This window comes from Rhinoraja longicauda, chromosome 11, assembly GCF_053455715.1.
Source record: "Rhinoraja longicauda isolate Sanriku21f chromosome 11, sRhiLon1.1, whole genome shotgun sequence".
Taxonomy (NCBI): Eukaryota; Metazoa; Chordata; class Chondrichthyes; order Rajiformes; family Arhynchobatidae; genus Rhinoraja; species Rhinoraja longicauda.
Window position 1 is genome coordinate 5,860,608 of NC_135963.1, and position 288,358 is coordinate 6,148,965.

The following is a 288,358-nucleotide window of genomic DNA, read 5'->3' on the forward strand; positions in this document are numbered from 1 at the left end:
ATGAAACATAAACCAGCATCTACAGTTCTTTGCTTCTGCAATGTGTAACATGTGCTGTCTGATACATCACTGTAGATTATAACAAGAAATGTAATAAGTGCCGAACGGCTGTGAACTTGATTTGCCGATTTTCCTTTTAATCAGTGCGACAATGCTTTGGATTACGGTTTGTACCAACCACATGCCATTTTGCCAACACTGTCATGAAGCAGATTGGGACAGTTTTCGCAATGAACATCAATGCAAGCTGCTGTTGTAAGTAGATGGCTTGTTCAGGTCGAAGGTATCACAGAATGCTGGAGTAATTCAGCATGCTGCCTGACCCGCTGAGTTACTCCAGCAGTCTGTGACGCCTTCGATTTGTACCAGCATCCGCAGTTATTTTCCTACATGGCTTGTTCAGGTGGTCGGCATAGTACCGTTGGGCTGAATGGCCTCTTAAAATCTCTATGACTTGTGTTTCAGATCCTTGATGCTCAAAGGTGTCCTGTCACATTTACTTTTCTCTGCACAGGAATCTATCTGAGGTCACGTTGATTGTTCTGCTCTGCTGAACAGCATCGATGGCGTTGCACATCTGATGAAAGATTTTGTCCGTTTCCTCTTCTGCGTTTATCTGTCAAAACAGAGAGAGTTCACAGGACTCAATGACACCTTTGCAGCCGCTGTTTAACATAGAAAAAGTACAGAACAGGAACAGCCCCTTTGCCCCACACTGTCTTTGCTGTTTAGTGGTGCAGCAGGTAGAGCAGATGCCTCACAGCGCCAGAGACCCGGGTTCAATCCTAACCTGGGGTGCTGTCTGTGTGGAGTTTGCACGTTCTCCCTGTGACCGCATGGGTTTCATCCGGGTGCTCCGGATTCCCGCCACATCCTGAATAGATCGGGTAAATGCACAGAGTCTCTTGCCCCAGAGTAAGGGAATCGAGGACCAGAGGGCACAGTTTCAAGGTGAAAGGGAAAATATTTTATAGGAATCTGAGGAGTAACTTTTTCACACAAAGGGTGGTGGTGTATAGAATGAGCTGCCAGAGGAGGTAGTTGAGGCAGGGACTATCGCAACGTTTAAGAGGCAATTAGACAGTTACATGGATAGGACAGGTTTGGAGGGATGTGAACCAAGTGGGACTAGTGTAGATGGGACATGATGGCCGGTGTGGACAAGTTGGGCCGAAAGGCCTGTTTCCATGCTGTATGACTACGATCACAGAGACGTGTGGGTTTGTAAGTTAATTGGCCTCAAAAAGATTCCCCCTAGTGTGTAGAGACTGGATGGGAAAGTGGGAGACAATAGAAGTCGTGTGCACGGGCGGTCGATGGTCAGTGCGGACGGACTCAGTGGACTCAAGGGCCTGTTTCCATGCCGTATCTCTAAAACTTAAACTAAAACTGCAAGGAGCTTTATTGACCACCGAGGTGGTGCTAAGTGTGGGCCTGGCTGGGACCAAGTTCCACCACCTTCATTATCAGCATTATAAAAAAAGACACAAACATATAACATATAACATAACAACACTTTATTGTCACTCGGCAAAGTGCTGGAGTAACTCAGCGGGTCAGGCAGCATCTGTGGAGAACATGGATAGGTGACGTTTCAGGTTCGGACCCTACTTCGGACCCATTTGCATTTAATTTGGTTTAGAGATACGGCGCTGAAACAGGCCCTTCGGCCCACCGAGACAATAGACAATAGGTGCAGGAGGAGGCCATTCGGCCCTTCGAGCCAGCACCGCCATTCAATGTAATCATGGCTGATCATTCTCAATCAGTACCCTGTTCCTGCCTTCTCCCCATACCCCCTGACTCCGCTATCTTTAAGAGCTTTATCTAGCTCTCTCTTGAATGCATTCAGAGAATTGGCCTCCACTGCCTTCTGAGACAGAGAATTCCACAGATTCACAACTCTCTGACTGAAAACGTTTTTCCTCATCTCCGCACCGACCAGCGATCCCCGCACATTAGCACTATCCTACACACACACACTAGGGGACAATTTACAATTTTACCAAAACCAATTAACCTACAAACCTGCACGTCTTTGGAGTGTGGGAGGAAACCGGAACTCCCGGAGAAAACCCACGCAGGTCACGGGGAGAACGTACAAACTCTGTACAGACAGCGCCCTAAGTCGGGATCGAACCGGGATCCCTGGCGCTCTACTGCTGTGCCAGGAACCGCAAGCCTTGTATTTCACATCCAAGATACGATTTTCTAGTTTTTACCACATTGTAGTTGTGGGATCTTGTGTGTTAGCCAGCCATTTACTCTTCAAGGACAGTGGTACAATGGCACTTTTATTGTCACATGTGCAAAGTGCTAACACAGTGAAATTCTTTATCTTACAAACTTGTTTAGGTTTAGTGAATCTCGGGGGATTGTGCCACACACACACACACACACACACACACAAAAAGACAGGCCAGATTGATCTCAGGAATGAGTGGGTTAACATATGATGAGCCTGTACTCGCTGGAGTTTAGGTGTAGGGGACCTCATTGAAACCAACTGAATAATGAAAAGCCTGGATAGAGTGGATGTGGAGAGGATGTTTCCACTAGTCTAGGGAGAGTCTAAGACCAGAGGCCACAGCGTCAGAAATAAAGGATGTACCTGTAGAAAGGAGAGGAGGAGGAATTTATTTTGCCAGAGGGTGGTGAATCTGTGGAATTCTTTGCCACAGACGGCTGTGGAGGTCAAGTCAATGGGTATTTTTAAGGCAGAAATGAACAGATTCTTGATTAGTACGGGTGTCAAGGGTTACGAGTAGAAGGCAGGAGAATGGGGTTGAGAGGGAAAGATAGATCAGCCATGATTGAATGGCGGAGTGGACTCGATGGGCCGAATGGCCCTAACCCTGCTCCTGGATCTCGTGGACTTTCTCCACCTACCTTGTGGATCATGTTCTCCATTCGGTACTTGTCCAGGACGGCCTGTTCCAGGCTCTGGTAGGGCCCGCTGCACTCGGTTACTGACTGGTCCGCAGCAGGAGTGCAGCCACTGGCTTATGTTGGCTCCAGGGGCCTCTGATGCACGCTGTCCACAGAGCAGCTCATCTGCAGTACTAGGCTGGGCCGAACTATCTGAGGAGAACAGTCACAGCAAACTTTACCCAACGGTGTAATTAGACATTAGACAATAGACAATAGGTGCAGGAGGAGGCCATTCGGCCCTTCGAGCCAGCACCACCATTCAATGTGATCATGGCTGATCATTCTCAATCAGTACCCCGTTCCTGCCTTCTCCCCATACCCCCTGACTCCGCTATCCTTAAGAGCTCTATCTAGCTCTCTCCAATTATAAGCGATACCCCGCTCGTTAGGTTAAATGAATGACTCTCTACTGTCACACGTAGAATACTAGAATATAGTAGAATAGAATATTGTCACACGTGACAAGCCACAGTGCCTGCCGTGCCAAGGTATGCAAATAGTCGCTACATAAAGGGCGCTTACTAAGTTACAAATCCCCCCCCCCCATGCCAGTTCCCCCTTTGCCTTCCCCCCCTCCCCCTCCCTCATGGCAGTCCCCCCTTTGCCTTCCCCCCCCCTCCCCCTCCCTCATGGCAGTCCCCCCCCCACACCAGGTCCTCCATTGTCCACTGTTGTGACAAGTCACAGTGAGATTCTTCGTTTTGCAAACCCAAGGTATGCAAAGAGTCGCCACATGAAGGGCGCCGACAAAGTTGCAAAAGTACCCCCACGCCAGGTCCTCCTTTGTTTCACATACCCTCCCCCTTTCCTCACGGCAACACCCTCTCTCTTCCCTGGCCCCTCCCAACCCCAAAACACACCCATTTCACCCACTATCCCCTCCCCCCTCTGTATCCCCCCCTCTCTATCCCTCCCCTCTGTATCACCCCTCTGTATCCCTCCACTGTATCCCTCCCCTCTATATCCCCCCACCCTCCCCTCTGTATCCCTCCCCTCGAGCACCTCTGTATCCCCCCTGTATCCCTCCCCTCTGTATCCCCCCTCTGTATCCCCCCTCTGTATCCCCCCCTGTATCCTCCTCTCTGTATCCTCCCCTCTGTATCCCTCCCCTCTGTATCCCTCCCCTCTATATCCCCCCACCCTCCCCTCTATATCCCCCCACCCTCCCCTCTGTATCCTCCCCTCTGTATCCCTCCCCTCTGGCTTTACATCTCACTTCCTATCTGACACCCTTTTGTCCCCTTTTCATCTCTACCAATTGTCACTGACTCCCCCCACCTGCCAATACCCCCCCCCCCCCACCGCCTGTATCCACCTATCTTCTAGCAGAGATTTGAGGGGTCTCGAGCTGAAACGTCACCCATCCCTTCTCCCCAAAGATGCTGCCTGGCCCGCTGAGTTACTCCAGCTTTGTCCCTCTCCCACCTCTCTTCCAGCTTTCTCTCCCCCCTACTTACAATCAGTCTAGGGAAGGGTCTTGACCCGAAACGTTGCCTCTCCGTGGCCTCCACAGATGCTGCCTGACCTGCTGAGGTTTTAGAGATACAGTGTGGAAAGAGGATATTCAACCTACCGAGTCCACACCGATCAGCGATCACCCCGTACACTCACGCTAGTGTGTCAACACACTGGGGACAATTTACAAAAAAATTTACCGAAGCCAAATCAGCCTCCAAACCTGCACATCTTTGGAGTGTGGGAGGAAACCGATACGATACAATACGATAGAACTTTCTTTATCTCAGGAGGGAAATTGATCTGCCAACAGTCATAAAAACACAGACCACAAAATACATGAAACATGAAATTAAACTGACGAGTGGAAAGGATTGGGGATGTGCAAAGATTGTGGGGGGGGGGGGGAGCGAGTCAGTCTCAGTCTACCCCACGACAGAAGGGAGAGGAGTTGTAGGTTGATAGCCACGGGGAAGAAGGATCTCCTGTGGCGTTCTGTTCTGTGCTGCATCTTGGTGGTGACCAGTCTGTTGCTGAAGGTGCCCCTCAGGTTGGCCAGTGTGTGTCACGGAGGGGGTGAGCTATATTGCCCAGGATGCTCCACAGTTTGAGGACACACATGATGTTGGGGGCCAGGACAGTGGGGGATTGCAGCAGGGCTGGCTGGAGTTTGGGCAGTACTTCACCAGTGCTGTGTGCTCTGAGATGTTAGTTTAGTAATAGTTTAGAGATACAGCGCGGAAACAGGCCCTTCGGCCCACTGGGTCCGTGCCGACCAGCGATCCCCGCACAACAACTCTGCCCCCCACACAGGGGACAAACGACAATTTTTCACCGCACCCAATTAACCTACAAACCTGTACGTCTTTGGAATGTGGGAAGAAACCTAAACACCCGGAGAAAACCAACGCAGGTCACAGGGAGAACGTACAAACTCTGTACAGACAGCACCCGTAGTCAGGATTGAATCCGGGTCTCTGGCGCTGTGAGGCAGCAACTCTGCCGCTGCGCCACTTTGATGCCTCTGTCATTGGGTGGGTACGGCTACGGTTCAAAAGACATCCGGACGGGTGCAAAGGTGGGAAAGGATTAGAGGGAAATGGGTCAAATGCAGGAAAATGTGATGAGCTTGGGTGGGCTGAAGGTCTCTGGCGCTGTGAGGCTGCAACTCTGCCACTTTGCCACTCTGTGCCACCTCTGCCACTCTGTGCCAACTCTGTGCCACTGTGCCAACTCTGCCATCACTGCCACTGTGCCAACTCTGTGCCACTCTGTGCCAACTCTGCCACTGTGCCAACTCTGTGCCAACTCTGCCACTGTGCCAACTCTGCCATCACTGCCACTGTGCCAACTCTGCGCCACTCTGTGCCAACTCTGCCACTGTGCCAACTCTGTGCCACTCTGTGCCAACTCTGCCACCCCAGAGTTAGACCAGCTCACCCTCCTCTCAAATTCCACGGCCTGCTCGACTGTCCAAGGATAGCCATCTATGATGAATCCTGTGGCCTCCACTCCACAGATGATGCTGTCCTTGAGAATCTGCAGACCAAGAGAAATATAAAGGGAAAGAATCAGTCATTGTGATCACAGGAGCAACGTCTTGGTAATTCACGATCTGCGGGTGGAAAGATTTATCCAGTGTCACCTCATCCCCCCCCAACTGCCCCGTTTCACTTCCCTCTTTCAATCGTTTCCGACTCCCTTCTCCCCTCAGTCTGAAGGAGGGTCTCGACCCGAGACGTCACCCATTCCTTCTCCCCAGAGATGCTGCCTGTCCCGCTGAGTAACTGCAGCACTTTGTGTCTATCTTCTTGGTCATCTCAATGTATATATTGCCCCAGGATCAGTGGCCAAGCCTGACCTTGCTTTCAACCAAAGTACTTGATTCAGCGTTGGAGTTGCTGCCTCACAGCACAGGGACCCTGGTTCGATCCTGACTACAGCTGACAGCTGCCCAGTTGCCCACAACCTCCTTGCTTTTGTAGAGTCATGGACTCATAGAGTGATACAGTGTGGAAACAGGCCCTTCGGCCCAACTATCCCACACCAGCCAACGTGTCCCAGTTGCACTAGTCCCACCTGCCCACATTTGGCCCTTATCCCTCCACACCTGTCCTATCCATGTACCTGTCTAACTGTTTTTGAAACGTTGGGATAGTCCCGGCCTCAACTACCTCCTCTGGCAGCTCGTTCCATACACCCACCACCCTTTGTGTGAAAAAGTTACCCCTCGGATTCCTATTAAATCTTTTCCCCTTCAACCTTTTTCCAATTAAAGTTAAGAGGCTTCCTAACTACCTGATGTGGCTGCCTGACAGCTTTGTGCGTGGGGAGCCACACATCTCTCTGAACGTCAGTGTTCGATTCGTCTCACAGATTGAGCCCAGAGTGAGAGCAATGTAATTTTAAAGCCATTCAGAAAGGAAGCCCTGAAGCTGAACCTCACTGTAATTTGCTCCTCAATCACCTGGACGTTGACAGCCAGTTTACACTTCACTCAGGCTTCACCCAGAGAGTTGTGAATCTGTGGCATTCTCTGCCACAGAAGGCAGTGGAGGCCGATTCACTGGATGTTTTCAAGAGAGAGGATGAACAGGGCAGGTTTGGAGCGACATGGGCCAAGCACAGGCAGGTGGGACTCGTGTAGCTGGGACATGTCGGGCGCTGCGAGCAAGTTGGGCCCTTTGCACGCTGCATCACTCTGTGGCTCTGTGAGAGATGGATTTAGCACTGAGGGCCAACGGAATCAAGGGCTATGGGGCAAACGCAGGAAAGATAGATCGGCCGTTATTGAATGGCGGAATAGTGGCACGGTGGCGCAGCGGTAGAGTTGCTGCCTTACAGCGAAAGCAGCGCCGGAGACCCGGGTTCCATCCCGACTACGGGCGCTGTCTGCTCGGAGTTTGTACGTTCTCCCCGTGACCTGCGTGGGATTTTTCCGAGATCTTCGGTTTCCTCCCACACTCCAAAGACGTACAGGTTTGTAGGGTAATTGGCCCACAAGCCATCAGGACTGTTCACTCTCATATCACCAGGGACTCATTTAATTGACTGTATTGATTTATTTTTTGTGTTAACATTTTTTTTTCCGATTCTGTTGTGTAGTTTTAGCACAATCCGCACATCTTGTATATGTATGTGACAAATAAACTTGACTTGACTTGACTTGGCCTGGTGTAAATGTAAAGATTGTCCCTAGTGTGTGTGATGGTGTTAATGTGCGGGGATCGCTGGTCGGTGCGGACCCGGTGGGCCGAAGGGCCTGTTTCTGCGCTGTATCTCTAAACTAAACTAAACGATGGGCCGAATGGTCTAATTCTGCTCCTGGTGCTAATGAACAGATGCGTTACTCAGTCAGCAGACGTTCACTCACCCGAGGCACCAGTTGCTCCCACTCTCCACTTTGTCCAACGCCCTCACTGCTGGCTTCTCCGAGAGGCGGCGCAGTCTTTACAAGGTCTCGTACGCGCAGGTGGGTGAAGCTGTATTCAGCTGCTGCTCTGTCGCACTGAGTTCCTCTCCCAGGGCTTGCATCACCTTAACCGGGCGTGTTGGGGGTCCAGAACGAGAATTCACGAGAGCCCAGAGAAAACAAAATTGGTCATATATTGAGACACCACAAGTAAGTAGATAGACACAAAGTGCTGGAGTAACTCAGCGGGTCAGGCAGCAAAGATAGACCACAGTGTGCTGGAGTAACTCAGCGGGTCAGGCAGCAAAGATAGACCACAGTGTGCTGGAGCAACTCAGCGGGTCAGGCAGCAAAGATAGACCACAGTGTGCTGGAGCAACTCAGCGGGTCAGGCAGCAAAGATAGACCACAGTGTGCTGGAGTAACTCAGCGGGTCAGGCAGCAAAGATAGACCACAAAATGCTGGAGCAACTCAGCGGGTCAGGCAGCAAAGATAGACACAAAGTGCTGGAGTAACTCAGTGGGTCGGGCAGCATCTCTGGAGAGAAGGATTTAAAAAATATATATATATATATCAAAAAATACTTTATTCCAGAAATCAATATTTACAAAACATTTTATTTTCAAAACTCCATCCGACAGTCCCGGAGGTTAAACATTCAATACAGCTACAGAATCCCTTCCCTTATTTGGAGGGGCGTCTCTCTCCACCACACCCTGCCCCCCATGTCCAGCAGCGGAAGGACCCTAGACTGTGGTCCTCCCCCACAGGGCCTTGGCGTTGGCTGCACCAAGCTTCAGTGCGTCCCTCAGCACGTACTCCTGCAGTCTGCAGTGGGCCAGTCGGCAACATTCCCCCACGGACAGCTCGCTCCGCTGGGAGGCCAACAAAGCTCGGGCAGACCAAAGGGTGTCTTTCACCGAGTTGATGACCTACCAGCAGCACTCGATGTCGATCTCCGAATGCGTCCCTGGGAACAGTCCGTAGATCACAGAGTCCTCTGTGACGGAGCTGCTCGGAATGAATCGTGACAGGGACCCCTGCAATCCTCTCCAGACTCTCTTTGCAAATCCACACTCTGTGAAGAGGTGGGCCACCGTCTCCTCTCCGTAGCAGCCGTCCCGAGGGCAGCGTGCGCCGGTAGTGAGGTCCCGGCGGTGCAGGAAGGATCTGACTGGGAGGGCTCCCCTCACCGCCAGCCAAGCCAGGTGTTGGTGCTTGTTGGTGAGTTCTGGCGATGAGGCATTTTGCCAGACAAGCTGGGCAGGCTGCTCTGGGAACCATGCCACAGGATCCATGGAGTAATTCCCCCTGTGGTCAAAGGTGTTGGTCCGGAAGAACCTTTCCACGAACCTTTCCACGAGCGACAGATGGTTCGGCAATGTCCAGCTGACCGGCACATTGCGTGGCATCTGCGCCAGGCCCATCCTTCGCAACACCGGGGACAGGTAGAACCTCAGCAGGTAGTGGCGCTTGGTGCCCACGTGCCTTGGCTCTGCGCTCCGCCTGATGCAGCCACACACGAAGGTGGCCATCAGGATGAGGGCGACGTTGGGCACGCTTTTACCCCCGTTGTCTGCCGACCTGTGCATTGTGGCCCTGGAGGGAAGGAATGGGTGACGTTTCGGGTCGAGACCCTTCTTCAGACTGAGCATCAGGGGAGAGGGAGTTTACATAGATAAGGAAGTGCAAGAGATCAAAAGAGATGTAGATCAAGGAAAATGTAGAATAGACCATTAGCTAGGAAGAGACAACAAAGCAAAGAGAGATACAATGTAATCAGAGACAGTCAGACGGGTCGGGGAACTGGGAAGGGGGAGGGATAGAGAGAGAGAGGGGAAGCAAGGGTTACTTGAAGTTAGAGTAGTCAATGTTCATACCGCTGGGGTGTAAGCTACCCAAGCAAAATATGTGGTGCTGTTCCTCCAATTTGAACTCCTTGGTCGGAAGAAGGGTCTCGACCCTTGATCAGCCATGATCATATTGAATGGCGGTGCAGGCTCGAAGGGCCGAATGGCCTACTCCTGCACCTATTTTCTATGTTTCTATGACCCAAAATGTCACCTATTCCTTTTCTCCAGAGATGCTGCCTGACCCGCTGGGTCACTCCAGTTTTTTTGTGTCTATATTCTAGATAAGTTCTGTTTAGTTTATTGATTGGATAACCGTGATTTTTGGAAAACGTGCAAAACAAGGCTTTTCGCTTCGTACCTCGGTACAGGTGGCAATAATAAACCTCTCAGTGAAAGCATTCCCTGAAGGATTGCCAACTTGCCTTTAAACTTCGGGAAGGGGAGGTAGTTCGACCAAATAAAACGCAATCAAATAAAACACAATCTCGTTCATCAAAGGAGTGAAACAAAGGTCCACACAGTCGCTGTTCTGTACAAGAGCAGTCAGGCAGAACAATGGAATTGTGGGCACTAGATAATAGAGTGATGGATGTTCGTTCGCAGCCTGCTGTCGTGCTGTGTGACTGATGGGACTGTTACAAACGCGCGTGCCTCTGAAGAGACATCATCCCATGTCAGTCGTGCGTTCAAGCAAGCCCTCAGACTCTCTCAGAAAGAGTGAAAGCTATTTAGTTTAGTTTAGTTTAGAGATACAGCGCGGAAACAGGCCCTTTCGGCCCACCGGGTCCGCGCCGACCAGCGATCCCCGCACACTAACACCGTCCTACACCCACACTAGGGACAATTTGTTACATTTACCAAGCCTATTAACCTGCAAACCTGCACGTCTTTGGAGTGTGGGAGGAAACCGAAGATCTCGGAGAAAACCCACGCAGGTCACGGGGAGAACGTGCAAACTCCGTACAGACAGCGCCCGTGGTCGGGATCGAACCCGGGTCTCCGGCGCTGCATTCGCTGTAAGGCGGCAACTCTACCGCTGCGCCACCGTGCCACGCTATTTCACAGAGTCACTGAGAAATACAGCATGGAAACAGGTCCTTTGGCCCACCTTGCCCACGCCGGCCAACATGTCCCATCCACTCACGAGTCCCACCTGCCTGCGTTTGGCCCACACCCCTCTAAACCTTTCCTATCCATGTACCCGTCCAAGTGTCTCTTAACCATCACGTTTCCTCGGTTTGATCAGAGGCGTGGGAGAGGCAGGTTTTCCCCGTGTAGTAGGTAGCAGGGCGGCACGGTAGCGCGGCAGTAGAGATGCTGCCTTACCACGCCAGAGACCCGGGTTCCATACTGACTACATTCACGTTGCTAGATATAGATCTTAGGGCTAACGGAATCAAGGGATATGAGGAGAAAGCAGGAACGGGGTACTGATTGTGGACGATCAGCCATATTGAATGACGGTGCTGGTTCGAAGGACCGAATGGCCTTCTCCAGCACCTATTTTGTATGTTTCTATGTTCTCCCCGTGACCTGCGTAGTTTTTTCTCCAGGATCTCCAGTTTACTCCAAAGACGTACAGGTTTGTAGGTTAATTGGTATCTGTAAATTGCCACAAGTGGGTAAACATGGAATCAGTAGCTCGTTCCTGCTTTTTCCCCACATCGCTGGAATTTAGAAGACTGAGGGGGGATCTTATAGAAACATATAAAATTCTTAAGGGGTTGGAGAAGCTAGATGCGGGAAGATTGTTCCCGATGTTGGGGAAGTCCAGAAACAGGGGTCACAGCTTAAGGATAAGGGGGAAGTCTTTTAGGACCAAGATGAGAAAACATTTCTTCACACAGAGAGTGGTGAATCTGTGGAATTCTCTGCCACAGAAGGTAGTTGAGGCCAGTTCATTGGCTATATTTAAGAGGGAGTTAGATGTGGCCCTTGTGGCTAAAGGGATCAGGGGGTATGGAGAGAAGGCAGGTACGGGATACTGAGTTGGATGATCAGCCATGATCATATTGAATGACGGTGCGTACAGGCTCGAAGGGCCGAATAGCCTCCTCCTACACCTATTTTTAATGTTTCTATGTTTCTATCCCCTGATTCCATTAGCCCCAAGAGCTATATCTCACTCTCTCTGGAATAAATCCAGCGAATTGGCCTCCACTGCCTTCTGTGGCAGAGAGTCCCACGTAGGATGTAATACTGGGATAACAGAGCTTGGGGAGGGGGTGCTCGCTGGTTGGCACGGTGGGCTGAAGACCCTTCGTCAAGGTTGCGTCTCCAAACTAACCTACACTAGGGTTGAGCGTCGCTCCACTGCGGAGCGCAGCACCCATTGTTGGTGGAGTCCCTGGCTCCTGAGAAGGTGGCACGTGGGTGGGAAAGGGCGTGATTGTCCGCCCTGCCCTGTACACCGCTTACCGATGACGAAGATGATCGGCCTGGCCTTCAGGTCTTCTGCAAGAGAAGTAAAGACCTTGTTTAGAGGACGGCCGTGTTCCCAAACAGCGTTGTCACGTTACTGCGTCAGCAGGCGACAAGAAAGCTTTTCACTGTACCTCGATACACCTGATAATATACTAAACTAAACTTTCTCCCCCCAGTCCCCCCCCCCCCCCCTCCCGTCCCCTTCCACAATATAGCCTTCACTCTGACTTTACTTTCACTCCTCTGTTCTCCTTTTCTGACACCTTTTTTCTCCCTGGAAAATAGACACAGAACGCTGGAGTAACTCAGCAGGTCAGGCAGCACCTCTGGAGAAGAGGAATGGGTGACGTTTGGGGTCGAGACCCTTCTTCAGACTGAGAGTCAGAGGAGGGGGAGACTAGAGATATGGAGAGGACCGGAGAACAAATGAATGAATGAAAGGTATGCTAAAGGTCAAACCAAAACCAGCAACGATGATCGAAGCGGGGTCTCGACCCGAAACGTCACCCATTCCTTCTCTCCAGAGATGCTGCCTGACCCGCTGAGTTACTCCAGCATTTTGTCTCCACCTAAAAATCTGGAGCTTCTGTACCAACCTCTGGTTTTGCAGTCGGTCAGTGCTGTGGGCTCTTCGTTTCTCTGTTGAAAGACAAAGTTAAACGGAGAAATCTTATCAAAGTCACTTTGGTGAGACACAGGTCTGGGCGGACATTCATGCAAGTTGTGGGGCAGTGCCCTGCGGTCTGAGATTCACAGTGAAATCAAGTGCAGGAAACGCTGTGGATAGTTATAGGATGGCAGCGTTGAACTTTGGTGTGGAGGAAGGCAGGTTTGACACATGTTCAGAGGTTCTAGCAACAGAATCGGGCCATTCGGCCCATCAAGTCTCCTCCGCCATTCAATCATGGCTGACCTATCTCTCCCTCCACACCCCATCCCCCTGCCATCTCCCCGTAACCCCTGACACCCGCACTAATCAAGAATCAGTCTATCCCTGCCTTAAAAATCGGTCATTAATAATAATAATAATAATAATGTATTTTATTTATATAGCGCTTTTCATATACTCAAAGACGCTTTACAGAGATTTAGAGAACATAGGGAAATGAATAAATAGATAAATAAGTAAATAAATAAATGAACAGAGAAAGGAGACAGAAGGTGAGGTGACCTTCAGTGGTTGAAGGCAGTACTGAACAGGTGAGACTTCAGTGATGTTTTGAATGTGGTGAGTGTGGAGGAGTCTCTAACGGTTTGGGGTAGTGAGTTCCATAGGGTGGGAGCAGCGATGGAGAAAGCCCTGTCCCCCCAGGATCTGAGTTTGGTCCGGATGTGGGGGGATAGGAGATTTGCAGCAGCAGAGCGGAGGGTGCAGGTGGGAGTGTGCCTGTGGAGGAGGTCGGTCAGGTAGGATGGGGCCAGGTTATGGAGGGCTTTGTAGGTTATGAGGAGGATTTTGTACTGGATTCTCTGGGGGATGGGGAGCCAGTGGAGTTTATAAAGGACGGGGGTGATATGGTCACGGATCGGGGTGTGGGTGAGTAGACGGGCAGCGGAGTTTGACTTGGCCCCCAAGATTTCCACAGATTCACCACACGCTGACCGATGAAATTCATTCTCATCTTTCTACAGGTACGTCCTTTTATTCTGATGCTACGCCCCCTGGTCCTAGACTCTCCCATGAGTGGAAATGTCCACTCTATCTCCACATCCACTCTATCCAGGCCTTGCCGTGCAATAAGGACAAACGGCAGCAATTATTTCTCACGGCACAAAAGCCATGAAGAGATTGCGATCTACCAGACGTTTGTGCATTCTGTTGGGCTGAGAGGCGAGGGGGAGGGGGGGTGTGTGTTGGCCAGAGAGGGAGCAAGGTGGAAGTCAAACCGGTTGCTTGAAGCAGTGCGCAACACCCATGGCATTGGGTCGTAGAGTCAGCCATAGAACCATACAGCATAAAAACAGGCCCTTCGGCCTTACTTGCCCACACCGAGGCTTGGTGCTCCAAGTCTTAGCCTGCTCGACCTCTCCCTATAGCTCAGGCCCCCCAGTACTGGCAACATTGCCATGCAAAAGGATGCTCTTTTAGAAAGGAGGTGAGGAGGAATTTCTTTACCCAGAGGGTAGTTAATCTGTGGAACTCATCGCCACAGAGGGCTGTGGAGGCCAAGTCAGTGGATATTCTTAAGGCAGAGATGGACAAATTTTTGATTAGGCCTACCGTGTCAGGACCTACACTGTCAGGACATAAAGCAGTGTCCGGGCCTACAGCGCCCCCCGGGCCTACAGTGTCCGGGCCTACAGTGTCCGGGCCTACAGTGTCCGGGCCTACAGTGTCCTACACACACTAGGGACAATTTACAATTTCACCAAATCAATTAGCCAACAAACCTGTACTTTTTTTGGAGTGTGGGAGGAAAACGGAGCACCCGGAGAAAACCCGTGCAGGTCACGGGGAGAACGTACATACTCCGTACAGACAGCACCCGGAGTCTGGATCGAACCGGGGTCTCTGGCGCTGAACTCTGCCACAGCGCCACCTTGCCGTTAGTTTATTTTAGTGTCACGTGCAGTGAAAGGTATTATTGTCGTGTGCTATCCAGCCAGTGGAAATCCATTTACATTGAAAGAAAATCTGAAATAAACGGGCGGCACGGTAGCGCAGCGGTAGAGTTGCTGCTTTACAGCGAATGCAGCGCCGGAGACTCAGGTTCGATCCTGACTACGGGTGCTGCACTGTAAGGAGTTTGTACGTTCTCCCCGTGACCTGCGTGGGTTTTCTCCGAGATCTTCGGTTTCCTCCCACACTCCAAAGACGTACAGGTATGTAGGTTAATTGGCTGGGTAAATGTAAAAATTGTCCCTAGTGGGTGTAGGATAGTGTTAGTGTACGGGGATCGCTGGGCGGCACGGACTTGGTGGGCCAAAAAGGCCTGTTTCCGGCTGTATATATATGATATGATATGAAACTTTGCTCAGCATCAAAAATCTGTCTGACGTTCTCATGAGCGTTGTATTTGGTGGTGTTCACAGAACGATCATTATACCCTTTGCCTCCCTTGTTTGGGATTGGGGGGATCTAGCACACCCTGCCCACCCCCCCACCCCACCCACCCAATGTCCAGCAGCGGAGGCCTGGCCAAGCTGACCATCCGCGAGTCACGGCGCCAGGCGGGAGAGGGCTCTGCTTGGTGTAAATGTAAAAATTGTCCCCAGTGTTAATGTGCGGGAATCGCTGGTCGGCACGGACTCGATGGGCTGAAGGGCCTGTTTCCGTGCTGTATCTCTAAACGAAATAACTAATGTCCAGCAGCTGAAGGACCTTAGACTGTGGTCCTCCCCCTCACCCCCCACCACGCACTCTTACCGATGAGCAGAATAATCCAGGGTCGAGCTTTCATCGGGTCAAACACCGTGTACTCCTCGATCAGCTCAGCCGTCTCGGTGAGGTCGGTGTCGCTCTCGATGGAGAACTGGTGGATGGGCGGCAGGCAGTCGTAGCGGCGAAGGGCAAAACCGGGACTGTCCGGCAGAACTAGGGCAGAGCGGGAGAGAGGGCGGTGTGAGCAAGAACTCTCCTGTGCACCGCAGATGGTCAACAGCTTCGCTAAAACTGCTCGCCGTCAACCCACAATACGGGCGGCACGGTGGCGCAGCGGTAGAGTCGCTGCCTCACAGCGCCGGAGACCCGGGTTCCATCCTGACCACGCGCGCCCGTCTGTACGGAGTTTGCACCTTCTCCCCGTGACCTGCGTGGGGTGTTCTCCGAGATCCTGGGTTTCATCCCACACTCCAAAGACGTACAGGATTTTAGGTTAATTGGGTTGGTACGAATGTAAAACTGCCCCTAGTGTGTGTAGGATAGTGTTAATGTGCGGGGACCGCTGGTCAGCGCGGACCTGGTGGGACGAAGGGGCCTGTTTCCGCGCTGTATCTCCAAACTAAAAGAACTGTATGCAATATCAAAGCAAAATGCTGGAGAGGCCGAGAAATAATAGAAAAAACTAAAATAAATAAACAAGACTCCATTTGTATTTCTGAACTCAGACAATGATCTGCTCCTGAAAACACCGCTCTTTGTGACATTTGGACGGTTTCACACTGTGAGAGCGAGTTTGAAACCAGTTGGTTTACTCATTACCACTCAGTTTCATTCATTGTCGCGTGTACCGAGGTACAGTGAAAAGCTTTTGTGGAGTGCTGTCCAGTCAGCAGAAAGACACCACATGATAACATTGACCGAGCCATTCACAGTGTACAGATACACCATAAGGGGATAACGTTTAGTGCAAGGTAAAGCCGGCAAAGTTCGATCAAAGATCGGGCGGCCACGGTGGCGCAGCGAGTAGAGTCGCTGCCTTACAGCGAGTGCAGCACTGGACACCCAGGTTCGATCCCGACTACGGGTGCTGTCTGTACGGAGTTTGTACGTTCTCCCCCGTGACATGCGAGGGGATTTCTCCGAGATCTTCGGTTTCCTCCCACACTCCAAAGATGTACAGGTTTGTAAGTTAATTGGCTTGGTAAATGTAAAAATGAGACAATAGACAATAGACAATAGGTGCAGGAGGAGGCCATTCGGCCCTGCGAGCCAGCACCGCATTCATTGTGATCATGGCTGATCATTCTCAATCAGTACCCCGTTCCTGCCTTCTCCCCATACCCCCTGGTGTCCCTAGTGTGTGTAGGATAGTGTTAGTGTGCGGAGGATCGCTGGTCGGCGCGGACCCGGTGGGCCAAAGGGCCTGTTTCCGCGCTGTATCGCTAAACTAAACTAAAGATAGTCCGAGGGTCACCGATGAATTTACCGTTCCTGAAGACCGCTCTCCCTGTCTGGCAACCGTTGAGAGGGGGCAAGGTCCTCTTCTCCTGGGTAACGAAAGTGTCCCATCGCACCCACTCCGGTCCTCCCAGCTCCCTCGCCTTCTTCAAACAACTTTCCAAGTAGTCGACGGGGTCATCGGGCCGGTGGTACATCAGCCCCGTGAGCAGACTCTGTTTGGAAGCAACCGGAAGACACTCCTGAATTAAATGGTCGGAAAACACTCAGCAGGGCGGCCCGGTGGCGCAGCGGTAGAGTTGCTGCCTCACAGCGCCAGAGACCCGGGTTCCTTCCTGACTACCGGTGCTGTCTGAACAGAGTTTTCTATGCTCGTCGCTGTGACCTGTGTGGGGTTTCTCCGGTTTCCTCCTACATCCCAAAGACGTGCAGGTTTGTAGGTTAATTGGCTTGGTATCAATGTCAATTGTCCCTGGTGTGTGGAGGACAGAGTTAGTGTGCGGGGATCGCTGGTCGGTGCGGACCCGCTGGGTCAAAGGCCCTGTTTCTGCGCTGTATCTGTAAGCTAAGCTGGCTCGAAGGGCCGAATGGCCTATTCCTGCACCTATTGTCTATTGTCTAAGCAAGGCTAAGGTCAGGCAGCATCTGTAGAAAGTTTAGTTGAATTTAGTTTAGTGATACAGCGCGGAAACAGGCCCTTCGGCCCACCGAGTCCGCGTCGACCAACGATCCCCGCACATTAATACTATCCTAAACACACTAGGGAAAGTTTTACATTTACCAAGCCAATTAACCTACAAACTGCACGTCTTTGGAGTGTGGGAGGAAACCGAAGATCTCGGAGAAAACCCACGCAGGTCACGGGGAGAACGTACAAACTCCATCGAGTCGGGATGGAACCCGGGTCTCTGGCGCTGTGAGCGCTGTAAGGCAGCAATTCTACCGCTGCGCCACCGTGCCGCACTGAAAGGGGAAATAGATTTAACACCACAGGTCTCAGACCCTTCGTCGGAACTGGGAAAGAAAGAAACAAAATGGCACAAAATGCTGGAGTAACTCAGCGGGTCAGGCAACCTCCCTGGAGCATATGGAGTGATGACATTTCGGGTCGGGACACTTCTTCAATAGAAACATAGAAACATAGAAAATAGGTGCAGGAGGAGGCTGACCATCCACAATCAATAACCCGTGCCTGCCTTCTCTCCATGTCCCTTGATTCCACTAGCCCCTAGTGCTCTATCTAACTCTCTCTTCAATCCATCCAGTGATTTGGCCTCCACTGCCCTCTGTGGCAGAGAATTCCACAAATTCACAACTCTCTGGGTGAAAAAGTTCCTTCTCACCTCAGTTTTAAATGGCCTCCCCTTTATTCTAAGACTGTGGCTCCTGGTTCTGGACTCGCCCAACATTGGGAACATTTTTCCTGCATCTAGCTAGTCCAGTCCTTTTATAATTTTATATGTTTTTATAAGATCCCCTCTCATCCTTCTAAATTCCAGTGAATACAAGCCTAGTCTTTTCAATCTTTCCTCACATGACAGTCCCACCATCCCAGGGATCAATCTCGTGAACCTACGCTGCACTGCCTCAATTACAAGGATGTCCTTCCTCAAATTAAGAGACCAAAACTGTACACAATACTCCAGATGTGGTCTTACCAGGGCCCTGTACAACTGCAGAAGAACCTCTTTACTCCTATACTGAAATCCTCTCATTATGAAGTCCATAGCTTTCTTCACTGCCTGCTGTACCTGCACGGCAACTTTCAGTGACTGGTGTACAAGGACACCCAGATCTCGCTGCACCTCCCCCTTACCTAACCTAACACCATTGAGATAATAATCTGACACCATTGAGGTAATAATCTTACCATAAGTCTGCGTAATGAACAGAAAGGGATGCCTAGCAGGATATATAGTCTTAGAGTCGATCATAAAGCATGGTAACCGGCCCTTCAGCCCAACTTGCCCACGCCGACCAACATGCCCCATCTACACCAGCCCCACTTGGCTGCGTTTGGCCCATATCCCTCTAAACCTGTCCTAACCATGCACGTGTCCAAATGTTTCTTAAACGTTGCGGTAGTCCCTGCTGGGAAACTAAGGAACATGAAATTATTCAATCTGGGAACTGACAGCGTTTTGCAGTAAATGCCAGGGGGTGATGACAATTTGAAGGATATCCAGAAACACAGCAAACACACCGAGGGTCAAGCTGGATATTGCAGCTTAATACTCTGCTCAGTTATAATTAGGCACCTGCAGTGAATATTAAAGATCTCTCATTCTTCAGAAAAATGAAAAATAAATTGATGCAAGGATTTTGTAAGGTCACAGTGTATTGAAAGCTTGTTACTGCCACGACTGTGCTTTTAAACAAACTCGGCCTTAGTTTTAATGTAGTGAAATATTGTGGCTAATCTGCACACCGCAAGTCTGACGAACAATCTGGTCATGGAAATAGACACACAGTGCTGGAGTAACTCAGCGAGGTCAGGCAGCATCTCTGGAGAACATGGATCGGTGACGTTTCAGGTCGGGACCCTTCTTCAGTCTGGTTGTATGGGGGTGGGGGGGGGGGGGGGGGGGGAAGGAAAGCTGGAAGAGAGGAGGGGCATTTCAGAGTGTGGCCCAGTAATGATGTTGGTTGTGGGAGTGATATTAGAGCAAATTAGAGAGATGAATTCTCCCTCTCCCCCTGTTTGGACATGGGAGGTTTGGCCCATCTGACGGAATAGACAGACAGACGAACAGATGGACAGACGGACAGACGGATAGATGGATAGATGGATACACACATATAGTCAGAGGGTGGTGACTGTGGAATTCATTGCCACAGACGGCTGTGGATGCCGTCAGTGGATATTGTTAAGGCAGAGATAGATAGATTCATGATTAGTACGGGTGTTGGGGGTTATGGGGAGAAGGCAGGAGAATGGGGTAAGGAGGGAGAGATAGATCAGCAATGATTTGACTTGATGGGCCGAATGGCCGAATTCTACTCCTATCCCTTATATATATACACACACACACATAAAAACAAACAAATAATATTAGTGCAAAAAGACAAAACCAGTGCCCCATGCTTCTCGTTCTCCCCAGCCCACAGCCAACAGTCACCTGTTTCCTTTGTTTCAACATTGATGCTTCCTGACCTGGAGTTACTCCTGACCCGAAACGTCACCTATCCTTGTTCTCCAGGGCTGTTGCCTGAATTACCCGCTGAGTTACTCCAACACTTTGTGTATTTTTTTGTGGGGGAACTTAGCAGCCATCTATAGGGACAGAGATATGTTCAAAGCTTCAGGTCTAAACCCCATATAAGGGCTCTTTGGGCTTGCAAAGACTGGTTAGCACGCAAAAAAAGCTTTTCACTGTACCTCGGTACATGTGACAATAAAACTAAAACTGATATCCCTCTGACCTACACATAGAACATAGACAGGTGCAGGAGGAGGCCATTCGGCCCTTCGGCCCTTCGAGCCAGCACCGCCATTCATTGTGATCATGGCTGATCATCCACAATCAGTGACCCGTGCCTGCCTTCTCCCCATGTCCCTTGATTCCGCTAGCCCCTAGAGCTCTATCTAATGCTCTTTTAAATTCATCTCTCTTGCCATCAAAACCTTCCGACACATTTTGTCCGCTCCACTGGGAAATCTCCTGTTCTTCTGAGTTGCAATGCTTTTATTTTGTTTTTTTGCAATGCACAAACCAGACACGTTCGTAACAGAGAAGAGACACACAAGTGCCAGAGTAACTCAGCGGGTCAGGCAGCGGCCCGAAACGTCACCTATTCCTCTTGATGCATCTCCTCAGAGATGCTGCCTGACCCACTGAGTTACTCCAGCACTTTGTGCCCATCTGCGGTATAAATCAGCATCTGCGTAATGGATTATGCTGCAGAACCAATATAATAGAGTATCCATCCACCTATCTATCTAAGGTGGATACAAAATGCTGGAGTAACTCAGCAGGACAGGCAGCATCTCTGGAGAGAAGGAATGGGCGACGTTTCAGGTTGAGACTCGTCTTCAGACTATCTGTCTGTCTATCTAAGAAAGAGATAAGATGTTGGAGTAACTCAATAGACAATAGACAATAGACAATAGGTGCAGGAGTAGGCCATTCGGCCCTTCGAGCCAGCACCGCCATACAATGTGATCATGGCTGATCATTCTCAATCAGTGCCCCGTTCCTGCCTTCTCCCCATACCCCCTGACTCCGCTATCCTTAAGAGCTCTATCTAGCTCTCTCTTGAATGCATTCAGAGAATTGGCCTCCACTGCCTTCTGAGGCAGAGAATTCCACAGATTCACAACTCTCTGACTGAAAAAGTTTTTCCTCATCTTCGTTCTAAATGGCCAACCCCTTATTCTTAAACTGTGGCCCCTTGTTCTGGACTCCCCCAACATTGCGATCAGCCATGATCGCATTGACTGGCGGTGCTGGCTCGAAGGGCTGAATGGCCTACTCCTGCACCTATTGTCTATTGTCTATTGGGAACATGTTTCCTGCCTCTAACGTGTCCAACCCCTTAATAATCTTATATGTTTCGATAAGATCCCCTTTCATCCTTCTAAATTCCAGTGTATACAAGCCGAGTCTTTCAACATATGACAGTCCCGCCATTCTGGGAATTAACCGAGTAAACCTCAATAGCAAGAATATCCTTCCTCAAATTTGGAGACCAAAACTGCACACAGTAATCCAGGTGCGGTCTCACTAGGGCCCTGTACAACTGCAGAAGGACCTTCTGGTAGATATTGCACTTACACTAGTAAGGGGGTGGATATTGCATTTACACTAGTAAGGGGTGGATATTGCACTTACACTAGTAAGGGGTGGATATTGCACTTACACTAGTGGATATTGCACGTACACTAGTAAGGGGGTGGATATTGCACTTACACTAGTAAGAGGGTGGATATTGCACACACTAGTAAGGGGGTGGATATTGCATTTACACTAGTAAGGGGTGGATATTGCACTTACACTAGTGGATATTGCACGTACACTAGTAAGGGGGTGGATATTGCACTTACACTAGTAAGGGGTGGATATTGCACACACTAGTAAGGGGATGGATATTGCATGTACACTAGTAAGGGGTGGATATTGCACTTACACTAGTGGATATTGCACGTACACTAGTAAGGGGGTGGATATTGCACTTACACTAGTAAGAGGGTGGATATTGCACACACTAGTAAGGGGGTGGATATTGCATTTACACTAGTAAGGGGTGGATATTGCACTTACACTAGTAGATATTGCACGTACACTAGTAAGGGGGTGGATATTGCACTTACACTAGTAAGGGGTGGATATTGCACACACTAGTAAGGGGATGGATATTGCATGTACACTAGTAAGGGGTGGATATTGCATACACTAGTAAGGGGGTGGATATTGTACGTACACTAGTAAGGGGGTGGATATTGCACACAATAGTAAGGGGATGGATATTGCACACACTAGTAAGGGGGTGGATATTGCACTTACACTAGTAAGGGATGGATATTGCATACACTAGTAAGGGGGTGGATATTGCATGTACACTAGTAAGGGGTGGATATTGCATACACTAGTAAGGGGGTGATATTGCACGTACACTAGTAAGGGGGTGGATATTGCAACACTAGTAAGGGGTGGATATTGCACTTACACTAGTAAGGGGGTGGATATTGCAACACTAGTAAGGGGTGGATATTGCACTTGCACTAGTAAGGGGGTGGATATTGCACTTACTCTAGTAAGGGGTGGATATTGCAACATTAGTAAGGGGGTGGATATTGCAACACTAGTAAGGGGGTGCATATTGTATTTACACTAGTAAGGGGGTGGATATTGTATTTACACTAGTAAGGGGGTGGATATTGTATTTACACTAGTAAGGGGGCGGATATTGCATGTACACTAGTAATGGGGTGGATTTTGCACTTACACTAGTAAGAGGGTGGATAATCAAATGCATAAAACATTGCAGGTTGACCATTCCAGTCTGAAGAAGTTGTCCCGACCCAAAATGTCTCCCATCCTATTTCTCCAAACCCGCCTGACCCGCTGAGTTACTCCAGCCTTTTGTGTCTATCTTTGATATAAACCAGCATCTGCAGTTCTTTCTTTCTACATTGCAGATTTTTTGATAGGAATAAGAATTCATGATTTATTCATACCATGGGGGCTTTTTCTTATAGAGTCATAGAGCAATAGAGTGATACAGCATGGAAACATGCTCTTGGGCCCAACTTGCCCACACCGGCCAACATGTCCCAGCTACACATCCCACCTGCCCGCGTTGGGCCCATATCCCTCCAAACCCGTCCTATCCATGTACCTGTCTAATATTCCTCTCATGTGTATGAAGGAACTGCAGATGCTGGTTTAAATCGAAGATAGACCCAAAATGCTGGAGTTACTCGGTGAGACAGGCAGCATCTCTGGAGAGAAGGAATGGGTGACATTTGTCTGAAGAAGGGTCTCGATCCAAAACGTCACCCATTCCTTCTCTCCAGAGATGCTGCCTGTCCCGCTGAATTACTCCAGCTTTTTATGCCTATCTTATTCCTTTCATGATTTACTACACCTCTACAATGTCACCCCTCAGCCTCCTGTGCTCCAAGGAATGGAGGTCCAGCCTACTCAACCTCTCCCTATAGCTCAGAGCATCTAGTCCTGGCAACATCCTCGTAAAATTATTGTACCTAATTTGGGAACACTATTACTTTGGATGCTAAAAGACTGCACATGATTGAAACCCAAAAATACAGAATCAACTGTGTAGTCTTTACAAACTGTTGCAATATAAACTTTGCAGGAGAGAAAATGTCTGGGAATGGAGATTGTAAGAATGGAAGGTAAAATGTGTAGGAAGGATCTGCTGGAGTAATTCCACTAGTGTAAATGCAATATCCACCCCCAAACTAGTACGGTTGGGGGGAGGGACTCAAACACACATAGCTAATAGACAGTAAAATGCTGGAGTAATTCAGCAGGACAGGCAGCATCTCTGGAGAGAAGGAATGGGTGACGTTTCTGTTCAAGACCCTTCTTCAGACTGAGAGTCAGGGGAGAGGGAGACGAGAGTTACGGAAGGTCAAGGTGTGAAAACGACAGATCAAAGCAGACGATGATTAACGAAATGTGGAGTGGATCATTGTTGGCTGAGGGGAAGGTGACAAGAAGCCATACAAACAATAAAATTAATCAGGGGGACAATGAAACTAGTTGAAGAACTAGGGCGGGGGAGGGTCAGAGAGAGGGAAAGCAAGGGTTACTTGAAGTTAGAGAAAACAATATTCGTACCGCTGGCTTGTAAGCTGCCCGAGTTTACTGGTTTTACTGTGTAGTAAGGAACTGCAGATGCTGGTTTACACAAAGGATAGTCACAATATGGTGGAATAACTCAGCAGGACAGGCAGCATCTCTGGAGATGGTTTGGGTCGAGACCCTACCTCAGACGTTCTGTAGAAGGGTCTTGACTCGAAATGTCACCCATTCCTTCTCTCCAGAGATGCTGCCTGACCCGCTGAGTTACTCCAACATCTTATCTCTATATTTGGTGGAAACCAGCATCTGCAGTTCCTTCCCACACATCTTACCTTCCATTCATTCAATCTCCATTCACTGTCATTTTCTCTCCTGCAATGTTTTCATGCAAGAGTTTGTAAAGAGTACACAGCTGATTCTGTATTTTCTAGGTTTCAAACATGTGCAGTCTTCTAAGTCTCCTCCGTGGATTGTCACCTTGTCGCGGTGGAGAAGTTTCTGCAGTCCTGAGATCCTGAGAGCGATGCCGTCTGGAGCTACGCTCATGGTAGGGTCACCCATGGCGGTAAGGTCTAGGGGGCAGGAGGTCCCTGACAAAGAGCAATCCAACCAAGACCTCAACGGTGGAACAGGCAGAGGATGACGGCTGACTTTAGAGGAGCGTCACAACGGCTGGGAAGGCGGATGAAGGCTGCGGCAGAAAAGGGTCCCCGGTTGTCTTGGACTCCACGCCACTGGATCCTGACCCAGATCTATCAAGGACCGTGTGGTGGCTGTCTGTGCACCAGTCTCCCCACGTTAAACAAAGTCACGCACAGGCTTCCTCTATAGAGAGGACAGTCATACTCGCTTCGAGTGACCGCCAATGATGAGTCTTCTAAGTGACACCAAAGCGTGTTTGGGTTGAGACCCTTCTTCAGACCGTCTGAGGAAGGATCTCGACCCGAACTGTCTCCAGAGATGCTTCCTGTCCCGCTGAGTTACTCCAGTATTTTGTGCCTATCTTACTAATTTTACTGATTGCATGCCTCCTTACCACTTTCACCTCAGCCAACAAGGAACCATTCCTCATTTCCTTATCACCATCTGCTTTGATCTGTTGTTTTCACACCTTACCCTTCCATATCTCCCTCTCCCTGACTCTCAGTCTGAAGAAGGGTCTCGACCCAAAATGTCACCCATTCCTTCTCTCCAGAAATGCTGCCTGTCCCGTTGAGTTACTCCAGTTGGATTCATGGCAGGTGGTCTTGGAGGGGAGGATACTCCTCAAACTGCGGAGCATCCTGGACAATACAGCCCACCCCCTCCATGACACATACTGGTCAACCCAAGGAGCACCTTCAGCAACAGACTGGCTCCACCAAGATGCAGCACAGAACAGAACGCCACAGGAGATCCTTCTTTCCTGTGGCTATCAAACTGTGACCTTCCACTCGCCACTTTAATTTCATGTTTCATGTACCATGTTTGTGGTTTATGACTGTTGGCGGACCAATTTCCCTCCTGGGATAAATAAAGTTCTCTCGTGACATGTTGTATTGTGTGTGTATCGTGTCGCTGTTTTAAAAGAAACTAGACCAAGTGGACCCGTTGGGTCCAAACCTCTCCTGCATTGGTGCAGCACCCTGTCCTCCCCCCCCTCCCCTCAACCCCCCCCTCCCCTCTCTCCCTTCCCCCCCACTCCCCCCTTGCCCCCCACTCCCCCCGTCCCCTCCCTTTAAACTTTGAAATGTGAATAACTTTAAAAATATAACACTGATTTCAATAAAACTACTTGCATTATCACTAAAGTGACAATGGTGAGTAAGGTGGGCCTAGAAGTGTCGCGCTATCGTGTACCGATTTGGCTGAAGTTCAGTCACAAACAAGATAACAAACGAGAGCTTTAGTATATAGATGTTTTAACAAAAATAAATGTAATCAATTATTGAGACAAACCCACCACCATAATACGATATCACCCAATTATCTAATGAAGTATTCCTAAATTTTATACTCTTAAACTACTGCATTCCAATCCTTGTCAAGGATGCATTGTGTGGATGGGAGGTGGTGGGGGGACCTTAACCCGGAACCCGGGGCGGGTGGGTTCGGGCGCTGCCGGACTCGGCGGCGGCGGACAGTTTCCGGTGAAGATGGCGGCGCCCGGAGCGGGAGGGAGGCGGCGGCCGCCGCTCGCTGTGTGGAGCCTGGCGCTGGCCGTGGCCGCGATGGCCGCCCGCGGCGCCTCTGCCTCGGAGGAAGCGCAGGTAGGGAGCGCGGCGCCGGCGCCGGGGAGGGTCCGCGAATCGCTCGGCTTTGGGATCGCTGCCAAAAGGCCGCAGGAAACGGGGAGCCCGGAATTAATTTACCCGCGGACACTCCTCCCGGGTCACCTGGATTCCCCCCCAACCCCACCCTGACCTCTCCTCCGATCTCCCCCCCCACCCCAACCTCTCCCCCCCACCCCAACCTCTCCCCCCACCCCAACCTCTCCCCCCCACCCCAACCTCTCCCCCCACCCCAACCTCTCCCCCCCACCCCAACCTCTCCCCCCACCCCAACCTCTCCCCCCAACCTCTTCCTCCACCCCTCCTCCCCCGTCTCCCCCAACTTCTCCCCGCCCACTTCTCCCCCCCACCTCTCCCAACTTCTCCCCCTCTCCCAACTTCCCCCCCCTCTCCCAACTTCCCCCACCTCTCCCAACTTCTCCCCCCCACCTCTCCCAACTTCTCCCCCCCCACCTCTCCCAACTTCTCCCCCCACCTCTCCCAACTTCTCCCCCACCTCTCCCAACTTCTCCCCCCCACCTCTCCCAACTTCTCCCCCCCACTCTCCCAACTTCTCCCCCCCACCTCTCCCAACTTCTCCCCCCCACCTCTCCCAACTTCTCCCCCCCACCTCTCCCAACTTCTCCCCCCACCTCTCCCAACTTCTCCCCCCACCTCTCCCATCTTCTCCCCCCCACCTCTCCCAACTTCCCCCCCCCACCTCTCCCAACTTCTCCCCCCCACCTCTCCCAACTTCTCCCCCCCCACCTCTCCCAACTTCTCCCCCCCCACCTCTCCCAACTTCTCCCCCCCCCACCTCTCCCAACTTCTCCCCCCCCACCTCTCCCAACTTCTCCCCCCCCCACCTCTCCCAACTTCTCCCCCCCACCTCTCCCAACTTCTCCCCCCCACCTCTCCCAACTTCTCCCCCCACCTCTCCCAACTTCTCCCCCCACCTCTCCCAACTTCTCCCCCCCCACCTCTCCCAACTTCTCCCCCCACCTCTCCCAACTTCTCCCCCCACCTCTCCCAACTTCTCCCCCCCCCCACCTCTCCCAACTTCTCCCCCCCCCACCTCTCCCAACTTCTCCCCCCCCCACCTCTCCCAACTTCTCCCCCCCACCTCTCCCAACTTCTCCCCCCCACCTCTCCCAACTTCTCCCCACCCAACTTTTCCCCAACTTCTCCCCTCCCCTCTCCCCCCATCTCCCCTCCAATCTCCCCTCCAATCTCCCCTCCTCCCACCTCTCCCCCCACCTATCCCCAACTTCTCCCCTCCAACCTCTCCCCCACCTCTTCCCCGCCAACCCAATTTCCCTTCCCTCCCAACCTCAACCTCTTCTCCCCTCCACCCCGTCCGAATCTCTTCTGCATCCCTCCCTCCCTCCCCAACACGACCCCCCCCCACAAACCAACCCTTCCCCTCTCCCCGCACCTCCCTACCCAACCCCAACCCAATCTCGTCCACCCAAACCTTCTCCTCGCCCTCCCAACCCCAACCCCTCTCTCCCCCCAACCACAACCTCTTTCCCCCTACCCCAACTTCTCTGCCCACCCAACTCCAACCTCCCTCCCCCCACCCCTCTCCCTACAGCTGAACACCCCCCCCCCATTCACCCCTCCCCCGATTCCCCACCTCCACCCCCAGATTCATCCCCTCCCCCTCTGATACCTCTGGGACCCGCCACTTCGGCGAACCTTTTCTCTGTCCCACTGGAACCTACACTCCCCCCTCCTGCTGAGACACCCCCCCCCTCTCCTTCAACTCTACCCGAAAATACGCTTTGGTGGCGTTGATTAAACAAAACATCTTCTCCAGCTGGAAAGCTCGCTGCTCAAATTAGTGCCATGAAATATTCAGCGTTGGTTTTGGGGAGGGGGGCTGAGGTGGTCTCGCTGGCATGATGGCACTGCCTTCCTGCAGGAATGAACTGAAAACTCAGCCTTGGTTTTTCTTTCTTTGCTCATGACTCTGGTGTGGGACTTGAACCTACAACCTTCTGCCTTCAACGAAATTGCCACCAGCCGCACAGGGAACACCGAGTTAATTGGCAAACGTACCAGTGGGAAACGGGTGATTTATTTCTCTCGCAGCGGGTTGTTGCGATCTGAAACGTACTGTTTGCAGGAGTGATGGAGTGGCTTCAGTGTTAATTTTCATCAGGGGATTAAGAACAGTAAAAGCAACACAGACAAGACAGGTTAAGAGGTCTTTTGTGCTCTGATTCTACGAGGACAATCTGTGTGCATGCTGCTTTCTCTTGGAGAAGGATTGTGTCGTGCAGAAGCCAGCTGCAGAATGAGGTGACAAATTTCGTGCGGAGCAGCACGTAATTACACAGACCGCGACTGGCAATTTTTCAAAACTTTCTTTTTCATTTGACATGTATGTTTTGTGTTTTCTAATTTACACTTGTGCTGATGAAAGGTTCCATTGGAACATAATCATTCGCATTTCATTGCAAGAGAGAGTAGGAGGGCTCTTATCATTATGGACAGATTTAATATCTATAATTAACCCATGCTGAAGAAAGACACAAAATGTTGGAGTAACTCAGCAGGTCAGGCAGCATCTCTGGAAAAAAGGAATAGGTGACGTTTTGGCTCGAGACCCTTCTTTAGACTACCACTCTCAGTCTGAAGAAGGGTCTCGACCCGAACCCCTCAGTCTGAAGAAGAGTCCCAACCCGAAATGTCACTTATCCCCGTTCTCCAGAGATGCCTGACTCGCTGAGCTACTCCAGCATTTGGTGTCTATCTTTGGTGTAAACTCATCATCTGCAGTTCCTTCCTACACATTTAACCCATGCTGAGCCTCTGAAAATATTTGGGGGAGTTTTATTTATAGACGTGTTTTAACAAGAGAGATAAGAGTGTTTTAATGTCATTCGTCCCAGGTAGAACAATGAAATTATTTACTTGCGGTAGCACAACAGAATATGTAAACATAGTACACTGTAAACAATATAATAAACGAGAGAGGAAGGAAAGTTCATATATACACACACAAATACACATATATAGATCATATATATATATATAAATAAACACACACATACGTACACTAAAAAACCAAACAATAATCGTGCAATAATAGCAGTAATAGTCTGTTGTAGTTCAGAGCTTATTTGAGGTTGTAGTGTTTAATAGCCTGATGGTTGTCGGGAAGATGCTGTTCCTGAGCCTGGAACAACTTTCAGTTTTCAGGCTCCTATACCTTCTTTCCGATGGCAGTGGTGAAATGAGTGTGTGGGCAGGGTGGTGTGGGTCTGATGATGCTGGCTGCCTTTTTGAGGCAGTGACTCCGGTGAATCCCTCCGATGGTGGGGAGGTCAGAGCCGGTGATGGACTGGACCGCGTTCACAACGTTTTGCACATGTGCATTGGGATTATTCGATGACGCAGTTTAGCATACGATATAGAACAGTACAGCCCAGGAACAGGTCCTTCGGCTCACAACGCCTGTGCTAAACATGATAAAGTAATGTCGTCTCCCTGCACGCGATCCAGATCCCTCCTTTCCCTGCATATCTATGTGTCGACTGTTCAAGATTCAAGATTCAAGATAGCTTTATTTGTCATTCAAAAAAGTTTTTTGGACGAAATTCAGTCATCCACAGTCCAACAATAAAAGCACTAAAATAGGCAGATTACACAATAAAGCATTAAAATAGGCAAATTACACAACCCCAAAAACACACAAAAAAAGAAACATCCATCACAGTGAGTCTCCTCCAGTCCTCTCCTCACTGTGATGGAAGGCCACAATGTCTTTTCCCTTCCCCTGCCGTCTTCTCCGGCGGTCAGGCTGTTGTGGTTCCAGGCCGCGCCGGACGGTCCGCAGCGGGCCGACCCAAGCCCCGCGATCCGGGGCGGGCGAACACGCTGCCGCTGTTGCTGCACGTCGAGGCGGTCGTGGCTTCCTAAGAACGACTGAAGAAGTCTGGTCTACCCCAACAGCTGCTGACGACATTCTACTGCTGCACCATAGAGAGCATCCTAACACATGGCATCCCTGTGTGGTACCTCAGCTGCACGGAGGCAGAGAGGGGCGCTCTTCAGCGGGTAGTCCATAGAGCTCAGAGGACCATCGGAACACAGCTACCAGCCTTGGAGGGCATCTACAACACACCATGCCTCAGAAAAACCACCAGCATCCACAAAGACTCTTCACACCCCTGCAACAGTCTGTTCGAACTCCTTCCATCGGGCAGACGATACAAGGGCTTCTACGCCTGCACCTCCAGACTCAGGAACAGCTTCACCCCCAGGGCCATAGCTCCTATGAACCGGTCCTGCTGAGCCGGATGGTCACATCGCACAGTGAACCGGCACAGATCTACTTGCACTTTATTCTGTTTTAAAACTGTTACAATTTGTTTCATTGGGTTGTTTAAATTAATACTGACTAGCTAATTAAATTATCGCATCGTATGGGAGGCGCATTCCCAATCTCCTCGTACCCCTGTACAATGACAATAAAGATATATTGTATTGTATTGTATTGTATTGTATTGTATTGTCTCTCTGAAAGCTTCTTTAAATACCACTGTCATATCTGCCTCCACCATCCCCCTGGCGGCACGTTCCAGTCACCCGCCACCCACTGTGTTGAGAATCAACTTGCCCCACTCATCTTTAAACTTTGCCCCTCTCACCTTGGAGCTTTGCCCTGTGATCTTTGACATTTCCACCGAGCGGGGAAAAAGGTTGTGTCTACCTGATCTACCTGCGCCCCCTCATAATTTATATATTTCTACCAGCATGTTGTCTGCTCAGTTTCTAACAAATACTATTTCTAGCGGTATCGGAAGCAACTGCAGATGCTGGTTTACACCGAAGACAGACACAAAATGCTGGAGTAGCTCGGCGGAACAGGCAGCATCTCTGGCTGTTGAGGGAGTGTTTGAAAAGACATTGCAGATGAAGCTTTGCTCTGCATTTAACCTGAGCTGGAGACATTTTAGCTCGGCGGTTTACTGTCCCAACTTGAATGTGGCCTGACCTGTACCTGCTTGGGTGCCTGTGGTGTGGGGGGAGATTCATTTTGTATCTGATCCATGCTGTGCCTATCCTGGAGATATTTGCAGCTGATGTATTTGTTAGCCAAAAATGAACCAATATCATTCTGCCTGACCCGCTGAGTTACTCCAGGTTTTTATGTCATCCCCTCTGGCTATTAACCTACTGCTGGAGAACCCATGCACATTTAACTTAGCTTTGCAATACAGCATGGAGACAAGCCCTTCAGCCCACCAAGTCCACTCCGACCATTGGTCACCCACACACTATGTTCCATGTTCTCCCACTTTCTTATCCATTCCCTACACGCCTGGGGCAATTCTTCAGAGGGCCAATTAACCTGCAAACCTGCACATCTTTGGGAGGAAGATGTGGGAGGAAACCCAAAGGAATGTGGGATATGGGAGGAAACCCAAAGCACCCGGAGGAAACCCACGCGGTCGCAGGGAAAACGTACAAACTCCAAAGATAGACACAAAATGCTGGAGTAACTCAGCGGGTCAGGCAGCATCTCTGGAGAAAAGGAAAAGATGACGTTTAGGGCCCAGTCCGTACAAACTCCACACAGACAGCACCTGAGGTCGGGATAGAACCCGGGACTGGTGCTGTGAGGCAGCAGCTCTACCAGCTGTGCCACTGTGCCGACTGAATGGGAGAAGAAAGGAACGGGGCACTGATCACAGTGAATGGCAGTGCTGGCTCGAAGGGCCGAATGGCCTACTCCTGCACCTATTGTCTATTGAATCCGCTTGAAATGAAATAAATGAATTGTAAAGGAGATAGTTGAATATTGAAGAAGGCCTCATGAAAATTCTACGATGACGTAGAAAACTGCTGTTGTTGAATTGATTTGACCTCTCCAGATTGCAGAGGACACAAAATGGGTGAACCGGGTGACACGTAACACACAGAATATAAGGCAGCATTCAATGTTCCCTTCTCATTAGCCCGACCAGTTCCAAGATTGGTTAGCACGTAACACAGGCTTTTCACTGTACCTCAGTACAAGTGCCAATAAACTAAAAGCTGAAACTGAAGATAGGCAGAAAATGCTGGAGTAACTCAGCGGGACAGGCAGCATCTGGATGGAAGGAATGGGTGACGTTTCGGGTCGAGACCCTTCTCCAGACCCGGGGACATGACCCAAAACGTCACCCATTCCTTCTCTCCAGAGATGCTGCCTGTCCCACTGTGTTACTCCAGCATTTTGTGTCTACGATGTAAACCAGCATCTGCAGTACACGACTGAAGATATCCTTTGACGTTGGAGCTCCAGGTATTTGGGACGTGATGAAAAGTTTTAAAACAAATCACTTGTTAAAGAACGTAGTTCCTGAGATATTTTTCAAAAAAGACCTAATTGGATTTGTGTACGAGGTTTAAGCGATCTGTGATAATTATTGGAGAGAGAGTCCAGCTGGCTGGAATTAATCAATATTAATGAGGTGGCGGATCACAAGAGAGATCCTGAAATCCCTCCTGAAATTAAACTGCGAATCTCACGCCTTGGGAACTGGCGAAGCATGCAGACGACTAGCTGACCCTCATTTAGCTGACTAGCTAGACGACCCTCATTTATTTAAAGTTAAATTTTGTTGGATCAAAATGGCGCCTTTATTGAGGTTGTAAATCAACGTTTTAGAAGTTCTGATTTGTCTGGTCATTCATGTCATAAGAGCAGATTTAGGTCATTCAGCCCATCAGGTCTACTCCGCCATTCAATCATGGCTGATCTATCTCGCCCTCTATACCCCACTCTCTTGCCTTCTCCCCATAACCCTTGACAACCGTGCAAATTCCCACCTCCGAAGCACTTGAGTACGTTCGATGAGGCGCGGTGGTGCAGCTGGCAGCGCTCGGTACGAGTTCATCGTGAGTTGCAGTGACTGACCTGCAGACATAAATAGGGACCTGGAATTCTCTTCCCAAAAGCGGCACGGTGGCGCAGCGGTAGAGTTGCTGCCTTACAGCGAATGCAGCGCCGGAGACTCAGATTCGATCCTGACTACGGGCGCCGTCTGTATGGAGTTTGTACGTTCTCCCCGTGACCTGCGTGGTTTTCTCCGAGATCTTCGGTTTCCTCCCACACTCCAAAGACATACAGGTATGTAGGTTAATTGACTGGGTAAATGTAAAAAAAAAAATGTCCCTAGTGTGTGTAGGATAGTGTTAATGTGCGGGAATCGCTGGGCGGCGCGGACTCGGTGGGCCGAAGGGCCTGTTTCCGCGCTGTCTCTCTAAATCTAAAAAGCTTTGGCTTTCCCTACTTTATAGCCGTAAGACAGATCCTATGGTTGCACGTCTCTTACTCTGAAACATTTAACAAGATTAAGGTGACTCGTACAGGTAGGTTTTGTAACAATGACCCTGATCCAAATGGATGGAGGAGAGCGAGTTTAAGCAGTTAGTTTTTCCCATCCGTTCTGCTCTAGTGGAAGTCTTTCGATTCACATGAGAAACCAATGCACCGATGCATAATTCCTTTGATAAGCACTCAAAGAGTACTTTAGACTAGAGATACAGCGCGGAAGCAGGCCCTTCGGCCCACTGATTCCACGTCGACCAGCATTCACCATGTGCACTAACACTATCCTACACACCAGGCACCATTTTACAATTTTACCGAAGCCAATTAACCCCCACAAACCTGTATGTCTTTGGAGTGTGGGAGGAAACCGGAGCACCCGGAGAAAACCCAAGGGAGAATGTACAACTCTGTACAGACAGCACCCATAGTCAGGATGGAACCCGTGTCTCTGGCGCTGTAAGTCACAAACTCTACTGCTGTGCCACCGTGCTGCCCGAGAGAATAGAAGTAGGCCGAGTGTCCATTTGAGCCTGCACTAGCAATCAGTAAGATCATGTCTGGTCCAGTACTCATCTAGTTTCCTGCCTACTCCACAAATCCTCTGATTTCTTCAGTCAATATTAAATGACCGAATACACCAATCAGCCAAAACATTATGAGCTGACATGCTGTTGGTCCTCCGTGTGCAGCCCCATACGCAGCAGGGTGCGATGCACTGTGTATTGTGACACATTCCTCCTGTGACCACCATTAAAATTTTCTGTGACTTGTGCCACAGTAGACCTTCTGTAGTTTCGGACCAGACGGGACAGCCTTCGTTGCCCTCGCACATCGATGAGCCTTGGGCGCCCAACACCCTGTTGCTGGTTTGTGGTTTGTCCCTCCTCGGACCACTGTCGGTAGGTACTCACCACTGCTGACCGGGAGCACCCCACAAGCCTTGCCGTTTCATAGATGCTCTGACCCAGTCATCTGGCCCATAACAATTTGGCCCTTGTCAAAGTCACTCAGGTCTTTACTCCTGCCCATTTCTCCTGCATCCAACACGTCAACTTCAAGAACTGACTGTTCACTTGCTGCCTAATATATCCCACCCCTTGACAGGTGCCATTGTAACAAGATAATGAATGTTATTCACTTCACCTGTCAGTGGTCATAATGTTTTGGCTGATCGGTGTATTTATTTAACTCCAGTTCAATGTTATCCACTTCCCCACCACTCCCTACGCACTAGGGGCATTTTACAGAGGCTGATTAACCTACAAACACGCACGTCTTTGGGACATTCATGTTTGTGGGTTCTGTAGACTTTATTTTAGACTGAGACGAGAACAAAATTCTTTCCTGAAAGGATCAGTGACTGAGCAACCGCAGGCCTCAAAGACAGAATAACAAAGATCCTTTCAGTAAAGAAAGTTGTTCTAATCTCAGCCTAAAATAGTGGAGATTTATCCTGAACCGCCATCCTCAATTCTGGGGTAGATACAAAATGCTGGAGTAACTCAGTGGGTCAGGCAGCATCTTGGGAGAGAAGGAATGGGTGACGTTTTGACCCATTCCTTCTCTCCAGAGATGCTGCCTGACCCACTGAGTTACTTCAGCATTTTAGACAATAGACAATAGGTGCAGGAGTAGGCCATTCAGCCCTTCGAGCCAGCACCGCCATTCAATGCGATCATGGCTGATCACTATCAATCAGTACCCCGTTCCTGCCTTCTCCCCATACCCCCTCACTCCGCTATCCTTAAGAGCTCTATCCAGCTCTCTCTTGAAAGCATCCAACGAACTGGCCTCCACTGCCTTCTGAGGCAGATAATTCCACACCTTCACCACCCTCTGACTGAAAAAGTTCTTCCTCATCTCCGTTCTAAATGGCCTACCCCTTATTCTCAAACTGTGGCCCCTTGTTCTGGACTCCCCCAACATTGGGAACATGTTATCTGCCTCTAATGTGTCCAATCCCCTAATTATCTTATATGTTTCAATAAGATCCCCCCTCATCCTTCTAAATTCCAGTGTATACAAGCCCAATCGCTCCAGCCTTTCAACATACGACAGTCCCGCCATTCCGGGAATTAATCTAGTGAACCTACGCTGCACGCCCTCCATAGCAAGAATATCCTTCCTCAAATTTGGAGACCAAAACTGCACACAGTACTCCAGGTGCGGTCTCACCAGGGCCCGGTACAACTGTAGAAGGACCTCTTTGCTCCTATACTCAACTCCTCTTGTTACGAAGGCCAACATTCCATTGGCTTTCTTCACTGCCTGCTGAACCTGCATGCTTCCTTTCATTGACTGATGCACTAGGACACCCAGATCTCGTTGAACTCCCCCTCCTCCTAACTTGACACCATTCAGATAATAATCTGCCTTTCTATTCTTACTTCCAAAGTGAATAACCTCACACTTATCTACATTAAACTGCATCTGCCATGTATCCGCCCACTCACACAACCTGTCCAGGTCACCCTGCAGCCTTATTGCATCTTCCTCACAATTCACACTACCCCCCAACTTAGTATCATCTGCAAATTTGCTAATGGTACTTTTAATCCCTCCGTCTAAGTCATTAATTTTGTGTCTACCTTCAATTTAAACCAGCATCTGCAGTTTTTGTTTCCCACACATCCTCAATTCTGAGTTCTCCACACTGAAGTAAAGCTTCTCACCATCTTCCCAGTAAATCCAATTTCCACTCTTAAATATTTTCCTGAAAGCCGACGGAATTATTGAAATTTCTGGAGCAGAAATATTAGCTTTGGCCAGGCAACAATTAAGAAAGAAAGGCTATTTGATTTATTCCTGCAGTTCAGTTCAGTTCAGTTCACGGCCTTGTAGTTTAAGATATTTCAAGTGTTGAGCAGTGCACTTCGAGTCATGCAACACGGATATAGGCCCTTTGGCCCAACTAGCCCCAACTAGCCCATGCCGACCAAGATGCCCCATCTATGCTAGTCCCATCTGTCTGAGATTGGCCCATATCCCTCAACCTGTCCTACCCATGTATCCATCTAATTGATTCTTGAAGTTGAGCCTTAGGCTCCGAATTAACGGACGTTCCTTTAGGAAGGAGATGAGGAGGAATTTCTTCAGTCATAGGCTGGTGAATCTGTGGAATTCATTGCCACAAAAGGCTGTGGAGGCCAAGTCATTGGATATTTTTAAGGCAGAGAGAGATAGATTTGTGATTAGTACGGGTGTTAGGGGTTATGGGGAGAAGGCAGGAGAATGGGATTAAGAGGGAAAGATAGATCAGCCTTGATGGGCCGAATGGCCTAATTCTGCTCCTATGAGCAGAATTACTCCAGCATTTTGTATCTACTCCTATAATTATGCTCCACTTATCAACACAATTATGTTAGACCATGTACAGGCTGTTAGGATGAGTTGAAGTTGGCATCATGGTTGGCACAGACGTCGTGTGCTGAAGGCCCGGTTTCTGTACTGTACCATTTTGTTCCAATTTTTCGGTACAAATAGCTGAATTTCATTAGCCAGTGTACAAATAAACTGAAGTGAACAAATCACGTTATAGAAAAGGGATGTGGGTGAGGGATCCATCTATGACAGCAGGGGGGGAGCCACGTTTACTTCAGAAAGAGGATATCACCAATGTCCTGGTGTGGAAATCCTCATCTAAGGAGCAGATAAAGTCATGGAGTGATACATCATGGAAACAGGCCCTCAGGCCCAACTTGCCCACACCAGCCAACATGTCCCCACTACACTGTCTGCATTTGGTCCATATCCCACCAAACCTGTCCTATCCATGTACCTGTTTCTAACTGTTTCTTAAAGGTCGATATAGTCCAAGCCTCAACTACCTCCGCTGGCAGCTCGTTCCATACACTCACCAACCTTTGTGTGAAAACGTTACCCCTCAGATTCCTATTAAATCTTTTCCCTGCCACCTTAAACCTATGTCCTCTGGTCCTCCATTCACCTAATCTGGGCAAGAGACTCTGTGCATCCACCCGATCTTTTCTTCTCATGATTTTATACACAATGTGGCAGATGTGGCAGAGATAGGGGTATTGGGAGTAGGGGATAGCGTCTTTGCGAGAGGCAGGGTGGGAGGAAGTGTAGTCCAGATCACTGCAGAAGCCCGTGGATTTGTAGTAGACGTTAATGGATTTTCTGTCCCCTGTGATGGTGACAGAGAGACCAAGAAAGGGCAGAGAGGTGTCCGAGATGCCTCTAGCCCCGAGATGCCAACTTGGACAGATTGGGTGAGTGGGCAGATGCGTGGCAGATGCAGTATAGTGTGGATAAATGTGAGGTTATCCACTTTGGTGGCAAGAACAGGTAGGCAGAGTATGATCTGAATGGTGGGGTCAAGGATAGAGCGTTCACGTCGCGACCCCGTTTCCACCAATCTTTCCACTACTACGCACAAGAAGCGCAAGACGCCATTGTATGCAGATGCCGAGAAGTGTGTTCAGCTTTGGCTGAACAATTTCTAATCTTGTGATGTGGACTCGATAAGAAGATCTGAATGGTGTTAGATTAGGAAAAGGGGAGGTGCAACGAGACCTGGGTGTGCTTGTACATCAGTCGCTGAAAGTAAGCATGCAGATATAGCAGGCAGTGAAGAAAGCTAATGGCCTGATGGCCTTCATTGCGAGAGGATTTGAGTTTAGGAGCATGGAGGTCCTACTGCAGTTTTGCAGGGCCCTGGTGAGACCACACCTGGAGTATTGTGTGCAGTTTTGGTCTCCTAATTTGAGGAAGGCCATTCTTGCTTTTGAGGGAGTGCAGCGTAGGTTCACCAGGTTAATTCCTGGGATGGCGGGACTGACATATGATGAAAGAATGGGCTTGTATTCACTGGAATTTAGAAGGATCTTATCGAAACATATAAAATTCTTAAGGTATTGGACAGGCTAGATGCAGGGAAAATGTTCCCGATGTTGGGGAGTCCAAAACCAGGGGTCACAGTTTAAGAATAAGGGGGAGGCCATTTAGGACTGAGACGAGGAAAAACTTTTTCACCGAGAGAGTTGTGAATCTGTGGAATTCTCTGCCACAGAAGGCAGTGGAGGCCAATTCACTGGATGTTTTCAAGAGAGAGTTAGATTTAGCTCATTGGGCTAACGGAATCAAGGGATATGAGGAAAATTCAGGAACGGGGTACTGATTTAGATGATCTGCCATGATCGTATTGAATTGCGGTGCTGGCTCGAAGGGCTGCATGGCCTACTCCTGCACCTATTTTTCTATGTTTCTATGTTTGTAAGTCATATTCAGAAACCACAAGTCATGCTCAGCTCTCCATTTACATGTCGAACACAGAACATAGAACAAAAGTGGTATAAGAAAATAACTGCAGATGCTGTTACAAATCGAAGGTATTTATTCACAAAATGCTGGAGTAACTCAGCAGGTCAGGCAGCATCTCAGGAGAGAAGGAATGGGTGACGTTTCGGGTCGAGACCCTTCTTCAGTCTGAAGAAGGGTCTCGACCCGAAACGTCACCCATTCCTTCTCTCCTGAGATGCTGCCTGACCTGCTGAGTTACTCCAGCATTTTGTGAACAGAACATAGAACAGTCTTCTTCTTTCGTGTCCATTATCTATGTTTCAAATGTTGGGCCAGGCTCTTGCACAGTGGACAGCCTTCTCGTTTGCCAGCGCTAGATCTTCCGGGCAGCGTTGTTCACCAAGAAGTGGGCATCTTGCTAGGGTGTGGCATGGATTGTACAGATGTTCCCACATTCACATTCTGTGTCTGCCGCATCTGCATCGCCCCATTCGCTCATATCGGCCCATCCCTGTATGAAGCCTATTGAGGGACTTCCAGGTCTTCCAATCACACCTGTGACCAGGTGGTAGCTGTTCCTTGGTTGGGATTGGCAGCTTTTCGTGGCAGTGGTTTTTCCACTTCCTTTCTTTTCCCACAAGGCTGGTCTGGTTGCTTGAGGAGACTGTGACAGTGGCTGGTCTGTGTGAAGGAAGCTCTTCTCCAAAGGGCATTGAAGCACAAGACCAGGCTCTTCGGCCCACAGTGTCTGTTCCGAACATGATGTGAAGATCATCTCTTATCTACCTGCACATAAACAATGTCCCTCCATTCCCTGTGTATCCAAAAGTCTTTCCAACGTGACTAATGTATTGGCTTCGACCACCATCCTGACCCTCACCACCGTCTGTGTGAAACAAAAACCTGTGCAGAATTTAATTTGTAATGGAGTTTCGAATATTGCGTAATATGACTTTACTTCTTGTTTATTCAGGTTCGAGCAAAACAGTTCTTCAGAAGTGGCCACACCAACAACTGGGCTATCCTGGTGAGTTTTCATAAACTGCTAGAAAATGTGTTTCTGAAGCCGCTAACAGAGTATCCCCTCGTGCTTGGGAGCATTATACTTGTTGTCAGCTTTTTCACAGCGTCATACGGCGTGGATGCAGGCCCTCTCAGTCCAACTTGTCCACGCCGACCAATATGTCCCATCTACACTAGTCCCACCTGCCTGCGTTTGGCCCATATTTCTCTAAACCTGTCCTATCCATGTACATTCAAAGAATGGGGGGGGGGGGGGGGGGGGGCTCATTGAAACATACAGAATAGTGAAAGGCTTGGATAGATTTTTTTAGATTTAGATTTTAGATTTAGAGATACAGCGCGGAAACAGGCCCTTCGGCCCACCGAGTCAGCGCCGCCCAGCGATCCCCGCACATTAACACTATCCTACACCCACTAGGGACAATTTTTACATTTACCCAGTCAATTAACCTACATACCTGTACGTCTTTGGAGTGTGGGAGGAAACCGAAGATCTCGGAGAAAACCCACGCAGGTCACGGGGAGAACGTACAAACTCCGTACAGACGGCGCCCGTAGTCAGGATCGAACCTGAGTCTCCGGCGCTGCATTCGCTGTAAGGCAGCAACTCTACCACTGCGCCACCGTGCCGCCCTTAGCACGGCAGGTGGGACTAGTGTAGATGGGACATGTTGGTCGGCGTGGACAAGTTGGACTGAGAAGGCCTGCATCCACGCTGTATGACGCTATGAAAAAGCTGAAAACAAGTATAGATGGATGTGGAGAGGATGTTTCCACTAAATGTTTCTTGAACGTTGTGATAGTTCCTGCCTCGACCACCTCCTCCGGCAGATCGTTCCATATACCCACCACCCTTTATGTCAAAAAAGGTTGCCTTTCAGGTTCCTATTAAATCCCCCATCTTACATTATACCGAGGTCCTCTGGTTCTTGATTCCCCTACTCTGCGTAAAAAAAAGACCCTGTGCATTTACCCTATCTATTCCTCTCATGATCTTAAGAGAATAATAGAATGTTGTTAATGTTCAAGTCTGTTGCTGGCCTCATCCCACTCTGTCTCACTATCTGACCCAAATCCTTCTGAAAATCCAATCCCTCATGCATCCCTGATTTCTTTTGTCTGTAAGGGTTTTCCTTTAAGATGAGAGACAAGAGTTTGCAGATGCTGGAATCTTGAGCAAAAGACCAACTGCTGGAGGAACTCAGCGGCCCAGGTGTTGAGGAGGAATTTCTTTAGTCAGAGGGTGGTGAATCTGTGGAATTCATTGCCATAGAAGGCTGTGGAGGCCAAGTCAGTGGATATTTCTAAGGCGGAGATTGACGGATTCTTGATTAGTACGGGCGTCAGGGGTTACGGGGAGAAGGCAGGAGAATGGGGTTGAGAGGGAAAGATAGATCAGCCACGATTGAATGGCGGAGTAGACTTGATGGGCCGAATGGCCTAATTCTGCTCCTAGAACCTATGACCATGAGGTAGCATCCGTGGAAGGCAATGGACAGACGACTTTTTGGGTTGGGACCCTTCTTTAGACAAATGAAGTAGAGGGAAGAATGCATTTGGATAATGAATGAATGAATAAGTTTATTGGCCAAGTATGTGCATATACAAGGAATGTGCCTTGGTGCTCCGCTCACAAATGACAACACAAACATACAGTTAACAATTAAGAATAAAGCATAACCACATCAAATAAAGGAATGAGAATGATACAAGCTTAATGCTGGCCAATGAGATTAGATTAGATAGAAATATTTCACAGTAGGCATGATTGAGGTAGGTTGTAAGGGTCTATACCTGTGCTGTATGCTTCTACGATTATTGGTGAAGATAGAAGCCGTCTTCACTCGATGTTATGTGGAAGTTCCCATTTTTGTCCTTGATAGGCTCCACTCCTCCCTTTTAGTATTTAATATCTGTGCAAGCCCTTCAAACACATGGCAAAATGTAGACTCAAGCATCAGTAAATACTCCCAGATCAGACGTGGCCCAGTGTCTTGCTGTGTGCAGCTCTCCCAACACGCGCGCTCCAACCAAGAGAGTGGTATCAGAATCAAAATGGTGGAAGCCAACAAGCCCAGTGGTCTCTTGTCCGCCTAGCTAGATTCATCAAGATGTTGCCTGAGATGGACCATTTAATCAATGAGAAGAGACTGGGTAGGCAGGGCTTGTTTTCCTTGGAGCAGAGGAAATTGGGGTTGGAGGGGATTTGAAACGTGCAAAATATTACGAGAGACATGGAAATGTATTTCTTCCTTGGAGTGCAAGAGGCTGAGGGGTGATCTTGCAGAGGTGTATAAGATCATGAGGGGAATAGATAGGGTGAATGCACAGAGCCTTTTACCCAGGGAAGGGGAATCAGTCTGAAGAAGGGTCTCAACCTGAAACGTCACCCATTCCTTCTGTCCAGAGATGCTGCCTGACCCGCTGAGTTACTCCAGCATCTTGTGTCTACCTGGGGGAATCAAGAAATAGGAGACGTGTTTAAGGTGAGAGTGGAAACCTTTGATGCCCTAAGCCGTAACCTTGGACACCCTTACTAATCAAGAACCCATCAATCTCTGCTTTAAAAATACCCAATGACTTGGCCTCCACAGTCGTCTGTGGCAATGAATTCCACAGATTCAATAGAAAATAGGTGCAGGAGTAGGCCATTCGGCCCTTCGAGCCAGCACCGCTATTCAATGTGATCATGACTGATCATTCTCAATCAGTACCCCGTTCCTGCCTTCTCCCCATACCCCCTGACTCCACTATCCTTAAGAGCTCTATCTAGCTCTCTCTTGAATGCATTCAGAGAATTGGCCTCCACTGCCTTCTGAGGCAGAGAATTCACCACCCTCTGTCTAAAGAAATTCCTCCTCGTCTCCATTCTAAAGGGAACGTCCTTCTGTTCTGAGGCAGTGCCCTCTATTTCTAGGCACTCCCATGACTGGAAGTATCCTTTCCACATTTACTCTATCTAGGCCTCTCCTTATCCGGTAAGTTTCAATAAAGTCATTCCTCACCCCACCTCCTTATAAACTCCAGTGACTTCAGGCCCCGAGCCGTCAAATGCTCACTCCTGGCAGAATGGCCCGCATCTCTGCTCTGTAACCCTGAGACCACTCTACATGGTTGAGTGCATAAAGACCTTGCGCGTAGTTCTGCTGTCTACAAACAGTTGCTGCAGTACAGTTTGTTTTAGCATTGGCGGCGGCAGCTGCTCGCTACCCTGCGGCCCCTGTTCATTGCTGTTCCCCTCTGGTTCTTGTTCCAAGGTGTGCACGTCCCGATTCTGGTTCAACTATCGCCATGTTGCCAACACCCTGTCAGTTTATCGGAGTGTCAAGAGACTGGGGATACCGGACAGGTAAGCTGCACTCCCTCTACGTGGAGTCTTGTAGTCCGAAAGACTTTCTGAAAAACTGATCTTGTTTCTGAAAAACTGAGAGTTTTTGACACTGTAATTGCGTACTGCAGTCCAGCATTGTATTAAAAAAAATGTTCACCGCCTACACAGTACTTGATTTAATTAAGTGAAAACAAGACAACTTGTTTTTATCAGTGAGTTTATGCGGAGTATCGTTGTGTGCAGACATCGTCTCCACACAAGACACTCAGTATCGTTGTGTGGGAACATCAGTCTGAAGAAGGGTCTCGACCCGAAACGTCACCCATTCCTTCTCTCCCGAGATGCTGCCTGACCCGCTGAGTTACTCCAGCATTTTGTGTCTACCTTATGTGGAGTAGGAATCATCTTAAAATTCATTCTCACCAACAACCAACAAGTTAGGGAAGCCAGACGCTGTTTAATATCGGTAATGTGACAGTTTAGGCTTTGGGGATACAGCGGGGAAACAGGGCCATTGGCTCACCGAGTCCGCGCCGACCAGCGATCACCCTGTGCACGAGCACTATCCCACACACTTGGGACGATGTACCAGTTTACCGAAGCCAATTCACCGACAATCCTGTATGTATTTGGAGTGTGAGAGGAAACCGGAGCACCCCAGAACAAATCCACGCGGTCACACGCAGAACGTTCAAACTCCATACAGACAGCACCCATAGTAAAGATCGAACCCGGGCCTCTGGCGCTGTAAGGCAGCAACTCTACCGCTGCGCCACTGAACCGCTCTGGTTGATGTGTGCACCGCAGTTTACCATGAACTGGTGTCAGTTAAATGACCAGACTTGGTCTATAGATGTTAGCGGGGAATTTGGAGCCTGGAGCCTAGAACTGCATAGAACCTAGAACTGCGCAGGACAGGCCCTTCGGCCCACAATGTCCATGCTGAACACGATGCCAAGATAAACTACTCTCGTGTGAGTGCCACTGTTGTGCTTGGTCACCCCTTCAGCACTCCATCCTGACCTTCACACCGTCCTTGTGTCCTTATTCAATAGCTGGGGTCCTGTTGGCTAGCGATAGAGAGCTACAGTGGTAGGCGATTCTCCTTTCTCCCACTCGGGGAAGCTGGTCGCAGCCTTGCTGCTACTCATTTGTGAAGTGTTTGGAAACATGTTTGAAGGGCACTCTATAAATCCACTCGCTGATTGCAAAGCTCTCGTTGAGATTTTGAAACCTTCAGAATCTTTAGAAGCTTGGTGCCATGTCTTTGCTGCAGTGTTTACAGTGACAAATAGTGGAGCAGTTCTCTCTAATTGAAATTCAAGCTTTTATTGATGGGGACTTGATATGATGGCTCGTGCACTGGGCTGTGCTCTGCACAATGTAGCAGATGCTGCGAAAATAGGCCTGGGCCATTGTACCTGCACTTCACTGAGATAATAGTTATTTCCACAACAAATGACGGCACTGTACGCACCAATGAGTTCGAGTCATAGAGTGATTCAGCGTGGAAACAGGCCCTTCCACCCAACTTACCCAAACCTACCAACATGTCCCATCTACACTAGTCCCGCCTGCCTGCATTTGGCCCATATCCCCCTAAACCTGTCCTGTCCATGTACCTGTCTAACTGTTTCTTAAGCGTTGCGATAGTTCCTGCCTCAACGACCTCCTCTGGCAGACACACAATGCTGGAGTAACTCAGCGGGACAGGCAGCATCTCGGGTGGGAAGGAATGGGTGGCGTTTCGGGTCAAGACCCTTCTTCAGACCATTCTGAAGAAGGGTCTCGACCCGAAACGCCACCCATTCCTTGAGTCTGAAGAAGGGTCTTGACCCGAAATGCCACCTAATTCCTTGAGTCTGAAGAAGAGTCTCGATCCGAAACGTCACCCGTTCCTTCTCTCCCGAGATGCTGCCTGACCCGCTGAGTTACTCCAGCATTGTGTGCCTCCCTTCGATATTAACCAGCATCTGCAGTTTTTTTCCTACCTCCTCTGGCAGCTTGTTCCAGACACCCACCACCCTTTGTGTGAAAAAGTTGCCCCTCAGATTCCTATTAAACTTTCCCCTTTCACCTTGTATCTATGCCCTCTGGTTCTCGATTCCCCTACGCTGGGCACGCGACTCTGTGTCTACATCGCTGTAATGTTGAGCGGCTTAGAGTGATGTGCGAGACCAGAGGTGAAGATATTAGGCCAAGGAGATGTACAGTCGAGGTGTATTTTGTCCCTAAGTTTGCGACCATCAGCTACACATTGACCCTGATTGCTCACGTGTTCCCTTCCAGCCACATTGTGCTGATGCTGGCGGATGACATGGCCTGCAACCCGAGGAACCCCAAGCCTGCCACCATCTTCAGCCACAGGAACATGGAGCTGAACGTGTATGGAGACAGTGTGGAGGTGGACTACCGAGGCTATGAGGTCAGGGAGCTCATTGTATCGCGACGCTGTGCATGGCGCGGTTTACTTTAAGGACGGCACGGTGACACAGCGGTAGAGTTATTTCCTTCCAGCGCCAGCGATCCAGGTTCGATCCTGACAACGGGTACTGTCCGCACGGTGTTTGTACGTTCTCCCCGTGACAACGTGGGCTTTCTATGGGAGCTCCGGTTTCCTCCCACACTCCAACAACGTACAGGTTTGTAGGCTAATTGGCTTCGGAAAAAATTGTAAATTGTCCCGAGTGTGTGTAGGATATGTCAATGTGCGGGGATGGCTGGTCTGCCCGGATTCGTTGGGCCGAAGGGCCTGTTTCCGCGCTGTATCACTAAACTAAAGATACAGCATGGAAACAGAACAGCACCCGTATTCCGGATCGCATGAGGAAGGAAATGTCCAGACTCCAGTTTTGGCTTTCCACAGATCGCTGCCTGTAATTCACCTTAAGTAGGGGATTGAGAGAGGACAATCAGTAACTGCATCACAGCACGGTTTGGGAACAGCCCCGTCCAAGGCTGCGAGAAATTGCAGCGAATTGTGGACGCAGCCCAGACCATCACACAAACCAACCTCCCTTCCTTTGACTCCATTTATACCTGCCACAACCAGACAGCGGTGCTGAACTACCTTTGATCGCACCTCACTGCCTTTACCTCGCACTAAACGATATTCCCTTATCATGTATCTGTACACTGCGAATGGCTCGATTGTAATCGTGTATTGTCTTTCTGCTGGCTGGTTAGCAAGCAACAAAAGCTTTTCACTGTATCTGGGCGGCACGGTGGCGCAGCGGTAGAGTTGCTGCCTTACAGCGAATGCAGCGCTGGAGATTTGGGTTCGATCCCAACTATTAGAGCTGTCTGTATGGAGTTTGTACGTTCTCCGCGTGACCTGCGTGGGTTTTCTCCGAGACCTTCGGTTTCCTCCCACACTCCAGAGACGTACAGGTTTGCAGATTAATTGGCTTGGTAAATGTAAAACGTTGTCCCTAGTGGGCATAGGGTCGTGTGTTAATGTGCGGGGATCGCTGGTCGGCGCGGACCCGGTGGGCCGAAAGGGCCTGTTTCCACGTTGTATCTCTAAACTAAACTAAACTAAACTAAACTGGACACTGAACTGAACTGAACTGACTGCGGCGGCCGCCATGTCCCGTGAACTACACTGAGTCAAAGCGCAGGACACGACTCCTGGTGATGTGGGTTAAAGGCTGGCTGTTGATGTGGACACTGTGGAGAATGAATGCTGGCATCTAATGATTTGTGCTTTGTTCTCAGGTCACTGTTGAAAACTTCCTGCGGGTGTTAACGGGCCGCTTACCTCCCAGCACTACCCGGTCCAAGCGGCTGCTGTCTGACGACAGAAGTAACATCCTCATCTACATGACCGGTATGTATGAAGGCGGAGGTGGCGGTGGCAGCGTAGAAACGCCCGGTGCTTTCAAAGTTGAGAAGAATAAGGGCCAAATGGAATTTAGAAGGATGAGGGGGGATCTTATCGAAGTGTATAAGATTATTAAGGGGTTGGACACGTTAGAGGCAGGAAACATGTTCCCAATGTTGGGGGAGTCCAGAACAAGGGGCCACAGTTTAAGAATAAGGGGTAGGCCATTTACAACGGAGATGAGGAAAAACTTTTTCAGTCAGAGAGTTGTGAATCTGTGGAATTCTCTGCCTCAAAAGGCAGTGGAGGCCAATTTTCAGAATGCATTCAAGAGAGAGATATTAAGGATAGCGGAGTCAGGGGGTATGGGGAGAAGGCAGGAACGGGGTACTGATTGAGAATGATCAACCATGATCACATTGAATGGCGGTGCTGGCTCGAAGGGCCGAATGGCCTACTCCTGCACCTATTGTCTATAAATGCGGGGAATTGGGCGGCGCGGTGGCGCGGCGGTATAGTTGCTGCCTTACTGCGCAGGAAACCCGGGTTCGATCCTGACTGCGGGTGCTGTCTGTACGGAGTTGGTACGTTCTTCCCATGACCTGCGTGGGTTTTCTCCAAGGTCTTCGGTTTCCTCCCACACTCCAAAGACGTGCAGGTTTGTAGGTGAATTGGCTTCGGTAAAAATTGTAAATTGTCCCTACGTGTGTGTGTGTAGGAAAGTGTTAGTGTACGGGGTGATCGTTGGTCAGTGTGGACTCTGTGGGCCGAATGGCCTATTTCCGCGCTGCATCTCAAAACTAAACTTAGATGGAGAAATTTAATTAGTTATTAGTGCGGGTGTCAGGCGTTATGGGTAGGCCTGAGAACGGGGTTGAGAGGGAAAGTCAGATCAGCCATGATTGAATGGCGGAGTAGACTCGATGGGCCGAAGGGACTAATTCTGCTCCTGGGACGTATAATCTTGTGAGGGCTTTTTTTCACGCGCCATTTTTATTTTATTTGAAGGTCATGGTGGCAATGGATTCCTAAAGTTCCAGGACTCTGAGGAGATTACGAATGTGGAACTTGGAGATGCGTTTGAGCAGATGTGGCAGAAGAGAAGGTAAAAGACTGGGAGGGCTGTTCGATGCACCAGACGCTGCAGCCTGGACTGGCAAAGGAGGGGCAACTCTGCCGCCTGGCACGCCGACGCTGCAGCCTGGACTGGCGAATTCAGGGGCAACTTTGCCGCCTGGCCCCCCCCCCCCCACCACCAGAGGACAATGCACTCACAGGCTATGTTGGCAGGCTGCCTGTGATTTGTCTGCTACACACAGAGGATGACTGTAATTATAGTCTTAGAGTCATTACAGTGTGGAAACAGGCCCTTCGGCCCAACATCCCCATGCTGACCAACATACCCCATTTACACTAATCCCACCTGCCTACGTTTTGCCTATTCCCAGTAAAAAATCTATGTACCTGTCCAAATGTTTCTTAAATGCTGTGATAGCACCTGCCTCAACTTCCTCCTCCGGCAGCTCGTTCCCTATACGTTTTGCATATAAAAAAGTTACCCCTCGGGTTCCTATTAAATCTTTCCCCCCCCCACCCCCTCACTTTGAATAATTTGCAGAGACCGTCGCTGGAAATGCAGGAGCAGATTTTCTCAGACTTGCTAAACCAGACATTGTTCACCGCCCAGAGTGCGGAGATACTGAGGTGTTGGAAGTTCCTGTTTCCTCCCACATACCAAAGACGTGCAGGTTTGTAGGTTAATTGGCTTCTGTAAATTGGCCCCAGCGTGTAGTATAGAACTAGAGTACGGTTGATTGCTGGCCGGCGCGGACTCAGTGGGCCGAAGGACCTGTTTCCAAGCTGTATCTCTGAACTAAACTAAACTGAACAGTCAAGGCTCATGGGTAGATGTGGAAAGCCCCACAGATCTGCTGCCATTTGTTGGAGGTGGCTACACGTGACCACGGTGGCACAACAGTAGAGTTGCTGCCTTACAGCGCCGGAGACCCGGGTTCCATCCTGACTGCGCGCGCTGCCTGTGTGCAGTTTGTACCTCCTCCCCTTGGAGTTTATCCAGGTGTTCCGTATTTCTCCCACACTCCAAAGACGCTCGTTAAATTTGTAAATTGTCATTTTTATCATTTAGAGATACAGCGCGGAAACAGGCCCTTCGGCCCACCGAGTCCGCGCCGCCCAGCGATCCCCGCACACTAACACTATCCTACACCCACTAGGGACAATTTTTACATTTACCCAGTCAATTAACCTACAAACCTGCACGTCTTTGGAGTGTGGGAGGAAACCGAAGATCTCGGAGAAAACCCACGCAGGTCACGGGGAGAACGTACAAACTCCGTACAGACGGCGCCCGTAGTCAGGGTCGAACCTGAGTCTCCGGCGCTGCATTCGCTGTAAGGCAGCAACTCTACCGCTGCGCCACCGTGCGACCCTCGTGTGTAGGGATACCCTAACCCTAACGCGTGTAGGGATAGTGCTAGCGTACGGGGTGATCGCTGGTCGGCCTGGGCCCAAGGGCCTGTTTCCTCGCTGGTATCTTTAGTCTAAAGTGTCTTACATCGTAACTGTGAACACGCGGCTTGCGAAGTTGTAAAGTGCCCTGGGAGGTCCCAAGGTCACGGCGGGTGCTTAAAACGCAAGCTCCTTCATCGCTGGAAAAGCTGCCAGCTGTTCCCTTTCCTGCCTCACTGGTCCAGGAGCTCGGGGAAGCGGCGGAAGCTTGTTTGGTGTGCGGATAGGCTTTGCGGCGGGACTGATGAATGCTTGTTCCACTAGGTACCACGAGCTGCTGTTCATCATTGACACTTGCCAGGGGGCCTCCATGTATGAAAGATTCTACTCTCCGAATATTATGGCTCTGGCCAGCAGCCAGGTTGGGGAGGACTCCTTGTCGGTGAGTTTGCGGCTCAGTTAAATCCATGATTGATGACGACGAGCATACAAATAGGGAATTAAAAAAATTCACGCGGAAAGCATCTGAGGAGAGAAACGGCAAAAGCTTCTGTTCCTTGCCATGGCAGCATCCTACGGCACAGATGGAGGCCATTTGCGCCATTCTGCCTGTGTTAGCAGTTGTAGGAAAGTAGCTGTTCCTTAACCTGATGGTGTGGGCCAATAGACCATAGACAATAGGTGCAGGAGGAGGCCATTCGGCCCTTCGAGCCAGCATCACCACTCAATGTGATCATGGCTGATCATTCTCAATCAGTACCCCGTTCCCGCCTTCTCCCCATACCCCCTGACTCCGCTATCCTTAAGAGCTCTATCTAGCTCTCTCTTGAATGCATTCAGAGAATTGGCCTCCACTGCCTTCTGAGGCAGAGAATTCCACTGGTTCACAACTTTCTGACGGAAAAAGTTTTTCCTCATCTCAGTTCTAAATGGCCTACCCCTTATTCTTATACTGTGGCCCCTTGTTCTGGACTCCCCCAACATTGGGAACATGTTTCCTGCCTCTAACGTGTCCAACCCCTTAATAATCTTATACGTTTCGATAAGATCTCCTCTCATCCTTCTAAATTCCAGTGTATACAAGCCTAGTCGCTCCAGTCTTTCAACATACGACAGTCCCGCCATTCTGGAATTAACCTAGTAAACCTATGCTGCACGCCCTCAATAGCAATCCTTCCTCAAATTTGGAGACCAAAACTGCACACAGTACTCCAGGTGCGGTCTCACTAGGGCCTGGTACAACTGTAGAAGGACCTCTTTGCTCCTATACTCAACTCCTCTTGTTATGATGGCCAACATTCCATTGGCTTTCTTCACTGCCTGCTGTACCTGCATGCTTCCTTTCAGTGACTGATGCACTAGGACACCCAGATCTCGTTGTACGTCCCCTTTTCCTAACTTAACACCATTCAGATAATACTCTGCTTTCCTGTTCTTACCACCAAAGTGGATAACCTCACACTTATCCACATTAAACTGCATCTGCCATGCATCCATCCGCCCACTCACACAACCTGTCCAAGTCACCCTGCAACCTCATAGCATCTTCCTCACAGTTCACACTACCACCCAGCTTTGTATCATCTGCAAATTTGCTAATGGTACTTTTAATCCCTTCAACCATGTGGGAGGAAACCGGAACACCCAGAGAAGACCCACGCAGTCATAGAGAGGACGTACAAACTCCGTTCAGACAGCCCCCTCGGTCAGGATTGCACTGGGGTGTCTGGCGCTGTGAGGCAGCGACTCCACCATTGCGCCACCGTATTTGGCATTTACCTCCGACATGCCACTGATAGGAAATGTACAAATGCACCTTGAGCAGTTTAAAAATCACGGTGTCATTTCCAAAGTGAAAGCTACACATGGTCGACATTTATCGTTGCCAGCACGCAGTTTTACTCGTGGAGAAACAAACGTTTTTTTGCAGTTGAACTTTCACGATGTTTTTGTTTGTTATTGGTTGAGACCAAAATAATATTGAAGCACTGAATGCAGGTGAGAGGGGTAACATCCGAAGATAGACGCAAAGTGCCGGAGTAACTCAGCGGGTCAGGCGGCATCTCTGGAGAGAAAGGATGGGTGATCTTTCCTGTTGGGACCCTTCCTCCGACTGAAAGTAGAGGGGAGGGAACTGGAGGTAGGAAAAGGACAGAACAAGGCAGGGCCGGCAACAGATGACCGAGGAAGGGTGGAGCCCACAATGGCCCATTGTTGGCTGGGGAAGAGGGGATAACGAAGGGATACAAGGCCGCAGACAGTGGGACGGGTGGGATGCCTAGGATGTAGGAGAGGAGTGGAGAGAGGGAACGCAGAATTTGGCTTCAAGGTGACGTGGTTTCAGTGATATAATGAAATCCGATCTGCAAGGATGTCAAGTAAAAAGCTCGGATGGTTCACATCACTCTGTCAGATCATAAATATTAAAAGTATGGGGGTTAAAATGGCAGGAGAGTAATATTGTTTCTAGCTTACTTCAGCTGTTGTGATCAGATGAGAATGGTAAGTTCATCAGGTACATTCAGTGGTCAGCAGTTTGCAGTGAGTCCGTGTTCTTTGTTGATTATTAATTCATAGACTTTTGCACTGTTGGAGAACCCATTGCTTTTAGCCATAGATTATGATATGTAGTGTTAACTAGAGTCAAGTAGAGAGCAGTCCTGAACTTTTATCTACCTCATTGGAGACCCTCGGACTATCTTTGATTGGACTTGACTGGCTTTATCTTGCACTAAACCTTATTCCCTTATCATATCTCTGTACACTGCAAATGGCTCGATTGTAATCGTGTATTGTCTTTCTGCTGACCGGTTAGCACGCAACAAAAGCTTTTCACTATGCCTCGGTACAAGTGGTAATAAACTAAACTATTGTTTTCTCTACTTTTCAAATAGCACCAGCCTGATCTGGCTATTGGAGTCCATCTGATGGACAGGTACACATACTATCTCCTTGAGTTTTTGGAAGATATTCACCCAGCCAGCCAGAATAGCATGATCGACTTGGTAAGTGGCCGTAATGTTGGGAGACTTGGTTGGGTTTTACCTTTTGAAGATATTGTTCATTGCAGATATAGTCGATTGTACATTTGCTGCCTGGCCCACTGGGCACTTGGTACCTTTTCCTGGCAAGGTAACGTCAGTATGAGGTGGCCGCGGGAATTGATTGTGGGCACCAGACCCATGCCAGTGAAAACCGGGGCATGGTCGTTCGGTGAGATTTTACTGCAATATGTGGTCCCTTTAACTCCATTCGGCAGTATTCACTGCGGCAGGTTATTTTAACAACTTAATGAGTTGACAGTATCGACGTTGGATTAAAGTTATTAACTGAAACTTGATTTAATTAGCTGATTTCAATCCCAGTCTTAATGAGGCTACAGACACGGTCATACATTTTATTAATCTCATGCTCAAATTGAGAGATGATGGAGCTGGGGAAATGGTTTGCATTCCATTTTATGGACGCAGTGTTACCTCAAGTGCGGGTCTGAAGCTGATGAACGATCCCGCCAATTTATCACAGAAACGTTTCGCAAGTTCACCCTCCTCTTGTTGCGTACCTGAGGTAGCCTTCTTGTGGTTTGTGAGGCGAGCAGTTTTATAAACCTCATAAGAGATGGATGGGGAAGGATCGTTTCAAATTTTGTGCCTCATGGTGTGGGTGTATGAAATAGATGGAAAGGACCTGCATTTTGTAGTTTAGACAATTGACAATAGTTGCAGGAGTAGGCCATTCAGCCCTTCGAGCCAGCACCGCCATTCAATGTGATCATGTCTGATCATTCTCAGAAAGCTTAGAAATACGGCATTAAAACAGGCCCTTCGGCCCACCTAGTCTACACCGACCATCGATCACCCGTTCACACTAGTTCTATGCTATTCCACTTTTTGATGCGCTCCCTAGCCCAGCAAAGTCTGATTAAAGATAGTCCAAGGGTCTCCAATGAGGTAGATAGTAGCTCAGGACCGCTCTCTAGTTGTTGATAGGATGGTTCAGTTGCCTGATAAACATCTGGGAAGAAACTGTCCCTGAATCTGGAGGAATGTGTTTTCACACTTTAGTTTAGTTTAGAGGTACAGAGCAGAGACAGGCCCTTTGGCCTGCCGAGTCCACGTCAACCAGCGATCCCCGCACACTAACACTATCCTACACAACAGGGACCAATTTACAACTTTACAGAAGCCAATTAACCAACAAACCTGTATGTCCAGGTTGGGAGGAAACCAGATCACCTGAGGAAAACCCACGTGGTCATGGGAGATTGCACAAACTCCGTACAGACAGCACCCATCATCAGGATCGAACCTGGGTCTCTGGCGCTGTGAGGCAGCAGCGCCACCGTGCCGCCTGAGTGGTCAGGCCCAAAGCTCCTTGGTTGAATTGCTTGATGGATACAGCATGCCCCACCTCTGAACCTCTTGCCTGATGGGAGAGGGGAGAAGAGGGAGTGACCGGGGTGAGACTCGTCCTTGATTTTGCTGCTGGCTTTGCCGAGGCAGCGTGAAGTGTAAGTGGAGTCGGCTTGGCAATTTAGGACTGAGATGAGGAAAAACCTTTTCACCCAGAGAGTTGTGGAATTCTCTGCCACAGAAGGCAGTGAAGGCCAATTCACTGGATGTTTTCAAGAGGGAGTTAGATTTAGCTCTTAGGGCTGACGGATTCAAGGGATATGGGGAGAAAGCAGGAACGGGGTACTGATTTTAGATGATCAGCCATCATCTCCATAGACGGAGTTTGTACGTTCTCCCCGTGACCTGCGTGGGTTTTCTCCGAGATCTTTGGTTTCCTCCCACACTCCAAAGACGTGCGGATTTGTAGGTTAATTGACTGGGTAAATGTAAAAAAAAATTGTCCCTGGTGTGTGTAGCAGTGTGTTAATGTGCGGGGATCGCTGGTCGGTGCGGACTCGGTGGGCCGAAGGGCCTGTTTCTGCGCTGTATCTCTAAATCTATTTTTTTTAAAATAAAAAATGGTCGCATTGAATGGCGGTGCTGGCTCGAAGGGCCTAACGGCTTACTCCTACACCTATTTTTTTATGTATCTATGGAGTCAATGGAAGGGAGGTGGGTTTGTGTGGTGACCAGCGAAGCTATCAAGTGATTCATCACTAACCAAAAGAACATTTTGTGAACTGAGCGATATTCCAGGAAGCTGCCATGTTTATGGAGTAGTGGGTAAGGTTATTGCTTGAGCGTTGCGTAGTGACCACTTCCCCTCCTGCTGCCTCTCCATCAGCACCAAGCTGGGATTGTCTTGACAGAAGTGATGGGGTCTGAAAGAGATGATCTCATTCTCCCAGCAAGAAGTCCCAGCGAGCTCAGTCTCAGTCTGGCAACAGTCTTCCTAAAATGGCCAACATTTAAGTGAAAAAACAGTTGAGTTGAGTTGAGTTTATTGTCACGTGCACCGAGGTACAGTGAAAAGCTTTTATTGCGTGCTAACCAGCCAACAGAAAGACAATACATGTTTGCAATCAAGCTTGTACATATACCGTGTATACGTGTGGAATAACATGAATAACGTTTAGTGCACGGTAAACTCCGATCAATAATAGTCCGAGGGTCTCCAGTTGGGTAGATAGTAGTTCAGGACCTCTCTCTAGTTGGTAGGATGGTTCAGTTGCCTGATAACAGCTGGGAAGAAACTCAAGAGTCAAGAGTCAAATTTATTTGTCACATACACATACTCGATGTGCAGTGAAATGAAAGTGGCAATGCCTGCGGGTTGTGCACAAAAATAATTACAGTTACAGCATATAAATAAAGTTAATAAGTTACTAAACATAGCACAAAAAGTGTCGACAAAAATTTAGTCTCTGGGGTTATCAAAGTTGACAGTCCTGATGGCCTGTGGGAAGAAGCTCCGTCTCATCCTCTCCGTTTTCACAGCGTGACAGCGGAGGCGTTTGCCTGACCGTAGCTTCTGGAACAGTCCGTTACTGGGGTGGCAGGGGTCCCTCATGATCTTGCTTGCTCTGGATCTGCACCTCCTGATGTATAGGTCCTGCAGGGGGACGAGTGTAGTTCCCATGGTGCGTTCTGCCGAACGCACTACTCTCTGCAGGGCCATCCTGTCCTGGGCAGAGCTGTTCCCAAACCAGACTGTAATGTTGCCGGACAGGATGCTCTCTACAGCCCCAGAGTAGAAGCAATGAAGGATCCTCAGCGACACTCTGAATTTCCTCAGTTGTCTAAGGTGGTAAAGGCGCTGCTTAGCCTTACCCACCAGTGCGGCAATGTGCGTTGCCCACGTCAGATCCTCTGCGATGCGGACTCCCAAGTATTTGAAACTGCTCACCCTATCCACAATAGACCCATTTATCTCCAGTGGCGTGTACGTCCTTGGATGTTTAGCCCTTCTGAAGTCCACAATCAGCTCCTTTGTTTTAGTGACATTCAAGAGGAGGCTATTGTCCTGACACCAGAGTGCCAGATCAGCCACCTCCTCCCGGTAGGCCTTCTCATCGTTGTTGGAGATCCGGCCCACCACCACAGTGTCATCAGCAAACTTGATGATGGAGTTTGAGCTGAACCTGGCCCTACAGTCATGTGTGTACAGGGAGTACAGTAGGGGGCTAAGGACGCAGCCCTGGGGGGATCCTATGTTCAGGGTGAGGGAGCTAGATGTGTGTTCCCCCATCCTGACCACTTGGGGCCTGGCAGTGAGAAAGTCCAGGACCCAGGCACACAGAGGGGTGCTAAGCCCCAGTTCCAGCAGCTTCTCAACCAGTCTGCTGGGGACTATTGTGTTGAATGCTGAACTAAAGTCAATGAACAGCATCCTCACATAGCCCCCCTGGCTGTCCAGATGAGAGAGAGCGGTGTGTAGAACCTGGGAGACCGCATCATCCGTGGACCTGTTCGGACGGTATGCGAACTGTAGTGGGTCCATGTTGCGAGGAAGGAGGGCGCAGATGTGCTTCTTGACTAGCCTCTCCAAGCATTTCATGACAACCGAGGTGAGGGCCACCGGTCGGTAGTCATTTAAACACGCTGGAGAGGCATTCTTTGGCACCGGTACAATGATGGATCTTTTGAAGCATGCAGGGACCACGGACTTTGCCAAGGAGAGGTTGAATATTGTGGTGAGCACTGGAGCAAGCTGAGTAGCACAAGACTTTAGTACTCGCCCAGATATACCATCTGGGCCTCCAGCTTTCCTCGTGTTCACACGCGTCAGAGCCCACCTCACCTCATGCTCGGACACCGAGAATGTGTGCACATCCCCGGCGGTGGATCCCCCTCCAGCCTCGCTAGCCAGCGCCCCTTCGGTGCTGTTTTTAGACGGCGAGCTGGTGGTGTTACCCGTCTCAAACCGTGCGTAAAAAGAGTTCAGGTCATCAGCTAAGGAGGAGCCGGCACTTCCGGTTGAGGGGGTGCTGGACCTGTAGCTAGTTATAGTCCGTAGCCCCTGCCAAAGGCACCTGGTGTCCTGCTGCTCCATCTGTGACTCCATCTTGTCCCGGTACCTCTTTTTTGCATCCTTCACTGCCCTTCGCAGTCGGTAGGACTCTCCCTTGTAGTCGTCCATGTTGCCGGATGCCAGGCCGGAGTTGTAAGCAGCGGTGCGAGCATTCAAGGCCACGCGAATAGACCTGTCCACCCAGGGTTTTTGGTTAGGGAAGATACTGACCCTTACCGTGGGGATGATGGTATCGGCTATTGTGGCAATGAAGTCCGTAACCGCTTCCGCAAACTCATTTACGTCTCTGGAACTTGCTTGGAACATGTTCCAGTCGACTTCGCTCAGTGCATCTTGCAGCATGGCCTCTGAATGGTCAGCCCACCGCTTTACGTCCCTCGTCACTGTCGCTTCCCGTACTATCCGTTGTTTGTACTCCGGCAGCAGGAAAATGGCAGCGTGGTCAGATTTCCCAAAAGGAGGGAGAGATACGGCCTTGTAGCCTTTCCTGAACGGCGTGTAGCAGTGGTCCAAAGTTCTTTCCCCCCTGGTGACACACGTGATGTGTTGGTAGAAGTTGGGCATGACCTTTTTGAGATTTCCCCTATTGAAGTCTCCAGCCACCAGCACAGCCGCATCAGGGTTCTTGTTTTGGTGTTGACACAACACATCGTGTAGGGTGGACAGTGCCACGTCGGTGTCCGCATGCGGTGGGATATAGACGGCTGTGATGATCACCGAGCTGAACTCCCGGGTTAGGTAGAATGGTCGGCATAGGATAGTTAGATGTTCCAGGTCCGGCGAGCAGGAACGAGAAAGCGTCTTAATATTCCCAGGATTACACCAGTTATTATTGGTCAAGAAGCAGACTCCTCCGCCCTTGGATTTCCCAGATTCTTTCGTTCTGTCCGCCCGGAAAACAGTGAAGGACTCGGATGGGCAGATCACCTGGTCAGGCACCAGCGGGGTCAGCCATGTTTCAGTCAGACAAAGGATGTTACAGTTCTTTATGTCCCTCTGGAATCTGATCCTTGCCCTCAGGTCATCCAGCTTGTTCTCCAGGGACTGGACGTTGGCCAGAAGTATGCTGGGCAGAGGTGGACGTAAGGCTTGGGTTCTCAGCCTGTTCCGAACCCCCCCTCGCTTCCCTCGGTGTTTTTTCCGACTTTCCCACTGACCTGCGCTCCCACTGCTGCCGCCGCGGTGCGCTCCTTTGATGATCTCTATCGGTATATCGGTGAGTAGATTTCTGTTTAATAGTGCTCCTGTAGCGCTCGAGTTTAATTTTACGAGCGTTTCCCGGTCGTACATTGGTTAATGCTAAGTGCTAGCACACGCTAGAGCACTTAGGGATAATTTTAAAGTAAACATACCAGTTTAAAACGCACAGTTCCCGCAGAGCTACCACGACGGCGACTGGACTGGACCGCGCCATGAATCTGGGAACTGTCCCTGAATCTGGGAATATACAGTGAAGTCAAAACTATTGCTTGATGCCCTTAAGTACTATTAATGCCCAAGGCATTGAGGGACGATCTCTTTGGTGACATTTGGACTATTCTTGATCGGACTTTGCTGGCTTAACCTTGCACTAAATGTTATTTATTCCCTTATCATGTATCTCTACATTGTAAATGGATCGATTGTAATCATGTATTGTCTTTCTGCTGACTGGTTAGCACGCAACAAAACCTTTTCACTGTACCTCAAAAAGCTGGAGTAACTCAGCGGGTCAGGCAGCACCTCAGGAGAGAAGGAATGGGTGACGTTTCGGGTCGAGACCCTTCTTCAGACTGATGTCAGGGGAGGGGGTGGGACAAAGAAAGGATGTAGTTGGAGACAGGAAGACAGTCGGAGAACTGGGAAGGGGAGGGGAAGAGAGGGATAGGGGAGCTATCTAAAGTTAGAGAAGTCTTAGTTTACTCCAGCTTTTTGTGATACCTTCGATTTGTACCAGCATCTGCCGTTATTTTCCTACACATATTTCACTGTACCTTGGTACACGTGACAATAAACTAAACTGTGTGTGTGTGTTTGTGTTTGTTTGTGTGTGTGTGTGGTGTGTGTGGTGTTTGTGGTGTGAGTGTGTGTGTGTGGTTTGTGTGTGTGTGTGTGTGTGTGTGTGTGTGTGTTGTGTGTGAAAACTATTTATCTCCTATACCTGCACAGGAGGTAGTTGCTCTACTCAGAACTGTACCTCTAGCTGTTTTTGCCTGGGGTCTTGCAATGTTGGAGATGCAAGAAGGGTCAATAACTGATTTCTATGGCAGGATGAACTGAATGGTTCAGTCTGAAGATGGCCCTCCATCCAAAACCCCATCTGTTCATTCCCTCAACATACAGGGCGGCACGGTAGCGCAGCGGTAGAGTTGCTGCTTTACAGCGAATGCAGCGCCGGAGACTCAGGTTCGATCCTGACTACGGGTGCTGCACTGTAAGGAGTTTGTACGTTCTCCCCGTGACCTGCGTGGGTTTTCTCCGAGATCTTCGGTTTCCTCCCACACTCCAAAGACGTACAGGTATGTAGGTTAATTGGCTGGGTAAATGTAAAAATTGTCCCTAGTGGGTGTAGGATAGTGTTAATGTGCGGGGATCGCTGGGCGGCACGGACTTGGAGGGCCGAAAAGGCCTGTTTCCGGCTGTATATATATGATATGATATGATATGCTGCCTGACCCGCTGAGTTCCTCTAGCAACTTATATTTTGCTCAAGATTGCAGCATCTGCGGTTTCTTCTGTCTCTAGCTGGGCACTGCTTTTGCACTCCAAAAGGCATGAATCTGCCAATGTAAAAGCATGTTCTTTACTATCCCCTTCCATTTCCTTTCCATTTTGTGCCACTACAACGAAGCCACATTTCTGGTTATAAGGAACTAGACCAAGTGGACCCGTTGGGCCCAATCCTTTCCAGCACTGGTGCAGCACCCTCTCCTCCCCCCTTCCCCCCCTCTCATCCCTCCCCCTCCACCCCCACCCCTCCCCCCATCTCATTCCCCTCCCCCCCCCCTCCATCCCCCTCAACCCCCCCCTTATCCTCCCTCCTCCCCCTCTCTCCCTCCCCCACCTCTCTCTCTCCCCCCTCCCTCCCTATTGTGAATAACTTTAAAAATATAACACCGATTTCAATGAAACTTCTTCCTTTAGCACCAAAGGGATGACGGTGAGTAAGGTGGGCCTAAAATTGTCGCGCTATCGTGTGCCGTCTTGGCTGTAGTTCAGGAACAAACCAACAAACAAACAAATTAGAGTTTTAGTATATAGATACCACGGGTTCTCACTAATTCTGGTCGACAGTTTACTGAGAGGAAGCAAAATGATCAACATTTAACTTTGTTTTCACGCCAATTTTCGACGCAAGAGGCATTTTGGTTCTGCCAGAGGGCACGTTTGATGACTGATATTTCAGCTCGTGAACGCCAAATGTTTTAGTTTAGTTTAGAGCTACAGCACAAAAACAGGCCCTTCTGCCCACTGAGTCCGTACCAACCAGCGATCCCCGCGCACCAACACTACCCTACACACATTAGGGACACAAAAAGCTGGAGCAACTCAGCGGGACAGGCAACAGCTCCGGAGAGAAGGAATGGGTGACGTTTCAGGTCGAGACCCATCTTCAGTCTGAGGAAGGGTCTCAAACTGAAACGTCACCCACTTACAATTTTTACCAAGCCAATTAGCCCACACGTCTCTGGGGTGTGGGAGGAAACCGGAGCACCCGGAGAAAATCCACGCAAGTCATGTGGAGAACGTACAAACTCCGTACAGACAGCGCCCGTAGTCAGGATCGAACCCGGGTCTCTGGCGCTGTAAGGCAGCAACTCTACCGTGCCACCCCGAAGTCGTGCAATGTTGGAGTCACAGGATCAGTGAATAACTGATTTGCACAGAAGGATGAACTGACTGCCTTCACTCCACCGTGTGATCCCGTAATACTCTGATTTTTCTCTCGCCCTTGCTGGTTGACCTCTGTTTGTTCACCAAATAACCACTGTTGAGGCGTGGGGTTGCTCGGGGAGTTAGTTGATCTGGCTCAGCGGAGAAAGGGCTCCGTTTTGTCCTTGAGGCATGCATATGCTTCTTAGGCCCCTTCGGTCATGGGCTGGCCATGCCTATGCACACACACGTCAACTCGTGCCTCCAAAAGAACGATGACGGTCATTGTGTTTGCTTTCTACTTTGGATGAAAAGGAATGTGTGAGCAGTTGGAACAGAAGCCGTTCAATTCTCCTTTCATGTCAAAGTGTGTTACACTGGAATGAACCTTTCAAGGCAGGCACGGTTTTTGATATTTAACTGAATCAGAGATCAAAGTATCTTTTGAGGGTGGCAATGGTCCTTTTATTGATCAGTAAATTATACAAAAGTAGACCATTTGTTTTTTAAGAAGCTATTAAAAGTGCAATCATTTTGCATTTAAAAGTTTCAGAAGCTGATGAAACAAATAGCTTTCTGCAGTTGCCTACATAATTGTATCAGCCATTTGACAGATCACTGGGTCCTAGAAGGAGCAGTGGCTGATTAATTTCTACTTGTTTTGTGAAGGAATGTTGATTTGTGTTTTAATTAACCTCATTCTTCAAATAATGCCACGACATTCTTCACATTTAAAAGCTTTGGATCATTCCTCTCCTGCAATATGCACTGCCGTTGACAACTCGGTGTTTCAATTTCAGTTCATAGAAACATAGAAACAAGGTGCAGGAGGAGGCCATTCAGCCCTTCGAGCCAGCACCGCTACTCAATATGATCATGGCTAATCATCCAACTCAGTATCCCGTACCTGCCTTCTCTCCAGTTCAGTTTAGATTACAGTTGCGCGCTAACCAGTCAGTGGAAAGACAATGCACAAGTACAATCGGACCATTTGCGTACAGAAACATGATGAGGGAATGACGTTTAGTGCGAGGTAAAGTCTGATCAAAGAATGGGTGACGTTTTGGCTGGGTCTGAAGAAGGCATTCAACCCCAAAACGTCACCCATTCCTTCTCTCCAGAGATGCTGCCTGTCCCGCTGAGTTACTCCAGCTTTTTGTGTCTACGGTTTAAACCAGTATGTGCAGTTCTTTCCTACACAAGTCCGATCAAAGACAGTGTTCCAAGCAAGAGCCTGGATGTCTCCCTCAGGTCATCGTTTTAAACCCAGAACTGACTGACATTTAAGTACGATTTGCATTTAGGTTCCAGGTCAAGGTCAGTTTATTGTCACATGAACCAAGTAAGGTGCAGTGAAATTCAAATTAATATATAGCCATACTAAGAAAAAGCCACAAGACATACAACTACATAAAAGTTAACATAAGCATCCACCACAGCGGATTCCCCACGTTCCTCACTGTGATGGAAGGCAATAAAGTCCAATCCTCTTCCTCTTTATTCTCCCGCGGTCGGGGCAGTTGAACCATCCGCAGTCGGGGTGATTGTAGCTCCTGCAGCTGGCGGTCGAAGCCTCCGCGCCGGGGCGGTCGAAGCCTCCGTGTCGGGGCGGTCGAAGTTCCCGCGTCGGGGCGGTCGAAGCCTCCGTGTCGGGGCGATTAAAGCTCCCGCGTCGGGGCGGTGGAAGTTCCCGTGTCGGGGCGGTGGAAGTTCCCGTGTCGGGGCGGTCGAAGTTCCCGCGTCGCCTTCCCCCGTCGCCCTCGAGCGGATTGGCCCGTGTACCGACGTCCCTCTCCTGGCCCGGCCATCTTTGTGTTCCGGGTGGGCGCCCTCCTGCAGGCGGCCGGCCTTGGAGGTGCTGGAGGCAGTACCCCAGTTCATCACTCTCCAGCGGCTCCCTCCCGGTACCGCGGTGCGCGAGGCTTCGGGTCATCCTGCGGGCTTCTTTCCCTGCTGTTGCTGACCACTGAATGGACCTCCCATTAACTAAAGGTGTAGTCCCAATCTGCCAACGTACCTCGTCGCGGCCCTTGCACATTTTCTAACCTGCACTTTCTCTTCGGCTGTAACGCTGTAACACTATATTCTGCACTCTGTGTCCTTTCTCTTTTTGAATTACCATCTGTACTTGTGTATGGTATGATTTGCCTGGACAGCACGCAAAACAATTTTGTTTTACTGTATCTTGGTACATGTGGCAATACTCAACCAATATTAAGAGTCCAGATAAAAAGTTTTGATTCAACGTTGTCTGTCCATTTTCCTGAACGGATACTGCCTGACCCGCTGAATTACCCCAGCATTTTGTGTCTGTTTCCGTGCTGTATTGTAGAGGAGGATGGGGGTTTAAGAGTTAATGTATACGTGACAGCTTGCATGTTGCGCGTGGTGAGCCTGCTTTCCTTACTTAGAATTGCTAGCTAAAGAATAACAGGTTGTTTTAGACAATAGACAATATGTGCTGGAGGAGGCCATTCGGCCCTTCGAGCCAGCACCGCCATTCAATGTGATCATGGCTGATCATTCTCAATCAGTACCCCATTCCTGCCTTCTCCCCATACCCCCTGACTCCGCTATCCTTAAGAGTTCTATCTAGCTCTCTCTTGAATGCATTCAGAGAATTGGCCTCCACTGCCTTCTGAGGCAGAGAATTCCACAGATTTACAACTCTCTGACTGAAAACGTTTTTCCTCATCTCAGTTCTAAATGGCCTACCCCTTATTCTTAAACTGTGGCCCCTTGTTCTGGACTTATCGAAACGTATAAGATTATTAAGGGGTTGGACATGTTAGAGGCAGGAAACATGTTCCCAATATTGGGGGAGTATGGGGTGAAAGCAGGAATGGGGTATTGATTGAGAATGATCAGCCATGATCACATTGAATGGCGGTGCTGGCTCGAAGGGCCGAATGGCCTACTCCTGCACCTATTGTCTATTGTCTATTGTCTCCCAACCTTGGGAACATGTTTCCTGCCTCTAACGTGTCCAACCCCTTAATAATCTTATACGTTTCCATAAGATCTCCTCTCATCCTTCTAAATTCCAGTGTATACAAGCCTAGTCGCTCCAGTCTTTCAACATATGACAGTCCCACCATTCCGGAATTAACCTGGTAAACCTACGCTGCACGCCCTCAATAGCAAGAATATCCTTCCTCAAATTTGGAGACCAAAACTGCACACAGTACTCCAGGTGCGGTCTCACTAGGGCCCTGTACAACTGCAGCAGGACCTCTTTGCTCCTATACTCAACTCCTCTTGTCATGGAGGCCAACATTCCATTGGCTTTCTTCACTGCCTGCTGTACCTGCATGCTTCCTTTCAGTGACTGAAAGAAAGTGCAGTTTTGGAGAACTGCAGAGGGTGTTGTGACTAAAGGAGAGAGGCCCCGATACTAAGTAGTGCTGCAGAGAACAACAAGTCTGTTCTAGACAATAAGAACCGGTGCAGAAATGTGCTGACGGTGTGATTAGCTGGACCCGTGACTGCTCGTGTGTAAATATACAGCCGGCGCACAAAATAATGGAGTGGGACCACGAGGAGCCGGCAAGTAAGTGACCATACTGGCAGTGACTCTCCCACCCCCGCTAGCATAATAAAGTTGTGTCTTTACTGTCAGTGAGTGACGGTGTTTGTTGTTTCAGAGCGCGGGCGGGCATTAACAGTCTGTGCCGCTGGGACACTGTGACTATTGCCACTGATGTTGGGGCCAAGTGCGGGCTTTGTATCCTGTGGAAACTAGTGTTTTGTTGTTGTGTGTGCGTGATCCTTTCCTCCATAGTGACTGGCGGCTTCTGTTGTCTTCCAGTTCAAAGTCTGTCCCACGAGTCTGTGCGTTTCCACCCCGGGACACAGGACTGACCTGTTTCAAAGGAACCCCAGCGACGTTCTCATCACCGATTTCTTCGGCAGTGTACGCAAGGTGGAGGTGACGACCGACGTCATCCGTTTGACCCGCAATGACACGGAAAGTGAGCCAAGGTAGGTTGAGCGGGTTCTCCATCTGTGTGCTCCATCCAGGGACCTGACGGCCACTGCAGGTGAGGCAGAGGTTCACTTGCACCAGCTCCAACCTCATCTACTGCACCCGCTGTTCTTGGTGTGGACTCCTACCCAGCGAGACCAAAAGCTTTATAGAGTCATCGTGATACAGTGTGGAAACAGGCCCTTCGGCCCAACTTGCCCCACACCTGCCAACACGAGTCCCATCTGCCCGTGTTTTGTCCATATCCCTCCAAGCCGGTCCTATCCATGTACCTGTCTAACTGTTTCTTAAACGTTGGAATAGTCCCTGCCTCAACAAACTCTGGCAGCTTGTTCCGTACACCCACCGCCCTCAGAATTAAAGGACCTTCTTTTAGGAAGGAGATGAGGAGAATACTCGTTCGTCAAAAGCTGTTAAAACTGTGGAATTCTTTGCCACAGAAAGCTGTGGAGGCCAAGTCAGTGGATATTTTTAAGGCAGAGATAGATAGATTCTTGATTAATACAGGTTTCAGAGGTTATGGGGAAAAAGGCAGGGGAATGGGGTTATGAGGGAGAGATAGATCGGCCGTGATTGAATGGCGGAGTAGACTTGATGGGCTGAACGGCCTAATTCTACTCCTATTCCTTATGACCTTATGACCTTTTGTGTGAAAACGTTACCCCTCAGATTCCTATTAAATCTTTTCTCCTTCACATTAAACCTATCTTCTTTGGTCCTCGATTCGCCTATGGGCAAGAAGGCAAGTGTGTATCTACCCAATCTATTCCCCTCATGATTTTGTACACCTTTATAAGATCACCACTCATCCTCCTGCACTCCAAGGAATCGAGTCCCTCCTCAACCTCTCCCTGTAGCTCAGACCCCCAAGCCCTGGCAACATCCTCGTAAATCTTCTCTGTACCCTTTCCAGCTTGTCAACATCTTTCCTGTAACATAGTGGCCAGAACTGAACTCAATACTCTAAATGCGGCCTCACCAATGTCTTGTACAACTGCAACGTGACCTCCCAACTTCTATACTCAAGTTTTTGTTATAGGTGAAGTGTATTATCATGTGTACCGAGATACAGTGAAAAGCTTCTGCAGCGTGCTAACCAGTCAGTAGAGAGAATAAAAAGGTTGTGGTTTTTAATGAATGAATTTGATTTCCGTAAATGTTCGCACCAGCTGGGGAGCAAAGCCCTTGCTATGTTTTAGGGAGAATAGTTCTTCTTTCGTGTCCATCATCCATGTTTCAAATGTTACATCTTTGTCATCGTCCGTCCTGATAAGGGCGCAAGCTGCCGGCGACAATCAGTGGGAGCCGTCACTTGTACAATAGATGATGGTGGTAGCAGAATTAGCTCAGGACACTTCCAGTCTCCAGCCACTCGACCTGGACGCTTCTGCTACGGGGCCGGGAGAATAGTCGAAACCATCTAAACTCAACCATCTATATGGCCCACTGTATATATCAACATTGAATGAGTAACATGAGTGGTGGAATTCTCTGCCTCAGAAGGCAGTGGAGGCCAATTCTCTGAATGCATTCAAGAGAGAGCTAGATAGAGCTCTTAAGGATAGCGGAGTCAGGGGGCATGGGGAGAAGGCAGGAACGGGGTACTGATTGAGAATGATCAGCCATGATCACATTGAATGGCGGTGCTGGCTCGAAGGGCCGAATGGCCTCCTCCTGCACCTATTGTCTATTGTTTGAATAAGTTGGCATTTAATTAACAGAGCAATGTACCAAATTGAGGTTTCGGTAATCAATAGGAACCCAGAATTGAGCGCATCATTTGAGGGATTATGTTTATCTATCATTGATTTGGTTTAATTAATGTCCAAATCAGGAATCTGATGTTCGACCATATTTCTTAATGTGCATAGATGACAAATTCCTGTACTGACCCAACATATGCTACATACGCAGCCTGAAGGGGGGTCTCGACCCAAAACGTCTCCTATCCATGTTCTCCAGAGATGCTGCCTGATCTGCTGAGTCACTGCAGCACTCTGTGTCCTTTTGTGTCCTAACCGGCATCTGTACTTTCTACATACTACATACAGGTACTAGTTTAGTTTTTAGTTTAGTTTAGAGACACAGCATGGAAACAGGCCCTTCGGCCCACTGGGTCCGCGCCGGCCAGCAATCCCCGCACATTAATACTATCCTACGCACACACTAGGGACAATCTTTACATTTACCAAGCCAATTAACCTACATACCTATATGTCTGGAGTGTGGGAGGAAACCGAAGATCTCGGAGAAAACCCACGCATGTCTCGGGGAGAACGTACAAACTCCGCACAGACAGCGCCCGTAGTCGGGATCGAACCCGGGTCTCTGGCGCTGCATTCGCTGCAAGGCAGCAACTCTACTGCTGCGCCACCGTGCGGCCACTAATATACCCTCATTCAATCAAGAGCACATTGCAGAAGATATTGAATTAAATAGAATGAGTTTAGTTTGGAGATACAGTGAGGAAATAGGCCCCATGGCCCACCGAGTCCGCGCTGACCAACAATCACCCACACACGAGTTCTATCCTACACATTAGGGACAATTTACCTGCAGACTTTTGGAATGTTGCACGAAACCAGAGCACCTGGAGAAAACCCACAGGGGGAACGTACAAACTCCGTACACACAAGGCCCATAGTCAGGATCAAACTCGGCTCTCTGGTGCCGTGAGGCAGCAACTCTATTGCTGTGGTTTTGTAGGTTAATTTGGCAGCTGCAAATTGCCCCCAGTATGCAGGATGACATAGAACTAGTGTGAACGGGTGATCGATAGTTGGTACGGGCTTGGTGGGCCGTAGGGCCTGTTTTCGCACTGCATCTCTAAAACTAACACCATCCTGCAGTCTCATTTTTGGCCACAGAATCTCCTGAGAACTGAGATGAGGAAAAAAAAATTCAGTCAGAGAGTTGTGAATCTGTGGAATTCTCTGCCTCAGAAGGCAGTGGAGGCCAATTCTCTGAATGCATTCAAGAGAGAGCTAGATAGAGCTCTTAAGGATAGCGGAGTCAGGGGGTATGGGGAGAAGGCAGGAACGGGGTACTGATTGAGAATGATCAGCCATGATCACATCAAATGGCGGTGCTGGCTCGAAGGGCCGAATGGCCTCCTCCTGCGCCTATTGTCTATGGTCTGTCGGTTCCCCCAACGAATGAGTCTCTTCCGACTTTTGCTGGGTCTGCCTTCACCCACAGCCTCTGTGCCTGGATGGGTACTGTGGAGCCACAGTGCAGCCTGACAAGAGGAGATCAGCAGAGGTGCCATTGAAACAGGCGTTTGCTCTTGATTGTATTAGATGCAAGGAGGAACAGCAGCTCATTTTTCGCTTGGGCAGCTTACAACACAGTGGTATAACTCTTAATATCTCTAACTTCGAGTAACCCTTGCTTTCCCTCTCTCTCTCTCTCTGTCCCTCCCCCACCCTAGTTCTCCCGACTAGTTTCACTGTCCTGATTAATTTTACTGTTTGTGTGCCTTGTTGTCACCTTCCCCTCAGCCAACAATGAACCATTCCGCATTTGCTTGGTCATCGTCTGCTTTGATCTGTCCTTTCCACTCAAATTCACACTGTACCCTTCCACATCTCCAGTTTCCCTCTCCCCTGACTCTCGGTCTGTAGAAGGCCCTCAACCCGAAACGTCACCCATTCCTTCTCTCCAGAGATACTGCCTGACCCGCTGAGTTACTCCAGCATTTTGTGCCCATTTAAGATTGCAGGTACTGTTGGTTGGAGTTGCTTTTCCCCAGATTTCGAGGCTGTCGTGACTTGCGCCTCGTGGCTGGTGGAAAGGTTTTGGTCAGAAAGCATGTTCACTCGCTTCAAGAAATCCACCTCCACATCTGCTCTTGTGGCCACAATGTAAAATTCAGCTCAGATCCGCGGATCTGGTCATTTGTGGGCTAGCAGCAGAACAGAAATAGTAATGACCCATGAAAGATGTCGCTTGGAAAAGATCCAAGCAGAGAGGCCAGAGGGGGGATATAGACGAGAAAAAGCGTAGTGCTTTACAAATACACGCAGCTCTAGAAGATTTTTAATCTAGTTTCAAAATAGGTTGCATTGAGCTGCATTCGCTGCTCCCTCTAGTGTGATGCTGTTGTAAACATTCACAAAAAACAAATTTCAGCCGGTGTTTAGATTGTAGAACAGGGCGGCACAGCACAATGGCGCAGCAGTAGAGTTGCTGCCTTACAGCGAATGCAGCGCCGGAGACCCAGGTTCGATCCCGACCACGGGTGCTGTCTGTACGGAGTTTGCACTTTCTCCCCGTGACCTGCGTGGGTTTTCTCTCCGAGATCTTTGGTTTCCTCCCACACTCCAAAGACGTGCAGGTTTGTAGGTTAATTGGCTTGGTAAATGTAAAATAAATCGCTCCCAGTGGGAAGAGGGTAGTGTTAATGTGCGGGGATCGCTGGTCGGCGCGGAAAGGGCCTATTTCCTCGCTGTATCTCTAAACTAAACTAAACTAAACTAAACTAAAAATTATGGTACAGCACCGGAACAGGCCCTTCAGCCCACAATGTCCGTGCCCAGCACGATGCCAGGTTAATCTAATCCCTTCTGCCTGCACGTGATCCGTATCCCTCCATTCCCTGCATAGCCACGTGTCTATCTAAAACCCTCTTAGAGTAGTTTAACATGGAAACAAGCCCTTCGGCCCAACCTGCCTGTGCCGACCACGATGCTCCATCCACGCTGGTCCCACCCGCCCGCGTTTGGTGCCTCTATTGTATCTGCCTCTTAAACGCCACTATCGTATCTGCCTCCTCCACCACCACCTCTGAAAGCGCGTCCCAGGCACCCACCATCTCTAAAAGAAAAAGCTTGCCTCGCGCTTCCACAGGCTTTTGTTGCATCTTGAGATAGTTCAGAAGGCAGTGGAGGCCAATTCTCTGAATGCATTCAAGAGAGAGCTAGATAGAGCTCTTAAGGATAGCGGAGTCAGGGGGTATGGGGTGAAGGCAGGAACGGGGTACTGATTGAGAATGATCAGCCATGATCACATTGAATGGCGGTGCTGACTCGAAGGGCTGAATGGCCTACTCCTACACCTATTGTCTATTGTCTATTGTCATTCTGTATGACTTTTAGATCTGAACATTTTGCAGTCTCTTTTGGTTTTACGACTGAGCATTTTGAAATCGCGTTCCCACGGTGTGATTGTGGCTCTTGCTTGAGTAAAAGAGTTGAGAACAAAACCAATTTGCAGAGACTTGTTGGGGTCTAATGTCTCTCAATCTTGCTGGATCTTCAACTTCAATCTCTGTTTCAATATCCTATGTGGAGTTAATGTGGCCATCATAAAAATTCCCCTCCCCCACCCCCCTCATCTATCAGAATGGTCTGAAGAAAGGCCTCGACCTGAAATGTCACTCTCCAGAGATGTTGCCTGTCCCACTGAGTTAGTCCAGCATTTTGTGTCTATCTTCGGTTTAAACCAGCATCTGTAGTTCCTTCCTACACAGGATGGTTTAACAATCAGGCTATTTAATTGTACTTAACCATCAGGCTATAGGGCAGTCACGGTGGCGCAGCGGTAGAGTTGCTGTCTTACTGTGAATGCAGCACTGGAGATCTGACTACGGGTGCTGTCTGCACGGAGTTTGTACGTTCTCCCCGTGACCTGCGTGGGTTTTCCCCAAGATCTCCCACACTCCAAAGACGTACAGGTTTGTAGGTTAATTGGCTTGGTAAACGTAAAAATTGTCCCTAGTGGGTGTAGGACGGTGTTAGTGTGCGGGGATCGCTGGTCGGCGCGGACACGGTGGGCCGAAGGGCCTGTTTCCACGCTGTATCTCTAAACTAAGCTAAACTACATACCAACAAAACGTCTAACTACGAACTGTCTGGATTGCACTTGGGACTTTTGGCTTTTGTTTTGTTTTGAACTAATATTGTTTTATTTATTGAACTTTTTTTGTTCGTTTTATTATTATTACTATTATTATTAGTGTCATTGGGTGTGGGCGAGTTGGGTCAAAGGGCCGGTTTCCACGGTGTATAAATCTGTGACACTATCATGTTATCTATTGGTATTGTGTTGCTGCTGCAATAACAATTTCATAGTTCCATTTCGGTATATATGACAATACCTCATCCTACCACAACCAGAGAGCAGTGCTGAACTACTATCTACCTCGTTGGTGACCCTCGGACTATCTTTGATTGGACTTTGCTGGCTGTACCTTTCACTAAACCTTATTCCCTTATCATGTATCTGTACACTGTAAATGGCTCTATTGTAATCATGTGTTGTCTTTCCACTGACTGGATAGCACGCAACACAAGCTTTTCGCTGTACCTCGGTGCATGTGACAATAAACTGAACTGAAACTAAACTAAACTTAAACAATTAACCATTCTTGATTCTTGACTCTCTTGTCTCTTGAAGTGACCTAATAAATTCTAACTTTCCAAACAGTTGTCTCCCTGTTGCAATGTTTAGTTCAGTTTATTGTCACATGTACCGAGGTCATAAGGAATAGGAGTAGAATTAGGCCATTTAGCCCATCGCCTACTCCACCATTCAATCATGGCTGATCTATCTCTCCCTCCTAACCCCATTCTCCTGCCTTCCCCCCATAGCCCCTGACACCTGCACTAATCATCTTTCTCTGCCTTACAAAATATCCACCTACTTGGCCTTCTGTGGCAAAGAATTCCACAGATTCACCACCCTCTGACTAAAGAAATTTCTCCTCACCTCCCTCCTAAAAGAACGTCCTTTAGTTCTGAAGCTATGAATTCTAGTACTAGATTCTTCCACTAGTGGAAACATCGTCCCCACATCCACTCTATCCAGGCCTTTCACTGTTCTGTACGTTTCAATGAGGTCCCCCCTCATTAGTAACAATATATTCCCTTATTCGTTCCACACCGGGGAAATTTACATTCTTCTAAACTCTAGCGAGTACAGGCCCGCTGCCGACAAACGCTCATCATAGGTTAACCCACTCATTCCTGGGATCATTCTTGTAAACTTCCTCTGGACCCTCTCCAGAGCCACCACATCCCTCCTCAGATATGGGGCCCAAAATGGCTCACAGTACTCCAAATGCGGCCTGACCAGTGCCTTATAGGGCCTCTGCATTACATCCCTTAGGTACAGTGGACAGGTTTCACTGCACATCCCGAGGTACAGTGAAAAGCTGTTGTTGCGCACCGACCAGTCAGTGGAAAGACTATGTACATGGTTAAAATCGATCCATCCACAGTGTACAGATACAGGATAAAGTGAATAACGTTTAGTGCTAGATAAAGCCCAGTAATGATCTGTCAATGTGATTTTTATTTTTTTTGCATTGCTTCGAACTCTGAAATTACTTTTTTACTCTGTGACTTTCTCATTGATATTTCCCAAGCTTGTGCTTGCTAATTGTTTCCATTATTTAACTCGGGATTGGAAAGAAAAAGAAGACTGATTTGAATGCGGAGCCTGTTTTCCCCGTCCATTGTTGAAAGCAAACAATATATTGCCCTGTTTTCATTCTGTTAGGTAGCACAGTAGAGTCGAGTGCCTCTTATAATGAGAATCATTGTTCTGCCAGCCCTCCTTCCTTGCATTGATGCTTTGGAATAAATGCTATCAATCCCCAGTGTATAGACTTATTTTGTCTTTGTTTCAACCCTTGTCATTGTTAAGTCTGTTGGTTCTCGGCTTGGAAGGAGATAATTGTTTTTTTTAATTCATTCAATGGAAGTGGGCTTCACAGACCGAGGCAGTATTTAATTGGCCAGCCCTAATTGCCCTTGAGAAGGTGGCTATCAGCTGCCTCCTTGATCCGCTGCAGTCCCTGAGGAGTGGGTTAATCTACGCCACTGTAAAGGAGGGAGTTTCAGGAATTTAATGCAATGGTAGTGAAGGACAGACCATTAGACCTCGGAACAGAACTAGGCTATTCGGCCCATCCACCATTCGTTCATGACTGACCTATCTTTCCCTCTCAAGCCCACTCTCCTGCCTTCTCGCGGGACTGTCATATGTTATGGCGGGACTGTCATATGTTGAAAGACTGGAGCGACTAGGCTTGTATACACTGGAATTTAGAAGGATGAGAGGGAATCTTATCGAAACGTATAAGATTATTAAGGGGTTGGACACGTTAGAGGCAGGAAACATGTTCCCAATGTTGGGGGAGTCCAGAACAAGGGGCCACAGTTTAAGAATAAGGGGTAGGCCATTTAGAACGGAGATAAGGAAACAAAAATTCAGTCAGAGAGTTGTAAATCTGTGGAATTCTCTGCCTCAGAAGGCAGTGGAGGCCAATTCTCTGAATGCATTCAAGAGAGAGCTTGATAGAGCTCTTAAGGATAGCGGAGTCAGGGGGTATGGGGAGAAGGCAAGAACGGGTTGAGAATGATCAGCCATGATCACATTGAATGGCGGTGCTGGCTCGAAGGGCCGAATGGCCTCCTCCTGCACCTATTGTCTATTGTCTATTGTCCCTGTAACCTTTGACGTCCTCACTAATCAAGAACCTATCAATCTCCTCTTTTAAAATATTCAGCGATCTGGCCTCCACAGGCGGCTACGGCAATGAAATTCCACAGGTTCACAACCCTCTAACTAAAGAGATTCCTCTTCATTTCCATTCTAAAGGTACGTCCCTTTTATTCTGAGGCTGTGCCCTCTGGTCTGAGACTGTTCCACTACTGGAAACATTCTCTTCACATCCACTCTGACCAGGCCTTTCATTATTCAGTAGGTTTCAATGAGAGACACAAAAAACTGGAGTAAAATAGCGGGACAGGCGGCATCTCTGGAGAGAAGGAATGGGCGACATTTCGGACATCTTCCTTTAGTGGAACAGTCTAGGACCAGAGGCCTCAGAATAAAAGGACATACCTTTGAATGGAAATGAGGAGGAGTTTCTTCATTTCTGATCTGATTGGAGAACATGCAAAATAAGGCTATTCACTGTACCTCAGTAGAGGTGACAATAATAAACCTAAACCGTCCGAAGGGTTCCTCCATAGGCTAAGGTAGTCCTGAAGTAGATTCACCTCAACCTCATTGCAGACATTGGACTTTGTCTATGAAACTGGTGTGTAATAATGCTGAGAACTATAGACTGTACTCTGTATCTTCCCCTTTGCTCTACCTATTGTACGAGTTTGTATGAGTTTGACTTGATTGTATTCATGTATGATTCTATTTTCTTGTTATGAAGGCCAACATGCCATTAGCTTTCTACACTGCCTGCTGTACCTGCATGCTTATTTTCATTGACTGATGTACAAGGACACTGAGATCTCGTTGTACGTCCCCTTTTCCTAACTTGACACAATTCAGATAATAATCTGCCTTCCTGTTCTTGTGAGGATAACCTCACACTTATCCACATTAAACTGCATCTGCCATGCATCTGCCCACTCACACAACCTGTCCAAGTCACCCTGCAACCTCATAGCATCCTCCTCACACTTCACACTGCCGCCCATTTTTGTGTCATCTGCAAATTTGCTAATGTTACTTTTAATCTCTTCATCTAAATCATTAATGTATATTGTAAATAGCTGCAGTCACAGCACTGAGCCTTGCGGTACCCCACTAGTCACTGCCTGCTGTTCTGAAAGGGACCCGTTAATCCCTACTTTGTTTCCTGTCTGTCAACCAATACCATGTGCTCTAATTCTGCCCATTAATCACCTATGTGGAACCTTATCAAAGGCTTTCTGAAAGTCCAGGTACACTACATCCACTGTCCATTTTCCTGGTTACATCCTCAAAAAATTCCAGAAGATTAGTCAAGCATGATTTCCCCTTCGTAAATCCATGCTGACTCGGACTGATCCTGTTACTGCTATCCAAATGTGCCACTATTTCATCTTTTATAATTGACTCCAGCATCTTGTATAGTCTTTTCTTTGACCAGTTAGCACGCAAAAAAAAAGGAGTAGGCCATTCGGCCCTTCGAGCCAGCACCGTCATTCAATATGATCATGGCTGATCATCCAAAATCAGTTCCTGTTTTCTCCCCATATCCCTTGATTCTGTTAGTCCCAAGGGCTAGATCCAACTCTCTCTTGAAAAGATCCAGTGAAATGGCCTCCACTGCCTTCTGTGGCAGAGAATTCCACAGATTCACAACTCTCTGGGTGAAAAAGTTTTTCCTCATTGTGTTCAGAGATACAGCGCGGAAACAGGCCCTTCGGCCCACCGAAAGGCTTTGCCAATTAGTCCCACGTCCCTGCTCCAATTAAATAACAAATTACTTTTTAGAAGTAATTTTCCAATCTGCTAAAACTATTCTTTCCGATCGTCATTTCAGAGAATAACCCACTGCGTAAAAATAAATATTTTCCTCCTGCGTTGTTGTAAAATAAATTGGTCCCCTCTGATTCCCGACCCCGTTGCCAGCAAAGACAATCTCCCATAATTTGCCTTCAACAAACACCCTTGTAATTCTGAGCATCTCTTTTAAATCTGCAATTCAATTGAATAGAAACTTGCAGCTGGATTTTAATTTTTAATTTCGGCAAGCAGTTTCCAGGTTCACTCAGCTGCTGCTTTTAGTTGAACCATGCGATGTCCTTGATTGTTTTTGAAATGAGATCCAGAATAAAATTTGCATTTTTTAAAAAGTTGTACATACTTGGGTTTAGATTTATTATTGTCACGTGTACCGAGGTGCAGTGAAAAGCTTTGTAGAGTCATAGTGATATAGTGTGGGAAACAGGCCCTTCAGCCCAACGTGTTCCAGCTACACTAGTCCCACCTGCCTGCGCTTGGTCCATATCCCTCCTAACCTGTCCTATCCATGTACCTGTCTAACTGTTTCTTAAACGTTGGGATAGTCCCAGCCTCAACTACCTCCTCTGGCAGCTTGTTCCATACACCCACCACCCTTTGTGTGAAAAAGATACCCCTCAGAATAACGTTTAGTACATGATAAAGTCCGATTGAAGATAGTCCAAGGGTCTCCAATGAGGTAGACAGAAGGTCTATAGACCAAGTGGACCTGTTGAGCCCAAACCTCTCCTGCATTGTTGCAGCACCCTCTCCTCTCCTTTGTCTTGCTGACTGGTATTTAGATACATGAGGAACAATTCATTTCTTTTAGATGTTTTTAGTTTTAGAGACACAGCGCAGAAACAGGCCCTTCGGCCCACAGAGTCCTCACCGACCAGCGATCCCCCCTGTACACTAGCCCTATCCTACACACACTAGGGACAATTTACAAATTTACCTCCAAATTTACCTCCAAACCTGTCTAACTTTAGAGTGTGGGGGGGAAACCGGAGCACCTGGAGAAAACCCACAGAGTCACGCGGAGAACGTACAAACTCCATACAGACAGTACCTGTTGTCGGGATCGTACCCAGGTCTCTGGCAGTGTAAAGGCAGCAAATCTACTGCTGCACCACCGTGCCGCCCTAACGGAATGATAGATAGAGCGTTCAATGGCTACAGATTGTACGTTCACTATACAACGTCAGGCAAGAAGAACTTCTAACCCAGGGAACATGATGGCTGACGTGCAGCATCAAATCACGCACCAACATCAGCTGTCCAGTAGATGGCCCTATCGGCCCTACTTTCAGATGCTCCTCTCACTCAGTTAAACTCTCACACTCCGCACTGCAGGAGACATTGGAACGAGGCTTCAAACATCAGAATGAGAGAAGTTAATGATGTGAAACAATAATTTGGCCAGCCAAATGTTATTAGCCGCGAATCTATGATGAGATGTGTCGATGTAAGTTGCAGTTTTCAGAGATACAACATGGAAACAGGCCCTCAGGCCCACTGAGTCCACGCCGACCATCAAACCACTCATTCAAACTAGTTCTATGTTATCCCACTTTCTCACCCACTCCCCCTACACACTTGGGGCAATTTACAGAGGTCGATTAACCTACAGACCCGCGTGTCTTTTGGATGTGGGAGGAAACCGGAGCACCCGGAGGAAACCCACGTGGCTACAAGGACAATGGCGGGACTGGCGTGCAATGGCGGGACTGTCGTACGTTGAAAGACTGGAGCGACTGGGCTTGTATACTCTGGAATTTAGAAGGATGAGAGGGGATCTTATTGAAACATGTAAGATTATTAAGGGATTGGACACGCCAGAGGCAGGAAACATGTTCCCGATGTTGGGGGAGTCCAGAACCAGGGGCCACAGTTTAAGAATAAGGGGTAGGCCATTTAGAACGGAGATGAGGAAATACTATTTCACTCAGAGAGTTTTGAAGCTGTGGAACTCTCTGCCTCAGAAGGCAGTGGAGGCCAATTCTCTGGATTTTTTCAAGAGAGAGCTAGATAGAGCTCTTAATGATAGCGGAGTCAGGGGGTATGGGGAGAAGGCAGGAACGGGGTACTGATTGTGGATGATCAGCCATGATTACGGTGAATGGCGGTGCTGGCTCGAATGGCCTCCTCCTGCACCTATTGTCCATTGTCAAACTCCACACTGACAGCAGCCAAGATTAGCATCAAACCTGGGCCTCTGGCCCTATGAGGCAGAGGCTCTGCTGCACCACTGTGCTATCTTTCAAAGTGGATGTAGGAGACTACAAAGGTTTAGGATTGAGTGGGCAAAAGGAACTGACAGTCTAGTGTGGGAAGATGTGAAATTGTCCATTTTGGCAAGAGAAATGAAGAATCATATTATATAAATGAGGAGAGGATGCAGGGAGAACTCTGTGTCCTGTTGCCTGATTTGCAAAAGACAAGTAATGAGGGGACTGACCAGTCTTATCCTTTGTTGCCTATGGGCGCTTGTCTGTACGGAGTTTGTACATTCAACTTGTGACCTGCGCGGGTTTTCTCCGAGATCTTCGGTTTCCTCCCACACTCCAAAGACGTCCAGGTTTGTGGGTTAATTGGCTTGATATAAATGTAAATTGTCCCGAGTGTGTGTAGGATAGTGTCAGTGTGCGGGGATCACTGGCCGGTGCGGACTTGGGGCCTATTTCTGCGCTGTATCTCTAAACTAGCCTAAACGTAACTGACTATACAGCTGTCAGTGGTGAGGTGAGGGAACTGAGGGATGAGGGAGGGTACGTGTGGAAACACAAATGCGCACAAGCAAGAAATTAAACTTTAGATGACCCCCATATTTCTATCTCCATTTGCCTGTCGCGGAGATTATTCAAAACATTTATTATCATTTGTGAATAAAATGTTCCTGATGGCTGCTGTTAAATTCATTTTTCACTCAGTTAAATCTATGCCGTACAATCTCATTTCCTCTGGGCAGATTTGAACAAAAGCAATAGTGATTTTTATAAAACAATTCTTTCCTCGGTGAAGCTCGTTCGCTTACTCCAATCTAGGCTGCTTAGGTCACCAATACCGAGAGCTGGCAATTGTGAGAATTCTTTAATAAAAGAAATGTAGTCGCTAGAAATTTAATATAACACAAAATGCTGGAAATGCTGGATACACAGCAGATTGCTCAGCATCTGTAGAGGGAGAAACAGTTAGTTTTTGCGTGCAGAGTCAAAGAACTGAAGGAGCAGGTTTATACCAAAGATGGACACAAAGTGCTGGGGTAAATCAACCGGTCGGGGTGGGGGTGGGGGGGGGGGTGGGGAGAGGGAGACGGTGAAGAGGTGGAGGCGAGAAAAGACCAGGGCCAATCAGGGCTAGCCACAGGCAAGTCAGGCAGCATCTCTAGACCGGAAACATCACCCATTCCTTCTCTCCAGAGATGCTGCCTGTCCTGCTGACTTACACCAGCTTCTTGTGTCTATCTTCAGTTTAAACCAGTATCTGCAGTTCCTTTCTACACATCTCTGGAGAATATGGATAGGTGACGTGTTGAGTTGGGACCCTTCTTTGGATGCAGCTGAAGTCCCTTGTCCCTACAAGGAACCTTCAAGTTCTGGCAGTTCCTTGTTTCGACATTCTCAATCGACAATAGGTGCAGGAGGAGGCCATTTGGCCCTTCGAGCCAGCACCGCCATTCAATGTGATCATGGCTGATCATTCTCAATCAGTACCCCGTTCCTGCCTTCTCCCATACCCCCTGACTCCGCTATCCTTAAGAGCTCTATCTAGCTCTCTCTTGAATGCATTCAGAGAATTGGCCTCCGCTGCCTTCCGAGGCAGAGAATTCCACAGATTCACAACTCTCTGACTGAAAAAGTTTTTCCTCATCTCCGTTCTAAATGGCCTACCCCTTATTCTTAAACTGTGGCCCCTGGTTCTGGACTCCCCCAACATTGGGAACATGTTTCCTGCCTCTAACGTGTCCAACCCCTTAATAATCTCCCCCCTTGTGTGTAATTTTCCACAACAGTCTCTTGCCGTGGTGAATTCCACATCCTCGGCATCTCCTGGGCAGTGTAGTTTCTCTTGAATGCCCAGTTAGATTTTTATTAATGACTGCATTGATGCCCTGTGGACCGTGGGTCTTCCCAGCAAGTGGAAAGATCGTCGCCGGTCTACCCTGTCACAATCTCGGCGATCTTCCCTTACATAGTTGTTCGCTTCTGAGTGACTCGTGAATGATTTATAATTGTCACGGAAAGATATTTTGTCTGCGAGCAAGATGGCAGTCAGATTATTAAGCTGCTTGTAATGCAGAGTAGGAGGCGATGGTTTCCCAGGGAACACGTCCCACCGTGTGAGGCTTATAACTCACTTGAAATTACAGAGCAAATGATTTATTGGTGCTGGTCTTCTTGAACAAGATCATTACTTTGTTTTTGCGTCTCTTATGTGGCTCTTGGTATTTTACTTGGGCTGTGTTGTGAATTCAAAATTCAGTTGCGTTTTGTCTTCTTGTTCCTATCTTGAGCGTTGGGAATGACTGGCTTGTCAGTTCTCCTGACAAGTATTCTGATGGATCGCATAAGAACTTTGCTCCCTGTCCATCTCTAGTGCAACTGTTATACCGAGGCCTCTTCGCCGAACTGACCTGTCTTTAGGTTTTCTTGTTCCTGGCGGATGTGCCCCGCGGAAGAACCTGTCAAACTCCGTAAATCAAAGTTTAGTTCAGAGATACAGCGCGGAAACATGCCGTGCAGCCCACCGAGTCCGCACCGACCAGCGATCCCCGCAAGCTAACACTATCCTACACACACACACACGGGGTGATTTAGAATTATACCCAGCCAATTAGCCTGCAAACCTCTACGTCTCTGGAGTGTGGGAAGATCTCGGAGTAAACCCACGCAGGTCAGGGGGAGAACGTACAAACTCCGTACAGACAAGCGCCCGTAGTCAGGATTGAACCCGGGTCTCTGTCGCAGTAAGGCAACAACTCTACTGCTGCGCCACTGTGCCGCCCAATTCTGTATGATTCATGTCCTCCCCATGGAATGACCCCAGCCATTCTTCCTTCTCCCTGTTCCCGTCCAGGCAGAATGTACAGAAACTTGAAAGCAGACACCACCAGACTCAGGAACAGCTTCTTTCTATACCTTATGGCCTAGATCATAAGGTCATTAGGGGCAGTTAGGCCATTCGGCCCATTGTGTTACATCATAAGGTCATAAGTGATAGGAGTAGAATTTGGCCATTCAGCCCATCAAGTCTACTCTGCCATTGGCTGATCTCTCCCTCCGAACCCCAGTCTCCTGCCTTCACCCCATAACCTCTGACACCCGTACTAAACTGGAATCTCTGCCTTAAAAAATATCCATTGACTTGGCCTCCACAGTATTCTGTGTCAAAGAATTCCACAGATTCACCACCCTCTGACTAAAGGGTGGTGGTGGTGGTGGAGAGAGTGGTGTGTAGGAAGGAACTGTAGATGCTGGTTTAAACCGAAGATAGATACAAAATGCTGGAGTAACTCAGCAGGTCAGGCAGCATCTCAGGAGAGAAGGAATGGGTGACGTTTCAGGTCGTGACCCTTCTTCAGACTGGGCCTGGACCCGAAACGTCACCCTTTCTTTCTCTCCGGAGACGCTGCCTGTCCCGCTGAGTTACTCCAGCATTGTGTATCTGTCCAAGCCAGGTCACAGACTCGACCTCCCTGTTTGGCGGGTAGATTGGTGGGGGTGTTGGTCAGCATGCTGCTTCCTGTTTGGCGGGTAGATTGGTGGGGGTGTTGGTCAGCATGCTGCTTCCGTGCGGGCGGCAGGAGACGCCTGGCTCTGTTGCCATTGTCACCTCGTTCTGTCACGGCAGTAAAGCCTGTCCCTGCTGTTGCTTCAACCGGCCTGAGCCGCAGTTCCCTCGTTCCCTTTCACTCTCTGGTTACAGCGGCCACGGTGGCGCAGGCGGTAGAGTTGCTGCCTTACAGCGCCCACAGCGCCCGAGACTCTGGTTCGATCCCGACTACGGGTGCTGTCTGTACGGAGTTTGTACGTTCTCCCCGTGACCCTCGTGGGTTTTCTCCGAGATCATTAGATCTCACACTCCAAAGACGTGCAGGTATGCAGGCTAATTCACAATAGACAATAGACAATAGGTGCAGGAGGAGGCCATTCGGCCCTTCGAGCCAGCACCGCCATTCAATGTGATCATGGCTGATCATTCTCTATCAGTACCCCGTTCCTGCCTTCTCCCCATACCCCCTGACTCCGCCATCCTTAAGAGGTCTATCTAGCTCTCAATTGGCTTGGTGAATGTGTAAAAATGTCCCTAGTGTGTGTAGGATAGTGTTAGTGTGCGGGGACCGCTGGTTGGTACGGACTCAGTGGGCCGAAGGGCCTGTTTCCCCACTGTATCTGAACTAAACAGCGGTACAGCGGCTGGCAGAGATGCAGACGATAAATTGGGCTCCAGATATTCCCATTCTATGGCCAAAGGTAGCGTTCTGGAGGAACTCAGCGGGCCAGGCAGCATGTGTGGAGGCAATGGACAGGAGCCCCCTTCTCATCCACTCCCTACACACTCATTTACTGAGGACAATTAATCTACAAACCTGCACGTCTTAGGGAAATGTGTGAGGGAAGCGGAGTACCCGGCGGAGACTCGCGCGGCCACAGGGACAAACGTGCAAACTCCACACTAGAGGACACCCGAGGTCAGGATCCAACCCAGGGACGTTTAGTGTCGGGACCCTTCCTCAGGCCTCCATTCCATTCATCGGAATGATCCCATTGCTCGGGCAGCACTGTGGCGCAGTGGGTAGAGTTACTGCCTCACGGTGTCAGACACCCGGGTTCCCACCTGACTCCGGGTGCCGTCAGTGTGGAGGTTGCACGTTGGCTTTCCTCCGGGTGTTCCGGTTTCCTCCCACACTCCAAAGGAGGGCGGTTTAGGAGCCATTTACGCTTGAATTAATGGAGCACGATTCATATTCTACCGGTGCCTGACAATGCCGATGCATCTCAAAGGCAAAGTGGTGCAGTAAATGACATGCCAGATGCTCTTCATTTAATTCTAATTATTATAATGTGGGGTTTATATGAAGATTAGTAGTTGCATCTGCTCGGGTTCATCTGTCTTCCTGGAGAACTTCAATTCCAGTTTGCCCGTGGAACTTCATTAACGTTGGTTTGTTCTGGAGGTCTAATGAGCTGCTGTCACTGGGCTCAGCGCCAGGCTTGCCTTTCAGACGTGGGAGGTTCATGCTGAAGGAGTAACCCTTGTGTGTTGGAGAGGGTTGATGTGCGGCGATCGCGGGCTCGGTGGGCCAAAGGGCCTGTTTCCACACTCTATCTCTAAACTAAACTAAACCTTACATTCCCCCTCTCTCTCTCACTCTGTCCCTCCCCCACCCTAGTCATCCTGCTTGCTTCATGGCCCACATCCATATATCCCTCGTGTAAGAAAATAACTGCAGATGCTGGTACAAATCGAAGGTATTTATTCACAAAATGCTGGAGTAACTCAGCAAGTCAGGCAGCATCTCAGGAGGGAAGGAATGGGTGACGTTTCGGGTCGAGACCCGAAACGTCACCCATTCCTTCCCTCCTGAGATGCTGCCTAACCTGCTGAGTTACTCCAGCATTTTGTGAATAAATCCATATATCCCTTCGTTCTCACCTCTTTCACAGCCAACAGTGGACCATTGTGGGCTCTACCTCTCCTGGGTCTTCGGTGCCGGCTCTGATTTGTTCTGAACCTTTTCACACCTCCAGTTTCCCTCTCCCCTGACTCTCAGTCTGTCGAAGGGATGGTGGTGCAGTGGTAGAGTTGCCTTACAGCACCAGAGACCTGGGTTTGATCCTGACCATGGGTGCTTGTCTGTACGTTCTCCCTGTGACCTGCGTGAGTTTTCTCTGAAATCTTCGGTTTCCCCCCGCACTCCAAAGACGTACAGGTTTGTAGGTTGATTGGCTTGGTATAAATGTAAATTGTTCCTAGTGTGTGTTTAGGATAGTGCTGGGATTGCTGGTCGGTGTGGACTCGGTGGGCCGAAGGGCCTGTTTCCCCGATGTGTCTCTAAAAACTAAAAATAAAGGGTCTCAACCCGAAACGTCACCTATCCCTTTTCTCCAGAGATGCTGCCTGACCTGCTGAGTTACTCCATCGCCTTGTGTCGGTCTTTGAGGACTGTTCCTTGGTAGTGCTGGAGCATAGAAGGATGAGGGGGGATCTTATTGAAACATATAAGATAATTAGGGGATTGGACACATTAGAGGCAGGAAACATGTTCCCAATGTTGGGGGAGTCCAGAACAAGGGGCCACAGTTTAAGAATAAGGGGTAGGCCATTTAGAACGGAGATGAGGAAGAACTTTTTCAGTCAGAGAGTGGTGAAGGTGTGGAATTCTCTGCCTCAGAAGGCAGTGGAGGCCAGTTCGTTGGATGCTTTCAAGAGAGAGCTGGATAGAGCTCTTAAGGATAGCGGAGTGAGGGGGTATGGGGAGAAGGCAGGAACGGGGTACTGATTGAGAGTGATCAGCCATGATCGCATTGAATGGCGGTGCTGGCTCGAAGGGCCGAATGGCCTACTCCTGCACCTATTGTCTATTGTCTATTGTTTATTGTCTATTGCAGGCAGGCAGGCAGGTGAGGGTTTGTGGCTCCATTCTTCACAACGTTGTTCCAAAATGCTTTCGAGCCAAGGAATGATTTTTGGAAGATCAGTTTTAGTTGCGATGTAGGAAATGTGGCAGCCAATTTTCAAGCAGCGAGTTCACACACACAGGCGTGCACTTGCACTCGCGTGCATGCACACACGCACACCCACCCACGCACGCACACACCCATGTGACTGTGGCCAGATGATTTGTGGTCAGAGAGCCATACAGCACAGAAACATGCCCTTCGGTCCAACTCATCCATGCCGACCACGATGCCCTTCATTTAAGCTCGTCCCACTTGCACACTGATGTTCCAAAAAATCATTTGCTCCATATCCCAAAGTTGGCATACCTTGAAGCGATTTCATAGTGGAACAGTGAAATGCAGACACAAGGAACTGTAGTCACCGGCTTGGAAAAAAAGACATAAAGTGCTTAAGTGACTCAAGTTTAATCATCACTCATAGACGTGGATAGGCAACGTTCCGGGCTTCAGACTGAACACAGATAAGGTGGTGCAGCGGTAGAGTTGCTGCCTTACAGCGAGTGCAGTGCCGGAGACCCTGGTTCAATCCCAACCACGGGTGCTGTCTGTACGGAGTTTGTACGTTCTAGACAATAGACAATAGGTGCAGGAGGAGGCCATTCGGCCCTTCGAGCCAGCACCACCATTCACTGTGATCATTCTCAATCAGTACCCCGTTCCTGCCTCCTCCCCATACCCCCTGACTCCACTATCCTTAAGAGCTCTATCTAGCTCTCTCTTGAATGCATTCAGAGAATTGGCCTCCACTGCCTTCTGAGGCAGTGAATTCCACAGATTTACAACTCTCTGACTGAAAAAGTTTTTCCTCATCTCCGTTGTAAATGGCCTACCCCTAATTCTTAAACTGTGACCCCTGGTTCTGGACTCCCCCAACATTGGGAACATGTTTCCTGCCTCTAACGTGTCCAACCCCTTAATACTCTTATTCTCCCCGTGACCTGCGTGGGTTTTCTCCGAGATCTTCGGTTTCCTCCCACACTCCAAAGACGTGCAGGTTTGTAGGTTAATTGGCTTGGTATACATATAAATTGTCCCTTGTGTGTGCAGGGTCGTGTTCTTGTGTGGTCGGTGCGGACTCGGTGGGCCGAAGGGCCTGCGCTTGTGCTGTATCTCTAAACTAAACAAGTGGCTGTGGTAGCAAGTCTGCAGTGGTGTGGTAAAATGTCGACAGAAGGAAATGCAAATGCTGGATTGGAAAAAAAAGACACAAACTGCTGAAGTGACTCAGGCAGCATCTCTGGACGACGTGGATCGGTGACATTTCGGTTCGGGGGCCTTCTTCAGACTTGCCCAGTTATCGTATATTGTGGTCCGACAAAACCTTTGCCTTGCAGCGTTGGACTCTGCTAATGATGATGGGGTTTCCGTGAGCAGATTGTGGCGTTTCTGAAGCTGATCTCTGTGACCTTGTGCAATTGATTCAGCCATTGTCTGGCTCCTGATTTGTTCCCAGTGCACACTTCAATCTATACACCTGACTGCAGCACCGCTCCGAGACATGGCCATTTCAGCTTACGATCTTATCTGGTATGGAGAAGCCACAAGGCAAAAGTTTAAAGTAGCCATTATTCTCCAGCTAAGCACCGTAACATTTATTGGCAGTTTAGAATAAAAGCAAATAGATTAGTAAACCAGCTTTGTAACACGCACTGAGAACAGCACGGAAAATCCTATAGATGTTTATTTTCGAAGGGTTATCAGTCTCATCCACAAGCAAGGAATCGATCGGGAACTTTAGTCGACGAGGCATTTTCCCGGCTTGTCATTCTTGTCCATTGCTTGGCACTTAAAGTTCTGCTTAAACTTCTGTTCTACTGTCTCCATGGCTCTTTCAGTTTAAGTTTAAAGATGCAGCATGGTGGCAGGCCCAAAAGGCTGGAGTAACTCAGCGGGACAGGCAGCATCTCTGGAGAGAAAGAACGGGTGACGTTTCGGGACGAGACCCTTCTTCAGACTGTCCCGCTGAGTTACTCCAGCATTTTGTGTCTGTCTTTGGCTTAAACCAGTATCTGCAGTTCCTTCCTGCACTTGGGGAAACAGGCCCTTCGGCCCACTGAGTCCGCCCCGACCATCGATCACACGTTCACTTTGGTTCTACGTTATCCCACTTCCATTCGCGACACACCGGGGGGCAATTTAACAGAAGCCAATTCACCGACAAACCCGCATGCCTTTAGGATGTGGGCGGAAACTGGAGCCCCCTGGAAACCCCTGTGGTCACAGGGAGAACGTGCAGACTCTGCACAGACAGCACCCGAGGTCAGGGTCAAACCGGGGTCTCCGGCACTGTGAGGGAGCAGCGTTACCAGCTTGTGCCGCCGTGCCACCACAAATCATCGCTCTCTCTCTGGGACCGATACACTTTCAGGGTGGCACTGTGGCGCAGCGGTAGAGTTGCTGGGTGGGATTTCTCTGGGTGCTCCAGTTTCCTCTAACACTCCAAAGGCGTACAGGTTTGAGAGATTCATTGGCTCCTGTAATAAATTGAAAATTGTCTCCCTGTGTGTAGGATAGTGCTAGTATGCAGGATGATCGTTGGTCAGTGTGGATTCAATGGGCGGAAGGGCCTGTTTCCATGCTTTAGTATTTCTAAAGACTAAAAGCCGCTATCCCTCCAACAGGAACCTCTTCTGTTGCCTGGTTACCTGACCTGAACTGACAGTTGCCAGGATCAGGAAGGCTACACCTAGGGTTGCCAACTTTCTCACTCCCAAATAAGGGACAAAGGGTGACATCGCCCCACGTGCCCACACCCAGCCAGCGCCCACATGCTCCCGCTCCACCAATGGCGGCCGCCCAGGCCGGGAGGCGGGTTGCTATGCAACCTCCGTTAGGCGGCGCCCGGGCCTACACTTTCCGGGACTGCAGCGGCCTCCGGGCCTGCAGTGTCCGGACCTACAGTGTCCAGGCCCACAGTGTCCAGGCCTACACCGTCCGGGCCTACAGCGCCGTCCGGCCTAATACGGGACAAGGGTGGTCCTGTACGGGACAAACCAATTTAGCCCAAAATACAGGATGTCCCGGCTAATACGGGACAGTTGGCAACCCTAACTACACCTGCTGTTGATGCGTTTTGGTGTGGTTCAGGCCGTGCTTTGTCCAGGCCATCATGGGTACTGACCTCCCTCCTGACTGTCGAAGGGATTACCCGTTTATATTGGTTCTACGTTCTCCCACCTCCGCATCCACTCCCAACACACTAGGGGGCAATTTAACAGAGGCCAATTCTTGGCGCTGCCTCAAAAAGGCACCAAACACCCACGCCACCCCAGCCACACTCTCTTCTCACCGCTATCATCGGGAAGAAGGTGCTGGAGCCTGAGAACCGTGACCTCCAGGTTGAAGAACAGCTTCTGGCCATCTTCCATCTGGCCATTGAACCAACTTGTACAACTCTAACCACAAACCTATCTTAGCATGGACCTGTGCTATGTGATAGTGATACTTACACTATACCAGTCTGGTCTTCTCCGTGGATTGTCACCTTGTCGCGGTGGAGAAGCTTGTGCGGTCCTGAGATCCTGAGAGCGATGCCGTCTGGAGCTACGCTCCTGGTAGGGTCACCCATGGCGGTGAGGTCAAGGGGGGGAGGTCCCTGACAAAGAGCAATCCAACCAAGACCTCAACGGTGGAACAGGCGGAGGATGACGGCTGACTTTAGTAGAGCGTCACAGCGGCTGGGAAGGCGGACGGATGAAGGCCGCGGCAGAAAAGGGTCCCCGGTCGTCTTGGTCTCCACGCCATTGGACCCTGACCCAGATCTGTCAAGGACCATGTGGTGGCTGTCTGTGCACCGGTCTCCCCACGTCAAACAAAGTCCATCACAGGCGTCCCCCAGGGGACAGTCATACTCGTATCGAGTGACCGCCGATGATGATCATGATACTGGTCTGGTTTACCAGAAGAACTGATAAGACTCCCTTCATCAGACCCTCTTTGAAGAAGGGTCCCGACCCAAAACGTCACCTGTCCACACCCTCTATGCGTGCTGCCTGACCCACGGAGTTCCTCCAGTTTTGCTCGAGATTCCGGCACCTGCAGTTTCTTGTGTCTCCTCTTTTTTTAAACATGAAAATGTGCAATTCTCCCACCAGTCACAATAACTGGATAATGTATGAACCTGTGGGGAAACAGGTAATACATTCCAGCTTTTGTAATAGAAAAAAAGAATCGGTTGGGCTGGGTCATCAATAATGTTGATTTACTTTTATAGGTTTACCAGGCTGAGTGAAACAGGTCGCATGCTGCACGTAGCAAGAAAAACAATTTAATTATCTATAGTGGTTGCTTACCACCTATCCATCATTTTCTTTCTTTAAAGAACTAATTCAACATTGGAATGAAATGGCAAAGCTTGGTAAGGTGTGTTCAGTCGAGACCAAAGTGCTGGAGCAACTCAGTGGGTCGGGCAGCATCTCTGGAGGACATGGATGGATAGGTGACGTTTTGGGTTGAGACCCCACTTTAGATTGTGTCTGTGGCAAATGTCGGGTCAGTACAGGAAATTGGCATCTATGCACATTGGGAAGTACGGTCTAACACCTTGCACGTCTGATAAGGAGGACTAGGCAACATTGCAGATTTCTGACTTTTCGGGTTGGGACCCTTCAGACTGAGAGGCAGAGAACTTCTTCAAAGTAGGCAGACATCTTGGGATCGTTCACCGTGTTGTGGTGAAGGGGCTTGCGTGATTCAGAGAGCGAAGCCGTCGGAAGCACTGGCTTCTGGTGGGGCAACCCATGGCAGTAAGGTCAAGGGTGAGGGTCCAGACTGAGAACGATCCAACCTACAAGACCTCAACGTCGGACCAGGCGGACAAAGTTATCCTGAACTCAACGGCTGTGAAGGCGGCAACAGACGGGGTACTGATTGGGAATGATCAGCCATGATCACATTGAATGGTGGTGCTGGCTTGAAGGGCCGAATGGCCTACTCCTGCATCTATTGTCTATAACAAATCTAACAAAACGTATAAGATTATTAAGGGGTTGGACACGTTAGAGGCAGGAAACATGTTCCCAATGTTGGGGGAGTCCAGAACAAGGGGCCACAGTTTACGAATAAGGGGTAGGCCATTTAGAACTGAGATGAGGAAAACTTTTTCAGTCAGAGAGTTGTGAATCTGTGGAATTCTCTGCCTCATCATTTATACCTCAGGCTGCCTCGGCAAGGCCAGCAGCATAAGCAAGGACCAGTCGCACCCTGGCCATCCCTCTTCCCCACGCTCACCTCCAGATTCAGGGACAGTTTCTTCCCAGCTGTTATCAGGCAGCAACCATCCTACCTCAACCAGAGAGCAGTCCTGAACTACTTGTCTTAGATCGGACTTTACTGGCTTTACCTTGCACTATACGTTATTCCCTTATCATGTATCTGTACACTGCGAGTGGATTGATTGTAATGATGTATTGTCTTCCCGTTGGCTGGTTAGCATGCGTGACAATACACTAAACTGAACAGTGTGCTGCCACCTTTACATTTGGCCATAGCTTTGCGATAGAAACTGAATCGGGAATGAAGGAGAAACAAAATATCAAGACTCATGCACGTGCGATGGATCATTGGAATTATTTCCCTTCGAGCTATTTGTCTTAACCTTAAGCAAATGTCTGTTCTCTTCTGCAAGGCACATGAATATAATTGCTTCTTTTCCCCCACACTGAATTTATTATAAAATAGATGCAGCCTGCAAAGTTCAGGACTTTGATTTCCATTTTATTTTTCCTTTATGTAAGCAAAAAAAAAGTTACGTTTATTCGGAGTTTTGTGCGGGATCAAAGTGATGGAAGGAAATTAAACTCTTGATGGCTGGGGTTTCCCCCCCATTTGCTGAGCTCAGCTGCCACTACCCTGCCCACCCCACCCTACCTTCTCTCCCTGTCATACGCACCTAAAGCAGGTGTACGCATCTGAGGTTTACAACCTGAATTCAGATCACCACATTTACATCGGCACAGAGGCTGCAGCTGGTAGAGCTGCTGCCTCACAGCGTCAGAGACCCGGGGTTTGGTCCTGACCTCGGGTGCTGTCTGTGCGGAGTTTGCACGTTCTCCCTGTGACCACGTGGGTTTCCTCTAGGTGCCCCGGTTTCCGCCTCCATCCCAAAGGCGTGCGGGTTTGTAGGCTAATTGGCCTCTGTAATTTGCTCCACGTGTGCAGGGAGTGGACGAGTAAGTGGGATAACATAGAACTGGTGTCATTACTGTGGGTGATTGATGCTGTATCTCTAAACTAAACTAAACTAAACATCAGGTTGGCACAGCGGTAGAGTTGCTGCCTTACAGCGCCAGAGACCCGGGTTCGATCCTGACTACGGGTGCTGCCTGTCTTCGTACAAGCAGAGTTTGCGCATTCTTTTAGATTTAGATTTAGAGATACAGCGCGAAACAGGCCCTTCGGCCCACCGAGTCCGCGCCGCCCAGCGATCCCCGCACATTAACACTATCCTACACACACCAGGGACAATTTTTACATTTTACCCAGTCAATTAACCTACATACCTGCACGTCTTTGGAGTGTGGGAGGAAACCAAAGATCTCGGAGAAAACTCACGGGGAGAACGTACAAACTCTGTACAGACAGCACCCATAGTCGGGATCAAACCCGGGTCTCTGGCGCTGCATTCGCTGTAAGGCAGCAACTCTACCGCTGCACCACCGTGCTGCCCATATTCTCCTTGTGACGCTGTGGGCTTTCTCTGGGTGCTCTGGTTTCCTCCCACACTCCGAGAACGTACAAGTTCTGTCGGTTAATTGGCTTTGGTAAATAATTGTAAATTGTCCCTGGTGTGTAGGATAGTGCATATATATTCTTAAAACACTTGGCCAATTACTCAGCAGAGTTACGTCTGAAGAAAGCCCCCCCCCCTCGTACATCTCTTCAGGCAACTGAATAGTGAGAGGCCTCGATAGAGTGGATGCGGCGAGGATGTTTCCAACAGTGGGAGAGTCTAAGATGAGGGGTCATAGTCTCAGAATTAAAGGACATTCCTTTAGAAAGGAGATGAGGAGGAATTTCAAGTCAGACTGTGGTGAATCTGTGGAATTCATTGCCACAGAAGGCAGTGGAGGCCAAGTCAGTGGATATTTTTAAGGCAGATTAGTACGGGTGTCAGGGGTTATAGGGGTAAGGCAGGAGAATGGGGTTAGGAGGGAGAGATGGATCAGTCATGATTGGATGGCGGAGTAGACTTGATGGGCCGAATGGCCTAATTCCACATGAACTTACAGTACGAGCCCTTGAGGCAAAATGAAGGTTTCTCCTCGTCCCCCACCCCCAAAAATCTCCTGATGTGAGTCACGGTCTCACCACTCCAGGGCAGCGGTGTGACAAATCCCCCCTCTCAATGCTCTCACTCACAAAATATTTCCAAGCATAAAGCCACCCTGCACTAACCTACCGGGGCCGAGTTGCAAAGACGGGATGTGAAAACGACATCAGACTTTGTTTCAAATGTGGAAAAGCGTTGCAGTGTACTGACGGGCGATTGTGTGTTCTTTCTGCTTATTTTTAGCCACATGGCGGAAAGCCAGCCAACTCAAGCACTGAAATATGTAGAGCAGCTTGCGGTGGCACAGATAATTCACCAGGTACAATTAATCCTTTTTATCAAGGTGGCGGCAGTTGATTTAACTTGTGGGATCAGCTGTTCTTTGAAAGGATTCTGTCTCACACATCAATGCACGTACTTATCTTGGAGGTTTATAACAATGGGTTCAAAATACTTTAAATTTTTTGCATAGAAATGGAATAGGGAAGTAGGTCTTGCCAGTTCTGTTAGTTCCGCAGGAGCTTAAAATTCCCCAGAATCTTAATTCCTCACATAGTTATAAGAGTCATACAGTGTGGAAACAGGCCCTTTGGCCCAATTTGCCCACATGGACCAACATATCCCAGCTACACTCATCCAACCTGCTTGCGTTTGGCCCATATCCCTCCAAGCCTATCCTATCCATGTACCCGTCTACCTGTTTCTCAAACGTCCTTCTGCAGTTGTATAGGGCCCTAGTGAGACCCGCACCTGGAGTTCTGTGTACAGTTTTGGTCTCCAAGTTTGAGGAAGGATATTCTTGCTATTGAGGGCGTGCAACGTAGGTTTACTAGGTTAATTCCCGGAATGGCGGGACTGTCATATGTTGAAAGACTGGAGCGGCTAGGCTTGTATACACTTGAATTTAGAAGGATGAGAGGGGATCTTATCGAAACATATAAGATTATTAAGGGGTTGGACATGTTAGAGGCAGGAAACATGTTCCCAATGTTAGGGGAGTCCAGAACCAGGGCCACAGTTTAAGAATAAGGGGTAGGCCATTTAGAACTGAGATGAGGAAAAACTTTTTCAGTCAGAGAGTTGTAAATCTGTGGAATTCACTGCCTCAGAAGGCAGTGGAGGCCAATTCTCTGAATGCATTCAAGCGAGAGCTAGATAGAGCTCTTAAGGATAGCGGAGTCAGGGGGTATGGGGAGAAGGCAGGAACGGGGTACTGATTGAGAATGATCAGCCATGATCACATTGAATGGTGGTGCTGGCTCGAATGGCCTACTCCTGCACCTATTGTCTATTGTCTATTGTCTATTGTTATGATAGTCCCTCAAGTACCTCCTCTGATACCTTGTTCCATATAAAGCTACCCCTCGGATTCCTATTAAATCTTTTCCCCTTCACCTTAAAGCTATGTCCTCTGGTCCACGATTCCACTACTCTGGCAAGAGGATCTGTGCGTCTGCCCGATCTATTCCACTCATGATTTTGTACACCCCTATAAGATTACCACTCATCCTCCTGCCCTCCAAGGAATAGAGTCCCCGCCTACTCAACCTCTCCCTACATTGCCAACCTCTTTTCAGACCTCAGTCTGAAAAAGGGTCTCGAGGTTAATGAGGTTAATCCCTGGGATGGCCATTTAAAACTGAGGTGAGAAGACACTTTTTCACCCAGAGAGTTGCGAATTTGTGGAATTCTCTGCCACAGAAGGGAGTCGAGGCCAATTCATTAGATGAATTTAAAAGAGAGTTAGATAGAGCTCTAGGGGCTGGCGGAATCAAGGGATATGGGGAGAAGGCAGGCACGGGGTACTGATTGTGGATGATCAGCCATGATCACAATGAATGGCGGTGCTGGCTCGAAGGGCCAAATGGCCTCCTCCTGCACCCATTTTCTCTCTCTCTCTCTCTCTCTCCCTCTCTCCCTCTCTCCCTCTCTCCCTCTCTCCCTCTCTCTCTCTCTCTCCTTCTGATCGAGCCGAGCAGGACATCAGTGACAATTCTCTGGTCATTTTTTGAACGGTGCAGCAGAGTGCTTCACATGCATCTGGGATGGATAGACCGGGTTTTGATTTAATATCTCCTGATTGACTGCCTCGGTTGTACAGTGCAATCAAGTCTCCTGCGGGATTTGAACCTACGACCTCCTGTTCTCAGTGATGACAATGCTGCTGCTGAGCCATGAGTGCTTCACGAGAATGATCTCAGCAATGGTCGGGTTAACATATCATGAGCGTTTGACGGCACTGGGCCTGTACTCGCTGGAGTTTAGAAGGATGAGGGGGGAACCTCAATGAAACCTCACCGAATAGTGAAAGCCCTGGATAGAGTGGATGTGCAGAGGATGTTTCCACTAGTGGGAGAGTCTACGACCAGAGGCCATAACTTCAGAATAAAAGGACAGACCTTTAGGAAGGAGAGGAGAAGGAATTTCTTTAGTCAGAGGGTGGTGAATCGGTGGAATTCATTGCCACAGACGGCTGTGGAGGCCGTCAATGGATATTTTTATGGCGGAGATTGACAGTTTCTTGATTAGTACGGGTGTCAGGTGTTATGGGGAGAATGGGGTTGAGATGGAAAGATAGATCAGCCATGATTGAATGGCAGAATAGGCTGGATGGGCCAAATGGCCTACTTCTGCTCCACTGATTTGAACTGATGAAATCTTTCTTTCAGAAACCAATGAAGCAGGGGTGGATATATAGATTTTTGCTGGGTGTGAGATTAGGTTAGGTTAATGTAAAGTGTGTGTGTGTGTTAAGTCCATTGCTTGAAATTGTTTACTCAGGGTTTTTTCACGGGTCTTTGATTGACAGTCTCACCTCAGGGAAAATCATTTATATGCCCAACAAACGGATGATTGAACACCGGGAGACATCTTCCGTGACAAAAACTGAGGTGCGCAGAACTTCGAGTGACCTCATCCACTGTGAGATGTCACTTACTTAGAATTCACTCGCCAAGTCCGGGTCACCTGATAAATGGAACGAAGAGGGGAACAGGCGAATTGTCAATACATTTTCATAAACAAAAGTGAAAACAGTGACGGATTGCACTGCTGTGGAAAATAGCCGCCCTGCTGTGACTACAGAGTCATGCCGGGAATTATGGATGGCATTCAACAATCGATTGGGGCGGATGGGTGTCAAGGTTACAACTGTGCCTCTGGGAACGTGGTAAAGAAGGCTTATAGTGTCCTAGAGTGAAGCAGCGTGGAAACAGGCCCTTCGGCCCAACTTGCTCACAGCCGCCTGCATGTACCAGCTACACTAGTCCCACCTGCCCGCATTTGGTCCATAACCCTCCAAACAATAGACAATAGACAATAGGTGCAGGAGTAGGCCATTCGGCCCTTCGAGCCAGCACCGCCATTCAATGTGATCATGGCTGATCATTCTCAATCAGTACCCCGTTCCTGCCTTCTCCCCATACCCCCTGACTCCGCTATCCTTAAGAGCTCTCTCTCTAGCTCTCTCTTGAATGCATTCAGAGAATTGGCCTCCACTGCCTTCTGAGGCAGAGAATTCCACAGATTCACAACTCTCTGACTGAAAAAGTTTTTCCACATCTCCGTTCTAAATGGCCTACCCCTTATTCTTAAACTGTGGCCCCTTGTTCTGGACTCCCCCAACATTGGGAACATGTTTCCTGCCTCTAACGTGTCCAACCCGTTAATAATCTTATACGTTTCGATAAGATCCCCTCTCATCCTTCTAAACATGTTTCCTGCCTCTAACGTGTCCAACCCCTTAATAATCTTATACGTTTCGCTAAGATCCCCTCTCATCCTTCAAATCTGTCCTATCCGTGTACCTGTCCAACTGTTTCTTGGGATAGTCCCTGCCTCATCTCCCACCGCTGGCAGCTTGTTCCATACACCCACCACCCTTTGTGTGAAAAAGTTATCGCTCAGATTCCTGTTAAATGTTTTCTCCTTCACCGTAAACCTATGTCTTCTAGTCCTCGATCCATCTACTCTAGGCAAGAGACTGTGCATCCAATGGTTTGCTTGCCTTCATAAATCTGGGGATTGAGTATAAGAGTCAGCATGTCATGATGCAGCCTTATAGGGCTATGGTTAGGCCACATTTGGAATATTACATTGGCGTCCTGGTGGGCGCATTACAGGAAGGATATGAGACATTGCCAAGAGAGCAAGGAGGTTTACTGGAATGTTGCCTGGATTAGGGGGTAGTAGCTACAGGGAGAGATTGGACAGACTTGGATTGTTTTCTCTGGAACGCTGGAGGTTGTGGGGGAGACATTTTTCCCGATGGCAGGAGTGAAGTGAGAGCATATGTCATGTCAAGTCAGCAAGTTGCTGGACCCTTTGCAGGGCTCTGTTCCTTTCTGCAGGACCTCTGGCTTCGAGTGTCTGAAGAGCGGATTCTGCTTCCTTGGGGCACAGTGGACATTGACGTCCCGTAATCCTTTATGATTTACTATTCTCAAACCCCTGGCCATTTTTCAGTCCTACTATTTGATAAACAAGGGTGTGTGTTTTGCCCGGTGTCCTGGCCGATATCTACCCCTCAAACATCACTTTGAAACAGCCGATAACATAGCTGCCTCAGTCTGAAGAAGGGTCTCGACCCGAAACGTCACCCATTCCTTCTCCCCTGAGATGCTGCCTGACCCGCTGAGTTACTCCGGCGTTTTGTGGTACCTTCGATTTGTACCAGCATCTGCAGTTATTTTCCTACACAGCTGCCTCGAAGCACTTAAATTGATCAAGGCAGTTGATATCTTCCATTCATTTGTCCTAAGTACCGTCTATATCTCTCGTTCCCCTTTCCCCCGACTCTTAGTCTGAGGAAGGGTCCTGACCGGAAATGTAACCCTTTCTTTCTCTCCAGAGTTGCTGCCTGACCTGCAGAGTTACTCCAGCTTTTTGTGTCTTTCTTCGGTATAAAACCAGCATCTGCAGTCCATCCCTACACTAATACAAGTTGTCTTGTTTAATTATGAGGTGCAGCAAGCAACCCCTGTCTTTGAAGTCCTGATCAAAACCAGAGAGTCTGAGTGCAGCAGGATCAATTCTCCAGTAAATGCAGCGTGGCGATGGGTACACAATACCAATGATGTGAATAAAATCAATCCCAATAATGTGGAACAGCGCGGTGTCCTGGCAGGATTGATGGGGGAATGTTACTTCTCCATTTTCACCACTTTGTACAACCTACGTGAATCATCAGCAAAACACAAAGAGCTGGAGGAACTCAGCATCTTTGGAGGCAATGGACAGATCTCATTTCAGGTCAGGGCACCATTCTGAAGAAGGGTCCTGACCTGAAACGTCGGCTGTCCATTCCAATCACAGATACTGCCTGAACCGCCGAGTTCCGCCAGCATTTACGATAGACACAAAATGCTAGAGTAGCTCAGCGGGACAGGCAGCATCTCTGGATCGAAGGAATGGGTGATGTTTCGGGTCGAGACCCTTCTTCGGACCCGAGCATTTTCTGTTTTGATCAAGATTCCAGCATCTGCAGTTCCTTCCACATGAAACTTAAACCGGCTTCCGTACTCTCTTCCAAATTTCAAGTTCTTGAAAAGACTCAAAGTGCTGGAGTAGCTCGGCGGGTCGGGCAGCATCTCTGGAGAACATGGATAGGCGACGCTACTGGTCGACAGCATTCTCCAGACTCAATTGCAACCCCTTCTTCAGGTTCGCCCATAACATCGCCGATCCATGTTCTCTACAATGCTGCCCCACCCGCTGAATTAGTCCCGCACTTTACATCCTTTTTAGTAAAGCAGTGTCTGACCCTCAAGTAAGCCTTGCATCCCCTCTCTCCCCGTCCCTCCCCCAGCCTCGTCATCAAACTAGTTTCACTGTCACCCTGTTGAGTTTTAAGGTCCTAATAACTCGTTATCACCTCGCCCACCGCCAACAATGGACCATTGTGGGCTCCACCTTTCCTTGATTGTCGTTACTTTTTGTATATCTTTCATTCATTTGTTCTGTATCTCTCCATATCACCGTCTATATCTCTCATAGAAACATAGAAACATAGAAAATAGGTGCAGGAGTAGGCCATTCGGCCCTTCGAGCCTGCACCGCCATTCAATATGATCATGGCTGATCATCCAACTCAGTATCCTGTACCTGCCTTCTCTCCATACCCCCTGATCCCTTTAGCCACAAGGGCCACATCTAACTCCCTCTTAAATATAGCCAATGAACTGGCCTCAACTACCTTCTGTGGCAGAGAATTCCACAGATTCACCACTCTCTGTGTGAAAAAAAACGTTCTCATCTCGGTCCTAAAAGACTTCGCCCTTAACCTTAAACTGTGACCCCTTGTTCTGGACTTCCCCAACATCGGGAACAATCTTCCTGCATCTAGCCTCTCCAACCCCTTAAGCATTTTGTAAGTTTCTATAGGATCCCCCCTCAATCTTCTAAATTCCAGCGAGTACAAGCCGAGTCTATCCAGTCTTTCTTCATATGAAAGTCCTGCCATCCCAGGAATCAATCTGGTGAACCTTCTCTGTACTCCCTCTATGGCAAGAATGTATTTCCTCAGATTAGGAGACCAAAACTGTTCGCAATACTCCAGGTGTGATCTCACCAATGCCCTGTACAACTGCAGCAGAACCTCCCTGCTCCTATACTCAAATCCCTTCGCTATGAATGCCAACATACCATTCGCTTTCTTCACTGCCTGCTGCACCTGCATGCCTACTTTCTCGTTTCCCTTTCCCTTGACTCGGTCTGAAGAAGGGTGTCCACCTATTCCCTTTCTCCCGAGCTGCTGCCTGACCTGCTGAGTTACTCCAGCCTCTTGCGTCTGTCTTCGGTTTAAACCGGCATTTGCAGTTCCTCCCTGTGCATTCTACCTGCAGTTTGTTGTGGACTCCGTGCCCATGATGTTTGGTGGAAGTGCATCAGGAGTGCAAGGAGAGACCTAATATTTATTGTGTACTCGGATGATAATTGAGCACATTTAGGGATATTAGGCGACTCCACTGAATTGCCTGAGACCCTGGTTTCAGAGCGAGCCCGTTCCTGTCTTTTGCTCCCAGATTAGTTTTGATATCAAGGATCTCCTTCTGTTATGGTTGAGCAACAATTCGAAATGATGCCTGTAGAGAAATTTCTGTTTAAATCGGAAGGGATGAATGAATTTAATAAGATTTAGGGACTTTTTTTTCGGTGCAATATAATTGCATTCTGTGGCACCTCCAGGCTGAAGGTTCTCTTCAATCCTAAATTCAATTCGATGTATTATTGTGGGTTCATCAATAATGGAAAGCTATGAAGCAGTGTGGCAGTTCCTTGTTGTGCGCTGTGCTTCCTGGGGTACAACGGTGGCTGTATTTCACAAACATTTTACATGGAACATAGAAAATCTCTTACCTCGACGGAGATGCGATTTTTCTCCGTGTCGTGTACCCGTCCCCACTGCGGCCTAACATCGAGGAGTTGGCAGCCTTTTTCTGGAGACCGTGCCGGCGCTCCATGCCGCGGGGGCAGCGCGGTCTTTAACATCGCGGAGCTGCGGCCCTTTGCCGAGGATCGACCGCGGAGAGCTCCAACCGAGGGGCCTGTGGACTCGATATCCCAAAATACACCATCTCACACTTGTTTGGTTTAAAGTCTATTTGACATCGAAGATGGACACAAAGTGCTGGAGTAACTCAGGGGGTCAGGCAGCATCTTTGGAGAAAAAAGAGTGACATTTCGGGTCAGGACCCATCCTTTCTCCAGAGATGCTGCCTGAGCCGCTGAGTTACTCCAGCACTTTGTGACTATCTTGTATAAAGCAGCATCTGCAGTTCCTTTCTACACTCTATACGCCACTTCTTTGTCCAAACTTCCAGCTGATCGACATCCTACTGTCTTCCTCACTGTCCACAACTCCACCAATATTCATGTCGTCGGCAAATCTATTAATCGGACTACCAAATGGAGGAGTTGGCGGCCTGGAGTTCCTGGAGACCGTCCCAACGCTTCATGCCGCGGGCGCGGCGCGGACTTTAACATCGCGGAGCTGCGATCCTTCGCTGAGGATCGACTGCGGAGAGCTCCAACTGCGGGGCCTGTGGACTCTAACACCGTGAAGCCCGCGGTCTCTGGTAACAAGAGGCCGACTCGGGAGCTCTGTGCCGCGGAGAGAGTTTCAATCTGTACCAACGCGGGAGTTTTGATCATCCCGACGCGAGGGCCTCGGACAGTCGGCAGCGGCGACTGCAGACGGTTCAACAGCCCCGACCGCGGGTGAACAAAGAGGAAGCTGATTGAACTTTATTACCTTCCATCACAGTGAGGAATGTGGAGACCCCTGTGGTGGATGTTTATGTTAAATGTCATTTTATGTGGCTGTGTCTCTTGTTGCTGTTTACTTAGTATGGCTGTACGGTAACTCAAATTTCACTGTACCTTAATTGGTACACATGACAATAAATTGAATCTTGAAATCTTGAACAGTACAGCACAGGAACAGGCCCTTTGGCCCACAATGTCAGTACTGTACCGAACATGATGTCAAGATAATCTAATCTTACCTGCCTGCACATGATCCATACCCCTCCATTCCCTGCATATGCACCTGCCAATCTAAAAACATCTTAGTCACCACTATTGCATCTGCGTCCACCACCACCCCTGGCAGCGTACTTCAGACACCCACCATGGTCTCTGGTAAGAAGAGGCCGACTGTGTATAAAAACTTGTCCCACACATCTCCTTCAAACTTTGCTCCTTTCACCTTGCAGCAATGATCGTTAGTCTTTTGTAGAAATGAGGAACTGCAGATGCTGGCTTACAAAAAAAAAGACACAATGCACTGGCGTAACTCAGTTCCTTTCCCCATTTGGGGGAAAATTGGGAAAAAATGAAATGCTAGAGGGCAGAGCAGTCAGGTAAAAGGAACCGAGTTACTCCAGTGCATTAAAGGAGACGTGCAGGGGCAAGTTTTTATGCACAGAAGGTAATGTTTAATTAAGTCAGTGCATGTGAATGGCAGTTAATATATAGGTCAGAAAGCTATTCGGAAGACAACATACATTTTTGCCTTTATAATTGAGAGGTTTTGAGTGTCTTTCTGAAATTAGATCGGATTTTGGTAAGCCAACCTCTGGAGTGTAGAGTACAGTTTATGTCTCCTCACGTAAAAAAATATATATATAAATGACAGTGAATTAGCTGAGAAGATCCCAGTTTGTCTGTTAAACTGATGCCCTCTACAATGGTGAGAACTATGTGCTGCACTTTGTATCTATCCCTTTGCACTATCTATTGTACTTGAGTTTGACACGATTGCATTTATGTTGTGGGACTGTCATATGTTGAAAGACTGGAGCGACTGGGCTTGTACACACTGGAATTTAGAAGGATGAGAGGGGATCTTATTGAAACGTATAAGATTATTAAGGGATTGGACACGCTAGAGGCCGAAAACATGTTCCCAAGGTTGGGGGAGTCCAGAACCAGGGGCCACAGTTTAAGAATAAAGGATAGGCCATTTAGAACGGAGATGAGGAAAAACGTTTTCACTCAGAGAGTTGTAAATCTGTGGAATTCTCTGCCTCAGGAGGCAGTGGAAGCCAATTCTCTGGATGCTTTCAAGAGAGAGCTAGATAGAGCTCTTAATGATAGCGGAGTCAGGGGGTATGGGGAGAGGGCAGGAACAGGGTACTGATTGAGAATGATCAGCCATGATCACAGTGAATGGTGGTGCTGGCTCAAAGGGCCGAATAGCCTCCTCCTGCACCTATTGTCTATGTATAGTATTATCTGATCTCTTTCTGACAGCAAGCAAAACCAAGCGTTTCACACATGACAATAAACTGAAAACCTAAGTGATGCAATGCAAATACGGACACAAAATGCTGGAGTAACTCAGCGGGTCAGGCAGCATCTCTGGAGAAAAGGAATGTGACATTTTGGGTAAAGACCCTTCCACAGCCTGAACTCTTTGTTTGAGGAAGGGTCTCGACCCGAAACATCATCTACTCCATTTTCTCCAGAGATGCTGCCTGACCCACTGAGTTACTCCAGCATTTTGTGTCTATCTTCGGTGTTAATCAGCATCTGCAGTTCCTTCCTACACAATTCAAATACAGGCATGGAAATTCACCCCTGAAGAACTACCAAATCACTACCTAAATATGTGTGATTCCTTCTTACGGAATTTATTTGGGAGGGGGTGGGGTGGAGTGGAGGGGGGGGGGGTGGGGGGGCTGTGGTAAATACAATTTTTGTTTTCCAACTCACATTAATTGAGCAATGACGCAGCCTCGCATTCGAGACAATCACGATACTGAACACAAACACAGAATGCAAATTCCACTCGCACCCCTGCAATGAGGGTTCGTGATGTTTTGCTCGAGAAGAAAGGAGGTTTTAGTTATTCGTTCTCACAGGGTAGTTGAAGATAGCAAGGCAGCATAAATTGGCTTGACAGCCGTGAAGCCTGCTCAGACACTTAAGGGCTAATCGATCCCAGCACGAGGTATATAGGGCAAAGTCATCTGTGGAGGACACGCGTGAACACATTTTAAAAACGACAAACATAACTTTCTGCTGGTGCCAGCTCGCAAATTATCAGCGTCATTACCAGATTCATTGCTTGCCTCTGGGGGATTTGAACTTGTGACCCTCAGATCTCAGGATCAATACACTACCAGACTTCGCTGAAAGAAATCAGGCAATAATTACATTAATGGGACCCAACCAACAACACGTGTCGCATTTTTAATGTAGCCAAACATATCGAAGCAAGATGTATAACAGACAAAATCTCACCCCAGGTCCCATAAGGAGATGTTGGGGCTGAGAACAAAATGCTTGGTGAAAGAGGGGATTTAAGGAGCATGTTCATAAGTGCTAGGGGTGGAATTAGACCGTTCTATCATGGCTGATCTACCTTTAGGCTTGTATACACTGGAATTTAGAAGGATGAGAGGAGATCTTATCGAAACGTATAAGATTATTAAGGGGTTGGACAGGTTAGAGGCAGGAAACATGTTCCCAATGTTGGGGGAAGTCCAGAACAAGGGGCCACAGTTTAAGAATAAGGGGTAGGCCATTTAGAACTGAGATGAGGAAAAACTTTTCCAGTCAGAGAGTTGTGAATCTATGGAATTCTCTGCCTCAGAAGGCAGTGGAGGCCAATTCTCTGAATGCACTCAAGAGAGAGCTAGATAGAGCTCTTAAGGATAGCGGAGTCAGGGGGTATGGGGAGAAGGCAGGAACGGGGTACTGATTGAGAATGATCAGCCATGATCACATTGAATGGCGGTGCTGGCTCGAAGGGCCGAATGGCCTCCTCCTGCACCTATTGTCTATTATCTATTGTCTATTTTCCTCTCAACCCCATTCTCCTGCCTTCTCCCCATAACCCCCGACACCCGTACGAATCAAGAATCTGTCAATCTCCGCCTTAAAAATATCCATTGACATGACCCCCACAGCCTTCTGTGGCAAAGAATTCCACAGATTCACCGTCCTCTGACTAAATTCCCCGCCTCATCTCCTCCCTAAAGGAACGTCCTTTTTTTTCTGAGGCTGTGGCCTCTGGTCCTAGACTCTCCCACTAGTGGAAACATCAGGTAATGAGGTGGATGTTGTTAAGGGAGAGAACCCAAGAACGGCTAAAAGCTGATATGCTACTGTGGGGGGAATAAAGTCAGCATGCTCAAGAAACCTATATGGAATTGAGGATGATGTTTCGGGTGGGAGTCGTCAGGGAAGAGGGTGTTGAATGGTGTAGTGTGGGTTGGTGGAGTAATTGAGCTGGAGATGAGTAGAGGTCTGATTTAGGGATACAGCGCGGAAACAGGCCCTTCGGCCCACCGAGTCCGCGCCGACCAGCGATCCCCGCACACCAACACTATCCTACACACACTGGGGACAATTTACATTTATATCACGCCAATTAACCTACAAGCCTGTACGTCGTTGGAGTGTGGGAGGCAACCGAAAATCTTGGAGAAAACCCATTCGGTCACGGGGAGAACGTACAAACTCCGTACAGACAGCATCTGCAGTTGGGATCAATATCAGGGCTCCGGTGCTGTAAACGCTGTAAGGCAGCAACTACAGTGCTGCCCAAATGTTGTTCCTGTAATTCTATTGTTCCAGTAAAAAAGATTTCGTTTTGGACAAATTGGTGTGAGGGGAAAGGCGTGGATGACTAGGGAATGGAGTTGGTCAACTGAAGACAGTGGCTTTGTGATTGACATTGTAATTGGAGTTGATTTATTAGCCAAGTATGTAAAAACATACAAAGAATTTCATTTGGTCTTCCTCGTAGGTATTTTGAGCAAATTAGCTCATCCTGTGGTACTTTTCAGACCGGTCAGGCTGAAGAGAGCCTACTTCTTCTTTCGTGTCCATCATCTACGTTTCAAATGTTGACATCGCTGTCATCGTCCGTCCCAAAAAGGGCGCAAGCTTCCGGCGACAATCAGTGGGAGCCGTCACTTGTACAGTAGATGATGGTGGTGGCAGAATTAGCTCACGACACTTCCAGCTTCCAGCCCTGCGACGTGGACGCTGCTGCTATGGGGCCAAAGAGAGACTGAGGGTTCAAGTAAGGTAACTGGATGCAGACAGCACACAGATGGAAACCAGCAGGTAGAGACACATAATGCTGGAGTAACTCAGCGGGATGGGCAGCATCTCTGGAGAGAAGCAATGGGTGATGTTTCGGTTCGAGACCCTTCTTGCTCCTTGCCTTTGACGTTATCAAGGGGCAGAGTGTGAAGGAGAAATGGAAGGAACCTGAGGACAGATCCTGGAGGATGGGGCAAGCACAAGAAGAGAAACAACCACAAATGTTTCTTGGCCTCCAATGGATACTGATCCAAGATGGTGCCCAACCCGGGTGACTCTTTGTGTGCCAGTCACAGGAGTGGATCTACCATCAGGCATCACAGTCGCTCCACTCTTTTAAATCTCGGCTCCAACAGAGACTGTGGATGGCTCGATTGTAATCACGTATTGTCTGCTGACTGGTGAGCACGCAACAAAAGCTTTTCACTGTACCTCGGTACACGTGACAATAAACTGAACAAAACATGAGAATGGAACCAGGCAAGTCCAGCCCCACCATTTGTACCTCTGATGCTGCTGGATGTTTTCATCATACCTGTTCCTCACTGTACTTATGCATATGACAATAAAGTCAAATCAACAGGAAGAGAAAGTCAATGAAGTTACAATTGGTGTTAAAGCTGGATCTATACAACATCTTTATCGTAGCAAAGGTTCTTCACAAGCATGCAACTGGAAATTTGACAGACGGATAACAGTTCTGATGACCATTTAAGTAGTTCTGAAATCGGAGAGGCATGGAGACATGCTTGGGGCGTGAAGTTTAAGTGTTAAAATGGGATTCTTTGTAACTTTGTTCGCGCCCTTTATGTGGCGGCTCTTTGCATACCTTGGGTATGCAAAATGAAGAATATCACTGTGACTGTCACATGTAACAGTGAAATATTCATTCATTCATTCATTCATTCATTCATCCGAGTTTGAAGTTGCCTTGGCATAACTATCAATCGTCAGGTAAAGGAGATCACGAATATATGGAAAGACACATGGTGCTGGAATAACTCAGCGGGTCAGCCAGCATCTCTGGAGAATGTGGATTGGTGACTTTTCAGGTTTTCAGAAATTGGAACGATACAGAGAAGATTAGCACGGCCCCTGCACAAGGACGCTAGGCAAGTTCGCGAAGCGTTAAATCCACCTCTCAAGGATATACGGGATTGCCAGGGTGTATAAATACGCAATAATGATTTTATTAGCGTTAGGCAAAGCTCTGTCACCGTAGGATTTTGGTGAATGTTGCAAGCTCTTGCATATTATGGATCCTGGTCATCTACAAAGGACAGTGCCAAGATCAGGTTCTTTAATTATTTCTAAGCAACATGCAGGTTTCAATGGAAGCTGTCAGAAGGTTAAAACGAATGGTACTCACCCTGTCAGAATTTAGCGTTCGCCTAAATAGCTAATTATATTGCAATTAACTGTCAATTTCCAACACTGCCTCGGGCAGTCATATCTTAAGAAGCAAAAAAAGATAATTACTATTAAATTGTCAACTGTGAAATAATACCTTTTTTTCCTAAATGATAGATTAGGATCGCAACTTTGCTTTCGTATCACATTAGAATTCCAGCAGCAGTGAATTACACTCACATTTGTCATTATCATAGCTTGAGGCTGGTTTTAAAAGTTATTACACACGGAAGCCTGGGTAGTTAGATGTCACTGATGGCAGGAAGATTTATAAGCGTTTGTTGTGTATTAAGTCGTTGTAGGGCTTGTTTCAAGACCGTTGAAAGTGCACTCCAGCCTCACCCGTGGTGAAAGGCTGCTTTGATTTCCAAACAAGACTCGAGACTTGAATGTTTTATCTTCACATGTACCGACAGTGGTACGGTGAAATTCTTAGAAGAAGAATGAATGGGCGTTGAACTGCACGCGCTGGTTTACAAAAGAAGACACAAAGTGCCGGGGTAACTCAGCGGGTCAGGAGAACGTGGCTAGGTGACGTTTCAGGGGGATCCTTGTTCAGACTGATTTTCGGGGGGTGGGGATAGAAAGCTGGGGTAGAGAGGAGGGGCAGGACAAAGCCTGGCAGGGTAATAGTCCGACACAGATGTGTCACAGGGTTATTTGATAGGTGACGAGCAAAGGCCAGAGATGGAAAGACAAGGAGGTGTGAGACAAAAGGTTTGAAGAGTTGTGAATTAAGAAGCTTGAGGAAGGAATGGAGGGGGGGTGTGGGGGAGAAATAAGTGCAAGTCTCGGTGGGGCGCAGAGAAACCCACCTGGAAGTTCTTGATTAGAACGGGTGTCAGGGTTATGGGGAGAAGGCAGGAAAATGGGATTAGGAGGCAGAGATCACCAAACGTCACCTATTCCTTTTCTCCGGAGATGCTGCCTGGCCTGTCGAGTAACTCCAGCTTTTTGTGCCGGTCCAAGGATTTATGTTGCATTTGTGCATGTTTCAGTGCTCTCTCCTTGATAAATCACTTCTTGCTCTAAATGAGGAACTCTCGAGGCAACCTGGTGTACGAGTATCCTCATTTAACCTTCCCCTACCACAGCAGATGTCCAAACCTACATTGCAATCATTGATCTCCTTCCAGAGGTATTGTACCGTGACTAAGTGTTACACAGGAAGGCATGGTGACCAATTTCCCTTCATAGCATCCATGAGATAAATATTCTTTTTAATGTGTTTCTTGTAACAGAACTTGATGAATAAATATAGCCAAGGGTTTGGATATAATCAGCTTTTTTTTTTGTAACAGTCCCTTACAGGAGAGAGCACGTATAATTCAAACCCGATACATCTCTGGTAAGATATAAACTCTGCTTAAACTAACAACCCACGGGAGATGATAGTTGTCCCTCAATTGACATTAAAAATCTGGAAAGGCTTGCAGACTAAAGTAGCTGTGAAGTGAAGATATTTTTTTTCCCCCTTTATTTGAGCAGTCTGGCCACTGATTCGTTTGGTAGTATAAAGCTAAGGATTGACACAAAGTGCTGGAGTAACTCAGCGGGTCAGGCAGCACACCTCTGGAGGAAAAGGATGGGTGACGTTTAGGGTTGGGACCCTTTATCAGGCTGAACGTCGAGGGTGGGGGTGAGGGGGGTGAAGAGCTGGAGGTGAGAAAAGACGCAGGACCAAACAGGACCTCAGGCAGGCTGGTGCCCTGGTAAACCCATTGTTGGCTAGGGAAGACAATAGACAATAGGTGCAGGAGGAGGCCATTCGGCTCTTCGAGCCAGCACCGCCATTCAATGTGATCATGGCTGATCATTCACAATCAGTACCCCGTTCCTGCCTTCTCCCCAAACCCCCTGACTCCGCTATCCTTAAGAACTCTATCTAGCTCTCCCTTGAATGCATTCAGAGAATTGGCCTCCACTGCCTTCTGAGGCAGAGAATTCCACAGATTCACAACTCTCTGACTGAAAAACCTTTTCCTCATCTCAGTTCTAAATGGCCTAACCCTTATTCTTAAACTATGGCCCGTTGTTCTGGACTCCCCCAACATTGGGAACATGTTTCCTGCCTCTAACGTGTCCAACCCCTTAATAATCTTATATGTTTCGACAAGATCTCCTCTCATCCTTCTAAATTCCAGTATAAGAAAATAACATTTAAATAAAATAAAATATAATTCTAAATTCCAGCGTATACAAGCCTAGTCGCTCCAGTCTTTCAACATATGACAGTCTCGCCATTCCGGGAATTAACCTAGTAAACCTACGCTGCACGCCCTCAATAGCAAGAATAGGAAGGTGTGATCTCAAGAGGGAGACAATATGGTGAAGTGTGGAACTGGTAAAATGACTAGGGTGGAGGAAGGGAGCAAGGGGGGAGGGGAGGGGAGTGTTAGTAGAAGTTACTTAAAATTAGAGAATTGAACGTTCATGCCGCTGTTTTGTACACTATCCAAGCTCATTAAGAGGTGATGTTTTTCCATTTTGCGCATGGCCTCACTCTGCCAATGGAGGAGGCCCAGGACAAAAAGGATTACTACTGGGCCGAGAGCTGTGTGTTAATTAATGTTTGCAGCTGCGGTTGGATTGCATTCCAAAATAATGTTTACTTCATCCAAAGGATTTAGATCTTTTAACGTGTCTTGCCTTAAGCCGTCAATGCTTTTAATATAGATGTGATTAATTGCTCTACTTCCACGTAGACCTGAAGAAATTCAGCATGCCTCAATTGACTCTTACCAATTTTTAGAGGCGCAGCGTAGAATGCTTCCTCTCGGGATGCATCACTTGGATCGGCAGCACCTCTGCCCAAGACTACAATAAATCGCGGCGCAGTGGTAGAGTTGCTGCCTTATAGTGCCAGAGACCGAGATTCGATCCTGACTACGGGTGATGTCGGAACGGAAGTTTGTACGTTCTCCCCGTGACCGCATCGGGTTTTCTCCGGGTGCTCCAAAGACGTACAGGTTTGTAGGTTAATTGCCTTCGGTAAAAATTGTAAATTGTCCCTAGTGTGTGCGGTTGGCACGGATCCTGTGGGCCGTAGACCTGTTCTGTTTTGCATCTCTAAACTAAACTAAAAGTTGCTTCCTCTACTCTGCGTGTGTATAAAGAAACAATGGTGACATTTCAAAGAAGGCAGAGCATTCATCTTGCATCCTGCTGAAAATTATTATGTCATGCAAATCATTGGTTATTTAGCTCTTTTTTAAAAAGATTGTCTGCAGTTTACAAATTAGTTTTCTTATTTTCATACCTTGCAGAAGTGGATAACTTAAAAAAGTAATGAATTTACCGTGGAAGGAGCTATATAAATGCAAATTTTTCTTGGTATTTCCGTGTCCTATGGGCTGGAAATCTTGTGCATTGCTTGTTGCGAGCCTGTCCTGTGAAATGTGTTGGGGATTTTCAATTCCCCTTAAACGTGACGTGCGGTGCGGTGGCACAGCGGTAGAGATGCTGCCTGACAGTGGCCGAGACCCAGGTTCGATCTTGACCACGGATGCTGTCTGCACGGAGTTTGCACGTTCTCCCTGTGACCGCGTTGGTTTTCTCCGGGTGCTCCGGTTACCTCCCACATCCCCAAAGATGGACATGTTGGTAGGTCTGAAGAAGGGTCTCGACCCGAAACCTTGGCCTATACGTTTTCTCCAGAGATACAGCCTGACCCACTGAGTTAATCGTTTATGCATTTGGTGTAAACCAGCATCTGCAGTTCCTTCGTACACAGGTTAATTGGCTTCAGTTGGGATCGTAAAGATTGTCCCCTGTGTGTAGATTTTTTTAGAGATACTGCGCGGAAACAGGCCCTTCGATCCACCGAGTCCAGCGATCCAGTCCAGCGATCCCCGCACATTAACACTATCCTACACACACTAGGGACAATTTTTACATTTACCCAGTCAATTAACCTACATACCTGTACGTCTTTGGAGTGTGGGAGGAAACCGAAGATCTCGGAGAAAACCCACGCAGGTCACGGGGAGAACGTACAAACTCCGTACAGACGGCGCCCGTAGTCAGGATCGAACCTGAGTCTCCGACGCTGCATTCGCTGTAAGGCAGCAACTCTACCGCTGCGCCACCATGCCGTGTAGGATAGGGGAGATCGCGAGTTGGGGCCAAAGGGCCTGTTTCTCCGCTGTGTTGCTAAAATCTAAGTCTAATTCAGCGAAACATATGTGCCAAATGGATAACTGCGGCTAGTAGCCACAGAATAATGGCAAGCCAAGGTTGTGTCTGTGCCACGTGGCTGGGGATGAATAAAGCAGGCTTCACTCTGGGCCTAATGGTGCAGTCCCTACTGTGCCAGCGTGTGATTTGGATGACGGGTGCCCGAAATGGGAATTGTTCCATTTCCCAGGACGCTCATCTCCTGCCTCAGTGAGCACAAAAATACATTTCTGTGGAGAATCTGCAAAGCTGGCAGATTGCTGTACCTGAAATTTAATTTCAGTGGTTTGCGGACGCTGCAGAGGTTCAAAGGCCCTGCAAGCAGACATCTTGAATCTTATCTAGTAGTAACCAATTTCATGCTTGGTGATTGCAAAGGCATGTTACTGAGACTGATTGAATGGTTCGAAGCTACTACAGTGACATGAAAATCCATGTTGCCATGTCATTAGATGGCTCTCCAATTATGTGAGGTACATCATGAAAAAAAAGTATTTCCAGCAGTTTTTTTTTACATTAGTCTTTGTCAGCTGGGACTCAGTGGTAACTCCTGCCACTGGCACGATGGCGCAGCGGTAAAGTTGCTGCCTTACAACGCCAGAGACCCAGGTTCAATCCTGACCTCGGGTGCTGTCTGTACAGAGCTTATACGTTCTCCAAGTGACCGCGTGGGTTTTCTCAGTGTGCTCCGGTTTCCTCCCACGCTCCAAAGACGTACGGTGTATGGGGTGATCGCTGGTTGGCGCGGGCTTCGTGTGCCGAAGGACCTGTTTCCGCGCTGGATCGCTAACGTCTCTCTGAAGTAAAGTAAAACAACCAGAAAGTTGAGGGTGTAATATTGAGGCTGGCACTCCATTGCACCTGAGGGCAGTGGAGATGATGTTTGCTGGTTAAATCAGAGAACGCTTTGTAATTTTAGTTTAGATTAGTTTAGAGATACAGCGCAGAAACAGGCCCTTCGGCCCACCGAGTCCGCACCGACCAGTGATCCCCGTACATTAACACTATCCTACACACACTAGGGACGACTTACATTTATACCAAGCCAATTAACCTACAAACCTGTACGTCTTTGGAGTGTTGGAGGAAACTAAAGGTCTCGGAGAATAATCACGCCGTCACGGGAAGAACGTACAAACTCCATACAGACAGCACCCCTCGTTAGGATCGAACCCGGGTCTCTGACGCTGTAAGACAGCATCTCTACCACTGCACCACCATGCCGTCAGTAATCTCTGGAAGAAGCAGTTCTCCTGGCACTACTTGGAAGTAGGTGTGAAGCATTCTCACAGATCTCCCAGCTAATATTTGTTCCCCAATCTACACTCAAAGAAAGACGAGTCAAGTCAAGTTCTTAAAGTTTTAGGAGCAGAATTAAGCTATTTTGTCTATACTGTGATACCTATCTAATCTAGTCTCAATCACTCACATTAGGCCTGTATCATTCCTACTCCTTTACTATCCAAATACATTCTCCCTCAATCAGTCTGAAGAAGAGTCTCGACCCAAAACGTCACCCACTCCTTCTCTCCAGAGATACTGCCTGCCCCGCTGAATTACCAAAGCATTTTGTGTCTACCTTCGATGCAAACCAGCATCTGCAGTTCTTTCCTAAACATTCTCCCCTTCATTGAAGAAGGGGGCCGCCTGAAGAAGGGGCCCAACCCCAAAAGTCATCTGTTCATTCCCCCCACGGATGCTACCTCAGAAATTAATACGTTTTGGAGCGGAATGAGGCCATTTGGCCCATCGAGTCTACTCCGCCATTCAATCATGGCTGATGTATCTTTCTCTCTCAACCCTACTCCTGACACCCTTACTAATCAAGAATATGTCAATCTCCAACTTACAAATATCCATTGACTTGGCCTCCATAGCCGTCTGTGGCAATGAACTCCACAGATTCACCAACCTTTCAGTCCTTTTAGAATATTGTAGGTTTCTATGAGATCCTCTATCATTGAAGACAGGATGCCTTTGCCATGATACTTCTTCCATTGCAGACACATTCCTCTAAGACAGCTTTGAAGCGTGGGACCGTCCTGTGCACACTGGCAGCCTAGTTATCATCATAAGGACAGCACCTATGATTTCCACAGCGTTTCAAGTACTCTATGATGTCCTGAGGTTATGATGATCTTGCGGGAAGGAATGAGCAGAAAGGAACTGCAGATGCTGGTTTACACCGAAGACAAGACACATAACGCTGGAGTAACTCAGCAGGACAAGCAGCACCTCTGGAGAGAAGGAACGGGTGACGTTTCGGGGTCGAGACCCTTCCCCAGTCTGGGGAAGTCATCCATTCCTTCTCTCCAGAGATGCTGCCTGTCCCGCTGAGTTTCTCCAGCATTGAATGCCAGCTAACTGATCAACGCAGAGTGACAAAGAAATATAGGAACCCAAAGCTGCCCAAATGCCAGAGCAGTAAATATCACATAGATCAAGTTCATCAAATGAGGAGCATCACACAGCCCGAGCTGTTATAGAACTTCTACCCCGAGACCCCTCAAGTCTGTTGATTTACAAAACACAGCTATCTGTAAATGTCAGAAGATCTTCCTCCAAAAGAAAAATACGCCCAGAGGCTTCAAGTCTCAAAAATCTGCTGCCGTCCTTCTGAGTGCTACAAATTAGATGAGCGACCTTGCGCCGAGATGCAATCAATAGCAAGTGAGGGAATTGAAAAAGAAAACAAAATCATCCATCCTACCGTTCCTCAGGCATCCTGCAGCATGCACCAATGAATAATCCGAGGAAGAACCTGCCAGAGTAGTTTACAGATCTTTGGCAGCAGGCTATCACGTCTCAGATCCTCACACATATATCCTTCTAAACGTCGAGCAGCGTGCATTAGAAAGGATCTGCCTGGTGACTCCCTCTGCTCCACTGGGATGGGTTCTTCTTGGCTGTGGAGTTAACGCTGCCTTTGATGGGCCACACTTGGGCCCACGGGTTTATAAATCAGAGGAATTGTTTTCTGGAGCACGTGCCTGCCTGCAAGAATGCTCTGAAAATTTGTTAACCATTTAACAAGAAGTGTAGGATCAGGGAGGTTCTGCTGCAGTTGTACAGGGCATTGGTGAGACCACACCTATACACTGGGATCAGCCAATCTTCCCTGTCCCGCCTGCAACTGGTCCAAAACGCCGCAGCGAGACTCCTGACGGGTACCCGTAAAAGGGACCACATCACCCCGATTCTGGCCTCTCTCCACTGGCTCCCTGTACGGTACAGAATCAACTTCAAGCTCCTCCTATTCACGTATAAAGCCCTAAATGGACACTCCCCCCCCTACATCAAAAATCTTCTAACCCCCCTCTCTAACTCCAGGTCCCTCAGATCGGCCGACTTGGGGCTATTCACTATCCCACGGTCTAGGCTTAAACTCAGGGGTGACCGCGCTTTTGCGGTTGCAGCTCCTAGACTGTGGAACAGCATCCCTCTCCCGATCAGAACTGCCCCCTCCATCGACTCCTTTAAGTCCAGGCTCAAAACATATTTCTACTCCCTAGCGTTTGAGGCTCATTGAGGAGGCGCTGTGAACTGTTTGCGTGCTACTGTATGTTTTCATTTTTTTTTCTATTGGAACCTAATCAAATGTACAGCACTTTGGTCAACGTGGGTTGTTTTTAAATGTGCTATACAAATAAAATTGACTTGACTTGACTTGACACCTGGAGTATTGCGTACAGTTCTGGTCTCCTAATCTGAGGAAAGACATTCTTGCCAAAGAGGGAGTACAGGGAAGGTTCACCAGATTGATTCCTGGGATGGCAGGACTTTCATATGAAGAAAGACTGGATAGACTCGGCTTGTACTCGCTGGAATTTAGAAGATTGAGGGGGGATCTTATAGAAACTTACAAAATTCTTAAGGGGTTGGAGAGGCTAGATGCAGGAAGATTGTTCCCGATGTTGGGGAAGACCAGAACAAGGGGTCACAGTTTAAGGATAAGGGGGAAGTCTTTTAGGACCGAGATGAGAAAGTTTTTTTTCACACAGAGAGTGGTGAATCTGTGGAATTCTCTGCCACAGAAGGTAGTTGAGGCCAGTTCATTGGCTATATTTAAGAGGGAGTTAGATGTGGCCCTTGTGGCTAAAGGGATCAGGGGGTATGGAGAGAAGGCATGTACGGGATACTGAGTTGGATGATCAGCCATGATCATATTGAATAGCGGTGCAGGCTCGAAGGGCCGAATGGCCTACTCCTGCACCTATTTTCTATGTTTCTATGTTAATCATTTCAGCTTGACGCATTTATTTGAAACGACGTTCGCCTGCCACATTGCGTTTTCTTTGGAGATAGGAACTACACACGGCCGATTTGCGCAGAACAAGACTCCGTAGGCAGCACTGCGATAATAACCAGGTCGTAAAAGGGATCTGTAGTAGGAGCTGCCTCAAAAAGGCAGCAAGCATCAATGATTCAATTCAATTCAATGATACTTTATTGTCACGTGTACAATAAAACTCCATGTTTTTGCATGCAATGCACAAAGTATGCCAAGAGTCGCCACGTATCTGGCACCGACAAAGTTACAGAGTACTCATTATAGTCCCGATTGTCCCTCTTTGTTCTCAGTGCCCCCCATCCCCCGCCGGGCCCCTCCACTTTGTTCTCAGTGCCCCCATCCCCCGCCGGACCCCTCCCCTTTGTTCTCAGTGCCCCCCATCCCCCGCCGGGCCCCTCCCTTTTGTTCTCAGTGCCCCCCCATCCCCCGCCGGGCCCCTCCTCTTTGTTCTCAGTGGCCCCCCCGCCAGGCCCCTCCTCTTTGTTCTCGGCTGCCCCCCACCCCTTGCCGGGTCCCTCTTTATTTTCCAACACCAACCGCACCAATCTGACCACACTCTCAGTTCACTCCTACCATCAGGAAGTTGACACAGGAGCTAGAAATACAGTGACGACCAGTTTCAAGAACAGCTTCTTCCCAACATCTATCAGGCTTTCGAACACCACACCACACAAACGTCAATTATGAACAATGGACTGCCTTCGGTTGCACAAAGGACTACGGGCTTTTTTATGTTGGATTCTTGTTTATTATATATTTATCTACAGCTATAGAGCGTTTGACGGCACTGGGCCTGTACTCGCTGGAGTTTAGAAGAATGAGGGGGGACCTTATTGAAACGTACCGAATAGTGAAAGGCTTGGATAGAGTGGATGTGGAGAGGATGTTTTCACTAGTGGGAGAGTCCAGGACCAGAGGCCGCAGCCTCAGAATTAAAGGATGTTCCTTTAGGAAGGAGACGAGGAGGAATTTCTTTAGTCAGAGGGTGGTGAATCTGCGGAAATCTTTGCCACAGAAGGCTGTGGAGGCCAAGTCAATGGATAGTTTTAAGACAGAGATAGATAGATTCTTGATTAGTACGGGTGTCAGAGGTTATGGGGAGAAGGCAGGAGAATGGGGTTAGGAGGGAGAGATAGATCAGCCATGATTGAATGGTGGCGTAGACTTGAGGGGCCGAATGGCCTAATTCTGCTCCTATCACTTATGACCTTATGAGATCCTGTTAGCTACGGTTATGTTGTACTGCTGCAAGTAAGAATTTCATTGTTCTGTTGTCTGCACGTATGACAATTAAAGACTCTTGACTTTACCTTTAGAATCTTTGGGAAGGAGATGAGGAAATACTTTAGTCGGAGGTTAGTGAGCGTTACTGGACATATTGATGTTCCACAGTGGCGCAACAGTAGAGTCGCTTCCTTACAGCGCCAGAGACCCCGGTTCGATCCTGACTACGGGTGCGGTCTGTATAGAGTTTGTACATTCTCCCTATGACTGTGGGTTTTCTCCGGGTGCTCTGGTTTCCACCCACACTCTAAAGACACAGGTTTGCAGGTTAATTGAAATTTGTAAGCTGTAAAAATGCCACTCGTGTTTGTGGCATGGTGTTAGTGTATGGGGTTATCCCTGGTCGGCACGGACTCGGTGGGCCGATGGGCCTGTTTCCGCGCTGTATCTCTAAAGGTAATATAGGAGTAGAATTAGATAGTCATAGTCAAACAGCATGGAAACAGCCCAACTTATCCATAATAGCTAACATGTCCCATCTACACTTGTCCCATCTGCTTGCATTTGGCCCATATCCCTTTAAACCTATTCTACCCATGTACCTGTCGAAATGTTTCTTAAATGTTGGGATAGTACCTGCCTGAACTACCTCCACCGGCAACTCGTTCCATACACACACGACTCTGCGTAAAAAGAAAATTACCTCTTAGGTTCCTATTAAATCTTACCCCCCTCACATTAAACCTATGTCCTCTGGTTCTCGATTCCCCAATCCTGGGCAAGAGACACTGCGTTTACTCAATCTATTCCTCCCATGATTTTGTACACCTCTATAAGATCACCCTCATCCTCCTGCGTTCCAAGGAATAGAGTCCCAGCCTGCTCAATCTCTCTCTCTCTCCCTATAGCTCAGGCCCTCCAGCCCTGGAAACAGCTTCGTAAATCTTCTCTGCACCCTTCACAGCTTGACAACATCTTTCCCAGAAAGATAGGAATTAAATATAGCATAGTCAGGATCGAACCTATAATATGGTGACCAAAACTGAACACAGTACTCTAAATGTGACCTCATCAACGTCTTATATAACTGCAGCATGACCTTCCAACTTATATACTCAATACTTTGTGTAAAGAAAGTTCTCTGCAATCCAGACTACAGGTGCTGTCTGTGTGGAGTCTGTCCGTTCTCCCATGACCACGTGGGTTTTCTCTGGGTGCTCTGGTTTCCTTCCACACCCCAAAGACGTGCAGGTTTGTAGAGTAATTGGCTGCGGTGAAATTGTAAATTGTGCCTCGTGTCTATGATAGTGTTAGTGTACGGGGTGATCACCGGTCGGTGCGGACTCGGTGGGCCGAGGTTTCTGCACGGCATCTCTAAAGACTAAGGTAGTTTCAAAATGCTGGAGTAACTCAGCGGGACAGGCAACATCTCTGGAGAGAAGGAATGGGTGACGTTTCGGGTCGAGACCCTTCTTCAGACTGATCATTCTTAAGCTCCATCTCTCTAAAGACTAAAGTCTACAGTGTAGTGGCCTGGCGGAGGCCAGAGAAAGGCAAGACGCCAGGCAGTGTTTTGTGAGATTTTTATTAGGCTGTGAGCTCCTGCCCACAGCGTAGTTCTCCTAGGGAATAGCTACGCCTTCCCTTGGTCTGGCTTTTAACCCCTCTCCCTGTCCGTCACGTAACGAGGGGGCTGACCCAAGGAGTGGCCCGATCCGCCACAGGACCCCCCCCAAGAACCGGAGGTACAAAACGGACAGGAGGGCGCACGAGGCGACCAGCCCGGGTGCGCACCATGACCGGCGCAGGGACCGGCGGCTGACCGACAGGTGGAGGGGTCGAAACAGAGACCGTAGGGGGTAGCTTGGACGGGGGGCGACCGCGCGGGCGGGGCTGCGCAACCAGCACCGGCCGATCAATGTCCACGTCGAGGTCACCAATGTAGTGGCCTGGCGGAGGCCAGAGAAAGGCAAGACGCCAGGCAGTGTTTTGTGAGATTTTTATTAGGCTGTGAGCTCCTGCCCACAGCGTAGTTCTCCTAGGGAATAGCTACGCCTTCCCTTGGTCTGGCTTTTAACCCCTCTCCCTGTCCGTCACGTAACGAGGGGGCTGACCCAAGGAGTGGCCCGATCCGCCACAACAGTGTATTTAGCTGAGGTGATCAAAATGTGTTTTCCTTGAAAAAAACCCAGCATAGTATTTGCTTCGTGAAGAAACAAGGAACTGCAGATGCTGGTTTATCAAGGAAAGACACAAAATGCTGGAGTAACTCAGCGGGACAGGCCGCAACTCTGGAGAAAACGACTAGGCAGCGTTTCGGGTCGGGATCTTCCTTCAGACTGATGATCCTTGACAATCATCACCAAGTATAACTAGCTGAGGTAAAAGTGATCAAAAATTGTTTTAGACAATAGACAATAGGTGCAGGAGGAGGCCATTCGGCCCTTCGAGCCAGCACCGCCATTCAATGTGATCATGGCTGATCATTCTCAATCAGTACCCCGTTCCCGCCTTCTCCCCATACCCCCTGACTCCGCTATCCTTAAGAGCTCTATCTAGCTCTCTCTTGAATGCATTCAGAGAATTGGCCTCCACTGCCTTCTGAGGCAGAGAATTCCACAGATTCACAACTCTCTGACTAGAAAAGTTTTTCCTCATCTCCGTTCTAAATGGCCTACCCCTTATTCTTAAACTGTGGCCCCTTGTTCTGGACTCCCCCAACATTGGGAACATGTTTCCTACCTTTAACGTGTCCAACCACTTAATAATCTTTATACGTTTCGATAAGATCCCCTCTCATCCTTCTAAATGGTTTTCCCTGGAAACCCCACATTGTGTTTGCTCAGAGATAGACACAAAATGCTGGAGTAAAACTCAGCGGGACAGGCAGCATCTCTGGAGAGAAGGAATGGGTGACGTTTCCAGGCCTCGACCTGAAACGTCACCCATTCCTTCTCTCCGGAGATGCTGCCTGTCCCGCTGAGTTTTACTCCAGCATTTTGTGTCTATCTTCGGTTTAAACCAGCATATGCACCTACCTACACATTGTACACCATTCCCCCTTGTTCGGCCTCTAGGCCTGGCAACAGCAAAATTATTTTGGATTACTGCGCAGCAAAGCCGATTTGATGCAGCAGGACCTTTGTTGGTGGATTTGCTCATCCCACCACCGCACATCTGTGCTATTTGGCCCACCCATTCCCTGTTGCAGCTGACAACCACGTTCTGATCGTTCCCTCCAGAAGAACGGTGGCGCAGCGGCAGTGCTGCTGCCTTACAGCGAATGCAGCGCCGGAGACCCGGGTTCCATCCCGACCCGCGTGGGGTTTTTCTGAGATCTTCGGTTTCCTCCCACACTCCAAAGATGTACAGGCTTGTAAGTTAATTGGCTTGGTAAAAGTTTAAAAAAATGTCCCTAGTGGATGTAGGATAGTGTTAATATGTGGAGATCGCTGGTCGGCACGGACTCAGTGGGCTGAAGGGCCTGTGTCCGCGCTGTATCTCTAAACTAAACAAGTTTCTCCTGAAGAATTAAAGGATGGGAAGGCTTAACAACTCTCTTTCAGAGTTAATGTTTCCGGACCAAGACCATTCATCATAGCTGTCTGGGCAATGGATTTGGAGATAAAACATTAACTCTGTGCCCCGGCAGATGCTGCCCGACCCTTAGTTTTAGTTTTAGAGATACAGCGTAGAAACAGGCCATTCGGCCCACTGAGTCCACACCGACCAGTGATCACATCGTACACCAGTTCTCTCCTACGCCACGAGCGACGATCTTTACTGGAGCCAACTAACCCACAAACCTGCACATGTGGGATGAAACCAGAGCACCTGGAGGAAACCCACGCAGTTGCAGGGAAGGGTTGCATTTCTGAAGGTGGTCTGACAGACACATTTAAGTTAATGAAGGCGTCCGACAGATTAACAACAGAGAGGGGAAAAACTAAACAAAATGCTGGAAAAACCGTAGCAGGTCAGGCAGCATTTATGGGAGAACTATCTCGTCAACTTCCAGTGTAGTCCCTGGTGGACTCGACAAGATACAAGATACAAGAAATGACATTCCAAAGCTTGGTCAATTCTGTTTTCTTATTTCAGGATAACCGTACCAACTCCCTTTAGGGAAAGAGATAAATGATTGTGTCTTCGAAAGAAAATGGAAAGTTCAGTTCAAGTTACAATAACAGTAATAGAGTGTGACTGATAGGCATTGCTTCTCAGGTTAACAGGGCACTTGCTTAGTAACTTGACTGCTGTCTTTGGAGGGGGGGGGGGGGGGGATAAACACAAAATGCTGGAGTAACTCAGCGGGTCCTAACGCTGAATATAAACAGGGTAGGAAAAAAAGGGAACTGTTCCAAGAGACGTAGTTTAGGTTTATTATTGTCATGTGTGCCAAGGTACAGTGAAAAGCTTTGTTTTGTAAGTCCATTCAAATCAGATAATACCATGAGTTGCTCCCTCTCCCCTCTCCTCACCCCCCTCGCCCGACATGGCACCGGCCGCCACAGCCTCAGATGTACCCTGGGATCTTGCTGTGCGCTCTTGGAATGGGCAATGCAGGAGAGGTTTGGACCCAAGGGCTCCACAGGTCATCCAGTACTAAATACCATCGCTAAACTCAAGAACAATAGGCAGAGTGAAGGGAAAGATACAGAGTGCAGAGTATGGTTTCCAGCATCGTAGTGCATCAGCTCCAGAGACAGAGTCCAATGTCCGCCATGGGATAGTGGTGAATCGGACAGTGCCCGAGCTTACGGGAGGACCGTTCAGAAGCCTGATAATGGGAGGGGAGTCTGAGTGGTATGCACTTTCAAGCTTCTGTTTCTACTGCTCGAAGGGAGTGGGGAAGGGAATGGGGTCTTCGATTGTGTTTTCCGAGGCAGCGTGAAGTGTACACGAAGCCATGGGTGGGGATGGGCACCAAAGGCTGGGGTAACACAGTGGCTCAGGAGGCATCGGGCGGCACGGTGGCGCAGCGGTAGAGTTGCTGCCTTACAGCGAATGCAGCGCTGGAGACTCGGGTTCGATCCTGACTACGGGCGCCGTCCGTACGGAGTTTGTACGTTCTCCCCGTGACCTGCGTGGGTTCTCTCCGAGATCCTCGGTTTCCTCCCACACAACAAAGACCTACAGGTATGTAGGTTAATTGACTGGGTAAATGTAAAAATTGCCCCTAGTGTGTGTAGGATAGTGTTAATGTGCGGGGATCGCTGGGCGGCGCGGACTCGGTGGGCCGAAGGGCCTGTTTCCGCGATTTAGATATCTCTAAATCTAAATCTAAATCTAAGGAAATATCTGGAGAAAAGGAATGGGTGAGGTCTTGGGTTGAGACCCTTCTTCAGACTGTGGGGAGTTTGGTCTGCCTGAAGGACTGGGCTACAACGCTCGGACCAAGCTGTTCCCAAACCAAGCCTTGATACGACCCGACAGTATGTTCCAGCGAATGGAAGGTGCAGAGGAAGGCTGTGGAATTTTATGAATGTGATACTTAAACCACGCCTATTAATTTGAGGATTTCACTAGGAAGTAACGACAGGAGCACATGATGGGCTTTAATGTGGAATCGCATAGTTAGGGAGCGGGTGGAGTCCGGGAGCAGTTCTGGCTGTGGTCCATTCCCAGAGTGCTGCCCCATTGAAGTCAACACTTTCAAGAGTTGGGGAGTTCACGAGGGCATGTCAGCGCACAGTTTCGTTGGGTCTTTGTGGCAGGGTTATTGGTCGAGAGGTCACAGGTTCAAATCCTGCCAGGAGCATTTGAGAAATTGATTTGAAAATAAAATATGGCTGTAAAAATATGGTCAGAGCGAGGAAGGGAAAAGAAATGCGTTTAAATTGTGCCTTTTGTGACCTTGGGTCACACCAAGGGCCCCCAGAGAGCATATCATTACTTGATATACAGTTTGTGAGCTGTTGACTCCGTGCCAACCATGACCTGCGTGTCTAGTCTGCTGCTGATGATCGGGGAATTGATAACGGTGCCAATTACTCAAAAGTCTCTGGTCCAAATCGTTGAAGAAAGGTTTAGGGGCGGCACGGTGGCGCAGCGGTAGTGTTGCTGCCTCACAGCGCCAGAGACCCAGGTTCCATCCTGACCGCAGGTGCTGTCTGTACGGAGTTTGTACGTTCTCCCCGTGACCGTGTGGGTTTTCTCCGGGTGCTAATTTGGCTTCGGTGAAAATTGTAAACTGTCTGCAGTGTGTGTAGGATGTGCTAGCCAATAGGGATCGCTGGTCGGCGCGGACTCAGTGTGCTGAAGGGCCTGTTTCCGCGCAGTGTAACTAAACTAAACTAAAAGGTCTTTACGATCACCTGGATCTTTGGTTTACTGGGTCCTCTGAAAGGTGCTGCCTCCCAGCAGTGCAGAGCTCCTTCATTAAAACAAATCACAGTGCTGGAGGGAACTCAGCGGACCAGGCAGCATCTGTGGAGGGGATGGACAGGTGACTTTTCGAGTTGGGATCATTCTTCAGACCCGGCTGAAGTATGAAGAAGAGTCCCGATCTAAAACGTCGCCAGGCCATTCCCTCCACAGATGCTGCCTGACCTCCTGAGTTCCTCCAGCATTTTGTGCTTTGTACAAGATTCAGAAGTTCACAAATTATAGGAGTAGAATTAGGCCATTCGGCCCATCGAGTCTACCCCGCCATTCAATCATGGCTAATCTCTGCCTCCTAATCCCATTTTCCTGCCTTCTCCTCTCCCCATAACCCTTGACACCCGTTCTAATCAAGAATTAAAGGTAGACACAAATGGCTGGAATAGCAGGAAGGATCTCTGGAGAGAAGGAATGGGTGACGTTTCGGGTCGAGACCCTTCTTCAGACTAATCAAGCATTAGTCTACCTCTGCCTTAAAAATATCCACTGACTTGGCCTCCACAGCCCTCTGTGGCAATGAGTTCCACAGATTAACTATCCTCTGACAAAAGAAGTTCCTTCTCACCTCCTTTCTAAAAGAGCGTCCTTTAATTCTGAGGCGATGACATCTGGTCCGAGACTCTCCCACCAGTGGAAACATCCTCTCCACATCCACTATCTCTGCCTTTCATTATTTGGTAAGTTTCAGCATCTGCAGTTCCTTGTGCCTCCTTCATTAGAACATCTGCTAATAGAGGCAGGGATCAGCCATGTAGCCTCTCTTGTCTATTCCGCCATTTAATATTACGATGCATCTTCTACCTCAGCACCATTTCCTGTACGAAAAGAAATCAACACCTAGATTTCTTTAATATTTAAAACTCAGTTGATTTTTCTCTTGAGCCACGTGGGTAGATAATGCCGCGCAATCGTTGTCTTCTGGATGCAGAAATTTCATCTCCATCTTGTGTGGCAGATATTTATTTTGAGGTCACAAAGTGCTGGAGTAACTCAGCAGGTCAGGCAGCAACTCTGGAGAACATGGGTAGCTGATGTTTCAGCTCGAGACCCTCCTCACCTTGATTGAAGTGAGGGAGAGGGGAGAGGCAGGACAAAGCTGTAGGTGATAGGTGGACATGACAGGAAGAAAGGGTCTCGGCCCGAAACGTCACCCATTCCTTTCCTCCAGAGATGTAGCTTGACCCGCTGAGTTACACTAGCATTTCGTGTTTACACTGATGAGCCAAAACATTACGTCACCGTGGGCACTCTGGCTACGCAGCCCCAAACGCAGCAGGGTGCGATGCACTGTGTATTGTGACACATTCCTCCCGTGACCACCATTAAAATTTTCTGTGACTTGTGCCACAGTCGACCTTCTGTCGGTTCGGACCAGACGGGATAGCCTTCGTTGCCCTCGTACATCGATGAGCCTTGGGCGGCCAACACCCTGTCTGTCGCCGGTTTGTGGTTTGTCCCTCCTCGGACCACTGTCGGTCGGTACTCACCACTGCTGACCGGGAGCACCCCACAAGCCTTGCCGTTTCAGTGATGCTCTGACCCAGTCGTCTGGCCATAACAATTTGGCCCTTGTCAAAGTCGCTCAGGTCTTTACTCCTGCCCATTTGTCCTGCATCCAACACATCAACTTCAAGAACTTGTATCCGCTCAACACCTTCGCTCAGTCCGCCTTAACCAACCTGATCTCCCGGTGGCTCAGCGCTCCCCCTCCCACTCCCAGTCTGACCTTTCTGTCATGGGCCTCCTCCAGTGCCATAGTGAGCCCCACCGCAAATTGGAGGAACAGCACCTCATATTTCGCTTGGGCAACTTGCACCCCAGCGGTATGAACATTGACTTCTCCAACTTTAGATAGTTCCTCTGTCCCTCTCTTCCCCTCCCCCTTCCCAGTTCTCCCACTGTCTTCCTGTCTCCAACTACATCCTTTCTTTGTCCCGCCCCCACGGGGTGGTGGGGGCGGGACAAAGAAAGGATGTGGTTGGAGACTACATGACATCAGTCTGAAGAAGGGTCTCGACCCGAAATGTCACCCATTCCTTCTCTCCAGAGATGCTGCCTGACCCACTGAGTTACTCCAGCATTTTGTAATTCCTTCAAGAACTGACTGTTTGCTTGCTGCCTAATATATCCCACCCTTTGACAGGTGCCATTGGAACAAGATAATCAATGGTATTCACTTCACCTTTCAGTGGTCATAATGTTTTGGCTCAGCGGTCGGTGTAAACCAGCATCGGCAGTTTCTTCCTACACATGCAAGGCGGAGTGTTGATAGGCAGATGGTTGGAACAAAGGCCAGAGATAAAAGCATTAGGCGTGATCAGAATTGAAGAGTTGCGAATTGTGAAGCAAGAAAGGGGGGGAATGCTGGAGGGGGAGGGGGAGAAATAGGTGTGAGTCCTACATACCTACTTTGTTCAACCCTGTGAGGATTTTTGGAAGTTTCAAGGAGATCATGTCTCATTCTTCAAAAATCTCTGTTTTGACAATCCCAGTAATCTACCTGCTTGAACCTTTGCCACACTTCTTTTGCAAATATATTTTTCCCCGTGTCGGGAGGCCAGCACTGTACGTAGTGCCCTAGGATCATGTATAATTGGAGCAAGCAGTCTTTACTCCAGTGGTCAGATGGGCAATGTATTCTAATTGCTTGCCTCTCCTCAGAGCTGCGTTGAAGTGTAAATGTGACTCTGGAGCTACTGGATTGTTGTAAAGTGGACCACAGGTCTTTCAGAGTCGAAGCCTGCCGTTATTGCCTTGTTTGGCCTCCGTTCAGCTCCTTGTCTGTTCGGTCGATTCCTAACGACCCTTTGAAGTGGCTGTCACTGGCAGGCAACTAAGCAACCAAAAGATGGGTGGCACGGTGGCGCAGCGGTAGAGTTGCTGCCTTACAGCACCAGAGACCCAGGTTCAATCATTGACTACGGGTGCTGTCTGTGCGGAGTTTGTATGTTCTCCCCGTGACCTGCGTGGGCTTTCTCTGAGGGCTCCGGTTTCCTCCAACACTCTAACGACGTACAGGTTTGCTGGCGAATTGGCTGTGGAAAAGTGTAAATTGTCCCTGGAGTGTAGTGTTAATGTGCGGGGATCGCTGGTCGGCGCGGACTCGGTGGGCCGAAGGGCCCGTTTCAGCACTGTATCTCTAAACTAAACTAAAAGATAGGTAGAAATTGGTGCTGGGAGTTTACACCAGGTAGTTGATGCTTAGCATGCAGCTACTTGTTTTGATTCATGAAATCTGAACAGAATTGATTGTAAATCTGGGCTGTATTCCTGTTGTTAAAGTCAGTCTTGATTTATTTCTTGTGAGCAACGAGGCTAAGACCTGCTGAGCAAACAAATCAGACACTTTCATGTCCCTGCAAGTGCAGAGTGGGAACATGGGGAGAGAAATTGACGGGAGACAGGGTCTGTGAGGCCACTTATCAGTGACATCCGTCCTATTTTGTTGCTGAGAATGGCATGCAGCGTGCAGCACAGGAACGAGCTAATTGACACAAGGTTTTGGGAACCACACAGTGGTGAAGCTCGTGGAGCCATGGCCTAACCGTGCCAATGACCCAGGTCCACTCCCGAGTTGTAGACTTCCACACTGCGTCTGGAAAGCTGCAATGAGGTGTTGCAATGGGACCTATCGCAGTGCACAAGGCTGCAGACAATGGTTCAATGATACTTTGTTGTCACCTGTACCTAGGCACTAGTGGTGCCAACTTCCTCACTCCCAAATAAGGGACAAAAGGTGACGTCACCGCCCCACGTGACCTCACCCAGCCAGCGGCCACCTGCTCCCGCTCCACCAATGGCGCTCGCCCGGCCCCGGAGGCGGGTTCCGAACAGGGTCAAGGATCTGTCTAGTAGGACAGAAAAAAGGCACGCTCGTCCGTTAAGTTACAAATCGGTTTTATTGGCACGAGGGAGAACAAAAACAATACTTATCTCGGTGTGCGCGGGGACCCGTTTTACAGCCGCGCACCTCCCTCTCTCAGCCTCCGCCCGCGACGCTGGTCGCAACACCAGCCCGTCAGTGAAACCCCTCTCCTCAAGAACTACCTTATGGCTTACCAGCGCCTGCCTGCCTTTATACAGGCAGAAATCAGTTATTGAAATGACCGCCGGTAAGTCCTGGCCTGTCCTTGATACAGTGCCCATCGGCCCAACTCGCCAATACCGGCCAACAATGTCCCAGCTAACCTAGTCCCACTTGCCTGCGCTTGGTCCATATCTCTCCTAATCTGTCCTATCCATGTACCTATCCAACTGTTTCTTAAATTATGGGATAGACCCAGCCGATGCATGATGCCAGGATTCAGGGGGATGAGCTGAAAGGAGAGGTTGGACAGATTTGAATAGTTTTCTCTGGAATGCCAGAGGTTGCAGGGAACACCTGATGGGAATATATAAACATTGTGAGAGGCATAGATAGGGTTGACTTTTTCCTTTAAGGTGAGAGGGGCAAATTTAAAGAAAATGTGTGGGGCAAGTCTTTTTTTACAGCCAGAGCCTGGAACTGTTGCCAGGGGTGGTGGCTGAGGCAGATACAATAGTGGCACTCAAGAGACTTATTGGCTGGGCACTTGGATATTCAGGACATTGAGAGATATGGATTATGTGCAGGCAGAAATGAGTTGGTCTTGGCATCTAGTTCAGTACAGACATTGTGAGCCAAAGGCCATTTCTCATGCTGCTCTGTTCTATGTTCTATAGTGCAAAGTTGGATGCTGCTCAGACCAATGTTGTAGTCATTTATAAGCATTAGCGATGAAAATGAAGAGGACTTCGACAACAGAGGGCACAGCCTCAGAATAAAAGGACGTGCCTTTAGAAAGGAAACGAGGAAGAATTTATTTAGTCAGAGGGTGGTGAATCTGTGGAATTCACTGCCACAGACGGATGTGGGGGCCAAGTTATTGGGCGGAGATTGACAGATACATGACGTCAATGATTATTGGCAGAAAGCAGGAGAATGGGGGCTGAGAGGGAAAGGTAGATCAGATGGGCCGATGGACTCGATGGGCCGAATGGCCTACTTCTGCTCCTATGACATGAACTTAGAACCCCATAGAAACAGAAAATAGGTGCAGGATTAGGCCATTCGGCCCTTCGAGCCAGCACCGCCATTCAATATGATTATCCAAAATCAGTTCCTGTTCCTGCTTTTTCCCCATATCCCTTGATTCCTTTCTCTTGAAAACCCAGTGAATTGGCCTTCACTGCCTTCTGTGGCAAATAATTCCACAGATTCACAACTCTGGGTGAAAAAAGTTTTTCCTCATCTCAGTCTTAAATGGCCTACTCCTTATTCCCATTCTGTGACTCCTGGTTCTGAACTTCCCCAACATCGGGAATATTTTTCCTGCATCTAGCCTGTCCAATCCCTTAAGAATCTTATATGTTTCTGTAAGATTCCCCCCGCATCCTTCTAAATTCCGGTCTTTCTATCCTTCTAAATTCCTTGGTCAGTGAGACAGGTTTTAGTGAGCAGCTTAGAAACATAGAAACATAGAAAATAGGTGCAGGAGTAGGCCATTCGACCCTTCGAGCATGCACCGCCATTCAATATGATCATAGCTGATCATCCAGCTCAGTAACCTGTACCTGCCTTCTCTCCATACCCCCTGATCCCTTTAGCCACAAGGGCCACATCTAACTCACCACTCTCTGTGTGAAGAAATGTTTTCTCATCTCGGTCCTAAAAGACTTCCCCCTTATCCTTAAGCTGTGACCCCTGGTTCTGGACTCCCCCAACATCGGGAACAATCTTCCCGCATCTAGCCTCTCCAACCCCTTAAGATTTTTATATGTTTCTATAAGATCCCCCCTCAGTCTTCTAAATTCCAGCGAGTACAAGCCTAGTCTATCCAGTCTTTCTTCATATGAAAGTCCTGCCATCCCAGGGATCAATCTGGTGAACCTTCTCTGTACTCCCTCTAAGGCAAGAACATCTTTCCTCAGATTAGGAGACCAAAACTGCACACAATACTCCAGGTGCGGTCTCACCAATGCCCTGTACAACTGCAGTAGAACCTCCCTGCTCCTAAACTCAAATCCTCTTGCTATGAATGCCAACATACCATTCGCTTTCTTCACTGCCTGCTGCACCTGTACGCTTGCTTTCAATGACTGGTGTACCACGACACCCAGGTCACGTTGCATCTCCCCTTCTCCTAATCGGTCACCGTTCAGGTAATACTCTGCTTTCCTGTTCTTGCCGCCAAAGTGGATAACCTCACATTTATCCACATTATATTGCATCTGCCATGCATTTGCCCACTCGCCTCATCTATCCAAGTCACTCTGCAGCCTCCTAGCATCCTCCTCGCAGCTAACACTGCCACCCAGCTTCGTGTCATCCGCAAACTTAGAGATGTTGCATTCAATTCCCTCGTCCAAATCATTAATATACACTGTAAATAACTGGGGTCCCAGCACTGAGCCTTGCGGTACTCCACTAGTCACTGCCTGCCATTCCGAAAAGGACCCGTTTATTCCTACTCTTTGCTTCCTGTCCGCCAACCAATTTTCTATCCACCTCAACACTGAACCCTCAATACCATGTGCTTTAAGTTTGTACACCAATCTCCTATGTGGGACCTTGTCGAAGGCCTTCTGAAAGTCCAGATACAACACATCGACTGGTTCTCCCTTATCCACTCTACTAGTTACATCCTCGAAAAATTCTATAAGATTCGTCAGACATGATTTGCCTTTTGTGAATCCATGCTGACTTTGTCCGATGATTTCACCACTTTCCAAATGTGATGCTATCACATCTTTAATAACTGACTCTAGCATTTTCCCCACTACCGATGTTAGGCTAACTGGTCTATAATTCCCCGGTTTCTCTCTAATGCATCCACTATTTCTGAGGCTACTTCCTTAAGCACTCTGGGATGCAGCCTATCTGGCCCTGGGGATTTATCTGCCTTTAATCCATTTAATTTACCTAACACCACTTCCCGACTAACCTGGATTTCCCTCAGTTCCTCCATCTCATTAGACCCCAGGTCCCCCGCTATTTCCGGCAGACTGTTTATGTCTTCCTTAGTGAAGACAGAACCAAAGTATTTATTCAATTGGTCTGCCATCTCCTTGTTCCCTATGATCAATTCACCTGTTTCCGACTGCAAGGGACCTACATTTGTCTTAACTAATCTTTTTCTCTTGACATATCTATAAAAGCTTTGGCAGTCAGTTTTTATGTTCCTTGCCAGTTCTCCCGCATAATCTATTTTCCCTTTCCTAATTAAGCCCTTTGTCCTCCTCTGCTGGACTCTGAATTTCTCCCAGTCCTCTGGTATGCTACTTTTTCTGGCTAATCTGTATGCTTCATCTTTTGTTTTAATACTATCCTTGATTTCCCTTGTTAGCCACGGATGCACTACCTTTCCTGGTTTGTTCTTTTGCCAAACTGGGATGAACACTTGCTGTAGTTCATCCATGCGACCTTTAAATGCCTTCCATTGCATGTCCACCGTCAACCCTTTCAGCATCAATTGCCAGTCTATCTTGGACAATTCACACCTCATACCCTCAAAGTTACCTTTCTTTAAGCTTAAAGAGTAAAGAAGCACAGAGGTCAGTCCCGCAATTAACCTGGTGAACCTACGCTGAACACCCTCAATAACAAGAATACATGATCCATCTAATGGTATTGTGAACTGTGAGGAAGATGCTAGGAGGTTGCAGGGTGACTTGGACAGGTTGTGTGTGTGGGCGGTTGCATGGCAGATGCAGTTTAATGTGGATAAGTGCGAGGTTATCCACTTTGATGGTAAGAATAGGAAGGCAGATTATTATCTGAATGGTGTCAAGTTAGGAAAAGGGGACGTACAACGAGATCTGGGTGTCCTAGTGCATCAGTCACTGAAAGGAAACATGCAGGTACAGCAGGCAGTGAAGAAAGCCAATGGAATGTTGGCCTTCATAACAAGAGGAGTTGAGTATAGGAGCAAAATTCTGCAGTTGTACAGGGCCCTAGTGAGACCGCACCTGGAGTACTGTGTGCAGTTTTGGTCTCCAAATTTGAGGAAGGATATTTTTGCTATTGAGGGCGTGCAGCGTAGGTTTACTCGGTTAATTCCCGGAATGGCGGGACTGTCATATGTTGAAAGATTGGAGTGACTAGGCTCGTATACACTGGAATTTAGAAGGATGAGAGGGGATCTTATCGAAACATATAAGATTATTAAGGGGTTGGACACGTTAGAGGCAAGAAACATGTTCCCAATCAAACCTTTGGTCATTTCTCCAAAAATCACATGGTCAAATTTGTGTAGCAATACGGAAAGTGATTAGACTAAAAGCAATGTATAATTGGATTTTGTTATTGCGGTGATATCACTGTATAAATCTGTGATCATTTCTATCAGCCTTAATATCATTAAAGTCGATTTGTGGTTGAGTCTGTTTTCATTTCCCACACGCTAAAGAGCTTTAAAGAGCCCAGACCATCACACAAAGCAACCCCCCCTTCCATTTATGCCTCGGCAAGGCCAGCAGCATAATCAAGGACCAGTCGCACCCTGGCCACTCCCTCTTCTCCCCTCTCCCATCAGGAAAAAAGGTACAGAAGTATGGAAACGCACACCTCCAGATTCAGGGACAGTTTTTTCCCCCAGCTGTTATCAGGCAACTGAACCATCCTATCACAACCAGAGAGCAGTGCTGAACTACCATCTACCTCATTGGGGACCCTCGGACTATCCTTGATCGGACTTTGCTGGCTTTACCTTGCACTAAACGTTATTCCCTTACCATGTATCTGTACACGGTAAACGGCTCAATTGTAATCATGTATTGTCTTTCCGCTGACTGGATAGCACGCAACAAAAGCTTTTCACTGTACCTCGATGCACGTGACAATGAGCTAAACGGAACTGAACTAAAACAAAACCGTCACGGAGAGGGGCACGGCAAAACCTGGACTGCTTTGTGGAAAGGTTGTTGAACGAGCCCAGCCAATGCAGGACGCAGGTCAACACTTGCTGTTTGAACAGATAGCATCGTACTCATTGGAGTCCAATCGAGTCTGGCAGGAGCTGTCTGCGATATGTAGTCTGACCACATTCGACAGGAAATTGCTTTTTAAAACAGCGTGCAAACGTCGAGGGGAGCAGAATGCTCCCCCCTAAATGCATTTTAAATCCTGTTGTGGGATTGAATTGAAACTTCAGCTCCAATTATACAGCAGCAGGCAGCCACCTGCTATCATGGCCACGGTTCAGGCTTGTGGAAATTGTGCATGCATATAACATAACAACATAACAACACTTTATTGTCACTCGGCTTTTTACACCGAACGAAATTTCAACAGTCACACAAAACACAGCAAAAAAGAAAAGAACACAGGACACCCGACCCCAACACAAACATCCATCACAGTGACTCCAAACACCCCCTCACTGTGATGGAGGCAACAAAACTTCCCCTCTCTTCCCCCCCGCACCCACGGACAGGCAGCTCGACCCGTACCGAGGCAAACGACACGCACAGCCCCCGCAATATATGCGTTGAATTGAGGAGGGGTAAGAGGAAGGGAAAGCAGAAGTCATGGCCCATTAACATTCTGTCAGGATACCCACTCTCAAACAGTCATCTATATTTATGCATTGGCTGCATTTAAAATCTTCCAATTAACATGCTTCATTGTTCAGGGGCGTTTTTTTACACTTTTCACCATCCACTTTGTCCCATCAATCATGCTGTTTATTAGCAGCAGATGTGAGCTCCCCCAATAAGTGGCACCCAACCTCACGGACAGATTGCCTCCGCTCTCGGCCATCTTCACGAGGTGCGGCCCGACGCTCGAATCGGCGATCCCTTGACACAATCCCCCGTCTCGCCGCAGATTGGTTCAGCTTAGTTTAGGGATACAGCGCAGAAGCAGGCCCTTCAGCCCACCGGGTCCGCGCCGACCAGCGATCCCCGCACATTAACACTATCGGCACGGTGGCGCAGCGGTAGAGTTGCTGCCTTATGGCGAACGCAGCGCCTGAGACTCGGGTTCGATCCCGACTACGGGCACCGTCTGTACGGAGTTTGTACATTGTCCCCGTGACCTGCGTGGGTTTTCTCCGAGATCTTCGGTTTCCTCCCACACTCCAAAGACGTGCAGGTATGTAGGTTAATTGACTGGGTAAAATGTAAAAATTGTCCCTGGTGTGTGTAGGATAGTGTTAATGTGCGGGGGTCGCTCGGCGGCGCGGACTCAGTGGGCCGAAGGGCCTGTTTCCACGCTCTATCTCTAAATCAAAAAAAAAAAGCAAAACTATCCTACAACCCACCAGGGACAATTTTTACATTTACCAAGACAATTAACCTACAAATCTGTACAACTTTGGAGTGTGGGAGGAAACCGGAGATCTCAGAGCAAACCCACGCAGGTCACGGGGAGAACAAACTTCGTACAGACAGCACCCATAGTCGGGATGGAACCCGGGTCTCCGGCGCTGCATTTGCTGTAAGGCAGCAACTCTACCGCTGCGCCACCGTGCCGCTCGAATGATGGAGCATAACCAATCTCGTCAGCAAGGCCGGTGCCAGGCTGATTTTCAATGAAAGTATTGTTGTAGTTTAGTTTATTGTCACGTGCACTTAGGTAATCGAGCCGTCCACAGCGTACAGATACATGATAATGGGAAGGACATGAATAACGTTTAGTGCAAGACAAAGCCAGTAAAGTCCAATTAAAGATAGTCCGAGGGTCTCCAATGAGTTAGATGGTGGCTCAGGACCACTCTCTAGTTGTTGGTAAGATGGTCCTGAAACTGCCCCTGAATCTGGAGACAGACACAAAAAGCTGGAGTAATTCAGTGGGACAGGCAGCATCTCTGGAGAGAAGGAATGGGTGACGTTTCGGGTCGAGACCCTTCTTCAGACGGACCTGGAGGTGTGTGTTTCACCGAGGTACGGTGAAAAGCTTTTGTCGCGTGCTAACCGGTCAGCGGAAAGACAATAGATGATGATAATGGAAATGTCCACAGAGCAGAGATCCATGATAAAGGGAATAATGTGAATAACGTTTAGTACAAGGTAAAGCCAGTAAAATCCGATCAAAGATAGTCCGAGGGTCTCCAATGAGGTCCATAGTAGCAGTTCAGGACTGCTCTCTGGTTGAGGTAGGATGGTTCAGTTGCCTGATAACACCTGTGACGAAACTGTCCCTGAATCTGGAGGTGTGCGTATCAGCGTGGTACAGTGTAAAGCTTCCGTTGCGTGCTAACCACTCAGTGGAAAGACGATACATATTACAATTGAGTCATCCACAGTGCACAGATACATGACGAAGGGAATAACGTTTACTACAAGATAAGGTCCAGTGAAGTCCGATTAAAGATAGTCCGAGGGTCTCCAACGAGGTAGATTGTAGCTCAGCACTGCTCTCTAGTTGTTGATAGGTTGGGTCTCGTGTTCGTCTCTCTAGAGTGGGAGCAACTCAGGTTAGACTGTTCCAACCCAGGTCAGAGATTATCTCGAAGGTGGACACAAAATGCCGGAGTAACTCAGCGGGTCAGGCAGCATCTCAGGAGAGGAATGGGTGACTTTTCGGGTCGTGACCCCTTCTTCAGACTGATCTACGTTTCGGGCCGAGACCCTTCAGATTATGTCACTGAGCCAAGACTGTGAATTCGGGAGGCTGCGAAATATCCTCAAGGCATGCCGACTTTGAAGAAGTTCTCCTCCTCTCTCTGATGGCAGTTCTGGGAGACCCTCTCTCACTGCTCCCACTCTGCGACTTCCAGTTCCCTCCCAAAGGCCAAACTTTGGCTTTTCATCCACTGCACCGAGGAGACGGCTTATCACAGGGAGAACAGATAACCTGGAGTTGATGGAAACACGGCAGAATCATCAGCGAGTGAATGGACTCTGATAACGATCGTGCTGATCAGGACAAGCAGAACTGGAGCCTTCAGTGACTGCTGAGATAAGGCGCTGAGATAGAAGAAGAAATATCACCCACGGACACACATCGAGATAACGTGGACATAACTAATTCACCAGGAGCATTCCTTTTGTGCACAGTTCTGTGACAATAATGCACACGGAATGAAGGATTGTTAATACTCAAGGAAGACAGGTGGACAATGTAGGTAGGCATGTGTGTGTACGGTGTGCAGTGGTAGAGTTGCTGCCTAACAGTGTCAGAGACCCGGGTTCCATCCTGCTGTCTGCAGAGTTTGTACATTCTCCCTGTTTCCGCGCTGTATCTCCAGACTAAACTAAACTGAAGGGTTCATCTGTGTCATCTCCTTCAGTCACGGGCGACTGCAAGAACCGTGCTGGCTGCCAATTCCGCTTTCTCGAGCATTTGCCACCTTGTTAGTGACTGTGTCTTCAGTTGCGAGCCCCCGAACCCCTTTGTTTCTCCTCTTTTTACCACACTCTCATCACTGCTTGGATGTTTTGAGCCTCTCTTCACAAGTTGATGATCCATCACATATTGCAATTCCATTCACTCCACATGATATCCAGGGATTGCTGTGTGTGCTGATCACTGCACAGGCTAAGGGACCTGAGAGCATTCCTGCGATGGTACTGACGACTTTACTCTGAGAAGTGGTTGCGTTACTGAACCGAGCTGTTCCAGCACAGCTACGGTAGTATCCTTCGCCAGACAATGTGAAATAATACCAGGCACATACTCCTTATTAAAAGCGGACAGACCCTGTCTAAATGATCACTGTTCTAACTGTCCATTCGTGTTCATCAGCGAAGTAGTGGGGTTTGATCTTATGTTTCTTATATGTTTCTTCCCGGCTGTTATCAGGTAACTGTACCATCCTGTCAACAACTAGAGAGCGATCCTGAGCTACCTCCTACCTCATTGGAGATCGTCAGGCTATCTTTAATCGGTCTTCATCTTGGACTGGGCGGACTTTATCTTGCACTGGGCGGCACTATGGTGCAGCGATAGAGTTGCTGCCTTACAGCACCAGATACCCGGATTTGATCCTGTCCACGGGGGCTGTCTGTAAGGAGTCTGTACGCTCTCCCCGTGACCACATGGGTTTTCTCCGAGTGTTCCGGTTTCCGATTAGAGTCATAGAGTGATACAGTGTGGAAACTCTCTGTCTCTCATGGACTATCAGTATACAGACCCAGTGGAGACGGGTTATCGGAAAAGAAGAGATAGAGTCGTAGAGTCAAGGAGTGATACAGTGTGGAAACAGGCCCTTTGGCCCCACACCGGCCAACAATGTCCCAGCTACCCTAGTCCCACTTGCCTGCGCTTGGTCCATATCCCTCCAAACCTGTCCTATCCATGTACCTGTCCAACTGTTTCTTAAACGTTGGAATAGTCCCAGCCTCAACTACCTCCTCTGGCAGCTTGTTCCATACACCCACCACCCTTTGTGTGAAGAAGTTACCACTCAGATTCCTATTAAATCTTTTCCCCTTCACCTTGAACCTATGTCCACTGGTCCTTGATTCCCCTACTCTAGGCAAGAGACTCTGTGCATCTACCCGATCTATTCCTCTCATGATTTTCTACACCTCTGTAAGATCACCCTTCATTCTCCTGCGCTCCAAGGAATAGAGACCCAGTCTACTCAACCTCTCCCTGTAGCTCACACCCTCTAGTCCTGGCAACATCCTCGTAAATCTTCCCTGAACCCTTTCAAGCTTGACAATATCTTTCCTATAACATGGTGCCCTGAACTGAACAGAATATTCTAAATGCGGTTTCACCAACATCTTATACAACTGCAACATGACCTCCCAACTTTTATACTCAACACTGACTGGTGAAGGCCAATGTGCCAAAAGCCTTTTTGACCACCTTACCTACCTGCGACTTGACCTTCAAGGAACCATGCACCTGTACTCCTAGATTGCTCTGCTCAACAACACTCCCCAGAGGCCTACCATTTACTGTGTGGGTCCTGCCCTTGTGAGACGTCCCAAAATGCAACACCTCACATTTCTCCGTATTAAATTCCATCAACCATTCCTTAGTCCACCTGGCCAATCGACCAAGATCCTGCTGCAGTCTTTCACAACTAATTTTTGTATTATTTTCCCATTTGTGTATTTATTTTGTATGAGAAGGAATGCGGTGGTTTAAACGTTAGATCTCCACCATTTTCTCAAGGACAATTAGGAATGAGCAAGAGACGCTGCCCTTGGTGATATGCAAGTCCCAACATTGATAAATAAGATTATGCAGGAGCTTTGATAACAAAGATGCTATTCAAGGACATGTTGTTGTCTAACTATTTTTCATGTGCATGGCAGTTTTCCTAATGTCCACCTAGGGAAATCTATCTCTAAAATCTGTTTACACTTTCCCCAGAGTTTTCAGAGTAAGTCTTTATACAGCAAAGAGTTCCCACGAACAGCTGGATAAAACCATAATCCCTGCAGAGAAATCAAAACACTGCACTTGCTAGAAAGCTGAAAGAAAGGCAGGAATATTCAGTAGACCAGTTGCATTTTTTTTAGACGTGCATTGCGGAAAACAGCCGGCTGAATCGGAGCCGACCAGCCGTACACGAGTTCCACCCTAGGGGCAATGTACCGAAGCCAACTCCCCTACAAACTTGCACGTCTTTGGAACATGGGAGGAAACCAGAGCACCCGGAGAAAACCCACGCTGTCACAGGGAGATCGTACAAACTCCTTGCAGACAGCGCCCATAGTCAAGATGGAACCCGGGTGTCTGGTGCTGGGGTATGGGGAGAAGGCAGGAATGGGGTACTGATTGACAATGATCAGCCATGATCACATTGAATGGCGGTGCTGGCTCAAAGGGCCGAATGGCCTCCTCCTGCACCTATTGTCTATTGTCCATCCTCCCTGTGACAGCGTGGCTTTTTCCCAGGTGCTCCTGTTTCCATCCACACTCCAAAGACGTGCAGGTTTGTAGTTTAATTGGCTTCTGCAATAGTGTTTGATATTTTCGTCCTGGGGTTCTGATTGTCTACCGTTTCTACCCTATTTAGTTTAGTGTGGAGATGGAGAACGTACAGACAGGCAGCCGCAGTCAGGATTGCATGCGGGTCTCTGGCGCTGTAAGGCAGTGATTCTCCCGCTGCGCCACCGTGCTGCGCCACCGTGCCGCCCCGCCTTGAGCTGCTGGGTGTTTGAAGCATTCTCTGTTTTTAACTCAGTTTTCCAGCACCTGCAGTTTTTTAATGACGGCGCTGCTTTCTCTTGCAGAAGCCGAAGAGGAAGGACTGGCATCCTCCAGATGGATTCATCCTCGGTCTCTGGACCCTCATCCTCCTGGTCTTCTTCAAGAGCTATGGTTTGAAGCACCTCAAGCATGTCTTCTGAGAGGCATCGCTGAGCTGTCAACGAGAGACACATTCCCTGATGCACTGATGCTGTCAATTATTTCTCATTGATTCTTGTGGAGTTTTTATTTGGTTTAGAAAGATCGCGGCATGAAAACAGGTCCTTCAGTCGCTACGAGACCAGACCGACCCGTCGTTCGGCCGTTCACACGCCTTCCACGTTTTCCCCATTTTTCACATCCACTCCCAACACCCTCGCGGCAATTCGCAGGGGCAATAAACCTCCAAGCCCCGCACGTCTTTGGGGTGCGGGGGGGAATCCGGAGCACCCGGAGAAAACCCACGCGGTCGCAGGGAGAGCGTGCAAACTCCGCGCCGACAGCACCCGAGGTGGGGACCCTAGCGCTGTGAGGCAGCGGCTCTACCAGCTGCACCACCGGGCCGTCCTCATCCCGGTTTGTTTGCTGTTCATGGGTGTTTATGAAAGATTATGGGAACGGCGGCACGGTGGCGCAGCGGCAGAGTTGCTGCCTTACAGCGAATGCAGCGCCGGGGACCCGGGTTCCATCCTGACTACGGGTGCCGTCTGTACGGAGTTTGTACGTTCTCCCTGTGACCTGCGTGGGTTTTCTCCGAGACCTTCGATTTCCTCCCACACTCCAAAGACGTGCAGGTTTGTAGGTTAATTGGCTCGGTAGATGTAAAAAAACCTGTCCCTAGTGGGTGTAGGGTAGAGTTCATCTGCAGGGATCGCTGGTCGGCGCGGACACAGTGGGCCAAAAGGGCCTGTTTCCGCGCTGTATCTCTCAATCTCTAAACTAAACTGAACTAAACTAAAATAAGGCACTTGCTCGGCACATTTAACGTTAGGGCAAAGGCAAAGATGGCATGTGGATAGGTTGAGAGTTCCTGCTCAAAGCAGAGGACACAGCCAACGGGTCTCCCATACGTCAGGGGGCGAAGATAGACAACAGACAATAGGTGCAGGAGGAGGCCATTCGGCCCTTCGAGCCAGCACCGCCATTCAATGTGATCATGGCTGATCATTCTCAATCAGTACCCCGTTCCTGCCTTCTCCCCATACCCCATACCTTTGGCACAGACATTGTTGGCTGAAAGGTCTGATCCTGTGTGGTCCCATGGTACGGTGAAAGATTGTCATGCAAGGATTTGAACAAGAACTGAGTTATAGCAGGCACGTGAGGTACAGATTCATCTTGGACCAAGCTTGTTAATGGCTTCTAAGGAGAATTGGGAGAAAAAAATCAATTGCTATTACGTTGGCATTTGAACCATTGGCAGTAGTGTTTGGACAAATGCAAGCCCGTAACACGCGTGACAATAAATCCGTGTAAAAAAATCATTTGTGTTGCTCAGTGGAGTGCAGAGAATTATTTTTTTCCCCCTTGGATGTGAAATATGCTATTTACTTAGAAATAAAACTGATGTACCATATCTTGTCGATATTAAACGCAGTTGCAGCACCGAAAACTGTTGCTGGATTAAATTATCTAACAACCAGTGTCTTAATTACCCGTCATATTTGCACAAATGATTTATTTGTTTCGTGTTGTAATATTGGAAATGGTTATTTTACGCAGCCAGCTGGATTGTAGCTGTGCCACAGAGATTCACAGCATCTACCCATCGCAATTCTGTGTTCAATTGAGTGCTTTAGTCCGACCGTGCTAAAGGCATCACCCGTTAAATATTACATTTATAGATCTCTTCAACATTTGAGAATCTAAAACCGTTTTTTATAAAAATGTTGAAATAAAGAGGAAATGCTACAAGTGCGCAGCAGACTGTGGAAAGGGGGAAACAATGAATATATTGTAAGAAAGGCAATAGGGACAAACCAGGGGGGTTATAGGCTGGTGAGCCTGACATCAGTGGGAGGGAAATAGGTTTCGTTTAGTTTAAAATACAGCGCGGAAACTGGCCCTTCGGCCCACCGCGATCCCCGCCCCCTTACGCTATCCCACACGCACTAGGGACAATTTACAATTATACCTAAGCCAATTAACCTACAAGCCTTTGGAATGTGGGTGGAAACCAGAGATCCCGGAGAAAACCCACGTGGGGAGAACGTACAAACTCCGTACAGACAGCGCCCGTGGTCGGGATCGAACCCAGGTCCCTGGCGCTGTGAAGCAGCAACTCTACCGCTGCGCCACCATGGAGCAGATAGTTGGAAAGAAATGGCAACTCTAGTTTAATCCGGAAAAGTGTGAGGTAATGCATTTTGAGATGTCAAATACAAGAGAGAATAATTTGGTAGATGGCAGCACCCTGAAGTGCACAAAGGTATAGTGACATTTGAGTTACCATTACAGCCATACAGTACATAGGTATCTTGGGGGTCCATAGCTCCCTGAAAGTGACAATGCAACTGGATAGAGGGGTTATAGAAGGCACACAAAATGCAGGGTCTCGACCCGAAACATCACCCATTCCTTCTCTCCACAGATGCTGCCTGTCCCGCTAAGTTACTCCAACATCTACACACACACAAACCACATGTCTTGATCAGGCACGACTTCTCCTGAATGCTTTGTGTTTGGTTATTGTATTGTATATTGAGCACCCGGCCTACAAACCTGCTAGGCTGCCGCTGCAAGTAAGAATTTCATTGTTCCCTTTCGGTACCGATGACAATGAAACACTCTTGACTCTTGGAACTGATGTGTAAAGTAGAAGGGAATACAGGTCAATAATCAATAGGTGCAGGAGGAGGCCATTCGGCCCCTCGAGCCAGCACCGCCATTCAATGTGATCATTCTCAATCAGTACCCCGTTCCTGCCTTCTCCCCATACCCCCTGACTCCGCTATCCTTAAGAGCTCTATCTAGCTCTCTCTTGAATGCGTTCAGAGAATTGGCCTCCACTGCCTTCTGAGGCAGAGAATTCCACAGATTTACAACTCTCTGACTGAAAAAGTTTTTCCTCATCTCCGTTCTAAATGGCCTACCCCTTATTCTTAAACTGTGACCCCTTGTTCTAGACTCCCCCAACATTGGGAACATGTTTCCTGCTTCTAACGTGTCCAACCCCTTAATAATCTTATACGTTTCGATAAGCTCCCCTCTCATCCTTCTAAATTCCAGTGTATACAAGCCTAGTCGCTCCAGTCTTTCAACATATGACAGTCCCGCCATTCCGGGAATTAACCTAGTAAACCTACGCTGCATGCCCTCAATAGCAAGAATATCCTTCCTCAAATTTGGAGACCAAAACTGCACACAGTACTCCAGATGTGGTCTCACTGGGGCCCTGTACAACTGCAGAAGGACCTCTTTGCTCCTATACTCAACTCCTCTTGTTATGAAGGCCAACATTCCATTGGCTTTCTTCACTGCCTGCTGTACCTGCATGCTTCCTTTCAGTGACTGGTGCACTAGGACACCCTCATGGAGTTCCCTCGTGCCTGGTATCCTCCTCCTGCATGGTTGGGGTCACAAACAAGGAAGGTGCTGTCTCCTCTTCAACCCTGTGGCGGCGCAGCGGTAAGAGTGTCAGGTTCGATCCTGAGGATCCTGAGTACGGTCGCTGTCTGCACGGAGTCTGTACGTTCTCCCTGTGACCACATGGGCTTTCCATGGTTTCCTCCCACATTCCAATGGTGTGCAAGCTTGTAGAGGGATCAGTGGTGAGACATCTATTATTTGAAATATATATTGATTTCAAGATCAATTTATTGTCACATGTACCAATTAAGGTACAGTGAAATTTGAGTTACCATACAGCCACACTAGGTAAACAGCAACAAGAGACACAGCCACATAAAATAAAATTTAACATAAACACCCACTACACCCACTCCACATTCCTCACTGTGATGGAACGTAATAAAGTTCAATCAGCTTCCTCTTTGTTCACCCGCGGTCGGGGCTGTTGAACCGTCCGCAGTCACCGTTGCCGACTGTCCGAGGCCCTCGCGTCGGGATGATCGAAACTCCGGCATCGGGACGGTTGAAACTCTCTCCGCGGCGCGGAGCTCCCGAGTCGGCCTCTTGTTACCAGAGACCGCGGGCTTCATGGTGTTAGTGTCCGCAGGCCCCGCGGTTGGAGCTCTCCGCAGTCGATCCTCGGCAAAGGATCGCAGCTCCGCGATGTTAAAGTCCGCGCCGCGCCCGCGGCATGAAGCTCCGAGCCGGTCTCCAGGAAAGGCCGCCAACTCCTCCATTTGGTAGTCCGATTAATAGATTTGCCGACGACATGAATATTGGTGGAGTTGTGGACAGTGAGGGAGACCGTAGGGTATAGATCAGCTGGAAGTTTGGACAAAGAAGTGGCGTATAGAGTGTAGAAAGGAACTGCAGATGCTGCTTTATACAAGATAGTCACAAAGTGCTGGAGTAACTCAGCGGGTCAGGCAGCATCTCTGGAGAAAGGATGGGCCCTGACCCGAAATGTCACTCTTTTGTCTCCAAAGATGCTGCCTGACCCCCTGAGTTGCTCCAGCACTTTGTGTGACAATCTTCAATGTCAAATAGACTTTAATCCAAACAAGTGTGAGATGGTGTATTTGGGGATATCGAATACAAGAGAGAATTGGCTTCTGAAAGTTACCCGTAGGGTGTAGGATAGAAGTGGTGTACGGGGTGATCGCTGGTCGGCACGGACTCGCTGAGTCAAAGGGCTGTTTCCACGATGTACCTCTAAACTAAACTAAACTAAACTAAACTAAACTTAAACTAAACCAGACTTAAACTAAACTAAATTAAACTAAACTAAACTTAAACTAAACTTAACTAAATTAAACTAAACTTAAACTAAAATAAATTTAAACTAATCTAAACTAAACTTAAACTAAACTAAACTAACTTTATGGTGTCACGGTGGCACAGCAGTCGAGTTGCTGCCTTACAGTGCAAGAGACCCAGGTTCAATTCTGACTACGGGTGCTTGTCTATAAGCAGTTTGTACGTTCTCCCCGTGACCAAGTGGGTTTTCTCTGAGACCTTCTGTTTCCTTCCACACTCCAAAGACGTACAGATTTGTAGGTTAATTGACTTGGTACAAGTGTAAAATTGTCCCTAGTGTGTGCAGGGTAGTGTTCATGTGGGGATCGCTGGTCGGCGCGGACTGGGTGGGCCGGGACGCATGTTTCTGTGCTGTATTTCTAAACTAAACTAAACTAAACAACAGCATTGGAGAGTCCGTCTAGATGTTGTACTTGGGTTGCAGGAGCTGGACTTGAACCCATGGCCTTTTGTCTCGGGAACAAAGCAGTCACTGCTGGAGAGAATAGAGTGAAAGGTTTGCCAAAGGGGTGTGTTTTCAGGGGAGTTTAATCAGTAATGGAGCACAGCAAGATGGGGAGGATTATGGATGATCATGGATGGTCAGTGACTGACGGATCAGTGGTGGGGTGATGGGAGAGTCACGTAGGTGGCTCAATACTGAAATGCAAGTTGTGCACTGCTACTTCTTTGAAAGATTGACTTTCGATTTTCAAAAGAAATTGCTTTGTTGTGGATTTCTATCGGCTGATCATAAGGTGATCCACTAAATCCAGTTGTTTTAAGATTGATATTATTTCTTCTTGTCCAGTATTTTCTACGGTCAAGTTGTTACCTCAAGCTGGGATGTGCACAGGAGTGGAAGTGCCCAAGTACCCGATGCATTCTTTTTTTTTAAAGAGAGACAGCGCGGAAACAGGCCCTTCGGCCCACTGAGTCCGCGCCGATCTCCACTTGCACTGGCACTATCCTACACACACGAGAGACAATTGACAATTTACAGATGCCAATTAATTAACCTACAAACCCAGTCTTTGAAGTGTGGGAGGAAACCGGTGCACCCGGAGAAAACCCACGCAGGTCACGGAGAAACTCCGTACAGACATCACCCGTGGTCAGGATGGAACCCGGGTCTCTGGCGCTGTAAGGCAGCAACTCTACCGCTGCGCCACCGATTCCTTGCCGGGGCACCCTCGTTTCCCACTGTTTGCAGTAAGTGCGACTTAATAGGCAGAAACAAAGGAGTGGGAATGCTGGTTAATACACAAGAGGGCACAAAGTGCTGGAGTTTGCTCAGTAGGTCAGGCAGCAATCCTGGAGAGCACGGATAGGTGACGTTTTGGGTCGAGACCCTTTGGACTTTAGAGATACGGCGTGGAAACAGGGCCTTCGCCCCACTGAGTCCGCGCCGACCAGCGATCACCCTGTACACCAGCATTATTTGACACACCAGGGACAATTTACAATTGTTTTTACCAAAGCCAATTAACCCACAAACCTGTATGTCTTTGGAGCGTGGGAGGAAACCGGAGCACCCAGTAAACCCCTGAGAAAACCCTTCACCAGACTGATTGTGGTGGGGTGGGGGGTGGGGGGAAGAAAGCAGGGAATGGGGAATGCAGGACAAAGTAACAGGTGGCAAGTAACAGGTGGACACAGGCAAGGGAGTTTTTGGATAGGCAGATGGAACAAAGGCCAGAGATAAGAGAGGAAGGGGCGAGACAGGTTTGGAGAGTAGCGGATTGTGAAGCCAGAGGTAAGAAAGTAGCAGGAAATGGGGGAAGGCTGCGGTGGGTGGTGGTGGTGGGCGGGGGGGGGGGGCTATCATCATCATATATATACAGCCGGAAACAGGCCTTTTCGGCCCTCCAAGTCCGTGCCGCCCAGCGATCCCCGTACATTAACACTATCCTACACCCACTAGGGACAATTTTTTTTTACATTTACCCAGCCAATTAACCTACATACCTGTACGTCTTTGGAGTGTGGGAGGAAACCGAAGATCTCGGAGAAAACCCACGCAGGTCACGGGGAGAACGTACAAACTCCTTACAGTGCAGCACCCGTAGTCAGGATCGAACCTGAGTCTCCGGCGCTGCATTCGCTGTAAAGCAGCAACTCTACCGCTGCGCTACCGTGCCGCCCTGGGGGTCCAGGTCCAGGTCGAGCACATGGGAGGGAAGAGGGAGGGGGGAAAGATGGGGGGAGGGGGGATAGGAGAGGAAGGGGGTGTGTTATAGACAATAGATGAGATGTGCAGGTGGAGGCCATTTGGCCCTTCGAGCCAGCGCCGCCATTCACTGTGATCATGGCTGATCATCCACAATCAGTACCCCGTTCCTGCCTTCTCCCCATATCCCTTGACTCCGCTATCCTTAAGAGCTCTATCTAACTCTCTCTTGAAAGCATCCAGAGAATTGGCCTCCACTGCTCTTTGAGGCAGAGAATTCCACAGATTCACAACTCTCTGACTGAAAAAGTTTTTCCTCATCTCAGTTCTAAATGGCCTCCCCCTTATTCTTAAACTGTGGCCCCTGGTTCTGGACTCCCCCAACATTGGGAACATGTTTCCTGCCTGAGTGAGAGGTTACTTAAAATTGGAGAATTCGCTGTGCAGTGGGCCCTGTGTTCTTCACCATGCGTAGATGTGTAGTTAGTGATTGATGATTCAGGGGTTGGGCTCAGGGCATGGTTTGACCTGTTCCCTCTGTAATCTTCCTGTTAACCCGGCGCATTATGGATCAGCGATAGCTGCGCATTCTTATAAGATGTTAATTGTCAGCTGGGATGTAAATGCTTAATTGGGGTCAGTGCGTTCAGCTTCCACATCGATGCACACGGATCACTGCCACTCTGGCAGCCAGCGGTTATCCCTGGCCATTTCAAGCACAGCAGTAGCATTTCAATAGACAATAGACAACAGGTGCAGGAGGAGGCCATTCGGCCCTTCGAGCCAGCAGCACCATTCAATGTGATTTCCACGCAGCATTGGGTGGCACGGTGGTAGAGCTGCTGCCTCACCGCGCCAGAGGCCCCGGTTCCATCCTGACTACGGGTGCTGTCTTTACAGAATTTGTATGTTCTCCTCATAGGTTTTCTCCGCTCTGGTTTCCCCCCTACACTCCAAAGACGTGCAGGTTTGTGGGTTAGTTGGCTTCGGTACAAAGTGTAAATTGTCCCTAGTGTGTAGGATAGATCTAGTGCGCGGTGATTGCTGGTCGGCATGGACCCGGTGGACTCTAGGACCTCTTCCCACGCTGTATCTTTAAACTAAACCAAACTAAACTAAACTATACTGAACTAAATTATGCTGCTGGCCTTGCCGAGGCAGCGTGAGGTATAAATGGAGTCAACAGCAGGGAAGTTGGTTTGTGTGACTGCATAATCAAGGACGAGTCGCACCCTGGCCACTCCCAAAAGGTACAGAAGTGTGAAAACACACACCTCCAGATTCAGGGACAGTTTTTTCCCCAGCTGTTATCAGGCAACTGAACCATCCTACCACAACCAGAGAGCAGTGCTGAACTACTATCTACCTCTGTGGTGACCCTTGGACTATCCTTGGACTATCGGACTTTGCTGGCTTTACCTTGCACTGAACGTTATTCCCTTATCGTGTTTCTGTACGGTGTAAATGGCTCAAATGTAATCGTATATTGTCTTTCGGCCGACTGGATAGCAGCACGTAACAAAAGCTTTTCACTGTACCTCGGTACACATGACAATAAATTAAACTAAACTGAACTAAACAATCAAGCTGTCCACAGTGCAAAGATAAAGGGTAAAGGAGTACAACATTTAACAGGAATAGCTTTTTCACACAAAGGGTGGTGGGTGTATGCAACGAGCTGCCAGAGGAGGTAGTTGAGGCTGGGACTATCCCAACGTTTAAGAAACAGTCAGACAGGTACATGGATAGGACAGGTTTGGAGGGATACGGGCCAAGCGCGGGCAGGTGGGACTAGTGTAGCTGGGACATGATGGCCGGTGTGGGCTAGTTGGGCCGATGGGCCTGTTTCCACGCTGCACCGCCCCGTGACTTTGACTCTCTAACATTTAGTGCAAAGATAAACCATTGGAGACAGCTTGAAGCCAAGGCGTGCAGAGCGTTAGAATTAAGCAATCCAATAAAGGCAGATCTGCTCGGTGCATTTATAAGTGCAGTGCAATATGAACATTAATTTGGTTATTGTGACAGTTGTTTCTCGGTGTGATTTATTCTCTCTCCTTGCCTATACTCTGCCCGCTGAGCTGATTAGCGAGGAGACTTCTAAGTGCACAGAAGGCGTATTTACCTCTGCCGGAACCCCAGTCACACAAGAGACTTATACAGTCCGACTGTTTCCTCCTGCATATCTTGATTGGTTTTCAAGTGAGGCAGCGATATCTGAAACTCTCACACCACTGCTGTGGATAAGCATTGATTAAGGGCGGCACGGTGGCGCAGCGGTAGAGTTGTTGCCTTACAGCACTTGCAGCGCCGGAGACCCGGGTTCAATCCTGAGAGTAGGGAGGCGGTCTGTACGGAGTTTGTACGTTCTCCCCGTGACCCACGTGGGTTTTCTCCGAGATCTTCGGTTTCCTCCCACACTCCAAAGACGTACAGGTTTGTAGGTTAATTGGCTTGGGTTTGTATACTTAGCATCAGAGTAAATTGTCCCTAGTGTGTGTAGGCTTGTGTTAACGTGCAGGGTCTCTAACTGGTCGGTGCGGACTCGGTGGGCCGAAGGGCCTGTTTCCGCGCTGTGTCTCTAAACTAAACTAAAGTGTGTTGGTGTTTACCTCCCCTCACTGAACTCGTTTTTAGTCTCGTATGGAGATACAGCATGGACACAGGCCCTTCGGCCCACACGGGTCCATACTGACCATCACACTGGAGTCCAGGTGCCATAGAGTCGTGCTGTTACCCCAATTTGCGTTTGGCCTCACTCGTACGATGGAGGTGTTCAGCGAAACGATCGCCTACGTTTGGTCTCCCCGATATATGAGAGTGCACACCTTGAACAGTGGGTACAGTAGATGAGGTTGGAGGAGGGAGGTGCAAGTGAACCTCTGCCTCACCTGAAAGTTCCCCTCCAACCGCAGGAGATGCAACACCCTATACCTTCTCCCTCGGCCCTGTCCAGGGACCCTGACAGTCCTTTCAGGTTAGGCAGATCATTCTGCCTAATGACCACCCCGGTCATTCTTTCTTCTCCCCGCTCCCATTTGGTAGAAGGTACAGAAGCTTGAAAGCGCGCACCACCAGACTCAGGAACAGCTTCTGCCCCTCTGTTATCAGGCTTCTGAACGGTCCTTCCATGAGCTAGGGTACTGTCCGATTCACCTCTACCCCATTGCGGACATTGGACTTTGTCCTTGGAAATGATGTGCTGCAATGCTGAGAATTCTGAATGGTCCTTCCATACTGTGTAGGAAGGAACTGCAGATGCTGGTTTACACTGAAGATAGACCCAAAATGCTGGGGTAACTCAGCGGGACAGGCAGCGTCTCTGGAGAGAAGCAATGGCGAGCTGGAGAGCAGGAGGAACCACTTCTGAAGAAGGGTCTCGACCTGAAACGTCACCCATTCCTTCTCTCCAGAGATGCTGCCTGTCCCACTGAGTTACTCCAGCATTTTGTGTCCATCGTCGGTCCTTCCATACTGTTCGATCCACCTCTAATCCATTGACGACATTGGACTTTGTCTAAGGAACAATGCTGGGAACTGTATCTGTATCGTCCCTTTTGTTTTACCTGGTGTACTTGAGTTTGAACTCAACGTATCTATGTTGGATCTACCTGATTTGTTTGGTTAGCAGGCTAACCAAAGCTTTTCACGGTATCTCGGCACATGTGACAAGCATAGACCTAGACATAAACAGGTGCCGGAGTAGGTCAATTGGCCTCCTGAACTCGACTGTTGAAAGACTGGAGCGACTAGGCTTGTATACACTGGATTTAGAAGGATGAGAGGAGATCTTATTGAAACGTATAAGATTATTAAAGGGTTGGACACGTTAGAGGCAGGAAACATGTTCCCAATGTTGGGGGAGTCCAGAACAAGGGGCCACAGTTTAAGAATAAGGGGTAGGCCATTTAGAACTGAGATGAGGAAAAACTTTTTCAGTCAGAGAGTTGTGAATCTGTGGAATTCTCTGCCTCAGAAGGCAGTGGAGGCCAATTCTCTGAATGCATTCAAGAGAGAGCTAGATAGAGCTCTTAAGGATAGCGGAGTCAGGGGGTATGGGGAGAAGGCAGGAACGGGGTACTGATTGAGAATGATCAGCCATGATCACATTGAATGGCGGTGCTGGCTCAAAGGGCCGAATGGCCTCCTCCTGCACCTATTGTCTATTGTTTATTGTCTCATTTCCATTAAAATTGATCTGAAACGAAACCCTCCAGTTCCATTCATCACCACTTGGGGAAACATCCCCTCAGCATTCACCCTGTAAAAACCACTTTGAATATTATATCGCAACTAGACCGTGGACCCAGTTGGGCCCAAACCTCTCCTGTATTGGTGCAGCACCCTCTCCTCCTCCTCCTCCTCCCCCTCCCCTCTCCCCCCCCCGCACACCCACCCCCCTACCCCCCTCCCTCCTCCCCCTCCCTTCCCTCCTCCCCTCTCCCCTCCCCCTCCACCCCCCACTCCATCCCCCTCAACCCCCTTATCCTCCTTCCTCCCCCCCTCCCTCCCTCCACCTTCCATAGGAGATAGATTTAAACTTTAAAATGTGAATAACTTAAAAAATATAGCACCGATTTCAATGAAACTTCTTCCATTAGCACCAAAGGGACGACGGTGAATAAAGTGGGCCTAAAATTGTCGCGCTATCGTGTACCGTTTTGGCTGTAGTTCAGGAACAAACAAACAAACAAACGTTTTAGTATATAGATAAGTTCACCTCTCATCCTCCTCTTCTTTAAATGTGGAGGCCGATAGTGTATGATATGGTCCTCATAGAGTCATACAGCACAGAAACAAGTCCCTCAGCCCAACCTGGATGTCCCATTTAAGCCAGTCCCATTTGCCCACGTTTGGTCCTCATCCCTCTAAACCTTTCCTATAAATGTCCCTGTCAAAATGTCTTTTAAATGCTCTTATTCCAATAGCCTTCATAAGTAAAAGAAACACAATGTCAGGCAGCATCTGTGGAAGGAAAAGACGGACGATATTTTGGGTTGTGGCCCTTCTTCAGCCAAATGCTCTTGATCTAACGACTTTGAATTTGATTTCTCTGAGATCTCCGGTTTCCTCTCACACTCCAAAGACGTACAGGTTTGTGGCTTAGTTGGCTTGATATAAATGTAAATTGTCCCGGGTCTGTGTAGGATAGTGTCAGTGTGCGGGGATCGCTGGTTGGCGTGGTCTCGGTGGGCTGAACTGCCTGTTTCCGCGCTGTTCCTCTCTAAAACTATGAAACTCTCTGAATAAACCAGTTTCCTGTGAGTAATTCCTTATCGGATTTATTAATGGTTACCTTAGCTTTAGCCTCACTATGTTTGGAAATATATAGCCTGTCAAATCTTCGCGTCACTTTTCAGGCATCAATTAAATTCCTTTTCACAAAGGGAGTCAGGCTGCATTAAAATTTCCCCACATCTTAGTCTCGGCAAACTCTGTTTATAGCTTCTTTGTAGCTTTTCCAGTATCTCTATGTGTTGAAGATGATATCTGTTCTTATAAAGTCAGAGCAACCTTGTTTAGATTATCGCCGATAGCCTCGTGAGCAGTACACGCTGAGCAGGGATTTGGGAGAAGAGTTTAGTTTTGTTTAGTTTAGAGATACAGCGCAGAAACAGGCCCTTCGCCCCCCACTGAGTCCACACCCACCAGCGATCACCCTGTACACTAACACTAGCCGACACACACTAGGGACAATTTACAATTTTACCGAAGCCAATTAGCCTACAAACCGGAGCACCCGGAGAAAACCCATGCAGCTTACAGAGAGAACGTACAAACTCCGTACAGACTGCACCCGCAGTCAGATTCGAACCTGGGTCTCTGGCGCTGTGAGGCAGCAACTCTACTGCTGCGCCACTGGGTCGCAAGTTGATAGTTTAGTTTAATGTGTAAAGCTTTTTTGTTGTGTGCTATCGTCAGTGGAAAAACTACACATGATTACAATCAGGCCATTCACAGTGTTAAGGGTATAATAATAATAATAATAATGCATTACATTTATATAGTGCTTTTCAAACACTCAAAGATGCTTTACAGGGATTTCTAGAACATAGAGAAGTGAATAAATAGATAAATATGTAAACGAACAGAGAAAGGAGACAGAAGGTGAGGTGACGGTCAGTGGTTGAAGGCAGTGCTGAACAGGTGAGACTTCAGTGATGTTTTGAATGTGGTGAGTGAGGAGGAGTCTCTGACGTTTTGGGGTAGTGAGTTCCATAGGGTGGGAGCAGCGATGGAGAAAGCTCTGTCCCCCCAGGATCTGAGTTTGGTCCGGATGGGGGGGGGGACAGGAGATTGGCAGCAGCAGAGCGGAGGGTGCAGGTGGGAGTGTGCCTGTGGAGGAGGTCGGTCAGGTAGGATGGGGCCAGGTTATGGAGGGCTTTGTAGGTCATGAGGAGGATTTTGTATTGGATTCTCTGGGGGATGGGGAGCCAGTGGAGTTTGTAAAGGACGGGGGTGATATGGTCACGGATCGGGGAGTGGGTGAGTAGACGGGCAGCGGAGTTTTGAATGTATTGAAGTTTACTGATGATTTTTGAGGGTGAGCCATAGAGGAGGCTGTTGCAGTAGTCCAGACGGGAGGTGATGAAGGCATGGATGAGGGTTTCTGCAGCTGTGGAGGAGAGGGATGGACGGAGACGGGCAATGTTTTTGAGGTGGAAGAAGGCTGTCTTTGTGATGTGTTTGATGTGTTTGTCGAAGGAGAGTGTTTGATCAAAGATGATTCCAAGATTCCGGATGTGAGGGGAGGTGGATACTGGGAGACCATCAATGTTGAGGATGAAGTTTTGGGTGGATTTGGTGAGCGTTTTTGGACCAATGATGATGATTTCAGATTTGTTGCAGTTGAGTTTGAGGAAATTTGATTGAAGCCAAGATTTTATTTCAGAGATGCAGTTTGTCAGTGTAGAGTGTGTGGTGGTGGAGATTGACTTGGTGGAGATGAGGAGCTGGATATCATCGGCGAAGCAGTGGAAGTTGAGACCATGACGGCGGATTAATTGACCAAGGGGGAACAGGTAGAGGATGAAGAGGAGGGGGCCAAGGACTGAGCCTTGGGGGACACCTTGGGGGAGGGGAGCGGTGGGGGATTTACAGTTGTTAATGGAGATGAACTGGTGCCTGTCAGAGAGGTAAGATTTGAACCAGGATAGGGCTGTGCCGGTGATGTTAAAGGAGGTTTCAAGTCGGGTGAGGAGAATGGAGTGATTTATGGTGTTAAAGGCGGCGCTGAGGTCAAGTAGGATGAGGATGTTGAGGTTGCCAGCGTCGGAGGAGAGGAAAAGGTCGTTTGTGATTTTGAGGAGCGTAGTTTCAGTACAGTGGTTGGAGCGGAATCCGGATTGGAAAGTTTCATACAGGTTATTGGTAGAGAGGTGGTATTTGAGTTGGGAAGCTACAGCACGTTCCAAAACTTTGGACAGAAAGGGTAGGTTGGAGATTGGTCTGAAGTTGTTTGGGGTGTCAGGGTTGAGACCAGGTTTTTTCAGAATGGGGGTGACAGCAGCGATTTTGAGGGATGGCGGGACGATGCCAGTGGACAGGGAGGAGTTTATTGTTGCAGTGATAAGTGGAGAGAGAGCAGGAAGGCAGGCCTTGACAAAGATGGAGGGGATGGGGTCCAGGGAGCAGGAAGGCAGGCCTTGACAAAGCTGGAGGGGATGGGGTCCAGGGAGCAGGTGGCAGTTTTTATTCCTGTGAAGAGGTCAGAGAGGTCGGTGGTGGAGACTGGGGAGAACTGAGGCAGGGGCTGACAGGATAAGGGGGGGCAGGTGGTTTGAGGGGGAGCAGGTGCGTTGGTGGTTAAGGTGCTGTAGATGCTGTCTATTTTGCTTTGGAAGAATGAAAGGAAAGTAGTGCATTTGTCAACTGTGAATGATTGGGAGATGGTGTCCAGGGGGCTGAGGAGTTTGTTTATTGTAGAGAAGAGTGCTTTTGGGTTTCCGGAGCCAGAGTGAATTATTTGAGAGTAGTAGGTGGAGTGGGCACGGGAGAGGGCATCTTTGTAGTGCTGCAGGTGGTCTTTGTAGGCTTGGGAGTGAATTGTGAGACCTGTTTTGTTGCGGAGTCTTTCAAGTTGGCGGGCATGAGTTTTCATCATGCGGAGTTCAGGGGTAAACCAGGGAGCAGAGTGGGTGAAGGAAACTGTTTTGGTTTTTATAGGTGCAAGCTGGTCGAGGCAGGAGGAGAGAGTGCGGTTGTAGTAGTCAGTGAGGTCAGAGGGGCTGTGGAGGTCAACGAAGGGAGAGGTGGACATTATTTCAGAGAGGGAGGATGAGAGCGAGGTAGGTGAAACAGAGTTCAGCTTACGGAAGTTGATTTTGCGTTTTTGCCTTGGAGCTGGGGTGGGAATGTTGACAGACATGGTGATGGCTAAGTGATCAGAGAGGGTGGGGTCGGAGCCAGAGAGGTGATGTAGATTTAGTCCAGTGGAGCAGACAAGGTCCAGAATGTGCCCACGGTTAAGGGTGGGAAAATTGACGTGTTGAGTGAGGTTAAAGCAGTTGAGTATTTCAGTGAAGTCAGCGGTTATTGTGGAGTCAGTGGAGTCCATATGGATGTTGAAATCACCAAGGAGGAGGATTGAGGGGGAGAGAGAACAGAGCTGGGTCAGAAAGTCAGAGAAGTCAGAAAGGAATGATGGGTGTGGTTTGGGAGGGCGGCAGACAACTGCCATGACTAATTGTGTGTGGCCAGAGAGTTTGAAAGCCAGGTATGTCATATATACACTGGAATTTAGAAGGATGAGAGGAGATCTTATTGAAACATATAAGATTATTAAGGGGTTGGACACGTTAGAGGCAGGAAACATGTTCCCAATGTTGGGGGAGTCCAGAACAAGGGGCCACAGTTTAAGAATAAGGGGTAGGCCTTTTAGACCTGAGATGAGGAAAAACTTTTTCAGTCAGAGAGTTGTGGATCTGTGGAATTCTCTGCCTCAGAAGGCAGTGGAGGGCAATTCTCTGAATGCATTCAAGAGAGAGCTAGATAGAGCTCTTAAGGATAGCGGAGTCAGGGGGTATGGGGAGAAGGCAGGAACGGGGTACTGATTGAGAATGATCAGCCATGATCACATTGAATGGCGGTGCTGGCTCGAAGGGTCAAATGGCCTCCTCCTGCACCTATTGTCTTTTGTCTATTGTCATTTAGTGCAAGATAAAATCCAGTAAAGTTCAATTAAAGATAGACCAAGAGTCTCCAATGAGGTAGAATGTAGGTCAGGAACACGCTCTAGTCGGTGATAAAATTGTTCAGTTGCCTGATAACAGCTGGGAAGAAACTGTCCCTGAATCTGGGGGTGTGCATTTTCACGTTTCTGTATTTCTTGCCTGATGGGAGAGGGAGGGAGCAACTGGGGAGAGACTGGTCCTTGAGTATGTTGGTGGCCTTGCCGAGGCAGCATGAAGTGAAGATGGAGCCAATGGAAACCGGAAACTGGAGCACCCGGAGAAAACCCATGCAGCTTGTGTGATGGTCTGGGCTACATCCACAATTCTCTGCAGTCTCTTGCAGTCTTGGATGAAGCTGTTCTCCAAACCAAGCTGTGATGCATCCCTATAAAATGCTTTCTAAGGCGCATCTGTAGGTGTTGGTGAGAGTTGTTGGGGACATGCTGAACGTCTATGGAAGTCTATGGGCATTGTTGTGCTTTCTTGGCCATTGCTTCGATATGGCTGGTCCAGGACAAGGTGCTGGTGAAGAAGGTCTGAAGATGGGTCTCGACCCGAAACGTCACCCATTCCTTCTCTCCAGAGATGCTGCCTGACCCGCTGAGTTACTCCAGTATTTTGTGTCTACCTTCGATTTAAACCAGCATCTGCAGTTCTTTCCGACACAGGTTGCCGGTGATTCTCAATAAATGTAGGAGGAGAAAGTGAGATTCAAGAGGATGATCTGACCATGGAAGGAGAATTATCATTTATCTGAGGTGCGTACATATTGTATAATGTGACCTGGGTTAATATGGAAACCATATCTGGTCCTGACACACTTCAGAAGTAAAAACATAGATACATAGAAAGTAGGTGCAGGAGTAGGCCATTTGGCCCTTCGAGTTAGCACCCCCATTCAACATGATCATGGCTGATCAATCAGTACCCCGTTCCTGCATTCTCCCCATATCCCTTGATTCCGTTAGCCCTAAGAGCTCAATCTAACTCTCTCTTGAAAAGATCCAGTGAATAGGATAGATAGTAGCTTAGGACCGCTCTCTGGTTGGTGAGAGGATGGTTCAGTTGCCTGATAACAGCTGGGAAGAAGCTGTCCCTGTATCTGGAGGTGTGCGTTTTCACACTTCTGTATCTTGCCTGATGGGAGACATCTTCACACATTCAGAATCAGCACATTGATTAATTATCTTCTTATATTAATGTCCCCATCGTTCTACCTTTGGTGCCCAGCTTGATTCCCATCTACAACAGATTACACCCAAGCACGGCTGGAGGGGGAGCTTCTATCTGGAGCCAAGAGCATGGAGGTAGTTGAGGCAGGGACTATCGCAACGTTGAATCTCCCTTCTACCTCCCTTCCGTTGACTCCAATTACACCTCACGCTGCCTCGGCAAGGCCAGCAGCATAATCAAGGACCAGTCTCACCCCGGCCACTCCCTCTTCTCCCCTCTCCCATCGGGCATTAGGTACAGAAGTGTGAAAACGCACACCTCCAGATTCAGGGACAGTTTCTTCCCAGCTGTTATCAGGCAACTGAACCATCCTACCACAACCAGAGAGCGGTGCTGAACTACTATCTACCTCTTTGATGATCCTTGGATAATCCTTGATCGGACTTTGCTGGCTTTACCTTGCACTAAACGTTATTCCCTTAACATGTATTTATAAACTGTAAATGGATCGATTGTAATCATGTATTGTCTTTCTGCTGGCTGGTTAGCACACAACAAAAAGCTTTTTACTGTACCTCGGTACACGTGACAATAAACTAAACTGAACTGAATTAGACAGGTACATAGATGGGACAGGTTTAGAGAGGTATTGGCCAAATGCAGGACTATTGTAGAGGGATATGGGTTAAACGTTGGACTACTGTAGTTCGGTATGGGCAGGTTGGGCCGAAGGGCCTGTTTCCAGGCCTGAACGATCTGTATGATTCTATATCTCTCTATGACTCTAAGTAAATCTAATCTATCCCGATAGTAAAGTAAATGTCTGTACGCGAGTGAGACTACGAATAACTCTAGCATGATTGGGCATGTGATTTTGTACAGTATTTCATGGCTTAGTGTTAAACATATTCAGCTAATAAAATATTGATGTGCAAAATCCCCTTGTGTCCAATTTCCAGTGAATTACACCCCTCGTTTCTGAGCCTTATCTGTTTGTGGAATGTTGACGGGCTGGTAGTCCTTGGAAACGGAGCTGTCTTTCAGTTCTTCCATTGGCGGGGAGTAGGAGGCGTGGTTCTGATGTGGTAAGGAACGTTGCCCGCCTAAGCACGATCGCTGGGAAAACACAAGACCTTCTCCCCCGAGGCATCTAACTGTGCGAAGAAGGATTGCCTGCAGTGGATTGCAAACCCTCTCTTCTCCATCGAGCTCGGGTGGTTAATCTCCCTTCATCCTGCATCTGTGCACGGCTTGATTGTAACCATGTACGGTCTTTTCCTTAGGCTTTAGATTTTAGAGATACAGCGCGGAAACACGAGCCGTTTGGCCCACGCCGAGCCGAACAGTAACGGGGCCAGTACCGAACCCTGAGGCACACCATTAGTCACAGGCCTCCAGTCCGAGAAGCAACCTTCCACCATCACCCTCTGCTTCCTTCCATGTACAATGACAATAAAGATATATTGTATTGTATTGTATTGTATGAAGCCAACTTCGTATCCATTCAGCTACCCTTAGTTTAGTTTAAGAAAATAACTGCAGATGCTGGTACAAATCAAAGGTATTTATTTCACAAAATGCTGGAGTAACTCAGCGGGTCAGGCAGCATCTCAGGAGAGAAGGAATGGATGACGTTTCGGGTCGAGACCCTTCTAGTTATAAACTAAACTAGTTTAGTTTAAGTTGATTTTTGTTGTTGTTTCGTTTGATTAGTTTAGAGATTCACCGAGCCCGCGCCGCCGACTGGCGATCACCCCATCCGTACACTAGCACTATCCTACACACTTTGGACAATTTTACAATTTGTTACCCTAGCCTGCAGGTCCTTAGAGTGCGGGAGGAAACCAGAGCACCCGGAGAAAACCCACACTGTCACGGGTAGAACGTACAAACTCCTGAAGAAGGGTCTCGACCCGAAAAACGTCACCCATTCCTTCTCTCCAGAGATGCTGCCTGTCCCGCTGAGTTAGTCCAGCTTTTTGTGGTTATCTTCAGTACAAACTCCACACAGACAGCACCCGTAATCAGGATCGAACCTGGGTGTCTGGTGTTTTTGATTTTGCTGACTGTATAGCGCGCAACAAAAAGCTGTACATGTAGTCACCCTACAACCTGTCTCGTTGTTGCTGGAACAGTAGGGATGTTTGTAATGTTCTCAACAATTGGGTAGATCACAGCTGGAGTATTGTGTGTAATTCTAGTCATAGAACATTCACTAGTTCAGCACAGGCTCACAATATCTGTGGCGCACATGATGCCAAGATAAACACATCTCCTCTGCCTGCACTTCATAAGTGATAGGAGCAGAATTAGGCCATTCGACCCATCAAGTCTACTCCGACATTCAATCATGGCTGATCAACAGTATCTCTCCCTCCTAGCCCCATTCTCCTGCCTTCTCCCCATAACCCCTGACACCCGTACTAATCAAGAATCTATCTATCTCTGCCTTAAATATATCCACTGACTTGGCCTCCACAGCCTTCTGTGACAAAGAATTCCACAGAAGGCAGATGTGTACATTCCCACATGATGGCTACCCCTCCATTCCCTGCATATCCATGTGCCTTTCACTAAACACCTCTATCGTATCTCTCTCCACCACCACCCTTTGGTCAGAGGGTGGTGAATCTGGAGAATTCTTTGCCACAGACGGCTGTGGAGGCCAAGTCAGCGGATATATTTAAGGCCGAGATTGACAAATTCTTGATTAGTACGGGTGTCGGGGTTACGGGGAGAAGGCAGGAGAATGGGGTTGAGAGGGACAGACAGATCAGCCATGTTTCAATGGTGGAGCAGACTTGATGGGCTGATTCTGCTCCTAGAACCTATGAACTTATGAACTCCTGGCAGCATGTTCCAGGCCCCCACTACTCTGTGTAAAAAAAAAACTTGCCCTGAGCATCTTCTTTAAACTTTGCCCCTCTCACCTTAATGGTGTGCCCTCTCTGACATTTCCACAATGGGGAAGAAAAGGTTCTGACTGTCTACCCTATCTAAGCCTCTCATTATTTCACATCGCCACAATATTGGAGAGGCTGATGTGGAGATTCACCAGGATGATGTTGCCTGGAATGGAATGGTTATGCACAGAAACTCTGGGCTGGGATTGTTTTCTCTGGAGTAGTTAAGGCGGAAGGGAGAGCTGATGAAGGCATTCAAAATTGTAAGGGGCGCACAGGGTGGAGGATAGAACGATCTTCTATGGGGCAAAGATGTCAAAAACAAAAAGAACACAGTGTTGGAATAACCCAGCGGGTCAGGCAGCAACTCTTGAGGTGTGGAGGAAGGAATTGCAGACGCTGGCTTAAAACCGAAAATAGACACAAAAAAGCTGGAGTAACTCAGTGGGACATGCAGCATCCCAGGAGAGAAGGAATGGGTGGCGTTTCGGGTCGAGACACTTCTGTCAGACTGGGTCAGAGATAGAGTACGAAGAAGGGTCTCGACCCGAAACGCCACCCGTTCCTTCTCTCTCCAGAGATGCCGCCTGTCCCGCTGAGTTACTCCGGCATTTTGAGTCTGTCTTCAGCAACTCTGATCTAATCCTTGAAGCTGAAGATGGGTCCCAACCTGAAACGTCACCAAAATGTTTTCTCCAGAGATGCTGCCTGACCTGCCCAGTTACTCCAGCACTTTGCGTTCTGCATAAGATTCCAATACCTATAGTTCCTTGTGTCTCACAAAAAAACTAAGGCTAGGCTTAGGGCAAGGGATAGGAGGTATATATGTCCCATCTACACTAGTCCCACCTGCCTGCGTTTGGCCCATATCCCTCTAAACCTGCCCTATCCATGTACCTGTCAAAATGTTCCCTAAATGTTGCCATAGTCCCAGCCTCAACTACACCCAGCGGCCTGTTCCATACACCCACCACCCTTCGTGTGATGAAGTTACCCCTCAGGGGGCACGGTGGCGCATCGGTAGAGTTGCTGCCTTACGGCGCCAGAGTCCTAGGTTCGATCCTGACTACGGGTGCTGTCTGTACGGAGTGACCTACATTGGTTTTCTCCAAGATCTTTGGGTTTCCTCCCACACTCCAAAGACGTACAGGTGTGTCGGTTAATTGTGTAAAAAAATGTCCCTCGTGTGTGTAGGATAGTGCTAGTGTGCGGGGATCTATGGCTAGATGGGCTGAATGGCTTGTTTCTGTGCTGTATCTCTAAACTAAATGAATAAATCTTTCACCCCTCACATTAAACCAATATCCTCATGGAGTCATAGTCATAGATTGATACAGTGTGGAAACAGGCCCTTCGGCCAAACTCGCCCACACCGGCCAACATGTCCCAGCTACCCCAGTCCCACCTGCCTGCGCTTGGTCCATAACCCTCCAAACCTGTCCTATCCATGTACCTGTCCAACTGTTTCTCAAACGATGGGATAGTCCCCGCCTCAACTACCTCCTCTGGCAGCTCGTTCCATACACCCACCACCCTCCGTGTGAAAAAGTTACCCCTCGGATTCCTATTAAATCTTTTCCCCTTCACCTTGAACCTATGTCCACTGGTCCTCGATTCCCCTACTCTGGGTAAGAAACTCTGTGCATCTACCCGATCTATTCCTCTCATGATTTTGTACACCACTACAAGATCTCCCCTCATCCTCCTACGCTGCATGGAATAGAGACCCAGCCTGCTCAACCTCTCCCTGTAGCTCACGTATTAAGTTGAAGGATAGAACGGAAATGAGGGGCTGATCGGCCTCCTTCTGTCCCGCACCCCAACCGTCTGTTAGCTGAGAAGCTGGGCCGATACTTTTATTTTCCCAACAAGATTTTGTCACAGTGAGAGTATTCCTTGGCACGCAGGAAGATTAATTAGTGCCGACATCTTCTGGCGGTCCATGGTATTTGGTTAAAATGTCAGCAGAAGTTCAAAAGTGACGCATTGCAGCCCAATACAGTAATAAATTTCCTTTGATATAAATAGTATTACAGGTCAGTGATAGTGACCAGATCACATACACACTTACACACACACAGACAGGTAAATGCAAAAATACCCTGCAAGAATTGTAAAAGTCTGCATGCAAGATTAACAAAATCAGTATTAATAATTTAAACGTTGCACCTTGCGATGTTTAAAAAAAAAAGCCAATAGTCTCCCAGATGTGAAGAGACCCCTGCCTTCCCCTTGTTCCACCTGTTGGCTGTCCGAGGAATCTCCTCCACAAAACGAGACACAAGAGCGTTGGAGTAGTTGAAGTCAGAAGGAGGGTCCTGAGCCGAGAGGCCACCTGTCCGTGTTCTCCAGCTTCTTGTGTCAAGGTATGTCTACTTTGAAGAGGTTCTCTTGGTCTTTCCGACGAGAGTTGTGCTCAGTCAGAAGAAGGGTCTCGACCCGTAATGTCACCCATTCCTTCGCTCCAGAGATGCTGCCGGACCCACTGAGTTACTCCGGCACTTTGTGTCTTTCCCTCCTCCCCCCCCCCCCGTAAACCAGCATCTGCGGTTCCTTGTATCTGCTGGTTCCTTCCCCGAATGTCACGGTCGCTCTCGACGGGAAAGCCTCGGCAGCGGACGGTGTCCGATCAACGCATGCTCCCTTGTGTTCCGTGCGGCGGCAGGTTTATAGAAGAGTTCTGAGTTTACTGTCCTCTCGGGGCGGGTAGTGCGAGCCCGGCGCTCGCTGCCCCAGGGCTGCCGGTGGGCGCGGTGTGGTTGGATGCCGGCGTCTCGGGGACGGGTCCCCACTCGGGCTGGTGGAAGTGGAGGCTGTGTGTCCGCGTCCAGCGGGCGAACACGCGCTTCTCGGTGATGAAGCGGTGGTGGCTCCCCTTGCGGCCCAGCTCGTGCGAGATGTACATGGTGCACTCGTCGATCCCCGCCGGCTCGTAGTAGTGGTAGGGCACCTGGCGGTGGGTGGGGTCCCTGCGGGAGGGGAGAAGGTCAATACACAATAGACAATAGGTGCAGAAGGAAGCCATTCGGCCCTTCAATAGACAATAGACAATAGGTGCAGGAGGAGGCTATTCACCCCTTCGAGCCAGCACCGCCATTCAATGTGATCATGGCTGATCATTCTCAATCAGTACCCCGTTCCTGCCTTCTCCCCATACCCCCTGACTCCGCTATCCTTAAGAGCTCTATCTAGCTCTCTCTTGAATGCATGCAGAGAATTGGCCTCCACTGCCTTCTGAGGCGGAGAATACCACAGATTCACAACTCTCTGACTGAAAAAGTTTTTCCTCGTTTCAGTTCTAAATGGCCTACCCCTTATTCTTAAACTGTGGCCCCTGGTTCTGGACTCCCCCAACATTGGGAACATGTTTCCTGCCTCTAACGTGTCCAACCCCTTAATAATCTCATACGTTTCGATAAGATAGTCACGTCAACACGCTCTGAAGATTTTTCAGTTCAGTTCAGTTTTAGAGACCCGGCGGAAAAACGGGCCCTTCGGCCCACGGAGTCTACGCCGACCGGAACAGTAACGGGCCCAGCACCGAACCCTGAGGCACACCACTAGTCAGAGGCCTCCAGTCCGAGAAGCAACCTTCCACCTCTGCTTCCTTTCATGAAGCCAACTTCCTATCCATTCAGCTATCTTGAGTTTAGTTTAGTTGACTTTTTTTTAGGTTTGTTTAGAGATGCCGCCTGGAAACAGGCCCTTCAGCCCACCGAGTCCGTGCCGACCAGCGATCCCCGCACACTAACACTATCCTACACGCACTAGGGGCAATTTTACACTTATACCAGGCTAATTAAACCTACAAACCTGCACGTCTTTGGAGTGTGGGAGGAAACCGAAGATCTCGGAGAAAACCCCTCGCAGGTCACGGGGAGAACAGGTCCCCGTGGGAGAAAACCCACGCAGGTAAACTTCGTACAGACAGCAGCTGTAGTCGGGATTGTACCCGGCTCTCTGGCGCTGCAGGTTCTGTATGGCAGCCACTCTACCGCTGCACCACCCGTTAGATTACATTCCATGGGATCCAAGGAGACACGGTGGGCGGCACGGTGGCGCAGCGGTAGAGTTGTCGCCTTACAACGCTAACAGCGCCAGAGACCCAGGTTCGATCCCGACAACGGGTGCTCGTGTGTACGGAGTTTGTACGTTCTCCCCGTGTCCTGCGTGGGTTTTCTCCGGGATCTCCGGTTTCCTCCCACACTCCAAAGACGTACAGGTGTGAAGTGTACAAAGAAGTGTAGATTAATTGTCTTGGCATAAATATCAATTGATGGACCGGGCAGTGTTCACTACTTTTTTTTGCAGTCTTTTCCACTCCCTTTGTTCTCTTCACCTTTGTTTCTCACCCTTGGTATTCCTGGAGCCTCTCACCGCCCTTCTGGCCGTCTGCAATTGCCAAATTCTGGCCCGCTCATCATCCTGGCTGTAATTGCTGCACCACCAGCTGACTCATCAGCTGCCGAGGCCCTAAGACAAGCGTTTATCTGCCCAAACCTACGCGCTTCTTCACTCTTTAAGCTGCTCGTTAAAGGGCCTGTCCCACTTAGGCGATTTTAAGGCAACTGCCGGCGACTAGGCTGTCGCCGAATGTTCGCCAGGGTGTTGCGGGCATGATCGTGAGGAGTCTTCAATGAATCGTAGCGGATCTCGGCACGGCCCGGAAACATTTTCCAGATAGAAATTTCTCGGCGACAGCTGGCTTGTCGCCAGGTATCGTTGCTTATTGCAGGCGCTGTCGCATGCTGTCCCCAGGTTTACTAGGTTGTCGCAGATGTATTTAGAAGCACGTAATATTAAATTAAGAAAAGGCATTTGAAGATACCAGAAGATATTTATTCACAAAATGCTAGAGTAACTCAGCAGGTCAGGCAGCATCTCAGGAGAGAAGGAATGGGTGACGTTTCGGTTTCGATTTGTACCAGCATCTGCAGTTATTTTCTTATACTAACTGAAGATACATAGAAACATAGAAAATAGGTGCAGGAGTAGGCCATTCGGCCCTTCGAGCCTGCACCGCCATTCAATATGATCATGGCTGATCATCCAGCTCAGTAACACATACCTGCCTTCTCTCCCTACCCCCTGATTCCTTTAGCAAAAAGGGCCACATCTAACTCCCTCTTAAATATAGCCAATGAACTGGCCTCAACTACCTTCTGTGGCAGAGAATTCCACAGACTCACCACTCTCTGTGTGAAGAAATGTTTTCTCATCTCGGTCCTAAAAGACTTCCCCCTTATCCTTAAGCTGTGACCCCTGGTTCTGGACTCCCCCAACATCGGGAACAATCTTCCCGCATCTAGCCTCTCCAACCCCTTAAGAATTTTATGTTTCTATAAGATCCCCCCTCAGTCTTCTAAATTCCAGCGAGTATAAGCCTAGTCTATCCAGTCTTTCTTCATATGAAAGTCCCGCCATCCCAGGGATCAATCTAGTGAACCTTCTCTGTACTCCCTCTAAGTCAAGAACGTCTTTCCTCAGATTAGGAGACCAAAACTGCACACAATACTCCAGGTGCGGTCTCACCAAGGCCCTGTACAACTGCAGTAGAACCTCCCTGCTCCTAAACTCAAATCCTCTTGCTATGAATGCCAGCATACCATTCGCTTTCTTCACTGCCTGCTGCACCTGTACGCTTGCTTTCAATGACTGGTGCACCATGACACCCAGGTCACGTTGCATCTCCCCTTCTCCTAATCGTTCACCATTCAGGTAATACTCTGCTTTCCTGTTCTTGCCGCCAAAGTGGATAACCTCACATACCAGTGGATAACCTCACATACCAGAAGATAGTTTTGTTTAACCAATTTATTTACCGTCTGGACATTTGACAAGTAGATTGGAGGCGACAGTTTGACGGTCAGGTAAGCGTGGGAATTTTGCGATGTTTCCGAAGACGGCGTAACCTCTTAGCCAGGTGCTAGTTTCACAAAAAAAGTAACTTGTATCGACCTGACTCGGCATTGTCGTGGTCATTGTCGTAGGGTAAAAAAAAAAATTGCCGATCTGCTATGACTTTGACAGTCGCCGGCAGTCGCCTTAAAAATCGCATAACTGGGGCAGGCCCTTAAAACCTGTCTCGCTGACCAAGTCACTGGGATGAGAGGGGACCTTGTAGAAACATATAAAATTCTTAAGGGATTGGACAGGCTCGATGCAGGAAAAATGTTCCCGATGTTTTGGGGGAGTCCAGAACCAGGGGTCACAGTTTAGGAATAAGGGGTAGAGGCATTTAGGACTGAGATGAGGAAAACCGTTTTCACCCAGAGAGTTGTGAATCTGTGGAATTCTCTGCCACAGAAGGCCAATTCACTGGATGTTTTCAAGAGAGTGTTAGATATAGCTCTTAGGGCTAACGGAATCAATGGACATGGGGAGAAAGCAGGAACGGGGTACTGATTCTGGATCAGCCATGATCATATTGAATAGTGGTGCTGACTCGAAGGGCCGAATGGCCTACTCCTGCACCTATTGTCTATGCGTCTATGTTTCTATAAGTTTCTGGTCCCACGCCTGAATATTATTTTCCCTTAATCTCCATCCCCTTAGTCCTGTTTTCACACCTTGCTCTTCATTATTTATGTATCTCCCTCTCCGCTGACATCAGTCTGAAGAAGGGTCTCGACACGAACCGTCACCCATTCCGTCTCTCCAGAGATGCTGCCTGTCCCGCTGAGTTACTCCAGCATTTTGTATCTATCCCATGCCTGAATATCTCCTTCTGGTGCCAGTTCTTGCTTGACATCTCAACAGTACCCTGGGCTGTCGAGTCATAGAGTGATACAGTGTGGAAACAGGCCCTTTGGCCCAACTTGCCCACACCGGCCAACATGTCCCAGCTACACTAGTCCCGCCTGCCCGCGTTTGGTCCATATCCCTCCAAACCTGTCCTATCTGTACGTCCACATTGAAGCCCGCCCACACCACACACATGCCACAACACAGTCCCAATAGATCCCTATGAACTCTGCCTGATGGTGCAGCGGTAGAGTTGCTGCCTTACAGCAAATGCAGCGCCAGAGACCCGGGTTCGATCCTGGCTACGGGCGCCGTCTGTACGGAGTTTGCACGTTCTCCCCGTGACCTGCGAGGGTTTTCTCCGAGATCTTCGGTTTCCTCCCACACTCCAAAGACGTACAGGTTTGTAGGTTAAATGGCTTGGTATAAATGTATAAAAATATACAATTGTCCCTAGTGTGTGTGTGTGTGTGTCGGATAGTGTTAATGTGCGGGGATTGCTGGTCGGCACGGACTCAGTGGGCCAAAGAGCCCGTTTCCGTGCAGTATCTCAAAACTAAACTAAACACTGCAACAATACAGTCCTAGTAGATCCCCATGAACTCGGGTGTGTGACTGGAGCGCGTAACTTTAAGATGACTACCCCAATACAAAGCTCGCAACTATTGCCCACTGAGTTCAGATGAAAGTTTAGTTCAGTTTAGTTTAGAGATACAAATCCATAGGGGAATTGAGCAGAGGGCATAGGTTTAAGGTGGAGGAAAGATTTTAAAAGAATCTGAGGGGTAACTTTTTCACACTGATGGTGGTGGGTGTATGGAACAAGCTGCCGGAGTAGGTAATTGAGGCTGGGACGATCACCACATTTTAAAAAGCAATTAGACAAGTACATGGATAGGACAGGTTTAGAGGGATATGGACCAAATGCGGGCCGGTGGGACGAGTGTAGCTGGGACATGTTGGTCGATGTGGGCAAGTTGGGGCTAAGATGGACGTTACCTCAGTTATTTCCTCTTCCATAGCCATCTGATTTGATCTGTACCTTTTAGCACTTCTAGTTTCCCTCCCCCCCCCGACACTCAGTCTGAAGAAGGGGCTCGACCCGAAACATCACCTATTCCTTTCCTCCAGAGATGCTGCCTGACCTGCTGAGTTATTCCAGCATTTAGCGTTCTATCTAGAACAAATGTAAACTGGAATCTTTCACTGGGCGATGGAAAAGACTGTGCTTTTATAAAAATATTAATTACATCTCGTTAATATTTCAGTTTGCGCCGTAAGCTTTTTAATTTTGGAGGGTCTAAACAATGGTTTATTAGCCGTAATTCAATTCCACAGGGGTGAACATTAAGAAATGCAATTTAAAAAAAATAAACTTAGTTCAATTAGCAGTCTGATTAATCTGACAAATCCAGCTCTGAAATGCTTCACTGGATGTATAAATGGGACTTCTTTTCTCTTTATTTTCCAGCTTGTAATCAAGCATTAATGTAAAACCAATTTCCTAAAACACTATCAGTATATTGACTTGCTTGAACAGTCACTTAACAGAAATTTGCAGAGTACGTTTGCTTACAAGTGTAATTCAACAATTGCTGATCTGTGAGTTATGTCAGAATCATGTCAAGCTTGAAAGGGTTCAGAAAAGATTTACGAGGATGTTGCCAGGACTAGAGGGTGTGAGCTATAGGGAGAGGTTGAGTAGGCAGGGTCTCTATTCCATGGAGTGCAGGAAGATGAGGGGTGATCTTATAGAGGTGTACAAAATCATGAGAGGAATAGATCGGGTAGATGCACAGAGTCTTTTACCCAGAGTAGGGGAATCGAGGATCAGAGGACATAGGTTCAAGATGAAGGAGAAAAGATGTAATAGGAATCCGAGTGGTAACCTTTTCACACAGAGGGTGGTGGGTGTATGGAACGAGCTGCCGGAGGAGGTAGTTGAGGCTGGGATCATCCCATCGTTTAAGAAACAGTTGGACAGGTACATGGATAGGACAGGTTTGGAGGGATATGGACCAAGCGCAGGCAAGTGGGACTAGGGTAGCTTGAACATTGTTGGCCGGTGTGGGCAAGTTGGGCCAAAGGGCCTGTTTCCACACTGTATCACTCCATTATGACTCTATCTCTTCTTTTCTGATAACCCATATCCACTGGGTCTGTGTACTGATAGTCCATGAGAGACAGAGAGTGGGTGGACGGTCGGAAAAAAACACTAAGTGCTGGAGTTGGACACAAAAAGCTGGAGTAATTCAGCGAGTCAGAGAACATCCATGGAGTAAAGGAATAGGTGACGTTCGGGCCGAGACCCTTCATCCGACTGAGAATCAGGGGAAAGGGAAACAAGGGACCCAGGTATATAGAGAGAGATATAGAACAAATGAAGAAAGAAATGCAAAAAAGGTGACGACGATAACAGAGATAGGCCATTGTTGCCTGTGGCCTCGGTGAAAACGAGTTACAGACAATGAGACTCAACAAGATGACTTTGAAGCTAGGTACAACGACCTGGGTGTGGGAGGGACAGAGAGAGAGGGGATTACAAGGGTTGCTTGAAGTTAGAGAAGTCAATGTTCATACCGCTGGGGTGTAAGCTGCCCAAGCCAAATATGAGGTGCTGTTCCTCCAATTTGCGTTTGGCCTCACTCTGACAATGAAGGAGTCCCAGGACAGAAAGGTCAGTGTGGGAATGTGGAGGGGGAGTTAAAGTGTTTGGAGTCATTTACTCCCATCAGTCACAGGTATTCACAGAAGTGTGAAAACGCACACCTCCAGATTCAGGGACAGTTTCTTCCCAGCGGTTATCAGGCAACTGAACCATCCTACCACAATCAGAGAGCAGTGCTGAACTACTATCTACCTCATTGGTGACCCTCGGATTATCTTTGATCGGACTTTACTGGCTTTACCTTGCACTAAACGTTATTCCCTTATCATGTATCTGTACACTGTACATGGCTCGATTGTAAACACGTATTGTCTTTCCGCCGACTGGTTAGGCAGGCAACAAAAGCTTTTCACTGTACCTCGGTGCAGGTGACATACACTAAACTGAAGTAACTCAACGGGTCGGGCAGCTTCACTGGAGAACATGGACAGGTGATATTTCAGATCGGGACCCCCTTCTTCAGACAGTCAGAACCTTTTTCCCCCAGGGTGGAAATGTTAAAGGCTAGAGCGCTCAGCTTCAAGGTAAGAGCTTAGTTTAGTTTAGTTTAGAAATACAGCATGGAAACAGGCTCGTCGGTCCACCGAGTCCTTGTCGACCAGCGATCCCCCCCTTCACTAGCACTATCCTGCACACGATCCTGCACACGGTTTAGGCGTCAATTTTGGGGAGGGGGAGATATCAAGTGCGGTCTCGTAATTTTGTTCGGTTTAAAAGAGGTGCTGGACCACCAGTTTAGTTTAGTTTGGTTTAGTTTAGATTTACAGCGGCGAAACAGGCCCTCTCGGCCCACCAGGTCCGCGCCGACCAGCGATCCCCGCACATTAACACCGTCCTACACACACTAGGGATGATTTTTACATTTACCAAGCCAATTAACCTACAATCCTGTACGTCTTTGGAGTGCGGGAGGAAACCGAAGATCTCGGAGAAAACCCACGCAGGTCACGGGGAGAGCGTACAAACTCCGTACAGACAGCGCCCGTAGTCGGGATCGAGCCTGGGTCTCCGACGCTGCATTCGCTATAAAGCAGCAACTCTACCGCTGCGCCACCCAGTCGGTGGTGGGCCTGTATTGGGAAGGCTGGGAAAAACCCTCTCCAACGCATCAAGGTGATTGAGCCTCGAGGGCTGCTGGCACAGCACGGATGGACCGAGGGTATCGGCAAGTGGAGGGGAGGGGCCAGAAGACCACGCGGGGACCCCATGCTCTGGTACCACAACATCAAGCAACGTCTCACGGCCCACCTGCACCGGTCCGGGGGAACCATGCCATACACGTCAATCCTGTCGCAAAGCTCAAGAGCGATGATCATGGTGAACCAGCCTGTGCTCAGCCATGAGTTGGAGGTTTTCCTGGAACAGAGATGTCCGTTTGTATCAGCGTTTATCCAATAGTCAATAGTCGTTTATTTGTTACATACACATAAATGTGTAGTAAAATGAAACATTACCCGCAGTTGAACAATAAGACCAATAAGATTAATCAATAAAAATGCAATAACACATACAATCACAACTAACACCAAACAAAAAGAAACATCCATCACAGTGAGTCTCCTACAGTCCCTCCTCACTGTGATGGAAGGCCAGAATGTCTTTTTCTCTTCCCTGCCGTCTTGTCCCGCGGTCAGGCTGTTGGAGTTGCCACGTCGGGGCGGTCGGGGCTCCCGATATTGAAGCCCCCGCTGGGCGGTGAAATATCCCGCGGCCTATTTCAGGCCGCGCCGGATGGTGAAAGGTCCGTGGCGGACCGACCCAAGCCCTGCGATTCGGGGCGGGCGAACACTCTGCCGCTGCCGCTGCCGGAGCTCCCGATGTCGGCCCCCACCCAGGGGCCTGCGGGCTTCCGACGTCCACGCGGCCCGCGCCGGAGCCTCCGGAGACGAGTCGCAGCCGTTCCCGCAGCATCCGCAGGCAGCCAGCGCCGCAGGTGGTGAGTCCGGGCCGTGGGCTCTGCGAACCAGAGACCCAGGTGGTCCCAGGTGCATGGCCGGTGGTAGGCCGCAACGGGAACGGAGACACGACACAGAACAAAGGTCGCGTCTCCGTTCTGGAGAGAGAATGTTACAGTTCCCGTTCCCTCCCACCCCCCCCCCCCAAAACATAACATACAACACTACATCATATTAAAACTACAATTCAGACAAAAACAACAAAAAACACAAAAGACAGACGGACTGCAGGCAAGCCGCAGCTGCGACGGCAGCGCTGGCTCCTCCTCTTAAGCATCTTGTAGACATTCAGTTTTAGAAAAAAGAATTACTTGGTAGACGTAATCCACCAATTTTACAGGTTCTAGTTTAGTTCAGTTTAGAGATGCAGAGCGGAAACAGGCCCTTCGGCCCACCGAGTCCGTGCCGACCAGCGATCCCCACACACTAACACTATCCTACACCCACTAGGGACAATTTACATTTACACCAAGCCAATTAACCTATAAACCTGCACGTCTTTGTGGGAGGAAACCGGAGATCTCGGAGAAAACCCACGCAGGTCACGGGGAGAACGTACAAACTCCGTACAGACAGTGCCCGTAGTGGGGATCGAACCCGGGCGTCTGGCGCTGTAAGGCAGCAACTCTACCGCTGAGCCACCACGCCACCCAGATATGGAGGGAATGCAGGGATATGGGGTGAACACACGGAAGTGCACACTCTTTCCATGCTTTGTGTACGGTAAACAAAACAAAGAGTTTCACTGTGACAATAAAGTATCATGTGATAATAAAGTATCATTCAATAAAGTCACGTTCATTCATTCATTTATTCGTTCATTTATTCATTCATTCATTTAAACATTCATTCATTTATTCATTCATTCATTCATTCATTGATTCATTCATTCAAGTGGTACTGAGGTAAAAGCTGAGCCCAGAATTTTTTACTAGGTGCTGCTAGTTGGGCTGCTGCCTCACTGCTCCAACGGCCTGGGTGTCATTTGGTGCTGTCTGTGTGGAGTTAGCACGTACACCCAGTGACCATCTGGCTTCCCCCCCACCCCTACCACGGCTTGATCTGCTAATTGGATGCTGCGGAAACAAGGCCCTTCAGCCCACTGGGTCCGCGCCGACCAGCGATCACCCTTGTCACAGGCACTATCCAACACACACCAGGGACAATTTACAAATTTTCTGAAGTCAATTAACCTGCAAACCTGCACGTCTTCAGAGTGTTGGATGAAAGAGGAGCACTCGGAGAAAACCCACGCGGTCACGGGGAGAACGTGCAAATTCCGTACAGACAGCACCCGTGGTCAGGATCGAACCCGGGTCTTTGATGCTGTAAGGCAGCAACTCTACCGCTGCACCAACTTGCCACCCTTAATATATAAATATATTACATATATATATCATGAATGGCACATATTTATATATAAATATATATCTATACGCACACATATTTATATATATATAGGGTTGCCAGAGACTCGGGTTCAAACTCGACTAAACGTCGGGTTGTTTATTGTGGGTTTCAGAGTGCTATGTTTACATATTCCATTGTGCTGCTGCAAGTAGGGCGGCACGGTGGCGCAGCGGTAGAGTTGCTGCTTTACAGCGAAAGCAGCGCTGGAGACCCGGGTTGGATCCCGACTACAAGTGCTGCCTGTATGGAGTTTGTACGTTCTCTCCGTGACCTGGGAGTGTGGGTTTTCTCCGAGATCTTCGGTTTCCTCCCACACTCCAAAGAGGTACAGGTTTTTCGGTTACTTGGCTTGGTAAAATGTAAAAAGGAATTGTCCCTAGTGGGTGTAGGATAGTGTTAATGTGCGGGAATCGCTGGTCGGCGCGGACCCGGTGGGCCGAAGGGGCCTGTTTCCGCGCTGTATCTCTAAAGTAAGAATGTCATTGTTCCGTCGGGGGACGCACGGCAATTAAACGCTCCCGACTGTACCTGTCCTTGCCGGTCTCGTGCTCGAAGAGTTGGTCAAAGTAGAGCATCTTGTGGTGGCTGATGGTGTGCAGCCTGAGCGCGGGCACGAAGCGGTGGATGAGCTGCAGTTGGTTGTAGAGCCGCCCCTTGCCGTCTCTCCGCAGGCAGCTGCTAGGACCCCAGAAGATGAAGGCCGGGTTGTGGCTGGCGTTCAGGAGCTCCCCTCCCTTCTGCAGCAGCCGCTGGATGCTGGAGTGAGCCACCACCCTCAGGCTGGTCCTCCGCCCCACGTCCCCCTGGTAGCCCAGCGTCGGAGCGTCGTTCATCCGGATCACGCACTCCGCCCGGTCGATCTCCGGCCCTCGCCCGCTGCCGACCAGGTGCCCCGAGCTGGTGACCAGGGCACAGCTCCTGCAATGCACCTGCAGGCCCTGGACGGACAAAGAGGTAGGAGGTTTAGGTGCAGTAGATGTTATAGACCATAGCAGGTCATAGACAAAAAGGTGCATGTTGCCAGGACTGGAGTTTCACCAGGGTGTTACCAGGACTGGGGGGGGGGGGCGAGCTTACAATTATTGGGAGAGGTTTAGTTTAGTTTAGTTTAGAGATACAGTGCAGAAACAGGCCCTTTGGCCCACGAGTCCGCACCGACCAGCGATCCCCGCACACTAACACTATCCTATACACACTAGGGACAATTTACACTTATATCAAGTATACAAACCCAAGCCAATTAATCTACAAACCTGTGCGTCTTTGGAGTGTGGGAGGAAACCGAAGATCTTGGAGAAAACCCACGTAGGTCACGGAGAGAACGTACAAACTCTGTACAGACAGCACCTGTAGTCGGGATGGAACCCGGGTCTCCGGCGCGGCAAGCGCTGTAAGGTAGCAACTCTACCGCTGCGCCAGGTTGAGTAAGCTGGGACTCTATTCCTTGGAGCGCAGGAGGCTGAGGGGTAGATGGGACAGGTTTGGAGAGATACGGGTCAAGCGCGGGCAGGTGGCGCTAGTTGAGCTGGGACATGTTGGGCCGAAGGGCCTGTTTCCACGCTGTGTCACTCCATGATACTGTCTTAGAGAGGTGTGTAAAATCATGAGTTGAATAGTTCGGTTAGATGCACAGTCTCTTGCCCAGAGTAGGGGAATCGAGGATCAGAGCACATATCTTTAAGGTGAACGGGAAAAGATTTAATAGGAACCTGAGAGGTAACGTTTTCACACAAAGGATGGTGGGTGTATGGAACAAGCTGCCAGAGGAGATAATTGAGGCAGGGACTATCCCAACATTTAAGAAACAGTTAGACAAGTACATGGATAGGATAGGTATGGAGGGATATGGGTCAAACACAGGCAGGTGGGACTAGTGTAGCTGGGACATGTTGGCCAGTGTGGGCAAGTTGGGCCGAAGGGCCTGTTTCCTTGTTGTGCGGCTCTATAACTACAGATGCTGGTTAATGCACAAAAGGACACAAAATACTGGAGTAGCACATCAGCAGGTCAGGCAGCATCTCTGGAGAACATGGATAGGTGACATTTTGGATCCAGATCCTTCTTCAGACTGAAGACCTGAAATGTCACCTATCCATGTTCCCCAGAGAAGCTGCCTGACCTGGCATCTCTGGAGAACATGGACAGGTATATGTTTGGGTCAGGAACCTTCTTCAGACCTGAAACATCACCTGTGCATGTCATGCAGAGATGCTGCCTGACCCGCTGAGTTACTCCAGCACTTTGTGTCTTACTAGACCAAGTGGATCCATTGGGCCCAAACCTCTCCTGCATTGGTGCAGCACCCTCTCCTCCCCCCTCTCCCTTCTCCCCCTCCCTCCCTCCTTCCCTCCTCCCTCTCCCCCTCCCTCCCTCCCCCCCTAGGAGATCGATTTAAACTTTAAAATGTGGATAACTTTAAAAATACAACACCGATTTCAATGAAACTTCTTCCATTAGCACCAAAGGGACAACGGTGAGTAAGGTGGGCCTAAAATTGTTGTGCTATCGTGTACCGTTTTGGCTGTAGTTCAAGAACAAACAAGAGTTTTAGTATATAGATTTCATAAAGAGGATGCTCAGGTCCACATCCCAAAGATGTACATGTTTGGAGGTTAATTGGCCCTCTGTAAACTGCCCCTAGAGCGTAGGGAGTGTGTAGAACTAGTGTGTAAATGGGTCGGCGTGGACTCGTTCGGATGAAGGGCCTGTTTCCTTGCTATATCTCAAAACTAAACTAATATTCTGGAGCTGAAAGTTCAATTGATTCATGCCCTGATTTGATGTGTCATGTACGATTCGACTCAAATAAAACAAAATGTTCAATGTTCGTGAATGGAAATTCTCCACGTAATATTTACATTCAGTCCACTCTTAGCAAACGCAAGGAAAACTGCTCACATCTGTGCGGGAATACTAATCTGAGATCATTCTTTCACACAGAACACGGTGGTGCAGCGGTAGAGTTGCTGCCTTACAGCGCCAGAGACTCGGGTTCAATCCTGACTACGGTTGCTGTCTGTACGGAGTTTGGATGTTCTCCCTGTGACCTGCGTGGGTTTTCTCCCTGTGACCTGCTCGGGTCTCTTCCCACATCCCAAAGACGTATAGGTTTGTAGGTCAATTGGCTTTGGTAACATTTGCAGATTGTCCCTAGTGTGTGTAGGATAGTGCTAGTGTACGGGGTGATCGCTGGACAGCTCGGTAGGTTTGCAGGTTAATTGGCCTCTGTACAATTGCCCCTTAGTGTGCAGTGAAAGTGAGCTAACAGAATTCAGTGTGAATGGGTAATCGATGGTCGGAGTGGGCTCGGTGGGCCGAAGGGCCTGTTGCCATGCTGTATCTCTAAAACTAAAAGCACACTTCCCTCAGTGTTACACCCCCCCACTCACTAACACAATTCCCCCACTCACTACCACACTCCCCTCACTACCACACCCCCTCACTCACTACCACTCCCTCACTACCACTCCCCCCTCACTACCACACTCCCACTCACTACCACTCCCTCACTACCACTCCCCCCTCACTACCACACTCCCTCACTACCACTCCCCCCTCACTACCACACTCACTGCCACACTCCCCTCACTCACTGCCACACTCCCCTCACTCACTGCCCCACTCCCCTCTCACTACCACTCCCCTCACATCACACTCCCTCACTCACTCTCTACCACACTCCCCCCTCACTACCACACTCCCACTCCCCCCACACTCCCTCACTACCACCCTCACTGTCACACTCCCACTCACTACCACACTCCCACTCACTACCACACTCCCATTCACTACCACTTCACTACCACTCCCCCTTCACTACCACACTCACTCTCTACCACACTCCCTCTCACTGCCACTCCCCTCACTACCACACTCCCTCACTACCATACTCCCATCACTACCACACTCCCTCACTCACTACCACACTCACTACCACACTCCCATCACTACCACACTACCTCACTCACTACCACACTCCCTCACTACCACCCTCACTACATCACCCCCTTACTCGCTACCACACTCCGTCAGTATCTGCGCTGTTATGTCGGACTGGATTCTGCATTCAAGTCTCTGGAGACAAACGTCAAGTCCTTTGCAATTCCAGGCGGGAGTGATCTCAGCTCGCTCCTATGATTATAAAGTAATCCTTTCTGCAGGATCACTGTGAGACAGAAGGGAGTTATGTGAAGCGTGTGACAGGGTGTAAAAAACCAAATCGATCAAAGGGAGCAATGATGTGAAAATGGAAATGCTACCACAGTAAAGCGTGCGAGGAAACACATTGAATAACTGCTGGGAAGGTAAGTCACTACTGAACACACAGGGTCCCAATGACCAAGCCATAATTGTAACTGTTACTGTGTAGGAAGGAACTGCAGATGCTGGTTTACACTGCAGACACAAAAAGCTGGAGTAACTCAGCGGGTCAGACAGCATCTCTGGAGAGTAGGAATGGGTGAAGTTTTGGGTCGAGACCCTTCTTCAGACTGAAGGTGAGTCTCGACCTGAAACGCCACTTATTCCTTTTCTCCAGATATGCTGTCTGACCCGCTGAGTTACTCCAGCTTTTTGTGTTGTGCCTATTACTGATGGTCTTGGCTTGGGAACAACTTTGTCCAAGATCGCAAGACATTGATTGCAGTGAATTGTGGATGCAGCCCAGACCATCACACAAATCAACCTCCCTTCCATTGATTCCATTTACACCTTACGCTGCCTGGGGAAGGCCAGGCCAGATATAGTTCAGGGGTTATGGTTATGGTAGATAATCTCATGGCCACCGTGCCACCCGTGTCTCTGTGCATCGTGTTTACAGATCTGTTATCCTGCTGCAAAGGAGAATGTCATTGTTCTGTTTTTGGTACATATGACAAATAAACACTCTTGACTCTTTAAAACCAGGAGGCTGTGGAGGCCAAGGCAGTAGATACTTTTAAGGCAGAGATAGATTCTTGATTAGTGCGGGTGTCAGGGGTTATGGGGTGAAGGCAGGAGAATAGGGTTGAGAGGGAAAGATAGATCAGCCGTGATTGAATGGCGGAGTAGACTAGATGTGCCAAATGGCCTAATTCTGCTCCTATAACTTATGAACATGAACTTATGACCATGGTTTTCATGAACAACTTCTTCCCAACAACCATCAGGCTCTTAAACATTGCACAGATCGGTCGCGATTAGATGGTTTCTCTGAAGAGTTTGGGTAACACATTAATTCATTAAGTTGTTGGTACATTTCTGAGATGGTAACAAGGTACTGTCTCAAAACAAATAATTGGCCAAATCATCGGGTATTTTTAAGATGGAGATTAAAAGACACTTGATTAGTACGGGTGTCAGGGGTTATCGGGGGAAGGCAGGAGAATGGGGTTGAGAGGGAAAGATAGATCAGCCATGATTGAATGGCGGAGTAGACTCAATGGGCCGAATGGCCTAATTCTGCTCCAAAGACGTATGAACTAAGAACACTAACTTCAATTACAAAATATTTACTACCTTTGGCTGCACTGAGGACTTTGTTTTGTTTTTTTACTAGTGTTGAGCTTATTACTTTATTAATTTTTTTGTTCATTATATATTATCTATGTGCATTGTGTAATTTGTCCACAGACCTGTTACGCTCGCTTCAAGTAAGAATTTAATTGTTCCATTGTCAGCAATAAAAAACAAATGGGGGAAAAGCCGGAACGGGGGATTGATCTTGAATGGATTTTGGATGATCAGCCATGATCATATTGAAGGTATCACAAAATGCTGGAGTAACTCAGCGGGTCAGGCAGCATCTCAGGAGAAGGAATGGGTGACGTTTCGGGTCGAGACCCTTCTTCAGACCACTCCTTCTCTCCTGAGATGCTGCCTGACCCGTTGAGTTACTCGAGCATTTTGTGATACCTTCGATTAGTACCAGCATCTGCAGTTATTTTCCTACATGATCATATTGAATGGCAATGCTGGCTCAAAGGGCCGAATGGCCTACTCCTGCACCTATTTTTGATGTTTCTATGGCACTCAGAATTAAACACTCCTGTCCCTTATTAAATATTTGTTTAATTTCTCTACCATTTTTATATTCCCCAATGTTAATTCCTCCAGTATGTTTATATTACATTTTGCTATTTCCCTCTGTGTAGAAGATTTAAATATCAGATTTATTTGATTCCTCTTAAATTCTTCCCTTTCCTTCTTATTTTCTTGGTCCTTTTTTTGTGGAATTTCTCTCAGATCACTGCTCTTTTTTTAGCATCATTTTAACTTTCTTCCTTTGATCTAATGCTGCCTTTCAACTTCTCGTTAGCCATGGCTGGATTACTTCTCCTGAGAAGTCTTTGTGCCTCCAAGGAATATATAGTTATCGTAAGCCAGGTATTAATTCTTTAACTGTTTGCCATTCCTGTTTTATGCAACATATTCTGATCTAGTTCCCTTGAAAGTGCCGTCACAGGTGGATGGGGCGATCAAGACATTGGCCGTCATCAGTCAGAATATTGAGTGCAGAAGTTGGGAGGTCATGTTTCAGCTATATAAGACGTTGGTGAGGCCACAGCCCAGCGCAAATTGGAACAGCTTCGCATATTTAAAAGTAAGGGGTAGGGCCATTTAGAACGGAGACGAGGAAAAACTTTTTCACTCAGAGTGTTGTGAAGCTGTGGAACTCTCTGCCTCAGAAGGCAGTGGAGGCCAATTCCCTGGATGCTTTCAAGAGAGAGTTAGATAGAGCTCTTAAAAATAGCGGAGTCAGGGGATATGGGGGAAGGCAGGAACGGGGTACTGAGTGTGGATGATCAGTCATGATCACGGTGAATGGCGGTGCTGGCTCGAAGGGCCGAATGACCTAATCCTGCACCTATTGTCTATTTGCATGCGTAGCTTACACCCCAGCGGTATGAACATTGACTTCTCTAACTTCAAGTAACCCTTGCTTTCCATCTCCCTCCATCCCTTCCCCTTCCCAGTTCTCCGACCAGTCTGACTGTCCCCGGATACATTTTCTCTTTTTGCTTTGTTGTTACCTTCTCCTAGCTAACAACGATCCATTCTACATGTTCCTTGATCTCCTCCCCCTTTGATGTCAAGTTCTCACACCTTACACTTCCTTATCTCTGTATCTCCCCCACCTCCTCCTCTCAGTCTGTAGAAGCGTCTCAATCGAAAAGTCACCCATTTCTTCTCTCCAGAGGTGCTGCCTGTCCCGCTGAGTTACGCCAGCACTTTATGTCGATCTTCGGTTTAAACCGGCATCTGCAGTTCCTTCCTACACATTTAGAGTATTGTGTTCAGTTTTGAGCACCATGTTATAGGAGAGATGTTGTCAAGCTGGAAAGGGTGCAGAGACGATCTACCTGGATGTGCCAGGACTCGAAGGTCTGAACTATAAGGGAGAGGTTAATCAGGCTGGGACTTTATTCCTTGGAGCGCAGTGGGGGGGGGGGGGGGTGGGAGGGATGATCTTATAGAGGTGTACAAAATCATGAGAGGAATAGATCGGGTAGACGCACAGAGTCTCTTGGCCAGAGTAGGAGAATTGAGAACCATTATGTTTAAGGTGACGGGGGAAAGATTTAACGAGAACTCAAGGGGTAACTTTTTTACACAAAGGGTGGGGGGTGTATGGAACAAGCTGCAAGAGGAGGAGGTAGTTGAGGCAGGGACTATCACAACGTTTAAGAAACATTTAGACAAGTACATAGGTACCTGAGGGGTAACTTTTTTACACAAAGATTGAGGGGAGCATTTTGTCATCTACACAATTCCTGCTAATTTGATGCGTCTGAGTCTATATTTAAATTGAGACACAAGGAACAGCAGGTGCTGGAATCTTGAGCAAAACACAAAGTGCTGGAGGAACTCGACAGGCCAGGCAGCAGCTGTGGGAGGGAATGCACAGGTGACGCTTCGGGTCAGGACGCCTCTTCAGACTCCTGTCCATTTCCTCCACAGATGCTGCCTGGTCCGCTGAGTTACTCCAGCATTTTGTGTTTTGCTAAAACATAAATGGAAGTCTGTCACGATTATCAGATCATCCTCATTTTGTTGAGTTTAGTTTATTGTTACGTGTGCCGAGGTACAGTGAAATGCTTTTGTTGCGTGCTAACCTGTCACCGGAAAGACAATACATGATTACAATCCACAGTGTACAGATACACGATAAAGTGAATAATGTTCAGTGCAAGATAAAGTCCAGCAGAGTTCGATTAAAGATAGTCTGGTGTTCTCCAATGTTGTGGATGGGAGGTCAGGACCACTCTCCAGTTGGTGGTAGGATGGTTCAGTTACTTGATAACAGCTGGGAAGAAACTGTCCCTGAATTTGGAGGTGTGCGTTTTCACACTTCTGTTCCTCTTGCCTGATGGGAGAGGGGAGATGAGGGAGTTGGGTTGCCAACTGTCCCCTATTAGCCGGGACATCCTGGCCATTTTGGGCTAAATTGGTTTGTCCCGTACGGGACCGCCCTTGGCCGAACGGCGCTGTAGGCCCGGACACTGTAGGCCCAGACACTGGAGACCCGGACACTGCAGCCCGGAGACCACTGTAGTCCCGGACAGTGTTGGCCCGGGCGCTGCCTATTGGAGGTTGCATAGCAACCCACCTCCCGGCCCGGGAGGCCGCCATTGGTTGAGAGGGAGCACGTGGCCGCTGGCTGGGTGAGGTCACGTGGGGCGCGGGGCGGCGACGTCACCCTTTGTCCCTTATTTGGGAGTGGGGAAGTTGGCAACCCTATATGAGGGATTGACCCGGGTGCGACTCGTCCTTGATTATGCTGGTGTGCACCTCTAAATTCCTGATTTACACCGTGCCCAAGAGCTAAATTACAAACATGGTCACGCTCTGAAAAGGCATGCATTCACTGTCAAATTCTGCATGTGTGCCTGGTTTTGTAAAATGATACTTTGCTTTCAGTCATCTGTGGCCGAGAATTTTAATTTGGAAACATAAAGACTTCCATGCAAATTTTAGATTCTGGCAGCTGCAACTGTATTTACAAGAGTTCCCATTTCTTAAACACCCCAATGAAATGGACAAACCAGGGTTACCAGGGTGAATGTTGCCCAACAGTTGTTCATAAGTTCTAGGAGCAGAATTCAAGTCTAGTCCGCCATTCACTCATCGCTTATCTATCTTTCTCTCTCAACCCCATTCTCCGCCTATTCCCCATAACCCCTGACACCCGTACTAATCAAGAATCTATATATCTCTGCCGTAAAAATATCCATGACTTAGCCTCTACATCCTTCTGTGTCCCACCCCTGTCTTTCCTTCCTCTCCCTGTTCACTTAGGGCGGTCACGGTGGCGCAGCAGTAGAGTTGTTGCCTGACAGTGAATGCAGCGCCAGAGACCCGGGTTCCATCCCGACTACGGGTGCTGTCTGTACGGAGTTTGTTCATTCTCCCCGTGACCTGCGTGGGTTTTCTCCGAGATCTTCGGTTTCCTCCCACACTCCAAAGACGTACAGGTATGTAGGTTAATTGGCTTGGTAAATGTAAAAGATGTCCCTAGTGTGTGTAGGATGGTGTTAATGTGCGGGGATCGCTGGTTGGCGCGGACCCGATGGGCTGTTCCCATGCTGTATCTCTAAACTAAAACGTCCGGCAGAAGGTGCAGAAGCTTGAAAGCGCGCACCACCACACTCAGGAACAACTTCTTCCCCTCGGTTATCAGGAATGCTTTTTGTTGCGTGCTACCCAGTCAGCAGAAAGACTGTCCGTGATTACAATCAAACCATCCACCGTGTACAGATACAGGATAAAGGGAATGACAGCAAAACCACTAGCATAACCAAGGACGAGTCACTCCCTCTTCCCCCCTCTCTCATCAGGTAAGAGGTAGAGAAGTGTGCAAACGCACACCTCCAGATTCAGGGACAGTTTCTTCCCAGCTGTTATCAGGCAACTGAACCATCCTACCAACAACCAGAGAGCAATCCTGAACTACCATCTACCTCATTGAAGACCCTTGGACTTTCTTTAATCGGACTTTATCTTGCACTCAGTGTTATTCCCGCTATTCATGTATCTGTACACTGTGGACGGCTCAAGTGTCATCATGTACAGTCTTTCTGCTGACTTGTTAGCACTCAACAAAAACCTTTTCACTGTACCTCGGTACACGTTTCAGTAAATGAAACTAATCTAAGTGTTTGTGGTAAGTTTGTGGTTTGTGCTAAGTCTGAAGAAGGGTCTCGACCCGAAACGTCACCCATTCCTTCTCTCCTGAGATGCTGCCTGACCCGCTGAGTTACTCCAGAATTTTGTGAATAAACTAAGTGTTTTGTATGTGCAGGAAGGAACTGCAGACCCTGGTTTTAAACCGAAGATAGACTCCAAAAGGCTGGAGTAACTCAGCGGGACAGGCAGCATCTCTGGAGAAAAGGGATAGGGTCTTGACCCTAAAAGCCACCTTTCCCTTTTTCTCCAGAGATGCTGCCTGACCCATTGAGTTATTCCTGCATTTTGTGTCTAAATGTTTGGTCTGGGCAGGATGGGCTGAAGGGCCTGTTTCCGTGATGTATGACTCTATGATATGTCTGACCTCCATCTTCCTGTGAGGCAGGATTCCATGTATCGGAGTATTACCCCCCCTCTTGTTGCAGAAGGATAGAAAAAAAAGCTCTCTCGGGTTTCAAATCCTTCAAACGACAAAGCAAAGCTTGCTTTTAACTTTGAGAAATCCTTCAGTGATTAATTAGAACGAGAGAAAAGTCGGATTGGCCATGTTCATAAGTGATAGGAGCGGAATTAGGCCATTCGGCCCATCTGCTCTACTCCGCCATTCAATCATGGCTGACCTATCTCTCCCTCCTAACCCCATTCTCCTGCCTTCTCCCCGTAACTCCCGACACCCGTACTGATCAGGAATCTATCTATCTCTGCCTTAAAATATCCACTGACTTGGCCTCCACAGCCTTCTGTGGCAACGAATTCCACAGATTCACCACCCTCTGCCTAAAGAAATTCCTCTTCATCTCCTTCCTGAAGGGACATCCTTTAAGTCGGAGTCTATGACCTCTAGTCCTAGACTCCCCCACTGGTGGAAACGTCCTCTGCACATCATGCCATCCATCCCACTGGTAGAAGTTCCACTGAGGAAGGCAGCCTCACACAACAGTACACAGACCTCGATTGTCTTCGGTAGAACAAAGCAAATCCTTAAACAGACCTTGATGAAAATGATAATGACAGTCCCTCGACCAAGATTCTCTTCTGTCAATTAGCCCTGGTGGTCCACAGGGAACCACCGTGTTCAGAAATACACCCTGCTAGATTAAACTGCTGTCCATTTGCTTTCCTTTTTAACATAAAAAGCATGTAACTTCGACGAGCTGCTCCCTAATGCACAGAGGTAACAAGTGATTAATACAGAGTGGAAATCTGTTCGCTGCTAATGTCATTGCCAAACGAGCTAGATAATGTAGACAAGTTGTTTCACCTTGTCAAAAACTGTAAGAAACAGGGGACGTGACCTTACTTGGAAGTGGGGTGGGTGCCGAAAGTGAAAGCCAAAACAAAAAGCACAGGCATTTGATCCACAGTAGGGCATCAAGGACCAGATTGGGGCAGCACAGTGGTGCAGCGGCAGAGTTGCTGCATCACAGCGCCAGAGACCGAGGTTTGATCCCGACGAGTGCTGTATGGAGTTTGTACGCTCTCCCCGTGACCGCGTGGGTTTTCTAATGACTCCAGTGAACAATACTTCAGTGAGTAAAGGGCCAGTGTGTGAAACTGGTCTGCCAGGCCACAGAGTCCATGCAGCTTCATTAAATGGCAAGTTAGTTTAGATGTCCTCCAGCAAATAACAGGTTGCAATGCGGAACACGAGTGACTTAAGACATATGGCAAACATAGTGTCTGTCCCTAGGAGGAATTGATGACATTGGACATTGAATCTTAAATGCCGAGCATGGTCAAATGGTCAGGCAGAAACGAGAGGGGCGGGGGGGAGGTGGGAGAGAGAGAGAAAGAGATAGAGGGTGAAAGGGTGTGAAAAAGAGAGAGAAAAAGAGAGAGAAAAAGAGATAGAGAGGGAGAGAAAGAAAGAGAGAGAGAAAAAGGGAGAGAGAGAAAAAGGGAGAGAGAGAAAAAGGGAGAGAGGAAAGAGGGAGAAGAGAGGTGGAGAGAAAAAGGGGAGAGAGATAAAGAGAGAGAGGGGCAGGGGGAGAGAGAGAGGGGGAGAGAGAGAGAGAGAGAGAGAGAGAGAGAGAGAGAGAGAGAGAGAGAGAGAGAGAGAGAGAGAGAGAGAGAGAGGGAGAGGGAGAGGGAGAGGGAGAGGGAGAGGGAGAGGGAGAGGGAGAGGGAGAGAGAGAGGGAGAGAGAGAGAGAGAGAGAGAGAGAGAGAGAGAGAGAGAGAGAGAGAGAGAGAGAGAGAGAGAGAGAGAGAGAGAGAGAGAGAGAGAGAGAGAGAGAGAGAGAGAGAGAGAGAGAGAGAGAGAGAGAGAGAGAGAGAGAGAGAGAGAGAGAAGGAGATGGGGAGAGGGGGAGAAAGGGAGAGAGAGAAGTAAATAGAGAGAATGTTGATGCATTTCTAATGATGTGTGATCGGCTTTGAAATGTTCCTCTGATGATCTTCCTCTGATTCTGGAATCTGGAGCAAAGAACAAAGTGCTGGAGGAACTCAGTGTATCAGAAAGCATCAGTGGAAGGTAAAGAGACAATCAACTGTTAGGGGTCGAGATACTTCATCTGGAGTAGATTGAGGGCATGCGTCCAGATGAAGTGTCTCAACCCAAAAGGTCGACTGTCTATTTCCTTCCACAGTCCGACCCGCTGAGTCCTCCCCACTCTGAAAAGGACACAAATTGCTGGAGTAACTCAGCGGGTCAGGCAACATCTCTGGAGAACATGGATAGGCGACGATTCGGGTCGAGATCCTTCTTCAGATCTGAAGAAGGGCCTCGACCCGAAGCGTTGCCGATCTACCTGCTCCAGAGATGCTGCCTGTCCTGCTAAGTACTCCAGCACTCTGTGTCTTTTTGTGAGTTAACATATGAAGAGCATTTGACGGCACAGGGCCTCTACTTGCTGGAGTTTGGAAGGATGAGGGGGACCTCATTGATACTTTCCCAATAGTGAAAGGCCTGGATAGAGTGGATGTGGAGAAGATGTGGGTGAGACTAGGACCAGAGGTCATAGCCTCAGAATTAAAGGACGGTGATGAATCTGTGGAATTCATTGCTACAGAACGCTGTGGAAGCTGTCAATTGATATTTTTAACGCAGAGATGGATATATTCTCGATTAGACACAAAAAGCTGGAGTAACTTAGCGGGCGGGACAGGCAGCTGAAGATCTGTCTTGACCCGAAACATCACCCGTTCCTTCTCTCCAGAGATGCTGCCTGTCCCGCTGAGTTACTCCAGCTTGTTGTGTCTATCTTCGGTTTAAACCAGCATCTGCAGTTCCTTCTTACACATATTCTTGATTGGTACGGGTGTCAGAGGTTATGGGGAGAAGGCAGGGGAATGGAGTTAGGAAGGAGAGACAGATCAGCCATGATTGAATGGAGGAGTGGACTTGATGGGCCAAATGGCCTGATTCTGCTCCTATCACTTTTGAACCGTCATCTGCAGTTACTTGGAGTCTCACCCGGTCACTCCCTCTTCTCCCCTCTCCCATCTGGCAAGAGGTACAGAAGTGTGGAAACGCACACCTCCAGATTCAGGGACAGTTTCTTCCCGGCTGTAATCAGGCAACTGAACCATCCTACCACAACCAGAGAGCAGTCTTGACCTTCTGTCTACCTCATTGGAGACCCTTGGACTATCTTTAATCGGACTTTATCATGTACTAAACGCTATTCCCTTTATCCTGTATCTGTACACTGTGGACTGCTTGATTATAATCACGTAGTCTTTCAGCTGTATTTTATGATAGCACGCAATCAAAAAGCTTTTCACTGTACCTCGGTACGCGTGACAATAAACGAAACTAAAACTAGACTATCCATGTTCTCCAGAGATGTCGCCTGATCCTCTGAGTTACTCCACTACTTTGTGACTTTAATTGTAAACTGGCATCTGCAGTTCCTTGTTTCTGAGTTCTCTGTGTGGAAAAAGTTGCCCCTAAAGTCCCTATGACTAATACTCAGTGACTGGTTCTCAATGACCTTGTTAGGTATAGATTTGCAGTCATTTGCTACCTTGTGATGAAGAAATTTGTCATTTCCCCAGAGAATGACAGAAGCTTTACACTGAGTCTGTGATCCCTGGTACCAGACAGCCCAATCTCATCAACAGTCAAGAGTGCTTATCTGTTATATAATGTCATAAGTGATAGGAGCAGAATTAGGCCATACTGCACATCAAGTCTACTCCGCCATCCAATCATGGCTGATCTATCTCTCCCTCCTAACCCCATTCTCCTGCCTTCTCCCCATAACCTCTGACACCCGTACTAATCAAGAATCTATCTATCACTGCCTTAAAAAAATATCCACTGACTTGGCCTCCACAGCCTTCTGTGGCAAAAAATTCCAGAGATTCACCACCCTCTGACGAAAGAAATTCCTCCTCATCTTCCTAAAAGAACGTCCTTTAATTCTGAGGCTATGATCTCTAGTCCTAGACTCTCCCACTAATGGAAACGTCCTCTCCACGTCCACTCTATATATGCACCTGATAGGAACCAGAACAACAAAATTATTAGGAATGTGTAGGAAGGAACTGCAGATGCTGGTTTAAACTGAAGATACCCACAAAATGCTGGAGTAACTCAGCGGGACAGGCAGCATTTCTGGACAGAAGGAATGGGTGACGTTTCGAGTCGAGATTGGGCCGATGGGCCTTTTTTTCACGCTGTATCTCTGAAGGAAAAGTCTAACAAGGAGAAGGGTAAACATTCAGATGCCCGGAATGTCTGAAGAAGGGTCTCGGCCCGAAACGTCACACATTCCTTCTCTCCAGAGATGCTGCCTGTCCAGCTGAGTTACTCCAACATTTTGTGTCTACCTTCAACAAAGTTATTACTTGCTGCAGCTTTTCAGGCACATCAAACACCACAATCGACAATAAATTATCACGTGAGAATTAGAGTTGTGGAGAGTTATAGAGTCATACAGAATGGAAACAGGCCCTTCGGCCCAACTTGTCCATGCTGAGCAACATGCCCCATCGACACTAGTCCCACCTGCCTGCTTTTGGCCCATATCCCTCTAAACCTATCCTATCCACGTACCTCTCTAAATGTTTCTTAAACACTGTGATAGTACCTGCCTCAACTACCTTCCCCGGCAGCTCACTCCATACACCTACCACCCTCTGTGTAAGAAAATTGCCCCTCAGGTTCCCATTACATTTTACTCCCCTCACCTTAAACCCATGTCCTCTGGTTCTCAATTCCCCTACTGTGGGCAAAAGAGCATTTACCCGATCTATTTCTCATGATTTTGTACACCTCTATAAGATCACCCCTCATCCTCCTACGCTCCGAGGAATAAAGTCCTAGCCTGCTCAAACTCTCCCTATAGCTCAGTCCCTCAGGTCCTGGTAACATCCTCTTTTCTGCATCCTTTCCAGCTTAACATCTTTCTTATAACAGGGTGACCAAAACGGAACACAGTACTCTAAATGTGGCCTCACCATCGTCTTGTACAACTGTGACATGACCTCCCAACTTTTATGCTTAGTACTCTGACCGATGAAAGCCTTCTTGACCACCCTATCTACCTGTGACACCACTTTCGAGGAACTATGTACCTGTGAACTATGTACCTGTACTCCTAGATCCCTCTGCTCCACAACACTCCCAAGAGCCCCTACCACTCATAGATCAACTTGCACTTTACCCTGTCCAAAACTGTTACAACTGTTTCGTTTCGTTGGGTTGCTGCTGTCTAAATTACCTAAATTATTGCATCGTATGGGAGGCGCATTCCCAATCTCGTTGTACCCCTGGGTACAATGACAATAAAGATATATTGTATTGTATTGTATTGTATTGTGTACATTACAGTAGGGGCACGTCTCCTAAACTCGTAGGGTCCACAAAAAAGAAAAATATATGCGGAGGCTAGAAATCTGACATAAAAAAACAGAAAACACTAGAAATGCTCAGCAGGTCAGGCAGCATCTGTGGAGAGAAACTGAGGCAGTGTTCTGTTCTGGTCGTTGTGGTGAAGAAGCTTGGGTCCGTTTAAAGGGGAGTGCGGGTACAGGGGTCCCGGTGTAGTTAAAGGGAGCGGAGACTTTAAGAATCAGTTAGACAGGTACATGGATGGCACAGGTTTAGAGGGATACGAGCCAAACGTGGGCAGGTAGGTGGGTGGGGGCTAGTGTAGATGGGACATGTTGGTTGGTGTGGCCAAGTTGGGCCGAAGGGCCTGTTTCCACGCTGTATGACTCTATAAGTGGGAAGGGAACATGGGAACCATTACCCGGGCGGTTTCTACCAGCTCCACCACGGTGGTCGAGTTTAAATCACGTTGGTACCTTTACAGTGCGGCACGGTGGCGCAGCTGGTAGTGCTGCTAAATCACAATGCACAGAGGCCCGGGTTCAATTCTGATCTTGACACTGACCATGTGAAGTTTGCATGCTCTTCCTATGACCACGTGGGTTTTCTCCGGGTGCTCCCACATCCAAAAGGACGTGCGGTTTTGTAGGTTAATTGGCCCTCTGTAAATTGGCCCCAGTGTGCAGGGAGTGGATGAGAAACTAGATAACCTCGAACTAGTGTGAACGGGCGATCGATGGTCAGCGCAGACTTGGTGGGCCGAAGGGCCTGTTTCCCTGCACAGATGCTCTCAACTGACCCTCTCAGTTACTCCAGCACTTTGTGTTTTGCTCTAGATTCCAGCATCTGCAGTTCCTTGTGTCTCCATCCGTGAAATAATTATTTCTGGGTTCATTTCTAAATGAGCTGTCTCAATTTATTTACACACTCTCTGGTGAACATAATCAGCTTCCTTCTTTGAAAAAATAAATTACTTGGAAGACATAATCCATACGTTCCAGGTTTTAGTTTCATTTAGTTTAGAGATACAGCGCAGAAACAGGTCCTTCGACCCAGCGTGTCCGTGCCGACCAGCGATCCCCGCACACTAGCACTACCATACACACACTAGGGGCAATTTTTACATTTACACCAAGCCAATTAGCCTACAAACCTGTAGGTCTTTGGAGTGTGGGAGGAAACCGAAGATCTCGGAGAAAACCCAGGCAGGTCACGTACAAACTCCGTACAGATAAGCACCCATAGTCAGGATTGAACCCAGGTGTCTGGCAGGCAGTAGCTCTACCGCTGTGCCACCATGCCGCCCTTTAGTTTTCAATACCTGTGTTCCCAATCTCTGAAGATAATTCTGTTACAGTTATTCCCCACACCTTTTATGAACACTATAGACCTTCTTAACTCACGGAAATATAGGCCAGGTTCACACAGCTCAACCTTGATCTAATTTCTGTGACAATATCTATCAGTGCAGTCACAATAATGACAGTGCCTTCCATCTAGAGTTTGTCTTCTCACACAAGCAAATCCAAAATTAGTGGGCGAGACACAACATACAGAATATGGGGAATAGACAGAATTTGAGGAATAGATCGGGTAGATGCACAGAGTCTCCTTCCCAGAGTAGGTGAATCGAGGACCAGAGGACATAGATTTAAGGTGAAGGGGAAATTAATTTAATAGGAATCTGAGGGGTAACATTTGCTCACAAAGGGTGGTGAGTGTATGGACAAGCTGCCTGAGGAGATAGTTGAGGCAGGAACTATCCCAACGTTTAAGATATAGTTGGACAGGTACATGGATAGGACAGGTTTGGAGGGATATGGGCCAAACGTGGGCAGGTGGGACTAGTGATTCAGGGACAGTTTCTCCCCCCCCGCCGTTATCAGGCAACTGAATCATCCTACCACAACCAGAGGGCAGTGCTGAACTATTATCCACCTCTTTGATGACCCTCGGACTATCCTTGATCGGACTTTGCTGGCTTTACCTTGCACTAAACGTTATTCCCTTTCATGTATCCGTACACCGTAAATGGATCAATCATAATCATGTATTGTCTTTCAGCTGACTGGTTAGCACGCAATAAAAAGTTTTTCACTGTACCTTGGTGCACGTGACAATAAATTAAACTGAACTGCGTGTAGCTGGGACATGTTGGCCGGTGTGGGCAAGTAGGCCGAAGGGCTTGTTTCCACGCTGTACGACTAATATAATGTGGAAAAATATGAGGTAACCTATTTTGGTAGAAAAAAATTAAAAAGCAGATTAATTTTATTGAATTATGATATATTGGGAAGTGTTGTTGTTGTCAGAGTCATAAGAGTTAGGAGTGGAAGCAGGCCATTCAACCCATCAAACCTGCCCTCCATTTGTAAAGATATTAAGAGTCATAGAGTTGCACAGCACAGAATCAGGCCCTTTGGCCCAACCTGACCATACCGACCGAGTTGCCCACCTGAGCCAGTCCCACCTGCTTGCGTTTGGCCTATATTTCCCTCTAAATCTTTCCTATCCATTTTCTCGTACACAAGTCACAGGAAATTAGAAATCTTACGATCATAAGGCGTAGGAGCAGAATTTCACCATTCGGCCCATCATCGAGTCTGTGGGGGGAGGGGTGGGGGGGGGGGGGGGGGGTGGGTGGGGGGGGGGGGGGAGGGAGGCGGGGGCTCCACGAACAAAGGGGGACCATGGGGACTCTAATGAGTACTTCGCAACTTGGTCGGCGTCAGAAATGTGGCGACTGTTTGTGCACTATGTGTATTGTGTGCATACACAAAGAATATTACTCTACTTAGGTGCAGGTGACAATAGAGCGTCATTGAATAAAGAAGTATCATTGAAACCCATGCGTCTCACTAATGTCTCGGGGATGGGAAGTCTGTCTCTCTCGACTCAGTTAGGCACCGACCCAGACTGGCCCTGGCAAACATGACCATATCCTGGCAATTACTGGCGCACTCTCGGGGACCTCAGTCCCAGTCCTTAGGGCGGCGTGGTGGCGCAGCGGTAGAGTCGCTGCCTCACAGCGCTGTACACGCCGGGTTCGATCCTGACTGCGGGGTGCTGCTGTCTGTACGGAGTTTGCACGTTTTCCCCGTGACCGTGCGGGTTTTCTCCGAGGTGCACCGATTTCCTCCCGCACAGGTTTGTCGGTTAATTGGCTTTGGTAAAATTGTAAATTGTCCCTTGTGTGTGTAGGGTCGTGTTTACAGAGTACTGTGTTTACATATCTGCTGTGCTGCTGCAAGTATGGATTCCATTGTGCACAAATTCACAAGTTACACGAGTAGAATTAGGCCATTCGGCCCGTCGAGCTTACTCCGCCATTCAATCATGGCTGATCTCTGCCACCGAATCCCATTTTCCTGACTTCTCCGCATAACCCTTGACACCCGTTCTAATCAGGAATGTGTCTGTCTCTGCCTTAAAATTATCCACTGACTTGGCCCCCACAGATTAACTACCTTCTGACTAAAGAAGTTCCTCCTCACCTCTTTTCGAAAAGAGTGCCCTTTAATTCTGAGGCACACTCACCCTTCTAAACTCCAGTTATTCTAGTTAGGACTGAGATGAGGAAAAACTTTTTCACCCAGTGTTGTGAATCTGTGGAATTCTCTGCCACAGAGGGCAGTGGAGACCAATTCACTGGATGGATTTAAGAGAGAGATGGATAGAGCTCTGGGGGCTAGTGGAATCAAGGGATGTGGGGAGAAGGCAGGCACGTGTTGTTGATTGTGGAGGATCAGCCATGATCACAATGAATGGCGGTGCTGGCTCGAAGGGCCGAATGGCTTCCCTCTGCACCTATTTTCTATATTTCTATGATTCTATGTAACAAATAGTCCTTCAACATCCTCCATCCTACCACTCCTTCCCTCCATCGGACCTGCAAACATTATTTTTTCCCCCTTAAATTTATGGGCAATTCTCTTATTCACCTCCAGAGGTGTACAAAATCATGAGAGGAATAGATCGGGTAGACGCTCAGAGTCTCTTGCCCAGAGTAGGGGAATCGAGAAACAAAGGGCAAAGGTTTAAAGTGAGGGGGAAAGGTTTAATAGGCGCCTGAGGGGTAACCTTTTTACACAAAGGGTGGTTCGTGTATGGAACGAGCTGCTGGAGGAGGTAGTTGAACCAGGTACTATCGCGCAACGTTTAAGAAACATTTAGATCGATACATGGACAGGACAGGTTTGGAGGCCAAATGCGGGCAGGTGGGACTAGGATAGCTGGGACACGTTGGCCGGTGTGGGCAAGTTGGGACGAAGGGCCTGTTTCCACACTGTATCGCTCTATGATTCTAAGTGCTGGAGTAACCCAGCAGGTCAAACAGCATCCGTGGAGAGAGAATATTCAGTCTGAGGAAGGGTCCCGATCCTAAACATCACCAATCCATGTTCTCCAGAGATGCTGCCTGACCCGCTGAGTTACTCCAGCACTTTGTGTCTATCTTGGGTATAAACCAGCATCTGCAGTTCTCTGTTTCTGTAAAGAATCTGAAGAGTCTGAAGAAGGGTCTCATAGAAAATAGGTGCAGGAGTAGGCCATTCGGCCCTTTGAGCCTGCACCACCGTCATTCAATGTGATCATGGCTGATCATCCAGCTCAGTAACCTGTACCTGCCTTCTCTCCATACCCCATGATCCCTTTAGCCACAAGGGCCACATCTAACTCCCTCTTAAATATAGCCAATGAACTGGCCTCAACTACCTTCTGTGGCAGAGAATTCCACAGACTCACCACTCTCTGTGTGAAGAAATGTTTTCTCATCTCGGTCCTAAAAGACTTCCCCCTTATCCTTAAGCTGTGACCCCTGGTTCTGGACTTCCCCAACATCGGGAACAATCTTCCCGCATCTAGCCTCTCCAACCCCTTAAGAATTTTATATGTTTCAATAAGATCCCCCCTCAGTCTTCTAAATTCCAGCGAGTATAAGCCTAGTCTATCCAGTCTTTCTTCATATGAAAGTCCTGCCATCCCAGGGATCAATCTGGTGAACCTTCTCTGTACTCCCTCTAAGGCTAGAATGTCTTTCCTCAGATTAGGAGACAAAAACTGCACACAATACTCCAGGTGCGGTCTCACCAAGGCCCTGTACAACTGCAGCAGAACCTCGCTGCTCCTATACTCAAATCCTCTTGCTATGAATGCTAACATACCATTCGCTTTCTTCACTGCCTGCTGCACCTGCACGCTTGCTTTCAATGACTGGTGCACCATGACACCCAGGTCACGTTGCATCTCCACTTTTCCTAATTGGCCACCATTCAGGTAATACTCTGCTTTCCTGTTCTTGCCGCCAAAGTGGATAACCTCACATTTATCCACATTATATTGCATCTGCCATGCATTTGCCCACTCTCCTAATCTATCCAAGTCACTCTGCAGCCTCCTAGCATCCTCCTCGCAGCTAACACTGCCACCCAGCTTCGTGTCATCCGCAAACTTAGAGATATTGCATTCAATTCCCTCGTCTCGACCCAAAATGTCACCCATTCCTTCTCTCCAGAGATGCTGCCTGTCTCGCTGAGGTTACTTTGTGTCTATCTGTTTAAACCAGCACCTGCAGTTCCTTCTTACACCCATCTATCCATGTTCTCCAGAGATGCTGCCTGTCCTGCTGAGTTACTCCAGCACTCTGTGTTTATCATGTTTAAACCAGCACCTGCAGTTCCTTATCCATGTTCTCCAGAGATGCTGCCTGTCCTGCTGAGTTACTCCAGCACTCTGTGTCTATCATGTTTAAACCAGCACCTGCAGTTCCTTCTTACACCATCTATCCATGTTCTCCAGAGATGCTGCCTGTCCTGCTGAGTTACCCCAGCACTTTGTGTCTGTCTTCAGATTCTCTGTCCTACTCTTAACATCTGAAACCCCGCTTGACTGAACCCATTCAGATCTCCACTGAACCTCCCAGCGCTTTCAAGCAGGAGTGGTTGATCCCCACATCCCCGGGGCCACCACACATGTGTGGCTTTAACCTTTCTCTCGTCCCGACAGCGGCTGAGCGGTCGGTACCTTGCGGTCGATGAAATTGATGTAACCGGTCAGAGGAGGAGGCGGCGGCGGCGTCGGTGGTGGTGGTGGTGGTGACTCCGGGAGTCCGGCACCCTCTCCGCTCCTTCCCTCCGCACCGTAGCCCAGCCCGAAGACGCCTCTGCCGGTGTAAACCACCAGGAGAGTCCCACACATGGACAGACCCAAAAACACTGCGATCAGATGCCGCTGCACGCAAAACAAAACAGAGAGAGAAAAATGTGAAACGACCACACACATATACACTCACACACACACACAGATACACACACACACACACACATTTATACACATACACACAGATACACACACACACACTCACCAGGAGAGCCCCACACATGGACAGACCCAAAAACACTGCGATGAGATGCCGCTGCACGCAAAACAAAACAGAGAAAAATGAAACGACCACACACACATATACGCACTCACTCACACACAAGCACACACACACACACACTCATACACATACATACACACACATACACACACACACATATACACACATATATACACATACACACAGAATTACAATCACAAAAGTCACTTTGAAATTACAAACACAAAAACAACCCATAACATGCAAAGTGCGTTTTGCAAAATGAACCCCCTCCCTCCAGTTTAAAGCATTTGCATAAAAGTTTAATTTGCCTTGAGTTAAAACGCATGCGATGAAATTGAACGGTTTGCAACGTTAAAAGTAGTTTCCCCATACACATTCTGCATTGATTACCGCCAGTCTCTTCATTCTTCCTCTCTTCTGCTGTGTGTTCCCATGTTGTGTTACCTGCACCTCCCCATTCTCCGGCTCACACAGGCTGGTGGTTGCAAAGAAAACACACACACACACACACAATCACACGCACATTCTGCAAATCTCGCACTCGATGCGAAGGCGAGTGAGCACGCTGCTGGAGACTCTCACACACTCCCCTCGCTGTCACTGCTGCAAACACAACCCCTCTCGACCGACTCGAGCCAGTCGCCGGGACTCAGCGGGGTCCCAGCGCCCCGCTCTCAACCATTGCACTGAAAAAAAAGCCTTCATCCCACCTTCCTCCTGCGAGTCTGTATATCTGTGTGTGTGTGTTTCCAACCCCCAAGACAACGCATGACACGATTAACAACCCCCCAAAAATAAAAGAAAAGGAAATCCAGCCCCCCTTGTGTAAAATAAAGGAAATTAATAGCGCTTTCACCCCGAATGTCAGAAAATCGATTCAGGTTAAACGCTGACAAAAAGGCAAGGGCTTCAGCAGAGGAGCATTGAGACTCCGAGTCTGGAAGTTTACAGCAGACTGAAGCCTTTTAGCTCAACACCATAGGCAGGCTCCGAACCTAACCCCTCTTCCTCTTCCCAATATTGCTTTGCGGATCACGACGCTTTAGGTTTATATTGCATTTATAGCAGAGAATTGTGGAGGCGGCCCGGTCCTTCACACAAAATAATAATACATTTCATTTGTATAGCGCTTTTCTGGAAACTCAAAGACGCTTTACAGAGTAAGTAAAACATAAAAATAAATAAATAAACGAACAAAAAAGGAAGGATAAGGAAGGAACCAACCTCCATCAACACTTCACGTTGCCTCGGCAAGGCAACCAGCATAATAATCAAGGACCAGTCTCACCCCCGGTCACTCCCTCTTCACCCCTCTCCCGTCGGGCAAGAGGTACAGAAGTGTGAAAACGCACACCTCCAGATTCAGGGACAGTTCCTTTCCAGCCGTTATCAGGCAACGGAACCATTCTATCAACAACTAGAGAGTGGTCTACTTCATTGGATGCTCTCCGATCTTACTAGACTTTCCTTTGCACTAGACGTTATTCCCTTTGTCATGTATCTGTACACTGCAGATGACTCAATTGTAATCGTGTATTGTCTTTCTGCTGACTGGTTAGCACGCAACATAAGCTTTTCACTGCACCTCAGTACACATGACAATAATTTAAACTAAAGTAAATTAAACTTATCATCATCACATCTACTGAGGTACAGTGAATAGCTTTGGTTTTGCATGCCATCCAATCGGATCAGAAAGGCTTGCATAGAGTGGATGTGGAGAGGATGTTTCCACTAGTGGGAGAGTCTAGGACCAGAGGCCACAGCCTCAGAATTAAAGGACGTTTTTTTAGGGAGATGAGGAGGAAAGGGCGGTGAATCTGTGGAATTTGCTGCAGAAGGCTGTGGAGTCCAAGGCAGAGATAGATAGTTTCTTGATTAGTACGGGTGTCAGAGGTAATGGGGAGAAGGCAGCAGAATGGGGTTAGGAGGGAAGTGATAGATCAGCCATGATTGAATGGTGGAGTAGACTTGTTGGGCCGAATGGCCTAATTTACTCCTATCACATGATCATATGATCTTATGAATGTAGAACAATAGGTAGAGCAAAGGGGAAGGTACAAAATGCTGAGTACAGTTCTCAGCATTGTAGCGCATCAGTTCCAGAATCAAAGATCAATGTCTACAATGGGGTCGAGGTGACAGTACCCGAGCTTATGGGAGGATAATTCAGATTTACGTTTATTATTGTCCCCTGTATCGAGGTACAGTGAATAGCTTTGTTTTGCATGCTATTTAAGGCGGAGATGCACAGATTCTTGGACAGTGCGGGTGTGAGGGGTTATGGGGAGAAGGCAGGAGAATGGGGTTGAGAGGCAGAGATAGATCAGCCATGATCACAATAGAACTTTATTTATTCCAGGAGGGAAATTGATCTGCCAACAGTCATACAAACACAAAATACATGAAACTGAATGGCGGAGTAGAATTGATGGGCTGAATGGCCTAATTCTGCTCCTATACCATGTGAATTCATGAACGTATGAACTATCAGATCAGAAAATACGATACAATCAAGCCAAACTCCAGTACAATTGACAGAGCAAAGGGGAAGATACAGAGTACAGAATATTGTTCTCAGCATTGTAGCGCACCAGTCGCAGAGGCAAAGTGCATTGCCTGCAATGGGGTAGAGGTGAATCAGACAGTACCCTAGCTTATGGAAGGACCGTTCAGAAGCCCGATAACAGAGGGGCAGAAGCTGTTCCTGAGGTTAAACACTGACAAGTGACGCACTTCAAAAGAGGAGCTCTGAGTCTCAGAATATACACGTTTATGGCAAAAATTGAAGCTTCTTGGCCCAACATCAGAGAATGCTCCCAACTTCATCTCACTCAAGGCGGCATGGTGGCACAGCGGTAGAGTTGCTGCCTTACAGCGCCAGAGACCCGGGTTCGAATCCTGACTACGGGTGCTGTCTGTACGGAGTTTGTACGCTCTCCCGGTGATGGCGTGGGTTTCCTCCGGGTGCTCCAATTTCCTCCCACACTCCAAGAACGTACAGGTTTTGTCGGTTAATTGGCTTCTGTAAATTGTTCCTGGAGTGTAGGATAGTGCTAGCGTACGGGGTGACAGCTGGTCGGCACAGACTCGGTGGGCCGAAGGGCCTGTTTTGACGCTGTATCTCCAAAGTTTAAAGCCACTTCCAAGCTTTGCTTTGCAGATTGTAACGCCTCAACTCTTCATGGAAGGAGCTTGCAACATTTGCAACAATATCTCTCTTATCCTTTCAGGCAGTTCCGGGTCCTTTTGTTGCATTCCAGTAACATCTTGCAAAGTAAATTTATTAATTTTATCCAATTCAATTTTTTCAACGGTGCTTCAAAATGTTTCGGAGAGATGCTTAAGTGCACGTCTTGCAATAATTCAGGAGACAATGCAACATCAAAGGCGGCACACCAGCTGGTAATGCTGCGGTCTCACTGCGCCACAGACCCTGGTTCGATCCTGACCTCAGGTACAATTTGCGTGGAGTTTGCACGTCGTCCCTGTGGCCGTGTGGGTTTCCTTCGGGTGCTCTGGTTTCCTACCACATCCCAAAGACGTGTGTGTTTTGTAGGTTAATTGGCCCTCTGTAAATTGCCCCTAGTGCGTAGGATGTAAAACTGGGATAACAAAGAACTAGTGTATGGGTAATCGATGTTTGGCATGGAATCAGTGGGCCCCAAGGGTAGGATTGCCAACTGTCCCATATTAGCGTGGACATCCCGTATTTTGGGCTAAATTGGTTTGTCCCCAACGTGACCACCCTTGTCCCATATTAGGCCTGGAAGGCGCTGTAGGCTCGGACACTGTAGGCCCAGACACTGTAGCCCGGGGGCCACTGTAGTCCCAGACACTGTAGTCCGGGGGCCGCTGTAGTCGTGGACAGTGTAGGCCCGGAGGCCGCCTAACGAAGGTTGCGTGGCAACCCGCCTCCCAGCCCGGGGCGGCCGCCATTGGTGGAGCGGGGGCACGTGGCCGCTGGCTGGGTGAGGTCACGTGGGGTGTGGGCGGTGACGTCACCCTTTGTCCCTTATTTGGGAGTGAGGAAGTTGGCAACCCTACCGAAGGGCCGGTATCCTCACTGTATCTCTATCTACCAAATGACTGTGTAGAGAGAGATTCAAAAGTTACAGAGTCATACCGAGCGTAGTGGGTGGATGCGAAAGTGGGATAACATAGAACTACAATGAATGGGTGATCGATGGGCAGCGTGGACATAGTGGCCCGAAGGAGCTATTTCCATGTCGTATCTCTAAACTCAAAACTAAACTTCCTTAGAAATCCTTCCTAAAACCTAACCTCCCCCCCCTCTTCTCATGCATGTGTGCAATTAAACCATCTTTAATTACAAGCCCAGTGAGACTTTCCCAGTCTGGCGCTAATCATTCGCATCACCTACTGAGGAGAGGTTGGAGTGATGTCTGATCTAATAAGGTGGATGCTGCAGAGTCTCACATGTGGATAAAGAGGTTGTGTTCCTGAAAGGCTGAGAGCAGCAGCAGCTCTGATCTGAGCGTTAGTCTGCCACAATCATTTGCAGTCGTTCCTAGTTCATTGTCATATCTGGGGTTAATTGCATCCTTCACAAGTCTGAGGAACGGGGTAATAAACAGAGGGAGAGTGTGCCCATGATGTGAAAATCCACACTATATATCACACAGTCTGCTGCTGTAGTGCCCTGACCTAATGTTTGGTCCACAGTCACCATCACCGAAACAGATCCAGTTAGAGGTAAACATACAACATTACAATAAAATAAGGGCAGCACGGTGGCGTAGCGGTAGAGTTGCTGCCTTACAGTGCCAGAGACCCGGGTTTGATACTGATACTACGGGTGCTGACTGTACGGAGTTTGTACCTTCTCCACATGATCTGTGTGGGTTTTCTCCGGGTGCTCCGGTCTCCTCCCGCACTCCAAAGACGTACAGGTATCTAGGTTAATTGGGTTCAGTAGGAATTGTCAATTGTCCCTTGTGTGTGTAGGATAGTGCTAGTGTACGTGATCATTGGTTGGCGCCGACACAGTAGGCTGAAGGACCTGTTTCCAAGCTGTACCTCTAAACTAATCTAAACTAAAAACTCAGATCTTGTGTGTATATATATATGTTTGTATGTATGTACATATCTCTGAGATTTTGAAATTTGGTCGTGGACCTGTAGCCAAAACGGTAAACCATAGCGCCACAATTTTTGCGCCACCTTAATCACCACTCTCCTGGCGACTCTTTATAACAAGTTTTATTTAAATTGGTCTTATATTTTTTAAGTTAGAGAGATTTTAAAGTTTAAAACCTTTATTTCTAAACACATTTTTCAAAGTGCTGTGCGTATGACGTCACGAGAGGCCTCTCCTCACTCACACAAACAAGATGGATGCCGTTAGCGGCGCCGCCCGCAAGCAGGGGCTCCCCTCTCCCCTCTCACTCTCCCCCCCTCATTCGCCCCTCCCTCCTCTCTTCCCCCTCACTCTCTCTCCCCTTACTCTCCCCCCTCACTCTCTCCCCTCTCCTCTCTCTCCCTCCTCACTCTCTCCCCCCTCACTCTCTCCCCCTCACTCTCTCCCCCTCATTCTCTCTCCCCCTCATTCTCTCTCCCCCTCATTCTCTCTCCCCCTCTCCTCTCTCTCTCTCCCTCACTCTCTCCCCCCCTCACTCACTCTCCCTCCTCACTCTCTCCCCCCCTCACTCTCTCTCTCCCTCACTCTCTCTCCCTCCCTCATTCTGTCCCCCCCCCCCCCTCACTCTCTCACACCCGGGGGACGCTCAGAGCAGGAGGGAGATGGTCGGACTGATGGTCCACTCATCCTTCCCTTCGGCCCCTTCAACCCACGCCGTTATCGAGTCCCCCCCCCCTCCCGCCCGGGCCCAGCGCCCCGCACCGTTACCGCACACAGGCCGCAGCGGGCAACTTCTTCTCCTCCTCCTCCTCCTTCAGCGGCCGCTTCCACCCATGGCGGCGTCGACGAGGGCCGCTGCCACCGACGGCCCCTCGCGCGGCTTCAGAAAGATGGCGGCCGCTCTCCTCCTCGCGCGACTTCAGAAAGATGGCGGCCGCTCTCCTCCTCGCGCTCCGCCATCTTGTGCGCGCCTCGAGTAGTCCCAGCCCACAGCCACCGACGGCCCCTCGCGCGACTTCAGAAAGATGGCGGCCTCCTCACGGTTGGGGAGGGGAGGGTGGGTGTTGGAGGGGAGGGTGGGGGTAGGAGGGGGAGAGGAGGGAAAATTGGGGTGGGGAGAGTGGGGTGCAGGGAGGGAGAATGGGGGAGGGGGGGAATAGGGAAATGGGGGTGGAGGCAGGGCTGGGGAGGGGTGGGGCAAGTGGGGGTGGGAGCAGGGGAAAAGGGAAGGGCAAGTGGGGGTGCGTAGGGTGGATGGATGGGTCAGTGGGGGAGGAGAATGTGAGGGGTTGAGGGTGCTACACCAATACAGGAGAGGCTTTGGGCCCAGGGCTCCTCAGTCACACCCTCTCCCCTTCGCTGTCCCCCCTCTACGAGGAATGGGCCCAACGGACCCACTTGGTCTAGATTAAACTAAAAGTCAGAAACAAAGAACCGCAGGTGCTGGTTTATACCAAAGATAGATACCAAAGTGCTGGAGTAACTCAGTAGGTCAGGCAGCATCTCTGGAGAAAAAGGATGGGTGACGTTTTGGGTCGAGACCCTTCTTTAGACAAACAGGCCCCATGGCCCACAATGTCTGTACTGAACATGATGCCAAGACCAACTCTGAAGAAGGGTCCCGAGCTGCAACATCACCCGTGCGGTCACTGGGAGAACGTACAAACTCCGTACAGACAAGTACCCATAGTCAGTATCAAACCAGGGTCTCTGGGGCTGTGAGGTAGCAACTCTACCGCTGCACCGCCCTGTTGTTGAGGCAGATTTCCTTCTGGTAATGGGGCAACCGGAATTGCACAAAGAGAATAGAGGGGACGGAAAATGAATGCAAGGGAGGCTTTGAGGCAGGCAGGAACGATTCACTGGCACATTGATGGCTCAAAGTAAAACCGGGGAACAAATAAAGACAAAAAAAAGGGTCCAAATTGGATCTGGCAGAATCATTAGCTGCAAATGTTGAACTCAGTGCTGAGTTCAGAACAATATAATACATTCAGCTTTCTGCGGGAAAAATTGCTCAAACTTGTTCCATGTAATCACGTTGCCGTTTGTGAGATGCTACTGATTGTAAACAGAGTCAAGGAGATCTACAGCATTGAAACAGGCCCTTCGGCCCAACCCGTCCATGCTGAGCAAGTTGCTTCACCGAACCGGTCAACATCCCTTCAAACCTTTCCTATTGGTTAGTGGTGCATATCTGGTAGCGCCGCTGCCTCAGAGCGTCAGAGACCCGGGTGCGATCCTGACCTTGTGTGCTGTCTGTGTGGAGTTTGCACATTCCACCTGTGGCTGCAAGGGGCATCCACTCACATCCCAAAGGCGTGTGGGTTTGTAGGTTAATTGGCCTCTGCACATTGCCCCTTGTGTTTAGGGAGAGGATGAAACAAGTGAGATAACAAAGAACTAGAGTGAACAACTGATTTGTGTGGACTTCTATTCTCTCCCTTGTTACTCCATTTCCATTAATATACTTATCGAGTCTCTTTGGATTCTCCTTTGTTCAGAATGCCAAAGTTATTTGAAGCTGGAGTAACTCAGCAGGACAGGCAGCATCTCTGGAGAGAAGGAATGGATGACGTTTCGGGTCAAGCCCCATCTTCAGACTGGTTGGGGACAAGGGAAACAAGAGACATAGGCGATGATGTAGTGAGATTAAGAACAATGAATGAAAGATATGCCAAAAAGTAACAATGATAAAGGAAACCGGCCATTGTTAGCTGTTTGTTGGGTGAAAACAAGAAGCTGGTGCGACTTGGGTGGGGGAGGGATAGACAGAGAGGGAATGCCTGAAGTGAGAGAAATCAAGATTCATACCACTGAACTGTAAGCTGCCCAAGCGAAATATGAGATGCTATTCCTTTCATTTGCGTTTTGTCTCACTCTGACAATGGAGGAGACCTAGGACAGAAAGGTCTGTGTGGGAATGGGAAGTAGAATTAAAGTGTTTGGTAACCGGGAGATCAGATAGGATCAGGCAGACTTAGCGAAGTTTGTACGTTCTTCCTATGACTGCGTGGGTTTTCCCCGGGGGTGCTCCGGTTTCCTCCCACACTCCAAAGAAGTACAGGTTAATTTGGCTTTGGTAAAAATTGTAAATTGTTCTGAGTGTGCAGGATAGTGCTAGTGTACGGGTGATCAGCACGGACTCGTTGGGCCGAATGCCCTGTTTCCTCGCTGTATATCTGAACTAAACTACACTGAATGAAACCAAACGTTAATTTGTCTTTGGTAAAAATTGTAAATTGTCTCTAATGTGCCAGTGAGTGCTAGTGCACAGGGTGATCGCTGGTCAGCACGGACTCGGTGGACCGAAGGGCCTGTTTTCGCACTGTATCTCTAAACTAAATTAAACTAAACCTGGCTTTCCATGGTAAAGCCACTAAATGAAACGCAATGATGCGGGATCATGTAGGGAGTAGGCGGTGTACACAAAATGCCAGAGCAAGTAAACAAACAGTTACTGGGGATGCTGCAGTTCGGAGAACTGGCAGAGAGAGACAGTGGTGAAAGTAAAGGTCAGGTGAGGCAATGGTGATGTCCAACGTGAGGATGAGAATATTGAGTAGCTCCTGGAACACCATCAAAAGACTGCGTTGAGGCTCCCAAAAGCAGCGGTGCAAACAATAAATCTGCTTCAAAACTTTGTTCAACAGTGCTGGGAAAGGGACTGTAGCCATGACAGCTTCAACATTGCTGCCAGCTCGGCTGATCACAACAAGGCTTGGACTGGGTAAAGCCCAGTGTGATAATGCAGAGAGGGCGCACTTAGGCTGACCAACTACTCACCTGCCACTCCATCAGTCACCTCTTCCTCTGTCTGCAGAAGTGCAGAAGAGAGGGCGGCACGGTGGCGCAGAGGTAGAGTCGCTGCCTCACAGCGCTCACCCGACCTGGGTTCGATCCTGACCCGCTGACTTCCTACAGCACTTTGTGTTTTGTTTTTGGAATGCTTGGAGCAGGTTTGAGTTATAATGGTACAAGGTGGCACGGTGGCGCAGCGGGTCGAGCTGCTACCTCACAGTGCCAGAGTTCCAGGTTCAATCCTGACCTCAAATACTGTCTGCCGTGGAGTTTGCACGTTTCTCCCCGTGACCTGCGTGGGTTTTCCCCGGGTGCACTGGTTTCCTCCCACACTCCAAAGACGTGCAGGTTTGTAGGTCAGTTGGCTTTGGTAAAATTGTCCCTACGGTGTAGGATAGGGGTGATCCCTGGGTGGCCAGACTCGGTGGGCCGAGAGGCCTGTTTCCGTGCTGTATCACTAAAGTCTAAAGTGAAAAAGTGCCTGTGGTTCCCACATAAGCTCGATTCACCACCTCAAAATCCATCAAACTGAATTGGGACTAAATCATTCCTACTTAAGAGACTACTTAAGAAGAAAACTAGGGTGGTATGCTTGTTTTGACTGATTAATTGAAAGATACAGCATGGAAACAGGCCCTTCGGCCCATTGAGTCCATGCCGACCGTTGATCATCCATTCACACTAGTTCTATGTTATCCCACTTTTGCATCCATTCCATATAATCTGGGGGTAATTAACAGGGTCCAATGAACCTACAAACCCACACTCCCGGTGGCTGAGCACTTCAACTCCCCCTCCCACTCCCAGTCTGACCTTTCTCATGGGCCTCCTCCAGTGCCATAGTGAGGCCCACCGGAAATTGGAGGAACAGCACCTCATATTTCACTTGGGCAGCTTGCAGCAACCAGCAACCTCACAGTGCCAGAGTTCCAGGTTCAATCCTGACCTCAAATACTGTCTGCCGTGGAGTTTGCACGTTTCTCCCCGTGACCCGGTCACAGGGAGGACGTGCAAACTCCATGCAGACAGTATTTGAGGTCAGGATTGAACCTGGAACACTGGCACTGTGAGGTAGCAGCTCTGCCCGCTGCGCCACCGTGCCAGCTTGTTCCATTACAACACAAACCTGCTCCAAACATTCCAAATACAAAACACAAAGTGCTGTAGGAACTCAGCGCGTCAGGCAGTACCTGGGGAAGGAATGGACAGGCGACATTTTGGCTTGGGAACCCTCCTTCTCACATCAATGCATGTTTATCTCTACCTCTATTTCATTAACAGTCTTTCCTCTTGTTAATGCAAGCTAGGAACCAGCGCACAACTTTAAAGAAGAGTCTCGATCCAACACGTCACGCATTCCTTCTCTCCAGAGACGCTGCCTGTCCCACTGAGTTACTCCAGCATTTTGTGTCCACCCACAACTTTAAACAGTTTTGTCAGCATCTCCTCTGGTAATTGAAGTGTTATTTTTCTGTGTCGCTCGGTCTCTCTGCCCATTTAAACATTTTATTGTTTCGGTGTCCTCTTTCTCTCACTTGCAAAAATGCAACACCTCACATTTTCTGATGTTCAACTTTAATTAACTCTGCTTAATGTTCCCTTGGGAGCCGGAGTCAGAAAGGGAGGAGGTTCGGCTTCACACTTGGTCAAAATCCCATCTGGAGAAATGGGTTTAGACTTTCGATTTTAGAGATACAGCGTGGAAACAGGAGCTTTGGCCCGCCGAGATCGCGCCGACCAGCGATCACCCCGTACACTAACACTACCCTACACACACCAGGGACAATTTTACAATTTTACCAAAGCCAATTAACCTACAAAACCTGCGTGTCTTCGGAGTGTGGGAGGAAACTGGAGCACCTGGAGGAAACCCACACGGTCCCAGGGAGAACGTAAAAAAACTCCGTACGGTCAGCGCCCGTGGTAAGATTGAACCCGAGTCCCCAGTGATGTAAGGCAGCATCTCTACCGCTGCACCACCGTGCCGCCCCGAATTTACAGTATGTCTGGACATTTTGACTCAGGCTGGTTGTGCTGGGTGCAGCGGCGGGGTGGGAATGATGGAGAGGCAATGAGGTTTAGGTTTATTATTGTCACACGTGCCGAGGTACAGTGAAAAGCTTTGTTTTGCGTGCTATCCAAACAGATCAGATATACACAATACATGGATAAAATCAAGTTCAAACTCAAGTGCCATAGACAATAGACAATAGGCAATAGGTGCAGGAGTAAGCCATTCGGCCCTTTGGCCAGCACCGCCATTCACTTTGTTCATGGCTGATCATCCACAATCAGTACCCCGTTCCTGCCTTCTCCCCATATCCCTTGACTCCACTATCTTTAAGAGCTCTATCTAACTCTCTCTTGAAAGCATCCAGAGAATCGGCCTCCACTGCCTTCTGAGAATTCCACAGATTCACAACTCTCTGGGTGAAAAAGATTTTCCTCATCTCCGTTCTAAATGGCCTACCCCATATTCTTAAGAGATCGAGCAAAGGGGAAGATACACCGTCCGGCGCGGCCTGGAATAGGCCACTGGATTTTCACCGCCCAGCGGGGGCTTCAATGTCGGGAGCCCCGACCGCCCCGACGTGGCAACTCCAACAGCCTGACCGTGGGACAAGACGGCAGGGAAGAGAAAAGACATTGTGGCCTTCCATCACAGTGAGGAGGGACTGGAGGAGACTCACTGTGATGGATGTTTCTTTTTGTTTGGTGTTAGTTTGTGATTATATGTGTTATTGCATTTTTATTGATTATTCTTATTGGTCTTATTGTTCAACTGCGGGTAATGTTTCATTTCACTACACATTTATGTGTATGTGACAAATAAACGACTATTGACTATTGACAGAGTGCAGAATATAGTTTTCGGCATTGTAGCGCATCAGCTCCTTGGACAAAGTCCAATGTCGTCAATGGAGTGGAGGTGAATCGAACAGTATGGAAGGACCGTTCAGAAGCCTGATAACAGAGGGGAAGCAGCTGTTCCTGACCAGGGGTGGAACAAGCCTGGGGAGTAATTGTGTTAAATCATGAGGTAGGCTGCTTTAAAAATTCAGGGTGGCACGGTGGTGCAGCAGTAAAGAGGCTGCCTTACAGCGTTTTGCAGTGCCGGAGACCCGGGTTCAAAAATGGGAGGGAGGGAGGGGGTGGGAGAATCTAAAACAAAAACGGAAAATGCTTGAAATACTTAGGAAGTCAGGCAACATCCATGAAGAGAGAAACAGTTGTAGTTTTTCAGGTCGATGACACTCTGATGAAGATCGTCAACCTGAGACACCAACTCACTCCACGGATGCTGCCTGACCTGCTGAGTATTTCCAGCAATTCCTGTTTTTTTTCTCTTCTCCACAGTGTCATAGAGTCATGGAGTGATATAGTGTGGAAACAGGCCCTTCGGCCGAACTTGCCCACACCAGCCAACATGTCCCAGCTACACTAGTCCCACCTGCCCGTGCTTGGTCCATATCCCTCCAAACCTGTCCTGTCCGTGTACCTGTCTAACTGTTTCTTAAACGTTGTGGTAGTCCCAGCGTCAATTACCTCCTTTGACAGTTTGTTCCCTACACCCACCACCCTTTGTGTGAAAAAGTTACCCCTCAGATTCCTATTAAATCTTTTCCACTTCACCTCAAACCTATGTCCTCGATTCATCTACTCTGGGCATGAGACTGTGCATCTACCCAATCTATTCCTCTCATGATTTTATGCACCTCAAAAAGATCACCATCTACCTACCACCATTTATGTAAAAGAAGTTGCACCTCAGGCTCCTATTAAATATTCCCCAGTCCCCCCGTCCCCCCCCGATTTTGTACTCTGGGTAAAAGACTGTGTGCATTAACCCATGATTTCCTCTTATACTCCTACACACCTCCATAAGATCACCCCTCATCCTCCTGCGCTCCAAGGAATAGTCCCAGCCTACTCAACCTCTCCCGATAGCTCACACCCTCTAGTCCTGGCAACTAGAATGCTTCTGGAACATTCCCTCCTCAACATTGTACAACCAGTAGCGCAGAAAGTCGCTTATTATCTCGTACAGTTCTCGAAGTGGTATCACCCAATACTAGATACCCAGTGGTTCCTGGTCTTATTCTGCATAAAGGAGAAGGCATAGCAGGAGAGCGAAAAAAATTACTGTTTCGCGGTCTGTAAGTCCTTGCATTTAATAAAGCGTTGTGCTAGTTTATAATACTGGCAATCCTCCAGTATCTTGGCGTGGGAAATGAAAAAACGATTCAGAGACAGCTTTGTCTGGTTGCTAATATTTCCATGTTATAACCTATACTTTACATGCTGCAATTCCTGACAGCAGGACTTGAACGCATGTCTCCCCGTCTCAGAAGCTCACCACAAAACCGCCTCGGAGATTGACACGAGAGATCAGAAGGCCAAAAGCAGAAGGCGGGATGATAATTAAAGGGAGGTAAGTTCTTTTTTTCAAGAGACGCAGGCAGCGAGTTGCATCACTATTCTCTGAGTGGATCCTCGCTGCTAAATATATGTTTGTGCTCCTTGGAATTGTGTGTTCCTGTGGGATGTGATTAGAAACATCTGTCACTGTGTGAGAGGTGCAAAGTTCCTCTCGTTCCGTCAGCGGGCTCAGCGAGCAGATGTCTACAATGACTCATGCGAACTGAGACTTCAAGACGCAAGTCCTGCATTTGCACAGCGCCTCTTAACATCCCCAGGCCCTTCACAAGGATGTTCAGTTTCAGTTTAGTTTATTGTTGTGTGTACCGAGGCAGTGGTGCGGCGGTAGAGTTGCTGCCTTACAGCGCTTGCAGCACCAGAGACCTGGGTTCGATCCCGACTACGGCTGCTGTCTGTATCTGTTCATTCTCCCCGTGAGCTTTCTCCGAGGGTCTTCGGTAGTGGAATCAAGGGATATGGGGAGAAGGCAGGCACAGGTTACTGATTGTGGATGATCAGCCATGATCACAATGAATGGCGGTGCTTGCTCGAAGGGGCCAAATGGCCTCCTCCTGCACCTATTTTCTATGTTTCCTCCTACACTCCAAAGGTGTGCAGGTTTGTAGGTTAATTGGTTTGGTGTATGTGTAAATTATCCCCAGTGTGTGTAGGATAGTGGTAATGTGCGGGGATTGCTGGTCGGTGCGGACTCGGTGGGCCGAAGGGCCTGTTTCCATGCTGTATCTCTCAAAAAAGCTTGTTGCGTGCTATCCAGTCAGCAGAAAGACAATGCAGGATTACAATGAAGCCATTTACAGTGTATGGATACATAATAAGGGAATAACATTTAGTGCAAAAGGTAAAGCCAGCAAAGATGGTGCAGCGGTAGAGTTGCTCCCATATGGCGCCAAAAACTAAGGTTTGTATTTTTTCCTAGCTAGACACAAAATGCTGGAGTAACTCAGCGGGTCAGGCAGCATCTTTGGAGAGAAGGAATGGGTGGCATTTCAGGGTGAGACCCTTCTCAGACTGGTTAGGGATAAGGGAAATGAGAGATATAGACAGTGATGTGGAGAGATAAAGAACAACGAATGAAAGATATGCAAAAACGTAACGATGATAAAGGAAACAGGCCGTTGTAAGCTGTTTGTAGGGCTAGTGAGAAGCTAGTGCGACTTGGGTGGGGGAGGGATGGAGAGAGAGGGAATGCCAGGGCTACCTGAAGTGAGAGGAATCAATATTCATACAAATGGGCTGTAAACTGCCCAAGCGAAATATGAGAAGCTGCTCCTCCAATTTGTCACGGTTCATTGTTGGCTGAGGCTGGATGTCAACTGGTGACAATATGGCATACAAACAGTGTCCACACTCACCATCGATCACCCGTTCACACTAGTTCTATGTTATCCCACTTCGGATCTAGCCCCTACACACCAGGGCCGGAAGTGTCGGTATTACAGTATAACAAAGGGGATTACAGAGGCAGGAGCTGGCCAAAATTGACTGGAAGGAGGCCCTAGCAGGGAGGACGGTAGAACAGCAATGGCAGGTATTCCTGGGAATAATGCAGAGGTTGCAGGATCAATTTATCCCAAAGAGGCGGAAAGACTCTAAGGGGAGTAAGAGACACCTGTGGCTGACGAGGGAAGTCAAGGACAGCATAAAAATTAAGGAGAGGAAGTATAACATAGCAAAGAAGAGTGGGAAGACAGAGGATTGGGACTCTTTTAATGAGCAACAAAAGTTAACTAAAAAGGCAATACGGGGAGAAAAGATGAGGTACGAGGGTAAACTAGTCAATAATATAAAGGAGGATAGCAAAAGTTTTTTTAGGTACGTGAAGAGGAAAAAAATAGTCAAGGCAAATGTGGGTCCCTTGAAGACAGAAGCAGGGGAATTAATTATGGGGAACAAAGAAATGGCAGACGAGTTAAACCGTTACTTTGGATCTGTGTTTACTGAGGAGGATACACACAATCTCCCAAATGTTCTAGGGGCCGGAGAACCTAGGGTGATGGAGGAACTGAAGGAAATCCACATTAGGCAGGAAATGGTTTTGGGTAGACTGATGGGACTGAAGGCTGATAAATCCCCAGGGCCTGATGGTCTGCATCCCAGGGTACTTAAGGAGGTGGCTCTAGAAATAGTGGAAGCATTGGAGATCATTTTTCAATGTTCTATAGATTCAGGATCAGTTCCTGTGGATTGGAAGATAGCAAATGTTATCCCACTTTTTAAGAAAGGAGGGAGAGTGAAAACGGGTAATTATAGACTAGTTAGTCTGACATCAGTGGTGGGGAAGATGCTGGAGTCAATTATAAAAGATGAAATTGCTGAGCATTTGGATAGCAGTAACAGGATCATTCCGAGTCAGCATGGATTTACGAAGGGGAAATCATGCTTGACAAATCTACTGGAATTTTTTGAGGATGTAACTAGGAAAATTGACAGGGGAGAGTCAGTGGATGTGGTGTACCTCGACTTTCAGAAAGCCTTCGACAAGGTCCCACATAGGAGATTAGTGGGCAAAATTAGAGCACATGGTATTGAGGGTAGGGTACTGACATGGATAGAAAATTGGTTGACAGACAGAAAGCAAAGAGTGAGGATAAATGGGTCCCTTTCGGAATGGCAGGCAGTGACCAGTGGGGTACCGCAAGGTTCGGTGCTGGGACCCCAGCTATTTACGATATACATTAATGACTTAGATGAAGGGATTAAAAGTACCATTAGCAAATTTGCAGATGATACTAAGCTGGGGGGTAGTGTGAATTGTGAGGAAGATGCAATAAGGCTGCAGGGTGACTTGGACAGGTTGTGTGAGTGGGCGGATACATGGCAGATGCAGTTTAATGTAGATAAGTGTGAGGTTATTCACTTTGGAAGTAAGAATAGAAAGGCAGATTATTATCTGAATGGTGTCAAGTTAGGAAGAGGGGATGTTCAACGAGATCTGGGTGTCCTAGTGCATCAGTCACTGAAAGGAAGCATGCAGGTACAGCAGGCAGTGAAGAAAGCCAATGGAATGTTGGCCTTCGTAACAAGAGGAGTTGAGTATAGGAGCAGAGAGGTCCTTCTACAGTTGTACCGGGCCCTGGTGAGACCGCACCTGGAGTACTGTGTGCAGTTTTGGTCTCCAAATTTGAGGAAGGATATTCTTGCTATTGAGGGCGTGCAGCGTAGGTTCACTAGGTTGATTCCCGGAATGGCGGGACTGTCGTATGTTGAAAGGCTGGAGCAATTAGGCTTGTATTCACTGGAATTTAGAAGGATGAGGGGGGATCTTATTGAAACATATAAGATAATTAGGGGATTGGACACATTAGAGGCAGGAAACATGTTCCCAATGTTGGGGGAGTCCAGAACAAGGGGCCACAGTTTAAGAATAAGGGGTAGGCCATTTAGAACGGAGATGAGGAAGAACTTTTTCAGTCAGAGAGTGGTGAAGGTGTGGAATTCTCTGCCTCAGAAGGCAGTGGAGGCCAGTTCGTTGGATGCTTTCAAGAGAGAGCTGGATAGAGCTCTTAAGGATAGCGGAGTGAGGGGGTATGGGGAGAAGGCAGGAACGGGGTACTGATTGAGAGTGATCAGCCATGATCGCATTGAATGGCGGTGCTGGCTCGAAGGGCTGAATGGCTTACTCCTGCACCTATTGTCTATTGTCTATTGACAATTAACCTACAAACCCGCACATCTTTGCGATGTGGGAGGAAACTGGACCCCCCCCCCCCCCCCCAAGGAGACCCATGTGGTCACAGGGATAACTGGTATGTAATGTTTTGAAGTGAGCTAAATCCCGACCACTACTGGTGTTCTTTAATCCTCCAGAAGACATTTGATTAGGTAAATGGAATGGAAGGGATTAGAGAGTTTAGTTTAGACAGAAACTGGCCCCTTCGGTTTACCGATGTAAGATTTGAGAAGTTTTCCCTCATTCTGCAAAACAACAAAACCAAAGAGCTGCAGTTTGGACATTTTATACGGGACTGGGGCTGATAGCGGAGAAAGGCTGCGGTCAGTTTTTTTTAACAAGGAATGTCACAATCAGTGGGTCCCAAGATGGCCGCGGGACCTCGTGACCAGCCACAAAAGCAAAAACCCCACAGCCCAGTCTCTAGGTTTCTGCAAAGCCACGGCCAGTACAATGGATGGATATTGGCCGTGCAGAAACCTGCGAAACCAGGTCGAAGTCCAGACACTGGGGCGCTGACATCAGCATACTCACAATGCCCCAAGCCGACCTACACAGTTAATCTCGTTAAGGGGGCACAATAGCCCATAGAAACCTACCTGGCAGGTGATGGGAAACCAGTTAAACCCATCACCTCTCAACGAGAAACAGATTAACAGACCGTCTGGCCATCACCGGTACCGCTCGCAACGACTGGCCAGGAACGCTCGCAGCAGGGACAGCAACGCTCGCAACGACTGGCCAGGAACGCTCGCAGCAGGGACAGCAACGCTCGCAACGACTGGCCAGGAACGCAAGAAACGGAAGGAAGAAACTCACGGGACAAGCAAGACCCTCACGGAAAGCAGCGGAGAAGCAGCACGAACAGCCAGTAACCCCAGTAATAGCCCCATGGTGAGCATGTACCCCGATCCTGCACATCCTGGACATAGTTTTAGTGTAGAGGGGAGGGTGGTTTGAATAAACGTGGGTGTGTAAATGAATATGTGTTGGTACGTTCCCCATCTTACAGTCAAGAATATGTCTAATAGAACTGTGTCTAAGTATTCGTGTAGTTATGCATATGTCTTTTAGAACTGCGTCAAAAGTATTCGTGTAAGTGTGCATATGTCTAGTAGAACTGTGTCTAAGTATTCGTGTAGTTATGCATATGTCGTTTAGAACTGTGTATAAGTATTCATGGACAATAGTCCCAAGTGCACAATAAAAGCCTTTTCCGTTTAAACCCTGGTCTTCAAATCTGGTCTGGTTGAATTTTTCTGCACTATAAACGCTCCTGCATCTAAGTCCAGTGTCTAGAACCGTAAGCGGTGAGTGGGTCGAACCACTCACGGGGAACCAGTGTGCGAGGTCTGGTCGAGGGACCAGAGCAAGGCACGGGGACCTTAGGTCGGGCGAAAGCTCGGCGCAGAAAACCCCTTACCGATAATGGCGACCACGAAGGGACACTGGCAGCAGGTCGATAGTGTGCTAGAAAAGGATTTGAAAACTAAGGACGTAATGGACGAGCGCATTGTGGACTATATCTTTAGCAAGGTGAATATCACCAAACAATGGATGTGTGTTTTATTAGAGGACAAGCGCCCACTGGATGCAGCGATCCGGTGGACGGCCAGCAAAGCCCATAAGAAATCTGTGGAGAAGGCGGTCTGGCTGACATGCTACAAAAAGCAGGTCCAGCTCTTGGACCGCGTGATTGTGGCACAGGCAGCCCAGATCAGGGACCTTCTTGAGGAGGTAGAGGAGAAGGCCGCGGGTGGGCACCAGTTGATTGAGGCTCTGGACTCTTTAAACAAAAAAGCGCCGGGTCGTGACCAACCGCCACAAGGCCAGGGTAGAGCTGATGGAGTGCCAGATCACTGAGGCCATGCGCAGTAAGGGCAAGCTCAGGGAGCAGTGCGCTCCCCTGAGCCGCCAGCTGGAGACCCAGGAAGAGAACCTCAAGGGGGTTAGGGCAGCCTACAAAATGGTTTTGGAGGACAGGTCGGAAGGGGCCGACCACGGGGCCTGCCTGCAGGAGATAGAGGGTCTGCGGAGTGCTTTAAATAAAGCAAGTGGGTTGGTCTATCTAATGAACCCCCCAGCGAGCCAGTCGCTGGCGGTTGCGAAGGTCCCGGTTCCGGTCCCCAGAAAGACCGTGGTGGCTTCGGCCCCCAGACTCTACAATTCCCCAGCTACGAGGCATCCTGGGAAAGGGGTAGTGTAGGGGAGAGAGAGAGAGAGGAGCTCCCGGTCGAGGACTCGGCACCGGTGCCCATGTGCCGGTCCTGGAAACCAGACGGGGACCCACCGCGCTGAATGGGGACGCCGGACCCATTCAAAGCAAGATTGTGGTGCCCCACAGCTCCCAGCAGTTAAGAGCCATGATCGGGCATGTAATGAAATTGTCCGAATCAGGGGACCCTTCGCTGCATTTTAGGGAGGTCGAGCAAACCGCCGCAATCAACGGTTGTGACGAGGGAGAACGGGCAAAAATGTTGCTGTTCTCCCTGGACAGCTCGATCCTCCAATGCCTCTCAGATGAGAGTAAAAGAGGGACCAGGACCTACGATCTCCTACGGGACGAGGTCCTGGAAGTCTTGGGGATGGGCGATGAGGGTCCATTTGCCCGATTGGGGAAGACCCTCCAGATGGAGGGAGAACCCCCAAAGGTTTTTGCGGCGCGACTGTGGTCAGTATACCAGAGCAGCTGCCCGCACGTCCCCGCGCGGGATGCCCTGGTCGGGAATGGGAGAGCCCAGTGGCTCCGATGTTTGGTATCAAACAGCCTGGCAGCCGTCAGGGAACAGGCGAAAGCCTGGTTTGATCCCACAAATAGTACGGAGGAGGCGGTTTTGGACCGTCTCACGGTAGGGTATAGGAACACCCGGAGCACGTCTACCCGACTCGTAAAAGGGAAGGTGCACGTGGCAGAGGCTACTGCACCGGCCCAAAAGGAGTGGCGACAGGAGGGTAATCCTACCGCACAGTCCAAGTGTTTCAGGTACGGTAAGGTGGGGCACTGGCGGAAAGATTGCAGGGCCCACACCAAGGAAGATAGGGTTGGCACCCCCCTGCGCGCCGATGTCCCAGTTAAGCCCGAGATTATCGAAACGATGATCGAGGTGATGCGGTCCCTCATGGCCGCACAGGGGAAGGTGGCAGTCGCTACCGGCTCCCCAGGTGCGGGGGGGGCACTGGACATTCCCCAATGACATCAGCCCGCGCAGCCCGCCTGTCTGTGTCCTCTCCGCAACGATGCGTGGAAGAGGCCGCATGTGGAGATGGTAGTGGAGAGGCAAAGGGGCAATTATCTGTTGGACACGGGGGCTTCATGCACCGTGGTCCACACAGAGGAACCCTTTGACTCTCCCCTGTCCACAGGGGTCTCTTTCGCACTGGCGGGGTTCACAGGGAAGGAACAGGCTGGCGCACGTTCCATCCCGCTGTCCGTTCATTTGGGGGCACTCCATACCACATGGGAGTGTATCCTGATGAAGTGGACAGAAGAGGGTGGGAAGGGGATCATTGGATCCGATTTTTTAGTAAGCCATGGAATCCTCATGGACTTACGGAACCACTGCCTTTGGGTGGACAAGGGCGGTAAGGGTGAGATAATAGTGATTAGGGGAAAAGAGGGGAAAGGGACTCTGTGCACCATGAAGCCGCCCGAGGGTTACGACCTCGAGCGCATGGTGGCAGAGGTCCCGGCCGAACTACAAGAGTGTGTGGGGAGCAACGTGAATGCGTTTGCGACCCACAAACACGATTGTGGTAGGGTAGTGGGGCTCGAGGTTAGCATAGACGGGGACCCCATGACCAGACCCCAGAGGCAGTACAATTTCCCCAAGGAGGCGGAACCCGATTTGGAGATAGCCATGTCTTCACTGGTGCAGCAGGGCGTGCAGGGCGTGCTAACTCTCCATTGTGGCCGGTTAGGAAACCGGATAACTCATGGAGGGCCACGGTGGACTACACGGTCCTCAACAGTAATATCCCCGCCTGCGCACCCACGGTGGCAGCAGTTGCCGACCTCATAGGAAGTATCCCAGCGTCCGCGACCACGTTCACGGTGCTGGATATTTCAAATGGGTTTTGGTCCATTCCGCTGCTGCGGGAGGACCAGTACAAGTTTGCCTTTACTTTTAAACGGCAACAGTACACCTGGAACTGCTTACCACAGGGTTTCCACAACAGCCCCAGCATTTTTCACCAGTGCATGGCGGATAGCCTGAGGGAGTTTAGCCAGCGCCACCAGGTCGTGCAGTATGTGGACGACCTCCTCCTGTTCACAGACACAAAGGAGGAGCACGGTCCACTGCTGGCCGAGCTGCTAGAGCTGCTGGCTAGGAAGGGTTTTAAGATAAACCCGAAAAAGGCACGGATCGGTCTGCCAGAGGTAAAATTCTTGGGTCTGACCATCCGTGCCGGGGAAAGGGCCATAGATCAGGCTAGGAGGGAGTCGGTGCAGGAGTTGCCGATTCCCTGTACAGTAACGGGTGTGAGGTCTTTCCTGGGACTGACCGGGTATTGCAGAGACTTCATCGAGGACTACGCGGCCACCGCAGCCCCGCTACTCCGACTCCTACACAAGGGAGTGGAGTGGTCTTGGGATGAGGGTTGCCAGGCCGCGTTCGAGAAGTTGAAAGGGGATCTGCAAACCGCGCCAGCCTTAGGAGCTATAGATGGGGAGAAAGGGTTTTCTCTGGAGGTGGCAGCCAGTGGGGACAGCCTGAGTGCCGTGCTGCTGCAGGAACGGCACGGTAGGCTGCGACCAGTGGTGTACTCCTCCAGGGTGCTTACCGATGTGGAGAGGAGTTTCTCCAATTGCGAGAGGCACCTTTTAGCCACGCATTGGGCTGTGAAGAGGTCCTTAATCTTCACAGGTACCTCTCCCATCACTCTCCTCACCCACCACACACCCACCCAGATGCTTCTGGATGGAAGGATCAAGGATGGGACTGTCAGCAGCGCCCGTATCGCGCGCTGGACCCTCCTCCTTTCACAGATGGATCTGAAGTTTAAAGGTCTGTGCGAACCCAAGCTCGCGGCCAATTTAGTATATCCCGGAACGGCCCATCGGTGTTCCGTGGAGGGGGTCTGGGACGTCGACATAGGTCTACGGGCTGGGATCCATCCCACAGGCCGGGAGATCTATGTGGACGGCTCCAGCACGGTGTCAGCTGGCGAACGACTCATGGGATGTGGAGTCTATGACCCCAAGGCAGGCATTGCCTTGGCAATTAAGCTCCCCAGTACCATGAGCGCGCAGCAGGCCGAGCTGTCCGCAGTGGCGTACGTTGTTACCTACCCAGAGAGGTTCCCAACCCCGTACACGATCTGCTCGGAGAGCATGTTCACATGCAATTTGTGCACCGAGTACCTGGCCATCTGGTCCCGTCGCGGATACACTTCCTCAGACGGGAAGCCTTTAACGGTTAAGCCCCTGCTAGAGCAGATCTTGGCCGCAGTAGGGGAGAAAAGGGAGGTTTTTATACATAAGGTGAAGGCCCATTTCACCACAGAGCCCCGGGGGAGGGCAACAAGCAGGCGGACGCCCTGGCTAAGGAGGGCGCCCACAGTGGCATTTTCTGGGACCCCTATGGGCACAGGCAGATAGCAACGATCCAGGGTAAGGAGGGTAACGTCGGGACCCCAAAGGTCACATTGCCTCTGGACCTGAGGACCGTCCAAGCTCAGGATCCTGCTTTAAAAGCCGTCCTCAGAGCTGTTAGTGAGGGCGAGCAGGTAGAGGGTCTCTACGGTAAGGCGACCCTCTCCGTAAAAGAAGGCATGCTCTTCCATGCCGAACAGTGGGTTGTGCCACAGCAGCACAGGAGGGAGTTCCTCCAGCTGGCACACGAGGGTCCAGGGGCAGGGCACCCCGGACCGGAGGTTACGTGGCAGCGGGTAGAGCAGGCGGGATGGTGGCCGGGGCTTAGGGACGAGGTCCGTGAGTTCTGTGCCAGCTGCCTCGTCTGTGCTGCCAATAACCCAGACCCCCAGAAAAGGAAAGCGCCCATGGGACACGTCAGGACGGTGGAGGGACCATGGCAGTCGATCCAGATCGACTACATCGGGCCCTTGCCCACCACCCAAGGAGGCTATAAGTACTGCCTCGTCCTCATTGACGTGTTCACAAAGTGGGTGGAGGCTTTCCCCTGTAAAGCAGCTACGGCACTGCGTACTGCTAAGATCCTGGTCCGGGAGGTGTTCTCACGGTGGGGGCTTCCTCGTTTTGTGGAGTCCGACCAAGGGAGTTATTTCACCGGACAGGTAATGCAGAACACCCTCATGCTCCTGGGCATTGAGGGGAAGTGGCACGTAGCCCACAATCCCGAGTCATCAGGGATTGTGGAGCGCATGAACCGGACACTGAAAGAAAGGTTGAGGAAGGAGGCTATGGGCTCGCCCCAAAAATGGGCGGAGGTCCTGCCCCTAGTCCTCATGGGGATCAGGGCCAGCCAGTCAAAAAGCACGGGATATTCCCCGTACGAGCTGATGACTGGCAGGGTTATGCGCACTCCCACCCATGTGCTGGCCCCGGTGTTCACGGAAGGTCAGCTCGAAGAGGTTAAGAGGGACAGGTTTGTCCAGAATCTCTTCGAGCATCTGAAGCAGGTCCACGGGCAGGCGGCTGGGAACATGGGAAGGCAGCACCTGGGCAACAAGCTATTGCTGGAGCCGAACAAGCTGCAGGAGTGGGAGGTAGGAGAACAGGTAGTGGTTCGGAACTACACTAGGGTAGGTAGTTTCGAACCACTCTACATGGGGCCCTACAGCGTTGTGGACAAAGCCAGCCCCATGGTCTACGCCGTGAAGATGCCCCGGCGGATTAAGTGGTTTCATATCAACCAATGTAAATTGTACAAGCCGGGAGCACAGGGGTCAACCACAGGGGCCAGCCCTGTGAGTGGGGACTCGCAGCCAAGGATGAGGCAGGTCACGCAGACAGACAAGGTTGCCTGCGTGAGGGGGGAGGACATTCTCCAGGAATGGAGAGTCTCGCGTTTTGGGTGGGATTCAGACGAGGAAGAGCCTGATCAGCTCGACCAGGGGCTGGATCCCATTACGGAGGAGGAGGAGTCGGAGGGGGACGACAGTAACGTCCCGGACTCAAGCACCAGGAAGGCGTGGGTAGCGGGCGGAGGCTCACCACCTGTAGGTACAGGCAGGGTGAGGCCGGATGCCGTGGGTATACCCAGCACCGAGGGGACAGAGCTGGATGAGGAGGGGCCAGGGTCGGCAGCTGCGGGGGGTACCCGAGCTGCGGCACGGCAGGAACCGGTCCTCAGCCAGGCTGTCCAGGGGGCAATGCCTAAGGTGACTCTCCGTAGGTTTAGCAGGGAACCCCAACCTAGAAAGTTTTGGCCAGAGGTCAATCACGCCCCGAGGTACGGGAGCCAAGTGAGGAGGAGGGAGCTAGCGTTTCAGAGGAGGTTTAGCCCCCGACAGGCAGCAACAGGCTGCGGAGGATCAAAGGTGGGAGACAGTGTGGTGCAGCCGCAGGAGACGACCCGCTGCAGCCCTGACAGGGATTAGCTGAGCCGCCCTGGGAAGGCGGCGCTGTATTATATTTTAGAATAGATAAGGATAAGTATTTTAGATAAGGATAAGTAATTTAGATAAGGATAAGTATTTTAGATACGGATAAGTAATTTAGATAAGTTTGTGGGGATAGTTTAGAGTTTAGATAAAGTTGATGCGTCCAGGATGCAGGTGTGGGGTGCGAGCTGGGGGTCAAGAGACCCGCCTGCAGGGGCATTAACAAAGCCAAGCGCTCCCCAAGAGGCTGGCTATACCATATTTTATCTGTTTTCTGGAGTGGAAGGAGGCACTCGTATGGTGGATCGTCGCCACGGCGATCGGATGTGGGTGGGCCTATCGGGGCCGCACCAAGGACATCATCGTCTACGGCTGCTCCGGGGACACGGCTCCCATCGCGACCGATGGGACTGGAAGGAGAGAAGCGGTGGAGACCGCAGTTCACTTTCATGAAGGCCGGTGGCCGGGGTGGCTGGGATCGAACTCTTCAGACTATTCCAGCGCCTCAGGCTTTGCTTATCGGGACACTTCGTTATTGTGCCCGAGAGTCAAGATCATCGCCCAAAGGATAAGCGCCACCGTTGGCAAAAGGATCTGCCTGGTATGCACGGGGAAGGTCCCCGCGAGCAGGCGGTGGTGGCTGAGGAAAACGAGCAGGACAATGGCCAACTCCACTGTTGAGTGGGAGAGACTTAACAACAACACTCACATAACTATTTCTGGGACTAATGAACAGTTGAGTGTGTGTTGGGACAAATGGTGGGAACCGGATGAGGGGATCTAAACATAGCACAAAAAGTAAGGAAATTTGTGTTTGGTAGATTATTTCTTTGTTGTAACAATGCTTCTTGGCAATAAATCTTATACCGTTGGAAAGCCTGTTTATTTCCCTTTTAAATGGTGCCACATTTGTAAGGAACATGCATTTGTGGGATGAGCAGCAGAGCTGAGTATGTGGGTTGCGCCCATGAAAAATCTACCAAATCTTCTCTGCCAATGCCAAACAGCTTATTCTGCCATTGACTCTTGTTCGGTGTTGTTTGGTGGATTGGATGATTGAAGTCTGAAGAAACAAGACATATTGGCAATTTAACAATTTATTCATTTAATAAACAGGAGCCTCAGTAGCGTGTGGAAGAACCATACACAGCCGCAACAGCCTGGCACCTCCTCCTCATGCTGGTCACCAGCCTGTTACTCTATCGGTGCAGCAATCAGCATAGCGTTCTCCGCGTCTTCTCCACACTTTGACCCTATAATCCAACTGCCATAGGCAGAATCTGGACTCATCGCTGAACATAATGTTCCTCCACATGTTCAGGTTCCAGTGCACGTGTTGCTGACACCAGCGCAAACGGGCCTGACGGTGAAGGGCAGTCATGGCAGGCCTCCTGGCAGCCCTATGAGACCGGAGATCGGCTGCGTGCAGTCTGTTCCGAATTGTCTGGGCAGAGAGCCATCGGCCATATCGTACTGCAAACCTTGATTGCAAATCTGTAGAAGACAGCCTACGGTTCCTAAGTGCTGACAGGGTGAGGAAACGGTCTTCTTCGGGTGTCGTCTTCTTGGGACGCCCACTTCGCGGTCTGTCTCTGACATCCCACGTTATATGGAACTTGGCGATGGTACTAGGGCTCACTCCAAATAATGCCGCAACTTGGTTTTGCGGAACACCAGCTTGAAGTTGCCCTATCGCACGGGCCCTATCCAGATCAGTCAAACGTGGCATGCCGATTCTTGGAGCAGACACCTACTGACCACTGTAGCAGGGTCCATGCTCACAGATGCTGCCAATCAGGCACCTGATTGTCAGCACCTGGGGGTACCAGAAGCTCAAAACAAGAGTCAATAGCAACAGCAGAATAAGCTGTTTGGCATTGGCAGAGAAGATTTGGCAAATTTTTCATGGGCGCAACCCACATACTCAGCTCTGCTGCTCATCCCACAAATGCATGTTCCTTACAAATGTGGCACCATTTAAAAGGGAAATAAACAGGCTTTCCAACGGTATAAGATTTATTGCCAAGAAGCATTGTTACAACAAAAAAATAATCTACCAAACACAAATTTCCTTACTTTTTGTGCTATGTTTATATGTGTATGTGGGGTTCGAGGTATCGCTGCCCCACGGGCAACAGCATATTTTTCCAGAGACAGCGGCAGGATGACGGTAAGGGGATGAGGTGGGATGTTAGCTCGCGGGCTTGTGGGGTCCCCCTTTCCCCGATCCCGGTAAACGCCACTGAACTCATCACACGACCACGCACGACACCTCCCACAATTCCGCTGGCAGTAGCACAGGAGGGTGAGTGCCCTAAAACCACTAAGGGGCCCGGGAATGGCCTGGTACTGATACCGACTGACCAGGTATTGTGCACTACGCGGTAGCCTCGGTGATTTTAAACCTCACCGAGGTGCGGTTGCCGGAGTGGTGCCCCAGGGAAACTGAAAGACTAACCGGGTATATCAAGGAGAATGGAGAGACCGTTACGTGCGGGTGGGCGAGCAGGACCCAGCCGCAAGCTGCTAGGAGGACGGGCCCCCTCCGCACCGAGGGAACTGTGTTTTGCATTGTCCTTTTTCGAAATTATATAAAGAGTGATTGTGTTGAAGGAATGTACAAAATGTATCGTTTTGCTGTTGTATTGTTTTCATGTCCTACATTAAAGCTGACACCAGTAGGAGGATGGCGGAGGCATCAGCCTGGGACAAGGTGTAAGTGTATATGTCTGACATGAAAATGTAAATGTTTGTAATATAGTTTTGCCCGAGACACGGACAGTAAAGGTCAGCCAAAAAGAATGGGGACTGTATGTTCGTAATGGGGCACTAGTTAGTTAAAACCTCAGGGGTCTGGATGTGGAGAATCGGGAAAACATTGCTCAACCACATTATTTAATTGATTCGATAAGCTGGGGTTATGCAAATCAACAGGAGGGACTGTAAGATTTGAGAAGTTTTCCCTCATTCTGCAAAACAACAAAACCAAAGAGCTGCAGTTTGGACATTTTATACGGGACTGGGGCTGATAGCGGAGAAAGGCTGCGGTCAGCCTTACACCGAGTCCGCGCCGACTAGCGCTATCCTCCACACACAAGGTACAATTTTACCGAAGCCAATTAACCTACAAACCTGTACGTCTTTGGAGTGTGGGAGGAAGCCGGAGTTCCCAGAGAAAAGCCACGCAGGTCACGGGGAGAACGTACAAACTCCGTGCAGACAGCACCGGGAGTCAGGATCGATCCGGGGTCTCCGGCGCTGCGAGGCAGCAACTCTACCGCTGCGCCCACTGAGCGAGAGGGTAAAATGTAGGCTGATGGGACGGGTTTTTTTCCGCACCGTGAGTTTAATGAAGGAGTTTAGTTCAGAGCAGGAGAGCGGGAACCTGTGGAATGCTCCTCCTGCAACTACGTGGGAAGTTGGGGATGCTTCCAGTTTCCATGGCGACCGAGTGTGTAGGAAGTGCAATCAGCTGCGGTTGTTGGCTAAGTGCAAAACAGGTGGGCGCGTGCACTGCGGTGCATCCTGCGTTGTGTGGGGTGGGCACGCTGCAGGTAAGGACTGCACACACAGGATGGGAGAGGATCATGGCCAAGGCAGAGCATTGTTCGGTTTCATGCTGGAGTAACGTTGGTGAACGTTTAACAGCACTGGGCCTCTCATAAGGTCACAAGTGATAGGAGCAGAATTAGGCCATTTGGCCCATCAACTCTATTCCGCCATTCAATCATGGCCGATCTATCTCTTCCCCCTAACCCCATTCTCCTGCCATTCTCCCCCCCCCCTCATATCCTCTGACACCCACACTAATCAAGAATCTATCAATCTCTGCCTTAAAAATATCCATCTGCATAGCCTTCTGTGGCAATGAATTTCACAGATTCACCACACTCTGACTAAAGAAATTCCTCCTCATCTTCTGAAGGAATGTCCTTTTACTCTGAGGCTGTGACCTCTGGCCCTAGAGTCTCCCACTAGTGGATACATCCTCTCCACATCCACAGATAGTCAGAACCTTTTTACCGCAGGATGGTATGGTCCAGCACTAGAGGGCATAGCTATAAGGGTAGAGTTTAATGGAGATGTGTGGGGCAAGTTTTTTACACAGAGTGGTGGCGGCCTGGAATACTTCACCTGGGGTAATGGTGGAGGCAGATATGATAGTGGCGTTGAAGAGGATTTTAGACAGGCACACGGAAGGCACATCTAGCATTCAAGAGGGAGCTGGATAGAGCTCTTAAGGATAGCGGAGTCAGGGGGTATGGGGAGAAGGCAGGAACGGGGTACTGATCGAGAATGATCAGCCATGATCACATTGAATGGCGGTGCTGGCTCGAAGGGCCGAATGGCCTCCTCCTGCACCTATTGTCTATAAGTGCAAGCAGATGAGATCAGTTTAACTTGACATCATATTCAGCACCAACATTGTGGGCCGAAGGGCCCATTCCTGTGCTGCACTGCTCTATGTTCTTTGAGTGTAGGAGCAGAAGCGTAGGCCCAATGATGGTGGAAGAGAGTTCCAGGACATGAGAACCCACTCGGGGAAGGCGAGACCTTCGAATGAGGGGCAGCCCACAGCATGAGTGATGATCTGAAGACAGACACAAAATGCTGGAGTAACTCAGCGGGGCAGACAGCATCTCTGCAGAGAAGGAATGGGTGACGTTTCGGATCGAGACCCTTCCTCAGACTGAGAGTCAGGGGAGAGGGGGGCAAACAGACAAGGAAGGATAAGGTGTGAAAACGAGACGTCAAAAGAGATGGAAGTTCAAGGAAAATGTAGAATAGACCATTGTTAGCTAGGAGAAGGTGACAACAAAACAAACAGAGATAAAATGTAATCGGGGACAGTCAGACTGGTCAGAGAACTGGGAATGGGGAGAGGAGAGAGGGAAAACAAAGGTTACTTGAAGTTAGAGAAGTCAACATTCATATCGCTGGGGTGTAAGCTGCCCAAGCGAAATATGAGGTGCTGTTCCTCCAATTTGCGCTGGGCCTCAGCCTGACAATGGAGGAGGCCCAGGACAGAAAGGTCAGCGTGGGAATGGGAGGGGGGGGGGGGGTTAAAGTGACCTAGTGGAGGTGCAAATGCTGATGGGAAGGGATGGGAGCGAACCAACGAGGGACAGGAACTTGAGGAAGATGACAAGAGAGGGAGGTTCAGGTGGTCAGGTGAAAGAAAGAATAGTGGAATTCACAAGCAACAGAGCAGCATATCAAGGGAAGAGGCCAGAGCATAAAAAAAGATAAGATGATTAACAGTGGCGAAAAGACGAGCCCACAGGCGTCCTATCTTAATGCATGAAGCAGTTGCAATAAGCCAGATGAACCAAGGGCACTAATAGAGGCGAGCAGGTACAATCTGATAACCAGAACGGAACCAGACCCGGGTTCGATCCCGACTACGGGTGCTGTCTGTACGGAGTTTGTACGTTCTCCCCGTGACCTGCTTTGTTTTTCCCCGAGATCTTCGGTTTCCCCCCACACTCCAAAGACGTGCAGGTTTGTAGATTAATTGGCTTGGTAAATGTAAAAAAATTCCCTAGTGTGTGTCGTATAGTGTTAGTGTGCGGGGATCGCTGGTCGGTGCGGACCCGGTGGGCCGAAGGGCCTGTTTCTACGCTGTATCTCTAAACTAAAGTAAACTAAGTTAAACATGTTTGCATAGAAATCAAAGCTGGGAACTTAATATTCATCGATAGTTGACTTTTCGGAGGGACTGGCCGGAGGAAATGGTGGAGAGGGAGTTGTGGGGAGCAACGTTAATGAGAGATCATGAAGTAAACACTCCGTCCCTCCCCCACCCTAGTCGTCGTACTAGTTTCACTGTCATCTTATTGCGTTTCACCCGCCCCGCAGCCAACAATGGACCATTGTGGGCTCCACCTTTCCTTGATCTTCGTTGCTTTTTGCATATCTTTCATTCATTTGTTCTCTACACCGTCTACATCTCTCGTTTCTCTTTCCCCCTGAATCTCAGTCTGAAGAAGGGACTCGACCCGAAACGTCACCTATTCCTTTTCATCAGAGATGCTGTCTGACCCGCTAAGTTACTCCAGCTTTTTGTGTCTATCTTTAAAAGACTCAGAGGTGTCGAGCCATTTTGAGCGGTTGAGAGAAACAAGTTCAATTGAGTTGCGTTTATTTTCATGTGCAAAGCATAATGAAAATCTTGCTTGTGGCAATCTCACAGTCATGCTGAATCAGACAAACACAAACAATTAAATTATACATAAATTATAAATAAATTACATAAGGTAGACAATAGACAATAGACAATAGACAATAGGTGCAGGAGTAGGCCATTCAGCCCTTCGAGCCAGCACCGCCATTCAATGCGATCATGGCTGATCACTCTCAATCAGTACCCCGTTCCTGCCTTCTCCCCATACCCCCTCACTCCGCTATCCTTAAGAGCTCTATCCAGCTCTCTCTTGAAAGCATCCAACGAACTGGCCTCCACTGCCTTCTGAGGCAGAGAATTCCACACCTTCACCACCCTCTGACTGAAAAAGTTCTTCCTCATCTCCGTTCTAAATGGCCTACCCCTTATTCTCAAACTGTGGCCCCTTGTTCTGGACTCCCCCAACATTGGGAACATGTTATCTGCCTCTAATGTGTCCAATCCCCTAATTATCTTATATGTTTCAATAAGATCCCCCCTCATCCAACGGTAGGATTAGGGTTTCGTTTAATTTAATGTAGAGATACAACGCGGAAAAAGGCCCTTCGGCCCACCGAGTCTGCACTGATCAGTGATCTCTGCACATTAACACTATACTATACACACGAGGGACAATTTACCATTCATACCAGGCCAATTAACCTACAAACCTGTACGACTTTGGAGTGTGGGAAGAAACCGGAGATCTCGGAGAAAACCCACGCAGGTCACGGGGAGAACGTACAAACTCCGTACGGACAGCACCCGTGGTCAGGATCGAACCCGGTTCTCGGGCGCTGTGAGGCAGCAACTCTACCGCTGTGCCACTGTGCTGGATTGTGCGTGCACGTGGATTCAAGGACCTGACGGTTGAAGGAAAGTAGCTGTTATAGAGGTGCACACAGTCACGAGAGGAATAGAAAGGGAATAGGCACAGATTATTTTACCCAGAGTAAGGGAATCGAAAACCAGAGGACATAGGTTTAAAGTGGGGGGGGGGGGGCTCATGTTGTCGACCTCCCCGTGGTGAGCCCTGTCAACTGACCTCAGTCAGGCGAACGACAACACACAGAGACAGCGGAAGCAGAAGCAGCTTCATAACTTCTGCTGCCTCAAACGCAAGAAGAAGAAGGTGAGGGGGGATAGATTTAATAGGAACCTGAGAGGCATCTTTTTTCCACAAGCAAGCTGCCAGAGGAGGTTGTTGAAGTAGGTACTGTCGCCACATTTAAGAACCATTTAGACAGGTACATGGATAGGACAGGTTTAGAGGGATACTAGACCAAGTGGACCCGTTGGGCCCAAACCTCTCCTGCATTGGTGCAGCACCCTCTCCTCCCCCCCCCCCCCACTTCCCTTTCCCCCTCAACCCCCCCTTGTCCACCCTCGGCAGGACTGTCGTATGTTGAAAGACTGGAGCGGCTAGGCTTTATACACTGGAATTTAGAAGGATGAGAGGGGATCTTATCGAAACATATAAGATTATTAAGGGGTTGGACACGTTAGAGGCAGGAAACATGTTCCCAATGTTGGGGGAGTCCAGAACCAGGGGCCACAGTTTAAGAATAAGGGGTAGGCGATTTAGAACGGAGATGAGGAAAAACCTTTTCAGTCAGAGAGTTGTAAATCTGTGGAATTCCCTGCCTCAGAAGGCAGTGGAGGCCAATTCTCTGAATGCATTCAAGAGAGAGCTGGAGAGAGCTCTTAATGATAGGGGGTATGGGGAGAAGGCAGGAACAGGGTACTGATTGAGAATGATCAGCCATGATCATATCCAAAATGGTGGCGCTGCCATAGCAGCTGCGGCTTACCTGCGGTCCATTTGTCTTTGTGTTTTTGTTGTTTTTTTGTCTTAATTGTAGTTGTGATGTCGTGTTTTTGTGTTTGTGTACTATGTGTGTATGTTTGGGGGGGGGGGGGGACTGTAAAATTGTAAATATGTGTCCCTTCTGGGTGTTGTCTCCGTTCCTGCTGCGGCCTACCATCGGCCCAACTCCTGGAGCTGTCGGCCTCCAGGGCTCCGGTTCGCTGAGACCGCGGACCGGACTTACCATCACCGGAGCCGGCCGTCTTCGGAGGCTGCGGGAGCGGCTGCGACTCGCCTTAGGCTCGGGCCGCTGCGGACCGTCCGGCGCGGCCTGCAACCACAACAACCTGACTGCGGGAGAAGACGGCAGGAGAAGGGAAAGACATTGTGGCCTTCCATCGCAGTGAGGAGAGGACTGGAGGAGACTCACTGTGATGGATGTTTCTTTGATGGATGTTTCTTTTTTTTTGTGTGTTTTTGGGGTTGTGTAATTTTAATGCCTATTTAATGCTTTTATTGTTGGACTGTGTTTTTGGGGTTGTGTAATTTTAATGCCTATTTAATGCTTATATTGTTGGACTGTGGGTGACTGAATTTCGTCCAATATTGGATGACAAATAAAGCTATCTTGAATCTTGAATCTTGAATCTCTTGAATGGTGCTGGCTCGAAGGGCCGAATGGCCTCCTCCTGCACCTATTGTCTATTGTGGCTGGAATTAAACCCACCTGACCTTCTACATCAGAGACGAGAGTGGCTTCCAGTGAGCCGCAGACGACACCCACTGATGGATGCCTCAACTCACAGAAGAAATTCTAAATAAAGGAACAGATTTATTCTCTCTCAATGCAGCAACATAAATCAGTAACCGAGCTGTGCTTGCATTGAGAGCACGGACAAATCCATTCACGGTACAAAGTGAGATTAGATTCACACCTATTGTCTGCTTTTTTTCCTATGCTATAAGAATACAAAGCTTCCTTCAACTACAGCCTTGGCATACATTGCTGAGCTAATGCTCATCTCATCCCTAACATATCCCCAATCTAACCCTGCCTGTATTCAGATTCGTCACCTCCTTGCTTAACTTTCAAGACAATCCTTTCCTTTTCTATTTAGTTGTTTTCCAATGTGCTCAAAGTTCTCATTTTTTCCTCTCTCGCTCTTTTTTCAATTAAAAAATCTTTATTGGCATGATAAGATACATCATTATATTGCCAAAGTATAGAACATAACATACATATTTAAAATGCATGAATATAAAAACAAGTATACAATGCATGGGTGGATATGCTCCTGTACATATATATATATAAACATAGCACAAAAAGTAAGGACATTTGTGTTTGGTAGATTATTTATTTGTTGTAACAATGCTTTTTGGCAGTAAATCTTATACCGTTGGAAAGCCTGTTTATTTCCCTTTTAAATGGTGCCACATTTGTAAGGAACATGCATTTGTGGGATGAGCAGCAGAGCTGAGTATATGGGTTGCGCCCATGAAAGATTTGCCAAATCTTCTCTGCCAATGCCAAACAGCTTATTCTGCTGTTGCTATTGACTCTTGTTTTGAGCTTCTGGTACCCCCAGGTGCTGACAATCAGGTGCCTGATTGGCACCTGATTGGCAGCATCTGTGAGCATGGGCCCTGCTACAGTGGTCAGTAGGTGTCTGCTCCAAGAATCGGCATGCCACGTTTGACTGATCTGGATAGGGCCCGTGCGATAGGGCAACTTCAAGCTGGTGTTCCGCAAAACCAAGTTGCGGCATTATTTGGAGTGAGCCCTAGTACCATCTCCAAAGTGAAGGCCAAGTTCCATATAACGGGGGATGTCAGAGACAGGCCGCGAAGTGGGCGTCCCAAGAAGACGACACCCGAAGAAGACCGTTTCCTCACCCTGTCAGCACTTAGGAACCGTAGGCTGTCTTCTACAGATTTGCAGTCAAGGTTTGCAGGACGATATGGCCGACGGCTCTCTGCCCAGACAATTCGGAACAGACTGCACGCAGCCGATCTCCGGTCTCATAGGGCTGCCAGGAGGCCTGCCATGACTGCTCTTCACCGTCAGGCCCGTTTGCGCTGGTGTCAGCAACACGTGCACTGGAACCTGAACATGTGGAGGAACGTTATGTTCAGCGATGAGTCCAGATTCTGCCTATGGCAGTTGGATCATAAGGTCAAAGTGTGGAGAAGACGCGGAGAACGCTATGCTGATTGCTGCACCGATAGAGTAACATCTTTTGGTGGAGGCAGTGTGATGGTGTGGGTGGCATCTCCCTCACTGGAAAAACGAGGCTTGTCATCATTGGAGGCAATCTCAATGCAGAGAGATATCGAGATGAGATTCTGCAACCAGTGGCAATCCCATATCTCCACAGTCTGGGACCGAACTCTATCCTCCAAGATAACAATGCTCGCCCCCACAGAGCAGGATTTCTGAGACTACCTCCAGAATTTGGGAGTGGAGAGGATGGAATGGCCTGCCAGCAGTCCTGACCTCAACCCCATTGAACACTTGTGGGATCAGCTTGGGCGTGCTGCTCGTACCAGAGTGACCAACACAACCACAATGGCTGACTTGCGACAAATGCTGGTTGAAGAATGGGATGCCATCCCACAACAGTGTGTGACCAGGCTGGTGACCAGCATGAGGAGGAGGTGCCAGGCTGTTGTGGCTGTGTATGGTTCTTCCACACGCTACTGAGGCTCCTGTTTATTAAATGAATAAATTGTTAAATTGCCAATATGTCTTGTTTCTTCAGACTTCAATCATCCAATCCACCAAACAACACCGAACAAGAGTCAATGGCAGAATAAGCTGTAAATTTCCCCCTCTCATCCAGTGCTTCATAGTTCTCTAGGAAAAGGATTGTGTGCATTCACCCTCTGTGCCTCATGATGTTTTATTCTATATCGGGCGGCACGGTGGCACAGCGCTAGAGTCGCTGCCTCACAGCGCCAGAGACCCGGGTTTGATTCTAACTACGGGTGCTGTCTGTACGGAGTTTGCAGGTTCTCCCTGTGACCTGCGTGGGTTTTGTCCGGGTGCTCCGGTTTTCTCCCATGTTCTAAAGACATGCGGGTTTGTTGTTTAATTGGCTTCTGCAAATTGTCCCTAGAGTGTAAGATAGACAATACACAATAGGTGTAGGAGGAGGCCATTCGGCCCCATTGCACCAGCACCACCATTCACCGTGATCATGGCTGATCATCCACAATCAGTACCCTGTTCCCGCCCTCTCCCCAGACTCCGCTATCTTTAAGAGCTCTATCTACAGCACTTTGGTCAATGTGGGTTGTGTTTAAATGTGCTATACAAATAGAATTGACTTGACTTGACTTGACCAGGGAATAAAGTCCCAGCTTGTCCAACCTCTGTCTATAACCCGGATCCTTGAGTCCTGGCAACATCCCTGTGAAACCTCTCTTCATTTCTTCCATCCAAGTGACATCTTTCCTACAGCAGAGTAACCAAAACTCTACAGAATTAGGTCTGAGGAAGGGTCTCGCCCCGAAACGTCACCCATTCCTTCTCTCCAGAGGTGCTGCCTGTCCCGAGTTTGACCCTACCATTTAGAACGGAGACGAGGAAAAACTTTTTCACCCAGAGAGTTGTGAATCTGTGGAATTCTCTGCCTCAGAAGGCAGTGGAGGCCGATTCTCTGGATGCTTTCAAGAGAGAGTTAGATAGAGCTCTTAAAAGATAGCGGAGTCAAGGGATATGGGGAGAAGGCAGCAACGGGGTACTAATTGTGGATGATCAGCCATGATCACGGTGAATGACGGTGAATGGCGGTGCTGGCTCGAAGGGTCGAGTGGCCTACTCTTACACCTACTGTCTATTGTCTACACACACTCGGGACAATTTACATTTTATACCGAAGCCAATTAACCTATAAACCTGTCCCGAGTTACTCCGGCAATTTGTGCCTATCTTCGGTTTAAACCAGCATCTGCAGTTCCTCTTTACACATCACATCTTACCTCCAGCACTTGGTGCTGCGGCTGATGAAGGCCAGCCTTCTCCACTAATAAATCTCCTCTCCAACCTTTCTGAGACCTTGAAAGCACAGCCAGTGTTTTATGAGACGTTGTCACGACTTCCTTGCTTTCGTAACGTACCGCGTATTGTGGCAGTCAATCGGAAATGAAATACCACAGAGCCTAGGATTGGACGGGAAACGTTGGAGTTGCCAAATAGGTCAGGTGCAGAGGAGGACGGAAGCAGCAAAATGAAGGAGCACATGAAGGAGCTCCAGAAAAAAGGAGCACATCGGGTCAAGGTTCCTTCGGCAGAGTTTCCAATCCCTGTGCAGAAAGAACGAACAAAGGGGACACAAAGTGTCTTAGCGTTGTCGTTGCTTCACAGCACCGGAGATCCAGGATCCATCCTGACACTGGGTGCTGTTTGTACGGATTCTCCCTGTGATCGCGTGGATTTTCTCCGGGTGTTCCCGTTTTCTCCCACTCTCCAAAGAAGTGCTAGTTTGTGGGTTAATGGTAAAAATGATAAATGGTCCCTTGCGTACGGGGTGATCACTGGCCGGCACAGACTCGGTGGGCCGAAGGGCCTGTTTCCACGCTGTATCTCTAAAGGACTGTGTGGACACATGGGACTGCTGGTTTACATTTAAAAAAGACACAAAGTGCTGGAGTGTCTCTGGGGAACATGGACAGGCCACCTCTCAGATTGGGACCCTTCTTCAGACTGCCTTGAACATGGGTCCTGACCTGAAACGTCACCTGTCAATGTTCTCCAGAGATGCCGCCTGACCCACTGAGTCACTCCAGCACTCTGCGTCTTTTATTTTTGGTTTTCAGAAGTACCTTGGCTATAGCTGTAAAGGGATGTCAGTTCTGCCTCATTTTTGTAGTATCCCCTCTCCCTCAGCTCATTTCTGCTTGAAATCCCAGTCCACGGACTTGTGTGAAAAATCTAGGCCTCTGTTCGGTGTTAGACGAATGGCTTGCTGTAGTGTTGGAGAAGGTGTTCTTTGGATGTTGGATTGTTAAACAGAGGCGATATTTGCTCCCTCCGGCGACTTTAATAGATCCCATGGCACTACCTGCGAGAGAAGGGAGTTCAATATTTGCTCCTCAGCCAGTGTCAATAAAATAGATTACCTTGTTAATATTGCATTGCTGTTTGTGTACAAGTGGGAACTGGATTTCTTACAAAAGGTGACTGTTGTTCAGTGGTGTAATGAGCCTAAGGATGCGCTGTGCTGTGAGCGGTACTGTATAAATAAAATACATTCTTTTTATTATGAATAGGGTTGCCAACTTTATCACTCCCAAATAAGGGACAAAAGGTGACGTCACCGCCCCGCTCCCCACGTGACCTCACCCAGCCAGCGGCCACGTGCTCCCGCTCCACCAATGGCGGAAGCCCGGGCCGGGAGACGGGTTGCTACGCAACCTCCGTTAGGCGGCGCCCGGGCCTCCGGACCTACAGCGGCCCCCGAGACAACTGTGTCCGGGCCTACAGTGTCCGGGCCAATAGTGTCCAGGCCTACACTGTCTGGACCTACATTGTCCGGGCCTACAGCGGCCCCCGGGCCTACAGTATCTGGGCCTACAGTGTCCGGGTCTACAGTGTCCGGGCCTACAGCGTCCGGGCCTACAGCGCCCCGTGGGCCTAATACGGGTCAAGGGCGGTCCCGTATGGGACAAACCAATTTACCCTAAAATGCGGGATGTCCCGGCTGATACGGGACAGTTGGCAACCCTAATTATGAATAACATGTTCTGTGAGAGAGAACCACCATTTTTCTTTAGACTTTAGACTTCGGAGATACTTCGCTGAAACAGGCCCTTCGGCCCACCGAGTCTGCGCCGGCTGGCAATGGTACACTCGCCATCTTCCACAATAGGGTCAATTTGGAACTTACAGACACCAATTAACCGATAAACCTGCATGTCTTTGGAGTGTGGGAGGAAACCGCAGCACCCGGAGAAAACCCACGCAGGTCATGGGGAGAACGTACAAACTCCGTACAGACAGCACCCGAAATCAGGATCGAACCCGGATCTCTGGTGCTGTGAGGCGGCAGCTCTACTGATGCGCCACCGTGCTGCCCTTGCCACCCGCAGTCTCTTCAAATAGTCAACGCCAGTCACCTTTAAAGGCCAGATATTCATTACCCTTCCCAGCACAGGGACACAAGCAGGGGATGGTTGGGTACAGACAATGTGTATGGAGATGGGAGCGGTTTAATTTGGCATCATGGTCAGCACAAACATCACGGGCTGAAGGGCCTGATCCTGTGCTGTGTTGTTCCACGTTCTATGTCCCTAATTTATGAATCTCTTTCTTAGAGATCAATAGCGGCACTGGGGCGCAGCGGTAGGGTTGCTGCCTTACAGCACCAGAGACCCGGGTTCGATCCTGACTAAGGATGTTGTCAGCACGGAGTTTGCATGCTCACCCTAGGTTTTTTCCGGGTGCTCCGGTTTCCTCCCACACTCCAAAGATGTACATGTTTCTAGGCTAACTGGCTTCAGTAAAATTGTAAATCGTCCCTTGAGTTTAGTTTACGGTATACCAAGGTAGAGTGAAAAGATGTTGTTGCGTCCTACTAGAAGCTTGGATAGAGTGGATGTCAAGTCAAGTCAAGTCAATTTTATTTGTATAGCAGTGGGAGAGTCTAGCACTAGAGGTCATAGCCTCAGAATTCCAGGACGTTCTCTTAGGAAGGAGGTGAGGAGGAATTTATTTGGTCAGAGGGTGATGAATCTGCGGAATGTGAAGGCCAAATCAGTGGATATATTAAAGGCAGAGATAGATAAGATTCTTGATTCGTATGGGTGTCAGAGGTTTTGGAGAGAAGGCAAGAGAATGGGGTTAGGAGGGAGAGATAGATCAGCCATGATTGAATGGCGGAGTAAACTTGATGGGTCAAATGTCCTAATTCTGCTCCTATCACTTATGATCTTATGATTTAAACAGTCTGGTTAACCTTAGTGTGCAGGATAGCGTTAGTGCTAGCCCTTGTGTTAGTGTAGGGGTGATCGCTGGTTGGCACAGACTCGGTGGGCCGAAGGGCCTGCCTCCACGTTGTATCTCTAAAGTCTAAAGTCTAAAATCTACCCATGGAATTCATCGCTACGCCTATGGAATTCATCGCAATATATAATATTCTTAAGGGATTGGACGCGTTAGATGCAGGATTTTTTCCCCCTGTTGTTGGGGGAGTCCAGAACCAGGGGTCACAGTTTAAGAATAAGGGGTAGGCCATTTTCGGACTGAGATGAGGAAAAACCTTTTCACCCAGAGAGTTGTGAATCCGTGGAATTCTTTGCCGCAGAAGGCAGTGGAGGCCAATTCACTGGTTGTATTCAAGAGAGAATTAGATAGAGCTCTCAGGGATAAAGAAATCAAGGGGTATCAGGAAAAAGCAAGGAACGGGGTACTGATTTTGGATGATGAGCCATGATCATGTTGAATGGCGGTGCTGGCTCGAAGACCCGAATGACCTACTCCTGCACCTATTTTCTATGTTTCTGTGCTTCCTTGCTATGCCAGAGAAGGGCTTCAGCACTGCACGTTTAACAGGCGGGGATTCGGCCTGCTCCCCCAGTGGCCTGGTGATTGGTCAAATGTCTGTTCACCGGCTAGTCTACGAGGACCCCTTGGTCTATTTCAGCGGCGGAATAAGCCATTCTGTAAATTACAATGTGGACAGATCTTTCCTGGTGAGCCAGATTGGGTCATTATCAGGATTAATATGTTATCTGCGACCTTTTATTACTACTCCTTATGATTGTTCAGGCCCCTTTGTAAACGTGCAGCACATTTGTTATTGGAGACAGGGAGACACAAGAGACTGCAGACGCTGGGAATCTGGAGCAAGAAAGAATCTGCTGGAGGAACTCAGCGGGCCGAGTGGCGTCAGCGGGTGGAGGAAGCAATGGGGCGACCCTTCAGGTTAAAGACCTGCATCAGGGCTCTTGATAGGATGGTGAGCCACAGTCATAGAGTCACAGGGTGTGAGCTATAGGGAGAGGTTGAGCAGGCTGGGGACTCTATTCCTTGGAGCGCAGGAGGATGAGGGGTGATCTTACAGAGGTGTACCAGATCACAAGAGGAATAGATTGGGTAGACGTACAGAGTCTCTTGCCCAGAGTAAGGGGAATCGAGAACCAGAGGACATCGGTTTAAGGAGAGGGGGGAGATTTAATTGGAATCTGAGTGGTAACCTTTTCACACAAAGAGTGGTGGGTGTTTGGAACGAGCTGCCAGGGGAGGTAGTTGAGGCAGGGACTATCGCAACGTTTAAGAAACAGTTAGACAGGTACATGGATAGGACAGATTTGGAGGGATGTGGACCAAACGTGGGCTGGTGGGACTAGTGTAGCTGGAACATGTTGGCCGGTGTGGGCAAGTTGGGATGCTTATCCCTGTCACCACTTCCCCTGCCATCGATATTTCCCCCTTTGGCTTCACAATACACACCTCTTTTATCGTCATCTCACACTTTTTGTCTTTTTAACCCTGACCTTTGCCCAACAAAAAATTCCCGATCAAACCCCACCCCCACCCTCCTCTCACCTGTATCCACCTATCACTCACCCGGCTTTGTCTTTCCCTCGACTCTCTTCCAGGCCCTCTCCCCCCACCCACCCCCTCCCCCCCCCCACCCCCATCCAACTCAATCAGTCTGAAGAAGGGTCACAATCCAAAACGTCGCCTATCCATGTTCTTCAGGGCTGCTGCCTGACCCGCCAAGTTATTCCAGCATTTAGCGTTCTATTTACAACAACTGTAAACTGGAATCTTTCACTGTCACGGTGGAAAAGACTGTCCACGGTGTTTTTATATTATGTCTTTTCTTGTAAATCAGTATTTGGAGGTCACCCCTCAGCCTCCCTTGGTACAAAGGAAAACAATCTAGCCTATCTAGTCTCTTCTTACAACTCAGGCCTTCCAATCCAGGCAATGCTCTTGAGAAGGATGGAACCTCAGATGCTGGTTTAAACCGGAGATAGACACAAAAAGCTGGAGTGACTCAGCTGGGCAGGCAGCACCTCTGGAGAAAAGGAATGGGTGACATTGAAACCTTGAATGGGTAACGTTTGGGGTCGAGATCCTTCTTCAGTCATTCTTCGTCTGAAGAAGGGTCTCGACCCGAAATGCCACCCATTCCTTTTCTCCAGAGATGCTGTCTGACCCACTGAGTTTCTCCAGATTTTTGTGTTTTTCAACATCCTTGTGACTATTTTTTGCACCCTCCCTAACTAGGGTTGCCAACAGCCCCGTATCAGCCGGGACATCCCGTATATTGGGCTAAGTTGGTTTGTCTCATATGGGACCGCCTTTGCCCCGTATTAGGCCTGGGGGGGCGCTGTAGGCTCGGACACTGCAGGCCCGGACACTGCAGGCCCGGACACTGTAGGCCTGGACACTGTAGGCCCGGAGGCTGCTGTCGGCCTGGACAGTGTAGGCCCGGAGGCCCGGGCGCCGCCTAATGGAGGTTGCGTAGCAACCCGCCTCCCAGCCCAGGCATTGGTGGAGCGGGAGCATGTGGCCTCTGGCTGGGTGACGTCACGTGGGGCGCGGGGCGGTGACATCACCTTTTGTTCCTTATTTGGGAGTGAGAAAGTTGGCAACCCTAGTCACATCCTTCCTTTGGTAAGGTGACCAGAAATGCGCAGGAAATTCTAGGTGTAGTCTCACTCACAGCTTGTGCTGCCGTGAGCTGGGCCGTAACAATGAATAAAGAAAAGCCTTCAATTTATTGTGTCGCTGGTGGCGAGACAGTTCAAGGTGCTGCTAAAAACAAGAAAGGAATGGGAGAACATACCATAAATTAGAGGGCAGTGGGCAAAACGATGAGACAGCAGCAGCAGAACTAGATCACTGGAGAACATAAATGGGAACACTATAAAAAATCATTTCAACATGATGCTCCAAGCATTTCAGGTCACCGGTCACTGTGCCTACAAGATTAGTTTCAAGGTTCAGATTGCATGTACGGTCACAATATTTATACAATATTTGCCACAGAAGACTGGAGGCCAAGTCAGTGGATATTTTTAAGGCAGAGATACACAGATTCTTGATTGGTATGGGTGTCAGGGGTTATGGGGAGAAGGCAGGAGAATGGGGTTAGGAGGGAGAGATAGATCAGCCATGATTATGATTGAATGGCGGAGTAGACTTGATGGGCCAAATGGCCTAATTCTACTCCTATTCCTTATGACCTTATGTTTGTCTACCCTTCTGAGTAAAGTCTTTAAGATGAAATAACAGTTTTAAATACTGCAAATGCTGTCAAACTAACAACAAATGTTTGGATTTGTCTGAAGAAGGGTCTCAACCCGAAACATCACCCACTCCTTCTCTCCAGTAGATGCTGCCTGTCCTGCTGAGTTACTCCAGCATTTTGTGTCTATCTTCGGATTAAACCAGCATCTGCAGTTCCTTCCGACAAGGTTTGGATTACTAGTCAGGTCAGGTCAGGCAACGTGGATGGAAGAGACAAATGGTTATTTGTTTAGGAAGAGACTGCAGGTGCTGGTTTAAACCAAAGATCGACCCAAAATGCTGGAGTAACTCAGTGGGTCAGACAGCAACTCTGGAGAAAAGAATTAGGTGACTTTTCGGGTCAAGACCTCCACATAGACAGCAATCTCAGTTAGGATTGCCAACTGTCCCGTATTAGCCGGGACATCTTGTATTTTGGGCTAAATTGGTTTGTCCCATACGGGACCGCCCTTGTCCCGTATTAGGAGTGGGGGGGGGGGGGGGGTGGTGGGGCTGTAGGCCCGGACGCTGTAGGCTCGGACGCTGTAGGCCCGGACACTGTAGGTCAGGACACTCTAGGTCCGGACAGTGTAGGCCGGGAGGCCCGGGAGCCGCCTGACAGTGGTTGCGTAGCAACCCGCCTCTTGGCCCGGGCGGTCACCATTGGTGGAGTGGGAGCACGTGGCCGCTGGATGGGTGAGGTCACGCGGGGGTGGGGCGGTGACGTCACCTTGTCCCTTATTTGGGAGTGAGGTAGTTGGCACCCCTAATCTCAGTACATGTAACAATAATAAACCTAAACCTAAACCTAGCTTATGGAAAGACTGTTCAGAAGCCTGATAACAGAGGGGGAGATGCTGGTTCTGAGTCTGGTGCTGTGCGCTTACAAGATTCTGTAACTTCTGGGAGCGGGGAGAAGAAGGAATGATCAGGATGGCGGTACGACTTTGATTATGTTGGTTGATTTTCTAAGACAGCATGAAGTGTAGGTGGGGTGTCTAATCGGTGTAGGAAGCAACTGCAGGTGCTGGTTTATATCCAAGATAGACACAAAGTGCTGGAGTAACTCAGCGGGTCAGGCAGCATCTCTGGAGGGAAGGAATAGGTGACATTTCGGGATGGATCCCCTCTCAAAGAGAAGAGAAGGGCTCTGACCTGAAATGTTCTTTTAGGAAGGAGATGAGAGGAATTTCTTTAGTCAGAGGGAGGTGAATCTGTGGAATTCTTTGTCACAGAAGGCTGTGGAGGCCAAGTCAGTGGTTATTCTTAAGGCAGAGGTAGATAGATGCTTGATTCAGTACAGGTGTCAGAGGTTATGGGGAGAAGGCAGGTGAATGGGGTTAGGAGGGAGAGATAGATCAGCCATGATTGAATGGCGGAATAGACTTGATGGGCTAAATGGCCTAATTCTACTCCTATTCCGTATGACCTTGTGAACCGTCACCTATTCCTTTCCTCCGGAGATGCTGGCTGACCCACTGAGTTACTCCAGCACCTTGTGTCTACGTCTGGTCTGGGTGATGGACTGGGCTACATTGGCAACTCTACAATTTATTTTGGTCTCTGTAACTCTTGCAGAGAGTGGCGTAGAGTATCATAGATTACACACGTCTATTGTCCGCTGGGACGTGCTGTCTCTCTAATATCTCTCATCACCCACAGATTGCAATTTGGTGAATTTCAAAAGGAGGTCCAATTACCATTTTATTATTTATAATGAAATTGCCGGCAACAATTAAATCTGCGTGTCAATTAAATCTGCCTTGCGGAAAGAACTCCATAAAAGAGCACTTTCTGAGGGGTGGTAATGCAGATTAGAAATACCAATGCAGAGCTCTGTGCCGGCTGGCACTGCCATTAAGCCTCTGTGACTCCAGAACACAATGCAAGTTGGACGCTGGTCAAAAAAACAAAATACCACGCAATAAAAATTTGTGTCAGTTTAGTTTAGAGATACAGCGAGGAAACGGGCCCTTCTGTGCCAAACATGATGCCAAGATAAACTAAGCTCATTTGCCTGCACATGAACCATAATCCTCCATATGTGTGCGGCACGGTGGCGTAGTTGTGGAACTACTGCCTGACAGCGCCAGAGACCCGGGTTCGATCCTGACTACGGGTGCTTGGCTGTACGGAGTTTGCACGCTCTCACCATGACCTGTGTGGGTTTTCTCCGGGTTCTCCCGTTTCCTCCCACACTCCAAAGACGTACAGGTTTGTAGGTGAAGTGGCTTGGTGTAAATGTAAATTGTCCGTAGTGTGTGTAATAATAATAATAATAATATATTTATTTTATATAGCGCCTTAACACATGCACAAAGCGCTTTACAAATACAATTAACATAGAAACAAACAGACAAACAGACAAACTATCCTGACGGAATAGTTTAGCGTTAGTGTTTCGGGGATCGCTGGTCGGCGTGGACTCGGTGGGCCGAAGGGCCTGTTACCGCGCTGTATCTCTAAACTAAACTAGACTAAACTAAACTAAGCATCAGTCTGAAGAAGGGTCTCGACCCGAAACGTCGCCCATTCCTTCTCTCCTGAGATGCTGCCTGACCTGCTGAGTTACTCCAGCATTTTGTGAATAAATACCTTCGATTTGTACCAGTATCTGCAGTTATTTTCTTATACATTATATATTCTTAAACTAAACTAAAAGTTCCCTGCATATCCACGCGCCTGTCTAAAAGCCCCTTAAACACCACTATCGTATCTGCCTCCACCACCACCCCTGGCAGCACGTTCCAGGCAGCCATTAACCTCTGTTTAAAAAGCTTGTCCCGCACATTTCCATTAAACGTTGCTCCTCTCAACTTAAAGCCTTGCGCTCGAATCTTTGATATTTCCACTCTGGGAGAAAGATTCTGGCTGTCTACCCTATCCATGCCTCTCATAATTATGTATACTTCTGTCTGGTCCCCACAACCAGGGCGGTCACGGTGGCGCAGCAGGCAGAGTTGCTGCCTTGCAGTAAATGCAGCGCCATGGACATGGGTTCGATCCCGACTACGGGCGCTGTCTGTACGGAGTATGTACGTTCTCCCCGTGACCTGCGTGGGTTTTCTCCGAGATCTTCGGTTTCCTCCCACACTCCAAAGACGTACAGTTGTGTAGGTTAATTGGCTTGGTAAATGTAAAACTTGTCCCTAGTGGGTATGGGATCGTGTTAATGTGCGGGGGATCGCTGGTCGGCGCGGGCCTGGTGGGCCGAAAGGGCCTGTTTCCGCGCTGTATCTCTAAACTAAACTAAACTAGTTTATAGAAATTTCAGAGAAAATTATCCAAGTTTGTCTGACCACTCCTTGTGGCTAGCACCATGCAATCCAGACATATGAATAAAGTTATTATTTGTAACATATAATTTCTATTTAATTTCAAAATTATCAAATTAGTAAACAGTTTAAAAAGCCAGTTGACAGCATGAGTTGTCAGGTCTGTCTAATTTGTGCTCTTGTTCCTGCTATTAGTTTAGTTTAATTTATTATTGTCACGTGTACTGAGGTACAGTGAAAAGCTTTTTTGTTGCGTGCTATTCCATCAGTGAAAACAATTTACACTGTTCACAGTGTACAGAAACAGGATAAAGGGAATAACATTTAGTGCAAGTCCAGTAAAGTCCGATTAAAGATAGTCCGAGAGTCTCCAATGAGGTAGATGGTAAAGACAGTCCGAGAGTCTCCAATGAGGACCGCTCTCTAGTTGGTGATCGGATGCGTAGGAAGGAACTGCAGATGCTGGTTTACACCGAAGATAGGCACAAAAAGCTGGAGTAACTCAGCGGGTCATGCAGCGCCTCTGGAGAAAAAGAATAGGTGACGTTTCGGGTCGAGACCTTTCTTCAGAGTGAGAGTCAGGGGAGAGGTAAACAAGAGATATGGAAGGTGAATAGAACAAATGAATGAAAGGTGTGCATGAAGCAACGATGATCAAGGAAAGGTGGAGCCCACAATGGTGCAGTGTTGGCTGTGGGATAGGTGATAATGAATTGTCCAGACAGTGAAACTCAACGGAACGACAGTGAAACTAGTACGCCGACTAGGGTGGGGGAGGGACGGAGAGAGCGGGGATGCAAGGGTTACTTGAAGTTCTCTCTATTTACCTCTCCCCTCGAAATGTAATTCTTTGTAACCACAGGAAACATGAAATCTGCAGGACATCTGCAGCGAATCCAATCACCCTCCCTGCTGTGCCCGAGCTGAACAAAACTCTCCAGATGCTGTCCTAGCAAGGTTCTGTCCAACCGAGACAAATAGTCCCCTCTGCGGTGTATCGCCGTTACCGGAGGTAACAGCAGCTACTCCGTCATGTTTCTGATTGATTTTGTGCACAGTTTGAGCCCTCTTGCTGGAAACACTCTTGTGGAAAGAGTAATGGAGTTTAGAGATACAGCGCGGAAACAGGCCCTTCGGCCCACCGAGTCCGCACCGACCAGCTAACACCATCCTACACACACTAGAGACAATTTACATTTTTTAACCAAGCTAATTAACCTACAAACCCGTACATTTTTGGAGCGTGGAAGGAAACCGAAGATCTCGGAGAAAACCCATGCAGATCACGGGGAGAACGTACAAACTCGGTCCAGACAAGCACCCGTGGTCAGGATCCAACCCGGGACTCTGGCGCTGTGAGGCAAATACTCTACCGCTGCGCCACCGTGCCGGTAGTTTAGGTTTCGGTTTAAAGTATATTATTATCATGTTCATACATTCACAAGTTATAGGAGCAGAATTAGGCCATTCGGCCCATCAAGTCTACTCCACCATTCAATCATGGCTGATCTATCTTTCCCTCTCAACCCCATTCTCCCCATAACCCCTGACACCCATCAAGAATCTGTCAATCTCCGCCTTAAATATATCCACTGACTTGGCCTCCACAGCTGTCCGTGGCAATGAATTCCACAGAATCACCACCCTCTGACTAAAGAAATTCCTTCTAATTTCCTTTCCAAAGGTACGTCCTTTTATTCTGAGGTTGTGCCCTCTAGTCCTAGACTATCACCAGTGGAAACATCCTCTCCATAGAAACATAGAAAATAGGTGCAGGAGTAGGCCATTCGGCCCTTCGAGCCTGCACCGCCATTCAATATGATCATGGCTGATCATCCAGCTCAGTAACCTGTACCTGCCTTCTCTCCATACCCGCTGATCCCTTTAGCCACAAGGGCCACATCTAACTCCCTCTTAAATATAGCCAATGAACTGGCCTCAACTACCTTCTGTGGCAGAGAATTCCACAGACTCACCACTCTCTGTGTGAAGAAATGTTTTCTCATCTCGGTCCTAAAAGACTTCCCCCTTATCCTTAAGCTGTGACCCCTGGTTCTGGACTTCCCCAACATCGGGAACAATCTTCCCGCATCTAGCCTCTCCAACCCCTTAAGAATTTTATATGTTTCAATAAGATCCCCCCTCAGTCTTCTAAATTCCAGTGAGTATAAGCCTAGTCTATCCAGTCTTTCTTCATATGAAAGTCCTGCCATCCCAGGGATCAATCTCCACTCTATCCAGGCCAAGAATAGAGGCAGAGTGAAAAGCTTTGTTTCGCATGCTCGCCAATCAGACCAAATAATGCAATGCATAAATACAATCAAGTCAAACTCAAGTACAACAGGTAGAACAAATGGGAAGATACAACGTGCAGAATATAGTTCTCAGCATTGTAGCGCACCAGTTCCATAGACAAAGTCCAGTGTCCGCAATGGGGTAGAGGTGAATCAGACGGTACCCGAGCTTACGGAAGGACTGTTCGGAAGCCTGATAACAGAGGGGGAGAAGCTGTTCCTGAGGTTAAACAATGACAAAGGCAAGTGCTTTAAAAGAGGAGCATTGAGTTTTAGAAAATAGAAGTTTGTAGCAAAGAATGAAACTGTTCCCAACTCTGCAGTGTCTGCAGGTAGACACGGAGTGCTGGAGTAACTCAACGGGTCAGGCAGCATCTCGGGAGAGAAGGAATGGGTGACGTTTCGGGTCGAGACCCTTCTTCAGACTGATGTCCTCTGCAATGTCTGCACTGAGGTAGAGGTGAATCAGACAGTACCCTAACCGATGGAAGGATCCTTCAGAAGGTATAGGTTTCGATTTATCATTGTCTGTGGGCGTGATAGAATGAAGGGAAGTTGTTGTATTAAAAAAATTGTGAAAGACAAGGATACGGTAAAAAGTTGGAACTCACGCAGGTCACGGGGAGAACGTACAAACTCCTCGCAGAGTGCACCCGTAGTCAGGATCGAACCCGGGTCTCTGGCGCTGTGAGGCAACAACTTTACCACTGCACCACCTGTGCTGTACTGTTCAATGCTCTAAGTTCTAAGTGGGGGAGTCCAGAACCAGGGGCCACAGTCTTACAATAAAGGGGAGGCTATTTAAAACTGAGGTGAGAAAAAAACCTTTTCACCCAAAGAGTTGTGAATTTGTGGAATTCTCTGCCTCAGAGGGCAGTGGAGGCCAATTCACTGGATGAATTTAAGAGAGAGTTAGATAGAGCTCTGGGGGCTAGTGGAATCAAGGGATATGGGGAGAAAGCAGGCACGGGTTACTGATTGTGGATGATCAGCCATGATCACAATGAATGGCGGGGCTGGCTCGAAGGGCCAAATGGCCTCCTCCTGCAGCTATTTTCTTTGTTTCTATGTTGATGAGTATGTGGGAAGAATTTTTAAAACGGGATTAGTGTAAATGGGTTGAAGGTTAGTGCGGCTGGTAATTCAAAATGCCTGATTATGTGCTGTATCTCTCCACGACTCCATGACAATGAAGATGTTGTCGAGCTGGAAAGGTGCAGAGAAGATTAATGGGGATGTTGCCAGGACATGAGGCCCTGAGCTACAGGGAGAGGTTGGGCAGGCTAGGACTTTATCCCTTGGAGCGCAAGAGGATGAGGGGTGATCTTATAGAGGGGTATAAAACCATGAGAGGAATTCATAGGGTAAATGCACAGTCTTTCACACAGAGTAGGGGAATCAAGAAAGAGAGGACATAGGTTTAAGGTGAAGGGGGGAAAGATTTAATAGGAACGTGAGGGGCAACTTATTTTACACAAAGGGTGGTGGGTGTATGGAACGAACTTCCAGAGGAGTGGTTGAGGCAGGTACTACCACAACATTTGAAAAACATTTGGACAGGTACGTGAATTGGAAAGGTTTAGGGGGATACAGGCAGGAAGGACTGGGAAAGTGTAGATGGGAAATTAGCAAGAGGACTAGGGTGGGGGAGGGACAGAGAGAGAGGGAATGTAAGGGTTACTTGAAGTTAGCGAAACATTTAAGAAACAGTTAGACAGGAACATGGATTGGACAAGTTTAGAGGGATATGGACCAAACGCAGGCAGGTGGGAGTAGATTTTTAGATTTAGATTTAGAGATACAGCGCAGAAACAGGCCCTTCGGCCCACCGGGTCCGCGCCGCCCAGCGATTCTCGCACACTAACACTATCCTACACCCACTAGGGACAATTTTTACATTTGCCCAGCCAATTAACCTGCACACCTGTACATCTTTGGAATGTGGGAGGAGACCGAAGATCTCGGAGTAAAACCCACGCAGGTCACGGGGAGAACGTACAAACTCCGTACAGACGGCGCCCGTAGTCAGGATCGAACCTTAGTCTCCGGCGCTGCATTCGCTGTAAGGCAACAACTCTACCGCTGCGCCACCGTGCCGAGTAGTGTAGCTGGGACACATTGGTTGGTGTGGGGGCAAGTTGGACCGAAGGGTCTGTTTTCACACTGTATCAATCTATGACTCTAAGAAGGGGTAATTGAAAGTAGGGGAAAACATTTTTTTTTTTAAAGAGACTGAAAGGGGAATCCCCCCCCCCCAATTTATTTTAACCAATTAACATTTAAAACGCTTTGAGAAAAATTAATTCCATGCTGGAATGAGATTGAATGATTTACATTTCTGGACCGGTTTATCATTAGTGGACGATTTTCATCCAGTTAAAGGAGTTACAGTTGCTGCTTAGCACCCAGATTAATGTACCGCGGCATGCTAAATGAACAATCAACACGTCAATCTAGCAAGCTGCTAAAACAGACGGCAGGACTGTCGGGGCCACGGGGTCAGTGTACAGCAAAGCAGCGCAGAGGCGTAATCTGACCTCTGGCGACCTCTTGCCCTGCAGGTCTTGCACCTCTTGAAAGCAAGAATCCCCTCATCCCTCCTGCTTGTTGGTGGGTTTGGCAGAGTGTGCTCATCTCTGACACCTTGTCACGTTTGCGGAGAGATCTCGCTCAATATGTTTCCGCAGAATCCTCGCCTTGGTAAAATTCCCACTTGACATCGACTGGGAGCCGGATTAATTCCACATGTTCGAAAACCAGCGATTTAAAAACTCATGGATGTAAAACCCGTCTCATATACCCGTGGTTTTTTTTTTCTGTCAAGATAATTAATCATGAGAACTATTAGCAGTTTTTTTCCTGGCTGTGTATCGGTTTATCTGCCTCCGCTGTGTTTACCCATCAGCCTGCCTTAGGTCATTCGTATTAATATGCAAAGCCATGCAAGCTAAGCCAAACAAAAAGTCAAATATTGCGGATATTGGGAGTCTGTGAGCGACAAGCAGAAAGCCTTGGAAACGCCGTGGATTAGGCAGCTTTGCAGGGAGGATAAATAAAAGTTAGTACTTCAGGTCGCGTAGCTCTGGAAGACAGGGTCTGTGATTAACAGTTTCAACTGGTGGGACATCACTGAGTCATGGAGTCACACAGTGTGGAGACATGCCCATCGGCACAACCTCCAAGAGTCAACAGTCTCCGACTACATTCCATCTCTGTCCCGCCCACTCCCCTGACATCAGTCTGAAGACGGGTCTCGACCCGAAACGTCACCCATTCCTTCTCTCCAGAGATGCTGCCTGTCCTGCTGAGTTACTCCGGCATGCTGTGTCCATCTCCAAGAGTCAAGAGAGCTTGTTTGTCAAGTATCCCAGATAGCACCACAGAATATGTAAACATAGTACACAATGTGAGAATAAATTTCAGTGTCTACATATATATATATATATATATATATATATATATATATATATATATATGTATATATATATATATATATATATATATATATATACACATCACACACACACACATACATACAAAGCTTTTCACAGTTCCTCGGTACGTGACACTAAATTAAATGAAATTAATAACACATATGTACATATATACAGGTAGTATAAGAAAATAACTACAGATGCTGGTACAAATCGAAGGTATTTATTCACAAAATGCTGGAGTTACTCAGCAGGTCAGGCAGCATCTCAGGAGAGAAGGAATGGGTGACGTTTCGGGTCGAGACCCTTCTTCAGACTGATGTCAGGGGCAGCTTGCAGCCCAGTGGTATGAACATCGACTTCTCCAACTTTAGATAGTTCCTCTGTCCCTCTCTTCCCCTCCTCCTTCCCAGATCTCCCTCTATCTTCCTGTCTCCAACTATATCTTTCCTTTGTCCCGCCCCCCTGACATCAGTCTAAAGAAGGGTCTCGACCCGAAACGTCACCCATTCCTTCTCTCCTGAGATGCTGCCTGACCTGCTGAGTTACTCCAGCATTTGTGAATATGTACGTATATACACACACACACACATATATATGTACAAATATGAAGAAGGGTCTCAACCCAAAACGTCACCCATTCCTTCTCTCCAGAGATGCTGCCAGTCCCGCTGAGTTACTCCAGCATTTTGTGTCTATTTTCTTATATATATATATATATGTACACACACATGCACACGCACACACATGCACAAGCACACGCACACACACGCACACACACGCACACACACGCACACACACGCACACACACGCACACACACGCACACAAAAACAAACAAACAATAATTGCGCAAAAAGACAAACCCAATGCCCCCAAGTCTATGTAGTTCAGAGCTTATTTGGAAGTTGTGGTGTTCAATTGCCTGATGGCTGTAGGGAAGAAGCTGTTCCTGAACCTGGATGTTACAGTTTTCAGGCTCCTGTACCTTCTTCCCGATGGTAGGGGTGAAGTGAGAGGATGGCCAGGGTGGTGTGGGTCTCTGATGATGCTGGCTGAGGATGCCAGCTTGCACCATCACCCTTGGCAGCACGTTTCAGGTGCATGGAGTGGAATGGGCATACAACCTTCCAGGTCAGTTTTAAACGTTGCCTGTTCATTCCCATCCATCTGACCTGCTGGGCTCCTCCAGCAGTTTGCTTTTTGTTCAAGATGCCAGCGTCTACAGTCTCTCATGTTCCCCTCTCACCTTTAAGCTATGCCCTCTGTGCGGCACGGTGACGCAGCGTTAGAGTTGCTGCATTACAGCGAATGCAGCACCGGAGAATGCACTGCGGGAGCTGTCTGTCCGGAGTTTGTACGTTCTCCCTGTGGCCCGCGTGGGTTTTTTTCAAGATGTTCGATTTCCTCCCACACTCCAAAGACGTGCAGGTTTGTAGGTTAATTGGCTTGGTAAATGTAAAAAATTGTCCCTAGTGGGTATAGGATAGTGTTAATATGCGGGGATCGCTGGTCGGCGCGGACCCGGTGGGCCGAAAGGGCCTGATTCCTCGCTGTATCTCTAAACTAAATCTAAACTCTGGTCTTTGGCATTTCCACTATAGGAAAAAGGTTCTGGCTGTCTACCCTATCTATGCCTCACATAGTTTTACATAAGTTACAGGATGAGATTTAGGCCGTTCGGCCCATCGATTTTACTCCGCCATTCGGCCCATGGCTGATCTATCTTTTCCTCTCAATGCCGTTCTTCTGACTTCTCCCTGTAACCCCCAACACCCGTACTAATCAAGAATCTGTCAATCTCCGCTTTAAAAATACCCAGTGACTTGGCCTCCACAGTCAATGAATTCCACAGATTCATCACCCTCTGACTAAGAAAGTTCCTCCTCATCTCCTTTCTAAAGGTACGTTCTTTTATCCTGAGGCTGTGCCCTCTGGTCCTAGACTCTCCCACTGGAGGAAACATCCTTTCCACATCCACTCCATCCAGGCCTTTCACTATTCAATGAGGTCAGGACCTAATCCTGTGCTCTATAGAGGGACACAAAGTACTGGAGTAACTCAGCGGGTCAGGCAGCTTCTCTGGAGAGAAGGAATAGGTGACGTTTTCGGGTCGAGACCCTTGTTCCACCAGCATCTGCAGTTCCTACCTACACGCTGTCCTGCTCTATGGTACATATCTTTCTGCACAGTCAGGGTCCATATCAGCCAGTGCAAATTCCCTCTCCTATCTGAGTGTGAGATGTAGAGGCAGATGTGGGGCTTTGGTGAGTTAGTGGCATTTGGCCTCATTCACAGCGGGAAGTGAGAAGAACAAAACAGGTTCTCAATTTAAAGCAAAATCCCTTCAATTCCAGCCAATTTGCTTACTACACATGCAGACTGATTGCCTGCTGTTTCCCATAAATGCTGGAACCAAGCAGAATACACGGCCGCGATATCAGCTTTGGCACGGCAAAATAGAACATAACAATGAGCTTTGTTTTCCTATTGCAACCTGAGCATATCTCAAGATGTGTAGGAAAGAAAACTGCAGATGTTGGTTTAAATCGAAGGTAGACACAAGATGCTGGAGTAACTCAGCGGGTCAGGCAGCATCTCTGGAGAGAAGGAATGGGTGACGTTTCGTGGGTGAATGGGTGAAGAAGTCTGAAGAAGGGTCCCAACCCGAAACGTCACCCATTCCTTCTCTCCAGAGATGCTGCCTGACCCGCTGAGTTGCTCCAGCATCTTGAGTCTGCCTGAGCATATCTCAAACTGCTTTGCTGTCATTGAGATACTTCATCTGTGGAGGACTACCACTGTTGTACTGTAGTGACCATGATGGACACCCCATGCACAGTGAGGTCCTGAAATGGTTAAATGAATGAATGAATGAATGAAAGAATGAATGAATGAATGAATGAATGAATGAATGAATGAATGAATGAAAGAAAGATTGGATGAATGAATACTTTATTGCCAGATGTGACGTCGTAGTGAAATTCTGTCTTTTGCATACGATACCATACCATACCATACGATATAACTTTATTTATCCCTGGAGGGAAATTGATCTGCCAACAGGCCAACAGTCATAAAACACAAGATACATGAAACATGAAATTAAAGTGACGAGTGGAAAGGATTGGGGATGTGCAAAGGTTGAGGATGGGGGGGGGGGTCAGTCTACCCCATCACAGAAGGGGAAGGAGCTTTCCAGTTTGATAGCCACAGGGAAAAAGACCTTCTGTACTGCATCTTGGTGGGACCAGTTCAGTTTAGTTTAGAGATACAACGCGGAAACTGGCCCTTCGGCCCTCCGGGTCCGCGCTGACCAGCGATCCCCGCACATTAACACCATCCTACACCCACTAGGGATGATTTTTACATTTACCAAGCCAATTAACATACAAACCTGTACGTCTTTGGAGTGCGGGAGGAAACCGAAGATCTCGGAGGAAACCCACTCAGGTCACAGGGAGGACGTACAAACTCCGTACAGGCAGCACCCGTAGGCGGGATCGAACCTGGGACTCTGGCGTTCCATTCGCTGTAAGCCAGCAACTCTAACGCTGCGCCACCGTGACCGCCCCAGTCTGTTGCTGAAGTTGCTCCTCAGGTTGACCAGCATGTCATGGAGGGGGTGAGCTGTATTGCCCAAGATGCTCCGCAGTTTGATGTGCCCAAGGTATGCAAAGAGACGCACATAAAGGGCACTGACCAATTTAGAAAGAATCCCATGCCGGCTCATCCTTTGTTCTCCCCCCCCCCAACCCCCCCGCCACAAGGCAGCCCACCGCCTTGGGTCCCCATTGTTCTCAGCGGCAGGTCCTCCGACTCCCACGTGGCCCATCCACGACTGCCGGCTCCAACCCTGACCTCGACGGCTGTGGAATGGATTATTTTGCATTGTTAGTTCAGGATCCAGTTTGAATTTGGGCACCAAGCAGATCTTTCAACTTCCAGACATGGTCAAGACATCTCCTCGGAGAATGGATGAGATTTTGGTTGAATGGTTCAACTGAAGGAGGGGACTTGCTACAATGTGATGCTCCCAGAGTAGGGGAGTCAAGAACCAGAGGATGTAGGTTTAATGTGAGGCGGGAACGATTTAATAGGATCGAGGAAAGATTGAATTCAATGCTTTTCTCATGGTGAGTTTAGGTCAACGGGTTATAGGAAAGAAGGTTCTCGACCCAAAACACCTCCCGTTCCTTCTCTCCAGAGATGTTGCCTGTCCCGCTGAGTTACTCCAGCTTTTTGTATCTATCGTAGGAAAGGTGTTATCAAGTTTAAAAGGGTTCAGAGAAGATTTGCCAAGATGTTGCCAGGACACGAGGGCCTGAGCTATAGGGAGAGGTTGAGAAAGAGCAGATTTTTAAAAAAAGTGCAAGGGCCACAATGCAGTAGATTGGAAGATCGAGAATTTGTCCCAAACATATGAGCTGGGCTTTCAAGAGTCTGGTAATAGTGGAGAAGAAGCTGGTGGCATGCACGTTCAAACTTTTGTAACTTCTCCCTGACAGTAGAAGAGATAATGACCGGGGTGAGAGTGGTCCTTGATTAGTTTATGTTTAGTTTAGTTTAGAGATTTAGGCCCTTTGGCCCACTGAGTCCGCGCTGACCAACACACATTGCACATTGCACGGTGGCGCAGGTAAGGGTGCTGTCTGGTACGGAGTTTGTAGGTTCTCCTCATGACCGCATGGGTTTTCTCTGAGATCTTCGGTTTCCTCCCACACTCCAAAGACGTACAGGTATGTAGGTTAATTGGCTTGGTATAAGTAGTGTAAATTGTCCCTAGTGTGTGTAGGATAGTGTTAATGTGCGGGGATCGCAGGTCTGTGGAGACTCGGTGGGCCGAAGGGCCTGTTTCCTCACTGTATCTCTAAACTAAACTAATTAACACTATCTTGAGTGATTGTTAATGAGCTGTGTTTTCAACTCTTTGTGAGTTCTTGTGGTTTTGGGTAGAGCAGTTGCCATATCAACCTGTTTTGCATCCAGATAGGATGTTTTCAATTTATTCACAAAATGCTGGAGTAACTCAGCAGGTCAGGCAGCATCTCGGGAGAGAAGGAATGGGTGACGTTTCGGGTCGAGACCCTTCTTAATGTCTGTAGAAATTGCTGAGAGTCATTGGAGACTTGCGGAATGTTCTAAGCCTTCTTAAGAAGTAGAGGTGTCAGTGTCAGTGGGGTACCGCAAGGCTCGGTGCTTGGACTAGTGGGGTACCACAAGGCTCGGTGCTGGGACCGCAGCTATTTACAATATACAATAATGACTTGGATGAATGGATCAAAAGTGACATTAGCAAATTTGCAGATGACACAAAGCTGGGTGGCAGTGTGAACTGTGAAGAAGATGCTATGAGGTTGCAGGGTGACTTGGACAGTTTGTGTGAGTGGGCGGATGCATGGCAGATGCAGTTTAATGTGGATAAATGTGAGGTTATCCACTTTGGTGGTAAGAATAGGAAGGCAGATTATTATCTGAATGGTGTCAAGTTAGGAAAAGGGAACGTACAATGAGATCTGGGTGTCCTAGTGCATCAGTCACTGAAAGGAAACATGCAGGTACAGCAGGCAGTGAAGAAAGCCAATGGAATGTTGGCCTTCATAACAAGAGGAGTTGAGTATAGGAGCAGAGGTCCTTCTGCAGTTGTACAGGGCCCTAGTGAGACCACAGCTGGAGTATTGTGTGCAGTTTTGGTCTCCAAACTTGAGGAAGTACATTCTTGCTATTGAACGAGTGCAGCGTAGGTTCACGAGGTTAATTCCCAGAATGGCAGGACTGTCGTACATTGAAAGACTGGAGGACTGGGCTTGTATACTCAGCAATTTAGAAGGATGAGAGGGAATCTTATTGAAACGTATAAGATTATTAAGGGATTGGACACGCTAGAGGCAGGAAACATGTTCCTGATGTTGGGGGAGTCCCAAACTAGGGGCCACAGTTTAAGAATAAGGGGTAGGCCATTTAGAACGGAGATGAGGAAGAACTTTTTCACTCAGAAAGTTGTGCTGTGGAATTCTCTTACTCAGAAGGCAGTGGAGGCCAATTCTCTGGATCCTCTCAAGAGAGAGTTAGATAGAGCTCTTAATGATAGCGGTCAGGGGATATGGAGAGAAGGCAGGAATGGGGTACTGATTGTGGATGATCAGCCATGATCGCAGTGAATGGCGGTGGTGGCTCGAAGGGCCGTATGGCCTCCTCCTGCACCTACTGTCTATTGTCTATTATCAGTGTCAGCTTTCTTAATTGTATCGTCGATGTGGTTGGACGAGGACAAATTGTTAGTGATATTTACACCTGGGAACATGAAGCTTTTGACCATCTCCATCCACTTAAGCACCATTGTATACACCACCTTACTTCGTGAAGTTTATGGTCATAGTCATACATGGAAAAGGCGCCACGGTGGCGCAGCGGTAGAGTTGCTGCCTTACAGCGAATGCAGCGCCGGAGACTCAGGTTCGATCCTGACTACGGGCGCCGTCTGTACGGAGTTTGTGCGTTCTCCTCGTGACCTGTGTGGGTTTTCTCCGAGATCTTCAGTTTCCTCCCACACTCCAAAGACGTACAGGTATGTAGGTTAATTGGCTGGGCAAATGTAAAAATTGTCCCTGGTGTAGGATAGTGTTAGTGTGCGGGGATCGCTGGGCGGCGCGGACCCGGTGGGCCGAAGGTCCTGTTTCTGCGCTGTATCTCTAAATCTAAATCTAAAAGAAACATTGGTCCAATTTTCCCACGCCGACCAAGCTGCCCCACCTACACTAGTCCCACCTGCCTGCATTTGGCCTATATACTCCAGAACCTTTCCCATTCATGTACCTCTCCAACTATGTGAAATGTTCTTATAGTATGGATGAATGAATGAATGAATGAATGAATGAGTACTTTATTGTCACATGTGTCATGTCACAGTGAAATTCTTTGCTTGTATACCCAAGGTATGCAAATAGTCGCCACATAAAGGGCATTGACAAAGTTACAAAGTGCCAGACCCCCCTTTGTTCTCCCCCCCCTCCCTCGACCTGGGGCTCGACCCGAAACGTTGACCCGAAATGTCACCCATTCCTTCTATCCTGAGGTACTGCCTGTCCCGTTGAGTTACTCCAGCATTTTGTGTCTATCTTTAATATTTGAAGTTTTCAAATCCAAAATTTTAGCTTTTTCTGTAACTTTTAGACTTTAGGGACTCAGTGTGGAAACAGGCCCTTCAGCCCATCTAGTCTGCGCTGACCAGCGATCACCCCGTACATTAACACTATTCTATACACCTGGAACAATTTACAATTTTCACCGAAGCCAGTTGACCTACCAACCTGTTCGTCTTTAGAGTGTGGGAGGAAACGGTAGCATCCAGAGGAAATCCAGGTGGTTACAGGGAGAATGTACAAACTCCGTACTGACAGCACCGTGATCAGGATGGAACCCGGGTCTCTGGCGCTGTAAGGCAGCCACTCTACCGCTGCGCCACCGTGCCGCCATCGCTGCCCCACTGAGCTTCCAGTATGACATTTAACCTGCATACGCTCGACTCAATTGCCGAGAATTTCATGGTTCAGTTTCTGTACCTATGAGAATTAAACTCTTTTGACTCTTCACTTGCCGTCTATCTGGGGCCTCTTGTGCAAGTCTTGTCTGACTTCCTCTTCCCCAACATTGTTGCCCTTATTTTCAACAATCTGGGTTAAATGCTGTGAAATTCCTTGAAACTGTCATCCCTCACTCCATCTTTAAAACACTTAAGGGGAACAGATAGGACCACTGAGCCCTTTACTCAGAGAAGGGGAATCAAGAACCAGAGGTCATAGTTTGAGGTGAGAGGGGAAAGATTAACAGGAACCCGATGGACAACTTTTTCACACATGTGGTGGTGGGCGTACGGAACTGGCTGGCAGAGGAGGGAGTTGAGGCTGTTCCTATAGCAACATTTATAAAACATAGAAACATAAAAACAGAAAATAGGTGCTGGAGTAGGCCATTCGGCCCTTCGTGCCAGCACCGCCATTTATTATGATCATGGCTGATCATCCAAAATCAGTACCCCGTTCCTGCTTTTTCCCCATATCCCTTGATTCCTTTGGCCCTAAGAGCTAAATCTACCTCTCTCTTGAAAACACTCAACCATTTGGGCAGGTACATGGATAGGAAAGGTTTAGTATATGGGCCAAACAGGGGTAGGTGGGTCTAACGTAGATGGGGGAACTAGGATGGCATGGGCACATTGGGCCGAAGGGCCTGTTTCCATGTTGTACGACTCTGTAAGTACAATACAGTCAATCGCAAGAACCATGGATGGAGTGCCTGGTGCCTCTTTCTTTGACTAAGCACCACAGGTTTAGAGTTTAGAAAGATGAGGGGGGGCCTCATTGAAACTTATCGGATATTGAAAAGCCTAGGCCGAGTGAATGTGAAGAGGATGTTTCCACTAGTGGGAGAGTCTAAGACCAGTGGGCACAGCGGCAGAATAAAAGTACGTAACTTTAGATGAGGAGGAATTTCTTTAGTCAGAGAGTGGTGAACCTATGGAATTCATTGCCACAGGCGTCTGTGGAGGCCAAGTCAGTGGATATTTTTAAAGAGGAGGTTGGCAGATTCTTGATTTGTGAGGGTGTCGGGCGTCATGGGGCGAAGGCAGGAGAATGGGGTTGAGAAGGAGAGGTAGAGCAGCCATGATTGAATGGCGGAGTCGACTCAATGGGGGAACGGCCTAATTCTGCTCCGAAAACTTATGAACTTCTGAGCGATGTTGATGATTGATTTAAGGGCCAAAGGTTTATACAGATCCTTCCATCTTCTTTTCAAGTTCAACTTCTGAGAAAAATGTCTGGCAAGGTATTTTATATCCTTTAACAGTTTTCGCAGCGATTGCACTTTTAACTTCAGTATGCTTCAATCAATCTGTCTGGATTCGAGTGAGTATGATCAGTACTCAGATCTCAACATTGACTTATTGGTGTCTTGGAATTGATGTGTTCTTGCTGCAGAGTGATTTTTCATATAAGTGAAAAATGATCAGTCATGTTGTAGCGACCATAGAGAATGGTCCAGGTCGTCGAACCCTCGGATTGGCCAGCGAGGTCACGTGGGAACGCGACCATGGGGATTGGTCCAGGGAGCGACATCGCTGATTGGCCAGCGATGTCATGTGCGCGTTTGGCGCCCGATTTAGTCAGTTCGGCGAAGTCTTCGAAGAAGACAGTAAGTTTGTGATGGTTGTCCTTTACCTTGTTGTTTAACTCTGTATTCGAATATTGCGGCTGCAATAAACTTCTTCTACAACCAACAAGTTTCGGACTCGCCATATTGGTGACCCCGACGTGATCTGGACGATCACCGAATAAACAGGAACCCGACGCCTCGTTGACGATGACCGCGCCGGGCACACCGGAGTCAAGCGCGGCAAGCGTTCATCTTCCGTTGTTTTGGACGCACGCGCCGCAAGCTTGGTTTATCCACACCGAAGCTCAATTTCATATAAAGAAGGTGTCGGACGAATCCACGATGTACTACTACCTCGTCAGCGCCCTATCGCCGGACACAACCAAGCGCGTGATGCGGTTCATCGTGGATCCACCTGCGGAAAACAAGTAAGAGGCCATGAAGAAAGTATTACTGCGAATCTTCGGGTTTAATAAGCAGGGTGGTGCGGCAAGACTTCTGCACCTACCGGATCTTGGAGATCAACTGCCTTCCGTCCTCATGTCCGAAATGATGATGCTAGCTGGTGAACATACGGACTGCCCTATGTTCGAGCAGGCATTCCGCGAGAAACTTCCCGAGGATGTCCGACTGCTGCTCACGGATTGTTCTTTTAAGGACCCCGAAGCATATGCAGCGAAAGCGGACGCGCTCATAGCGGCAAAAAACAAGGCAAGGTCTCGACATCAGTGACCACGCCACAGCGACGGCAAGATGGCGCCACATCTCCCGCCAATTCTCCGAAAGCCCGCCAAAAAGATCCGCACAAGCGCGGCTGGTGCTATTATCACCTACGATGGGGTAACGAATCCCGCAACTGCCGTTTGCCTTGTACCTTCGCGGGAAATGCCTCGGCCGATCGTACATAGGGGCAGTTACGATTGGCCAGAACCGGCGCCTCTATGTCCATGATCGATTCACGGACACCGAATTTTTGGTAGACACGGGAGCCATCGTCAGCATAGTGCCGCCGACCGACCTCGAAACCAGATCGGGTAAGACAGGTCCCACCCTCATCGCGGTTAATGGCAGCCCAATTCGCACTTTCGGTACACGGAAGATGTCCCTTGTGTTAGGCCTCCGCACGTACGAATGGCCATTCATCATAGCCGACGTCAAACAAGCGATCCTGGGCGCAGATTTTCTCTGGGCTTTTTCACTGGTTCCTGATGTCCGCGGTAACGACCTCCGACCCTCCGCCGAAGATGAGCACGTCGCTCCGACAATCGCCTCCTCGCCCAGCCCTACTGTCCAGGCCGTCGTCGCGGCCCCCGACTCGTATGCTGCGATTCTGGCAGAGTTTCCAGAGCTGCTCATCCAACGTTTTGACACGCCTTCGGCCAAGCACGGCGTGGTCCATCACATCCGCACCGAAGGCCCTCCCGTTTTCGCTCGGGCCAGGAGACTACCGCCAGACAAACTGGTGGTGGCACGGGCGGAGTTCAGGAAAATGGAGGAAATGGGAATTGTCCGTCAGTCTGACAGCCCGTGGGCCTCGCCGTTACATATGGTCTCCAAGGCATCTGGGGGGTGGAGACCATGTGGCGATTATCGGCGTCTCAATGCTGTCACCACGGCTGATCGCTACCCCATACCGCACCTACAGGATTTTTCATCTGGGCTGGAAGGAGCGGTGGTGTTTTCCAAAATCGATTTGGTGCGAGGATACCATCAGATTCCGGTGCGACCGGAGGACATACAGAAAACTGCAACAATTACTCCGTTCGGGTTGTTTGAATGGTTGCGTATGCCTTTCGGTTTAAAGAACGCGGCACAGGCTTTCCAGCGACTGATGGACCGCGTGGGCCGGGGTTTACCCTTTTTGTTTATTTATTTAGACGACATCCTGGTCGCCAGCCCCTCAGTGCAGGAACACCAGGCCCATTTGCGGACCGTGTTCCAGCGGCTCCAAGACCACGGGCTCATTATCCAACCCTCCAAATGTCAATTCGGCCTTCCTGCTCTTGATTTCCTAGGGCACAGAATTACCCCTGCCGGCGCCTCTCCTTTGCCCGAGAAGGTGGAGGCTATCCGGGCATTTCCCAGGCCCACCACAGTAAAAGGGCTACAGGAGTTCGTAGGCATGGTTAATTTCTACCATAGGTTCGTTCCGGCAGCGGCGCGAGTCCTGCGCCCGCTCTTCCAGTGCCTTGCAGGGAATCCGGTAGAGTTGATATGGTCCCCGACCGCAGAGTCGGCTTTTACAGCAGCTAAGGCAGCCTTGGCAGACGCCACCATGTTGGTCCATCCGAGCCCCTCCGCCCCCACGGCCCTGACGGTTGACGCCTCTGACGTGGCGGTGGGCGGGGTTCTGGAGCAGCAGGTCGGTGGCCGTTGGCAGCCTTTAGCGTTTTTCAGCCGGCAACTAAATTCGGCCGAGCTGAAGTATAGCGCATTTGACCGAGAGCTTCTGGCTCTCTATTTAGCTGTTCGTCATTTCAGGTACTTCCTCGAGGGCCGCCCATTTGTGGCCTTTACGGACCACAAACCATTAACATTTGCTTTTTTGAAATTGTCTGACCCATGGTCGGCCCGCCAGCAGCGGCACCTGACTGCTATCTCCGAATTTACCACCGATGTCCGTCATGTCGCGGGTAAGCTTAATGCCGTTGCTGACGCCCTGTCTAGACCTGCTTTTTCCCCTATTTCGGCGGTGGACTGCGAAGTGGATCCCCAGGAGCTTGCGGAGGCACAGCTTCTGGCGGATACCGTTTCGGCTTACCGGTCCACCACTTCGGGATTGAAGTTGGCCCAGGTAGCTTGTGGGTCGGCGGGCACAAAAGTCTGGTGCGATGTTTCTCTTCCCCGTCCCAGGCCGGTAGTACCGCCCTCCCTTCAGCGCCGGGTTTTCGATGCCATTCATGGGCTGGCGCACCCGTCCATCCGCTCCACCTCTGCCTTGGTAGCAGCGAGGTTTGTCTGGCATGGCCTACGGAAACAGGTAGCGGGGTGGGCACGTTCCTGCGTGCCCTGTCAGACCGCTAAAGTCCAGCGCCACGTCCAGCCCCCCGTACAGGATTTCGAGGTCCCGGCTGTTCGTTTTTTCCACATCCACGTGGATTTGGTCGGGCCCTTGCCTTCCTCCCGGGGCTACACCCACCTCCTCACGGTGGTGGATCGGTTCACCCGGTAGCCAGAGGCTTTCCCATTGTTTGATATTTCGTCAGTGTCTTGTGCTAGGACTTTGGCCCTTCATTGGGTAGCTCGTTTCGGGGTCCCAGCAGTTATTACCACTGACAGAGGGCCACAGTTCACTTCGTCCCTCTGGGCCGCGCTTGCAGAACTGTACGGGTCCAAGTTACAACCCACGACTGCATATCACCCCCAGGCAAATGGACTCGTAGAAAGGTTCCACCGCCAACTTAAGGCGTCCCTCAGTGCAAGGCTTGAAGGCCCGGACTGGGTAGACCAGCTCCCTTGGGTTCTGTTGGGCATCCGGACTGCTCCCAAGCTAGATCTCGGTGCGTCGTCCGCAGAGCTAGTATATGGCTCGACACTTCGAGTACCCGGAGATCTGTTTCCGGACCCTTCAGACCAGCTGCCTACAGTCCCATCAGTGTTAGCGTCTCTCCGGGAACGGGTGGGCTCCCTGGCTCCAGTTCCGACTTCACGTCATGGGTGTCCCATGGTACATGAACCGCCTTCCCTGAAGGACTGTGAGTTCGTTTTTCTGCGAAAAGATTCCCATCGCGCCCCGTTGCAGAGGGTCTATCAAGGGCCGTTCCGGGTTTTGCGTAAGGGAACGGCTACCTTCACCTTAGACATGGGCGGCAAGAGTGAGCTCGTCTCGGTGTCCCGGCTTAAACCTGCCCATTTGGATCCGGATCAACCAGTCCTGGTCGGTCAAACCCCTAGGAGAGGCCGACCTCCGTTAGTTCCGCTCAGTCCAGGACCCCCCGTTCCGACAGTCCCTCCAGGACCCCCCGTTCCGGCAGCTCCTCCAGGACCCCCCGTTCCGGCAGCTCCTCCAGGACCCCCCGTTCCGGTAGTTCCTCCAGGACCTCCCGTTCCGGCTGTTCCGCCAAGTCCGGAACCCCCGGCTCCTGTGGTTCAGGCTGTCCCTCTCCGTACTCGTTATGGTCGCGAAATCCGGCTCCCTGCTAGGTTCCGCACCTCGGGTTCTGGGGGGGGTCATGTAGCGACCATAGAGAATGGTCCAGGTCGTCGAACCCTCGGATTGGCCAGCGAGGTCACGTGGGAACGCGACCATGGGGATTGGTCCAGGGAGCGACATCGCTGATTGGCCAGCGATGTCATGTGCGCGTTTGGCGCCCGATTTAGTCAGTTCGGCGAAGTCTTCGAAGAAGACAGTAAGTTTGTGATGGTTGTCCTTTACCTTGTTGTTTAACTCTGTATTCGAATATTGCGGCTGCAATAAACTTCTTCTACAACCAACAAGTTTCGGACTCGCCATAATGTACTTTTTTTATTTGTTGCCAAATAGTCCCTGAAGTCAATGTTTCCACTGCCACAAACTAAAAAAAACAATTGATTAGAATTATGTTGTGGTTTGGCCTGCACTGTTTTACTTTCAGTTTAGTTGAGACACACTACAGAGCGGAGGTGCAGAATCTGGCGGACTGGTGCTCAGATAACAACCTGTCCCTAAACACCTCCAAGACCATGGAGCTGGTCATCAACTTCAGGAGGTCACATAATGGGGAATACGCCCCTATCTTTATCAACTGCCTCAATAAACTGAACTAAACTCTACCGCTGCGCCACAGTGCCGCCCATCACTATCGTTGTCCCAGCACCGGAATGCTGTATGGCAGCTGTTTTCAAGATCAGTCCCGGATGGGATGTTGGGCCAACAGCAATCAGTTTGCTACAAACTTTTATAAATTGCAAAGTGAAAAGAACTAAACAATCTATTTGAGGGATAAAAATTGGCCATGATATTGCAGCCTTTATCAAATTGTGCACTGTCATCTTTCATGAACATCTTTTATATGTGGTGGACACAAAATGCTGGAGTAACTCGGCGGGCAGGCATCTTCCTTGAAGAGAAGAAATTGGTGAGCCTTCTTCAGACTGATTTCAGGGGAGAGGGAGATACTTAGATAATGAAGTGTAAGGTGTGAAAACAGGACAAAGGGAATGGAGATCAAGGAAAATGTAGAATAGATCATTGTTGGCTGAAGGTAGCAACAAAGCAAACAGAGATAAAATGTAGTCGGAGATCTGGGAAGGGGGAGGGATGGAGAGAAAGGGAATGCAAGGGCTACTTGAAGTTAGAGAAGTCATGTTCATCCCGCTGGGGTGTAAACTGCCCAAGCAAAAAATGAGGAGCTGTTCCTCCAATTTGCGCTGGGCCTCACTCTGACAATGGTGGAGGCCCAGGACAGAAAGGTCAGCGTGGGGATTTGGAGGGGGAGTTAAAGTGTTTGATGTGTGGTGTTTGGTGTCACGTTCTACCTGTTTCCTCCAGGTGCTCCTGTTTCCTCCCACATCACAGAGGCGTGCAAGTGTGTAGGTTAGTTGTACCGCTGTAAGTTGACCTTAGCGTGTGTACGGAGTGGATGGGATGGTGGGGGGGTAAGGCAGAACTAGTGTTGCTGCTCACCGACCATCTATCACCCGTTCACTCTAGTTCTATCTTATCTCACTTTCGTATCCACTCCCTGCCACACTGGGGGCAATTTACGGAGGTAGATTAAAACCTGCCTGTTGTTTAGGGTGTGGGAGGAAACCGGAGCACTCAGAGGAAACACTTTCCTCTCACACCCCCAAAGACGTGCAGCGTTTTAAGTCTCTCTACACTCTGTAAGTTGACCTTCATGTGTAGAGGACTCTGTAAGTTGACCTTCATGTGTAGAGAGTGGAGGCGAAAGTGGGATGACATAGAACTAGTGTGAATGGGTGATCGATGGTGGGCGCGGACTCAGTTGGCCGAAGGGCCTGTTTCCATGCTGTACCCCTCAATCAATTAAATCAATCAAAATCCGGGCTTAGTGCCACATCAGAGTGGAAAAATGCTACCTCCAATGATGCTGCACTCCCTCAGTACTATCCTCGATCGGATTTTGCTGCCTTTACCTTGCACTGAACGTCATTCCCTTATCAAGTACCCGCACAGCGTAAATGGCTCAATTGTAATCACGCATTGTAAATCCGCTGACCAGACAGCGCGCAACAAAAGCTTTTCACTGTACCTCGGTATACATGGCAATAAACTGAACTGTAAACTGCACTGGTGACAATGGTGGAAAATGACCTCAGCTTCAAATTGTTTAAGATGCATGACAGTCCAGTCACGGTCAAATGCAATGCAAGAATTCCTCACAGACTGCAGCCTCCAGAATCAAAGATTAAAATGGGCCAAAAGCACAGAGATGACATTTATACTCACATAACAAATTAACTTCACTACAAGCCTGTCCAGTTTAATATTTTGTATGTTGGTCACAAGTACAATCAGCAATGAAGCTTGTAATATTGCATGAGGGAGAATAACAGATGAATATGAAAAGGCTGATCACGCTCAAAGCTGTTGGAAATTAAGGCTTGGTTGGTCGACCATTTCGTTCGTTTCCTTTACCCTCAGCAGAGCATTGCTAAACAAATTCACTGTAGCCAGGTTGGCAGTATCTCCTCTCAGTCCCTCATGTGATCATCTCTCCTCTGTGAATCTTCTTGGAGTCTTAGAGCCTTACAGCATGGAAACAGGCCCGTCGGCCCAACTTGCCCACATCGACCAACATGTCCCATCTACAATTCTCCCACCTGCCTGCATTTGGCCCAAATGGTTTACTGCCCTATCCATGCACCTGTCCAAATGTTTCTTAAAGATAGCAATATTATAGACAATAGACAATAGGTGCAGGAGTAGGCCATTCGGCCCTTCGAGCCAGCACCGCCATTCAATGTGATCATGCCGTTCCTGCCTTCTCCCCATACCCCTGACTCTGCTATCCTTAAGGGCTCTATCTAGCTCTCTCTTGAATGCAATCAGAGAATTGGCCTCCACTACCTTCTGAGGCAGAGAATTCCACAGATTTACAACTCTCTGACTGAAAAGGTTTTCCTCATCTCCGTTCTAAATGGCCTACCCCTTATTCTTAAACTATGGCCCCTGGTTACGGACTCCCCCAACATTGGGAACATGTTTCCTGCCTCTAACGTGTCCAACCCCTTAATAATCTTATACGTTTCGATAAGATCCCCTCTCATCCTTCTAAATTCCAGTGTATACAGGCCTAGTCGCTCCAGTCTTTCAACATATGACAGTCCCGCCATTCCAGGAATTAACCTAGTAAACCTATGCTGCACGCCCTCGATAGCAAGAATATCCTTCTTCAAATTTGGAAGAGATGGATATTACCTGCCTCAACTACCTCCTCCAGCAGCTCGTTCCATACATTCACCACCCTCTGTGTGAAAAAGTTACCCCTCAGTTCCTAATAAATCTTACTCCCCTCACCTTAAACCTATGCCGTCCGGTTCTCGATTCCCCCACTCTGGGCTAAGAGACTCTGTGCGTCTACCCAATCTATTCCTATCATGCTTTTGTACACCGCTATAAGGTCACCCCTCATCCTGCTGCCCTCCAAGAAATGGGGACCCAGCCTGCTCACCCTCTCCCTGCAGCTCAGGCGTTCGAGTCCTGGCAACATCCTCGTAAATCTCCTCTGCGCCCTTTCCAGCTTGGCAACATCTATCCTGTAACATGGCGCCCAGAACTGAACACAATGCTGAACACACATCTTGTTGCAAGTCCTGCCCTTCCTTGACAGACACAAAATGCTGGAGTAATTCAACGGGTCAAGCAGCATCTCCGGAGAAATTTTCCAGACAGAGACGCCGCCTGACCCGCTGAGTTACCCCAGCATTTTGTGTCTGTCTTTGGTTTAATTCCAGCATTTGCAGTTCCTTGTTATTAAATGCAAGCTGCGGTGGAAGGTGGCGTTGTAAGTGCAGGCCTTCAGGTCTGATTCTAAACTGCTTCAAACTCAATGCAATCTGTTCAAACTGTTCAAGATTAGCGGGGCTAAAGCGGTATCCATCGACTCTCTGTCAATAGAGACACAAAACGGTTATTGGCTGGGCCATAGGTGAGAGGGGAACGAATTTAATGGGGACCTCAGGGGGCAACCTTTTTCAGACAGAGGGTGGTGCGCATAAGGATCGAGCTGCTGGAGGAGGCAGATGAGGCAGTTACTGTAATCACATTTAAGTGTCATTTGGGCAGGAACAGGGATAAGACGGGTTTAGAAGGATTTGGGCCATATGTGGGCATGTGGGACTAATGCAGATGGGGCATCTTGGTCAGCATGGGCAATTTGGGCAGAAGGGCCTGTTTCCATGCTGCAATAGGAACACGGAATTCTTGAGTAGGGCGGGTGTCAGGGGTTATGGGGAGAAGGCAGGAGAGTGGGGTTAGGAGGGAGAGATAGATCAGCCATGATTGAATGGCGGAGTGGACTTGATGGACCGAATAGCCTAATTCTACTCCTATGAGGCAGGTACTATAATAACATTTAAATGACATTTGGGCAGGTACAAGGATAATGCAGGTTTAGAGGGATATGGGCCAAATGTGGGCATGTGGGACTAAAGTAGATGGGGCATCTTGGCATGGGCAAGTTGGGCCAAAGGGCCTGTTTCCTCGCTGTTTCTCTAAACTAAAACAAAACCAAAAGAGTCATAGTCACACAGCATGGAAACAGGCCCTTCAACCCAACTTGCACACATCAATCAACATGTCCCATCTAGGATAGTGATTGTGTGCGGGGATCGCTGGTCGGCGCGGACCCGGTGGGCTGAAGGGCCTGTTTCCATGCTGTATCTCTAAACTAAACTAAACGAGACACACTTTCAGGCAAAACATTCCAGATCTGAGACGATTGGAAAAGAACCATAAATGTAATAAGAAAGACCATTAAACAAAACAGATTGTGATTATTCACCTTATTTCTGTGTTCTGCTTGAGTATAAAATGGCTGAGACTTGCCTCCATAAATCACTGCAATGAAGCGAGTTGAATGAACAGGATGTGCTTTGAGCTGAACAAGAGATATGATAAAATGCAATGCAAATGGATTTTAAAAAAAAATCCATTGCTGTCTCTATCTGTGCTGAAAAGTACTCCATCCACTTAAAAAAAACGTGTTGTATTCCTTTCCCTGGACTCACTCCGCCAACACAAGTCTCTCTTGCCCTTCAGACAGAGGGTGGGAAAAAACACCAGATTCTTTGGAACGAGTTCACCTGCATCTTTCACAGTGCGGTTCAGAATTGCTGCCTGCCTTCGCTTCACAGCTTTGCCAACATTCAATAAACACCTCATACCTTCTCAGAGCAGAGGTCACAGGCTGACAGTCTGATATTTTGCCACTCCAGGGGGAAGGAGGGAGTGTCAAAGCATGTTCCCGCGCTCTGAAATATCAAACTCCGTCACTCACTGACGGTAAAGACACAACTTTATTACGCTAGCGGGGGTGGGAGAGTCACTGCCAGTATGGTCACTTACTTGCCGGCTCCTCGCGGTCCCACTCCATTATTTTGTGCGCCGGCAGTATATTTATACACGAGCAGTCACGGGTCCAGCTAATCACACCGTCAGCACATTTCTGCACCGGTTCTTATTGTCTAAAACAGACTTGTTGTTCTCTGCAGCACTACTTGGAATCAGGCCTCTCTTCTTTGTCACGTGTACTGAGGTACAGTGAAAAGCTGTTGTTGTATGCTAACCAGTGAACAGGAAGACAATGCATGATTACAATCGAGCCATGCACAGTGCACAGATACATGGTAAAGGGAATAACGTGAATAATGTTTACTGCATAATAACGTCCAATAAAGTCCAATCAAAGATCGTCCACGGGTCTCCAATGAGGTTGATAATAGCTCAGCACTGCTCTCTGGTTGTTGGTAGAATGGTTCAGTTGCCTGATAACAGCTGGGAAGAAACAGTCTCTGAATCTGGAGGTGTGCGTTTTCACGCTTCTATACTTTTTACCCGATGGGAGAGGGGAGAAGAGGGAGTGGCCGGGGTGCGACCTGTCCCTGATTATGCTGCTGGCCTTGCCGAGGCAGCGTGAGGTGTAGATGGAGTCAATGGAAGGGAGGTTGGTTAATGTTCTATGTTCTAGGTTACACCACTTTCTCATCCACTACCTTCACACTCAGGGCTAATTTACAGAGACCAATTAACCTATAAAACCCGCACGTGTTTTGGATGTGGGAGGAAACCGGAGCACCCGGAGAAAACCCACGCAGGGGAGAACCTACAAACTCCGTACAAACAGCACCCTTGGTCAGCATCGAACCTGGGTCTCTGGCGCTGCGAGGCAGCAACTCTACCACCGTGCCGCCCTACGTTTGGCTGGCAGCTTGATGTGTTTTATCCGGCAGTGCATCCCCGGCTTTCTGTATGACGGCTGCAGAAATAGGAGCTGGATTGATGACGGCTTCTTCATGCAACTTTGGCTGTAAGCATGACCTTGTTTCACAGCCACAAACTGCCTCCAATCTTGTGCTAATGAGGCTGACCTCTCAGAAAATCCGTTGCTGCCTTGACAAGCCGCGGGATCGGGATTATGTTTCTGCTGATGCTCCACACTCAATTTCCGAACAAGATTTACACTGTCGTTTGCCCCTGTGGCTGTCATGAAATAATTCGATGCCTGATCCAAAATATTAAAATGTAATTTTCTCTTCTCAAAATATGCCATCCAAGTGAAGCTGCTTTTTGAGGGCAATTTGAGAAGATTGGTTCAGCGTTAGAAACGGTTTGTGGACTCACCCAGATACTGCTCTCTCTCACACACAGTATGTCATTATCCTGCCCTCGTTTTATTGGAGATTTGAATGGAACGCAGAACAGTCATAGAGCCGAACAGCGGGGAGACAGGCGCTGTCTGTACGGAGTTTGCACGTTCTCCCCGTGACCTGCGTGGGTTTCCTCCGAGATCTTCGGTTTCCTCCCACACTCCAAAGACGTGCAGGTTTGTAGGTTAATTGGCTGGGCAAATGTAAAAATTGTTCATAGTGTGTAGTGTTAATGTGCGGGGATCGCTGGGCGGCGCGGGACCCGGTGGGCCGAAGGGCCTGTTTCCGCGCTGTATCTCTAAATCTAAAAATCTAAATCTAAAACCTGCCCATGCCATAAGGTCATAAGGTCATAAGAGATAGGAGCAGAATTAGGCCATTCGGCCCATCAAGTCTACACCGCCATTCAATCATGGCTGATCTATCTCTCCCTCCTAACCCCATTCTCCTGCCTTCTCCCCATGACCCTTGACACCCGTACCAATCAAGAATCTATCCGCCTCTGCCTTAAAAATATCCATTGACTTGGCCGCCACAGCCTTCTGTGGCAAACAATTCCACAGATTCTAGAGACATATAAAATTGTAAAAGGACTGGATAAGCTAGATGCAGGAAAAATGTTCCCAACGTTGGGGGAGTCCAGAACCAGGGGCCACAGTCTTAGAATAAAGGGGAGGCCATTTAATACTGAGGTGCAAAGGAACCTTTTCACCCAGAGAGTTGTGAATTTGTGGAATTCTCAGCCACAGAGGGCAGTGGAGGCCGAATCACTGGATGAATTTAAGAGAGAGTTAGATAGAGCTCTGGGGGCTAGTGGAATCAAGGGATATGGGGATAAGTTGGGCACAGGTTACTGATTGTGGATGATCAGCCATGATCACAATGAATGGCGGTGCTGGCTCGAAGGGCCGAATGGCCTCCTCCTTGCATCTATTTGCTATGTTTCTATTCACCTCCCTCTGACTAAAGAAATTCCTCCTCATCTCCTTCCTGAAGGAACGTCCTTTAATTCTGAGGCTGTGACCTCTGATCCTAGACTCTCCCACCAGTGGAGACATCCTCTCCACATTCACTCTATCCAGGCCTGTCACTATTCGATAAGTTTCAATGAGGTCCGCCTCCACTTCCTTAGAAGGCTGAGGAGGTTTACCACGTCCCCTACAACTCTCACCAACTTCTACAGGTGCACCAGAGAAAGCATTTGATCAGGATGCATCACAGCTTGGTTTGGGAACAGCTGCATCCAAGATCCATCACTGGAACCATGTTACACACGCCAACAAATTGGGCCACCTTTAGAACTTTTGTCGAGAACATTTATTCAGCTAATTAGTGGAAAGTTGTTACCTTGGGCCAGTTATGAAGAATTTAAAGATTGTCATAATTAGTGGAAAGTTAGTACCTTGGGCTGGTTGTGAAGAACTTAAAGATTATTATTGGGAGTATAATAATATTCTTGATTAGTACTGGTGTCAGGTGTTGTGGGGAGAAGGCAGGAGAATGGGGTGGAGATTGAAAGATAGATCAGCCGTAATTGAGTGGCGGAGTAGACTTGATGGGCCGAATGGCCTAGTTCTGCTCCTGTGTCTTATGAACGTGTGGACTTATGAATGCATTAAAGGAAATTTACAAAGAACTGTTTGTGGATGTTGAGTATCTCAAACAGTGATTGACCTAACCAATGCAGAATAACTTTCAAAGTAGTCTGATAATTAAAAAGATAAAGCTTAAAATGTAAAGGGATAGGTCAGGGAGGGATAGCACCAAGATGTCCCGTTTATTCGCAGGGGTAACACCAGCATGATGGGTTGAATGGCCTCCTTGTACACACTGGAATTTGGAAGGATGAGAGGGGATCTTATTGAAACATCTCAGATTATTAAGAGGTTGGACACGTTAGAGGCAGGAAACATGTTCCCAATGTTGGGGGAGTCCAGAACCAGGGGCCACAGTTTAAGAATAAGGGGTAGGCCATTTAGAACGGAGATGAGGAAAAACTTTTTCAATCAGAGAGTTGTACATCTGTGGAATTCTCTGCCTCAGAAGGCAGTGGAGGCCAATTCTCTGAATGCTTTCACGAGAGAGTTAGATAGAGCTCGTAATGATAGCAGAGTCAGGGGGTATGGGGAGAAGGCAGGAACGGGGTACTGATTGTGGATGATCAGCCATGATCACATTGAATGGTGGTGCTGGCTCGAAGGGCTGAATGGCCTCCTCCTGCACCTATTGTCTTGTCTATTGTCTCCTTATACTCTGTATGATGCCACTTTAAGTGAAACAATTGCTGAACTCATTAATTCCTCTCAGCAATGGCAAAAGCCTTTAGAGATTTCGAAGCAGCAATTTTCTTCCTCGTGTTGATCAGTTCATCATTAATACTTTTTGTCATTGTTCAGTCAAAAAGTGATCTTTATTTAATGGCATTAATTTTGTGAATAATGTAACTAAAACGCGTTCATATCTGGAATCAAATTGTAACTTCGAATTTAGCCGCATGGGCATTGAACCAAAGGGACCTGTTTAAAGCACACTTCAGTTGCCTTAAACCCATCTTTGTTTAATGAGCCCATGGGATGTGACTCAAATATTAAATGAAGTGCAATTTGTGACCACTGGGTTCATTCAGTCCGAAGTCATTAATCTGAAATTGGAAAAGACCATCATCAGACAGCGAATACTTTGAAACAGCATCTTCTGTGAACTGCAAAATGTAAACATGGTCTATAACTGCCTGAAATATTCATGTTTGCATTATAACTGACCTTCGAAGTCGGCAATGAGATGCAGTTCCCAAAAGGCTTCATTATAGAAAGCGCTCGTAAACCAGGAAACTGAACCATTTCAACACAATCTCTTCCGAGTTCCCTAAATCGGGATTCAGTTTTGGCCAATCCAAGATCTGTACAAAACTGTGACCTGAATACTGTATGTTCCTTAACAACGAGGAACTCTGCTTCAAGAACACCACCAAACATAAGCAGACTGGGACTGATAGAAACGTGGGAGCAGGAGTAGGCCAATTAGCCGTTGAGTCTTTCCACTGTTCGATTAGATTTTTAAAAGTTTTTTTGTTGGAGATACAACGCGGGAGCAGGCCCTTCGGCCCACTGAGTCCGCACTAACCGGCGATCACTCCGTTCACTGGTTCTATCCTACACTCTAGGGACAACTTACAGAAGCCAATTAATCTACAAAGCTGCACGTTTCAGAATGTGGGAGGAAACCGGAGCACCCAGAAAAAAACCCCACGCAGTCACGGGGAGAATGTGCCAACTCCGTACAGACAATAGACAATAGACAATAGGTGCAGGAGGAGGCCATTCAGCCCTTTGAGCCAGCATCGCCATTCAATGTGATCATGGCTGATCATTCTCAATCAGTACCCCGTTCCTGCCTTCTCCCCATACCCCCTGACTCCGCTATCCTTAAGAGCTCTATCCAGCTCTATCTTGAATGCAATCAGAGAATTGGCCTCCACTGCCTTCTGAGGCAGAGAATTCCACAGATTCACAACTCTCTGACTGAAAAAGTTTTTCCTCATCTCAGCTCTAAATGGCCTACCCCTTATTCTTAAACTGTGGCCCCTGGTTCTGGACTCCCCCAACATTGGGAACATGTTTCCTGCCTCTAATGTGTCCAACCCCTTAATAATCTTATACGTTTCGATAGCACCCATAGTCAGGATCGAACCCGGGTCTCCGACGCTGTGAGGCAGCTACTCTACCGCTGCGCCACCGCGCCGCACCAAATCATGATCGAATTTAGACCCAATGACCATTACTTTATTTTGATTAATGAATATCGTTTCTGTCTCTGGCTTAAGATTATTCACAGATCTAGCATCAGTTGTTAATGATGGAAAATATTTCCAAAAGTTTGTTGCATGAAAAACTGTCTCCATTGACATTTTGGCTAAGTCTGGCTGTAGTTTTTTTTCTACACCCCGATTGTCAGATTTCCCAAACACCAAAATTAATTTAGAAACAAGGAATTGCAATTGCTGGTTTATGAAAAAAAGACACAAAGTGTTGGAGGTCATGTTCATAGGAGATAGGAGCAGAATTAGGCCATTCGGCCCATCGAGTCTATGCAATTCAATCAGGGGTGATCTATGTTATTCTCTTAATTTCATTCTCCTGCCTCCTCCCCATTACTTTTGACAATCTGTTTCCTTAGTTTTTTGCACTACCTAATGTACTACCTAATGATTGTGGACGATCAGCTATGATCACAATAAATGGCGGTGCTGGCTCGAAGGGCCAAATGGCCTCCCCCTGCACCTATTTTCTGTGTTTCTCTGTGTTTACTAATGTATGATTAGGCTGAACCCATATATATTATATTCACGTATAATATGAATTGCCTGGAGAGCATGCAACACCAAGTTTTTCCCTGTACCTCAGTAAGCATGACAATAAAAAAGTTGAGCTGTTTAGTTTAGTTTAGTTTAGTTTAATTTGGTGATATAGCACGGAAACAGGTCCTTCGGCCCACTGAGTCCTGCCCGACCTGCGATCCCCGCACACTAACACTATCAAACACCAGGGACAATTTTACATTTTATTCCAAGCCAACACGAACCTGTACGTACGTCGTTGGTTCGTGGGAGGAAACCAAAGGTTTTGGTCACGGGGGAGAACGTACAAACTCCGTACAGACCGTAGTCAGGATCGAAGCCGGGTCTCCGGCGCTGTGAGGCAACAACTCTACCGCTGTGCCGCTCGTCTCGAAACGAATACCAAAGCCGGCACAGGGGGCGGCGTGGTGGCGCAGCGGGTAGAGCTGATGCCTTGCAGCGCCCGAGACCACGCGGACCTCGGGAACTGTCTGTGTGGAGTTTGCACGTTCTCCCTGTGTACACGGGGGGCTACTCCTGGTTGCTCCGGTTTCCTCCCACATCCCAAAGACGTGCGGGTTTGCATGTGAATTGGCCCTCTGGAAAATTGCCCGAGTGTGTAGGGAACGGATGCGAAAGTGGGATAACGTAGAACTAGTGTGAACGGGTGATGGGTGGTCGACGTGGACTCATTGGGTCAAAGGGCCTGTTTCCATGCTGTGTCTCTAAAACTAAAACCAACCGCTGCAAGATAATGACTGCCGGAGATGCCATGTTCTGAAAAATTTTTCTGGACTAAAACACTGTTGAACCCCTCCGCTGTGATAATTAAAGCTCAGTGTTGCTTCCCTCTGAACTCAAGCCAAATTATTTGAGGAGGCTTGCTGTGCCCAAATTGGCTGCTACATTCTCCACGTTACAACCCCCGCCCACGCTCGCAATGTAATTTGTTCCCTGGAAGGAAGTTCTAATGTTGTCAGAGGCTTTACACAAACGCAACGTTGCTCCCTCTTGTGATGTAGACTTTGCAGGCTCTAATCAACATCGATCCTTACAAAACTTCATCAGTGGACATTTGGCAGACAAGTTGAAAGAGACTTAGAAGCTCACATTCATTGATAAGCACCATTTCAGGGAAAAGAACGGAAAATATTCATTAGAAGAACACTATTTATTTAACCTGGTGGAGACCGTGTGGACAAGTTGCTACGGGCGCTGTCTGTACGGAGTTTGTACGTTCTCCCCGTGACCCGCGTGGGTTTACCCCTGGTGCTCCAGTTTCCTCCCATACTCCAAAGACGTTCGGGCTTAAAGGTTAATTGGCTTCAGTAAAATTGTAAATTGTCCCTATTGTGTTGGATATTGCTCGTGTACAGGGTGATCGCTGGTCGGCACGGACTCGGTGGGCCGAAGGGCCTGTCTCCACGCTGCATCTCTAAAGCTTAAAGTCTAAAAAGCTAATCCTGACACACAAGGTCCTGGTCGGATCTCATCAGGAATGACGTGCGCACAACACTCCAGGAAGAAAAGGCCAATCTTGACGCGAGGATGTGAAGCCTGAAGTCCCACTCCACCCAGTTCAGAAACACTCCATCTCCAACCGTCAGGTTGTTGAACTGACTTGGAAAACCAATGGCCCGGGTTCGATCCCGACTGAGGGCGCTGTCTGGAAGGAGTTCGTACGTTCCCCCCGTGACCTGCGTGGGTTTTCACCGGGCGGCGCTCCAGTTTGCTCCCACACTCCAAAGACGTACAGGTTTGTAGGTTAATTGTCTTGGTATAAATGTTTTAAAAAAATCGTCCCTAGTGTGTGTAGGATAGTGTTAATTTGCGGGGATCGCTGGTCGGAGCGGTCCCGGTGGGCCGAAGGGCCTGTTTCCACGCTGTATCTCTAAACTAAACTAAACTAAACTAAACCTGAACCCTACCCCAACAACAGAATCACTGTGGACCCATCAGAATAATTTGCGTGCGAGATGAGTGAGGGTAAACTTTATTCGCAATAACTTGTCAGACAAGGAGAACAGTCAAGCAAGAGAAGATGCTGCAGGTTCAAACAATGCAGTATTGTTATATCATTTCTGATAGTATAAAAGCAAGGTGCTTTGCCTTATGATCCTTTAAACCCCTATTAAACTTAGGCGATTTTTTAGGCGACTACAGGCGACTAGGCTGTCGCCACACGGTCGCCGGGGTGTCGCCTGTACGGTCGTGAGTCGTCTCCAAAGAGTCGTAGCGTCTTTCTGGTCGCCGCTGGATTTTCAGAATCTTTAAAAAATTTCGGCGACAGTGGGTTTGACGCCAACGATCGTAGCTTGACGAATCCTGGCGTAGTTGCTGTGGTAGGTTGCCGCCAGGCGATGTAGGTTGTCGCCGGTGCTGACTTCGGTGAATTCCATTGGCGACTACCTACATCAACGGACGACAGGTACCGGCGTCAAAACTGGAGGCCAAAATGACGTGAATTGTCTTCAGTCGTCGCCGACACGGTCGCAGCTTGTCGCGGGTAGACATAGGTTGACTTCGGTTGTCGTAGGTTCTCGCCTCTGTGGTCCTAGGTTGTCGTAGGTGCGGTCGTAGGTGGACGTCCTACTCGCGGCGATTGGGTCGCCGGTTGTCGCTAGCTTGACGTCGACTAGGTGGTAGGTTGTTGTAGCTTGTCGTAGACATTGTCGTGGGGGGGGTCCAGTCACCGGGTTTTCGGCGACCTGCTACGATTATGACAGTCGCCGGCAGTCGTTTAAATCATCACCTGAGTGGGACAGGCCCTTAAAATTATGATACTTTATTATCACCTGCGACAAGTGCGGTGAGAAGCTTTGTTTTGTACACATAAGGTATGCAAAGAGTCGCCACATATAGGGCACCGACAAAGTTACAAAGTATTGCATTTAGTGCCCAATGGTCCTCCTTTCTTCTTGATGCCCCCCCCCACCCCCAGGTTGGGTCCCCTTTGTCCTCCGGCAGCTCGCTCCATACACCCACCGTCCTTTGTGTCAAAAGATTACCCCTCAGGATCCCATTAAATCTTTGCCCCCCCCCCCCCTCACCTTAAACCACATCCTCTGGTTCTCGATTCCCCTACTCTGGGCAAAAGACTCTGCATGTTTACCAATCTATTCCTCTCATGGGTGGCACGGTGGCGCAGCGGTAGAGTTACTGCCTTACAGCGCCAGAGAACCCGGGTTCGATCCTGACTACGGGTGCTGTCTGTATATAGTTTGTAAGTTCTCCCTGTGACTGCGTGGGTTTCTTTCGGGTGCTCCATTTTCCTTCCACACTCCAAAGATGTACAGGTTTGTACGTTAATTTTGCTTCTGTAAATTGTCCCCAGTGTGTAGGATAGAACTAATGGACGGGCCGATCGCTGGTCGGCATGGACTCGGTGCACGAAGGGCCTGTTTCCATGCTGTATCTCTAAACTAAAGTAACATAGCAAAGTGAAGTAAAGCACTCCATTGGCTTTATGGGCACTGAATTGTTCGCCGCCGAGTCTGTTGCGCTCATGCCTCTGGAATGAGTCTTGAACCCTTGACATTTTGATCCAGAGGGAGGCTTGCCACCACTGAGGCGGAGTCTTTTTACCAATGAGGAGGGACTGACAATTTAATAACTCCGGTGTCATGGTTAGGGTTCGATCCCGGCTACGGGTGCTGTCCGTACGGAGTTTGTACGTTCGCCCCGTGACCGCGTGGGTTTTCTCTGGGTGCTCTGGTTTCCAACCACACCCCCAAGACGTGCAGGTATGTAGGTTAATTGGCTTGGTATACATGTAAAACGTTTGTCCCCATTGTAGGATAGTGTTAATGTGCGGGGATCGCTGGTCGGTGATCGCGGACTCGGTGGGCCGAAGGGCCTCTTTCTGCCCTGTATCTAAACTAATTCTGCACACACGCATGCACACACACACACGCACACATCTCCTCTGGACCTGTCACAGTTCCATCTGTCAGGGAGTGTACGTTCCTTCCAGCCAGTTCTTGACACGGGCTCTGTGAGTAAATCTCATTACATTTCCAAGAGAGTAATGTCTCTCTTCCAACCTGCTATTCACTTTGAGCCAATGCTTCCGATGGAAGGGCGCAGTAACTTAATTTCAGAAGTAGCTTGAACGTTATTGCGAGAAAAATACCCAAGGAGTAAAGTGAATTACGGGAGCATCAATCACTTCTGAAATCAGCATTTGGATTAAAAGGAAAACAATCTCAGAAATCACATGGAGGAGAGAGATGGCAGTCTAAAGCCTTGAGCTCATCTGCTCAACCAACACCAACAAGCCTGTATAGATTGGATGTGGAAAGGATTTTGTCGTGGGAGTGTCTATGAGCAGAGGTTACAGCCTCAGAAATAAAGGACGTTCCTTTAGGAAGGAGATTAGGAGGAATTTCTTTAGTCTGAGGGTGGTGAATCTGTGGAATTCATTGCCACAGAAGGCCTTGGGGGCCAAGTCAATGGATATTTTTAAGGCGGAGATAGATAGATTCTTGAGTCAGGAGTTATGGGGAGAGGGCAGGAGAATGGGGTTAGGAGGGAGAGAACGATCAGCCACGATTGAATGGCGGAGTAGACTTGATGGTTCGAATGGCCTAATTCTGCTCCTATCACTTATGAATTTATGAGGTGATATCCATTCCCTTGTTTGAGGGGCTTCTCCACCACACTCTGCCCCCCCCCCCCCCCCCCAATGTCCAGCAGCGGAACGACCCTAGACTGTGGTCCTCCCCCACAGAGCCTCGGCGTTGGCTGCATCGAGCTTCAGTGCGTCCCTCAGCACATACTCCTGCAGTCTGCAGCGGGCCAGGGGGGTAATATTCCCTGACGGACAGCTTGCTCTGCTAGGAGTTCCGGGCCGACCAAGGGCGGGCCTGGTGTCAGTCAGCTGGATGTTGCCGCGCCACTTTGACCTTCGTGGAAAGTTTCTCCTAGACCAATAAATTTGACCACAAGTCCATCAGGGACGTCCTGCAGGCACAGCAGGGAAATGACTCCATAGACAATAGGTCTAGACAGGAGTGGGCCATTCGGCCCTTCGAGACAGCACCGCCATTCAATAGACAATAGACAATAGGTGCAGGAGGAGGCCATTCGGCCCTTCGAGCCAGCACCGCCATTCAATGTGATCATGGCTGATCATTCACAATCAGTACCCCGTTCCTGCCTTCTCCCCATACCCCCTGACTCCGCTATCCTTAAGAGCTCTATCTAACTCTCTCTTGAAAGCATCCAGAGAATTGGCCTCCACTGCCTTCTGAGGCAGAGAATTCCACAGATTTACAACGTTCTGACTGAAAAAGTTTTTCCTCATCTCCGTTCTAAATGACCTACCCCTTATTCTTAAACTGTCGCCCCTGGTTCTTGTTGTAATATATAAGACAAGGGGGATGTTGTGATATTGCTGGGACTACTTTGTGTATCCAAGGACTACTTTGTATGCCTGTGTATATAAGTGATTGGTGTGATTAGGCGGTCACTCTGGCCGAAGGGCCTGTTTCCACACTGTATCTCTAAACTAAAGTGAACTATGTATCATTGTAGGAAAAATAACTGCAGATGCTGGTTCAAATCGAAGGTAGACACAAAATGCTGGAGTAACTCAGCGGGTCAGGCAGCATCTCAGGAGAGAAGGAATGGGCCCATGCCCATGCTTTTGGGCCCATCCTTCCTCCATTGTCATAGTGAGGCCTAGCACAAATTGGAGGAACAGCACCTCATATTTCGCTTGGACAGTTTACACCCCAGCGGTATGAACATTGGCTTCCCTAACTTCAGATGGTTCCTCTGTCCCTCTCTATCCCCTCCCCTTCCCAGTTCTCCCTGTCTTCCTGTCTCGTACTACATCCTTTCTTTGTCCCTCCCCTAACATCCGTCTGAAGAAGGGCCTCGACCCGAAACGTCACCCATTCCTTCTCTCCTGAGATGCTGCCTGACCCGCTGAGTTACTCCAGCATTTTGTGTCTACCTGAAATCTTATCATGGTCATTTATAATCAATCTTCCTCAATCAACAACTTGAGCAGAGCCTTCGGTAATAATGTGAGCAGTATATTGCGAACGTCCCAGAGGGCGGCACAGCGGTAGAGTTGTTGCCTGACAGCTCCAGAGACCCGGGTTCGATCCTCACCACGGGTGCTGTCTGTACAGAGTTTGTACGTAACCCGTGACCTGCGTGGGTTTTCTCCGGGATCTCTGGTTTCCTCCTGCACTCCAAAGACGTACAGGTCCGTAGGCTAATTGGCTTGGTAAAATTGTAAACTGTCCCGAGTGTGTGCAGGATAGTGTTAGTGGGCGGGGATCACTGGTCGGTGTGGACTTGGTGGGCCGAAGGGCCTGTTTCTGCGCTGAGCTGCAACTAAACTAAACTAAACTAAACTAAACTAAACTAAACTAAAGGTACATAATTTTGTTGTAAAATAAATTTAACAAATATTCATAGTGGTTGGAGCTACTATTAACCAATCTATCAGATCTACAGTATTTATAGATATTTAAATACATATATAATTTATTGATTTAAATATATATTTAAATATTTAATTCATTTCCTGCATATATTGCCGAAAGGCAAATACTTTACAAATGTTCCTTTGTCTTATCTTGAAGCGTATTGTAGTGATTAGAAGGTTAATGGAATGTTTGAACGTAGAATACAAATCATGCTGTTATCTACTAATTTACACAGAAATTGTAGACAGAAAAGAGAAGGCATTTTATCAAATGACTACGCAATGAACTGGAACTCCTTCGAGGGCCTGATTCATATCCTCAGACTAATCTCTTTTTTCTCATCATTCACAGCTTTGTGTGAACATCCAGTATTTCTTGATATGACAGCATTTCTACAGTCTGCACAGTGGCACAGCGGTAGAGTTGCTGCCTCACAGCGCCGGAGACCCGGGTTTGATCCTGACTACGGGTGCTGTCTGTACGGAGTTTGTACGTTCTCCCCGTGACCAGCTTGGGTTTTCTCCTGGAGCTCCTGTTTTCTCTCACACTCCACAGATGGGCAGGTTTGTAAGCTAATTGGCTTGGTATAAGTGTAAATTGTCCCCAGTGTGTGTAGGATAGTGTTCGTGTGCGGGGATCACTGGTCGGCGCGGAATCCGTGGGCAAAGGGCCTATTTCCACTCTGTATCTCTAAACGAAGCCAAACTAAACTAGCGCTTAACATCTGATCACAGCATTCTTTCAGATCATTTCTCTGGTAAGCAAATTGATGTTATCAATTATCCAGTAGGCAGCTGGTGCCCAAATCTTGAAACCACACTGAAGAAATTATATCAAAGCCTTGGAGAGGATGCAAGGGGAAGGTTGTTTGGATTCACTAATATGATGTGGGAGTTGATAGCAAGGCCAAAATCGGCTTTTCCTTTGAGAATGCTCCTTTGCTTCTGCAGAATTTGCCCCCAACAACTCTCACCAACCTCTGCAGATGCACCTTGGAAAGCATTTTATCGGGATGCATCACAGCCCCACGGTTTGGGAACATCTCCTTCCAAGACCGCAAGATATTGCAGAGAGTTGTGGACGTAGCCCAGACCATCACGCAAACCAACCTCCCTTTCAGTTGACTCCATCTACACTTCACGCTGCCTCGGCAAGGCCAGCAGCATCATCAAGGACCTGTCTCACCCCCGGTCACTGCCTCTTCTTCCCTATCCCATCAGCCAAGAGGTACAAACACATACCTCCAAATTCAGGTACAGTTTCTTCCCAACTGTTATCTATATACTAAAACTCTCGTTTGTTTGTTTGTTTGTTCCTGAACTACAACCAAAACGGTGCACAATAACGCGACAATTTTAGGCCCACCTTACTCACCGTCGTCCCTTTGGTGCTAATGGAAGAACTTTCATTGAAATCGGTGTTATATTTTAAAAGTTATTCCCATTTTAAAGTTTAAATCTATCTCCTAGGGAGGGAGGTGGGAGGGAGGAGGGGTGGGATGGAGGGGGAGGAGGGAGGATAAGGGGGGTTGTGGGGGATGGGAATGGGGGAGGGGAGGGGAGGAGGGTGGGGGAGGAGGGAGGGAGGGGGATGGGGAGGGAGGGGGAGGGGGAGGGGGGAGGGAGGGGGAGAGGGGGGGGGGGGGAGGAGAGGGTGCTGCACCAATGCAGGAGAGGTTTGGGCCCAACGGGTCCACTTGGTCTAGTCAGTCAAATAAACGTCCTTTCATCAGCTAGAGAGTGGTCGTGTCTTCCCATCTACCTCATTGGAGACCTTCGAACTATCTTTAATCGGACTTTATTGGACTTTATCTTGCACTAAATGTTATGCCATTTATCCTGTACCTGCACACTGTGGACGGCTTGATTGTGTTCATGTATAGTCTTCCTGCTCACTGGACAGCAAGCAACAAAAAGCCGTCCACTGTACCTCGGTTCAATGGTTCAATGGCTTCTTTATTATCATGTGTACCAAGGTTCAGTGAAATACATCTTTTGCACACAGCTCAGCAAGACTATCACCGTACACTGTACATGTGCGGCACGGTGGCGCAGCGGTAGAGTTGCTGCCTTACAGCGCTTTCAGACTTACAGCGCTTGCAGCGCTTGCAGCGCCGGAGACCCGGGTTCGATCCCGACTCCGGGCTCTGGCTGTACGGAGCTTGTACGTTCTCCCCCTGACCGCGTGGGTTTTCTCCGAGATCTTCGGTTTCCTCCCACACTCCAAAGACGTACAGGTTTGTAGGTTAATCGGCATGGGTTTGTATATTTGGTATTAAATTGTCCCCAGTATGTGTAGGCTTGTGTTAATGTGCGGGGATCGCTGGTCGATGCAGAATCGGTTTCCATTTTGATGCCATTGTACAGTCCCAGCTGCAGCTGGCCACAAAGACCAGTAGCAGCCATCACTTCGGTCCACCCTAGTGTGGACATTGGTCTTTATCTATAGTACTGATGCTCTAAAATGCTGAGAACTATATTTTGAACTCCGTAACTTCCCCTTTATGCAACTTATTATATTCAGTTTGGCTTGATTGTATTTATGTACAGTATATCTGATCTGTTTGGATAGCACCCAAAACACAGCTTCTCGCTGTACCTCAGTAGTTTAATAGACAATAGACAATAGGTGCAGGAGGAGGCCATTCGGCTCTTTGAGCCAGCACCGCCATTCAATGTGATCATGGCTGATCATTCTCAATCAGTACCCCGTTCCTGCCTTCTCCCCATACCCCCTGACTCCGCTATCCTTAAGACCTCTATCTAGCTCCCTCTTGAATGCATTCAGAGAATTGGCTTCCACTGCCTTCTGAGGCAGAGAATTCCACAGATTCACAACTCTCTGACTGAAAATGTTTTCCCTCATCTCAGTTCTAAATGGCCTACCCCTTATTCTTAAACTGTGGCCCCTTGTTCTGGACTCCCCCAACATTGGGAACATGTTTCCTGCCTCTAACGTGTCCAACCCCTTAATAATCTCATACGTTTCGATAAGATCCCCTCTCATCCTTCTAAATTCCAGTGTATACAAGCCTAGTCGCTCCAGTCTTTCAACATACGACAGTCCCGCCATTCCGGGAATTAACCTAGTAAACCTACGCTGCACGCCCTCAATGGCAAGAGGTTAGTTTAGAGGTACAGCGTGGAAACAGGCCCTTCGGTCCACCAGTACACTAGCACTATCCAACACGCACTAGGGACAATTTACATTCACACCAAGCCAATTAACCTACGAAGCTAGACACCTTTGAAGTGTGGGGGGAAACCGGAGATCCCGGAGATCCCGGAGAAAACGCATGCAGGTGACGGGGAGAACGTACAAACTCCGTACAGACAGCACCCGTCGTCAGGAGCCAACCCAGGTCTCTGCCGCTGTGAGGCAGCAACTCTACCGCTGCTCCACCGTGCCGCCCTTATATTAATACTTGTGACATTAATAAACCTAAACCTCAAAATGTGAGTGCAATTCGTTTATTGTTTTAAAGCGCATCATGAAACCTATTTCAGTGAAGAAAATGTCATCTGTCCTAACATTTCCTCAGGTAACTTAAATACAAACGCTGTCACAATACAGCTGTTGGAATGTATGTCACTGTCTCCGCCCCAATGCTCACTTTTATTTGAAACAAGTCAACATTGGCATGTCGATGTGCTACTTGACAGTTCTTTTAGTGACTTGAAAGGAAACTCACATTCCTGCAGAGATTCACCTCCCCCTTGCTTGTCTCTGTCACCTCCTCCAGCTTTCCAAGTCTCTGAGACTTCTGCAGCAAACGAAAAGCATGCATTGCATTACAGAAACCGAATGCAGAATTTGGTAGAGCTACTGCCCCTCAGCGCCAGAGACCTGGGTTTGATCCCGACTACGGGTACTGTCCGTACGGAGTTTGTACGTTCTCCTGTGTGACCTGCGTGGGTTTTCTCCGAGATCTTCGGTTTCCTCCCTCACTCCAAAGGCGTACAGATCCGTAGGTTAATTGGCTTGGTGTAAATGTAAAAATTGTCCCTAGTGTGTGTGCGGGACAGTGTTAGTGTGCGGGGATCGCTGGTCGGTGCCGACTCGGTGGGCCGAAGGGCCTGTTTCCGCGCTGTATCTCTAAACTAACCTAAACTGATATTAAAATTGGGCGATCGCTTTGTGTCTGTAAATTTTCCGTCGCCTGCAACTTTAATTCTCCATCCCACCCCCACTCTGGCCTTTCTCCCTGTGGCCTCCAGCGCTGTTATAATGATGCCCAGTGAAAGCTTGGGGCACAGCAATTCATCTTCCATGCAGCAGCCTTCTGGTTTTCAATATCAAATCCAACACCTAGAGATAACTCACTTTCCCCATTTAAGAATAGGTCAGTTCTACGGGTTATCCATCCTGTAAAAACACTGCCTCGACTGTTAGCTATTTTTTGGAGCCATGACCCATATTCCATAACTTATACTCTTTCTTTCCACCCTCTCTGTAAACCCTTGGTTTAGTTTCGTTTAGATTAGAGATACAGCGCGGAAACAAGCCCTTCGGCCCACCGATTCCGCACCGACCAGCGATCCCTGCACACTAGCGCTGTCCTTCAAACACTACTGACAATTTACGTTTATGCCAAGCCGATTAACCTACGAAGCTGTACTTCTCTGGAGTGTGGGTGGAAACCGAAGATCTCGGAGAAAACCTACGCAGGTCACGGGGAGAACGTACAAACTCCGTACAGACAGCACCCGTAGTCAGCATTGAACCCGGGTCTCTGGCTCTGTAAGGCAGCAACTCTACCGCTGCGCCACCGTGCCGCCCTGTTAATCTTCCGGTTTTATCAATAACCTATCACCATGGAAATGCTATCAGCAATGCCTAGATTTTTCAGTCCATGCCTCCCTAACTCCCTTGGGAACTTAAAACTACTTGTTTTCCATTTTCCCCAGGTCTGATGAAAAGCCTATAATATTAATTTTGTTTCTATCATCCGCAAATTCTATGTGACCTGCTAAATGCTTCGACAATTTTTTGATTGGAGTCATAGAGTTGTGGAGTCATAGAGCATGGAAACAGATTTAGTTTTAAGTTTAGTTTAGTTCAGTTTAGAGATACAGCGCGGAAACGGGCCCTTCGGCCCACCGAGTCCGCGCCGACCAGCGATCACCGCACAGGAACACTATCCTACACACGCTGGGGATGAGTTACAATTACACCAAGCCAATAAGCCTACAAACTTTCTTCGGCCCAACTTGTCCATGTCAACCAACATGTCCCATCCACAATAGTCCCATCTGCCTGCATTTGGTCAATACCCCTCTAAACCTATCCTATCCATGTACCTGTCCAAATGTCTTGCAAATGTTATAACACCTGTCTAACATACCTCCTCTGGCATCTCATTCCATACACCCACCACTCTCTGCGTGAAAAAGTTGCCCCTCAGGTTCCTATGAAATCTTTCCCTCCTCACCTTAAACGTATGTCCTCTGGTCCTTGATTCCCCTATTCTTGGTAAAAGACTCAAAATTGGTTAATTAATTGAGTGATTTTATGAAAACTGATTAATTTTAAATGCACAGAGTAATTCTATTAAAATTAATTAAAATTAGTTTTAGTCAGAGATATGGCCCACTTCCAATTCTGCACTCTGTATCCTTGTGTACTTTACCTGCACTTACCAAATTCTTAAGCTCTGATATTCTCTCCCTAATTCCCCCCACTGCCATCTCCAGCTTCTAAGGGGTGTTCTAAATCAAGCTCTTTTACATGAATGAATCCAGGAATGAGTGGGTTAGCATATGATGAGCGTTTGACAACACTGGGCCTGTACTCACCAGAGTTTAGGTTGAGGAGGGACCTCATTGAAACTCACAGAATAATGCAAGACATAGATAGAGAGGATGTGGAAAGGATGTTTCCACTGGTGGGAGAGGCCAAGTCAGTGAATATTTTGAAGGCAGAGATCGACAAATTCTTGACTAGAATGTGCGTCAAGGGTTATGGGGCGAAAGCAGGAAAATGGTATGAGGAAGCAGAGATCTGCCATGATTGAATGGCGGAGTAGAATCGATGGGCCGAATGGCCTAATTCTACTCCTATAACTTGTGAACTCTTTGATCAATTTTCCGGTCAATTCGGCTAATGTGACTTTCACGAATAGTGAAAGACTTGGATAGAGTGGATGTGGAGAGGATGTTTCCACTAGTGGGAGAGTCTAGGACTAGAGGCCACAGCCTCAGAATTAAAGGACGTTCCTTTAGGAAGGAACGCAGGAGGAATTTCATTAGTCAGAGGGTGGTGGATCTGTGGAATTCTTTGCCACAGAGGGCTGTGGCGGCCAGGCCAATGGGTATTTTCAAGGCAGCGATAGATAGATTCTTGATTAGTGCAGGTGTGGGGGCTTATGGGGTGAAGGCAGGAGAAATAGGGTGAGGAGGGAGAGATAGATCAGCCATGATTGATTGGCGGAGTAGACTCGATGGCCCGAATGGTCTAATTCTGCTCCTATCACTCATGACCATGAATGTCTCTCTATTTGGCTTAATGTGAAATGTTGCCCATGTACGTAGCTGTGGACTGACCTTGGAGGTTTGACTGCATTAAACATGCTTCAGAAATACAATCTCACCTGTCTGAGATATAGAGTTCGAGGATCAGATGCACACAGAGCCTCGCATGCTCTGTGATCTCTGAATTGTAATTGCCGCTTTAGTTACTGTGCATCAGTGACTGGTAATATGAAAATATAGATAAATAAAGGCAGGTCGTAACATCTAGCTCAATGAGTTACCGGGTGATATCTGTCCATGATGATGCAGTACTTCAATCAAAAATGAGATGGGAGCCAGAAATTTTAGTTTCTCGTGGCAATTGCACTTAAGCTGAACTGTTTCAAAGTGCCGTGTTGAATTATAGCCTGTCCATTTACAGAACATCAACTCATAGAGCCAAGCCGTTCTCATTACTTTATAAAGTGACTATTTTACAGATAACGCAGTTTGTACAGAACACAGCCGAGCTGCATTGGTGTCAACGGGTTCACCCATTGAACATCAACAACTGCAGATCAGGTAGATCTGACACAGATAGAATAATTGAAAGACGCAGCATGGGAACAGGCCCTTCGGCCCACCAAGTCCACAATGTCAAGTCAAGTCAAGTCAATTTTATTTGTATAGCACATTTAAAAACAACCCACGTTGACCAAAGTGCTGTACATTTGAATTAGGTTCCAATAGAAAAAAAAAATGAAAACATACAGTAGCACGCAAACAGTTCACAGCGCCTCCTCAATGAGCCTCAAACGCTAGGGAGTAGAAATATGTTTTGAGCCTGGACTTAAAGGAGTCGATGGAGGGGGCAGTTCTGATCGGGAGAGGGATGCTGTTCCACAGTCTAGGAGCTGCAACCGCAAAAGCGCGGTCACCCCTGAGTTTAAGCCTAGACCGTGGGATAGTGAATAGCCCCAAGTCGGCCGATCTGAGGGACCTGGAGTTAGAGAGGGGGGTTAGAAGATTTTTGATGTAGGGGGGGGAGTGTCCATTTAGGGCCACTCAGTCCGCCTAGGCCTGCCTGATCTCCCGGTTGCTAAACAATTTAACTCCCCCTCCTATTCCCACACTGACCTTTCTGTCCAGGGCCTCCTCCACTGTCAGAGTGAGGCTCAGCGCAAATTGGAGGAACAGCACCTCATATTTCACTTGGGCAACTTACAAGCCATAGGTAGGAATATGATTTCTCTAACTTCAAGTAACCTTTGCTTTCCCTCTCCCTCTGTCCCTCCCACACCCTAGTTCTCCGACTCGTTCTATGGTCCACCTGATTAAATATTATTGATGTATGCCTCATTGTCACCTTCCCCTCAGCTAACAATGAACCATTCTGCATTTCCTTAACAGCATCTGCTTTGATCCATCGTTTTCACACCTTACTCTTCCATAGTCTCCCTCTCCCCCTGGCTCTCAGTCAGAAGAAAGGTCTTGACCCAAAACGTCACCCATTCCTACTATCCAGAGATGCTGCCTGTCCCGTTGAGTTACTCCAGCCTTTTGTGTCTATCTCGAGTCCACAATGACCATCGACAACCAGTTCACGGTACCTCAATGTTACCCCGCTACTCCTTACACACTAGGGAGGCAAATTAATCCACAAACCCATGTGGCTTTAGGATGTGGGAGAAAACCGGAGATCCCGGAGGAAACCCACGCGGTCACTGGGAGAATGTGCAAACTCCACACAGATAGCACCCGAGGTCAGGATCGGAGTTTATACATTCTGCCTGTGACCAGGTGGGGTTTCTCCGGGTGCTCCGGTTTCCTCCCACACTCCAAAGGCATACTGGTTTGTAGGTTAATTGCCTTCAGAAAAAATTGTAAATTGTCCCTAGTGTGTAGCATAGTGCTAGTGTATGAGGGGATCGCAGGTCGGTGCGGACTCGGTGGGCTGAAGAGCCTGTTTCTGCGCTGCATCTCTAAACTAAAACTAAACACATGAATCCTCCAAGTTAAACACAGCTGATCTCACAAGGACATGTGTCTACAGATGATGTCACTGAAAGGAAGCATGCAGGTACAGCAGGCAGTGAAGAAAGCCAATGGAATGTTGGCCTTCATAACAAGAGTTGAGTATAGGAGCAAAGAGGTCCTTCTGCAGTTGTATAGGGCCCTAGTGAGACCGCACCTGGAGTACTGTGTGCAGTTTTGGTCTCCAAATTTGAGGAAGGATATTCTTGCTATTGAGGGCGTGCAGCGTAGGTTTACTAGGTTAATTCCCGGAATGGCGGGACTGTCATATGTTGAAAGACTGGAGCGACTAGGCTTGTATACACTGGAATTTAGAAGGATGAGAGGGGATCTTATCGAAACGTATAAGATTATTAAGGGGTTGGACACGTTAGAGGCAGGAAACATGTTCCCAATGTTGGGGGAGTCCAGAACCAGGGGCCACAGTTTAAGAATAAGGGGTAGGCCATTTATAACGGAGATGAGGAGAAACTTTTTCAGTCAGAGAGTTGTGAATCTGTGGAATTCACTGCCTCAGAAGGTAGTGGAGGCCAATTCTCTGAATGCATTCAAGAGAGAGCTAGATAGAGCCCTTAATGATAGCGGAGTCAGGGGATATGGGGAGAAGGCAGGAACGGGGTACTGATTGAGAATGATCAGCCATGATCACATTGAATGGCGGTGCTAGCTCGAAGGGCCAAATGGCCTACTCCTGCACCTATTGTCTATTGTCTATATGTCAATGGATCACAAAGTCTACTGGAAATGGTATGTCCAACAACTTTAGATACTTTCAACTACTGAATCTGAAGTAAGGGCAAGACAATATACGAGAAAATGGCATTTTATTACATCAATGTAAATTCACAAGTGCAGTGTTTAGTACAGAGGTACAAAATAATGTTCGTAGATTAGGGAAAAGTATCAGGAGTGCAAAAATAGAACAGTACAATTCCACGATATTCAAAATTAATGATATATAAACATGAGGGCAGTTGCATTAAAATTTAAAGTTGAACACTTCTCATTTGGTAACTCTGAAAAGGAAGGCTGTAGATTCAAGGCTGCAGAGAATTGCTAAAAGATGCATTGTAAATAATTTCTCAAAAGGTACAATGTTTAAACTTTACATTAACAATGTATGACTAGCAATAAAACGTGAATTCCAAAGATTTGCTTTTATCAAGGTCATGCTGTAACCAACTCAGTCATTGAGGCCCAGTTACTGTTACAACACAGCGAAACAAGGCATCTGTGGAATTCTCTGCCTCAGAAGGCAGTGGAGGCTAATTCTCTGAATGCATTCAAGAGAGAGCTAGATAGAGCTCTTAAGGATAGCGGAGTCAGGGGGTATGGGGAGAAGGCAGGAACGGGGTACTGATTGAGAATGATCAGCCATGATCACATTGAATGGCGGTGCTGGCTCGAAGGGCCGAATGGCCTACTCCTGCACCTATTGTCTGCTGTCTATTTGCAGACTGGATATTGAATGTGGACGCAGCCCAGACCATCACACAAACCAACCTCCCTTCCATTCTGAAGAATGGTCTCAAGTCCGAAGAAGGCTCTTGACCCGAAACGTCACCCATTCCTTCTATCCAGAGATGCTGCCTGTCCCGCTGAGTTACTCCAGCATTTTATGTCTATCTCCCTTTCATTGACTCCCTTATCATATGTCTACACACTGTAAATGGCTCGATTGTAATCGTCAGACAGCATCTCTGGAGAAAAACAATAGGTGACGTTTCGGGTCGAAACCCTTCACCAGCCAAGGTTCTTTATAAGTTCACGAGTTCCTAACTGATAGGAGTAGAATTAGGCCATCCGGCCCATCTAGTCTACTCCACCATTCAATCGTGGCTGATCTATCTCTCCCTCTCAACCCCATTCTCCTGCCCCCTCCCCATAACCCGACACCCGTACTAATCAAGAATCTATCTCTGCCTTAAAAATATCTATTGACTTGGCCTCCAGAGCCGCCTATGGCAATGAATTCCACAGATTCACCACCCTCTGACTAAAGAAATTCCTACCCATCCCCTTGAGGATGAGGTTGCATGGCTAATTCATCCCGTAAGGTTCAAATTCTTTGCCACAGAAGGTCGTGGAGGCGAAGTCAGTGGATATTTTTAAGGCAGAGATAGATTTTTGATTAGTACAGGTGTTAGAGGTTATGGGGAGAAGGCAGGAAAATGAGGTTAGGAGGGAGAGATAGTTCAGCCATGATTGAATGGTGGAGTAGACTTGATGGGCCGAATGTTCTAATTCTACTCCTATCCCTTATGACCTTGAAATAGAGATAGTTTATCTTTATTGGGCAAGTTGGGCCGAAGGGCCTGTTTCTTTGCTGTATGACTTTCTCACGGAGTCATCAAGGGAAGATGTGAAGAATCAAAGTGCAAGTCGGAAGAATCAGATCAGTTCATGACTGATTAATATTCAGTTGGAGGAATGTTCTGAATTCAGCTAGAAAACTGAATAAACACATTATCATAATCACTAAACTAAATATAGAAAGCTTCAGTCAGCTGCAAATTCAATGGACAGGCTTACGTCTCACAAATGTTACATTTAAAGGCGGCACAGTGGCGCAGCGGGTAGAGCTGATGCCTCACAGCTTTTCACTGTACCCCGATACACGTGACAATAAACTAAACGGAACTGAACTCGCAGCGGCAGGGACCCGGATTCCGTCTATGTGGAGTTTGTACCTTATCCCAGGTATTTATTCACAAAATGCTGGAGTAACTCAGCAGGTCAGGCAGCATCTCGGGAGAGAAGGAATGGGTGATGTTTCGGGTTGAGACCCTTCTTCAGACTTCAGTCTGAAGAAGGGTCTCGACCCGAAACGTCACCCATTCCTTCTCTCCCGAGATGCTGCCTGACCTGCTGAGTTACTCCAGCATTTTGTGAATAAATACCTTCGATTTGTACCAGCATCTGCAGTTATTTTCTTATTGTACCTTATCCCTGTACCTCCGTGGCTTTCCTCCGGGTGCTCCGGTTTCCTCCCACATCCCAAAAATGTGTGGGTTTGTAGGTTAATTGGCCCTCTGTAAATTGCCCTAATTATTTCACAAGTGGGTATTTTATATAGATTTAAAATATGTTATCTTATATATGTTATTTATATATATATAATTTATATATATGATACTGCTTTTTGTTTATTATACTGTTTAAAGAGTTTATAAGATTATAAGTGATAGGAGTAGAATTAGGCCATTCAGCCCATCTAGTCTACCCTGCCATTCAATCATGGCTGATTCGATGTTTACATATTCTGTTGTGCTGCTGCAAGTAAGAATTTCATTGTTCTGTTTGGGACACATGACGATAAAGCACTCTTGACCTGACTTGACTCTTGAAAGTGGGATAACATAATGTGAATGGTTGATCGATGGTCGGCGTGGACTCAGTGGGCCGAAAGGCCTGTTTTCCATGCTGATTCTGTCAACTAAAAAAAAACTAATCTAAGCCAAAACGTCAAGTTGAAAACTTGAGAACTCGGTCTTTCTGTTGGAGGTGTATTGTCAAGAATGTTAGATTTGATTGATTGTGGTTTCCAATCCCATGATTTAATGGTACGTGTCAATCTGCCGCACTTACAAGAGAAATGAGCAGCATACCGAAAGATTAAATGGGTTTTAAGAAATTCATACGCTTGCCAAATTAATCTCTAAATTGGAATGTGGCATGCATTTCTGAGGAGCTAACTTCACTGTCTATAATACCTTCAAAAACCTTCGCAGCGTAAAGAACACTTTAGCCGATGAGGCGTAGTCGTTCAGAGAACATGGTAGCCAGTTTTTGCGCTGAACACAAACAGCAAAGTGATAATGCCTAGAATTGGAACATGGAACATAGAAACAGTAGGGCCCTTCAGCCCACAAAGCTTTTCACTGTACCTGAAGCGTTTCCACTAGGGTTGCCAACTGTCCCATATTAACCGGAACATCCCATATTTTGGGTTGTCCCGTGCGGGACCACCCATGTCCCGTATTAGGCCCGGGGGGGGCGCTGTAGGCCCAGACGCTGTAGGCCCGGACAGTGTAGGTCCGGAGGCCTGGGCGCTGCCTAATGGAGGTTGCGTAACAACCCACCTCCCGGCCCGGGCGGTCGCCATTGGTGGAGCGGGAGCACGTGGCCGCTGGCTGGGTGAGGTCACATGGGGCGCGAGGCGGTGACGTCACCTTGTCCCTTATTTGGGAGTGAGATAGTTGGCACCCCTAGTTTCCACTGTACCTCGGTACACGTGACAATAAACTAAACTCAAACTATTGAGTACAACTGGTTTGCGCTGAAGATGATGCTACGTTAAACTGATCCCATCTGCTGGTCCAAGATGATTTGACTTCCCATCTGAAAGCCAGCAGTGTCGATAGTGCATCCTTCCCTCAGTACAGTACATAAGCTACCTAGATCTTGTAGTTCAGTTTAGTTTAGTTTAGAGAGACAGCATGGAAACTGGCCCTTCGGCCCACCGAGTCAGCGCCGACCAGCGATCACCCCGTACACTGGTTCTATCCTACACGCTAGGGGCAATGTACAGGTGCCAATTAACTGACAAACCTGTATATCTTTGGAGCGTGTGAGGAAACCGGAGCACCAGGAGAGAACCCACAGGGTCCCAGGGAGAATGTACAAGCTCCGTGCAGACAGCATCTGTAGTCAGGATCGAACCTGGGTCTCCGGCGTTGTCAGACAGCAACTCTACCGCTGCGCCACTGTACCGCCCCAACAACTCAAGTCCTTGCCGAGGGATTTGAACCCATAACCTTCGGAGGCAGTGGTGAGGCAGATACCCATAAATGATTTTCTGGTGCAACTTTATTTTTCCATTTTTGGTCATTTTTATTATCTTCATAGAAAATGTGTGTAACTTTCCATGAATAAAGTTTGAAAGAAGGCATATTCAGACAAGGTTCGAATGCTGATAAAAAAAAAAGATGCTGATGAGGCAGACTGGGATTCTGTAAGCGCAAGACAGTGAAGAGTTTCCAATTCATTAGCTGGAGTTGATAACCATTAAATCCATCAGACCCCCGGGAGGCCTCTAATCCTGAGTTCTTGGCAAAAATGCAGTCTGGTTTAATCCCTCAGTCAGGAAGGTAAAAAACAACTGCAACGCAAAGACTGTTTGGCATTTAGATTCTGCTGTGAAGTCAAGCTTCCATCAAGCTACCTCTCCAGGAATACATAATACTGAAGAGTGTGTGTCAAAGTTACCTTGCTAAAATCAAACAAATGACTTGTGGGGAAACATGCTTGTTGTCCTGTACAATACCGCTCATCGTGTACAGTAAATCTGATTGTTCACGGTTCAGCCTGTCTCAAGTACCTATGCAATTTTACATAGAACATAGAACAGAACAGTTGGGGTGGCACGGTGGCACAGCGGTAGAGTTGCTGCCTCACAGCGCCAGAGATCCAGGTTCGATCCTGACAACGGGTGCTTGTCTGTATGGAGTTTGTACATTCTCCCTTCGTGGCCTGCGTAGGTTTTCTCCGGGTGCTCCGGCTCCCTCCCACACTCCAAAGACTGATTGGCTTGTTAAAATTGTAAATTGTCCCCTAGTGTGTGTAGGATAGCGTTAGTGTGCGGGGATCGCTGGTCGGCGTGGACTCGGTGGGCCGAAGGACCTGCTTCCACGCTGTATCTCTAAACTAAACTAAATTAAATTAAACTACAGCACAGGAGAGGGCAATTTGGCCCACAAAGTTTGTGCCGAACAAGATGCCAAGTTAATGATCTCATCCACCTGTACATAATCCATATTCCTTTCTTCC

General features: G+C 48.6%; 3 protein-coding genes and 1 non-coding gene across 8 annotated transcripts in view; 2 read left to right on the forward strand and 2 right to left on the reverse strand.

Annotated features, from left to right (window-relative positions):
• The first annotated feature begins 26,239 nt into the window (after positions 1 to 26,239).
• pigk (phosphatidylinositol glycan anchor biosynthesis, class K) lies at positions 26,240 to 154,970 on the forward strand. Of its 3 annotated transcripts, none has more exons than XM_078408167.1 (11): positions 26,240 to 26,376; positions 39,942 to 39,995; positions 43,249 to 43,340; positions 45,612 to 45,747; positions 47,040 to 47,151; positions 48,154 to 48,250; positions 49,939 to 50,056; positions 52,509 to 52,619; positions 64,700 to 64,872; positions 91,313 to 91,388; positions 154,890 to 154,970. In XM_078408167.1, the coding sequence occupies exons 1-11, from the start codon at positions 26,263 to 26,265 to the stop codon at positions 154,953 to 154,955; spliced, it is 1,149 nt and encodes a 382-aa protein (XP_078264293.1). In that variant the 5' UTR covers positions 26,240 to 26,262; the 3' UTR covers positions 154,956 to 154,970. The 3 variants fall into 3 exon arrangements, with proteins under 3 accessions (XP_078264293.1, XP_078264292.1, XP_078264295.1); XM_078408166.1 differs by lacking the exon at positions 154,890 to 154,970 and adding an exon at positions 136,269 to 137,855; XM_078408169.1 differs by lacking the exons at positions 91,313 to 91,388; positions 154,890 to 154,970 and adding an exon at positions 136,269 to 137,855.
• On the forward strand, positions 104,665 to 104,767 carry LOC144598419 (U6 spliceosomal RNA). Its single transcript, XR_013547863.1, has one exon. It is a non-coding gene; the product is annotated as a U6 spliceosomal RNA (small nuclear RNA).
• A 1,051-nt stretch (positions 154,971 to 156,021) lies between the features above and the next one.
• On the reverse strand, positions 156,022 to 228,118 carry st6galnac5a (ST6 (alpha-N-acetyl-neuraminyl-2,3-beta-galactosyl-1,3)-N-acetylgalactosaminide alpha-2,6-sialyltransferase 5a). Of its 3 annotated transcripts, none has more exons than XM_078408172.1 (6): positions 228,100 to 228,118; positions 192,000 to 192,084; positions 191,249 to 191,455; positions 169,815 to 170,224; positions 167,170 to 167,277; positions 156,022 to 159,478 (listed from the first exon to the last, which is right to left on the reverse strand). In XM_078408172.1, the coding sequence occupies exons 2-6, from the start codon at positions 192,012 to 192,014 to the stop codon at positions 159,196 to 159,198; spliced, it is 1,023 nt and encodes a 340-aa protein (XP_078264298.1). In that variant the 5' UTR covers positions 192,015 to 192,084; positions 228,100 to 228,118; the 3' UTR covers positions 156,022 to 159,195. The 3 variants fall into 3 exon arrangements, with proteins under 3 accessions (XP_078264298.1, XP_078264297.1, XP_078264296.1); XM_078408171.1 differs by lacking the exon at positions 228,100 to 228,118 and adding an exon at positions 192,834 to 192,963; XM_078408170.1 differs by lacking the exons at positions 192,000 to 192,084; positions 228,100 to 228,118 and adding an exon at positions 191,589 to 191,681.
• A 57,315-nt stretch (positions 228,119 to 285,433) lies between these two features.
• Positions 285,434 to 288,358, reverse strand: part of st6galnac3 (ST6 (alpha-N-acetyl-neuraminyl-2,3-beta-galactosyl-1,3)-N-acetylgalactosaminide alpha-2,6-sialyltransferase 3) — a 143,347-nt gene continuing 140,422 nt past the window's right edge. Inside the window, exon 5 of the mRNA XM_078408173.1 lies at positions 285,434 to 288,358. This exon is cut by the window's right edge and continues 4,084 nt beyond it. The gene's annotated coding sequence lies outside the window, so the exon portion shown is untranslated.

Bases quoted from the DNA above. Each gene is read 5' to 3' on its own strand.
- st6galnac5a (XM_078408170.1), bottom strand. The intron at 167,278-169,814 runs GTACAGTCGGGA...TCTCTGTTCCAG, and splicing joins CACGAGACCGGCAAGGACAG to GAAAACCTCCAACTCATGGC. The intron at 159,479-167,169 runs GTGGGCCGTGAG...CCCCTCCCGCAG, and splicing joins GTTCCCCCGGACCGGTGCAG to GGACCCCACCCACCGCCAGG.
- pigk (XM_078408166.1), top strand. From the start codon at position 26,263: ATGGCGGCGCCCGGAGCGGGAGGGAGGCGGCGGCCGCCGCTCGCTGTG. The intron at 26,377-39,941 runs GTAGGGAGCGCG...TTGTTTATTCAG, and splicing joins CTGCCTCGGAGGAAGCGCAG to GTTCGAGCAAAACAGTTCTT. The intron at 64,873-91,312 runs GTAGGTTGAGCG...GCTTATTTTTAG, and splicing joins GACACGGAAAGTGAGCCAAG to CCACATGGCGGAAAGCCAGC.